Genomic DNA, 227,816 nt, shown 5'->3' with positions numbered 1-227,816 from the left:
CTTTAAGTATACTCAAGCTAAGATCTTATGCAGCTTCCATGAGCAATCACAAGTGGCTAAAGGGGTTCATTATACAGATCTGCATTGATCTCGAGTTTCGCCGATAACAAGAGATTCATTATCACCAGTAGACTGAGCATTCTTACAACAAATTCACAGCAACTGGACTTTGCATGTTCTTCTTCCTCTAGTGCAAGATTAATATAGTTTCTGGTCATATCAAAGCATCCTACAGTCCGAGAAGTACTACTGAATGCTGGTTAGATTTAATGCTTACTGCTTAATGTCCTGGAGTATCATGAACTACCGTTTTGAAATATATGTTCTGATTATTAGTATGAAGAAATTCTGTAGAGTTTAAATGATTATTTAATTTTGATGGAAGGCTGTAATTAGACAGAAAAACTCAGGGAAATGCTATTTATCATTCAGTGATAGGAATCTTTAATATGTTCAAGGGATTATCCACTGTTTATCTAACATATAATCATATAACAATTACAGCACGGAAACAGGCTATCTCAGCCCTTCTAGTCCGTGCTGAATGCTTACTCTCACCTAGTCCCACTGACTGCACTCAGTCCATAACCCTCCATTCCTTTCCTCTCCATATACAGACTTTGTACCTGTCCAATTTTTTTTAATGACAGGTTAATTTATAATAGTATCAGATTTTACTTCCTCATAAGGCAGTGATATGAAATCAGTAATCCAAGGGCAAAGATATAAAATGTTATGTATTAAAAAAATATTGAGATTATGATCATATCATTTTATGATCAGTAGCCTTTGGTAAACATATAAATGCTGGAAGATGCCAGTTGAAAATGTTCACATTCTGTAGCAGGCTAACAAAGTAGCAGATCTTCTGAACAAGCTTGGACTAAATCTGAAGAACTTTGAAACAACATATGTTGATTTTGCTCCTGCAGCTCTTTCCAGGTATAGCTCTGTATTGTGCTCAATAGCATCCTGAAGATGGAGCTTAATTCATTTAACGTACAGAAACACCACCAGGTGAACAGATCATTTTTCCCATTTTTTTCTGAATTCAGGTCTCCGGACCAAATCCTCACCGTCACTATTGAGACAGTTTTACTCGGGATGGTTTTATTGATCTCCTTGTTGGCTAATGTTTGCATAATTGTGCTGATCATAAAGGGCAAGAGGCTCGCCAATTTTCAGTGCCTTGTACTGAACCTCTTCTTGGCAGACATTGTGTTTGTAGGAGTCATTCCATTCATCATCGTTGTTCGTTGGACTGGATCCTGGACCCTTGGACCTTATGTGTGTCATATTCTGTTCTATGCTATGGCCACAAGTGGTTGTGTGACCATTATTACCTTAGCTGCCATTAGTGTTGAAAGATCCATTGCCATTCTGAACCTGCGCCTAAAATCTGCTCTTCATTTGAAGTCGATGACTGCAGTCGTGTTGACCATTTGGCTATTTTCGGCCCTTGTATCCCTGCCACTATGTATATATTTTCAGATGATGAGCGTTCAGTTTAATGGCCAGGTAAGATTGCTCTAAAATATCTAATGCATGTTCAACACAAGGCAATCTTGAAACTTATATAAAAGTTTGATGAGTCTAAGTGTGTCACAGATGTTTTCTTCTTTGTTTCAGCTCATTTTCCTGTTCAAAGGTCCACATTTTGATTAGGTCTCTGTAAAATGCTTTAGGAACAATGGTGTATGGTGGGAAATGTGGAATTTTCTGCTCTGACATGAGTGCTACATAAGTTTTTGAATTCCCAAATCCTAATCAACTAGCGATGTAAGAACAGATGTGATTTAGATCAGAATTATTTCCTCAACTTTGTGCTTACACATGTCTGCGGTTTGAGGTGATTAGCTATGCCAGAATCAAACACTAAATTTCATATTATTTGCTGGTGTTTGAAGATCATTTTCTAAGATAAGAATTGGATACCATCTATGGACCCCTCTCATGTCAGCTGCTCTAATATGTTAGAGTTCATGAAAAATCCCAAAAGATGGAAATCTGGAATGAATATATAACTGTTATGAGAAATACACTGGGTCCTCTCCTCCATCTAAAAACAGAACAGTCAAATCAACATAAGATATCAATTTAAAATTTTCTTAAATTGCCTGTTTTCTTAGCAAAGAGGTGTACATTTCTGGTATTTGTTTTTATTCAAAGGCACCAATTTTTAAAAGGGAACAAGGATCCTGGTTAATGCACTTTTCATGCATTTTGTCACATGCCCATTTGTAAAACCAGCCCTTGAATCCATTTAGGTTAGATAGGAGGGAAAGATATGAAAAGCCCATTGCTCTGCAGTCATCTCCATTAACTTGTGACTACTCAGCTCAAGAATTGTTTGGTAAAATTAACTAACTTATTCATTCAAAAGGATGCAAGTATTTTTAATCATTCAAATTTTATTATATTGATCAAACATATTGAGAAAATATTCAGAAAAATATTCAGAATTCTTACAACTTATTATGCAATAAATTATGTAAAATAAGCCAAAATGTTATTTTCAAACTTTTCCTCTATTAGAAGTGCTTCAAGAATATATACATAAAAAAGTAAAACTTAATCACATAAAGCATGTTGATAGCTGAATAGTAGGAAAATATGCAGTTTTCTTTCTTGCCTGTACTTGCTAATCGTAGCTACAATAAAATGAAACAAGACATCTGGGAATATGCCTAAAATGCACCACCTCTATACATTGCATTATCCCCAAGGAAATAATTTAAAAACAAGATTGAATTAAGTGCAGCCTTTGAAGCCCAAGTTATCTCACTTTGTGCGCAACAAGACTGTCATTTTATGACAACACATTTGCTCTGTGTGATATATTATTTTTATGAGTTAATCACAACATGCAGCATAGTGTGGCCCTTTATGCTTTCATTATATCACAAGGTCCTTCACAGAAATAGGTGGAAAAGTCAAAGGTTTCTGCATTGATGTGATATAACATTAAAGTTACATTAATTTAGAAATGGTAGTATGATTTATTTTCTCAAAGGACGGATCTGAGGTTGCTTTGAACTTTGGTTGTGTAATTGCAATTATATTCAATACTTTTAAATTAAAGTTTAAGATGCCATGTGACTAGTTTGACTTACTTTAAGTGCTTGTGTTGGCCATGATTCAAGGGGCTTTCATCCTGGGGTCCACAGACCACTTAGTTAATGGTAGGGGTCCAAGGCATAAAAAAGGTCTACAGGTTCTCTCTGGAGGAAATTATGCAGTGGTATTCACCAGGAATCAGTACAAGTTCTCCCATACTCTAGGTGGGTTGTAGAATTGTTGGGAACATGGGAGGATAGGCTATATGAAACCAAGTGGAACATGGCTGAAATTCTACGCAAGTACATTATGCCAACCATTAGCAAGGAAGAAAATGCTGATGGAGTCTTAGCAAAAGAAGATGCAACTAAGGTTATAGATAAACTTTTTCATAGCTTGTCACACCAAACAGTCAGCCATTCTTTCTGACGCGTGGTGTCAGGATTGGTCTCCTTTCGGATTAACCGGGTCACGGTATGAACGTTCCTGAACCGACCCTTGTTTTTTACGAGGCCAAGTGGCTAGCTCAGCGCTCAACCCGGCATAGATAGATAGGTTAAAAATCAACAGACAGAAGAGCACAGAAAGTTTATTTACATTTAGCATGGATATGTCACCATTTCTGATAGCTACATTCCAGGTTGCTGAGGAAAATAAGGAAGGATATTGTAGGTTTTCTAGCTATATTCTACCAAAAATCCGTAGATACAGGGCTTACGGCAGAGATCTGAAAATTCGCAAATATTGTTGCAGGGATGAATTCTGTTTCTGCAGACCTGTAGGCTTAGCCTTGGCGACGGGAAAATTTCTGGAAACAATCATCAGGGACACAGACAGAAAACCAGAATCATCTCACCTCTTTCTTGTATGTTTGTTCTATGATCTGCTGGCCAGTGATGTAGTGGCAACCACACTGGAATTTGAGGTGAGTGGTTCCGGGTTCGAATATGCTCTCCATCTGTGCTGGGTTGAGCATTGTGCTATCAAATTGTCCTCATAAAAAAACAGATAAATGCTAAAGAAACAGCAAGGTTGTTACCCCATGTGCCAAAAGGCGCGGAGAGGAACACCATAATATGATCTAGGAATATGTGGTCCTGAAGTAGTATAAATATTGATCACATTATTTACTTTGCTAATGACTGATAGCAGATTTCTAGATCGTTAATCAACTGGTTTAGATTTGCCCTGCTCCTTTGTGGGTAGGACAATAAGCCAATGCTGGAGAGATAATAATGCAGAACCATACACAAACCTCTTGGCGAAAGATGTCTGGCAAATCTGATTAATTTTTTTCAACAGATATCCGAAGTGATGGGAACAGAATGTACCTGAATGTTTATAGGACTCCCACAATTCTATCACCCACCTATAGTATTTCATCAAATCCTTCATAAAACATTGATATAAGCTTAAATGCATAGGGTTCAAGATATATTACTGACCTGGTTCCCAAACTTGTGGCATAGAGAGTACAGATATTGGACAGGTGATCACAGCAGAAGGATCCATGTTGGGATAAGTGGGATTGTAAACAACATCTAGAGATGTAATAAACTACTTAGAGACACTAACAGATTAACAAAAATGTGATGAGTAGATGTAAAGCATTGAGAGATCGACAGCTTTAAGACAGGACAGCGTAATTACTAAATGGTGAAAAGTAGGAATTAAAGAGATTTATTTAAAAAGAGACATTGATTTCTCGAACATCCATTAATTTCTCTCCCTCCCCCTCTCTTTTCCCATTCCCTATTCTGGTTCCCCTCTCATCCCTTCTCTTTTCACCTGCCCACTGCCTCCCTGTGGTGCCCTCCTCCTTCCCTTTCTTTCATGGTCACTTGTCCACTCCTTCTCCAGCCCTTCATCTCTCCCACTTATCACCTTCCAGCTTCTTACTTCATCCACTCTGTATCTTCCCTCACCTGGTCTCACCAATGGCATCCAGCTGGTCCACTTTCCCCTCCCTCACATTCTTATTCTGGGTTCCTCCCCCTTCCTGTCCAGTCCTGTTGACTGTTGGCTCTCCTCCAGAGATGCTCCCTGAATTGCTGAGTTCCTCCAGGACTTTGTTTGCTTTGCTAAAAGAGAGCTAGTGGGTCTCTGTACACAGATCATCATTAAAATATTGTGAAATTGTGCAGAAGATGAAGAGGAATGGGCATGAATGTTGTGGTTTTGGACTTGGTACATGGAAGTAAAAGTTATGCTGCTACCATATGATGACCGAGCTATGCCACACCTGGATTACTAAGCAGTTTAGAGCACTGTGTCGGGAAAAAATACATTCACATTACAGTGAGACTAATATAGATCCAGAGGGATGATAACTGGACTGCAGAAGCAAAATACTGCAGATGCAGGAAATCTGAAATCAACAGAAAATGCTGGAAATACTCGGTAGGTTGTAGGTTTTAGATGAAAGCTCTTTGATCTGACATGTGAATTATGCTTGGCTCTCTAAAGACATTGCCTGAACTACTGGGTACTTCAGAATATTTTTGTGTAATTGGACTCCACATATTAAATTATAAAGAGCAATGATAACAAACAGGGTCATTTCCCCTGGAATTCAGCAGTAAATTATGATTTGGCTGAAGTATCCGAATCACAAAGGGGGCTGAAAGAGTAGGTAGAGTTGGAGACTTCATGACTAATGGGAGATTGTCTAAAACTTAGAGCCAGGTTCTTCAGGTTCTGGTAATTAGGAACAAAAGGCAATGCATATTTAGCAGTTAAATTTAAACAAGAGGTTGATCACGTTTTGTTACTAAAAACATTAAGGGAAATGGAACAAAGGTAGGTACACTGATTTATTGCAGATCAGCCAGGATCTAACAGAATAGCAGAAAGGTTTGAGGAACTGAATACCCTTGTTTTTGTCATTTTATCTGAGAAATATCCTCACCCCCTGAATAAGTCACCTGAACTTTCTGTTACATATAGTGGCAATAAAAAGTATTCACCCCCCCCTCTCTTGAAAGTTTTCATGTTTTATTGTTTAACAACATTGAATCACAATGGATTTAATTTGGCTTTTTGCCACTAATCAACAGAAGTCTCTTTCGTGACCTGTGACTCAGTGACTTGTAAATTTTCTTGTATCCATTTTCTGACTTGTGCTTTTCAGTAAACTTTTTGTGGAGTTGCTTGAAGTATTCTTTTGTCTTCATGGTGTAGTTTTTGCCAGGATATTGACTCACTAGCAGTTGGACCTTCCAGATACAGGTGTATTTTTACTACAATCAGTTGGAACATCTTGACTGCACATGGTGATCTCCATTTAGCTAATTATGTGACCCCTAAAACCAACTGGCTGCACCAGTGATGATCTGGTGTGTCATTTTAAAGGGGAGGATATTATGCAATCAATTACTTTGGGTTTTATATTTGTAATTAATTTAGATCGCTTTGTAGAGATCTGCTTTCTCTTTGACAAGAAAGAGGCTTCTTCTGTTGATCAGTGTCAAAAAAAGCCAAATTAAGTCCACTGTGATTCAATGTTGTAAAAAAAATATAACACGAAAATTTCCAAGGAGGGTGAATACTTTTTATTGGCACTGTATTCCCTAGAGAAATTTATTTCCTCCTTCCTGTAAGGATAGCAACAGTGTACACAGTAAGTCCAGCTGTGGTTTCAACAAAGTCTTTTAGAATTCAACAAGACTTTCTTAGTCAAATATTCCAACCACATGCAGAAGACAAATATCCTATTTGCTGACTTATTTGCTCACTGTACCTGTGTGTTAACATCCAAGTTCCTCTAGACATGAGTACATTTTAGTTTTTCACCACTTAACAGAAAATCATATTTTCTATTCCTGCTATCAAAGTGAAACATTTAGTATTTCTCTGTATTACACTCAATTGTCACCTTTGTGCCCATTCACCTAATCTATCTAATGACAAAATACCTTGGCTGTTGGAAAGTAGAACTCAGATTAGGTGATATTTTTTACTGAAAATCTGCAAACAATCTGCAAATGTGACCTTAAACTTCCACTTTATTTGTTCGTCTGTCTTTTGCCTCCTAAACTGTCTCCGAGGACAGCACCTGATCTTTCAACTAGCCACATTACAGACACAAAATATAATTCAACAATTTCAGGGACACAAGAACCTGCAAATGCAGAAGGATTCAGCAGGTCAGGCAGTATCTAAGGGGAGAGATAAGGCAGTTGATGCTTTTGGTCAAAATCCTTCATTTGGTCTAGAAAGAAAGGAAAATATATCTAGTGTTAAAAGGTGGAGGGAAGGGGTGGAGCAGGAACTGGTAAGTGACAGATGGCTCCAGGTGAAGTGGGGGAGGTGATAGGAAGGTGAGAGTTGGAATAACGTCAAAAGCTGGGAGGTAATAAATGGAAGTGACTGGAGATGATGGCATGTCATAGCTGAAGGCAGTGGTGACGGTCAGATAGAGAAAAGGTAGAGTAATGGGAACCAGTTAGATCAAGAGGAGAGAGAGAGAAAAAAAACAAAAGTGAGAGAAAAGAGATGTGCAGAGTGGAAGTTTTAAAATTTGACCTTTTTGCAGCCAGGTTGGAGATTGCCAGGCAGAATAGGAGGTGTTGTTCTCCTAATATTCATTTTCCTGTGACCTGGCAGGGAAGAGGTCATGGACAGACATGTTGATGTTGGACTGTGAAGTGAAATTGAAATGGCTGACCCTGGCTGACATAGTGGTTGGAGATATTTGATGAAGTTGTTTCCCCAATCTGTGTCTGGTCTCACCGACGTAGGGAGGCCACACCGGGATTGTCGGATGAAATAAATGACACCAATGGACTCAAGTGTGAAGTATTAACTCACCAGTAAGGACAATTAAGGCCTGAGATGGGTTGAGGGCAGAATGGCAGGAAATGGAGGAGGTATGGGAGAGGACACCACCAATAGCATCCTTCAATTAACCCTCATTCTACAGACCTTTTTTCAGTTTATTATTTTTTGCCACATCTGATCCACTACTATTGATGTCACTCTCACCCACATCTCCCCTACTTCCCACATTTCTGCTCTCACCCTATTCCCTTTTCTCCTCCCCCCAACCAGGAAGAACAGGGATAGAGTTTTGTTAGTCCTCACCTACCGTCCCACCGGTACATCCAACATATCAAAGTTCAAAGTAAATTTAATATTAAGATACATATATGGTACCATATATTACCTGAGATTCATTTTGTTGCAAGCCTTCATAGTAGAAACACAGAAATACAATAGAATCAATTGAAAAACTACACACAAAGACAAACAACCAATAAAGATGACAAACTGTGTAAATAATAAATAAGTTGTAAATAATATAGTGAACATGAGTTGTATAGTCCTTGAAAGGTGAGTCCATAGGTTGTAGAATCAATTCAGTTCTTCATAATCGTTCCTCACAACTTCCGTCACCTACAGTGAGGCTCATCACCAGGCACATATTCACTCTCTTCAGCGACTATTTTCTCCATAACTCCTTTATCCATTCTCCACCAGTAACCAGAAACTTCTAGTAACCACTCTGTCCCTTCCCCCCCTTTTCCCATTTTCTCTCTCCTCCTGATCCAACTGGTCCCCATCATCCCATATTTTTCCCCTCCCCTACTTTCTCCATCTACCCATCGCCAACACTTCTCCTGCTGGTTCCCTTCCTACCTCTTTCTCTCTGTTCCAAGTTCCAACAACCTCTCCTATGACATTCCATCATCTCCACTCCTTTACCTCTTCCACCTATTCCAGCCCTCGCTTGCCTATCACCCTCTCATCCCAATATACCTATCACTTGCCAGACCTTGTTCAACCCTTCCCTCACATTTCCATACTAGCTATCACACCTTCACATTACTTTGCAGAGCAAATTCAGTCCAAAGTGTCAACTCTCCATTTCTAGCCGTTGATTTGTGCCTGACCTACCAAGTTCTGCAATCACCCTTAGTGATGTCTGACAATCTCAGAGAATGAGGATTTCCAGCATTTGTATTCTCGACCTACAACAATGTTTTGGCATTTTCTGCATTTTCACCTTCTGCACTTTTTTATTTCATGTTATCACTTCTGTTATTGGATTTCTTCTATCTTCTATTGCCTGGCAGGACCGTTCTTTTAAACCATATGACCATACAACATAGGAGCAGAATTAGGCCTTTCAGTCCATCGAGGCTGCTTCGCCATTTCATCATGGCTGATCCATTTCCCTCTTAACCCCATTCTCCTACCTTTCTCCCATAACCTTTCTATCCCTGACTAATCAAGAGCTTACCAACCTTCGCCTGATATACACCCAATGACCGGGCCTCCACAGCCACTTCTGACAACAAATTCCATAGATTCACCACTCTCTGGCAAAGGAAGTTCCTCCTCATCTCCATTCTAAATAGACATCCCTCTATTCTGGTCCTAGACTCCCTCAACATAGGAAACATCCTCTCCAAATCCACTCTATCTAGGCTTTTCAACATTCAATAGGTTTCAATGAGATGACCCCTCATTCTTCTAAATTCCCACAAGTAAAGGCCCAGAGCCATCAATTGCTCCTCATATGATAAGCCTTTCATTTCAGGAATCATTCTCGTGAATTTCCTCTGAACACACTCCAATGTCAGCAGATGAATCTTCTTTGAATCCTGTCCAATGTCAGTACATACTTCCTTAAATAAAGGGGCCCAAAACTGCTCATAATACTCCAAGTGAGGCTTCACCAGTGCATTCTAAAGCCTCAGCATTACATCTTTGCTTTTATTTTCCAGATCTCTCGAAATGAATGCTTTCTTAGAGCTTTTTAAAGTAAACTTTAAACCCAACCTTCTGCCTTGTTTGGCATTGTTGGAGGAAATGATTTTGCTCTTAAGCCGAATGATTTGCGTATTTTGGCTTTTATTTCTCTTTTAGCCAGATGAATTTTGTTGCTTAAATGGAAAGATGCCGCTCCACCTACTCATGCCCATTGGTTGATTGATGTTACGTCATGTTTAAATCTAGAGAAGATTAGGTGTTCTATTTCTTTACCTAGACAGAATTTTTTCACATTATGGGGACCTTTTTGGAACTACTTTCAAAATCTTTGACTTATTCAGCAATGATGATGGCTATTATATGTTTGAATTTATGACTATGTTCAGGATTTTTTTTTCTTTTATTTTAACCAAACAGCTATCTTTTTTTCTCCTTTTCTTTTTTTTTGTTATGGGGTTTTGAGTTTGTTTTAGATTAGAATAAAATATACCTTTTCAATATTACAGACAGACAGACATACTTTATTGATCCCGAGGGAAATTGGGTTACTACGCTAGGGATATTATGCTTCATTTACTATATACAGATATGGGGCATTTCAACTTTGTTTCTGTTTTCATAATAGTATAATGTATTTGTATTCGTCTATGCAAGTAATCAATAAAAATATTGAAAAAGAAAAAAGAAATGAATGCTAAAATTTCATTTAACTTCCTAACCACAAACTCAACCTGCAAACTAACTTTTTGGGAATCCTCCATGAGGATTTAAACATTTTCTATTCATTTACACATAGTCTATGCATTTATTTCTTCTACAAAAGTGCATGACCATATACTTCCTCACATTGTATCCCATTTGCCTAATTTGTCCAAGTCCTTCTGCAGTCTCCCTGTTTCCTCAACAATATCTGCTCCTCCACCTATCTTTATATCATCTGCAAAATTGGCCACAAATCCATCAATTTTGTCATTCAAATCATAAAAACATATAGAGAAGCAGTCCTTCCATCAACTCCTGCAGAAACCATTAGTCATTGACAGCCAATCGGGAAAGTCTCCCTTTCCACTCTTTGCCTCAGCCATTCAGCCAATGCTCTATTCATGTTAGTGTCTTCCCTGTAATACAGTGAGCTCTTACCTCATCAAGCAGCCTCATGTGTGGCACCTTGTCAAAGGCCTTATGAAAATCCAACAACACAACATTTACCAGTTCTCCTTTGTCTGTTCTACTTGTTATTTCTTCAAAGAATTCCAACAGATTTTTCAGGCAAGATTTTCCCTTAAGGAAGCTATGCTGACCTTGGCCTACTTTATCATGTGCCCCCAAGAACTCCAAATCCACATCCTTAACAATCAATTCCAACATCTTCCCAACCACTGAAGTCAGACTTACTGCCTATAATTTGGTTTCTTCTTCTTCCCTCCCTTCCTGAAATGTGAAGCGACTTTGTAATTTTCCAGTCCTTTGGAAACTTGCCAGAATCTATTGATTCTTAAAAGACCCACATTCACTTTCAGCTACTTTTTTCAGAACCCTGCAGTGAAGTCAATCTTGTCCAGGAGACTTATCTACATTCAGATCTTTCAGCTTTCCAAACTCCTTCTTCCCAGTAATTGCACTCACTTCTGCCAGCTGACACTCAAACTTCCAGCACACTGCTAGTGCCTTCCACAGTGAATACTGATTAAATATACTTATTCAATTCATCTGCCATTTCCTTGTCCCTGTTACTAACTCTGCAGTGTCATTTTCCAGCAGTCCAATACATACCCTCTCCTCTCTTTTACTTTTTATATATCTGAAAAATGTTTGGTAACCTCTTTGATATTGTTGGCTAGCTTAACTTCATATTTCATCTTCTCCTCCTTTAGGTCCTTTTAGTTGCCTTCTGTAAGTTTCCCAATTCCCTAACTTCCCACTAATTTTTGCGCTATGATATGCCCTTGATTTTGTTTTTATGTTGCCTTTGACTTCCCTTGTCAGCCACAATTGTGTCATCCTGCATTTAGAATACTTCTTCTCCTTGGGAATGTGTCTATCCTATGCCTTTGGAATTGTTCCCAGAAACTCCAGCCATTTCAGCTCTGCCATCACCTCTGCTGGTGTACCCTTTCATTCTACTTTGGCCAGCTCCTCTGTCATGCCTCTGAATATCCTTTTTGTTTGCTCCTGGTTCCCAAGTTTTTCTGCATCTTAAACAAATTCACTGAATTTGTCCCCCAGACTACTTCTTCCAGGTTGATTTGTCTGATCTAGATGAAGATTAAATGGTACCACAATCACTGTGGCACATATAAGCTTCTCCTATTCTTAGTTCATACTTTTGATTAGATTCATCATAGTGTATCCAGAGGTTAACCATTCAGTTGGTAGAATAAATCTACATTCCATGTAATACAATGCTTTCTATATTTAAACAGGTGTATCAGATTTGCACACTGGTCTGGCCAAGTATGATGCAAGAGATCATTTGGGATGTATTCTACAGCCTGGTTGAATTTGCTATTCCAGGAGTAATTATTGTCATCAGTTACACAAAAATGTTAAAGGTATCTGCTTTTCATTAACTGTTGTACATCAAAACACTTAATGCTGGAAATACCCAGCAGGTCAGGCAGCATTAGTGGAGAAAGAAATATGTAGATTTCAAGAGCACGACTTTTTCATTAAAACCTGTCGTAGTTAAATAAAGTAAACAAAACTTTTGTTGAATACCAATTATCCATGAGCAAATAAGTCCAACAACGTAGATGTCTCAAGACATAAAATTCAATTTAGTACAAGCTCTGGTACTTTTCGAACTCAGTGAGCCAGATTGTGCTGGACATAACAGGCTGCTCAAAGGTGCTGCTTAATGTCTTGCACAGCTCGTGGTACAGGGCTGTGCGCTTTCTCACATTGATCAGCACCTGCAGACACTCACTATAGTGCATGGACTGTCTTCTGGAGTCTCCCGCTGCCCCGTTGGGCCCATGCTCTGAGTCATTCACTGTCAGGCATGGACCTCCATCTGCTTTCATCTCCAGTTCCACACAGACCCCTGCTTGGAGTTACTCTCTGTTGCATATTGTCCACAGCCCAGAGTCACACACAATACTACACATTCCTTTACCCAGAGCCATTCATTATCCCATGTGGCCAGCTGCCCAGACTCACACACTGTCCCCCTCAGTCCAATGCCCAGTTATGCACAGTCCCTTGCACAGAGTCACCCACCGTTCCCACAGCCCTCTGCTCAGAGTCTCATATCATCCACCTGGTCTCAATTAGCTATACTTGTGATGATACCACTTGCTTAGAAATCTGGATTAATAGCTTTCCATATCACAGATTGAATGCAAGGTTTGACAATGATCTTTCACAGTGGAATGATGTAACTTTTATGCAGATTATCAAGACTGCCAAGAGAAGACTGCAAGCCAACAGGCCGTGCTCACCTTACCAACAACAGATTCGAGTTTCCAAGCAGGATTATCAGCTTTTCCGCACTCTTCTGGTACTCATGATCTCCTTCTTTATCATGTGGACTCCAATTTTTCTCATTATCTTTTTGATTCTAGCACAGAACTTTAAGAGTGACTTGTTACTCTCGTCCACGTGGTTTTTCTGGGTTTGTGCATTTACACTTACCAACTCAGCTGTGAACCCTATTTTGTATGGTTCCACTCAAGTCAAGACCAAACGGCAACATGTACTTCATTTCTTCCATTTATCCCATTTTAAAAAACGTAGAAATTTGGCCAAAGTAAACGCACTAAAGAAAGCCAGAAGTCAAGATCAACAAACACCACCTTCTATTATTTGTAATTGAACTGTCAAGTAGGAGAATTGATCTTCACAGAGTTAATTACATTATTGAAATTTGACCAAGTCCAGTTGGGTACCCTCAGGTGTGAGACCTAATTCCAAATCAGAATCAGAATCAGGTTTATTATCACAAACATATGTTGTGAAATTTGTTGTTTTCAACAGCAGTACTGTGGCAGCCCACCCAGGAGAAGGAAGCTCTGATTTGAAACCCCCACAGCCTTGTGGCCAGACCCACCCATGGGAAAGGCTTTGGGAGTAAACCCTGACGAAGAAATCCAGAGACAGGGTCCCTAAGGCAGTTTGATGTTGTTTACAACTTCATTCTAGCAATCTCTGCAATGACACTGGTGTCAAGCTGTATCGGCGCTTGCCCTTCCCTTGGACTACATCAGTGACATGGAGAGGGGGAACCCGCTGCATGGGCACCAGCTGGGTCTTCAAATCTTCCCGCCCAGGCTTGTGCCCTAGAGAGGACACTGTCCACCAGAGACACAGATCTATGATCCCCTGGGGTTGATGGCTGTCTACTATATATAATATATATATTATAAAGATAAATAAGTAGCACAAAAATGGAGCAATAAGTGTGAGGAAGTATTTACAGGTTATTGACTGTTCAGAATTCTGATGGAGGAGGGGAAGAAGATGTTCTTAGAATGTTGAGTGTGGGTCTTCAGGCCCTGAGATTAACAATAAATATTGTTACATGTGTATCGTATTTGTGTTTTGGCGATTGTTATTGTCTTTCTTATTAAATCTGTGTAAGAAGTTGTCTGTTATAACATAATTACTGGAGGAATAATGCATAATTAAATGCTCTTCCTACAATTCCCATCATAATAACTACAGACAGATAGGATTGGTAGGTGTATCAAGACTATGTAGATTCTCCAATTTGACATCTCCATTGATATTTTGTTAGGTCAACAGGAAACTTTCTTCCTGTTGACCTAACTAATCTGTGATACTGACCCTAATTAAAATAGAAGTAAGACCTATACACAAGTGTTTGTCATAACTTTATTTGATATATAATAAAAAGCAATGCATGACTGGAAATCCACTTGCACTTAAAATGTTAAGCTTAGAAAAATACAGTATATTGACATTGTGACTGAACCTGATCCAGGTGTAGTGCTCCAGACCAATCCTCACAGCCATGAACATTGCCAAGGTGGTATTATTCCAGTGGATCTATGGGCATGAACCTGCACAAGAAACAAAACTACATCATTTAGATACTGAAACTGTAACTTCAACCATCTGTAGCATGAACATCAATGGATTAGAATGGCTTATTCTTAAAAAAAATGATAGTAATATCAGAATTGGAAGAAAATTTAAGAAATTAACAGAATACTTAGAAGACACCAACAGTATGACTGAAGCAACACACACAAAATGTTGATGGAACGCAGCAGGTCAGGCAGGATCTATAGGAAGAAGTGGTCCCAGCCAAAACATCGACTGCGCTTCGTCCTATAGATGCTGCCTGGCCTGCTGCATTTCACCAGCATTTTGTGTGTGTTGCTTGAATTTCCAGCATCTGCAGATTTCCTCGAGTTTGCGTTTTATAAACAGTATGACTGACATTTCCATTTCATTCCAACATACATGGTTTATGAAAATGGTTCACCTTGTAGAGTACTGAAAATAAAACAAATTAAACTCTGTTATTGAAGCCTAATTCTTTGCTTCCTCTCTAATCATTGTTCAGCCAGGAAACTATAGATATTGGAGTGTTTTGTTAGTTCAATTGCAGGTGGGAATCTCCCAGTGCGTGAATATATTTTACCCGTTCCACTGTGTGTGAGAGTTAAAGCAATGATTATATACATATCTGACATTTTTAATACATCAGAGCAATTCTTTCACCTGTGCACTGTAGCTTCAATGAAATGTGGCTGTACTTCTCCATAAAAGTTTTAAAGTCAAATTTCAAAGTGAATTTATCGAACTATGTACATTCATTTTCATTTTCTAAGAGATTTTTCATCTAAGAGATTCATTTTCTTGCAGGCAATTACAGAAATACAATTTATTTAAAAAGAGTATAAATAACAATGACTGACAAACAACCAATGTGCAAAAAAACAAATCATGTAAATAATAAATAAATAAATATTACCGAGAACACGAGTTGTTGAGTCCTTGAAAGTGTGTTTATATGTTGTGGAGAAAGTTCAGTGTTTAGGTGAGTGAAGTTATTCATGCTAGTTTAGGAGTCTGATGGTTGTAGCATAATAATTGTTCTTTAACCTGATGGTTTGGGACCTAAGGCTCCTGTACCTCCTGCCAGAGGGTAGAAGCAAGAAGACAGCATGGGGTCCTTAATGATGGATGCTTCTTTCTTGTAGCAGAACTCTATTAGTGCTTAAGGAGATCTCTTTATTTGATTTAATTTGGTCAATGTAAATGTATTTAATTATTAAGTACGTGTTTTGTTTCCAATCTTAGTTTTTTGAATAATCTGATTTTTTTTAGTTTGATTTTTTTCATACACCTCCTTGGTGTTCTTTGAATGTTTGTGAACATTTGTTGGATCTTGGTGATATTGAGGTCTAGAATTTTTTTTGCAAGTCAAGAACGAGGCATAAAACTTGTTGCCTATGCCCATATTATTAAGTTTTACAAGAATAAAGAAAGTACAATGGAAGAAGAGCTGAGAGAACATAGAAATAAAGCAATTATGGCCATTTCATACTCAAGACTATTAAGATGTCTGGATGCTCAATTGCAAAAACCTCTCTGGGTCCAATCAAGGGTGTAGTTATTCTTCCTTTACCTTTTCATTATGATCGCAAGACACTGAACATCAAGTACTCCAAGTCAACCTCACTATCGAGTTGCTCCACAGTAGTGGAGATGGACTTGTAGTGTACACTGCTACACTGCGATGGAGGCAGTGCGCAGTCTAACAGGTGGTGCAAATGATTGTCTTGGACGTTTTTCATGTGGTTGCGGTAACGTAGAATGATGCAATTCCAATTCACCGGTTTGTTTGCGAGCCTGACAGCAGAGGAGCGGCGTGGCCTTGGTTGCTGCATGGAGCAGGCTCTCAAGCCACAGGGCTGCCTGTAGCAGCTGCCTAGGTGAGGTGACACCAGAGGTGGTGTGGGGGAGAGCAGAGAGGCTGGCCCCTCCTGTTGGTGCTGCCCTCCAGTGTTTGCTCAGTGGAAATCAAGCTGGAATACATCCACCCATGGCTGCAGTAGCATGTGATGAGAAGTGCTGCACGCTTGCTCTTGCAGAAATGTGGCTCCAGGCTAACACCTCATGCACCATCAATCTACAGGCCACCACACTGAGGAACTCAGGGTGTATTATTATTTTTATTTGTGATCTTATGTTTTTCTGCTATCATAATTATTTGTGCTACTTGTGCCTTCTGCTGTGTGACTGTTGGTACTAAGTTTTTCACCTGTGCCCCAGAGAAACTCTGTTTCATTTGGCTGTATTCATGTGTATGGCTGAATTACAATTAAACTTAAACTTGAAGACTACAGACAGCAAGACTCTCCAATGATAACAATTACCCTGTGAAATAGACTGATTCAAGTGCAGTGACATCTGCTACTGACAAACTTCTAGAAAAATGCAGAAGGAACTGTACCATAATTACTGGAACATTCACTGAGCAATTACTTTATATAAATGATTATGTAAAGATACATGCAAGCCTAGGTAAGTTAAACTATAATAAAAACAAAAATTCTACATGTTAATCTAACACATTGTAGATCAGGGGTTCCAAACTTGGAGGTCTACAAACCTCTTGGTTAATGGTAGGCGTTCATGGCATTAAAATGTTTGGAAACCCCTGCCATAGATGTTCACAATCATTCAATTTAAATAAAATATATTAGCTGCAAAGCTGAGAAATAGGATTTCACCAATTGTCAAAGCCATTCTATGGTAGAAATTGCCCTGCAATGGATCATGATGTATAGCATGTTGTGCAAGATTGCATCCAATGTCAAAGGTTAAGGAAGCTTGCAATTTCAGGATCAATAGAAAATTGGCCCCATTATTGTTCACTTCCCAATTTAAGGGGATTCAAGAGCTATTATGCATTTTGAGGTGGTGTTTTTAAGTTAAGTGGGGTTAATTGGGTCAAGACAGACATTATTCAATGCCTAGTTCAGGTTCATACTTGTTAAACTAACTGGTATATGCTTGATTTAATATCATTTATAATTAATTAGAACAACAGAAATGATAAATCTAAGCCTGCAGGTGTAGGAAATCTAACATCAAAACAGACAATGTTGTAAATACTCAGCAGGTCGGGCTGCATCTGTGGAAGGAGTAAGTTACTATTCAGATCATAGATCTTCCATTTCCTTTTCCTACCATGGATACTGAGTACTTCCAACATTTTCTATTTTACTTAAACACCAATTTAGGAATTAGTGATACTGAGTTTGTGGAGCAAGAGAGATTCTCTACAATACCAGCTGAGCTACAGTGCCACCAGGGGGTGGAACTACATTGCTGCAAAGTTCTACAGACAGTTTTCACCAGAAAGGTGATGAAAGGAACTTAATTATCAGAAATGCTGTCAACAAGTACCGAGTTTTTATTGAAAGGAAAGAATTTTATGTATTACTGATCATATATCGCATTTTTTTAGATACCACACTTCAGTTTCAGAATTTAGCAAATGTAAAATAATCATGGAATAAATACAATATGTATTTTGGTACTGTGATTTCAGGACACTACCTCAACTGTATTTGCTTCTGCAAACAAATTTCATTGTAAAGTGAATCTTTGAACAATAGTGCTAAAGGAACAAGCAACAACATCACCCATGCATATCCTAGACAGTCAGAAACAATGCCAGAGAGAAAAAGACAAGGGTAGGGCGACATTTGTCATGCTTCAGAGAATTTCTTTCCAGAATTCACTGTATTACTTTGTGAAAGGGAAGGGTTAGACTGATCTTGGAGTAGGTTAAAAGTTTGGTACAACATTGTAGGCCAAAGGACCTGTACTGTGTTGCAGTGTTCTATGTTCTGTTACATTTCAAGTCAAGTCAAGTCACTTTTCATTGACATTTCGACCATAACTGCTGGTACAGTACACAGTAAATATGAAACAATATTTTTCAGGACCATGGTGCTACAAGAAACAGTACAAAAACTACTTTGAACTACGTAAAAACAACACAGAAAAAAACTACACTAGACTACAGACCTACCCAAGACTGCATAAAGTGCACAAAACAGTGCAGGCATTACAATAAACAATAAACAAAACAATATCCACAGTAGAGGGCAGTAAGTTGGTGTCAGTCCAGGCTCTGGGTATTGAGGAGTCTGATGACCTGGGGGAAGAAACTGTTACATAGTCTGGTTGTGAGAGCCTGAATGCTTCCGTCCCTTTTCCCAGATGGCAGGAGGGAGAATAGTTTGTATGAAGGGTGTGTGGGGTCCTTCGTAATGCTGTTTGCTTTGCGGATGCAACATGTAATAGCACACCACATTTGTAACTACTCTATTTAAATTGTTTCAGAAAGTATCTAAAGGCCAAATAGAAAAGGACTGTGGGTCACAGTTCCAATGGAATTCCTAAAACAAGGCACCAGTGGGGAATTCAAGAGTCTTTTAGCATTATGGAGATTATCCAATTGTTTGAAAACCTTTCAAAAAAAAGCCTAATTTGGGATGTATTAAGGAAGGAGATTTTCCATAAGTTTGCTAGCATTGAGAAGAAAGCTCTGGAGCTTGAGTGACTTGGAACAGGCCTCTGGTTAAGGACAAAGGGTTAGTAGGCTGTAGCAGACTCCATATATATATGTAGGGGCTGGAAAATAGAATAGACAGAGTCATTTCAGTTCACGTAGATTTCATTTGAAGACTGGAGTTAACTAGAAGTCAAGTGATCAGGCAGTACAGGAGATAAAAAGTAAGTGATGGCTGGAGAAAGGACGTGCAATGCTACCGCTGAGATTGGATAAAAATCTTCTCATTAAAATAAGGAGAATAAGCACATGAAAGGAAGACTCTGAGCAAATCAGTGAGAAACTAATGTGGAGCCAATGGAAGTGGGAGGATTGTCTAGGGGAGGTAAGGAAGAACAAAGTTGGTGCAATGGTTGCCATTTTCCTGTCGTGAGACAGAGGTACTGGATTTGTAAGTGTTTTCAAAGGCGCAAGTGATCAAGTCCCTGAAGGTTGGAGAGAAAAATTTACCCCATTAGGTGGTGCCCAAAACTGATATGGATGCTATAGCACCATCACAGGTGACAATTTTACAATTACAAACGGGAAGGGTTTGTAGTAAAATATGGTGTAACAGGAAGCCATTAGGGGTCAGTGATCTCACCAGAAAACTTCTTAGTGTTAAAGAGACATCTATATCAGAATTCTATGCAAATATTCCACATGAAAATCCCCTCAAAAATAATATTATTATGCACTCACAGTGGCACACTGTGTAATGATTTTCATTAATTTACCTGTTTGAGGAACACGCTTGTATTTGAATGCCAGGCAGAGATGCTCCTGCCATTTTCTGACAATGCGCTGTGATTCAGTGGTCAGTCCTTCTGGTCTGCGTGAGAAGACGAATGAATAGCTGTCCGCACATGTCCTATTTTCATACAGCTTTCGGCATGTATATGTAATGGCATAATTATCATAATCTGTGTCTATAATCCAGTGATCATCAACTGAAAGGAAGAAAGATTCCAATGTATTCTGTATCCCAATGAACAATCTCATAACCCAAGAGAAGTTGGTTCCATTCAAACAATGGTTAACTATGCCCAGTATCCTTTCTATTGTTCTTCATGAACATAAACTCATGCAAATTTTAATGTACATGCCTTAAATGTACCAAATGCTGTTTCACCATGATCCTCGTGCTCCTTGGCCATCATTGCATCCCGATCTTAGTTATAAGATTCTCAATCTCGTTTTCAAATTTCTCTTGATCTCACTCCTTCAAATCTCTGTAATATTTGCTCCTCCAATCAAGATGGATGTCCTTGTGATTTTTTTTCACTAAGTTATAAGCTTCTACTTATATAAAGCCTGTTGCTAATTGTGCACCATCTGCATGATTCTGCTTCACAAACTAAACACTACAGAGCTAGACCAGTTACTTTGCTTGGTCATGGACTACCAGCAGAGCATAACCCTCAGAAGTCCACCACTCCATACACACAACTGCTTATTCAAGAACCCATTCTGTCTGCAATAGGATAAATTTTCCATTGCAAACATTGATGAGGGATCGCTATTTCCACCTCCCTAACTGATCTACCCACATAAATTTAAATAATTCCTTTCTTTGCTTGAACCAAAAAAATTGAAACAGAAGTAAAATGTAAGATGTCAGGAAAGAAAGCAAGGAAAAATAAACACTATAGAGACTTAAGACACTGCAGATGCTGGAATCTGAAGCAACTACCAAATGTTGTAGGACTTCAATGGATCAGGCAGAATCTTTAGAGGGAGATGGGTAGATTCAGGTCAAGATAAATGATTTGTAATATCTTGGTTTGGGATGTTCCATGTCCTTCTGCATTCTGCGCCCTGAAATCAAGTAAAATCTCCTCCTCCCTGTCCATATTCCTGGACGATGGAATAGATGCCTTTCTTGCAAAGTTTGAGGATGATATGAAGATAGGTGAATGGCCAGGCTGTTTTGAGGAAGTACAGAAGCTACAAAAGGGCTTAGACAGACTAGGAGAATGGGAAATAAAAGCGCCAGATGGAATAAAGTGTTGGGAAGTGTATGGCCATGCACTTTGGTAGAAGAAATAGAGGGGTAGAGTATTTTCTAAATGGAAAGTAAATTCAAAAATCTGAGGCACAAAGAGACTTGGGAGTCCTTGTGCAACATTCCCTAAAGGCTAATTTGCAGGTTGAGTTTGTGGTGAGGAAAGCAAATGCAATGCTAATATTCATTTCAAGAGGACTAGAATATCAAAGCAAGGATGTAATGTCAAGGCTTGAAGTATTATGAGCAGTTTTGGGCCCATTATCTTAGAAAGGATGTGCTGACGCTGGAAAGGATTCAAAGAAAGTTCACGAAAATGATTCCAGGATTGTCATATAAAAAAGCATTTAATGGCTCTGGGCCTGTATTCATTAGAATTCAGAAGAATGAGCGGTGACCTCATTGAAACCTATCAAATGGTGAAAGGCCTTGATAGAGTGGACGTGGAGGATGTTTCCTATGGTGGGTGAGTCTAAGACCAGAGGATACAGCCTCAGAATAGAGGGGTGTTCTTTTAGAACAGAGATGAGGAGGAATTTCTTCAGCAAGAGTGATGAATCTGTGGATCTCTTTACCTTATGGTCTAATTGATTTGACCAATTTGCATTTTGAAAATGTTTTATGCTTTATGCTATTATTTAGAACACTGAGATGGTCTAAAATGAAGACAAAAGTTACTACTGTAAATATCACCAGCAATTTGTCTTGGTCTGACAACATTAAGATAAACAAAGCACACCAATGTCGCTTTTGCATTAGGAGACCAGTGTGTGCTTGACGACTCTTACCAATTCTCAAAGATGCACCACAGAAAGCATCCTATTCAGATGTGTTCACGGACTGATATGACAACTGCTCTATCCAAGACCACAAGGAGTTACAGAGAGTTGTGGACACAGCTCAATTTGTCACACAAACTAGCCCTCTCTCCATTGCTACTGCCTACACTTCTGCCTTGGAAAGCTAACATAATCAAAAACCATACTCACCCCTCTCCCTTCAGGCAGGAGGAAAGATTTGAGAGTAGGAACCACCAGACTTAAGATGGAGTCTATCCCACTGTTGTCAGACTCTTGAATGGTCCTTTCATCTGCTGACATGATCTCCCAATTTAGCTCATTGTGGTCCACTTACACCTTATTCTACCTGCACTTCACTTTTTCTACAGAGTATATAGATCTACAATACAATATTCTGCATTCTCTGTTTCTTTTTACTGCTTTGATGCACGTATTACACAATCTGACTGGATGGCGTGCAACAATTGGAATAAGTTTATTATTACCTTATCTACAGAGATACAGTGAAAAGCTTGTCTTGCATACTGTTCATACACATCAGATCATTACGCAGTACACTGAAGTAGAACAAAGTGAAATAACAGAACGCAGACTAAAGTGTAACAGTTGCAAAGAAAGTACAATGCAAGCAAACAATAAGATGCAAAATCATAATGATGTAGATTGTGAGGTCAAGAGTCCATCTTATTGTACTTATCAAAAAACAAATGTTTATCACTGAATTTCAGTACATGTGACAATAATAAACAAATACTTATAAATTTTAGCTGCTGGTTTATGGCATATTGCCAGAACTACATGCAAAGAGTTCTGGCTGGCCTGGCTGTCATAGAACCATAGAACATTACAGCACAGAAACAGGCCTTTTGGCCCTTCTTGGCTGTGCTGAACCATTTTTCTGCCTAGTCCCACTGACCTGCACCAGGACCATATACCTCCATACACCTCTCATCCAAGTACCTGCCCAAGTTTTTCTTAAATGTTAAAAGTGAGCCCGCATTTACCACTTCATCTGGCAGCTCATTCCACACTCCCACCACTCTGTGTGAAGAAGCCCCCTCTAATGTTCCCTTTAAACTTTTCCCCCTTCACCCTTAACCCATGTCCTCTGTTTTTTTTCTCGCCAAGCCTCAATGGAAAAAGCCTGCTTGCACCCATCATAATTTTATATACCTCTATTAAATCTCCACTCATTCTTTTACGCTGCAAGGAGTAAAGTCCTAACCTATTCAACCTTTCTCAGTAATTCAGTTTCTCAAGTCCCGGCAACATCCTTGTAAACCTTCTCTGCACTCTTTCAACCTTATTAATATCCTTCCTGTAATCTGGTGACCAAAACTGCACACAATACTCCAAATTCGGCCTCAGCAATGCCTTATGCGACCTCACCATAACATTTCAACTCTTATATTCAATACTTTGATTTATAAAGGTCAATGTACCAAAAGCTCTCTTTACCACCCTATCTACCTGTGATGCCACTTTTATGGAATTTTTGTATCTGTATTCCCAGATCCCTCTGTTCCACTGCACTCCTCAGTGCTTTACCATTTACCTTGTATGTTCTACCTTGGTTTGTCCTTCCAAAGTGCAATACCTCACGCTTGTCTGTATTAAACTCCATCTGCCATTTTTCAGCCCATTTTTCCAGCAGGTCCAAATTCCTCTGTAAGCTTTGAAAACCTTCCTCACTGTCCACTACACCTCCAATCTTTGTATCATCAGCAAATTTGCTGATCTAATGTACCACATTATCATCCAGATCATTGATATAGATGACAAATAACAATGGATCCTGTGGCACACCACTAGTAACAGGCCTCCACACAGAGGAGCAATCCTCCACTACCATTTTCTGGCTTCTCCCATTGAGCCAATGTCTAATCCAGTTCATTACCTCACCATGTATACCTAGCGACTGAAACTTCCTAACCTCCCATGCGTGACCTTGTCAAAGGCCTTACTTAAGTCCATGTAGACAACATCTACTGCCTTCCCTTCATCCAGTTTCCTGGTAACCTCCTTGAAAAACTCTAATATGACCTAACAAAGCCATGTTGACTTTCCCTAATAAGTCCCTGTCTATCCAAAATACCTGTAGACCCTTTCCCTTAGTACTCCTTCCAATAATTTACCTATTACAGACATCAAACTTACTGGCCTATAATTTCCCAGATTACTATTAGAGCCTGTCATTCAGCTCTAGAGCATAGATAAAAATTTATGAGGATGTTACTGGGACTGATGGGTTTGGGTTGTAAGGAGAGGCTGGATAGGCTAAGGCTTTCTTCCCAGGAGTACTGAAGTTTGAGGAGTGACATTATAGAAGGTAATAAAATTATGAGCACAGCTAAGATGAATAGCCGAAGTCTTTCCCCTAGAGTGGAGCAGTTTGAAACAAGAGGGCATAGGCTTAGAATGAGAGGGGAAAAATTTAAAAGAAATCAGAGAGACAACTTTTTCACACAGAGAGTGGTGGGTGCATGGATCTAGCTGCTGCAGAAGTGTTAGAGACAGATACATTTAGGAGGTTTGGACAGTTACAAAGGTATGGACCAAATACAGGCAAATAGGATTAGCCCAGGTAGGGAGGTGAGCAGGGATTCATTGGGATGAAGGGTCTGTTCATATGCTGCACAAGTCTATGAATTTAAGTACAGGATTTCCTAACTCCCTGCAAACATGTAGAGTTCGAGACAGCCTTAACGTGGCCACAGTTGATCCATTTCCCAGGAAAGACAAGGTCACAGGACTAAATGATAAAAGGCCAATCACTCTGACTTCAATAGTTATGAAAATCTTTGTGCGTCTGATGTTGGCCTACCTTAAGTCCATTACTGGTCCCCCTTCTTGACCCACCACAGTTTGCTTGTAGAGGAAATTGCTCCTTGAGGATGCAGTTAATGTGCCTTCATTACATTTGGACACCCCCAACACCTATGTGAGGATCTTGTTTTGTGGATTTTAGCTCCACCTTCAACATTATTGTTCTAGAGTTGCTCTACAGCAAGCTGATCCAGCTAGTCAACTGTCAGTGGAATACAACCTTCCTGACAGGAAGGGAGCAGTATGTAAGGCTGGGCTCCTATTTGTTTGATCCAAAGTCTATAAGCACAGCTCTCCCCAGGGCTGTGTTCTTTCACTCCCTCCTGCTCTTACTGTATACAAATGACTGGACCTCTACAGACAAATCCATTAAGACCCTAAAGTTCATGGATGATACAACTGTAATTGCTCTCATCTCCAATAATGATGTGATCTGCTTTCAGTGGTAGACAGTTTTGTAGCATGCAGTGCTCTTACTAACTTTGAGCTTAATACAATCAAGACAGTGAAAATGTAGACTGACTTCTGCCAAAACAAAAACCCTATCTGCCCCCTTCCCCTCAAATTAATGGTCAGGCTGTGTCTGTGTTTGAGTCATGCAAATTCTTGGAGACTACCATTACCAATTGAAGTGGGACCAGCACGTCACTAGGAAAGACCAACATAGGCTGTTCTTCCTACACCAGCTTAGGAAACTCAACATCTCAGGGTGTATCCTGATGAATTTTTACTCAGTCTTTATTGAATGTTGTGACCACCTCTATCACCATTTGGTTTCCCACCACCTCCACCCTCTCCAGGTCCAGGTTACAGCGAGTGGTCCAGTCAGCGGAGATCATTGGCTGCCAGCTACCAACAATAAAAAACCTGTTCATCACCAGAGCGAAGAAAAGAGCCAAAAATTCTACTGCTGACTCCCTCCCACCCTGGCAGTCACCTCTTCACCAAATTGCAATCAGGGAGACTCTACACACCAAGACTGCACATCATCTCCAAATCTTCTTTCCTGTAGCTATCCGGCTTCTCACCAAAACACACTCAGGTGTAATACTCTAAATCTCAGAAAATTTCTAAATCTTGATTGCTATTGTGTTGTCTGCTATGGTATTGTCCTGTGCTTTATGCTTGGCACTAAACCACAATCAATTCTGGTATGTTTCACATGCTGGTCCTGGGTTCCAGTTTGACTTACACTGGGTCATGGTGTGGTCTCTCTCTCCCACCCCCAATCTCCATCCGACACCGGTTACTCACTGCCTTTCTGGAGGTACTCGGCTGCTCCCCAGTACTTCAGTTTGAATTTGGCAGAGTTGGCCGTGTTGTTGAAGGTTCCCATCATTTCGGCGCACACAATCCAATCCCTAGAAAAGTTCATGAGTGAGAAAGAGAGAGCAAAGAAGGCAGTCGGCACAGAACCTAGTGTGGGATCGGGATTTGGGGCTGAGTAAACACTCACGGTAGTAAAGAGACCAGACCGGTCGCTTTGGCAATCATGGTCCTATTTTCGATCTTGAAGTCGGCGTGAATGTCCTTCTCGAGGAACAGACCCTCGGGATCTTTCTTTGCGAAGGCGTACCATTTTCCTGCGTACTGCGAGAGAGTAAGGGGAGGGCGATTAGGGCTGGAGGTCACCGCCGAGTCTCCTGCTCACCCCGGGCTCGCCGAGACACGGACTTACCCGGGTCTGGTTGAAGTTTTCCTTCACTTGGAAGTTGTCCACTATGCAGTCAGACCTGGCGGAGCAACTGGAAATGGAGATCAGTGCTGCCAGAAGCGCGGGGATCGTACACCGCAGCATCGTCCGCGGGCTCCCTAAGAGAGGAGTCACATACATGCATTACACGTTAATGTAGCAAACCCTCCCGGCCAAAAGGGCCTGATTCAAACCGCTGACGGTGCCCTGGTAAATACCAAAGTCAGGTCACATTTACCGTGTAGTATAAATCTCAACAAGCGCTCAGATTCTAATCAAAAGTTTACCTTTAATCCAGACGTGAATAAAACGCTTTGAGAAATTCTTTCGAAATGATGGTTCCCTCTGTGCAACTATATGCAAAGACCACCCTCGCCCACAACCCGTGTCATCTGTCTTTCGTAATCTGCCCTTCCCTTCCCCCACCCAAACTGGGTAAAACATTGGAATGTAAATCATTGACAGAAACAGTTACCCAACAACGGGACTGATCGCATCTCTTTTCCCAGTTAACCCTCCAGGCGCAGCGCGCTGTCTATTTCACCGCCACCCTAGAGTGGGCGGACACGTTCACGGAAAGAATCTCAACACTGATGTGGCATTGCAGAGTAACGTGCGTGTTGCTCAATATTTGCAGCGTCTGCAGAATCTCTTCTGCTGCATGCACACCCGAAAAGATCGATTGTTTATTCCCCTCCATGGATATGCACTCAAAATGTCGGAGGAGATCGGCAAGTCGGGCAGCGTCTGTGCCATTTCGGGCGAGACCTTTCATCCATTAACGCTGCCTGACCTGTTGAGTTCCTCCAGTGTTTTGTGCGTGTTACACTGGATTTCCAGAATTTGCAGAATCCCTTGAGTACGTGTTGAGTTGCTTCAGCATTTGTGTATGTGAAGATTTCCAGCATCTGAAGAATCTTTGTCCAGTGTTTAGGCAGCACATTTTCCTCGCCACATTTGCCAAGTATTCCCTAAAGACGAGGGGAGGCTGGATCATTGACAGTACGCAGATGCCCTTCAAATACTTGGGATGGTTTGATGTTTCCTTCTCCGGTATAGTCATTTTTCCTTTACACAATTCTTCCCATTCTACAATAAAGGGCACTAATGTTTACAGCTAGAGGCTTATGTAGTGATCACAAATGTTTGTGTGGTTAGCTGGATTTGGGTCACTGACATAATGAAATGCACTTTGTACGAAAGAATATATTTGTTAAAACGATGTTATCTGCACACATTGACTTTAGCTTTTGTCCGCAAATGTACAGCTACTAACAGTCCTCCTGTAACTTGTTAACCTGTCAATTCTTTTATTTCTTTGAACTTTGATGTTTTTCTGACAGGAATTAGTGCTGTCAATATCCCAAATGGAAAATGTGAATTCCCAAAATGTGGCTGGTTTCCATATGTACTACTGTAGCTATATAGTGGATCCCAGTATTTATGTTGTACCTGTCCTAATGTCACTTTGAACATTGATCTTCCATGGTCTTGCTGCTATCTATTTCTATAACATTGTCCTAGCTAATGAGCCTTGAAAACTCTTTTCCTGTAGCTTTGGTATATTGGATACTCCTGGTTAAGTTGCTCACAAGTGCTAAACATAGGCCTAGATATATAGACTCCAAGCCCTGAAATGGCCTTAATAAACATTTCTGTCTCTCCACCTCTCACTCCTTGCATCAAAACCTATTTGCGTGATCAAGATTTTAGTCACCTTTCCTTATTTTTGTTAACATGATTTAATGTAATTTTTTGGAGACACGAGAGATTACAGTTGCTGTAATCTGGAGCAGAAAAAAAAGACTGCTAAATTCATTCATAGATGTTGCTTGACCCATTGAGTTCCTCCAAAATCTTGTCTTTCGCTTTCATGCAAATTTGTGTCTGATTTACATTCCTGTGACATCCCTTGGACATTTTCTTACATTAGAGATACACAATAAATCTATTGTTCAGCAAGTTGAAGAAAGTCATAAACTATCAGTTGAACTTAGCATGTGGATGTTGCAGAATTTGAGACTACTAAGCACTGATATGTAAGTAAAAGCAATGTGCATAACAAGTAACATTGCAAACTTTTAAATCTATATGTGGATCATAATCAGGATCATCAAAGGCAAAACACACAAAGAATGGATGGCCAATGTTTCCATTCAAGACCCTTCATCTTGGCCAGGAACATTGCTTATTCCCTTCCACAGAAGCAGCCTGACTTGCTGAGTTCCACCAGCATTTTGAGTGTTTTGCTCAAAAATTCGAGCATCTGCAGAATCTCTTGTGTTTATAATAAAAGGTATTGTTTATTCTGTCTTTTTTCATTCCTGGAATTAATTTAGAGATATTTGCTGTGTTGACTTCAAGTCAAGTCCATCTTCCCTGAGGCACAGAGATCAAAACTGGAACAATTCCAGGAAAAGTCTCAGAATGGCCAGTTTACTTGTTTCCTTTACCTTTCAATTCCAACTCCCTTGTAATGAAGGTTGTTAAACTTTATTGCCTTCCCAATCAGACCCCGAATGTTGAAAAAACACACCTCTTTTCCACTCTTCCTGTTGAAGTAAGCAAACACACATTTTCTCATATTATACACTATCTTTCTTCCTCTTCAGTCACTTAAACAATTGAATGCTATGACAATCTTCTTCTCTACTTATGATTGCATCCCACTAGCTCATTTTCCCATCCAGTTTTGTATTATCAGTAAATGTGGATATATTAGAATAACTCTTTAGATCAGAGTCAATGGCACTGAAAAGTTGAGTGCACACCATTGGCTTATATGGCATCTCACAATCAGAACACTGCTGGGTTTTCCCCATTCCTCTATATCCTGTCCTTTGTCCTGTATCTCTGTTAATATATTGCCTACATCCCTGTGACATGCACCATTTGTAGTCACACTGATTTTAAGATTGTGACTTTGGGATCCCCTGTGACAGAAAATAGTTTCTTTACATCTACCTTGTTCATAGTTCGAAGTACTTTAACTATAATAGGGATGGTGAGCTATCGATACATCTCTACCAAAGGAGATGTAAGGCACTCCCTCCCGCCACTAGCTTGCAGGTCACCCTTGGGCAAGGTGTAGCACCTGCTTAGCCCCCCTGATCAGGGTCACATGAAGCCATGGGAGCAGGTGGTGGATGGTCGGATGAGCAGCTGGTGCATTTCACAAGTCCTGGTTATGGGACCACTGACAACAGGCAGACAGTCTCCGAAGAGCATTGATAATGGCCAGAGTTCATCAGTCTTGTAAAGACACTGACCAGAAGAAGGCAATGGCAAAGAAGAGAAAATCTGCAGATGTTGGAATTCTGAGCAACACACACAAAATGCTGGAGGAACTGAGCAGGCCAGGCAGCATCTATGGAAAAAGTACTGTTGATGTTTCAGGCTGAAACCCTTTGGCAGGACTGAGAAGGCAATGCCAAACCACTTCTGTAGAAAAATTTGCCAAAAATAATCTTGATCATGGAAAGACCATGATTGCCCATGTCATATAACACAGCGCATACAAACAAATTATATTAGATACTAAATTTAAGAAACCGCAAGCCAAGTTTATTTAAGTTATTCATACAGTTGAAACCTTTGTTCATTTTCATCCTAGTGAATTTGTACTGTACCTTGTTCAAGGCCATTGGCATGAGTCCATTTTGAAGTATGACTGAGGACACACTTTAGCCAATGCAAATATAACTAAGAATCATAAAATTCTGAAGTACGAGGGTCATTCAGCTGCTCATACGCATGGTAGCTCCCTGGAAGAGCTGTCCAACCTTATGTTTCTGCTACTCCTTCTGGTGGAGCCTTGCAATTCCTGTTGAGCTTTTGCACAAACTAAAATTGAACAACAACTTTCTTTGTGTCTTTGTGGTCATTATCAATTTTTGTACTCTAGTTACTTGACCAATGGAAATAGTCTTTCCTCAAAGCCTCCCTGAGTTTTCCCCCTTCCAATATTTTTATTAATTTACATATAAGAATGCAGAGTATAAGAAAAAAATATATATCAATACATTATACTAAATCACATATAAAGACTCCTTACCCTATATTCATACAGATTAATTAATTAATAACATTGAAAAATAGCAATTTTATTATATAAAAAAATCTAACCCACTACCAAGACTGAAGCTGATTTGTAAAGAAAAAAAAGAAAAAAAAATTATTAGCTATCATCTGTGCTTTAACAGCAAATCAAAGGTTTTGAAAATAATTCAAAAAAAGGTCCTCACAATGTTTGAAAGTCTTGGCTAGATTCAGAGATTGAACATCAAATCTTCCCTAAATTTAAACATGACATCACATCAAATGGTGGAGCAGACTCAATGGGCAGAATGATCTAATGCTCTTATGGTATATGTAAATTGATTAAACCATTTATCTGTACCCAAAATATTGAAATAACTGTGCAATTGTACCTATAGAAATTGTATCCAATCACTTACTGTTACCTTTTTTCTTAAGAAATAGAAAATGTACTACGTACTTTGAGTTTGGGAAGAAGTTTTATGAGACTCTTCCATCATACCTCATTTGTGTGTTTCCTTGCTGTGCTGAATAAAGGCGTGTTACATCTACGGCTCCAGTCTCTATACGGCTCACTCAAATTCACAACAGCATACTGCCCAGATGCTCATGTGGAGTATTTCATTAGGTTGAGCAAGAATAAACAGCAGACAGTGGAAATCTGAAATAACACTAGGAAGTGTGAAAACATTCAGTAAACCTTGTAAGATCGCCCATGGAAAGAAAAATAGAAATATCTTTTCAGGTTCTAGACCACTCTTTAGAAGATGAATTTGCCTGGCCTATGTCATGCTGAGACTGGTCTTCCACTTTATCACATACTTTCCTTGTGTTCTCTCCTTCTCCCTTCTTCCTCTGCATCCAGACATTCGTAACAATTCTCAGTTGTAATAAAAGATTGTCAACCCGAAACATCAACTTTCTGCAGATTCTGAGCATTATCCATTTGTGCCTCAGCGCTGAACGAACTCCACAGCGGTGGCTCTGTCGCTCGTGTCTATGTGTTACTTGTTTACATTTTTTAAAACTATTTGTGTGATTTGTCCTCTTTTGTACATTGGATGCTTGGTGGCCTTTGCTGGGTGCGGTTTTTCACGGATTTTATGGTGTTTCTTTGTTTTGTGGGTGTCTGCTAGAAAATTAATCCCAAGGTTGTATATAGTCTCCATACTTTGAAAATAAATTTGAAATTTGAGATCCGCTGCTTGTTCATGCCTATAGGCTTACCAGGATTGTTTCTTATTATGTTTCAGAATATCACATATGCATCAATGTACAATGTGCATAATACACATTATGTATTAGAATAACAGTTATTGATCCGGCTCAAAGGCTTGCCAAGCATTTCAGACGGTGGTCACTGTGATCGCAGAATTATGCATGGGCCAGACGAAGAAGGAGCAGCAATTTCTTTCATTGAAGGTCAACAGTGAATCAAGTAGATCTTTAAGATCTCTCATGCAGAGGTCAGACAGATCTTTAAGAACTCTGTGTCTCTTGCCACAGCTGCCACCTGAACTAAGTGCTTCCAGCATTTTCTGTTTATATTTCAAATGTTAAGATCATTTGACAATGTCATGGTTAACCTTGCTGAGAATAGCTTTCAAAATCAAAAAATCCTGACCCTTTGGTTAAATATCATTAAATTCCCAGGCTTTTGTGATGAGATTGAAACTCAGGGTCTAAGTCATTAGTTCAGGTCTCTTAGTGAGTGGTCCATCATGAACTAATTGAACAATGGACCAAGCATTTCTGATAGGTAGACACATCAAACCAAACACTTCATTCATGTGTATGATTATGGTTACACTTTCTCTCTGCCTGTTACAAAAGTTGAGATTTCCAAGTTGCCACCCTTTACAACTTGACTTCTTATTCCCATTCCAACAGTATTTGAAGACAGAATATAATATTAATGGTAAGACTCTTGGCAGTGTGGACGATCTGAGAGATCTTGGGATCTGTATCCATAGGACACTCAAAGCTGCTGTGCAGGTTGACAGTTGTTAAGAATGTGCATGGTGTGTTGGCATTCATCAACTGTGGGATAGCGTTCAAGAGCCATGAAGTAATGTTTCAGCTATATAAGACCTTGGTCAAACCCCAAATTACAGTGTTGTGTTCAGCTCTGGTCACCTCACTACAGGAAGGATGTGGATACGATAGAGAGAGTACAGGGGAGACTTACAAGGATGTTGCATGGATTGGAGGGCGTACTTTATGAGAACAGGTTGAGTGAACTTGGTCTGTCCTTCTTGGAGTGACAGAGGATGAAAAGTGACCTGATAGAGGTGTATAAGATGATGAATGGCATTGATTGTGTGGATAGCCAGAGGCTTTTTCCCAGGGCTGAAATGGCTAACACGAGGAGGATAGTTTTAAGGTGCGTGGAAATAAGTACTGAAGGGATGACAGGAGTAAAATTTTCACACAGAGAGTGGTGGATGCGTGGAATTCACTGCCAGCAGCTGTGGTGCAAGCGGATACAATAGGGTCTTTTAAGAGCCTCTTAGATAAGTATATGGAGCTTAGAAAAATAAAGGGCTCTGCGCTAGGGAAATTCCAGGCAGTTTCTAGAGTAGGTTACATGGTTGGCACAACATTGTGGGCTGATGGGCTGTAATGTGCTGTAGATTTTTATGTTCTACTTTCCAACACGTTGGTCCATTGCTCCTCTGCTGCCACAATGAGGCCACACTCAGGTTGGAGGACCAACATCTCATATTCCATCTGGAGTGCATCTAACCTGATAGCATGAATATCTATTTCTCAAACTTCTAGTAATTTCTCCCCTTCCCCAATCTCTCTTTTCATTTCCTATTTTTGCTCCCCTCTTACTTCCTCTCTTCTCTTCCCTGCTCATCATCTCTCTGGTGCACCTTTTTCTTTCCTTTCTTCTATGATCCACTGTCTTCTCCCAACAGATTTCTTCTTCATCAGCTCTTTACCTCTTCCGCCTATCACTTCCCAATTTCTTGCTTCAGCCCTCCTCCCCACCCACTCATCTTCCCACTCACTTGGTTTCACTTCCTTCCCTTCCCCAACCTTCTTAACCTTCTGCCCACTCCCTTTCCAGTCCTGAAGAAAGGTCTTGGCCCAAAACATCATCTGGTCATTTCCGTCTATAGTTGCTGTCTGATTTGCTGAGTTCCTCCAGCTCTCTGTATGTGTTGCTCAAGAATTCCAGCATCTGAAGAATCTCTTGTGTTTACAATTGACCAATGGTTCTGAATGATGGGAGGCATCTAAAACCACTCAATTAATTTAAGACTCATATAGACAAGGCATAGAAAGTCATGGATCCATTGCAGAAAAATGGGATTAAAGGAGATGGGCAAAAAGATCAGCACACACCAATAGGTTCACAGACAGTTACCACCCATCAACCATCAAGGTTACACATGATCCAGTGTGGATAACTTTACTCATGTCAACTCTGAACTCATTCCACTTTTAGAACGTAAAAGTTCTGAAGTTCATAAGTTCTGAACATTATCTACCTACTGTACCTACCTACCCACTTAACTAAATACTCACCCACCTACCTACCTATCTATCTACCTGTCGATCTATCTATTTATTTACATACTTACACAATTTGTCTTCTTTTGCACATTGCTTGTTGGTCATCTTCGTTTATGCTTTGTTGTTCATAAATTCCGTTGTATTTCTTCATTTTCCTCTACATGCCTGCAAGAACATGAATCTCAAGGAAGTAAATAGTGACATATACACACTTTGATAATAAATTTACTTCCACTTTGGGAGCCCAAGGGCCCATTTCTATGCTCTGCACTGACTCCACCATGCAGAAGGCCTGGATATCACCTGGGTAAAATAATTTTTCCCCACTCCTTCCAACTTAAGTTTGCAAAACATATCCACAACCTTCTGAGATAATTTCAATATACTGTATTGGAAAACACAGAAAATGCTGGAAATGCTCAAAAGATCATGCAGCATCTGAGAAGGACATGGGATCGTATTTCTTATTCCTGAAAGGTGACTAAACACTGTATGGAATCAGTACTAAAACTTCAGGAAAAGTTTCAGTTATCCAAAGAACCTCCAGCAGCCCAACTGTTAGAAGCATTAAGTTCCAGGACACCTCGGGAACGGCGATCTTGTGCAGCACAGCTCGATGCATATGATTAAATGTTCCCATTTCAGCCTGATATGGCTGAGAATCACAACTACTTTCAAGGTCTGCACAGTTAACAAAGATGTCTTAATGCAACTGAATAAAATATAGCTGCTTAAGACCGATGGAAACAATGCCAATTATGGCCATACTCCTTCGAGGAAGCATGGCTGCAGTTCAGAGTACATGTGCATTTAAGAAAATGGGGTTTTAGACTCGCAATACCGACTATCTTGCTGGCAAACATACAGTATCTAGCAAATAAAATTGAAGATCTCATAGCTATGGTGCTGTATCAGAAAGGCATTCGGACCATGTGTGTCTTTTGTGTCACAGAATCCTGGTTAACCCCTTCCACACTGGGCGCAGCAATTCAGATTGATGGGTTCACTATACACCGTCAGGACAGGACTATCAAGATCTCAAAATCAGAACTGGAGGTGTGTGCCTAATGATCAGCTCCTCTTGGTGCACAAACATACCAGTGTTGTTTCAATTCTGCTCACCAGATCTGGAATATCTTGCAGTTAAGTGCTCTCCATTTTACCTGCCGTAGGAGATTTCTGAGATAATTTTGGTAGTGGTGTACATTCCATGTCAGGTCAATGTTTCATCAGGCTCTAGATGACCTAAGCAATGGGATCAGCATGTACAAAAAAGCACATCTTGATGTCTTCACCATCATTTTGGGGGATTTTAACCAGGCCAGCCTGAAAAAATTACTGAATAATTACCATCAACAAATCACTTGCAGTACCAGAGGAAACAACACACTGGACCACTGTTACACCATCATCAAGAATGTCTACCCTGCTATTCCACACCCTCACCAGAAAGTCTGATTACCTACTCCCTGAGCATAGGCAGAGACTGAAGACTGCAGCACCAGCAGTGAGGACCAAGAAGGTATGGACAAGGGAAACACAGGAGCACTTACAAGACTGCTTTTAATCAGTGGACTGGACTATATTCAGAGATTCATCTTCGAATCTGTATGAGTATGTTGCAGTTGTTACCGACTTCATTAAAACCTGTGTGGATGAGTGTGAACCTACAAAAACTTGCTGAACATTCCCAAACCAAAAGCTGTGGATGAACCAGGAGGTTCGACATCTGCTGTGGGTTAGATTTGTGGCATTTAAGTCTGGTGACCCAGGTCTGTACAAGAAAACCATGTATGACTCGTGGAGGTCCATTTCAAGAACGAAGGGACAACTCTGAGTGAATTTGGAGGTGACATCGGATGCACGTCAACTCTGGCAGGGTTTGCAAGACATCAATTCCTACAAAGTGAAACCCGATAGCCTGAATGGCAGTGACGCTTCACTACCAGAACTCAATGCCTTCTATGCCTGCTTTGAAAGGGAGAATACAACTACAGCTGTGAACATCCCTGCTGCACCTGGTGACCCTGAGATATCTGTCTTGTAGGCCGATGTCAGGCTGTCTTTAAGGAGGGTGAACCCCTACAAGGTGGCAGGTCCTGATGGAGTACCTGATAAGGCTCTGAAAACCTGTGCCAACCAACTGGCAGGAGTATTCAAAGACATTTTCAACCTCTCACTGCTATTGTTGGAAATTCCTAACTGCTTCAAAAAGGCAACAATTATACCAGTGCCCAAGAAGAGAAATGGGGGGTGCCTTAATGGTTATCATCCAGTAGCACTCACACTTACAGGATGAAATGCTTTGAGAGGTTGGTCATGGCTAGAATCAATTCCTGCCTCAGCCAGGACCTGGACCTACTGTAATCTGCCTATTGCCACAATAGGTCTATGGCAGATACCTCAATGGCTCTTCACACAGCCTTAGGTCACCTGTACAAACACCTATGCCAGGATGCTGTTTGAAGACTATAGCTTAGCATTTAACACCATCATTCCCACAGTCCTGATTGATAAGCTACAGACCCTGGGCCTCTGTACTTTCCTCTGTGACTGGATCTTTGACTTCCTAATCAGAAGACCATAATCTGTCTGGATTGGTGATAGTATCTTTTCCTTGCTGACGATCAACACTGGTACACCTCAGTGACGTGTGCTTAGCCCACTGCTCTACTCTTTCTATACCCTTGACTGTGTGGCTTGGCATAGCTCAACTGCCATCTATAAATTTGTTGATTAAACAACTATTGTTGGTAGACTCTCAGATGGAGACGAGAGGGCATACAGGAGTGAGATATCCAGTTAGTTGAGTGGTGTAGCAGCAACAACCTTATACTCAATGTCAGCAAGATGAAAGAGCTAATTGTGGACTTTTGGAAAAGCAAACTGATGGATCACAATCCAATCCTCATAGGGGGATCAGAAGTGGAGAGAGTGAGGAGTTTCAAGTTCCTGAGTGTCAAGGATCTCTGAGGATCTAACCTGATTCTAGCATATCGAAGCAGCTATAAAGAAGGCAAGACAGCAGCTATATTTCATTAGGAGTTTGAAGAGATTTGGTTTGTCAACTAAAATACTGGAAAACTTCTATAGATGTACAATGGAGAGCACTCTGACAGACTACATCACTGTCTGGTATGGGGGATGTTGGAGGGAGGGTGGGTGTCTACTGTACAGGACCAAAGGAAGCCACAGAGAGTTGTAAAATTAGTCAGCTCCATCTTGGGGTACAAGCCCTCATAGTATCAAGTCACTTTTTATTGTCATTTTGACCATAACTGCTGGTACAGTACACAGTAACAACGAGACAACGTTTCTCAGGACCATGGTGTTACATGACACTGTACAAAAACTAGACTGAATTACGTAAAAAACAGAAAAAAACCCCAACTACACTAGACTATGGACCTACACAGGTCTGCATAAAGTGCACAAAACAGTGCAGGCATTACAATAAATAATGAACAGGACAATAGGGTATGGTGTCAGTCCAGGCTCTGGGTATTGAGGAGTCTGAGAGCTTGGGGGAAGAAACTGTTACATAGTCTGGTCGTGAGAGCCCGAATGCTTCGGTACCTTTTCCCCGACGGCAGGAGGGAGAAGAGTTTGTATGAGGGGTGTGTGGGGTCCTTCATAATGCTGTTTCCTTTGCGGATGCAGCGTGTAGTGTAAATGACCGTAATGGCGGAAGAGAGACCCCGATGATCTTCTCAGCTGACTTCACTATCCGCTGCAGGGTCTTGTGATCCGAGATGGTACAATTTCCAAAACAGGCAGTGATGCAGCTGCTCAGGATGCTCTCAATACAACCCCTGTTGAATGTGATGAGGATGGAGGGTGGGAGATGGACTTTCCTCAGCCTTCGCAGAAAGTAGAGACGCTGCTGGGTTTTCTTTGCTATGGAGCTGGTGTTGAAGGACCAGGTGAGATTCTCCGTCAGGTGAACACCAAAAAATTTGGTGCTCTTAACAATTTCTACCGAGGAGCCGTCAATGTTCAGAGGGGAGTGGTCGCTCTGTGCCCTCCTGAAGTCAACAACCATCTCTTTTGTTTCGTTCACATTCAGAGACAGGTTGTTGGCTCTGCACCAGTCCGTTAGCCGCTGCACCTCCTCTCTGTAAGCTGACTCGTCGTTCTTGCTGATGAGACCCACCACGGTCGTGTCATCGACTAACTTGATGATGTGGTTCGAGTTGTGTGTTGCAGCACAGTCGTGGGTCAGCAGAGTGAACAGCAGTGGACTGAGCACGCAGTCCTGGGGGGTATCCAAGACATCTTCAAGGAGCGGCGTCTCAGAAAGGCGACATCCATTCTTAAGGACTCCTATCGCACAGGGCATGCCCTCTTCTCGTTGTTACCATCAGGAGGTACTGAAGCCTAACGGTACACACTCTGCGATTCTGCAAAAACTTTGTCCCCACTGCCATACAATTCCTAAATGGACATTTAACCCATGAACACTACCTCACTTTTAAAAAACAATGTATTATTTCTGTTTTGCACTGTTTCAATCTATTTAATATAATATACTGTATATACTTACTTTAATTGATTTACTTATTTTGTCCTTTCTATACGGTATTATCATGTATTGCATTTTGCTGCTGCTAAGATAATAGATTTCACGACATATGATTCTGATAATAAAGCTGATTCTGTATCCAAATTGTCGAATTATTTCAAAAATTACACTTTATTCATTATATATAAGAATAAACACGGTGCGAACCTCATTACGTTGTTAGCGTCATTTGGACAAACTATTCTGTAGTGTTAATTTATCTCCCTTTTGAATATAGCCAATCATGTGGTCCCCTCAGGTAAGGTTCTCGCAAATCTAATTCCTATTCGCACCCCAAGGATCGCAGACGGTCACGTGGATGTGGCTAAACACAATCTGCTGTCACCCTGTTCTTCCCGACCGCGTCCGTCCATGGAGCCTCGCCGTACGATGTTGGCGTCATTGCTCACTACTTAAATCCTAGCGATTTCTGGCAGACCTCAACAAAGGAGCGGCGCCGAGTTAAATTTAATTTGCCATTCATTTTAGATTATTGCTTAAATTCGAAAAGCGCATTAGCAAACAATCTAATCTCCGAGGTGTAAATAGCAACACCGCTGATCGCATTGGAGGAAATTACAGGAAGCAAGGGGAATTATCTCTTTCAAAAATGCGGCTTCTCCAGCCTTCCATCGGAAACTGGCTCTATTCACTGGCGTTAGAAACATAGAAAACCTACCGCACAATACAGGCCCTTCGGCCCACAATGCTGTGCCGAACGTGTCCGTATCTTAAAATTACCTCGGCTTACCCATAGCCCTCTATTTTTCTAAGCTCCATGTACCAGGAGTCTCTTAAAAGACCCTATTGTATCCGCCTCTACCACCATCACCGGCAGCCCATTCCACGCACTCACCACTCTCTGCGTAAAAAAACTTACCCCTGACATCTCCTCTGTACCTACTTCAAGCACCTTAAACCTGTGCCCTCTTGTGGCAACTATTTAAAAGCCCTGGGGAAAAGCCTCTGACTATCCACATGATCAATGCCTCTCATCATCTTATACAACCCTATCAGGTCACCTCTCATCCTCTGATGTTTGCAAAATGTTGCTTTATAAAGGGGAAGAAATCGTTTACAAGCTTGAACGTGTCTTTATAGCACCACCGATAAAAACATTTTGTGAAATTTATGCAAGTGTAATGGGGAACCGTACTTTGAATAATTAGTTGACAATAATTCCGAGGGGCGAACTACAGTTTACTGATCAAATTCCATTCATTGCCTTCTGCACTCGTACATATATGCACAGATGCAGTGAAACACAACAGCAACACAAGCACATTAAGATTGTAAAGCAGAATAAATGGGTCAACTAAACCCACATTTTGTGGCATTTCCAGGTGAGCTGCGTCCCCACGTTTCCCATCAAGCCCGGCTCCAACTCTCTCGCACAGTTTTAACACGGAACCACATATTGATGCAACTACAAAGCAGGCAACCGCTAGACTTCATTCGGAGTTTGGGGAGTCTTTGTGTGTCACCGAAGACCCGCAATTTTCTACAAATGTACCATCTAACTGGTTGCATCACCATCTGGTATGGAAGGGCCACCGCACAGGATGCAGAATGCTACAAACTCAGTCACCTCCATCACGGGCACCAGTCTCCCCAGCATCAAAGACATCTTCAAAATGCGATACCTCTAAGAGGTATCGATCGTTACGGACCAACATTACCTAGGACTTGCCCTGTTCTCGTTGCTTTCATCAAAGGGGAGGTACAGGAGCCTGAAGACACACACTCAACGATTCAAGAACAGCTTTTTCCCTCCGCCATCAGATTTTTGAATGAACAATGAACCTGTTTTTCAATACCTCACTCTTCTTGTTTTTCTTTTTTGCACTTACTTAATTTTCGTTTATATATTGTACTGTAATTTATAGTCTTTGTTAAGCATTGCATTGTACTGCTGCCGCTAAATTAACAACTTTCACGACATATGCCAGTGAAGTTAAACCTGATTCTGAATAGATTTATACAAACATCACCTTGCTAGCATTAAACGGCAGACACAAGAGGCTGCTGGTGGAATCTGCTCGAGGAACTCAGAGGGGTCGAGCAGCATCTGTGGAGGGGGAAGGAGTTTCGACATGAAATGTCAACAATTCACCATCCCCTATGCTTCTCAACCCTCTGAGCTCCTCCAGCAGATTTTGAGCATCATTAAACGATAACGTTTTCATATGCATTGAATTCCACGGTGGAGAAGCGGTTTAAATTTACCAACTCACGTGGACTTGTGATCTTTCGTATTGAGTCACTAATGGGATTGGTCTTTCGCAAATTAAAACTGAGATTCACAATCTAAGAACGATCAGGATTTAAACTTCTGACGTAACGTTTAGCGGCGATCTGGAAGATGCCTTAAATCACTAAGACTTTGCCTGCTGTCAACTTTCAAAAGATTGTCGCAGCTCTGGAAAGAGTCGAGGCGCGGAATGCCGGGGAACTCCAACAGACCGTGATCTTGCGATCAAAGAGGAACTGCTAATATCTCACCCCCTCTTTCTTCCGTGATGAAAACCTGAACCAAAGGGCGCGCGAACAAACATGGGAGACGTTAGCAAAGAGGCAGTCGAGCGATATTTGGAGAACAACCCACAGTTTGCCAAGGAATATTTTGACAGGAAGCTCAGGCCGGAGTCGATCAGTGCTATCTTCAACGGCACGAAGGTAGAGTTAAAGGACGGAGCTTCCTTCAGGGACCTGTGCAAGTTGGAAGAGTCTGACATTGTGTTTGAGCTGGTCAGGGAGATGCAGGATGTCTCCAATGTAGAGAAGCAGATGCATAAGGTACTGCAGAGGATTGTGACCCTGGTCAATGCAGACAAAGGAAGCATGTTCGTTTTCAGGTCGAGGAACGGTGTCGCTGAACTGGCCACAAGACTTTTCGATGTGACCCGAGACTCCAGTTATGAGAGCAATCTAGTGGCACCAGAGGCAGAGATAGTTTTTCCATTGGATATGGGGGTAGTGGGATGGACTGCACATACCAAGAGGGTGCAGAATATTGCTGACGTTCAAAAGGTAAGTCACCTTTGGATTTTAATATTAATTAATATTTGGCTATATTTTCAATATTTGTATTTGAATATGCCATCATAGGTAAAGCAGTTTTCCTGAAAAAGTTATCTATGAGAATTATTGTAGAGCACTACATTCATACATACATGCAAATACTGCAGGGCATGTGAAGTCTACTTAAGATAAAATACCTTTAGGAAGTGTTCTGGGCATTTTCAGGTTCATTTGGAAAGTTCAAATCAAATCAAGTTTATTGTCATTTAATTATATACATGTATACTGTCAAATGAGCCAATGTTTCTCCTGACCAGGGTGTAAAGCACAATAGTACACAATACACATACATAATACACAATAATTTAGGAAAGTAATAATAAATTTACAAATGAATTACACATAAATAAACAAAGTAAAGTGTATATGTTAAATATTGTCAGGCACAGAACAGATTAACCGGTGACACTTTAAATGCAATGTGGCAGAGGGTTCAGAAGCCTGATGGTCTGAGGGAAGAAACTGTTTTCATTCTGCCCGTTCTTGCCTTTATGCATTAGAGTCTCCTGCCTGATGGTAGAAATTCAAAGGGGATGCTGGATGGATGGGTCAGTTCCTTGATAATGCTAAGAGCCCTGTGTACACGGCACTCCTGATGAACATCCCAAAAGATGGTTGGGAGATGCCTGTGATCCTCTCAGCTGTTGGGGTGAGATTTGGCCAAGGTATAAGGTAGAATTGGAAAGAAATTCTCTTTGCACTTCATTTTATATCAGCTCCTTGAAGCTTTACCTCATCTTATTGTCCCTAGAGTTTAAAATCTATGCACCCAGTGCAAAATGACCTCATGATGCCTTAGCCACACGTCTCCTTATCACTTTCGCCTGCTTCACAATTCTCTTCTTTTTCTTAATCCTTTACTTAATTATCCATTTGTTCACTTCCCATGATCTCCCTTATCTTGATATAATTTCTATTTCCTACTCCTTTTTCACATTCAGGTTTATTGTCATTCAACCATACACGGGTTAAATGAAACATTGTTCCTCTGGGGCAAAGGTGCAAAACACAGTACATATAGTCACACACAGTATATATAGTTACAATCCTGCATATCATCATCGTCATTATGTGCCGCGTCATATGATGTCTACAATCATGAATTCCCTCGGCAAATTTTTCTACAGAAGTGATTTGCCATTGCCTTCTTTTGGGCAATCTCATTAGAAGATGGGTGATCCCAGCCATTATCAATACCCTTCACAGATTGTCTGCCTGGCATCAGTGGTCACAGGACCCAGACTTGAGATATGCACCAGCTGCTCATATGACCATCCACCTCTTGCTCCCATGGCTGGGGGGAGGGGACACCTTGCCCAAGCACGATCTGCAGGCAAGTGGAGGGAAGAGTTGCCTTACACCTCCTTTAATAGAGACGTACCTGCACCTGCCACCCAGATCCAGCACATACAGTCACCAAGTAATATTAGGACATGTTCCAGAGTGGCATGGCCTGAAGATTGACACAAAGTGTGAGATGCATGTTTATGTAAGACAGAATAAAGTTAGAGGCACTGTTATAACAAAACAAGTATTAGTACAAAGATGTGAGCTGCAGCAATAAAAGATATTGCAAACTTCTGGTTTAAGATGGCGTTACTGAAAATGTGTTACAGCTTACTAGTAGATCTTAAGACACGAGATTCAACTAAAAACATTCCTTCTAACATCTTTTCTGAAGCAAATTGTGGTGAACTATCGCCACAGGCAGTAGGGACGCTAGTTCATGATGTGAGTGTGTTTTTCCCCTCTTTCTCTGCGCTGTGGTTTTTTTGGTCTTTTTAAAAAATTGGGTTATTCATTTTCTTGCTTTGTGGCTATTGGTAAGCAGAAAAATTTCAAGAGGTATAGTTTGTAAATTCTTGGATAATAAATTGCTATGAATCTTGCATCTTAAAAATTGACCAGTGCAGGATAAGAGTGTGTCTGTGGGCTGGGGAGTGCTGGGGGGCAGCAGGGCATTCAGACAGTGTGTGTACATATGTGCTGGGTACTAGCAGTGTGTTAAGGAGTTTTTCACTCTTCCCTTTCACTTTACATCACCCTGTTTCATCTCCATGCTCTTTCTTATCGTCCAGAGCCCTCTTTCCACATTGGAGTTTTCACTCTATTCAGAGATACAGTACAGAACAGGCCCTTCTGGCCCAACAACCTGTACCACACAGCAACCCATTGATTTAAGCCTAGCCTAATCACAGGACAGTTTACAATGACCAACTAACCTGCTAACTATTGTGCCTTTGGACCGTGGGAGGAAATCGGAGACCCCTGGAAGAAACCCACAGAGAGAATGTACAAACCACTTAATGACAACGCTGGAATTGAACTCTGAACTTTGCTGCACCCAGGGGTGTAATAGTGTCATGCTAACCACTGCGCTACCATGGTGCACTGAGGTTCTACTCCTTGGGTTCCTGCGCCTGTCCTCATACCCGTTCCCTTTGCCCTTCCTATTCACATTTTACTGTAACTTTGAACTACTTTGGAAATGTATCTTTCTCCATCCTGTGCTTAAAGCCTGTTTTTTTTTCATAAAGATTCTTGTGGTATTTTTAGCTGAGAGACAGAGCAAAAAATGGAACCCAGATGAAGATGCAGACAGCAGTAGAGGGGAGATGAGTGGGGGGATTTATAAAGTCCACAGATTTTAGGAAAAACTAAAAAGTAGGACATTGGTATAGTGAAAAACCTCAGATCTGTGGCCTATGGAGGTGACTGCAGCATCTATGGTAGCAGAATTGAAACTGAAGACCAGAGCTACTGGGGGAAAAGTAAACAAAACTGGACAGAGATCACACAAGAAAACAAATCAACATCTTGAGTGAATGGGTTGTGAAAAGGCAACTCCACCTAGTATAAGGAGGATTATATATAGAAAATAACATTTGGAGAATGACACTAAAACCAAATACTGAGACAATTATTCGATCTGGTATGCAGTAGAAGTTTGCAACAGATGTTAAACATTCTTGCGTTGTAGATTAAGATGTGTTATTTTGAGATACAGCGTATTGATTCCTTCTGACACCTTATTGGTATGGGCAGTATATTTAATTCCCCCTGCAAAGTTCAGTGCCTGATATATTAATAATAGTCTAAAACACTGCATGGAATAATACACAGTGGCCACTTTATTTAGTACCTCATGTACCTAATAAGTGGGCACTGAGTGTATGTTTGTGGCCTTTTGCTGCTGTAGCTCATCCACTTCATGGTTCGATGTGTTGTGTGTTCAGAGATGTAACTCAAATAGAGTAACTTTGCCTTCCTGTCACTTGGAACCAGTTTGGCTAATCTCCTCTGACCTCTCTCACTAACAAGGCATTTTCACCCACAGGACCACCACTCTTGTTTTCACAACATTTTTAGTAAATATGAGTGACTGTTGTGCATGAAAAATCCCAGGAGATCAGCAGTTCCTGAGAAGCTCAAAACACTCTGTCTGGCACCAACAATCATTCTACGCTCAAAGCCACAGATCACATTTTTCCCAATTCTGATGTTTGGTCTGAACAACAACTGAACCACTTGGCCATGCCTGCACACAAATAAGAGAAAATCTGCAGATGCTGGAAATCCAAGCAACACACACAAAATGCTGGAGGAACTCAGCAGGCCAGGCAGCATACGTGGAAAAAAAAACTACAGTGGACATTTCAGGTCAGCAATCCTGTACTTAGACTGTACTATTTTTCTAGATGCTGCTTGGTCTGCTGAGTTCCTCCAGCATTTTGTGTGTGCTTTTGTTCATTGAGTTGCTGCCACATGATTGGCTGATTAGATATTTGCATAATGATCAGGTGTACAAGTGTACTGAATGAAGTAGGCACTAAGTGCATTTTAGTTGCAAAGTGGCTGGTGCACTGACCGTCACTGCCCGTTCTGAATGGTGTCTTCAATATTTTTCTTTTTCTGCTTCAGCTATAGCTGCTGATTTTATACCTATCACAATGAAGGGTACCTTTTATTTCTAGCATTTTCTATACAAAAGCTGCTTTATTTCTTCACAAACAGCCTGGCCTGCTGAGTTCCTCCAGCATTTTGTGTGTGTGTTACTCTTATTTCTTCACAAAATCTTTTGTTCACTCAAACTTTTTTTGAAGTAGTGGTCCTGGTTCAATGAGTAAGATACTGTTGGTTATTTTTGGCTCTTGGATGTGAGAACAACAATGTTACTTTAATCATAGAAATATCTTGTAGTTGTTTCCTAGGTGCTTCATGTCATTTATTATATGATGGGAGATGTGTCACAGATCAGGTGGTTCCCATTCATTCTCACTGGTGAGCAGCAGTACCATGGTATGCCCGGGAGTATGCCGGGAATTTGAATGTTGTTGAAGCCTGACATTCTGTACTTAAATAACATCTGCATATTTATCAAGCAGGCTGAACCTTTGTGCTCTGAACCTTTCTTACTCTCCTAATGATAATATAATCCAGAATTTGTACAAAATAGCAATCTTCCAAGTTCATTGACTGGCAGCGATTTTATTTTCTTTCTTAACTTGTTAAATTTTTCAGTATTTCTTTTGTATATTGCCAATTTATTTGATGTTTAGTTCAAATAACAACTTGTATTTAAATGTGCCATTATTTGTAGGAACACTTCAAGGCATATCACAGGGGTGTTCGCAAACAAAGCCACACTAAGTTTCTTCAAGTTATTAGGACGAATGACTGAAAGGACTGTAAGAGAGGTAGGGTTTAAGGAATACCATTTTAAGAGGACAGCCATTGATGAAAGAAATTCCAAACATTAGAGTCTAAATAGCTGAAATCAACAGTGATCTGCAAAATCTGGAGATGCAGAACAGGCCAAGATTAATGGTGTAAAAGTCAGTTTCGTGTCATAGGCATTCATGCACAGGGTATGAACGCCTTGAAAATTAGCTTTTAGTAGCAGTAGCCTAGTATGCTTTTGCTCTCTTTTTACAATACTTATTTTATTTTAAATATACTATAAATTACAGATGTTTCACAACATAATGTATGTTAGTGATAAGAAGTTTGATTCTGACATTAAAAGGTGGAGGACAAACATAAGTTAACATAAATTATATAGAACTTAAACTTACATGTGTACAAAATAAGCATAGCAACACAAGTGCAAAATTGTTAGAGAGAGAGAGAGAGAGAGAGAGGAAAAGAAAACTTGGAAGTTACAGAGATGGGGAAGAACAAAGCCACAGAAAGATTTCAACAAAGGAATGAGAATTATTAGTTTAAGGCCTATGGACTGGAAGCCTGTATTGGTCTGTGAGCATTGCTGAAGCGAGAATGAGGAACTAGGTACAAATCAGGGTACACGTTTGTATCTCAAATTTTATATAAGGTGGAGATAGAACGCCAGTCATAGAAGCAATAATATTCAACTTTAAAATCACATAAAAAGTACACAATATATTCAGCTGTTGCAGAGAGAGAAAAAGTTAATATTTCAATTAATTTGTTCTAATGAAGGGGCAGTGATTCAAAAAATTGATTTTGTTCTGCTCTGTACAGGTGTCAGCTGAGCTGCTGAATATTGCTAGCATTCTGTTCTGATTTTGCTTTTCCTGCATCTGCATGAATAAATTTCTTCTGAATTTTTTTTGTGTATGCACTGTCTCTCCATGTGTTATATGTATATTAATGGCAGTATATACTTGGATGATGTCTACAACTAGTCTACATATAGCCATGGAAAAATCAGGTCAGGTATGAATATTAATGATATGCACTGGAGAGGGTGTACAGGCAAATCACAGGGTGTTGCATACATGGGATGGAACTTCCCAGATATGAGGATAGGTTGGGTTTTTACTTAAAGCAGAGGAGGCTGAAGGGGCAACTGAGAAGGATATAAAACTGCCAGATATAGATAGGACAGACAGTAAGAAACATTTCCCCAAAGCAGAGCTATCTAAATCCAGAGGGTAAAGAGTGGTACATTTCAAGGGGACTTGAGGAAGAAGATATTTATCTTGAAGATGGCTGGAATCTGTGTGGTCAGTAGAGGCAAATCTGGTCTGAATATTTGGCATCCAGATAAGCATTTAAATTGCCAACACATAGAAAGCTAATGGCCAAGTCCTGGTAAATAGGATTAGTATAGTTATAGTCCATACACAGTGAGCTGATGGGCCTGTTTCTGTGATGCATGAACTGATGAATATTTTACATGCAAATTTGATATGTGTTTCTATTTATTTATACGTAAGCATAACGTACGTGCCTGATTTATAGACAATAGACAGTAGGTGCAGGAGTAGGCCATTCAGCCCTTCTAGCCAGCACCGCCATTCACTGTGATCATGGCTGATCATACACAATCAGTACCCCGTTCCTGCCCTCTCCCCATATCCCTTGACCCCGCTATCTATAAGAGCTCTATCTAACTCTCTCTTGAGTGCATCCAGAGACTTAGCCTCCACTGCCTTCTGGGGCAGAGCACTCCACATATCCACCACTCTCTGCGTGAAAAAGTTTTTCCGAAACTCTGTTCTAAATGGCCTATCCCTTATTCTTAAACTGTGGCTTCTAGTTCTGGACTCACCCATCAGTGGGAACATGCTTCCTGCCTCCAGTGTGTCCAATCCCTTAATAATCTTATATGTTTCAATTAGATCCCCTCTCATCCTTCTAAATTCCAGTGTATACAAGCCCAGTCGCTCCAATCTTTCAACATATGACAGTCCCGCCATTCCGGGAATTAACCTTGTGAACCTATGCTGCACTCCCTCAATAGCAAGAATGTCCTTCCTCAAATTTGGAGATCAAAACTGCACACAATACTCCAGGTGGGGTCTCACCAGGGCCCTGTACAGCTGCAGAAGGACCTCTTTACTCCTATACTCAATTCCTCTTGTTATAAAAGCCAGCATGCCATTAGCTTTCTTCACTGCCTGCTATACCTGCATGCTTGCTTTCATTGATTGATGTACAAGAACACCTAGATCTTGTTGTACTTCCCCTTTTCCTAACTTGACTCCATTTAGATAGTAATCTGCCTTCCTGTTCTTGCCACCAAAGTGGATAACCTCACATTTATCCACATTAAACTGCATCTGCCATACATTTGCCCACTCACCCAACCTGTCCAAGTCACCCTGCATTCTCATAACATCCTCCTGACATTTCACACTGCCACCCAGCTTTGTGTCATCAGCAAATTTGCTAATGTTACTTTTAATCCCTTCATCTAAATCATTAATGTATATTGTAAACAGCTGCGGTCCCAGCACCGAACCTTGCGGTACCTCACTGGTCACAGCCTGCCATTCCGAAAGAGACCCGTTAATCACTACTCTTTGATTCCTGTCAGCCAGCCAATTTTCAATCCATGTCAGTACTCTGCCCTCAATACCATGTGCCCTAATTTTGCCCACTAATCTCCTATGTGGGACTTTATCAAAAGCTTTCTGGAAGTCCAGGTACACTACATCCACTGGCTCTCCCTTGTCCATTTTCATAGTTACATCCTCAAAAAACTCCAGAAGATTAGTCAAGCATGATTTTCCCTTCATAAATCCATGCTGACTCATACTGATCCTTCTACTGCTATCCAAATGTGTTGTAATTTCCTCTTTTATAATTGACTCCAGCATCTTTCCCACCACTGACGTCAGGTGAACCGGTCTATAATTCCCTGTTTTCTCTCTCCCTCCTTTCTTGAAAAGTGGGACAATATTAGTCACCCTCCAATCAGCAGGAACTGTTCCTGAATCTATAGAACATTAGAAAATGATTACCAATGCGTCCATGATTTCTAGAGCCACCTCTTTAAGTACCTTGGGATGCAGACCATCAGGTCCCTGGGACTTATCAGCCTTCAGACTCAACAGCCTATCCAACACTGTTTCTTGCCTAATATAAATTTCCTTCAGTTCATCCTTTACCCTAGTTCCTTTGGCCACTATTACATCTGGGAGATTGTTTGTGTCTTCCCTAGTGAAGATAGATCCAAAGTACCTGTTCAACTCATCTGCCATTTCCTTGTTCCCCATAATAAATTCACCCGTTTCTGTCTTCAATGGCCCAATTTTGGTCTTAACTACTTTTTTGCTATTCACATACCTAAAGAAGCTTTTACTATCCTCCTTTATATTCTTAACTAGTTTACCTTCTACCTCATTTTTTCTTGGCGTATTGCCTTTTTTGTTATCTTCTGTTGCTCTTTAAAAGCTTCCAAGTCCTCCGGTTTCCCGCTCATCTTTGCTATGTTATACTTCTCTTTTATTTTTATACTGACCTTTACTTCCCTCATCAGCCACTGCCGCCCCTTACTCCCCTTAGGATCTTTCTTCCTCTTTGGAATGAACCGATCCTGCACCTTCTGCATTATTCCCAGAAATACCAGCCATTTTTGTTCCACTGTCTTCCCTGCTAGGGTATTGTTCCATTGAACTTTGGCCAGCTCCTCCCTCATAGCTCCATAGTTCCCTTTGTTCAACTGTAATACTGACACATCTGATTTTCCCTTCTCCTTCTCAAATTGTAGGTTAAAAATTATTTGCAATAATTGATGGACTGAATGCACATTGAACTTGTCATTAGAGCAGTTTCACATGTTATTACATCAAGCTTTACAGCTATTGACTTGTAACCACTTGCTAAATCATGAAAATCATGGATAATCCTTTTAAAATCATAAGGTTGATTAAGGTTGGAGATCAAGAAGGATCACAAAGACGTTCATTTTTCAGGAGTCACCTTATCCATGCAGATTGTGTTCATCATTGGTCTGGGATGTCTCTAGTAATCTCCCTTCAGTGAACTCACTTGCACGTGAATCTCAGGGCTCTTGCATGTCATTATTTGTGCGTCTGATAAATCACCTGGTAAGCCAGAACAAAGCAGGAAAATAATGCTTTGGATTATTTAACATTGGCCAAATTAACTGTAGGGAAAGGAAAATTGAATGAGCTGTACACTGTATGGACCATTGACTACCTTTGGAGTATCAGTGGAAGTTTAAGATTATTATGCCAATTTCACAGTGAGGGGTAAAACACTGCTTCTTGTGGAAATCTAATGTAAAATGCTAGTACCACTCACTGCGTCAGGCAACGTCTCTGGAGGGAGAGACAGAGATAATGTTTCAGAATTAATGAAGGATTGTTGCTCTGAAGCATTAATTCTGCTTCTCCCTCAGTTTTTCCATACCATACTAGGAGTGGGCTCTATAATATAAACATTAGGATCTGCCTTGTATCTCCATCTAAGGCAAACAATAACACTGAAAGGTTACTAAAGCCCCAGAATATACTTTAGTTGCTTTTGAATATTTGTTGAACTCTGTAATAATGCAGAAAGAGTAACAATAAGTCTTACAGATGCTCATGAAGCTTTTAGCCAAGATTTTGGAGTCACAGAAAAACAAAAATCCAGGAAAATTAGAGCTTTCTTTCTACAAGTGATTATTCTGTGAGCTCTATGGTTAACAGCCACAGTTTTCATGATTTTTTTCCCCTCTTTCTCACAGAAACTTGCTGACTGTGTTTTTGCTTCAAGATTGTTTATTGTCATGAATGTAAGGAAAGAAATGATTGTTACTCTGGATCTGATGCAGCGTAGAGAACAATAAGGATAAACAACACGATAAATATAAAAGCAATCCTATGAAGCACAATGCACAATAAATACATAAGATTAGCTTACAGTATATACCTAGTCATTGTATGTTTATGAAGTGATGCTAGGTCCAGCAGTTTCCAAATATAATGTTACTCTGACATGAAATGATAAAGTGATGGAACTGACGTTTTGCTAGAGGAACTCTTCTAAGGTTGCATAAAAACTTATGAAAACACAGTAGGACAGTGACTGTGGCAGTGTAGGTATGAGGTGTGTGGTGTAAGTGCTGGATTTTCATTCAGTAAATTCTCATTAGATCTGACATGTACAGTAAGGTTCTTGGATAGGAAAGGAGTAGATGGGCCTAGTACCAACAAATGGGTCTAGAAAAGATGGGGCCATGTATTTCAATAATTCCATGTAACCAAATTAAATGAAATGCAAGAAAATTCATATTGACAAACAAAAAATAGACAACAACACGTTTTGGAGCAAGCTGCTATGTGACTCTCTTTTTCTGTCCTAGGACATCCATTTTTCTGCATTTGTTGATAAACAGACTGGGTACACGACCTTGAACATCCTAGCTGCTCCTATGGTCCAGGGGAAGGAAGTATTAGCAGTTCTGATGTTGGTCAACAAAATTGGCGAGCCACAGTTCACAAAAGAAGACCAAGAGGTAAAATTAGATAAGAACGTAAGATTTTTGTGCAAGTCTTGAGAACAAATCAAATCAATGTACTGATAATCTACCTGTATGTATTTTATATTACTAGGTTTTCACAAAGTATCTGAATTTTGCATCGCTAGCACTGAAATTCTCTCATATCAATTACCTCTACAATGTGGAACAGCGAAGGTCACAGGTAATATTTTATCAAATTGTTCCTTTCTCTAATGCCCACACATTCTATCTTATTGACAGGGTGATATTTCATTTAATAAATTAATATTATGGGAAGGAAAATAACATGATGGAGTCCAAGCAGAAGTTCCGAAATGCCAAGATTCTTCCTCACAGCTGATAAAGCAATTGGAAAGTGATATGATATTACTACTATACATTAATTCTCAGCTGTTCATGTTGCTGAAGAATCACAAAAATCTTGCATGCTTTATTTTTAATTCAATATTTATGATTATCTCATATAAAGTCATTAAACAAATAGAAACATTCACTTTCATTACTTCGTGATTACTTTGCAAATAGTGAGTACCTGAGCAGATATTCTTAAATGATGGACACTAAAATGTTGCAATGTAAATCCAGTATGTGCAAAACAAACAGTAAAGACAGCAGCTCATCTTTCCATGCCCAATGGATCAGTTCAATATTATGAGGTTCTGCTTCATCTAGTCATAAATGATGGAACACCTAATGCAAAGAGGAGGAGCTGTCAGCTTTCTCATCTTCAGTTGTCAAACTCAAATTGTTACCATAAGAGATGAATGACTGCATTTACCTTCATTGATACATCTCAAGATGGATACCCACCACAAGCCAGTCATCAGGCAAGCTGATCCATTCCACTTGTTAGCAAGAAATGGCTGTGTGCCATACACAATAACAGTATGGACTCCAGCAACATCCCGGATGAGCACTGAGACTTGCATTCCAGAATACTGGTCTTGAGGTGTGTATGTGTAATAATGACACCTACGTGTCAAAGTAGAAAAGTGCCTCAGTTTGCACTGGGTACACATTTAGACCACCAAGTTTCTGCTCTGTCCATCAGGAAAAGTGGATTAAGTTGGTGTTGATTTTTCTTTAATGTATAAGAAAAGTGAGTGGCAATCTTATTGAAACATATGATCTCTATGAGGACTTGGCAGAGAAGATACTGAGATGTTTTTGTTCGAAGAGTTTTGAATGAGGGGACTTAGTTTTGATATAAGGGGCTGATCATGCATACATAGATACATAGAAAATTCTCTTCAAAGAGTAGTGAATCTTGGGAATCCTCTACCTCAGAGAATTGTGGCACCTAGATCATTAGAAATATTTAGAGTGAGATAGCTACATTTTTGAGAGGTTGGCGGACTGAGGGCTGTGGGAACTTGGCACTGAGCAGATGTTGAGGCCTGTGATAGATCAGCCACATTTGTACTGAGTGGTTATGCAAGATGGCGTCCTTCCACTATTTTCTGGTGTTCTATTAAGAAATCAGGTCTAACTGATCCTGCTACAAAGGATCAATACTCTCTGCGGGGGAAACAAACTAAGTTGGACCCTGACTCCACCTTTCAGTAAAGCTGTCTGCGTAAATAAAGCTTCCGAAACTAAAAAATTATTCCTGACCTCTGAGCTCTAGTTCAGTGTCACATCTGTTTAATGTAATACCCGGAGATTTTCAAAATCCATGTATAGTGAGCGCTATTAGCCTTACTAATAGGGATAGGAAAGATAATCTTACATCAGTAGATTTTCAAATTGGCCTTTGGTCCAGGGGAGCAATCCCACCGGTTTCCTTTCCCTTCTCCTTACTCCTCACACTCTTGCAACATTCTCTCCCACAAATGCCCATCAAATTCTCTTGGATTCTTCTCGCTATTAACCTACACTGGGAGAATCTGCAGGAGTCAATTAATTCAGCATGGTTTTGGGATGTGTGAAAATGGAGCAGTTTGCGATGAAAGGATGTATCTGAAGTCAAGTCCTTGAACTGTGAAGCAGTTGCACTACCTGCTGCACCAACATACAGTGCAAAAGTCTGTACCATTGTTAACTCATTTACTACGGTTTCGCGCATGGCTTTGAATTGGGTACTTTCATGGCTCAAGGAACTAATTTCCTATTTGATGCTCAAAAATTTGTAAACTCTGAATAAATTGTTTTGGGCACATAATCTATACGCTACCATCGTAACCTTCCTTAGACCTTGGTCACCATCAAAGAAATAATTTACAGGTCATTCTTATGTTACAAATACCCAACTATGGGCACCCCTATGTATAAATAAGCTATCATAATGTTACTAAGTTCAAAAGTCTGACAAACAGACATACATTCTATCTTCCTTCTAGTAACTGTTCTTTATTCTCAGTCTAGTGTGCTTTTGGTGCCATTCATTCAGTTACTGAAGGGATATATTTACCACGTTGAGTGTTTTATATGCATTTTCCAACTTAAGGACCAAATCAACTTGTGGACGTCTGTAAAAGCAGAACTCTTTTGTTACCTGGGGATGGCTTGTATATATCAATGTCCATGTTGATGTTTTTCAGGACACATCCAGTGAACTGCATCCAGATTGAAGCAGGCATCCACCAGAACCTCTGGATATGATTACAAATCAACTGTTTGGTTCATTGCTCCTTGTATCTTCCAGTGAAAAGATTCATGATCATTTTTTTTTGTGTCTTGTGCACTTGTCGTACCTCCTTTAGTTTCCCATATTTGCTGGATATGGTGATGTAAATAATCCATTATATCGGACTGTTCACATATAATTTCACAGAATTCAAATCACACAAGATATCAATCTAGATAGGCTACACCTAGATCTGGGAAACATATAGGGTTTCTTTTCCGGCCCTATTCAGTGAGATTTCTCCCATCACCTTTCAGCGCTGCAACCCTATATTATTCCTTGTGAATGTCATGAATATTGACTGGAAACATGCACAAGAGAAGGTGGGAAAGGAATAGTAGAAACAATCTTGAGTTTGCATTGCCCACTTTTGTTCTGGTGTTCCAAAATTAGCATGTTTTTCTTTCACTCCTAAGACCAGCTTTCCACCAAAAGACAATGCCTTCACACTCAATGGTTCCCTAACTCTGAACAACTCTTTGAATGTTCATCCTTTAGGTATTTCCCAATTCAAGTTGTAATCCAGATTTACTGATAGGAAATTCCTTCTTCCTCATGCATCCTGGTAAATGTATTTTTGCTCTCTATCAACAGATTCTGCTATGGTCTGCTAACAAGGTGTTTGAAGAACTAACAGATATTGAACGTCAATTTCACAAAGCTTTGTACACAGTTCGACTTTATTTAAATGTTGAAAGATATTCGGTCGCTCTGCTGGATATGACCAAACAAAAGGTAGTTACACTGTGGTTCTGGTTTATTAGGACACATTGGAACCAGTACATTTTGGCTCAATTAAGCGGTTGCCCTAATTGCCAAAGTTTCATGGAAATTAGAAAACGTATAAAGGCAAACTGAGTAAAAAATCAAATACTGAACAAATTAGAAGACTAGCAATGGTACTGCAGTACTATAAAACTGTACTAGTTCCCAATAGTTATCAATGTAGGAATTCGTCCAGTGTACAATAAACAAAGTCAATGTAGACACCTAGTGCAGATAAGGTACTGCCTTCATACAATGCTATCAATAATTTCACCCCCCAAATCTTCATTTTCATTGTAACACTCAAGATGATATTTGACAACTTCAAATTCTTTGTAGTTCTGTTGGGTGTAGTGAAATTGTTTCATTTTCATTCCTGGCTGTTCCTGCCATCTACAAGTCTAAATGCTTGAAAGCACAGTAAGCAAAACAGCTCAAAATTGCTTTACTGCTTATTTCTCACTAACAATGACAAAACTCATTGTTTTCTGGTCATAAACTCATGCAACGGACACCATTTTAAAAACTTTTTGATCTACGCACAGCTGTACGAGTGCGCACGACTGACGCTATTTAGAACCTGCTCGGCAACAGCCTCCTGCCACAATTAGGCGACATCCTGCCCCAAATAAACAAAAGGAATCCCTTTAATTTTCCTAGTTAGTTTTTGTTCTTTAAGATCTGTCCAAAATAAGTGGCTGTTCTGATGAACTGACTGCCCAATTAACTGGAATCCACTATAATTCTTTCTTTGGATGATTCTTTAAAATTACCATCCACAATCAAAAAGCATGAATATGAATTATTGAATCAAATAGGTATTATCTAATGAAATGCAATGTGTCTCATAGGAATTTTTTGATGAATGGCCAATCCTGATGGGTGAAGTCCCCCCTTACAAAGGTCCAAAGACCCCAGATGGCAGAGTGAGTGTACAGAAAATATATCTCCATCTTTTGCATATTCAGTTTCCAAAATATATCATGTATTCCTGTAGCTCTGACAAATGACTGTCTCTCAAATTATACAGGAAATTAACTTTTACAAGATCATCGATTATTTGCTGGAGGGAAAAGAGGAAATTAAAGTCATCCCGTAAGTAATAACACTGTTTTACAAAGTAGCAAGGCCTCTTTCCCAATTCAGGACAATGTATAACTCTTTTTATTCCATTAGGTCTCCTCCTGCAGATCATTGGTCACTTGTGAGCGGCCTGCCAACATATGTTGCTGAAAATGGTTTTGTGAGTAGATTCTAAAAGTTGTGAATAACTTGTTATATTTATATGATCAAAGGAAGTTAGTATTATACTTTTTGTACAGTTTATCATTACATAAGTGAATGTGTATTTAAGAAGTCAAGGGATTGGCAACCAGAATTCCAATCATTAGTGAAAAGGTCTGCAGTATTAGTTTTCCCTAATATATGATGGAAGATATTAGAGCTTAGCTGTGCAACAGCACTTTAAGTTGTAAATCTATTTTACAATCAAAATCATTAGTGTAAATAAAAAGGATTTGCCTAAAGAATATGCTATAATTAATAAAATAAATTGAATTTATTACAAACAAAAGAAAATCTGCAGATGCTGGAAATCCAAGCAACACACAGAGATTGCGGCAGGAACTCAGTGTACGCTGCCTGGCCAGATGAGTTAACTTCAGCTTTCTGTGTGTGTTGCTGGAATTTATTACAAGTCATTTATATTTCCAAAACAAATTTCAAAATGTCACACAGCTGATATCCCAATTTTTCTGAGGTCTTTTCCTACATGAAATGTCATTGTATAGCATAGGTTTCAGGAGCAATCTTTATTTCACTTAATTTTTAAAAATTTATTGAGATATACCACGGAATAATCCCTAATGGCCCTTCGAGTCGAGCTGGCCAGCAACCTCTGATTTAACCCAGACCTAATCTTAGGAAAGTTTGCATTAACCAATTAACTTACCAAATGGTAAGTCTTTTGACTGCGGGAGGAAACTGCAGCACCCAAAGGAAACCCACACCATTACAGGGAGAACGTACAAACTCCTTACTGGCTGCAGCAGGTGTTAATGTATCAGACCTGATGATTTACCATTTGAATGCCACTTCAACATGCCTTCAGCCTTCTCGGAGACATTGTTAGTGCGAGGAGCAATGTCAGCTAGAAGAACAATTTGTCATACTTTACCCAAGTGGTTTACAACCCAAAAGTATGAACATTGATTTTTTTTCAATTCCAGATAGCCGATGACAGCTGTGGTTCTTTCTCTCTGATCATGATCTATACAGTTTATCTCTGCCTCCTCCCCACCCACCAACAACACCCCTGCTGTCATCTAGATTTGTTCCTCTACCCTGCGCACACATACTACACCCCACACAGAACAGCCATTGAGTTTCCTGTTCCCTCCTCCAATTCAATTAGCCCATTATCCCACCCGATGCAATTCTACTAACAATCTTCCTTACCAGATTTCAGACCTGATTATCAGATCTTGTGCCCACTCTATTTTTTTTCTCTCCTGTCTCTACCAATCATCCACCAGCCACTGTCTCCTACCTCCACCCCTCAATCTCCCTCTTTTGGTTCCACCTGTCACTATCGCCCTCCTCACCTGGTTCCACCTAAGGCTTGCCAGCTCCTGCTTCACCCCTCCCTCTCACCTTCGTTTCCAACTGTTCCTTCTCTGCAGGGTCTCAACCTGAAATGATGACCATCCATTTGCCTCCACAGATGCCACCTGACTTAGTTCCTCCAGTAGTATGTGTTTTTTTGTTTGTGGTCAATCTTTCTCTTGTTGCCTTTGGCTGAATATCTGCTTTCTTACCCCATCTTGCCACCAAAGGAACTCATTCCACTAATTGTCCTACCTGACTGTTAACGACTGTTCACCACCTTTCACCATTTCTTTGGTCACAGGGTGGACATATCACCCTCCACTTATGTTTATCAGCTGCTTTAAAGATTTATCCTGTTGCTTGTGAGGCTGCCTGTACCATTGACACACATTCATTGTCGTGGGAATGTCAATCAGCAGTAATTCTCTTTACTATTTTGTCTTGAATCTCTATTGCATTTGCTAAGCTCTTAGGGTTTTGGTCCATAACTACTTCTGCTCCTGTTCCTGTTTCATTCCCTTTTTTTTCTTTCTAGATCCCTATGTGTACCTGTTTGAACCCTTTGTTCTTTTCTTCTCATTTTATCCAATGTTCTTGCTGATTGGAACAAAAAAAACCTTACAGGAATAAGTATTTAAAATATCTACTCAGAACCATATATAGTCTTTCAAAGGAGTAGGCTCACAACTTTGCTTACTCCCACAACCTTTCAAACCAGTTCTTCTCCATAACAAGATATATTGAAAAAGTTCCATCAAATCTAATTGCATGCCCTTTTCAGGCAATGCATTCCTTGTGAAATGATTTCCTCCTGTATGTCATTATTTTAAAACTATGAATGCCTTTTCCTTGCAAGCTCCTTGCAATAACTCTTTAAGACTCATTTTTAGCCTTCTCTAGTGAGAATTATTCCAACTTTTCCATGTCTTCATATAAATGGAGCCCCTCATCCCTGAAGGAAATCTTCAATATATTTCCTCCAATAACAAGGCATCTTCCCTAGGTTGAGATATCAAATTTTACACAATGTTCCGGTTCTGGGCTGATCAGAGATTTTTAAATTGAGGCCATCTTGTAACAACAATGTTCTCCAGTTTCACAATAGCCACCTTTTAAATGACAGAAAGAAGGCTGCCTGCAAGAAAGCAGTTCATATTGATAAGCTTATCCATCAGGAATTGAGTTCCATCACTGTGTATTTTTTCCATGGTAATGCATTTCCTACATATAACTGTCTGTAATTCAAAGCTAAACAATTAATTTACCATTACGCTAAGTACAATGTGCAATGCAGAATTAGGCCATTTGGCCCAACCATTCCCTGCCAGAATTTGTGCTTCAATTAGCTGTCCTTTTCTTATCAATGTTGCCCTATTAAGTTAATTCTCCATTTTGTATAATTGACACAAGTTAATCACAGTTTATCAAAAGGGAACATTTCCAAAATTTCTATCAGCAATTTCTGAATGTAGATAAGGCAGAACTGGCAGATATAGTATACTTGCATTTTCAGAAGATATATATAAACTGTTCCACGATGGATCAATACAAAAGATACTGATTCAACATTTGATATTTTAATAGATAAAAATTAGGTAGCGGATAAAAAAGAGAATAGGAATCAAAAGATTACTTTCTGAATGGAATCGTGGCAAGCAAAGAATCGTTGCCTGTGTCACAAATCCCATGACAAGTTGAAAAGGACCAGCAGAAATGGAACACACCTGGAGTCTGGTTTACTATAAATTAAGACTATATTTATTACTACTACGAATTGATATTATTAAAACCGGATAATACGATACAGGTTATAAACTATTTTATATATATATCTCTCCGTAAATGTGTGAGTGTGGATACAAAGATAATAGTCCCGGAGGTAGATATCAGTCTTACGGTGTTAGGTAATTTTAAGCAGTTCAGTTCACTTTGTGTTGCATCGAGTTGAATTGATGGAGAGAGAGAGAGTTAATTGAGTTGATGTTTAAGTTGGCAGCTTTAGTTGTTCTTGCTTCCGAAGTCTTTAGAGTCACTTCGTGTGAACCCCACACAGACACAGGTGGACAGAGCCCCTTCTATGGAATGGTCTACTAACCCATGGCACGGGTTCACCACCAGCAGACCCACACAGGCAAGCTCTTCCCCACACTGGTAATCATGGGTCAAAATTAATGTGTCCGTGGCCTCCACCCTTGTGGTGGTCTTAAACTCCATCAGTGGTTTCTCGGGTAGTTTCCACAATTCTCCCGTGTCGTGTCTCCTCTCCGTTATCAGACCAAAAAACCCAACTTTTTATAATCTATTTGAAATTCCAGCCATCTGTTAGCTCAACCGCTCTGAACTGTTACCATGGTGACTTCCCAGCTCGTGTCTCAGCTGGCGCTGTACTCTCTCTGTCAAGGTCACAATTAAAAGTGTTATCAAAACCAAGTCAGAGTCCTCCCTCTCTTTTAATTGCCTCCTTTTTCATTAGACTGCTGAATTTTCTAGTAGTTTCTCACCTGCGTGACACCTGGATTTCAAGTATTTGCAATCTTTACCAATGACTTACCTGAGGGACTGAGTAGAAGGGGTGTATTTTCTGTTTACATTGTTTTTTTTTCCATTGACTTCAAGGTGCTTTCTGAGAATGGCACCAACTCATTGGCTAATTATCCTCTCTAACCTCTGGCCAACTCTGTGTGGCATGAACTTGAGAGCCAACAGTCTTCTGCCAAGAACTCTTGGCTGTTGGAAAAACTGGTCATTCCAATTGGCATTGTAAGCTTGTTTCCACTCCAGATGGTTCCTGAATGTTTTCCAGGAAACATTCATGACCTAGTCAGTGGTTTTCCAAGCTGGATCCTTCTGCTGATTATTCATTAAGCCATGCAGGACCCACATGGAAAGGTATCCTAGCACACTCTCCAGCAAATCTGTCACCACTTCTATTCCACAGACTCTCAGTTTTACACAATGGTACATACTGTAAAAGACTTGTAATATCACATGGGATAATCTTATAGGATAATGTAATAATACACGGGGTGTCATGATAGCCTCAAACTATTACAGTGGCAATGGCCTGGGTTCAAATCCGCTGCTGTTTGTTAGTAGTTTATTCACTCTTCCTGTAACCATGTGAGTCTCCTCTAAGTGCTCCAGTTTCTTTCCACATTCCAAAGATGGAGGGGTTAGTAAGTTAATTGGTCACATGGGTGTAATTGGGCAGTGTAGGCTCGTTGAGCTAGAAAGGTCTGTTACCATGCTGTATCTCTAAATCAAAATCTGCTCACGAAGTAACTGGAAAAAGCACTGACGACCCCATAGCTTAGAATATACTTTGTTCAGGGACCAAACATACATTACCGAAAGTAGTACAGAACACTGCTACTGATTGAATTGCCTGAGTCTGAAGGAGATGGATGTCAGAGTGGGTTGGGGTTGGTGATGAAGGAAACAATATGAGGAAGCAGCTTGATTTTGCCCTTGTCAATACATCCATTGCAGGTGCATCTACTTATGGGATTAATGGCAAGGGTAACTCATGTACGATGCTTGTGTGCCAACCATATAGAAAGGTAACCCTCGGAGGCTTTTCAAGTTTTGCACAAGTCAGGAGTATGATGGACAATCCCTATCCTTCCTACCACCCCTGCCCAGCAAACATATTTAATGAGCAACCTCATGCCACATTTAAAAAAAAAATTAACATTATGCATGGCAAAGTATCTAACTCAATTAACTCCCTATCTGATGCATGAAAAGTTCATTCTTTCCAAACAGTAACACCTCCAAGAATGTCAGCTGCAATTTGTCAAGGCTTTATCAACAATACAGCTGAACACCCTCAACTTCTGGAAATACAAGAGACTGCAGATTTTGTCCTAATGGATGGTCCTGACCAGAAATGTCAACTATCTCTCTATCTCCACAGATGCTGCCTGACGCGCAGACTTCCTTCAGACATCCTTCACTCCTCAACAGTAACCTCAGTACATGAGCTGTAATGATCTAAATAGCAGTTTACCAGTACTTTCTTCAGTGCTTTGAGGTGAACAATAATCAGATTCTACTGCAAGGTTAAAATAAAGATTACAAGACTGATAATCCATTGGGCAAGAAGATGACAGAGAATGCTTAATATGGCAATGTACAATTATCCACTTTAGTTGGAAAGATGGAAAAGCAAAGTATCTTTTTAAAATGTGAGATTGTAGTAATTGCTGATATTTCAAGAAAATTGGTTAATCTTGCGTGTAAATCAAACCATGAACCGTGGAGAGCATCCTGGCTGGTTGTATCACCAGCTGGATTGGAAGCTCCCACGCATAGGATCGAAAGAGGCTACAGATGGTTGTAAACTCAACCAGCTCCATCAGAGGCACAAGCCACTTCACCGTTGAGGACATCTTCAAAAACTGGTGCCTCAAGAAGGCTGCATCCATTACTTCTGGGAAATGCTCTCTTCTGATTACTACTGTCAAGGAGGAAGTACAGCAGCCTAACAATGCACACTCAATGATCGAAGAACCATTGCTTTCCCCCTACCATCAGATTTCAGACCGGTACATGAACCCATGAATGTTACCTCACTATTCCTCCTCTGTACTATTATGGTACCTTACAGTAATTTTTTTAATGCTTGCACTGTAGTGCTACCACAAAACATCACATTTCAACAGTGATAATAAACCTGATTCTGACTCCTGCTGCTCCCTGCAAGGAACTTGTATGCTTTCCCCATGCCTCCTGTGCTCCAGTTTCCTCCCACAGTCCAAGACATAACAGTTGGTGGGTTAATTGATTACTGTAAATTCTGTCATGATTATGCTAGGATTAAGTTGGGGTATGGCTGTGCAGCCCAGCTTGAAGGGCTGGAAAGGTTTATGTGCTGTATCTAAATAACTAACAAACTAAATAAATAAATAAAATAAAGTTATAAGCAGGTGTAGCAAAAAGTAAGAAGACAATCAGTAAATTAGCCTTTACTGCAAGTTGATTGTAGTATAGAGGAAGGATTATATTGGGCTTTGAGGAGATTATTTCCGAAATATTGTTTGATAGTCTTGTAATCAAAGGAAAGATATATTTGGCTTAGAGGGCTGCATTGCATATATTAGGTTGTGTAGATGACCCTATATTCTAAACATTAAGAAATGATGTTATTAAAACATACAAAAATATTTAGGAGGATTTCATAGGCTATAAAATGAAATTAATTTTCACTGTTAGAGTGTTCTGAAATATAGGAGTCTTAATTAGGAATAAGTAGTCAACCATTAAATGAGATAAGGAATAAATTCTTTATTCTGAATGTTGATAATCTTTGAAATTCTCCATTCAATGTATGTGGGTGCTCTGTTGTTGAATAAATTCAAAACTGATACATTTATGTATTCTTTGGGATTACAACAATCCAGGGATATAGGACAGGAACAGAAATATTGAATTGATCTATATGTTCATCCGGGTTCTTTATGAATCTAAATGTCATTAATCTGAACTTTGACAGATCTGCAACATGATGAATGCCCCAGCAGATGAATACTTCACATTTCAAGTAAGTGTAGCATTTACTTCTGGCATATATTGATTACGGGCCATTCAAATATATGCATTTTTGTCTGAATGAAAGACCTGACCAGAGAGGAAGTATTTATATTGAAATAATACCCAATATGTGTCATGTTAATAAGTTCTGACAGTAACATAAGGACTAAACAACATTGAGGCAGAATGGGACCTATCAAAAGGACAGGCAAGTAGGCAGAGGGGGTGGGTTGGCTCTGTTGGTAAAAAAAAAAAAATGAAATCAAATCTTTAGAGGTGACATAGGATTGGAAGATGTAGAATTCTTGTGGATAGAGTTAAGAAATGGCAAAGGTTTAAAAAATCCACAATGGAAGTTATATAGAAACCCCTAAATGGCAGTCAGGATATGGTGTATAAATCTCAATCGGAAAAAGAAAAGGCATATAATAAGGATAATGTTGAGGTAGTCATGGGGGATCTCAATATGCAGGTAGATTGGGAAAACCAGGTTGGTGCTGGATCCCAAGAGTAGGAATCAGTAGAATGCCTATGAGATGGTTTTTTAGAGCAGCTTGTGGTTGAGCCCACCAGGGGAAGGAAATTCTGGACTGGGTGATGTGTAATGAACCAGATTTGATTAGAGAGCTTATGTAAAGAAACTTTCAGGAGGCAGTGATCATAATGTGACATTAAATAGGTGGAGGGGCAGGTAGTGTTGAGGAAGCAGGGAGTCTGCAGAAGGACTTGGACATTTTGGAAGAATGGGCAAAGAAGTGGCAGATGGAATATAATGTAGGGCGGTATATAGTCATGCATTTTGATAGAAGGAATAAAGGCGTGAATCTATGGAAGTCATTGCCATAGATGGCAATGGAGGCCAAATCATTGAGTATATTTAAAGCAAAGGTTGATAGGTTCTTGGTTATTCAGGGCATCAAAGGTTATTGGGAGAAGGCAGGAGAATGTGGTTGAGATAGATATTAACTCAGTCATGGTTGAATGATGGAGCAGACTTGATGCTCCCATGTTTTATGGTAAAGAACTGCAACTTAGCATAGCACTCTCTCACCTTGGTTCCAGAAGATCAGACTAGATTCAAGCCAGGAAGTGAGTCATAGTTTTCACTGTAAGTAGCAGGTGTACTCTAACCCCAACTAAGATGACCTAATTAGTTTGGATTTGTCACAATAATAGGTGAACATTTATTAAAAATTAAGCACTTGCAAGTATTCCATTATGATTGTTGGTTTCCTGGTCAACATCCAGTTATAAAATTTTGGACAGGAAAGTCTACTCCCTTCGCATAAGCAATTCAATCAATTTTTTTAGAGAGTTGTCATAAATGCAGGAAAGTAGCTTGAAAGGAGAGAAGGTCTAGGTCTTTAAAATGAAGATGAAAACAGGTATTTTACAATAAATATACAAATAAAAATGAGTAAAAATGAATAAATTAAAAACATTTTTGCATGCAATAGGCTTCTTCATTAACAGTTAATACTTCAACAAATATTAATGAGTTGGATGAATTACTGACTTAAAACAAAATAGGTAATGATGGTCCTTCAAAAATAGGAATTAATAGCACATGCACACTTTTGCTATAACTTACTGATAGTTAAATTATAAACTGGCATTATCCTTTAGAGACTTGCAATGCTGAAATCTCATGACATTATTATACAACTAGTTATATCTCTCACAACATTTTTTCATAGAAAGAAGCAGTGGATGAAACAGGTTGGGTTATAAAGAATGTCCTGTCTTTGCCAATTGTGAATAAGAAAGAAGAGATAGTGGGAATAGCTACATTTTACAACCGAAAGGATGGCAAACCATTTGATGAATATGATGAGCAGATCACTGAAGTAGGTACCTTTTGGATTTGCTTTCATAACACTTGTAGAATTATCATTTTCAAGAGCATGGAGAATGTTTTTTCCTTCCATCTTCCTGCTGTGGGACAAATGTACATGCCTGATGAAGGGATTTGGCCTGACACATCGACTCTTTATTCCTTTCCCTGGGTGCTGCCTGATCTGCTGAGCTCCTTAGTATTTCATATGTGGCATTCTGGATTTTCAGCATCTACAGAATCTCATGTCCATATACTTGCAAATACAAGGAAATCTGCAGATGCTGGAAATTCAAGCAACACACACAAAATGCTGGTGGAACACAGCAGGCCAAGCAGCATCTATATGGAGAAGCGCTGTCAACATTTTGGGCTGAGACCCTTTGTCAGGATGTCGACAGTGCTTCTCCCTATAGATGCTGCCTTCCACCAGCATTTTGTTTGTGTTCCATATACTTGTTCCTGTTGCAACCATGACATGCCAGTGCTCATGGGGAAAGCCCTACTCATTGAACATTAATGGAGGGAGAAACTAATTGAAGTAAAAGGCCACTGGTGTATCCCAGTCCTCTGAAGTTGGTAGAACATTTGTCAATTAGACAATGAAATTCTTGTGGTATGATGTGGAAGAGCATGGAGCTTATGTTTTATCTCAGAACCTTCAATCTGATATCAAAAACCTTCAATTTGATATCAAAAACATTCACTTGTCCACAATTCATTGTAATCCAATACTGAACAAAGAATAATAATTTAGCTGTAACAGGAAACAAGGTTGCCTTTGTCACAACTTACTGCACAGATCTTCCACCAGTGTAGTCTGTCTAATTATATCCTGCAAGTATTGAATATTAACCACCTCCACACTACATATAGAAACTGATATAAAACTTCACATTTAAAAGGGCATTTAGAAATGTTCATGATAAAGGAAATCACTTAAGTATCAGAATCTAACCAGAATTCCCATAAATTTGTGCTCATAGAAATAAATAAACATGAAGTCATATAACTTCTGATCCTGAAGACTGAAGAGAAAATGGTAAAGTAACTTCTACCCACTCTTCTGCTAATCCCGAAACTCCATTTTTCGCAACGTTTACCCTGGTTCATTTTCCTTTGTAGCTCCGTAGCCCATGTAAAGCACTGGCAAATAGAAATTCCCTTCACGTATGCTGGTTCAGAATGGGCACAAATTCAAAATGAAAATCTTATCAAATTATATTTCAGATTCATCTATTATGTTTTAAAACGGTGGCAAATAATGTTTTTGTACAGGTTTGAACTCTGTATCAAATTTGCTTGTAGATCGCTGATTAACCAGCTGGAAAAATGGGCTGAAAAATGGCAGATGGAATTTAATGCAAACAAGTGGAAGGTTTTACACTTTGGTAGAACAAATCAGGGTAGGATTTACACAGTGAGTGGTAGGGCACTGAGGAGTATAGTAGAGCAGAGGGATCTGGGAATATAGATCCAAAATTCCTTGAAAGCGGCGTTGCAGGTAGATGCACAAGAAACAGATCTTTTGGCACATTGGCTTTCATAAATCAAAGAACTGAACACAGGAGTTGATGTTACATATTTTGAAGTTGTATAGACATTGGTAAGATTAAATTTGGAATATTTAGTACAGTTCAGGTCACCTATCAAAAGGGAAGATATCAATAAGTATGAAAGAGTACAGAGAAAATTTACAAGGATGTTGCTCGGACTTGCGGATCTTAGTTATAGAAGTTGAATAGGTTAGGACTTTATTCCCTGGAGCATAGAAGAATGAGGGGAGTTTTAATAGACATCCACAAAATTTTCAGTGGTATGCAAGCAGGCCTTTTCCACTGAGGTTGGGTGAGACTAGAACTAGAAGTCATGGTTTAAAGGTGAAAGGTGAAAATGTTTAATGGGAGCTTCTTCACTCAGAGCGGTGAGAATATAGATAAGCTCCCAGCAGAAGGACTGGCTCTGGGTTTGATTTCAACATTTAGAGAAGTTTGGATAAGTATTTGGATGGCAGGAATATGTGGGGCTATGGTCCAGGTATAGGCCAATGGAACTAGGCAGAATAACAGAACAGCATTCACTACATGGGCAGAATGGCCTGTTTCCATGCTGTAGTGCTTTATGACTCTATAACTTCTCCACAAGAAATTCTAGGCTAATTTCTATTAAGAACGCTTTTGGTATAGATTATCTTTACTAACTCCAGCTACTTGGTTGCTCCAGACCTTGACACAGTTCCTGGGATGGTCACTCCTGAACACTGATACTTATGATAAGATGAATAAACTGGAGAGCAGGAAAGATATCGCTGCAGAAATGTTAATGTACCATTCAAAGTGCACTGAGAAAGAACTGCAGACCATTTTGGTAGGTATAGGAATATAAACTTCTGATTCATTAATGATTAAAACAATGAAAATAAATCCAAACATTTTCAGTTCTACCGAGCAATTAATCTTTTTGCAGAAAACAAAAGAGAAGCTGGACAAGGGCACTGCAGACTGTGAACAAAAAGAAATGATTACCATCTTGGTAAATTACATTTGTTGTTTCTTTTTACATTGTTGCCTGTTGGGTGGTATTTGGGAATTGGGAATTACTTGCCATTTTGTTTAATCATGTTATTATAACTTGAATCTCATTGATAGAAAGAAGAACTGCCTGATCCGTGCAAAATTGAACTCTATGAATTTCACTTCAGTGACTTACCTGTTTCAGAGTTTGATCTAATCAAGTATGGAATTCAGTGTTTCTTTGAAATAAAGGCCGTTGAAAAATTCAAAATACCAGCAGATGTGAGTCTTTTTAAGTCATGTTCAGTTGTACCTTTTTGTATTCAACTAATTACTTTCCAAAAAAATATTGCTAAGCAGCTGTTTTCTTTTAATTTGGATTCTGGAGTCCTGGTATCTTGGGTTGAAGGTACCTGTACTAGCTTGACTCAACTGCTATGCTAATTTCTCGAGTGATGGGTAGCTGAGCTCACTGAAACATTTCTAAACACTAATTGAGGAACACGGTTAAGCATCACACACCAAATGCTGGAGGAACTCAGCAGGCCAGGCAGCATCTACGGAGAAAAGTTCCGTCGACATTTTGGGCCGAGACCCTTCGGCAGGACATGCTATGCTAAATTTACTGTACTCTTCTGGGGCACAGTTGTGGTGGCAACCTGTGGGGAAGGAGAACTTGCTTGTGCAAGGGGTAAGGTATCTCTTTCCCAACTAATATATTTAGGAGTGAACACAACCTATGGAGGGGCTTCACCACCAGACTGTGACAAAGTTCAAAGTACATTTTATTATCAAAGTACATGTGTCACCACAGACAACCCTGAGATTCATTTTCTTGCGGGCATATTCACTGTGAATCTACAGATTAGTAACTATAACAGGGTCAATGACAGATCAGCAAGCGTGCAGGAGACAATAAACTGTGCATATGCAAATATAAATAAATAGCAATGATTAATGAGAAAAGAGATAAAGAGTCCTTGAAAGTGAGATCATTGGTTGTGGGAACACTTAAGTGATGGGCAAGTGAAGTTGAGTGTAGCTATCCCTTTTTATTCAGGAGCATGATGGTTGATGGGTAGTAACTGTTCTTGAAACTGGTAGTGCAAGTCCTGAGGCTCCATTACCTTCTCCCTGATCACAGCAGTGAAAAGAGAGCATGACCTGGGTGGTGGGGATCTCTGATGTTGGATGTTGCTTTTCTATGACAGCATTTCATGTAGGTGTGTTCAACGGTTGGGACGATTTTAAGTGTAATGTACTGGGCCAAATCCACAACTTTTTGCAAGTATTGCAAGCAGTGTTGGGGCCAGAAGAGGAAACAAATGTGTTCTGCAGTAGTCTTGGGGCCTATAGGCATTTCTTTAGTTAAGTATTATATTGTTTTGGCTCCCACAAGTACTGGATAAGTTGATTAGTGGCTTTATAGTTATTGTGCATCGCCTTAATTCTCTCACCACCAGGTCCTGAATTCATCGTAACACTGGGCCAATGAATGTAGATAGCAGAGTCCATTCGACGATATTAGGCTCCAAGAATCTAAAGAGATATTGTTGTGAAAGTAACTTTGTATTCTCATTTGTATATTTGGATGTTATTGAGAAATGGATGATTGGAATGGCCATTGCATTTTTGTCTTATCTTGTATAATTTGACTTAAATTTCCTTTCTAATAAGAGAAAATGTGTGCTCTTGATTACTTTGGGGAAAGCGCAATCATAGTGCAGTGACAATCTTAACCATCTTATTTCTCAATTTAGAAATATTATCTAAATTACTGCCAAATATGGGTTTGTATGAAAATGCCTTTTTACATTACCTAACACCTATATTATAAAGATACTATGTTCTGCTTCAGGTGTTGACCCGATGGATGTATACAATCAGGAAAGGTTATCGTGATATCACCTACCATAACTGGCGCCATGGATTTAACGTAGGACAGACCATGTTTACACTTCTAATGGTAAGATGCAATCCTTCAAATGAATTTGTGCTTGATAATTCCAACACCAAAGTACTCAGAAAGAACTTTGAATTGGTCTTTATTGTATTTCTAAAACTTCCACATTCCTTTGTAGACAGGTAAAATAAAGAAATATTATTCAGATCTAGAAGCCTTCGCCATGGTTACTGCAGCTTTCTGTCATGATATTGATCACCGTGGCACCAATAACTTGTACCAGATGAAGTAAGTGAAGATAATTTTTAATAGTCCTTGAAAATTCATTTTCCAGATGTGGCTGTGCCTGGTTGGATTCATGATTATTGACTATTTCCATTTTCCTGGAGTATGTAGTGGTGGGGCTCATTCATGAACTGCTACAGTGAATACAGTAGCAATTCCCAGAGTAACTATTATATTCATTCCTAGGATGTGTCTTCACTGGCAATGGCTGGGATTTATTGCCCATCCATAAATGACCCAGACTGAGTAGCCTTGTGGGTAATAGAAAGAACAACTAAAAATCAGCCCTAAGTTTTCTGATTTCAATATTGCAACATCATCCATTCTATAGGTGATTTTTCTGGGAAAATGCATAGCAAAGCATGTGGAGAAGAAAATCAACCCAGGCAGTAACTTCCTGACTTCTGCATTTAATTGTATAAACGTGGATGACATACACAAAAATGATATTTTTATGGACATTCTTATCAATTAAGGTCAGAGTCATGACTCTTTAAACCACTGCCATGCCAAACAGCGCATTGGAGCTGATGGGGAGATGTCTAGGTAACCCTGCTCGAGGGCAAAACCACCCTGAGGAATACCATGAAGTTTGACTGTGTATTATAATATTGCTCCATTACAGATCACAAGCACCTCTAGCAAGGCTGCATGGATCCTCTATTTTGGAAAGACATCACCTTGAGTACAGTAAAACACTACTTCAGGATGAGGTCAGTCTGTCAAATAGCTCCTCGTATATCAGTATAAATTAACTATTTTAAACAGTCATAGGATACACATTTTTGATGTTACTGATTTTTCTTTATTTTCTCTTCAATGGACAGAGTATAAACATTTTTCAAAACCTAAACCAACGTCAGCATGAAACAGTCATACATTTAATGGAAATTGCTATAATCGCGACTGACTTGGCCTTGTATTTCAAGTACGTGTTTATTTTACATTATTTTTCTTGGTACTGCCTCCTGCTGAAAAAGGTACACATTTTGACATTACTGGTGATGATATGGATTAAAACATCTAACAATGAATGATACCTTAAGGAAAACAAAATACAGATTCTGACAGAGTTGACATATAAATATTTTTTAAAAAAGCATTATAATGATTGAATGTGAAGGTGTTGAAGATAAGTTTGTGGGTTTCCAAGATGGAGGAGAGAAACAAGTTTCCTTAGTGATGAAAGTGTGTGCAGATAAAGGAAGCAAATGGATTTATAAAGGCATTCTAATAAATGAACGACTATCATGTACAGTACATTAGTGATCAGTGGAAATATTTTGCAGGATAAATTGAATGGAATTAACAAAAGGAAATGCAGAAAGCAACCAGCAGTACATCACTGTTAAGGCAGGAGATAGTAGAGAAGAAATTAAACATAAATAGAATGGTGAGACATTATAATCAAAATATAAATATACTCTTGAGAAAAGTTATACTGTTCTTGCAGTGTGCTATGAAGACTTACAAATGGTCAGAGTCAAAATAGAGTTTAATGCCAAGGGCAGGAATGCACAGGTGCAATTAAAAACTTAATGTAACACCACCATAGGCACACATATCATAAGCAGCATTCACAGGAAAAACATAAATTAGCATAATTTTACTAAGAAAGAAGACAATTAGAACAAAAAAAAGTCAAAGTTCCTTTTAGTGTAAGGTGATCAAAGTGGTCAAAGTGATCAAGCTCAAGTGATTAGGGCTGTGCCAGTTGATTCAAGAACCAAATGGTTCAAGAACAGTACGTCATCATTTGATTTTCTTTATAGACTTACCAGTGAATTCCCAGATTTTCACTTTAAAAAATTACAATTGAGAAGGAATGAACGAAAACATCCATTCTCGAACTAAAATCTGGAAATGCATGGCAACAGAAGGAATAGACTGTTTACTTCAAAATTATCAAGATGAAGGAAAAGGATTGGTAAGAGGAAGCAGGGCAATAAAAGATTTTCTTTTCTGATCAATTTGCTGACCTTATAAAGGAATTTGTCTGTTCTTTGGAAATAGTACTTTTCCTCACTTTATTAGCAGCTGCACATTATTAATGGAGTGGAATGTCCTCATTGAAACTGAAATCTCTTACTTGAATGTTTAACTATAGTAAATGTACCATATACAACTGCCCAAAACACTAATAAAAGAAAGGGAAGAAAATAGAAGATCTAAAAATAAATTGGGATTTTCTAAGCCCCATTCCTTAAGGTAGGACACCATGCTAGTTTCTGGTCCTTAGAAAGAGCAGGAAATAAACCACATAATGAGGGTGAAATTGAATTTGGGCTAGCTATTGTATTTAAAAGAACATGAACAAAAAATAAAAGGAATAGAGATTATGAAATATCATTTGGGAAATCAGTGTTCTCTACACCTTCCCACTTGAAATTTATTGGAGAGTCCTGAATTGGTCTTGCTTGGCATTTCACACCTGCTCATCTTCTACCTGAGATCTTGCTTGTGTTCATTTTACAGAGTACTTGGGTACTGTTGGCAGTACTACCTGCAAACCCAGATAATTCAGCACTGAGTATGTTGTGACTACAACTTATTGAGTACAGAAAGGCTGAGATAAGAGTGGACAGGGAAAGGATGTTTCCTATATTGGGGGTCTAGGACCAAAGGTAACACCTACTCAAGGGTGTCACTTTAGAACAGATGAGGAGGTGGTGAATCTGTGGAATTCATTGCCACAGACAGCTGTGGAGGCCAAGTAATTAGGTATATTTAAAGCAGAGGTTGATAGATTAGTTACAGTGTCAAAGGTTACAGGGAGAAAGCAGAATAGGGTTGAGAAGGTTAATAAAGCAGCCATGATGGAATGGTGGAGCAGACTTGATAGGCTGAATGACCCAATTCTGCTCCCATGTCTTACGATCAAAAAGGCAAGCTCTTTAAATTCCATTTGATTCTTTCTTTTTAGAGGTGATGAAAACTGACACAATATAGTATGTACCCACAGAGTAAAACAGTAAGCCATTAATAACAGTATAAATGGAAAATGCACCATTACATTTTTTGAAATGTTTTACAGGAAAAGGACAATGTTTCAAAAGATTGTAGACAATGTCGAACAAATGGAAAATGAGGAAGAAGCCATAAAGTTTATTTCATCTGACCCAACCAAGAAAGAAATTGTCATGTATGTACCTTTTTTTCCCTTGTTGGCAAATATATTTTGGAAAGAGTACCTTAATATTTTGACAGTAATGACCAAATAAGCACTTGTACCTTTGCAGGGCAATGATGATGACAGGATGTGACTTGTCTGCTATAACAAAGCCCTGGGAAGTACAAAGCAAGGTAGTAAACTTGTTGATCTCAACCATGCTGCCATCAATATTATGCACCAATTTGAATTTCCAATCAACTGCAATGAAATTCTGAAAGACTAGAAATCTAACATTGTTAACAATTTAAATTAGTACTTTATAACAAATTGCTATTTTTACTATTTGTTTTACTAGTTATCCTGTTTTACTATTTGATTAAATGGGTAGTATGAACGCAAATTAATGGTGAAACATAAACTTTGTAATGTTTTGAATTTATTCCAGGAACAATCTTAGCAATTTAGAAATGTATTAAAAATAGGGACCTGGCAATTTAAAAAATATATTCTCTATAGAGATATGTATTCAAACCTTTGTAATTTTGTTTTAAGATGGTGGTGTAAGCAAAAGTCATTGCATTTTAGTTGGCTGTAACGTGCATCTGTGTTTTTCAACATTTGAAAGTATAGTTTTATATGTTGGGGTTTGAAAGAAACACTCTTTTAGCTTGTAACACATGGAAAAAGAGAAACTGAGAATTTTCTGTGAAGTTTGGACTGAATTTTTCTGAAAATGTTAATGAATGAGTACCAGAATAAGCTGACAGTTTGTTGTGAGGGAGTAAGACTGTATCAGAGTCCTTTCTGCATTTCTATCTGTAGTACACCGTTTTCACTTTTATTTTCTTCCTCTGTATTTTGTGCTCCAGGTTGCACTGATGGTTGCCAATGAGTTCTGGGAGCAAGGTGATCTAGAACGGACAGTTTTACAGCAGCAACCAATCGTAAGTTCACAAGATGTAAATTAATGCTGACTTAACATCATTTCAAATCTACAACTTGATTTCATGGATACTTAGTGATAGTGGACAGAACTTATGAATTTAACAAGTGTTTAATCAATAAGATTTTTGAGGATGCTCAGAGTAGGATTATAAATGAAATACACACACTAGCTTAATTGTTGATGTTTCTTGTTTAATCAGCCCATGATGGACAGAAATAAAAGAGACGAACTCCCTAAACTACAAGTTGGTTTCATCGACTTCGTGTGTACCTTTGTGTATAAAGTAGGTAAAATATTCATTTTATATTTATCTGGTCTGAATTCTATTAAATTAATTTATTTCACTTTAAATTCAATTTAGAATTTAGATTCTTTTTTAAAAATATTAGTACTACATATACATCACAAAACTGACATTTAATTGCCTGATCCAGGAATTTTCAAGATTCCACCTTTTTTAAAAATATTAGTACTACATATACATCACAAAACTGACATTTAATTGCCTGATCCAGGAATTTTCAAGATTCCACAAAGAAATAAAACCCATGTATGATGGTCTTCAAAACAACAGAGTTGAATGGAAATCGCTGGCCGATGAGTATGAAGCAAAAATGAAGCTGCTTGAAGAACAAAAGGAACAAGAAGAAATGGCAGCCAAAAAAGGTTGAGCAGTTTTTAATTTTGTAATTTTTTTGAATCATTTTATCTAGCAGAACAAAAAGGAGACTCCCTTTGAATTTCATGTTAGTAGCTGAATAGCTGTATTAAAATGTGTTTTATTCTTTGTGACAAAACAAAGGTTGTCAAAGGTTATGGAGAAAATGCAGGGATAATAGATCAGCCATGAGCAAATGGTTGAGCAGACTTCATGGGCCAAATGGTCTAATTCTGTTCCTATTATTTAGTCTTAACACAACCTGTCACAATCTGCCAAAAATGCAGCAAGGATTAAATATTTTTTTGAAGATTAGGATTAATGCCCAATATAGGCTGATTGATTGGGAGCTGCTGTCTATCAGCACGTCTCACTCATATACAAGCAAAGGAGAAGGCCTGACACATGCTGGATTATTATTGTCTGATTATTTGTTCTGTGTGCTGGACATAACTGTTGGATTTACCAATGAAGGAGAAAAGTATTTGTTAGTGTTTTATTGTTATACATTAAATTGAACTTTTAAATGCTTAAGCATTAAAAACATTTAAATCTATTTGATTGGCTTTTAGATATCGAATATCCAAGACATTCAAAAACTTGTAATACCCTTGACTACCAATGAGCTGTCAAGCAATTCAGAGCTCAGGACATGCTGCCCAAGTTGGTTAGTTACTTGCAGTAGATCCCTGTCTGGGACAGGTCATTAGCTCACCTGCTTCTCTGCAGTGGGTGGGTGACAAGTTTAGGCAAGATCATCTGGCCCAGAGTTCTATAGAAAAAAATCTAATCCGATTATATTATTAATGCTAGGAATTAAGTTTTACTTTGAACTTTTTAGGTATCAGATCAACATAAACAAGTCAAATTTCTCTCATATTTCTGCAGCAGCAAATGGAGGAGTAGGAGGCGATGGGAAAGGAAACGAGGAAAGCAAACGTGGAGGGAAATCCAGAACATGTGAAATATTTTAATAACTTTTACAAACACATACATTACAAATTGTTGAACAATGAGCACTGGCATATCCTTTCGACTACTAGTTCAACAAACTCAATAAAAATAACTACCTATTATTTTTAAGGAAAAATCAACTCTTTTACAGTCAACGATCAATAAACTACCATCTTAATATCACCTTGTTTACATTAGTATAATTATCCATTAAAGAATGTCAGCTTTTTTGTTAGCATCACATCATTTGGAACCAGTTGATTTTATTAAGTTATTTTAACTGCACTTGATTTTTAGGTTTGCATATACGAAAACTCGTGTAGCTACTGAAAATTTGAGGCAACATTTAAAAACGGAAATGATCAAAATAAATTTACAACTGAAATATAATCTTTAATAAAAGTCTACTGGTAATGCTGTCACAACATAGTGGCAAAACATGTTCTGTTTCTTCTGATTACGTGTATTTTAGCATTTCATATCTATTTTGATGACAAAATGAGAGGGAGTACAATTAAACATATGTAATATGGTTACTATGAGTACTCAGGACCTTGAATTAATAATGATTTAAACTGCACATAAATCCAGTCTTCTATTGCGTTACACATTAAAAATTATATATTTCAGAAATAAACAATTTGAAAAATCCTGATGAAGGGTCTTGGTCCGAAATGTTGACTGTTTACTCTTTTCCATAGATTCTGCTGGGCCTGCTCAGTTCCTTTAGCATTTTGTGTGTATAACTATATTATCAAATGTGCAAAGAAGCAAAAAAAAACAGAACGAGGAATTTATGCTTTTAAAACAAGTTTTAAAAACAGTAATGGGAGTTAATAATATGGACTGAGGGAAAGCAAAATGTTAGGTTTGTACACGCAATTTCCCCCACGTTACAGGGTTTGAGGGTGGGGTGGGGATGTGGATTATGTTCCTAGAAAGTGGCTGGTCTTGTGATTATTTTTGTAACACAAAGCCACATCAGTTGCACTGCATGAAGAACATGTGTTAAAAACTAATAAACTTTGAGTTTATATATCTACTTACTTTCCACAAGTTGTGTGAGTGCAAATTTTATTCTGTTATCTCAATTTTTTTTTAGGTTGTGATTGAATTCTGCAAGGGTGACTTTCCATTATGTGAAAGGCCATAACTTTGGTGTCATCTGTGATGGCTTTTACCTCAAGCAAGGGTTCAGTAAATTGGAGATGCACTAGTGATAATCTTCAAAATCTTTTTCATTATTACATTACATTATGACTTCATTATTTAGAAGTATGAAGAAGCAGTAGTGAAACTTAGTTACCGCTCATTACACCATTGGCACTTTGGGCAGCAATGAAAGTCCTCCATCTCTTGTGGTGTTCAGGGCTTCCTTCATCATGTCAGTAGCATCCTCTTGGTTTTTGCTGCTGTCACTCATGCAAGTCCTCAGTGGAGACCCAGGGATATTGTTCCTCTCAGATGTAGAAGGATTTTTCATTGCTGTTTCCGTAACAATTTTGTTTCATCAGTCAGGGTTGTTAACCTTGAGCTGAACTCCCAAACCTGGAGGACTGGTGGGCTGCTCTTAGTCTGGCCTCTACCCTTTGACTTGTTTGGCAAGGATGACTCTAGCAAGAGCAAAAGCCCTGACTCCAGCTCTCTTGGTCTTTAGGCACGCAAGCCTCCAAACCATGATAAATTTGTGGTTCTCTTGGAGGAGTAGTGAAGGAAAAAGGAGAAATTGCAGACTATTATAATATCACATATGGAAATTACTGATAATTAATTTCAGGGATAGGTGTCTGAGGATTGGTCAAATGCATCATTGTAATTGACTTGCAGATAATTTGAGTTTTTTTTGAATTAACCACCATGAAATAGGGATTGTTTATGGTATTGTCAAAATGGGATCTCAAGATAATTACACAGTCCAAGGTTTTCTTGTGACATAGGTTGCTAACTGGTTGAGTCAAAGTTGGGATATAAGAAAAAATATGGATACTAATTGTGATGAGGGTGATTCCTACTGGAACTTCTATTCATCGTTATATATTAACAGCTGGGATGAAATGAGTAAAATAGCTACACAAAGCAGACTGTTCACATTAAGTGGGATATAAATTGTGTTAAGCACAAAGTTGCAAATGTTGAATAAATGGACAACTGCATGCAATTATATTGTACTTTTAATATAGAAAACCAGCCCGATCATAGAGAGTTACTATTCTGGGCCATATTTAGACAGAAAAGTCAATATAGATACTAATGGGTGTAAAGAGGTATGGGGTTTAATGAGGAACTCCATACAGAATGCAATACTACCAAAGGCCAGCTGATTAAACCTGGGGACATTTCATGCAGCAGAATTGGAAAGTGCAGCTATCTCAGCAAATTAAAGGGCTGGATAGATTACAGCTAGAGGAAGTACTGAGTCCTAAAATGGTGAGAATTTTAAAGTCAAGATTTAACTGGGAGCCGATACAGGAAAGCAACGATTGAGGTGCTGGATGGAAAGAACGTGGTGCAAGTTTAAACTGGCAGAGGTGTTCTCTGTGAGCTCATAGTTAGTGAGGAAAGAACAAGGCATTGGGATATTCAGAATCAAAGGGTTCACTGGCTGTGGGGCTGAAGTAAGGAGAAAGTTGGGTAGTGATATGCATATGGAGTACAGTGTTAGTGATGATATAAATGTCTAGTTGAAGCCTCCTCTAGCCCAGAAATAACATCAAGAAGGAAAATGCAAAACTTTTCAAGAAAGGAGGGAGAGAAAAAACAGGGAATTATAGACCGGTTAGCCTGACGTCAGTGGTGGGAAAGATGCTGGAGTCAATTATAAAAGAGGAAATTACGACACATTTGGATAGCAGTAGAAGGATCAGTCCGAGTCAGCATGGATTTATGAAGGGAAAATCATGCTTGACTAATCTTCTGGAGTTTTTTGAGGATGTAACTATGAAAGTGGACAAGGGAGAGCCAGTGGATGTAGTGTACCTGGACTTCCAGAAAGCTTTTGATAAAGTCCCACATAGGAGATTAGTGGGCAAAATTAGGGCACATGGTATTGGGGGCAATGTACTGACATGGATTGAAAATTGGCTGGCTGACAGGAAACAAAGTGTAGTGATTAACGGGTTCCTTTCGGAATGGCAGGCTGTGACCAGTGGGGTACATACATTAATGATTTAGATGAAGGGATTAAAAGTAACATTAGCAAATTTGCTGATGACACAAAGCTGGGTGGCAGTTTGAAATATGAGAAGGATGTTATGAGAATGCAGGGTGACTTGGACAGGTTGGGTGAGTGGGCAAATGTATGGTAGATGCAGTTTAATGTGGATAAATGTGAGGTTATCCACTTTGGTGGCAAGAACAGGAAGGCAAATTACTATCTAAATGGAGTCAAGTTAGGAAAAGGGGAAGAACAACGAGATCTAGGTGTTCTTGTATATCAGTCAATGAAAGCAAGCATGCAGGTATAGCAGGCAGTGAAGAAAGCTAATAGCATGCTGGCTTTTATGACAAGAGGAATTGAGTATAGGAGTAAAGAGGTCCTTCTGCAGCTGTACAGGGCCCTGGTGAGACCCCACCTGGAGTATTGTGTGCAGTTTTGGTCTCCAAATTTGAGGAAGGACACTCCTGCTATTGAGGGAGTGCAGCGTAGGTTCACAAGGTTAATTCCCGGAATGGCGGGACTGTCATATGTTGAAAGATTGGAGTGACTGGGCTTGTATACACTGGAATTTAGAAGGGTGAAAGGGTATCTGATCGAAACATATAAGATTATTAAGGGATTGGACACACTGGAGGCAGGAAGCATGCTCCCGCTGATGGGTGAGTCCAGAACTAGAGGCCACAGTTTAAGAATAAGGGGTAGGCCATTTAGAACAGAGTTTCGGAAAAACTTTTTCACCCAGAGAGTGGTGGATATGTGGAGTGCTCTGCCCCAGAAGGCATTGGAGGCCAAGTCTCCAGATGCATTCAAGAGAGAGTTAGATAGAGCTCTTATAGATAGCGGGGTCAAAGGATATGGGGAGAGGGCAGGAACGGGGTACCGATTGTGTATGATCAGCTATGATCACAGTGAATGGCGGTGCTAGCTAGAAGGGCCGAATGGCCTACTCCTGCACCTACTGTCTATTGTCTATTGGTCCAGTTGAATAGGAACAGCAGCTAAATAACAGGTTTGTGAGGGGAATGAATGCTGTGACTTGTGGCAGTTGAAAAGCAGTCTGATAATTTATGGACAGCGGGTGAGGGATCAAGAAATTGGTGGCGACATTGAACTGGATGATGCCAATGTGTATAAGCAAACTAATGCTGAGCCAAGGACCTCAGATCACACTAAAAAGCATTTAAAGCAGAAGGAGAAGAAAGAAAGCCTTTGTAAATGAATCCCTGGTTACTACTGCATAAATTATTATGATGGAATCAAGTTGAACACAGTTGAACAATAAAAGGGGACACTTAGAAGACGGTAGATTCGGCAACTGTTTTTAACACCCCAAAAATGTCAATATGAATATGGAAGAAACAATTTACATTTTTCACAATTTCTTAGTGGCCTAAAAATTTGTGCCTGATATTTTAACACACAAAGAAGCTACTAAAAGCGCTTTGAAGTGTTCATGTCCAGCTGAACCTATAATTCACCTTAACTCAGATTTCCTTTCCCCGTCATATTCCAAATACAGGATGATATTATCATTATGAACATTTCATCTTATTTACAGAAACTGGATTAAAAAGTTACAACACACAATCTTGAAAAATAATTTGTATGTCATGCTCAAATGTCATCAACGATTTAGATGAAGGCATTGAGAATAACATCAGCAAGTTTGCTGATGATACTAAGCTGGGTGGCAGTGTGACATGTGATGAGGATGTTAGGAGAATTCAGGGTGACTTGGATAGGCTGGGTGAGTGGGCAGATACTTGGCAGATGACGTTTAATGTGAATAAGTGTGAGGTTATCCACTTTGGGAGAAAGAACAGGAAAGCAGATTATTATCTGAATGGTGTTGAGTTAGGTAAGTGAGAAAAACAAAGAGATCTAGGAGTCCTTGTCCATCAGTCACTGAAGGTGAATGAGCAAGTGCATCAGGCAGTGAAGAAGGCTAATGGAATGTAGGCCTTTATTACAAAGGGAATTGAGTACAAGAGCAAGGAAATCCTTTTGCATTTGTACAGGGCCCTGGTGAGACCACACCTAGAGTACTGTGTACAGTTTTGGTCTCCAGGGTTAAGGAAGGACATCCTGGCTGTAGAGGAAGTTCAGTGTAGATTCATAAGGTTAATTCCTGGGATGTCCGGACTGTCTTATGCAGAGAGGTTAGAGAGACTGGGCTTGTACACGCTGGAATTAAGGAGACTGAGAGGGGATCTGATTGCAACATATAAGATTATTAAGGGATTGGACAAGATAGAGGCAGGAAATATGTTCCAGATGCTGGGAGAGTCCAGTACCTGAGGGCATGGTTTGAGAATAAGGGGTAGGTCATTTAGGACAGAGTTAAGGAAAAACTTCTTCTCCCAGAGAGTTGTGGGGGTGTGGAATGCACTGCCTCAGAAGGCAGTGGAGGCCAATTCTCTGGATGCTTTCAAGAAGGAGCTGGATAGATATCTTACGGATAGGGGAATCAAGGGATATGGGGACAAGGCAGGAACTGGGTATTGATAGTAGATGATCAGCCATGATCTCAGAATGGCGGTGCAGGCTCGAAGGGCTGAATGGTCTACTTCTGCACCTATTGTCTATTGTCTACTGTTCATTGCAGTCCACCAATCCTTTGATCTGAGAGCCATTAACTGAAGCTTCTTGGGATCACCCATAGCCAAAAGGCATAATAAGCCCACATCATCAGTTCAGGGTTGACCCCAGGAAAACTATGTGCCATTAGCCCCTAACGTCATCATGTGTTCTCATCTCCATGACAGTCAAATGCTCCCTCAAATTAAGGCACACTATTTCCCAGGCCAGACTACTCTTTACTGACAACAACTCCACCTTCAATACTATAATTCCAGATCCCAGATCCTGAGAGTCAATGCCTCCCTCTGCAACTGGATCTTCAACTTCCTGACCCACAGCAATCAGTAAGAATAGGCAGCCAACACCTTTGCCATGATTATTCCCAATGCTGGACCTCCACAAGGATGTATCCTTAGCTCTACTCTTTGTACACTCATGGCTACATGACTAGATTCAGCTCAAACTTCATCAACAAGTTTACAGGTGATACCAACTACACAGGGTCACAACACAAGTAGTGATAATTCAGAGTAAAGGAAGGAGATAGAGCTTAGTGACATGATGTCATAATAACAAGCTTTCACTCAATGTCAGCAAACCAAAAGAGTTGGCATTGACTTCAGGAAGAGGGATGTTGACAATGCTCCTGTCTATAACAATGGTGATGAGGTTGAGAGGGTTTAACCCCAAGTTCCTAAGAGTGAACATCACTAAAAGCCTGTCCTGGTCCAGCCACAAAGATGCCATGAGGTAAGGAAAGAGTTAATTTTGATTCTTCCTTTGTATATGTTAGAACAGAAAATGGAAGTTCTAAGATGAAATGATGTCAGTTAGGAATGGTGTCATGAGCTGGAGATGTATACAAGTGCACCTCCCTGAGATGAAATAATGAATGGTGTTTTCCTCCTTACAGACCTTTTATCTGTTTTCCTAAATTATTCTGACCGCTCCAAAGGTTGTAAGTGATAAGGAGGTGCAGCTGGTACCAATGAGGGTTGAAAACATACTACGGTGATAATTATGTTTTGCTTTGAAAGGATCTTAAAGGGTATAAAGTGGGAACTTAATTTGTGCAATGATGGTGGGGGGAAGAGATGCTCAGGATGCATCAGCTTAGGCTAGGTCATGACTGGTATCTGGTACTAAGATAGGGAACAGTATATTGAGAGAGTCAGTTAGAGAAAGAGAAAACAAGTTGTGTGAGAATGCCAGATGAGTTCACTCCTCAGATATAGAAGTGGTCAGCTTGTTTAGTGAATGATAAGTATCACTTTGATTTCTGTATGGCTACTACTTTGGACATTTGTTTCCTTTTGTATTTGTGCTAGTTGTAATAAAGTGCTTTCTTGAGGCCTTCAACACGTGTGTTGTCTCCATTTGTTTGCAAATACATATGTGAACACCCTGAGCTGAACCAGGAAAGAACACACAAAGAAATTGTGGAATAATTTTATGTTATAAATTGGCGTTGCCAGCAGGGTTCAGCAAAACTGTTGCTATATTTTGCAAAAAGGACAGATCTGAAGATGAGAGTGCTATGCTTTGAAATAATCTTAAAGGGTATTACAAGGGGAACTTTCTTTGTGCGGGGCGAGGGGGTAAGAGTTTTGTCCTAGACTAGGTAATGGCTGGAGACTCGTGCGAAGATAGGGATATATTGAGAGATTCAGAGACAGAGAGAAAGCAGGTTGCATGGGATTGTCAGATGAGCCTCAACCCCACCCCCATGAAATAGCAGAGATTGGCTTGTTTACTGAATGATAAGTATTACTTTCATTTCAGTACGGCTACCACTGTAGACATTGGCTTTTTGTTTTGTATTTGTGCTGGTTCTAACACATGACCATGAAAGCTTACCGATGCCTCTACATCCTCAGTCACTGGCTCTTAACAACTTTTATTGATGTACCTACCGTAGAAAGTGTCTTACCGGAATGCATCACAGCATGGGATGGCAACTATGCATGTCACCCAGGAAACTGCAGAGTTGTGGACAGAGCTCAGAACAACATGGAAAGCAGCCTCTCCTCCATGGACTCTGTCTAGCTCTCGCTATCTCAGTATACAGCAGCCAGCATAATCAAAATTTTCTCCATGACTTGTCCCTTACACTTGGTGTGGTTGCCATTGATATCTCCCTAAAATCAACTTTGGTAATACCTCCCCCCTCCCCACTAAAATGTTTGAAATTCTGCTGCCAGTACTTACCAACAGCACAGTTTACTCAGCCATTACCTTGTATTTGCTGACATTTGCTCCTGATATCCAAAGGCACAATAGTGAAATTCTCATCTGTATTTAAATTATTGGTCCATTTAATAGTTGTTGTTCCTCTAACTTTGGCCTCATTGCACCATGAAAGGTTGTATTTTCCTATAATCCCTTCCTTGACCTGTTCCTAACTCTCCATCTCCTCCTACTTTAAAAGGCCTCCTAAACATTATGACAACTTTTAATCACCATTTTTGTAATAGGGTATCCATCTATTTCTGTGAAGCACTGTGATACATTTTCTCTGTAAAATGTGTTTTGTAAATAGAAGTAATGAATATTCATAGTAAAAGTAAAAGGCTTTTTGGCTCCTACTGAGGCTTTCAACAGCTGTTCAGCAGTACAATTATTAACTTCTGGAAGAAAAAGTATAATCAGGAATGAGTCTTCCACCATTTGATTCTTCTAACTAGCTGGATATTGATTGACAGAAACGTCATTTACACCCTTATTCTATTTCTGTCATCTTGCATGATTATTCCTAATACTGTTGCTCTATAAGGAGGCATCCTTAGCCCCCTTCTTCACTCCCTGTACACTTATGAATACGTGACGAGATTCAGCTCTAACTGCATTAACAAGTTTACAGGTGATACCACCACAGTGGACCACATCTTTCATTATATTGGAACACTGCTCATAGTAGCTCGTAGCAGCTTTGGGTACAGTCATTTTTTACTGCATGATTTTAATGTTCATAGCAAAATTGAGAGAATTTAATAACACATGATGGGCAATTCCATAATGATGGTGTGTACTGCTTGTGATTTTACAACATTGGCATTTCTGCTGAAATCAATACAGCATTTGATAATTATAAGGAAACATGATGCAGCAAAGCCAGCAGGGCACACACATACATGGATGTATGCAGATTGTTTTGAATTGGATTGGGAACTTAACCAAGCTTTAAAGATGGACTTAGATTTAATCCTTTAATCTTTTGCTTTGAAGTACCCTATATATACTTAACCTCATTGAAGAAGGATGGCAAAATAGATTCTTCAAGGATATTTCAGAAAGTAGTTCAATGTTATAAATCAAGAACATATAACACAAGGATTAGGACATCTTTCTTTTCCCATTTTTGCATCTATTTAAGATTAGATTTCTCATTACAACTAACAATTTACATTCATGTAGATTTCATTTCTCTCCTTCTGAGTTTTCTGTCACTACCTATATTGGGGAGGACTTCAGTTGTCACCCACTTACTTTACATTTTGGTGCTATACTTCATAATGCAACTGTGTCCCATTGAAGATAAAGGGATCTTACATGGGATCCTAGCAGAGAACTCAGAGATATATTTACAAATCTATTGTCTATCAGATAGAGTCCAATTTCCTTCTCTTAACCCACATAAAAATGATTTGATGCTACTTCACAAAACTGTCTCTTATTGGCGACAGGAATGCCTGGACTACTGAACTGTTCCTTTTTTAAAAGATTTAAAATGGACGCAGTGATATATTTTTACAATCAAAGGTCTGATCGTTACAGAATTCAATATGTGACTGGCTTCTATATTTCATGAAACATTATTGATTTTAGCTACATTATTGATTTCTATTTTAGTTATTTCCTTTTTTCTTTTTGGGAAAATAAAGATAAATAACCATCTTATATATCTTTATTGATATGATTAGACATGTAAGCAATAGCTTCAAGTTGCAACTGAAGTGTTTCTAGGGAAATGCACCTTTCTGCAGCTCTCTTTATTTTAATGTATTTATTTATTTAGAAATACAGTGCAGAAGAGGTCTTCCGGCTGAGTGAGCCATTTTACAATGACCAATTAACCACCTTCTATCCAGTATGTCTTCAGACTGTGGAAGGAAATGGGAACATCTGGAGGAAACCCACGCACTAATGAGAAAACTTCGTACAGACGACACAGTACTCCATTGCCCCGAACTGTAATAGCATCGCACTAACCGCTACGCTACCATGGCACATCCTTCTCATCTCAACATTTCCAACTTATCACTTCCACCTCTCAGTATCAGCAATTCTCAGCTAATTGGACCTTTGATTACATGGTTTTCCCTCTTTTAGAGCTGTCTTCCTATGTCAGTTTTATATCCATAACCCTCCAGCCACTCAATAATTAGAATCAATTTCAGTACTGGTAATCTAATTTTCTGCCTTTTTCTCCTCAGAAGCTTCAGTTTAACTTCAAACCCCAATGCTTGCGGAATGTGTAAATACAACATAATTAAGTTGACAAGCCTGAAGGCTTCACCATCCACTGCAGCATCAAATGAGATAGGACTTGCTTCACAATTAACTCATTGTAATGATGGACATGCTGGTTCTGTCTCTGATTTGCTCCCTCAACCTGGAATATCTGGTAATGAAGCATCATCTGTTATAAAGTGGTGAGCACTACAAAGGTATAGTCAAGGGAGGTGGAGGAGCATTTACAGGATTATTTTGAACTGGTGGACTGGACAATATTCAGGGACTAATCTTTGGATCTAAATGAATGTGCTTGGCCATCAAGACCTCTGTGGATGAATGTATGTCTTAGGGAGCATACTGAATCTTCCTAACCAGAAGTCGTAGATGAACCAGTGAATTCGCAGTCTGCTAGATCTGTGAGTCAAGAACAGCAATTCAGGATCCTACAAAAAGTCCTTGTGCAACCTATGGATGGCCATTGTAAGAGTGAAAAGGCAAAATTCCATGTAAAGTTAGGTTAGACATATTCAGATGCACAATAAATGTTGCAAGGTTTGCACATCATTACTTCCTTTAGGGTGAAATTTAACAGCATAAATGTCAGTGATACTTCACTCCCTGATGAGCTCAATCCCTTTCATACATCCTTTGAAACAGAGGGTAACATTACACCTCTACGAATCCCCACAGCATTAAGTGACCCTGTGTTTTAAGTCTCAGAGGCTGATGTCAGAACTTCTTTCAACAGAGTGAACTTCTGTAAGGCCTCAGCCTCTGATGCTATATCTGGCTGGTATTGAAATCTGTGTCAACCAACTGGCTGGAGTGTTCAAGGACATCTTCAACTTCTTAACTGTTGCAAACGGATATAAATCATACTGGAGCCCAAGAAGAGCATGGTGAACTGCCTCAACGACTACTGCCTGGTAGCATTTACATCAAATGTGATAAAGTACATTGAGAGGTTGGTCATGGCTAGAATTAATTCCTGTTTGAGCAAGGGGATAAAATTTACTGCAATATACAGTACCTACTGCCACAACAAGTCTACAGAGGATGCAATCTCATTTACTCTACTCTGTTTTGCAGCATCTAGAGAATAGCAATATCTACAATAACTGCAGAGGGTTGTAAAATTAGTCAGTGCCATCATGGGTACTAGCCTCCATAGTATCCAAGACATCTTCAAAGAGTGGTGCCTCAGAAAGGTGGGTCCATCATTTAGGACATGTCCTCTTCTCATTGTTACATCAAGAAGGAGGCACAGAAGCCTTAAGGAACACACTCAATGATTCAAGTACAGCTTCTTTCCCTCTGCCATCAGATTTCCAAATGGACGTTGAAACCCTGAACACTACCTCACTTCTTTTTTATTTCTGCTTTTGCACTATTTATTTAATTTAAATATTTATATATATATATTCACAGTTTTTTTCCTATATTTATCATGTATTGCATTGCATTGGTGCCACTAAGTTAACATATTTCAAAACATATGCTGGCGATATTAAACCTGATTCTGATTTATGATTGTGCGGTTAAACACAGTTCAAACACCATTTATAAATTCACAGATGGCAATGAGGAAACATACAGGAGTGAGATAGCTGGATGAATGGTCACAGTAACCTCACGTTTAATGTCAGCAAGACCAAGGAATTGATTGTGTACTTCAAGAAGGGAAAGTTGGAAGAAAACACACAGTCCTCATCCACACTAGTTTGTTATTTCCTTTTTGCACTATTTATTTTGTAATTTATCTCTTGCACTGTGCTGCAGTAGCAATACAACAAATTTCACAACATACAGGTCGGAGGTCAGAGATGAGCCCAATTCTAATAAATTCTAATAAATTTACTCAGACAGTTTTTGTTCTAAATGGGAACAGATTGATAAATCAACACAAAATTGGAGCAGAAGCATTCTAAATGCAAGATTTTACATATGAAAGCATATGTGGTCTATTTGTTTTTAATATATTGGAGGCATCTAAAACAATGAAATGAACCAATTTATCTTGGAGACAAATACAAGAATAAACTATTATTTCAACTTTTAAAAAATTTTATTCATTTTTTAAGAACTGTTGCTTGATTCTACTTAATCAATAAATGTCTTCCTTCTGATGTCATTCTGCTAGATAGGTTAATGAGGAAAATCCTATTAGGGAAACCAGTTTTCTAACTTGCAAGCAGTTCATCATACAATTCATCTGATCTATATTGTAATAGAAAAATAAATTTAGTTCAGAATGACTTTCTGAGAACATGTCCAATGGTAAATCTACTCTATATACTAATGAACAATAGGTATGGACAAGAATCCTACAGAGCTAAAGTTAATTTAAAACACAGGAATATTATATCACAGTACACTGTGCTTACATGTTGTACATTGCACAATAGGATTAGAATTTAAGAAGGGCCTACTGTATTAGTTCTCCCTATCTGTCTGTGCTAAGTAGATCAGAAATCTTACAGATGAATGTTAATCTGCATTTACACAGAACTTGTGATACAAGACAGTAAAATACATCAGATAAGCCAACTGGTTATTTTCAATGCCGCCATCTCTATTTAAGTGTTAAACTGTGAATAAAGTATTCAGTAAGACTTCATACTTTGAGTGAAGTATTTCTTAAAACTTACATTAATGGACAGAGCAAACCAATTAAAATAAATGGATTATAATTCGTCTACTAATATTAATAATACATATCATAATAATGCTTTAATATTTTGTATTTTATTATTGAAAATTTTCTTAACTACAATATTGTAAAAGAATCACATAACTCACATCACTGTGAAAATATCACTTCTAGTCCTTTTATACAACTATACTAATACACCCCATCCTCGTTAAAGGCATCTTCATACAATGCGGATTCACAGTTACGCGAGGAACCTATTTCTACCAATGTCTCCTAATATGCATCCAAAACTCAGTTATGCGAGGAGTGCTGCTTTCCCGTCAATACAAGTCACGTGCGCATGCCTCACAGTCTCACTGTTGGGATGAGAACCACCGCTTTCCCGCCAATACAAGTCATATAACCATATTAACAATTACAGCACAGAAACAGGCCATCTCGGCCTTTCTAGTCCGTGCCGAACGCTTACTCTCACCTAGTCCCACCGACCTGCACTCAGCCCATAACTCTCCATTCCTTTCCTGTCCATATACCTATCCAATTTTTTTTTAAAATGACAATATCGAACCTGCCTCTACCACTTCTACTAGAAGCTCGTTCCACACAGCTGCCACTCTCTGAATAAATAAGTTCCCCCTCGTGTTACCCCTAAACTTTTGCCTCTTAACTCTCAACTCATGTCCTTTTGTTTGAATCTCCCCTACTCTCAATGGAAAAAGACTATCCACATCAACTCTATCTATTCCCCTCATATTTTTAAATACCTCTATCAAGTCCCCCCTCAACCTTCTATCTGCCAAAGAATAAAGAACTAACTCGTTCAACCTTTCTCTGTAACTTAGGTGCTGAAACCCAGGTAACATTCTAGTAAATCTTCTCTGTACTCCCTCTATTTTGTTGACATCTTTCCTGTAATTCATTGACCAGAACTGCACACAATACTCCGAATTTGGCCTCAGCAACGCCTTGTACAATTTTAACATTACATCCCAACTCCTATTCTCAATGCTCTGATTTACAAAGGCCAGCAAACCAAAAGCTTTCTTCACCACCCTATCCACATGAGATTCCACCTTCAGGGAACTATGCACCATTATTCCTAGATCACTCTGTTCTACTGCATTCTTCAATGCCCTACCATTTACCATGTATGTCCTATTTTGATAAGTCCTACCAAAATGTCGCACCTCACACTTATCAGCATTAAACTCCATCTGCCATCTTTCAGCCCACTCTTCTAACTGGCCTAAAATCTCTCTGCAAGCTTTGAAAGCCTACTTCATTATCCACAACACCACCTATCTTAGTATCATCATAGTTAGGTACGCGTGCCTCACAATCTCACTGCCGCCAGTCTTGCATTGGTTTTGGCAAGGTGAGGATATGCGATCTTGCGCTCTTAAACTTTTGTTGGTTTTACCTACAGTGCAGTGATTTTATGCTTGAAATATTTAACTATGCCTCCTAAATGTCTAACGTCATGTCCTGGGCCATCAGCTGAGCGGCAGAGAACTGCTTTAACACTTGAAAAAAAGTTGGAAATTATAAACAGCGTGGCATCAGGTGAAGGTAACACAGCTCTGGGGCACTACTGCCGGGAACAGGATCTTGCCTTTAGAGTTCTTTTGTTGCTTGACAATGCACCAGCTCATCCTAAACATTTGAACAGCATTCATTCTAACATAACAGTGCATTTCCTACTGCCTAACACAACATCGCTGATTCAACCACTCGACCAAGGTGTGATCCACATTCAAGGCATATTTTTTTTTACGGTGAACTATCTCTCAGATACTGCAAGCAACAGATGACTTTGAAAATCCCGGGAGTTTCCCAACGGTGAGGGAATGGTGGAAGTCCGAACACTTGGCACAAATGGCAATGGACATGGACCCAAGTTTAGAACGGAGTCAGCATTTCAGTCATTCCCTGCCGTCAACCCTTCTTCCCTACAAGCAAATTATTGCTAAAAAACAAAATGCTGCTAAGCAAACAACCCTCACCACCTTATTCAAACTGGTGTCATCTCCTGTTGCCGGCAGTTCTAAGAGTTCTGTGAGTCTTCCTTCATGCATTGCTGTGCTTGACATGATCCTGATGACCACAACCATCCACCTTATCCATGTCAAACTGCCTGACACCACAACAACCACTCATCTCCCGGAGCGAACACACCTGCTACTGTTGGTGAGTACTGTACACCCTAGTATGTTAACTTTCTATGATTTATTATATTGAATATTACCTTAAATTGATGAAATATAATACAAATGTTGCCTTGTGGTACTACTTTTGTGTCATATTGGTATGAAAATGTGAATAAATTACAGATAAAACATATTTAGGAAGCCCTCCAGAATGCATCCCTATTTTCTCCATTTAAATAATTATTCACATTATGCGATCTCACATTATGCATCGACTGCAAGGAACGTATACCCCAGATGCAACGAGCACAGAGTGTACTGAATTTCTGTCCTTCTGTCAACTCACCATCATTCAATCTTCCACAAATTTGAACAGTTCTGTTATTCCATTTAATTTGTACCACTTTGTTTTAATTAGGAGTTTCTCATTAAAATCATGTAATTTCAAGTTTGGCTTCATCTAAAGCTGCAGTATTTCGACATGCCCAAACTTCTCAGAATTGTAGAAACCTGAAGATGAACCAATGTATTGTGTACATTTCCTTTCAACTCCCAGTTAAATTTACACAAGCTCCACAAGTCCAAGTTCATTTTACACCCTTAATCATCCTTTTCATGTTTTCCCTCGATTACTTCAATTTAACAATAAGAGCTCATCTACTTTTTCTTTCCTCTCTCCCAAATATGTTTTTCTCTATGATCCTTTGAATTGCAGTTTCCACATTTATGCCAAGTACCTGCTGAAACAATCTATACTTTGCTAATATTCATTAATACCCTCCATATCATTGTGCATACCAAGAGCAATATTTTTACCTTAGGAGAGAGAAGACAACAAAGGTTATGAAAGATTAAATGTACAGTAGTTCATTTATGAGGAAAATTCAGTTGCACAATAAGTGGCATAGCATTAATATAAAAAGTTGCATAAGAAATAACTTTCTTAAACCTGTACAAATCATCCTCTCAAAACAACACAGAATATGTAATTTCTTACTATATTTATATAAACTGCAGACACTTCGCTAGTTACTCTCTGGGATTTCATTGACAATTAAGCATCTTTCTGAAACATATCAACATATTTCCAACTAATAAAAAATAAATTAATAAAAAGAGTATTTAAACCCTGTTGAGCTGTCTAAAGAGCAAGTCTATTGAGTGTCAATTCTCCTTCATCTGGAATATTATCTTTGAAATTTCTGAGGAATATAGAGATCCCCCAAGATAATCTCAACATATTACTAAAATGTAGCAATTAGCAGTTCCTCTGTGAACATTACATTGTAATTAATTCACACAGAATATTTATCTTCACAATTTGTTGGTTTTGATTTACACTGTTCAATTTTCAGGGCTTTCCCCTGCTTTAAGTGAAACATAAATTCACTGTTTATGTAAAATTAGGTTTCAGAATGAAAGGACAAATCGATAATTGAGTAATAATTAAGATACCTTCTTTTGGAATAAAATGAATGAAGTAAGCAACCTTTGGTGTCTTCTTCATTGCACAGGTCATAGAAACATGTCTTCAAAATATTCATCAAATTCATCCTCCCTGCAGATGAAGGATAGAGTTTATCATAACTTTCATTTCATTATTTGATCTCTTGTGGTATTGCCACAAACAAGTCATTGTCTTCCTGTTGTCTCTGTTCCCAATCTCTACATATGACTCCAACAGTATTTGTCTTATCTTCAACACTGTTTTCATGCTTCTCTCAGACAGCCATCCTTGCAATATTTTGTTTTCTGAATGCTAGCTCACTGTGATAAAATTACAATTAACCTCACCTTTGGGAGAAAATTCTGACTTCAACCTTTCTGCATCATGCATGTCCCTTGACAAATATTTTCAATACCTTTATATTCTGCTCATGTTAACAAAATACTGTTTTCTTCAAAGTGACCTCAGACTGTTTTTCTCACAAGACAATCTCTTGATTAGTATTTCTGTCAAAACTCTGCTGAAACATAACTGATAATAATTAATGAAAAAATCCTTCCAATTGACTCAGGAAAAGAATTACTTGGAAATAGTCAAAAATTAATAGAGATTTTGCTACACAAGGAAATTATGGAGGAAACTATACCTGTGTCAGTGATATTTATGTGATTATGTCAGAAGCACGGGTTTATTAAAACCAAATGCAGTATGCAACAACACTGAAGATTTCGGGGGAAGGGCGACAAGCTCAAGTCTTGAATAGTTAACATATGCTTTGCTTACTAACAGCATCACCATGACATATAAAAAATTGCATGCAAGTCTCAACTGCATATATATAAACAATTGTTTTTAATCCCAGTTAGCATATTTGTGCAGAGTTCCTTGTTGAGGAGGAAAAAAGCATTAAATCAAATCAAATAGCTGATAAAGGAGGCATTTGGCCTATTGTGCATGTGCCAATTAAAAAATAACTACCCAAACTAATTGTACTTTCTAGCATTGCATCAGTAGCTCCATGTGATAGCCCTTCAAGTATCTTTTAAATGTGATGCCTTTGAAATCATTGTCCGAAACTTCAATCAGGTTTGTTTGAAGAAATCCCTGCCCAGTTATTATCAACATATCACCTGCAGCACAATGGGTCGAACCCAGTTGACAGCTGTTATACAATTAGGAATATCTACCTTTCCATCCCTAGAACACATTTTGGGAAATGTGATTATCTGGCTGTCATCCTTTTACCTGCAGAGGCTAAAGAGCAAGACTCTAGAAATAAAGACAACAAAGCTGTGGTTGTGGGAGGCAGATAAGCAGCTGTGTACAAGGAGTCATCAGAGAATCTGAATGAATACACCATAGTTGTCACAGACTTCATAAAAACAATCAAAGATGAGTGCATCCCCACAAAATCATTCAGTCTTCCCCAACTAGAAGCCTGGAATGAAACCAGATATCTGCAATCTGCTAAGGGCCAGATCAGTGGCATTCTGGTAACCAAGTAAAGTTCAGATACAATCCCTGGAAAGCCATCTCAAATGCTAAGTGGCAATAATGGACCAAAGTTGAATCACTGAAGGTTGCTCGACAGCTGAGGCAGGGCTAGAATGGTATCACCTCCTACAAAGTGAAACCAAGCAACATAGGTGACAACAAAGCTTGCTCCCAAATGAGAAAGCTTTTTCTGCTCATTTTGAGCATCACAACATGGAGGAACCTTCATGAACTCCCAAAGCTCCCTACAACCTTGTAATTTCAGTCTTTGAGGCCAATGTGAGGACATCCATCAGAAGGGTGAACCCACAGAAAGCATCCAACTCAGGTGAGGTACCTGGCCGAGTACTAATGACCTTTACTGATCAACTAGCTGGAACGTTCAATAATATCTTTAACTTCTCACTTCAGCAGTCGGAGGTGCCCACCTGCTTCAAGCAGGCTTCAATTATGCCTAAGGAGAATGTGGTAACCTGCCTCAATGACTATCATCCAGTAGCACTTACAGCCACCGTGATGAATTGCTTTGAGAGGTTGGTTATGAAACCTATCAACTCCTGTCTGAGAAGCGACATGGATCCTCTTGAATTTGACCACAACAGGTCATCAGCAGATGCCATTTCATAGGCTTTTCACTTAAGCCTGGAACATTCAGACAGCAACGATGCATACATCTGTTATGTTATGTATGGTCATTCGTTGATACTATTGTGTTTCTTTGTATTTACTGTGAATGCCCACAAAAAATGAATCTCAGGTTTGTATATGGTGACATATATAACTTTGATAATAAATTTACTTTGAGCTTTGAACTTTGATGAAGTTTTTGCCTCTGACATCCTTTCAGGCAATGAGTTCTAATCCTCTACCACCTGGATGAAAAAAAATCCTTAATTTTCCTTCTAATTCTTCTACCAGTATTTTAAAACTATGCCTTCTGGCTTTGACCATTCTATGAAGCAAAATACATCCTAACAATTTACTCCACTTAGGTGTTGCATAATTTTATATCCATCAATTGATCTCCTCTGTTCCAAGGAAAATAGGCCAGCTTATCCAAGCTAAGCAGAATCAGGCTTTTTTTAGAATTGCTCCTGAATTGATGATCACCTTGTGGTCCTTTTAGTTATTACACTGGAATATGTTAGACAATGATTATAAAAGTGAACAGATAATGTTCTCCCTAAACTTCTATATTTATTTCAATCAACCCCAATTTTTATTTCTAAATCTTTTTTTGATTCCTTAGACTCTATTATTTTGTCATATCTGTGGAAGAATAAGCGCTCTAAAATTAATAAAGTCTATCTCCAAAAACCTAAAAAAGAGGGTGGCATGGCTTTACCTAACTTTCATTTATATTACTGGGCAGCCAATATACGCTGTGCTACCTTTTGGTCTTTTTTCCATGGCCAACCCGAGTGCCCTAATTGGGTGGCAATGGAGTTGAGCTCCACTAAAGAATTATCTATCTCTGCACTTCTTGGCTCTGTACTCCCTAGTAGTTTGTCCAGATTAATAGTTAATCCTCTTGTTATACACACTTTGCCTATATGGGCTCAGTTTAGGAAATTTTATGGTTTCCATGCTTTTTCCGTTTCTAGCCCTATCTTACATAATCACCTTTTTTTTTACCTACTACGTATGACTCAGCATTCCATGATTGGTATAGGAAGGGCATTAGACATTTTGAAGATCTTTTTATCGATAATCGCTTCGCTTCTTTTCAACAGCTCTCTGCTAAGTTCAATCTGCCCAATGCTCATTTTTTTTAGATATCTCCAAATTAGACACTTTATTATTCCTTTAATTCCTAACTTCCCTGAAATGCCTGAGAAAAATGTTATGGACTTATTTCTTTCCATTAATCCACTAGGTAAAGGTTTAATATCATTTATTCGAGATAAATTAGCAGCCTTACGACGTGCCTCTGTGGATAAAATTAAATTGGCATGGGAGCATGATTTAAATACCTCCTTATCTGATGAGACTTGGGACTTGATTCTCAAATCGGTTAATTCAACCTCTCTTTGTGCTCGCCATTGCCTTTTACAGTTTAAGATTGTTCATAGAGCCCATATGTCTAAATCTAAATTATCTCGATTTTACCCTAACATTAGTCTGCTTTGTGATAAATGAAAAAGGGGCGAGGCTTCTCTTAATCATATGTACTGGTTTTGTCCTAGCTTGGAGAAATTTTTGAAAGATGTCTTCATAACGTTATCGTATATTCTGAATCACCACCCAGAACCTAACCCTTTAATTGCTTTGTTCGGTTTCTGGGGTGAGACAGATTTACGTCCGAGTTCGACTAAGTGTCGAATATTATCTTTTGCCTCTCTCCTGGCTAGACGTTTAATCCTCCTTAGATGGAGAGATGTTGCCCCGCCCACGCATGCTCAATGGCTTAACGATATTATGGCCTGCTTAGACCTTGAAAAAATTCATTATTCAGTTCTTAATTCGGATTTAAAGTTCCATAAGGTCTGGGGACCTTTTATTGAGTACTTTCATAACCTTCCTCTTAACTAAGGTTTTTTTTTAAGTCCCTTGCTTTCAGCTCCTTTTTTTTTTGGTAGTAGGCATTAATATCTTCTGTTGCTAAGTGTATTTACAGCTTTGGGGGTTTGATTGTCCTGATTTATATTCTCTATATTGTGTTGTAGTTGGTCTGGAGTTTTTTTTTTGTTACGGGGCTTGGGGAGGATACTAATTTTACATCTTCAATTTGGGTTCTTTCTCAATTATCTTTCTTTGTATCATATTATTATTGTATGTTTATTTTTGCACTGTATCAATGTTCTTCATTTTGATCTGGGGTTTTTTTTATCTGTAGCTATGTAGAAAATGTATTAAAAAACTAATAAAAAAAAAGTGAACAGATAATCCAACAATCTGGATGAATAACTTAGTAATATGAGTTTGATGGCAACTGAGGAAATGAAATTTAATGAATTAGTCAATTAACAAAACTAATGTCAATAATGACGATCAGTGCTATAAAGACTAGCAGTTCACTGATATTCTTTAGGAAGATATACCTTCTGTTATTAGTTGGTCTAGTCCAAATACATATGTAGATTAACAGCAATGCAACTGAGTCTTCTACTCTTGGCTCAGTAAAACATTCTATTCTGGGACAACTGGGGATAGACAATAAATTCCAGGCCTAAACCTCATGTGAATAAAAAATACTGGATGCTTTATATCAGTATTATTTTATAGATACTCCAAAAAGAATCTATGCTCATTCCTGACTTCTGAGTTTAGATGAGAATATAAGTTGGCAAGCATACCTGGTCTTATCTTCCACATCCTGACTCGGTCCTTTCCAATATTCAGCCTCAGAGGGATCTTCTGTATTTGGTGTATCTTCTGATTCTGATGTAATAATTACATTCCATTAAAAAGTAATATAAACATTAATTTCAACATAAGCAAAGATAAGGTAAAGGAAGGGACATAAGCAAAGATTTTGGATTAATTTGGTATTTTAATTTTACATCAATCTATTTCAGGTAACAGGCCAAAGAAATAAGGCTCCTTGGTTCTTTCACCTACTCAGAAGGTGTTGAATTGTTTGTTGTAGTTGTGAAGCTAACTGGCTTGAGCATAACAGTTCAAAATAAATAATCATTGTGGAAGTACACTGTATACATAAATTTGCTTACCATTTTAAAAAATTGGACTGAGTGAAATGCAATGAATTTCTCAAGCCTGAAAGCACAATGATATCCACAGAAAACTTAACATTATATCACTAATTTTAAAGAAGTGTTTAAGTTTTTAATGAACATGAGAATTAAAAAAAAATAGTAACCGCTTGAATGCAAATAGTGTGCTTCTAATGTAATGATTCTGATTCCAACTTTTGCTATAATGTTGTCCACTAAAATTAGAATGCAAAACTCTATAGAAAATACGGTATAAGCTGCCTGCAATACGAGTCTTGCAGTAGAGTAAGGAGAGTGAAAAAGAGTAGGAAATACAGAAAGGAATGGGAACAATGGAACAGTTAACAGTACTTTCCATTATAAATTCATCAAATAGAATTGCTGGGTTCAATGTGAACCAGTTTTTCTAAAATCTCATGTACTTTCACTAAATTGCCACCTGTTGGTGATGGAAAGCATGTTCTATTATCTCAAGACACATGTTCCTTCAATCTAATTTTAGAAAGCCAAGAAGAGATCCTGGTAAATCTTCAATCCCAATTTTTGTTCCTACGTTCTAGAATTGCCTCAACACAATTTGATTTTACTAATATGACATATCAAAGTGGAAACATTGTGATTATAATTCATTACCAGTAACTGAATCTTGTGCACTATAAGCATTAATCCTACATGCAAGCATTGCTCAAAATGAACAATGTGATTTTACAGATAAAATCTCTGCAACAGGCAATTTTTCAAGACACAAACTGAACATATTTGTCATTCTGAGGGCCTCAAGCCCTCTTAAACTTTAGAGAGCATGGTCAGACTAATTTAAGTTATAACTTAAGGGTAAGATTAATGTTGAAGTAAGCAACAAGCAAGGTCTCACTTAATTGAATTATTACAAAGTGATTAAGAATTTTAAACATAGGATTTTAAAAGATCTATAAAAGGTGGAAATCTAAAACAAAAACATAATAGATTTTTAAAAGAGCAGAAGACAATGGAGAGAAGGAAAGGTTAGTTTCAAAACTGCAAACATATTTGACAAAGAGAGGGAAGAGAAAGAATAAAGCATGAACATAAGGCCGTAATGAACAGGGAAGCTGTAAAGGAATGAGCGTAGAAGGAGAAAAGTGAGAGGAAAAAGGGAGGGAGCAAGGGGTGACAGAACGATGAAGAAAGGAAAAGACAGGTAAGAGGGAAATAATGATGGGAAAATAGAAAATATGAAAGATAGAAAGAAACCAAAAAAGGAAAGAAAAATGGGAAAGAGGGGTAGTTGGGAAGACAGGGAGGACTGGAGAAAAAAAAATAGAGGTGGAGAAGAAGAGAAAGAAGTGTGGAGGGGAGGAGAAGGAAAAAGAGAACAAAAAAATGGACAAGACATAGAACTGTAGAAAATGTAGAGTAAGGAGAGTGAAAAAGAGTAGGAAATACAGAAAGGAATGGGAAGGATTAGAAAGGAAGAGGTAGGAAATAAAGTGTAAAGTAGAGGAATGTAAGAAGAAATGGAGGAAGAGGAGAAGCTGGTAGAGGAGAGGGAAAAGGTTGATGAAGAAGAGGTAGGGATGGGGAAGAGGCAGAGATGGAGGGGGTAGGGGAGGGGCAAGGGGAGAGAAATCAAACATACATACGTTTAGGAACAGAATAACACATACAAAATGCTGGCGGAACTCAGCAGGTCAGATGATAAGTGGAAAAGGCAAAGGGCTGAAGAAGAAGGCATCTGATAGGAGAGGAGAGTGGACAATGTGAGAAAGGGAAGGAGAAAGTGATGGCAAGTGAGAGAAGAGGTAAGAGGGGAGCCAGAATGGGAAATGGAAGTAAAGGGAAGAAGGGGGAGAGGGAAAACTGCTGTAGGTTAAAGAATTCAATGTTCATGCCATCAGGTTGGAGACTACCCAGAACTACAGTTATTTAGGAACAGAACTGTCCAAGGTAAGTATGAAGCAAGAACTTAAACTGTGACATTACACAGCCATTTTGGTAACATGACTGGTTTGAGTGGCAAGCCACCACTTTTAAACTACAGATGTAAAAGTATCTTGTATCAGTTTTACTGAAAAACAAAATGCTACTGGCTTTAATTGGTAAGAAGGGCTTACATTTATAAAGCTCCACTAGATTCTCGTGTTCTCTCAAAATGCTTGATAGCCAATGAAGTGCTCCTGAAGATTGCTCACTGTTTTACGAGCTATCTTCTGTACAAGATGCCACAATGGTGTATATTAAAGATCATTTAATTTTGTTTTGAAATGTTGGCTCAACATTAAATGCTAAGCGTTAAGACAAAATTAATTATGTGCTTGAGTATTGCAGCAATGCTTTAAATGATAAGTTTCTGATTCAGATATGATTGTGTATTACAAAGTCAATGTCAATATCTTATCTACAAATTGCATTACCATGATAAACTTTTTGGAAACTTATTGAAACAGACCTAATCTTACTGAGATCCCAAAACAAATAATGACATATGCAATGAATGAATTCATGAAATAAAAACAATATTAAATACAAAATTAAAGCCCATAGCAAGCACCATTTATGAATTAACTACCTTTATCCGAATCATCACTGTCACTATCTGTTCTGCTGGCGGAAGATTTGCCTACATAAATAGAAAAAATATTCAAGCTGTAACATTAAATTTAGGATTTGATTAAAAATCATAAAACAAATTAGAATATTAACTTTTTATTTATATTAGTGGGATGCTGTAAAGTCTTAACAAAGAATCAACTTCTTTATCATTCCTCTCTGAACTGATTTCCTTTGTTTTCACTGGAGAACTGGATGCAGTAAAACTCTATAGTATTCCCAGTATCTGTGTTACTGTCTGCTGTTTGCAACAAGAACTGCTGAAAAGTTGTTAAGTGTCATTCACTATCAAATAGACAGGGCACAATTTGAAGTGAAAGTATCAATACTGCTGCAAAGCAATCCAGTATTAATGTACACTTTGGTAAGAAATTTTACACTGGAGCAATGGATTTTATTCCAGTCAAATACGGATAATACTGTTGCCCACATTATACTTGATCATCTGAGCCTAGTAATTTCAGGGCAACAAAATATCCCTTGATTTGTGCCCAGAAGATCAGGCCAGGCTCTTATGGACTACAGTTCTAGGTTCCATGTCCAATCCTAGTCTCAGGCTCAGTCTCGTACCTGTGCTTCGGGTTAAGACCAACATTACAGGCCTCTAGAATTTGGTTAGCCACCTTTTTGTGAACACACTCCCAGAGTGCACTGCCATCTGAGCATAGTTCCGATCATAGTGAGGATGAAAAAAGTTGATCTCTTTCTAAGTCAGGATGGTTTACAACTTGGAGTGAAACATGTGGTTTTCCCACATAGCTTCTGTTCCCATCCATCCTGTGGTTTATATTTGTAGGGCTTTGTCACGGTAACATAGGAATTTTGTACAGTCGGCCCTCCTTATCTGCGAGTTCTGCATGTGCGAATTCAACCAACTGTGAATCGAGAAAACCTGCAAGTGCTCTTCTAGCACTTGTTGTTCGAACATTACACTTACAATAGGATCCCTGGTCTTGAATGACTCTTAAGCTACGATATTAATGTGGCTGGCAATGCAACCTACAAAATGTTGACAGTGGGCAACTCAGTGACAAGGCTCTTATCATAGATAGCTATTGTGTGATACAAATATCAAAAACACTCATAAACCCTTGGCTGAATATTGTGGAAATCTTTTTGCAAGCAGACAGAGACTGCTTCATTTCCTGATGAGTTACAAGTGAAGTTGTGTAATTATTAATTAAATATTCCTACTTCTGACTTTAGAAGGAAGGTCATTGATAATGCAATAGAAGATAATAGAGCATGGAATGTTGGCCAGCAGGATTCCTGTGATGATACGTCCAACAACCATTCTCCTTTGTGCAAATTATGACTTCAACTACTGGAATGTTTTCCTTAGATATCAATTCATTTGTCTTATCTAGGCTCCTTGATGCTACACTAGTCAAATACTGGCTTTATATGAAGGGCAGTCACTTTCTGTTTATCTTTGAAATTTAAATTTTGGTCCATGTTGGATCAAGATCACAATGAAACCTGGAGCCAAGTGATCCTGATAAGACGCAAACTAGGCCTCACTGAGCAAGTTATTGGGACTAAGTGCTGCTTGAATGTTCCTTCTTTGTCACTAGTACCTAGACTAGGCTCCACAAGTTTTGAAGATGGGGATAATCTAGGAGCTATTTAATTGTCCAACCTTGATAGATATGGCAGAGCAAACAGAGATCTGAACCGATCCATTGGTTGTGGGTTAGCTTTTCTCCATCCTTATTCATGCTGCTTTTGTTGTTAAGCACTTTATGTAATCATGTGTCACAGCTACACCAGTTTGTGGCTTACTTTTAGGTATATACTGCTGCGCTTGTCCTTTTCTTCTCTACTTCTAACCAGCATTGGTTTCTTGATTTTATTGGAATGGTTTAATGGGGGATGTTCCAGGCTAAGAGATCACTGATTAGACTGGACAACAAAGACCTTGCTTCCTGAATACTTCTGGGTGTACCTGATACATTTTGGGATACTGATCATGAAAATCACCATGAAATTTCCCTATCACAGACCAGTTTTTTTTTAAAAATCGCCTGTATTTGTTATTTCAATTCATTATTCAAGTCAGGATAACTGATGTCAAGATTAAAGATGGCATGTTTGGTGGTTTATGTATCAAACAGCTCTTCAATGACAGGCAATTCAAAGAACTTCTAGTGGGACTGGAGAAAATCGCCTGGAAGTCATTCAAGGACGTTGTTGAAAATTTTCTTGGCAGCTACAGAGCACCAAACTACATGCAGCTGGTTGACAACATGCTTCAAGCATACAAAACCATGAAGTGCGACATGTCACTAAAGATCCATTTTCGGCACTTCCCTGCAAATCCTGTTACTGTCAGTGACGAGCATGGTGAAACGTTTCACAAGGACATTGTGGTGATGGAGAAACGGAATCAGGTCAACTAGAAACCATCAATGCTGGCTGATTATTGTTGGACGCTCAAGCAAGAAGTCTCAGACACTGAGTACAAACAAAAATAACCAACTGAACATTTTTAGCTTTGCTAAACTACTGCAAAGCATAAGCAATTAAATACATTATATTCAATAAAAGTTAATTACTTGTTTCTCCAAATTTCTATGTGATACAAGCAGTCTGAAATTATATTTGTGTTCAACTTCAAGTGGTCTATCAAAAACAGAAAAAAAATTGAGGAAGCAGCACATTCAGAAAAAATTTTTGTCCAGTGTTATAGTGTAATATATTTCTGGTGCTTTTAATGGCCCAGAATACCTAATAGATACCCAGTTTTGAGCTACAAGATCTATTTTGTGAGATTTAATGAAGTTATAATGCCACACAAAATTAATGCTCTCACGGATCTATTCTGACGTCAAAAGCAATGTGCGAGGAAGTGGAAGTGGGCAGGTGTCCATGCCAGGCAAAAAGCAAACCCTAGCCGGCCAGGTCTCCTGTCCATTCTGCTCTCCAATGTCCGCTCCCTGGACAATAAAATGGACTACATCCGACTCCAATGAAATACTCGGCGGGAGTACAGAGTTCGCTTCGCGTATGTCTTCACAGAGACATGGCTCACTGATGGAATTTCGGCCACTGCCATTCAGCTGGATGGGCTCGCCTTGTCCCGTGCAGACATGGATACAGCTCTCTCCAGTAAGACTCGTGGTGGTGGTGTGTGTATTTACATCAACACGGAATGGCGTAAGAGCTCTGTGCTGGTTTCCAGACACTGCTCATCGTTAGTGGAGTTTGTGGCTGTTCGATGCAGACCATTTTATTTGCTATGGGAATTCACCTCTGTTCTTATATTTGGTGTCTACATTCCCCCCAGCGCTAATGCTAAGGAGGCGCTCTGTGAACTGTACGGAGCTATTAGCAGAACGCACATCCTGATGGACTGTTTATTGTCGCCAGTGATTTTAACCACACAAACCTTAAGTCAGTGGTCCCCAAATTCCATTAGTACGTGGACTCCGCAACGAGAGGAGAGAACGCGTTGGACCTTGCTTATACAAACATCCCCGACACGTATCGGGCAGAGGCCCACCCCCGCCTCGGTTACTCACACATCTCTGTTATGCAAATCCCAGCATACAGACCGCTCATCAGCTGCTCCAGACCAGTTCAGAAGCAGGTGAAAACCTGGCAAGCAGAAGCCACCTCTGCTCTTCAAGACTGCTTTGAGCACACTGACTGGCACATGTTCAGGGAGGCCGCAACCGATGGCAACTCTACTAACTTAGAGGAGTACACAGCATCAGTGACCAGCTGCATCAGCAAGTGCATTGATGATGTTACTCCGTCCAAGACCATCACTATACGCGCTAACCAGAAGCCATGGATGATCACGGAGGTCCGTGCGCTGCTGAGGACCCGAAACTCTGCCTTCAGAGCAGGTGACATGGCAGCTCTAACAACAGTGAGGGCCAAACTGTTCCGAACCATCAGAGGGGCAAAGCGTGCACACGCCCAGCCACTTCCAGGATAGTGGCGACACGGGGCGCATGTGGAAGGGCATCCAGGACATCACCAATTACAGGACAACATCACCTGACTATGCAGGTGATGCCTCCTTCCCAGATGCGCTAAATAACTTCTATGCCCGGTTTGAGGTCGAAAATGTCGTGGCAGCGAGGAAATCCACCCCTCCTACAAATGACCAGGTGCTGTGTCTCACCATGGCCGATGTGAGAAGAACCCTGTGCAGGGTCAACCCATGGAAGGCTGCTGGACCAGACAACATCCCTGGTAGACTGCTCAGAGGAATTGCAGACCATCTCGCAGATTTTCTCACTGACATCTTCAACATCTTCAAACAGCGCCACCATTCCAACGTGCTTCAAGGCCCCCACCATCATCCTCGTGCCAAAGAAGTCTTCAGTGCCCTGCCTAAATGACTACTGTCCCGTTGCACTTACATCCATCATCATGAAGTGTTTTGAAAGGCTCGTCATGAGGCATATCAAGACCCTGCTGCCCCCCTCACTGGACCCCCTGCAGTTTGCATACCGTCCCAACCGCTCAACAGATGATGCCATTGCCACCACCCTCCACCTGGCCCTAACCCACCTGGACAAAAAAGACACATACGTTCGGATGTTGTTCACAGACTTCAGCATTCAACACAATCATCCCTCAGAAACTGATTAGAAAGATGAGCCTACTCGGCCTGAACACCCCCCTCTGCAACTGGATCCTAGACTTCCTAACTGGGAGATCTCAGTCAGTCCAGATCGGAGGCAGCATCTCCAACACCATCACACTGAGCACAAGGCCCCCCCCCAGGGCTGTGTGCTCAGTCCACTGCTGTTCACTCTGCTGACCCACGACTGTGCTTCAACACACAGCTCAAACCACATCAAGTTCGCCAATGACACGACCGTGGTGGGTCTCATCAGCAAGAACGACCAGTCAGCTTACAGAGAGGAGGAGCAGCGGCTAACGGACTGGTGCAGAGCCAACAACCTGTCTCTTAATGTGAACAAAAGAGATGGTTGTTGACTTCAGGAGGGCATTGAGCGACCACTCCCCTACTGAACATTGATGGCTCCTCAGTAGAGATCGTTAAGAGCAGTAAATTTCTTGGTGTTCACCTGGCGGAGAATCTCACCTGGACCCTCAAGCTCCATAGCAAAGAAAGCCCAGCAGCGTCTCTACTTTCTGCAAAGTCTGAGGAAAGTCCATCTCCCACCCTCCATCCTCATCACATTCTACAGGGGTTGTACTGAGAGCATCCTGAGCAGCTGCATCACTGGCTGGTTCGGAAATTGCACCATCTCAGATCGCAAGACCCTGCAGCAGATAGTGAGGTCAGCAGAGAAGATCATCGGGGTGGGGTCTCTTTTCCCGCCAGCACAGACATTTACACTACACGCTGCATCCGCAAAGGAAACAGCATTATGAAGGACCCCATGCACCCCTCATACAATCTCTTCTCCGTCCTGCTGTCTGGGAAAAGGCTCTGAAGCATTTGGGCTCTCACAACCAGACTATGTAACAGTTTCTTCCCCCAAGCTATCAGACTCCTCAATACCCAGAGCCTGGACTGACACCCTACCCTATTGTCCTGTTTATTATTTATTGTAATGCCTGCACTGTTTTTGTGCACTTTTTGCAGTCCTGTGTAGGTCTGTAGTCTAATGTAGCTTTTACTGTGTTGTTTTTTTTACGTAATTCAGTCTAGTTTTTGTACTGTGTCATGTAACACCATGGTCCTGAAAATTGTTATCTCATTTTTACTATGTACTGTACCAGTAGTTATGGTTGAAACAACAATAAAAGTGACTTGACTTGATTATAAAGGATCTAAACTTGGCAGTGACTGGGTCCCAGGTAATCTTTTTATAGAATTATGCAGCACGGAGACAACCCTTTTAGTCCAACTTGTCCATGACAACCAAGTTGTCTGCCTGAGCTACTGCCATTTGTCTGAGAAATATATCTATTTATTGAACAAATGAAAACACTGTAAACTCCATAAATGAATATACGATGTTACCTACCCTCGCTTTTGGAACTTTGCTTCTTTCTGGTCTTGGTTATCTTCTCTGCTGGAGCATCGTGGTGTTCCTCTTTACGTTTCCTCTTTGCAGCTTTTACTTCTTTCCTCCTTTAGCAATATTTAAGAGACAATAAAAAGAAAAAGCTGATTCCTGTAAACAATAGACAATAGGTGCAGAAGTAGACCATTCGGCCCTTCGAGTCTGCACCGCCATTTTGAGATTATGGCTGATCATCTACTATCAATACCCGGTTCCTGCCTTGTCCCCATATCCCTTGATTCCCCTATCCATAAGATAAAACATTGTATTACTTCCTGCAATATATAAATAAAATGTTTGTTCTATCAGGTAAGATGTCAATTAATGATCGATAACATTAACCATCTCACCAATGCCAGCAACAGGTTCAAACCAAACATTTGAGACTTTATTAGGGTTTACTCTTCAGATTGTTTCCTAGGGATTGCTACACTGTCAGAATATAATAGGGAATGGCCTCCTATGCTGTAAGGAAATTTGATGGTAGCTGAGTAAAGGTTTTGAGGGGAGGGGGGCAGACGTGAGTTACTTGCCACAGATCTGGTTTATTACCTAAACAATTGTAAATTTAGTTAGGCAGTCTGCAGTTATTATTAAACTTTTCCATTTTACCATTATAATATACAGAAAGTTACAAAGGAGCTCCTAAAGAAATGCTTGTGTCTGGTACTCAAATTACCAGGTCCAATACAGATACAAGTGGCAGGTTTGACAAAAGAATTAATTACTTAAAGTTGCACGTTTGCTATTAAACTAGCAATGTGCCCAGACAGATGATGGCAAATAAAAACCAAAGCTCTGGCAGTGCTGGAACCGCTTGTCTGGGCTTTTGTTGGGTTCTGAAGGGTTACACAACATCCTTCTAAGACTCAGAATGTTGACACAGCTTCGACAAAGCATGTTGCAACAAACTAAATGTCTTTGCCTTATTAGACAAGTCAAAACTGGTGGGGATTCAAATAATAATAAATACTGTACTGGAATGTTCTCGCCAAGCCAAGGAGGTCACAGAATTGTAGAAGTCATGTAGTAACATTCATTGTAATACTAATGCATGCACATCAGATTGATCTTTTGCCTCTAGGTAGGCTGGCTACAAAATATCTACAAGATGTAGAACAGATAAAAGGAGCCCTAAGCTTGTCCTTAAAACAATTAACCTTTGCAGTGATGTAGGAAGATGGAAAAGGTCTGTAAACACAGAAAGTAAGCAGAGGAAATGTGGCTTCTTATATCAGGTCTGTTGAGTTCAAATGACCTTTGAAAGGACGCAAAATTGACTGATGGATCAATCAAATTGATGTCTTGCAGGAAGTGGACAATGTCCTGGGTTTGGGGGTATAGTCTTAGGTTGGTCAATATGCAATAACTAGTGTTTGTATGTTGGTCAAGTATGCTCATCTACTGTATGATATTAAGTTAGAAATGGTTGATGCAGGTCACTTGCAATTTATGCTTATAGCGAGTTTCAATTTTTAAGTCACCCCTAGGGCTGTGCATCTGGATAGCTTCTGTGGATTCTCACGGAATACTGAGGGTGCAGAAAGTGAGTGAATTCTGACAACTATTCCAATGCCCTTGAAGTATCTAGCTCTGAGATGGAAGACTTTTGAAGTTTGTCTGAACCTAATCTGGGTCTCTAATCAAACAGATGAGCTGTTTGGTGTTATTCTAATTGTGTTTCAATGTAGCAATCTAGCAATCTGATTCACTGTTTCAATGTAGCTATCTGATACAATTGAATTACATTTAGGCTTTTTCAAAGGGCAGTTCAAAGTGAATTACATTGTTGTCAGTCCAAACTCTGGGCAGACAGAGTAAAGACACCAATGTTCCTTCTCAATGGGATATTAGAAAACCAGATGTGTTCCAGATGATGTCTGATGGACCTTGCTGTTTGTTTGATCTTTCCTTAGTTTGAGTAGGGAATACATCCAGCATAATCAATTTGCATTGAAGTATTCTGTGATGGTTGCATTGACTTTCCAGCAACCTTTGAGAATTAACCGGAGGTTTGGCAATAGCTTGATGAGGCATCTCCAGTTCTGCACCACAGGCAGATAATTGGATTTAGTGATAGATGGGAGTGGTTGTATGCTTTTGCAGTAATGTGAGAATTACCCTGAGGCATTGAAACATTGGGGAAATTCTTGTGGTTTGGATCTCCTTACCAGGTTGAGGCTTGTGACCGACCATCAAGGAACATTCTGAATTTGGCACATGGGATTCAATGCTTCCAGAGGGCTTTGGAATTTGTAAGTATTTGGAGGCAGGGAATAGAGGAAAAAAGACCATATGCAAGCAGATGTGATTAGTTTGGAGAGGCATCATGGTCAGCAGATATTGTGGGCCAAACAGTCTGTTCCTGTTCTATGTTTTATGTATGTACTTGGAAAGGGAAAGTATTGTACAAGTCCCAGTGCATGCCGCAAAGAATCAGAATCAGGTTTAATATCACCAGCATATGTCATGAAATTTGTTAACTTAATGGCAGCAATACAATGCAATACATGATAACATAGAGAAAAAAATAAGTACATCAATTACAGTAAGTATATATTTGTATATTAAATAGTTAAATTAAAAAGAATGCAAGAACAGAAAAAATATAAAAGTGTGGTAGTGTTCATGGGTTCAATGTCCACTTTGGAATCAGATGGCAGAGGGGATGAAGCTGTTTCTGAATTGCAGAGTATTGTGCAAGTCCCAGGTAAATTTATCTTTAGGGGCCAAATACTCTCAACCACTGCTAAACAACCATCAACAATGTTACCAAACTATCACTTGTCCACATTTTGGTAAGTCAGACAACGAGGTTGTGCTCCTACTCCCCGCATACAAGCTGAAGCTGGAACAGGGAGAATCTAGCAAATAATGTCATATAGTGCTCATCTGAGGAAGTACATGAGATTCTACTTGGCAGACTAATCCATGTCAAAGACTCAGCTGCAGGAATAAATATCACTACCATCATGATCTTTATCAGCAAGTGTTTTGAGGACAGTGTAGCAAAGAGAACAATCTGAATGTTTGCAAACCAGAAATAATGGATGAACTGGGAGATTCACTCTCTTCAGAAGTCTAGGTCTGCAACATTCAAATAAGATGACATTGACCCTTACAAGCAATCAAGATATAACTTCAATAAAACTGTCAAGAGACAGAGCCAGTTCAAAATTGAGTCCCAGTCCAGTCATCAGCTGTGACAGTGCTTATTTACTATATTGGGTAACAAAACAAAATCTATCAGCATTGGCAACAACAGCACAACCCATTCTGATGATCTTAACACATTCTATACACACTTTAGACAAAGGGAATGGATATGACACCACCCACACTGACAGTCTCCAGTGCATCTGAATCTATAGTCACCATTATGGACGTAAGATCAGTCTTCCGGAGGGTGAACCCATAGAAAGCATGGGGCCAGGATGGTGTCCTTGGCCACGTCTTTAAATCCTGTACAGCTCAGCTGGCAGGGGTATTTGCAGATTTTTTTTTACCTCTCCCTGATTCAGGCTGTAGTTCACTCCTGTTTTTCTAAAACCACTATCATTCTGGTACCCAAGAGAAACAAGACAATATACCTCAATGAAACCAACCAGAAACTCTTAACATTTATCGTCAAGAAGTGTTTAAGGAGGCTGGTGAAGGCACGCATCAACTCCAGCTTTCCAGACAACCTCTACTTACTGCAATTGCCTACTGATGCAGCATCTTCCTGTTCCTATACTCATCCCTGGAGCATCTGGATAGTCCGACTATTGTTTATTGACTACAGTTCTGCCTTCAATACTATTATTCCAAACAAATTCATTCAACACCAAACTCTGAACCCTGCAACTCAATACCTCCTTCTGCAACTGGATCTTTGACTTCTCGACCAAAAGGCCACAATCAGTAAGGATTGGCAGCAACACTTCAGCCATGATTATTCGAAACACTAGTGCGCCAGAAGGTGGCATCCTCAGTCCCTGTTCTACTTCCTGTGTACTCATGACTGTGTGGCCAGATTCTGCTCTAACTCTATCTACAAGTTTGCAGATGATACCACCATAGTGGGTTACATCTCAAATAATGATGAACAGAGTACAAGACAGAGACGGAGAGCTTAGTGACATGGTTGCATGACAACAACCTTTTCAGCAATGTTAACAAAACAGCTGGCCATTGACTTCAGAAAGCAGGCAGTGGACATGCTTCTGTCTACACCAAAGGTGTTGAGGTTGAGGGTGTTGAAAGCCTTAAGTTCCTAGGTATGAACATCACCGATAACCTGCCCTGGTCTAGCCACATTGATGTCAAGGCCAAGAAAGTTCTATTTCCCCAGAAGGCTAAAGCTATTTGGCATGTCACCATTGATTGTTACCAATTTCTATCAACGTATAATAGAAAGCATTCTGTCTGGATGCATATAATGGCTTGATATGGCAACTGCTTTGCATGTGACTCCAAGAACCCATTTCAGAGTTGTGGACCAAGAGAACCAGTCTCCCCTCTATGGACTCTATCTATACTTCTTGCTGCCTCAGTAAAGCAGACAGTATAATCAAAGATACCAGCCACTGCAAACATTCTCTATTCTCCCCTTTCCCATCAGGCAGAAGTACAAAAGCCTGAAAACATGCACCACCAGGCTCAAGGACAGCTTGAATGGAAACTTTGTACAACAAGATGGACTCTTGGCCTCACGGTCTACCTTTTTATGAGGTTCCACTTAATAGTTTACCTGCATTGCACTTCTTCTGCAGCTTTACACTTTATTCTGCATTGTTACTGTTTTACCTTTTTCTATCTCAATGCGCTGCTTAATTATTTGATCTGTATGCAAGACAAGCTTTAAACTGTATCTCAGTACACATAATAATAAACCAAACCAATTTCAATACCAATTATAAAACCCACAAAACGCTGGAGGAACTCAGCAGTTAGGTAGCATCTATGGAAACAAATAAAGAGTTGATGTTCCTGGCCGATGCAGGACTCTTTATTCCTTTCCATAGATGCTGGCTGACCTGCTGAGTTCCTCCAGCATTTTGTGTATGTTACTCTGGCTTTCCAGCCTATGTGTCTACCAATACCAATTATGACCTCACAGTGAAAGCAGTGGTTCTGTTATCACTGGGCAAATGCAGGATTACCTGAAAGCCTAGTTGTACTTAGTGAGCAGCCAAAGATTTTATGAGACTAGGAAATGCCTACGGAACACTTCCTTGAAAAGTGCAAAAAAGCACAGGAAAGGGGAAGTACCCAAACTCATATATTCTGACCATTAAACATAGATGTTAATTAAATCTAGAAATACTTATGTACTATATGTTCATCACAAAATTTTAATCATGTTCTAAAATAATGTTTTTTCACCATTCTAATTGCTGATTTACTGAGTTACAAAACAGAATTAAATCTCAAAGCAAACAGGATATGGGACTAAATGGGCCAGTGGGATATTAAAATTAAAACATTCAGTTCATAATCTGCAATAACTAATTAGTTATAAATTTAGGCAGGGATATTACATCCAAGCCTAGTTTGGACCTGACAGATCCTTTAAGCAAACACATGCAACATTCACAAGGTAGATGAATTAATGGCAAAAATGGTTCAACGTGACCATTTTAGATTTTCCATGATATTTAATGTTTGGAACAGGTAAGTAAAATGGAAATGACAGTGAGAAGCTGTCATATACATTAAAACAAACAAAATACATAAGTAGTTTGTCAGGCTGTAAGCAGTACTGAAGATTCCTGTGGCGAATGAGTCAGACTCACTAGGTGTCACTGTCTCAAAGTAAAGGGATGACCTTCAGAAATGAGAAGAAATGTCTTCAATCAATAGAGGAAAGAAAATCTTTGGAATTCTCTATCCAACGGGTTAATAGAAGCCCAGGTACTGAGTATATTTATGACACAAGTTGACGGATTTTTGGATCATAAAGGAATCAAAGCATTTTGGATTTGTTCAGGAAAATTGCACTGTGATTAAAGATTCACTGTAAACTTATTTAATGACAGGGCAGGCTTGAGGGCTGGATGGCCTATTCCTGCTTACATTGCTACATAATATGTGAAATGATATAAAGCTTCTACACATCTTACTTTCCATTTCTTTTAAGCAGCAACATAGAATAAAGCAACTTACTTGTGATGATAATTCAACTTATAGGAGCACTCAGTGCACACCCCTATAAAGGAAACACGTTTTAATTAAAACACAAATTCAGAAACACTCTATATTATTATAAATCAGAAAGTTTGATAGTTATGTATAAACATTTCATCTGTATTTTTGTTGATCCATATCAGTCATACATTTATGAAGTGCTACATGACACAACTATTTTTTTTCAAAGCATACAATTTAAGAATGAGAGTAGTTAAACCTCCCCCACCCCCCACCACTTTCTGCAAGGATTGCTCCTTCTGTGATTCCTTTGTACATTCGTCCCTCCCCACTAATATCCCTCTGGGCACTTATCCCCTGAAGTGATCTAAGTACTACACCTGTCCATACACCTCCTCCTTCCTCACCTCCATTCAGAGCCCCAAACAGTCCTTACAGGTGAGCTAACACTTCACTTGCAAATCTGCTGGGGTCATCAATTGTGTCCGGTGCTCCTGATGCGGCCTCCTCTACATCGGTAAGACCCATCGTAAATTGTGGCACCGCTTTGTCGAGCACCTCCATACCATCCAATACAAGTAGAATACCCTGGTGGCCAAACATTTAATTCCAATTACCATCCCCGGTCCGACATGTTGATCCAAGGCCTCCTCTTGAGCCAAGATGAGACCATCTTCAGGAAAACCTTACCTTCTGCCTGGATAGCCTCCAACCTGATGGCATGAATATTGATTTCTCTTTCTGGTTAAAAAAAATCTCCCTCCTCCCCTCTATGCCCCGTCTAATCTTTTACCTCTTCTTGCCTATTACTTCCTCCATGGGGCCCCTCCTCCTTCCCTTTCTCCTATGTCCACTCTCCTCTCCTATCAGATTCCTTTCTTCTCCAGCCCTTGGCCTTTCCCAACCACTTGGCTTCACCTATCACCTTCCTTCCCCTCGCACCCCACCTTTTTATCATATGACTCCAAGTACCTTGAGACTTCCTTCTTAACAAATGACTCCAAAATCTTCCCAACCGCCGAGGTCAGGGTAACTGGCCTAAAATTTCCTTTCTTCTGCCTCCCTCCCTTCTTAAAGAGTGGAGTGATATTTGCAATTTTCCATTTCTCTAGAACCATGCCTGAAACTAGTGATTACTAATGCCTCCACAACCTCTTCAGCTCCCTCCCTTGCAACCCTGGGGTGTAGTTCATCTGTCCAGGTGACTTAACTAACTACAGACCTTTCAGCTTCCCAAGCATCATCTTCCTAGTAATAGCAATTGCACTCACTTCTACTCCGACATTCTCGAACTTCCAGCATACTGTTGGTGTCTTCCATAGTGAAGACAGATGCAAAATACTTATTAGTTTGTCTGTCATTTCCTTCTCCCCCATTACTACCTCTCGAGGTCATTTTCCAGCGGACCAATATCTACTCTCGCCTCTCTTTTACACGTTATATATCTGAAAAAACTTCTGGTATCCCCTTTGATATTACTGGCTAACTTACATTCATATTTCAGTTTTCCCTCCTTATGGCTTATTTAGTTGCTGTCTGTTGGTTCCCAATCCACTAACTTCCCACTAATTTTTGCTCTTTTACATGCCCTTTCTTTTGCTTTTAAATTGTTTTTGACTCCCCTTGTCAGCCAAGGCTGTGTCATCTTGCCTTTAGAATATTTCTTCTTTGGGATGCATCTTCCAAATTTAGGAAGAGATATTACATCCAAGTCTAGTTTGGACCTGATAGCTTCTCCCTCTCAAATTGCAGGGTGATTTCTATCATATTATGATCACTGCTTCTTAAGGGTTCCTTTACTTTAAACTTCCTAATCAATTTCAGATCAGTATACAAACCCAACACTAGCCTTTCCCCTAGTGGGCTCATCCACAAGGTGCTCCAAAAAAATCATCCCGTAGGCATTCTGCAAATTCTCTCTCAATGGATCCAGCACCAACCTGATTTTCCTCAATATACCTGCATATTGAAATCCCCATGATTATCAGAACATTGCCCTTATGATGTGCGTTTTTTATGATGTGTTGTATTTTGTAGCCCATAATCCTGGCTACCGATATATGAAGGTATTTAAAGGTAAATATGAAGATAAGCTAGTCAATAATTGAAAAGAGGCTACTAAAAGTTTTTTTCAGATATATAAATAGTAAAAGAGAGGTGAGAGTGGTGGACTGGTGGAAAATGATCCTGGAGAAATAGTAAAGGTGAACAAAGAAATAGCAGACAAACTTGAGTATTTTGCGGCAGTTTTCTCTGTGGAAGACACCAGATATATGCCAGAAATTTGGGAGTGTCACAGGGCAGAAATGAGTGTAGTTTTATTACTAAAGAGAAGGTGCTTGGGAAGCTGAAAGGTCTGAAGGTAGATAAGTCACCTAGACCACATTAAGTACACCCCAGGATTCTGATGAGATTGTGGAGATATTAGTAGTGATCTTTCAAGAATCACTAGGTTCTGGAATGGTTCAGGAGGACTGGAAAATTGCAAATGTCTCTCCATTCTTTAAGAAGGGAGGGAGGCAAAAGCCAAGAAGTTACAGGCCAATTAGCCTGGCTTCAGTGGTTGGAAAGATAATAGATTTCATTGGGGTACCTTGAGGCACATGATAAAATAGGCTGAAGTCAGCATGGTTTCCTTAAGGAGAAATCTTGCCTGACAAATCAGTTAGAATTTTTTGAGGAAATAACAGGCAATATAGACCAAGGAGAGTCAGTGGAATCTGTTTACCGTAGATTCCGGACTACAGAGCGCACCTGATTAAAAGCCGCACGCTCTAATTTTAGAAAGAAAATCAATTTTGTACTTGTACAGGCTGCACCGGATTTTAAGCCGCAGGTGTCCCACGTTGTAATATGAGATATTTACACAGAAAGATATTACACGTGAGGATTTTTTAACCTTTAATTAAATCCGTATGGTAACATAAACAAATACATATTGCAAATGCTTTTTTTCGAACAGTGCCTGTAACACAGCTACTTTTAAATATACATACGTATCAGTAACACATAAATTACGTTGCATATACTTTTTTACTGAACAGTGCACGAACAACATTCCAATATCTCCTAACGACTGGTAAAAAAAATATATATACTGCAGCCTACCAGGAAAAGTTATTGATCGCCTTCTTCATCTTCCTCCTGCGCACTAAAACCAACAAAGTCCTCTTCTTCAGTGACCAAATTGAACAACCTCAGGATCTCGCACTCACTTCAGTCTCTTGGTTGTCGCTCTCACTTGAGCGCACGTGGTCCTCTTCATCACGCAGCAGTCCAGCCTTTCGAAACCCGTTGGTGATGGTGGATGTTGTGACACGGCTCCACGCATTTAGGATCTACTGGCAGACTTGAGTTAAAGATGCTCTTCGCATGCGTCCTGTTTTGGTAAAAGATTTCTCGCCGCTTGTCATCCAAGCCTCCCACTCAACGCGCAGCGCCACTTTAAATGCCCGGTTTTCGCTGATGTCCAGTGGCTGCAAATACTTCGTGGTGCCCCCAGGAATCACAGCTGGAATTGAGTTTGTACTCTTGATGGCAGCTTTCACTGAACTTTCATTGTCAGCCGCTTAAAAATCACCATCGGTGGAAGCTTTAGTCCTGATGCTGTGCAGCTCAGAACACAAGTAAAATGCGTTCTCTCATGGCCACTTGTTTTCAGTGTGATGGACGAGTCACCTTTTTTATTAACAGTCTGAGTGAGAGGCAGGTCAAACGTCAAAGGTACTTCATCCATATTTATGATATCATCTGGCCCGATGGAATTCTCCGCTATCTTTGTTTGAGTGAATGCGCGGAAGTTAGCAAGTTTTTCCTCGTGGTCGGGAGGGAGCTGCTGACGCAGAGTCGTGGGTACCCTGACGGACAGGCCTTTTCGTCTCACAAATCTAAAACACCATGATGGCCCACCTCTAAAATCTTCGATTTTCATTTTGGTGGCGATTGCTTTAGCCTTCAGTCTGATCTGCACGGTGGAAACACCGCGGCCGCCTGCTGTCTGTGTGTTAACCCAGTCTTCAAGAAAGTTTTCAAGTTCGGGCCATCTGCTATGATTACCTCTGAAAGCTTTTGTCGTCTTTTTGCATTGACTCAGTTCTTCACGCTGGCGTCTCCACCGTCTCACCATCGATTCATTTATGCCAAGATTATGTGCAGCAGCTCGATTTCCTTCTTCAACCGCCAGACTGATCGCCTTTAACTTAAAAGCTGCATCATTTGCTTTTTTTCGAGTGTTTTCCATGTTGATGAGGGTGAGTACAAATGACTGATTTACAATAATTTAAAGTGCGCTTGATTTATCGTACAATTTCATTGGACCTCTGTGAACTACTCATCAATTTTATTGGTCTACTGTTACGAGGCAAAATGTTTTTGGCAGCATGAAAAAAAAAACATGCATTAGCTGCACCGTAGTATAGGCTGCAGTGTTACCGCAGTGTTCAAAGCGTGGGAAAAAAGTAGCGGCTTATAGTCCGGAATTTACGGTACTTGAATTTTCGGAAGGCCTTTGATAAAGTGCCGCACGTGAGACTGCTAAACAAGATATGAGCCTTTGGTATTACAGAAAAGAAGACAGAGTAGAAGGATAGAAGATTGGCTGACTAGCATGAAGCAAAGAGTGAGAATAAAGGGGGAATTTTGTGGTTGGCTGCCGGCGACTTATGGTGTTCCACAGGGTTCAGTATTAGGGCCACTTCTTTTCATGTTATATGTCAATGATTTGGAGGGCAGAATTGATGGCTTTCTGGCTACTTACAGACAATACAAAGATAGGTGGAGGGGCAGGTAGTGTTGAGGAAGAAGGGAGTCTGCAGAAGGACTTACACAGATTAGGAGAATGGGCAAAAAACTGGCAAATGGAATACAGTGAAGTGTACGGTCATGCAATTTGACAGAAGGAATAAAGTTGTAATTCAGCTGGGGAGAAAATTCAGAAATTAGAGGTACAATGGGACAATGAGACTAGCTGTAATAATATAAAGCATTATTTATTTTGCTTTAATAGATACTTCCTTTTGACCTACTGTGATTTCTTTTATTACTGAATCCTGTAGCAACTGCACAGTAACCATCAAAAAACAAGCATTTTATTTTGATTAATGACAGTGTTTAGAACAGTTATGAAAAATGATATCAAAGAGAACAAGGGAACAAGGTAAGAATCCACTTTATCCTGAGGGAAATGGTGAACAAGGGGTGACACAAAGGAGGAATAGGAATAAAAAATATTGTTTCCAAACTCAAACATTTTGTTGCTTTGTTGTATGAGAATGTTAGTATTAATATTAAGGTAAATGCACACAGCCTTACACTATAATGAATATTAATTCTGTCTCTTTACTGTATCTCCTGCATTATCCCTCTGTCCACACCCCAAGAGATGTGTCACCATTATCAGATCTAAGCAAAGATTCTGTTTTACAGATGAAACTTTAAACTGGTGCTTCGAGTATTCTGGTGATGCAGAAAATGTCTTGGCATTATTCAAAAAAATATGGGAGGTTATTTGATCTATTGTACTTAACCAACACCACTGTAAACAAGAAATTAATTGGTCATTCATCTCACTGTTGTTTGTGGGATCACATTGTGGCAAATTAGCTTTTCTTTTTGCCTACATTACAATTAATTAGCTGTGAAACACATTGGGACATTGTAACTGGAAGTCAAAGAAGAGTTTGTTCACTCTGTGTGATGCATGTAGAGTGTTTATGTACTAGGCAGCCCAAAACATTCAGAATTTCTACATATTTTCCATTCTCTATTTTCTCCTGGTATGTATTATGTAACAGCCTTTACTCACTTTGAGATAAAAGGTTAAATGGTCCGCCTACCACCACCAGTTGGTCTAAGGGTAGAGTCCTAAGACAGTCACACAAATGGAACACAAATCATCAGCTTTCTCACTACACTATCAAAATTTGCATCATTAAAGGCATTTAGCAAAAAAACGTTCCTCATCAACTGAATACAGTCTCAATATCAACGCAATGTGTTTAGTAATTCCAATGACTTAGCCAACTAAGAAGAACGTTTTGCTATTCTTTTCTCACATATCACTCTCTGCATTCTAAATTTAAGAAAATAATCAAATTAGCAAGCAGACTTGAAGCAAGCCAGATGCTTAAGCAAATGACTGTTCATACAAGATAGGACCACCAGTTCCTGCAGATTAACTAACTGGATCAGCAGGTAATTATTTACTCAGTGATGTCACCCTAACCTAATAAATTCTGGTCAGACCCAAATCTAGAAATGCAATGATAAAGAGATGACTCACTCAATTTCACAAGGGCATTTCTTTTTTCTCCATGCTCCATGTATCCAAAGTTAACCTCCCAACTTTTCAGACCTTCTTTCACATCACAGTGCTTGTTTCCACAACAAAATTGACCTGACGATGGAAAAATTTAAAATAATTTTCTTTGAATACTTTTTCTTTAAAAATTAATTGAAATAATTCACAAAACCATTGCTACATGATGATATTCCCACACTTGGAATTATTCTTCATTTTACATATTATGTAGAATGTACGATTTTAATGCAAAACACACCAAGGCAATAAATAACTTTGAAAAGCATTTCTCTATAGTTCTAGGTATGATGTAAAACGTTCCTGGATGAACATACCAGATTTCTCTTTTAAAAAAATACAGTAATCTCTGTTAAAGAGCAAGTAGTTAATGTTAGTTGACAACACTGTTTACTAAATGTTTGATTAATTCTCTCCTCATCATTTGCCAATATTATTACTGAAGATTTTCTGGTTTATGTGGTTTTTAAAATAAATTTGTAAACTGCGGAAAATGTTATAAAGAATCGTCTTAATGTTCATGTTTAAAAGCGATTTGCATAAATTATATATAGATTTCTGATGACAAATGTTCAGTTTAAAATGCAATGATTTCAAAGTATTTAATATATATTGCCATAATTGCTCTAAACCGTCAACAGGACAAACTGCATTTTCCACAGATTAACTCTGCTGTCGTTGAAATGAGGTGACAATTAATGGCTTTTTCTTGTCCTTAAATGTCTCAGGCTTCTGCTGTAAATCTTCCTTTAATTCTAATGTTTATACTAGTCCCAGTGGGATTATATTTTAATTAACTCTTGTGTTTACCATTAACACAAGCAGTACAAATTTGCCCCTAAATGACTGTACGAACAAGGTCATCAAAATACTGAAAAGTATTGATAACAAATTCTAAATTTGTTGCGTCTTCCAAAATAGAAATGTCAAGACTGTACTGGCTGAAAAAATGTGATAAGCAGGATTATACATAACTAAATGTTCTGGACTTGCAAAACTAAATATGTAAAAAAATGTCTTAAAGTAAACTAATTTCAAAGTGTTCTTGTAAGGGTTCTACTCTTTAGCTTAACAGTCTCTTCTGCAGCTACACCCCATCTTCTTCCCAAGATTAAGGATGACTTGCTTCCAATATGGGTTTCTGCTTCTGAGCTGGCTAATGAGGACAATGAGACTCCTTGAAAAAGGAGGAAGGAGGTGGCTGAGGATAGAGAAGGGTAGTTTGTGAAGTGATAAGCTCCTTCCACTGTTTACGCAAAGCTTCTTTGCACTTCTGATACACAGCCTCTGAGTTTCAAGCTTAGTCTGGAAAATCCTTTCTCTGCTTGCCTCAACATATCTTGGGATAGTACGTCTGATTTGGGAATCTGGTGTTGGAATTGAGAATAACTTGGCCTATCAAACACAATTGAAGTGAGAGAGCATAGGTGGTGGTTCACTTATCCTTCCAGTTAATTTGGAGTATTTTGCAAAGACAATATTGATGGTATTATTTCCATCCTTTGAAGTACTTATCCAGGTCACTCGTCATGGAAATACGCAGCAGACAAACTGACAATTCGGCCCACTGAGTCCATGTGAACATCAATCACCAACTTTGACACTGGCCAATCTTATAACAACCCTCAACAGTCGAAAAATACTATTCAAATTCTACCATTCATCTACAAGTTACAATGGCCAATTAAACCCACATCTTTTGGGAGGTGGAATCTGGAGCATTTAAGTGTTTCTCCATGTCTCTTTTTCAGATTATTGGCAACAAACATATCAAAGTAGACACCATCTACAAACCCTAAGAGCTAAAGAAATGCAAGCCAGTAGAATTCAAAGGTTAACTCAAAGGATATAGTCGTTTAGGGTGAAGGCAGGCGAACGGGAGCCTATATAAACATGAGCACTTCCAGAGGGAAATACCAAACACTGTGCACTGAGGATGTTACCTTGACTGCAAGCTAACTGTCAAGCTCACTGAATACTGTAACATCAAAGTTTGAGTACTATTTACTATTTGCAGAGTTTGTGCTAAAAATAATGTCGTCCCCCCCCCACCCCACCCACCTGGCTTCATTTATTATTGTCTAGCTTGTACTCCTTCTTGTACCCCACCTTCTTGTTCTGGCTTCTTCCGCCTTCCTTTCCAATCCAGATGAAGTGTCTCAACCTGAAACATTGACTGTTTATTCCTTTCTGCAGATGCTGCCTGACCCGCTGAGCTCCTCCAGCATTTTGCGTGTGTTGTTCTGGATTTATGGCATCTGCAGAATCTCTTGCGTTTATAAACAATTATAACACTGTTTGTGAAAGTTTCTTAAAGAGAAAAAACTTCAGCTAGAAGAGTCACACAACAGCATTATGAGATTTCTTTATGTAACCCCACACGACCCTGAAGCTGACATTTAGTTCACAGGTGTGACCTTTTGGAGGCAATTTTAAAGAAGACATAGTTTTCCTAGTTATAAGAGAGGATTGCAATGATGGGAGGAGGGTGTGGAGTGCTCCTAACAGAATAGAATAACCTGGACATGCTGTTCATAAACAGTGCACGCTTGGAAGTATGTGCTTTGTCAAAGGGACATAGAGTTACACAGGGAGTCTCTGTGAGAACATAACTTCAGCCCACTATATACAAACACTTTTGAGGAAGTCTAGAAAGCAGGCAGATGCTCGTACCAAAAAAAGATACTCTCTTCTTGAGTATGGAGTTTGAATGATCCCACTAATCCAACAGTGAGCAGTGGACTGTATGATCTGGCATAAATCACTGCGAGCAAACCAGAGTGATTCTGATGCCAGAAAACAGAAACTGAAATTGACCACTTTTAATAAAGCAGTCCAATCTTAGTAACAATCCAGATTGCAATATGAGCATTCACTAAGTTGCTTTGTTTCAGAAAAAGCAGGGTCAGTTGTCCATTGAGTAAATAAGATCTGTTTATCAGATCACTGAGGTTGAAAATCTTGAATTTGTTGTGTTATGCACTTCTAATGACATTTGGAAAAGCTTACGCTAGGCCAAGCAAAAAGCTGCTGATAAGTCAGGTGATGACAGACATCAGTACACACGTTCATCTTCATCTAATGTTTTCGTAGATGGTGTCTATTTCTATATGTTTGTTGTCTCCCACAAGAAAAGCTGCATTTGCACCTTATTTAAGAGAGCATAAACACACTGCAACACTACCGAACCTCAGGCCAGGGAAGAGAAGCTCTTGGCTAAAGTGCTTCAGAGCAATGGTCACCCAAGGAATTTCATCAGGAGATGCTTATTAAGGAGAGGAAGTCATGCAGACCTCACTCAATGCACACTGAATCGTGCGACCTTGCCCTACATTAAGTATATCTCAGAAATGACACCTTGACTGTTTGAACCTCAGGGCATCACAATCACTCACAAACTAACAACAGCTTTAAGAAAGCTTATCTCCAAAATCAAAATTAAAGACAATCGACAAAAGCAATGTGGTTTACAGGCTCACTTGCAGAGACTGTAACAAGAACTACATCAATCAGACAGGACATAAACTTTCAACTCATTTACAGGGAAACAAACTGGCATAACGTAAACATGATCCACTGTCACTGATCTTGGAACATGAAGATCAAGAAGGACACCACTTTAACAGGAACACGAAGCAGGCACAAGAATTTTTAGATACGTGGTTCTCTTCTGATAACTTCGCAAAGAAACATATTGAAATAGACGGCATCTATGAAACCCTATGAAACAGAATTCAACGGCCAACTGAAGGGGTAACCAATCAGGACCAAGGCAAATGAACAGGAGAGAGAGAAGCACCAACAACTGAGCAGTGACGACGTCACCTCAACTGGTGATGAAATGTTTGCAAGCCAATTACGAAACGTGGCAAACACCATAACATCAAACGTCTCAACCTGAGCTACCAACATTCACCAACATCCTAAAGTACTCAAACTCACTTAAGTAGGATTCTAAAAACTATAAAATAGACAGATTACTATGATTATGCTGCAGAAATCTGTAAACTCAGCCAACTCCAACGTGGGCACTATTCTCCCCAGCATCGAGGATACCTTCAAATGGTGATGCCTCAAAAAGGCGGCATCCATCATTAAGGACCCCCATCATTGAGGACATACCCTATTCTCATTGCAACCATCAAGGAGGAGGTACAGGGGCCTGAAGATACACACTCAAATGTTGCAGAAACAGCTTCTTCCCCTCCATCATCAGATTTTTGAATGGATAATAAACCCATGAACACTACCTCGCTATTTTTCCCCCTCACTTTTTGCACTACTTATTTAATTTTTTTATACACACACACACACACATCTATATATATACTTATTGCAATTTATAGTTTTTAAAGTTATATATTGCAATGTACTGCTGGTGCAACACAACAAATTCCACAATATATGCCAGTGATATTAAACCTGATTCTAACTCTGATTCTGATATGAACAGATTCAGAAATTAATAGCCGTTCTCTAAGCCATTGCTCCAATTAGTTATGAGGTTAGTTCTAAAACTTTCACATATCCAGCTTGCTTTTGCCCTTTAGGGAAGGAGATTTGTCACTCACTTCAGAGCTACAGCAATTTTCTTCTCTTACCATTGCACAACTAACACTGACTCAGCCAACAAGGGCCAAATCCCATGAACAAGTAAGATCAAAAACTTTGAAAAAGTACCTTTTCCTGAAATTACTTCTTTATCTACTCGCCACCGAAATCCAATCTGTCAGATAAGAAGATAACACTAGTAGAATAGCAGATACTATTGTCAAGTATAATCAAAATAAATATAGGGAACATTCATTAAAGCCAGTTCTTTCAGAAACATTTGATAACATATATATTCAATCAGCATACCTTATTGTGTTTATATTGGCTCAAATCAGCAATACAATATTCTTTGAATAATTTATCATAGTATTTCTTTGCCAATGCTTTCTCCCTAAAACATGAAGAAATTTTGTTTAGATATTCTGAGGGGAAGGTCACCATATATATTTCATATTTCAACAAAAATTTAAAATTCCTTTAAATCAACATCCTTTCTCATGATTGCCAAGTCCATTATCAAGTTAATGACCATCAAACTATATATTAAATATTTTTATCAGGGTGTTACATCAAGTTCTCCCACATCTCAGAACTTCTTTTTCTAACTGCTCATGTTATAAATGCAGAACCACTACATTTCTAGGACTTCCATAATTTACTTGTCACTGAGATGAGAAACTCAAAGCAGACATAACACATCCTAAAAAAATGGTTTAAAGATAGAGAAATTCTCTAAATTTAAGCATGACATAACATTGCCCAGCCACTGAGCATGAGTAGGCGGAGCGACATCCTTCCACCTAAGCAACAACGCCCTCCTAGCTACAACAGAAATAAAAGCCAAAATGTGCAAATCAGGTGTCTTCAAGATAATATCTTTCCTCCAACAATACCAAATAAGGCAGTCAAAGGGTTTGGTTTAAAATTTACTTTAAAAAGCACAGAAAAAGTTTGAAATACTTCCAGTATTTTTCAAGATTCGCTTAAATTTAGAGAAGATTCGTTGTTCAATTTCTGAATCAAGACAAGACTTTTTAACATTGTGGGGACCTTTTATGAATTACTTTCAAAATCTTTGATTTGTTATTATACAGATGTTGGCTAATAATATGTTTTACTGTATGATAAGTTTTTTTCCCCCTTTTTCTTTCTTTACCGAACAGCTTTTCTCGGTAGTGAGTTTAGATTTTTTTTGTATAAAAATAAAATAATTACTTTTCAATATTGAGATTCAATTTAATTTACATGAATATGGGATAAAGAAACTACAAGTGTGATTCACACATATTGTAATTGATATATGAGATACATCCTCCTGTACTCTATTCTTTTTTGTAAGAAGTCAATAAAAATATTGAAAAAGATAGAGAAATTGAAAATAATGGGTTGAATTGTTTGCGCATTTGTCAGAATTGTGGTTGCAGCTGCTGGCACCCAGTTGTTTAAACTGAGTAGGAACAAGTATGATTCAAAAAGATGGGTGGATGATGGAAATTAAGGTGATAATTGAGCTAACATGAACTGTTACTTTACTCTCACAACAATTTAAGGTACTGATGAGAGAAACTTCACCATTAAAAAATGTTTACTATGAATCATGTGGTTATCAAAGTACAGCAAATGATTAAAACTTCCATTATTCTAATTTATATCTCCAAGTAACTTCACAGTAAATATTTTAATGTAATAATGATTAAATCTATTGCAGCAGTTAAGAAAAATCAAAAGTAAATAATTAAACAACTTGTAATAAATTATAAAAATCACTTTAAAAGTTTCACTAAAATATTGTTACAGAATGAGACAATATATAATTCAAGAAAAACATTATTTACCTTTTGGCACTTCATTATCTAAAGTTTACATCTTCTGCAGAAACTTTAGCTGGTAGAAACAATAAATGCTAAAAATTAAATGTTTGGGACTTTATTTTGCTGTCAGAAGTGCTGAATGGAATGAAATTTGAAGATAGAATACATTGTCAACCGCCATAGACTGTGCAAATGTTTATAAAAGTCTACAATTGCCTGTAATTACCAGTTCATATCAGTTTCATCATCTTCTGTCCATAAGAATCTATGGTTGTCTCTTATCACATCCAGGTCTGTTTTATCATTCACTCTGCCAACAAAAATGGGATTAGCAATCATGAAGTCTTAAATTGCAAATATAAAACATATTGCGGTCTTCAAAAGCAGGACCAGTGCAATAAGTTAGAGGTACAAGTGTTTGATTTGGATCAGCAAATAAGAAAAAACACTCTGAATTTGAACAATTTGGAATTTGTTGAGCAGCAGGAGTCAAAAGGAACTCTGCAAAATTTCCATTATTCTGACAAGCCTTAGATGACACCATAGCCAGAATTTTACACAATTGAGTTCAATGGTAGTTTCAAATGGTGAAGAATACACTTCAACAGCCGTTTTCTTTGCATACAATGAAATAACGGGATTCACCCAGAAAACATTTCAGTGGTGTCAAGTTGCAGCAACCACACATCTTGGAGTGTGAACGATCTATATCTATAAAGTTATGCTACCAACTATCAAATAAATGTTTTTTTTTTCTGTTTTGATTTTCTAGGAATCCATTCTAATCATACCAGACAAACAAATATATTTATTCTCAAATGATTTTCATTCATTTTGCATCCTGGTGCAATAATTTTAAACACTGATCTTCATCTCAAGGGAGCTGGGAAGAACATGGTATTTGCTACGTCAGGACTGAAGTACTGTTGAAGGCCTGGGCTTGAAACGTCGACTATTTACTCATTTCCTTAGATGGTATCTGGCCCGCCGAGTTCCTCCAGCATTTTGCTTGTGTTGCTTGTATTCTCCAGAAAATCTAACTAAGGAACCAAATAACCTACTTCTGTGCCTAGCATTCAGAACCTGCATTTTTCTCTATTCCTTTGTGGGTTGGTTTAATAACGTACAATCATAAATACCATTTACAGTACTTTGGTTTTAACTTAAACAGAAATTAAAAATTACTAAGACAAATACTTAATCAGCTACTCTTGCTAATTGTCTGTACTGTAAACTCAATTAAGATTATTTTCACAATGCATCAATGTCATCAGCAGCACATGATTTCAAGTTGAGCATTACCTATAATAATCAATTATTGAAAATTTCTTTTTGAACACTTACGTTGATCTCTTTAAGTCTTCTTTGGAGCCACCATAATAAAGCAAATAATCATTGATGTACTTCTTGTGTCGTGCATACTTTAAAAAGTTAAGAAAATTGCCGTATTTCTGCAGATGGCAGCAGGACTACAAACATCACTTCAAAAACAGTAACTGGAGCTTGTTTCAAGTGATAGTGAAATCACAGAACCAAATCAGGCAGTTCATTAGCAGTTATACTTCATTATCAAATACTATCACCACGTAACATATATAGTGAAAATTATTCTTCTAATTCTACCAATATCACATAAAAGGTAGCAACAAAACACTGCAAATCCAGAGTTATTTGTTTTGAAGAACACACAAGCACATAGAAAGTAGAACCTTAGGCATCTGACACGAAATTGCATACAGCACTCTGCAGAAATTATTTCAAATATCTGACATCCAGAAGTGAATTACATAAAGGAGACATTTGTGCAATCTTCAAAGCTCAAAGTAGATTTGTTACATAAGTAAAAATATGTTGCTGTATACAAACCTGAGATTCATTTTCTTGTGGGCATATTCAGTAAATCCAAAGATCATAATAGAATAAAAGAAAGGTGGCACCCAACAGGGTGGACACACAAGGACTGTGCAAAACACAATGAACTGTGCAAATACAAAAATAATAATACAGCTGGTCCCCGAGTTACAAACGTCCGACTTATGGACATCTCGTACTTACGAACCGAGGAAGGAGAACGCCGTCTGCCATTTTAAGTCGTTGCCGTTGACACTGTGTTGAGTGTGTAACTTTGTACTTGGCTTAAATTTTTCTTAGCAAGATCCACCCTGACCCCGCTCCCCCGTTCTGGTCGGCTGGTGGCACAGTGAGATCAGCGCTGGGCTCGAGAACGGAGGTTCCCGAGTTCAATCCAGTGACAGACCACTCCCGTGCCAGGTTGATGTCAATCCAGTGACTCCCGTACCATCCGTGCCGGGTTGATGTCGAGTTTGCAACTCAACCTCGTAAAAAAACACTGCCACCTCCAGTTTAAATTCTCAAGCAGAATATTGTGGAGGATCAAATACCCAAACCCAGCACAGCCCCCACTTGTCCCATTTAACCTGTCTCAGTGCGGAGGACTTTAGGACCTGGGGAATTCAGTGCAGTGGTCCTTAGGACCCAGCGGACCTCTGGAGGCGGCGGAGGTCGGGACCCGCTGCTCATAGTGTTTCAGTTCCGGTGATGGGAAGCGATCACGATTGAAAATAAAGTGGAAATAATAAAACGTTTGGAAAGAGGTGAAACGCCATCGATCATTGGAAAAGCGTTGGGCTACAGTCAGTCAACGATCGGAATAATTTTAAAGGATAAAGTGAGAATAATGGAGCATGTGTAAGGCCCTGCCCCAATGACAGCTACAATTATTACTAACATTGCAGTGGTTTAATTATTGGAATACATAAATTTCTTAAGTATGCACAGAAAGGTAAAATATATACTATATTTAAAATATTTTACTATATATAAAATATATACTATATACTAAGACAAATGTTTGACCAATTGACGCTAAATAATACTAGATGTACTTGTTCCGACTTGGGTACAAATCCGACTTAAAGATGGACTCAGGAACGGAACTCATTTGTATCCTGAGGACTGCCTGTAATAATTAAATATTGAGAACTTGGGATCAAGAGTTGATGAAAGTGAGTCCATAGGTTGTGGGAATAGCTCAGTGATGGGGCAAGTGAAGTTATCCCTCTGGTTCAAGAGCCTGATGGTTGAGGGGTAATAACTGTTCCTGAACTCTTGTACCTTCTTCCTGATGGCAGCAGTGAGAACATAGCCTGGGTGGTGGGGATCTCTGATGATGGATGCTGCTTTTACAACAACACTCCTTTTAGATGTGGTCAGTGGTGGGAGGGCTTTACCTGTGATGGACTGGGCTATATCCAGTACTTTTTGTAGGATTTTTCATTAAAGAGCATTGGTGTTTCCATTCCAGACTGTGATGCAACCACTCAATATACCTTTCACTGCATATCTACACAAGTTTGTCACGCAAAATCTTTGCAAACTTCAAAGGAAGTAGAAGCACTGTCATGCTTTCTTCGTAATTGCACTTAATGTGCTGGGCTCTCTGAAATGATAACACTTAAAAATTTAAAGTTGCTGACCCTCTCCACAGCTGACCCTGCTCCGCCCCCCCTCCCCCCACCCACCCAAAGAGGACTGGCTCATTGATGAAGTTTCCTCTTCTTGAAGTCAATAATCAACTTCTTGCTGACAGAGAGAGAGGTTGTTGTTGTGGCACCACTCAGCCAGATTTTCAATCTCCCTCCTATATGCAGATTCATCACCACTGTGACGAGATCCTAAGGTTTATTCATTATGGACTGCGCCTTTAAAAAGAAAAAGTTTTATTCATTATGGACTGTGCCTTTAAAAAGAATGTGTGTACACTGATTCAGAGAGAGCACCGAGCAGCTTCTGAGTCGCTGTGCTGATGGAAGGGTGGAGCTATATAATGGAGAACTGGCATTCAGCATGTTTGGGACATATACAAGGTCAGCTGGCTTTTCAGACAGACACACGAGACCCATGGAAGACACAGACAGAAATACAGAAGAAATAGACATAGATGAGTTTTAAGTGCCCACGAAAAGGGTGAGTTTTGCTTGCAGTGCGGAAAAGGGGTGATCGGCGGAAAGCTATCGGTGTGTTTAACCCATGCCTGGGTTGATAGCCTTACCGTGTGAAAATGGTACCCTTTTGTGTGGTCACAGTCAGTGACTTTAACAGGACTTCGTAGGACAACGTGGGAAGAATAGACGGCATTGGCTTACTTGGAAAACAAATCACCTCTCTTTCTCGCCACAGTTCTACCCAACTCAATACCACGAACTGGACTGACTTCATTTATATACCATTGTAATACCGTATCACTTACCACCTAAGCTTGAAGAAGTTTGGGGTTTTATATTTGTACACTTATATATGCATAAACTCTGATAACCTGTTTGTTTTATCTGGTTTTATATTACTATATTACGTAGATAGTAATAAATAGTGTTTTGTTAATAGCAAAACCAGACTCCAGCTGTGTTCCATCTCTGCTGGTTCTTCTAACCCGTTACGGGGTATATAACACCACCTTTGATCAGGCCAATGACAATCAAACGTCAATATAGCATTGGAGCTGTGCTTATCCACACAGTCGTAAATGTAAAGTAAGAAGAGCATGGGCCTAAGCACACAGCCTTGTGGTGCACCTGTGCTAACAGAGGTTGTGGAGGAGATGTTGTTACCAATCTTTGTATCTAATATCCTCAAGTTTGCCTATAGTTTAAAAATTGGAAAATAAAACTGCTAATGCTGTAAATCTACAAAATAAACTTTACATTCTGGAAATACTCCATGTGTCAGGCTGCATCTGTTAGAAAAAAGTCAGTTCAAAAGAACTACAATATTTACCAGTTCTGACAAGGGGTCTTCTTTCTCCGTATCTCTTCACACTTGTGACCTGACCTGCTGAGTATTTCCAGCTCACTGCCTTTTTTATTTCAGCTATAATTTGCGACGAAGGTTTGTCTCTTTCATTCCATCTTGGAGAAATTGTTGGAGTTTTGCATTCAGAAGCAAATAGTCGTGAAACAGAATTTCTTGTTCCCAATGTTACTGGCAATTTAACATTTTAGGAACAGCTTTTTTCCCCTCTGCCATCAGATTTCAGAATGGTCCATGAACTCATGACCACGACCTCACAATTCATCTTTTGCACGACTTATTTATTTTATTTAATATTTTAACTTATAGTATTTTTTGTTGTCTTGCCCTGTACTGCAGCCACAAAGTAATAAATACCTTGAAATATATCAGTGATAATAAACCTGACTATGAGGCTAGCATGCTGGATTTGGCTGTCTGGAACTGTTATTCTAGTTCATTCAAAGTCAGAAGGACAACAGTTTTCCATGAACTGTTCCAATTTTTTTTTCATAACAGTAAATGCAATATTAAAGAGAGTATCAGCAACATCTGTGTTTGAAAAACACCATCTGGATTCCGCACTATTTCAGTTCAATTATAAAATCAGTGCTCTTTTATTCTGTTCCAAAGCCAGAATTCTGACAATAAACAAAAGACGTACTCAAGGCATCTAAATAACAAACTAAACCTCTGTGCCAGCATCAGCTGTGAGAAGGTTAACATTGCAGATCTTTTAAAGCAACGCTGATGAGCATAAACAACTGATTAATTGTTCAGATAAAGAATCATATTTAGATCAATAACACTCTGACCTAATGGATATTATGTCTCCTGGTAGCATATTGTTGCAGCATGTTTGTTTTCCCACTGGGAAACTGAATGTTTCTCATCTCTTAATTGCAAAGACAGACATTATATAATATGGTTATGCCTTTTTATGTGATGAGTGTTTTCCCTGAGCTTCTCTCAGCCTTATGGTCACCGTAGTTACAGTGGACCAGATCTGACCTTCTGCCTGCAATCCCTCCCCTCTGGCAATCACTGCTTAAGAGGGGGACAATTTGTCTGACTACACCAGAGAGTGAGTAGATATCAGGCGGGGATGGAGCTTTGGCCTCTTAGTCCGTGAGCCAGGACCCCAAATTTGGGTCACTGGTACCATCTGGGTGTGATAATTCTTATAGTGATTTTTGACAAGGTATATGCCCCTAGTGCTAGAAAATATGTGATAGCATTGCAGTGGTGGTAACTTTCTGTGTGAAAAACTCAATTTATAACCCCATGCCAAAACACACTTTTCAAAACTGTACATAGCACAGAATAAAGCATTCTTCTTCAAACTGATGGTTCTCTCTTATTATTGGCGCTTTGTCTTTGAAAATTGGTGGGAATATAACTCAGACTATATGTTTTTCAGAAAAGTTGTTAAAATTAGCATCTCTACAAATGTCATCTATTACTGGCAGTGACTACACATTTCATAAGATGTACTTCTGTTTTCATGTTTCACATTTATATCTTGTATATCACCATTTATACATACATTTATATCACCTTTGCAGCAGGTGCTTTTTTCACCAGCAACGTTAACGTGATTTTTTTCTGTTTCAGGTACTGTGGTGGTGGGATAGTCCTACACAATAGAGGAGAGAAAATAGTAGAGTAGATTTAGATCTGGTGTAGCTGAATCACTTTGCTTCAGAATGGAGAGCCATAAGAACAAAGAATCTATTAAGAAGCAGTGTATCATGCACCAGAAAACATCAAGAGAAGATGATGACCATTTAGTTAGTCAAGACTATGAATCCTGGAAAACATTACTTGAAGCAGCCACAATGAGAAACTAAGCCCCTATTTTAGACGTTGCTAAAGAACTTGGAGAAAAAGAAGTCCCAAGAATCTACTATCACCGAAAATGCTGAAGCCTCTTCACCATGATGAGAGACTTAGAGGTTCTGAAAAGGAAAGCCAAGGAAAGCATTACTGATGAAGCTGGTGAGAATATCTGTACATCAAAAAGGCCAAGTAGCATATCTTCACCAGAAGCAAGGGTGTATGATCAAATCTGCATTTTTTGTAATAAGGTGAAATTTCTGAAGGGCTCCAAGTCACGTGAAAAGCTTACACAAGCTGTACAACTCAGAGCTGACCAAACACTACGAGAAGGTACAACCCAAAAGGAAGATGAAAAGATTCTAGCAGTAACAAGCAGGGACATAGTTGCTGCAGAGGCCCATTATTATGTTTCATGCTATAAGGATTATACCACAATCAAAAAAAGGAACCTGAGTACAAAGAGAATGATGATGAAACAGATGGTGATGAACGGTATAAAAGGATTGAAAGGGAAGTCTATGAAGATCTTTTCAAGTACATCAAAACTGATATCATACCCAACAAGATGATTGTACAAGTTACTTCTTTGGTCACAAAACTTGAATCTTTCATGCTATCTGGTGGAGTTACACTCCTACAAGATTCTACAAGGAAGCACATTTGGAGGAAACTGAAATCTGAGCTGAGCAATTCAGTAGATGCATTTCCAGATGACAAAGGAAAATTGTTAATGGTTCCTGAAAGTGTATCATTAAGGGATATTGGCTTGTAAATTCAAACTCTACAGAGGGAACCCAAAGTTTGGAGGGCCAAGGCAACCAATTTCGACAAGATCAACCCATTTGCAGAGAAGCGGGACCTCATTAGCATATCTAAGGCAAAGGTAGCCCCGAAGGGCATTGCCTTCGACCTGATGAAGGCATATGAGATTGGTGAGCAATGCTGTGCAACCTTCAAGGATGAGATACTAGAGTAAGACCCACCACCAAAGAAATTCCATGATCCAATGAAAACCAACAAGTCAAAAACATTCAGTGATGTGTAAGAAGAGAGGAGTGAAATCAAATGGGCGGGCGATCATCTTGAAAGCAGACAGGTCTTTGTTTGGACGCATCATAGTGATGGCACAAGGGCGCAGTCTACGTATGGAGGATATCCTTTCTCATTCCCTTGGACCATTGCCCTGGGCCACACCAGAACAATTGCTGAGAAAGACAAATAAAGCTACTTTAGCCACAACCTTGCAGAAAAATGTAACTATAAGAGCAACTCCCAGGAAACTCTGCTACATTGGTTGATGGAATGAACTTGGTCCAAAGAGTGAAAGGTGATCAAGTTACTTTCAGAGATGTTGCCACAACAGTTCTGGGTATTGCTCTGAGGGAAGGCAGTCAGAGTAGCAGAATAGATGTTGTGTTCCACACATACAAGGATAACTCTAGAATAGTGAAAGATCTCTATGGGGTGAAGAGACTGGTCATGAGTTGCAAGTTATCACAGGCACACAGACGGTGAGGCAGTGGAGGAGCTTCCTGAACAAAGTCAGTAATAAAAATAGTCTCATTAGCTTCATAGTCCAGGAATGGAGGAAGTTACAGAGTAAAGCTACAGAAGATTCTGTATGCAACTGTGAATGACAAATGTTACAGAATCACATCTCAAGACAGTGAGGAGGTGTCAGCTCTTCAGTGTCAACAAGAAGCAGGTAGCCGCCTACTTCTCCATGTTGCCCATCCCACAAGCGAGGGATACCAATCTGTAGTGATCTGCTCAGAAGACACAGATGTCTTTATCATGTCTTTAGCATTTTGTGACAGGATTGAGGCCCCATTGTTCCAGAAGTGTGGCACTAGAACCCGTACAAGGTTTGTAGACATCAGGAAGGTTGCTGCCAATGTTGGCATAGAGGCCTGTAGGGCTCTAATTGGGTTACACAGGATGTGACACTGTAGGCGCTTTTGCAGGCAAAGGGAAGACAAGTACCCTAAAACTTCTGACCAGCAACAGAGAAACTCAGGACACATTCTTAAGAGCTGGGTCAGGAATGGGACCTCTCCCCAGAACTAATGGACAAACTGGAGGCATTTACATCTCTCCTGTATGCCCCAAATGCATCGATCACCAAGGTCAACGTGCTCAGGTATCACCTCTTCTGTGCCAAAAAGGTGAAATCGAAAGTCATCAACTCCCACCATGCAAGGACTGCTTAACAAAACAGGCATGGCGAGCTGGTATATGGAGATGCCTGGAGAAGGACCCACAAGTGCTAAGCCCTGTTGGCAGAGGATGGAAGATGGAGAGAGAAGAGATAGCTGAACAGTTGGTGGTGCATTGGATGGAAGGCCAGCAGCACCCAATTCTGTCCTGGATCTACTGGCCTGTAACTGTCCAAAAAAATGTTCACTCCCAAGATGTATGTGTGTTGCAAATGGCCTCAGGTGTACTGATATGTGTAGACTGGCAGACTGTGAGAACCAGGCATCCACCTCAGAGAGTGTGGAAAGTTCAGATGAAGATGTGGAAGACGTGGAAGACTTGGAAAATTATTATGATTATTAATAGGTTATGAAAGTATGGAAAACAAAATATGGAAAGCAGTCTTTGATTAAATATATTCATTTTACAACCTAAGTTATGGCCGTGTGGAACCCCACATTTGAACTATTGTACAGTAATTCTATATGTTATGACAAAAGCTTTAGACTGTTTTGATTTGCTACAACAATATGGAAAATATCATGACATTGATAAAACTCCAGAAATCTCCCCAAATGAGGTTTTTTACCTTTGGGGAGGGGGTAACATTTTCCGCTGTACTGATGTTAATATGTAATATATTCAAAAAGTGATTACTTATTTGAATTCCTGAATAAATTCTCTATAAATCCATGTGATTATATGTGTCCTAGGGTTTTTATTGACTTTTCCAAAATAAACAACAGACAAATATTTTTCTAAAAATGAAATGATTCACTCTATTGAAATTGGGCACTGTACTGCGAGTGCCACCAATGACATAGTTTTCAATGTAGAATTTTATAATAACATTTGATAAAATGTGCTTGAACTCAGCTATCATTGTGACAAATTTCAATGTTGAGGGATCACTGATAACAAAAAACCACCAGGTTGAATATATACGTGGTACTTTATATTGGCCACTTTTCAGACATGTTTATTTCAGGGTAGTGTTATAAAATGCAGGATAGCACACATAAAGCTACCACTGATGCAACGCTATCACACATTTTCTAACGCTAGAGATGAACACCCTGCCAAAAATCACTATGAGCATTATTCCTCTCAGATGGTATTGACCAACCCTATTGGCTCACGGACTATCTGACATTCCGGGTACATTCATGCAAATAGTTAACAACTATCCATTGAAATGTAATTTTGAAAGGTTATTTTTAAAATATCAGCTTACTTGCAGATAATTGAAAATCTGAACTCCAAGTAAAATAAATTAAATGTATACCTTTCCCATCTGCAGACTACGAATCCCCAATGAATTAAGATTTCTAACCTGGCATAGGATCAGAGCAGCAATCCAGCCATGTAATTCTGGGAAAGCCCAGCAAGACTGGGCTTCAGTGGTGGACTCCATGTAGAGTTCAGACAGAGCAGCAGCTGTGCCAGAACTTTCCTTCTAAAATGAAGAAGTGCTTCTCCACATGCCATTTCCGATCTGATAATGATGAATCCAAAGCTAACTTCTAATTTTCTTTAAGGTCACAAAATTATCAGTCTCCTTATCTCAGGTCTTTCCTCAGCTGATGACTTTCCCAGCTTGGAAACACAAGCATGCCACTACCAAATTTTTTCAATACCTTTCCCCTTTACAACATTGTTGGCATCCTAAGTAAGCCCTTTACCTTTCACTATAGTTTCTTAAAATAAAATCCTAAAATGCAGTTGGATAACAACTTCATAACTAATTTTTATCCTAGTCTTAGAATATATATTTTTAAAGTATCCATAGTCTAATTGCAACTGCAATACTTTTGAAGAAATATGTTATATATATAAACTAATGATTTTGTTAGTTTTATTTTAACTGTAAACTCCTTGTTAAGCTCTTTCCCCATTCACTACTATGACTTCTGATAGTTGATTTCTGATTTCAAGGATACAGCATCCATAGCAATAAGATGGAAACATCGGTTTCTTGCTTCTTCCCTATTAAAAAAAAACATTTCATGAAAGCAAATCTTACAGTTATATAGTTATATAATCTTACAGTCAATGTTATGGCAAAGGAAAGGTCATAGGGGTGTTTTTCAGTCTCAGGAATTCCAAAACTGCTTTATAATGAATAAATTTATTGATGGATAATCAGTTTTGTATTCAAATATGGATGCCAATTTGTGTACTACAATGTCACAACACAACCATACCTTCATATTCCTTGGGTAATACATATTGTCCCACATACAAGACGTTTACAATAGTAACGCAGAATCATTCACATCTAGCTACAATAATGCCCATTGCCTGAACTTCAAAAATTGCTGTTATCCTCTGACTATGGATACTGCATCATAAGGAACAAAAGGTGATTCATGTGACAAAATGGTCCAAATCAAGATTTGCATAATTTACTATAAGGGTTGCAAGCCGATGCTATAACCATATAACACCATATAACCATATAACAATCACAGCACGGAAACAGGCCATCTCGGCCCTCCTAGTCCGTGCCAAACTCTTAATCTCACCTAGTCCCACCTACCCGCACTCAGCCCATAACCCTCCACTCCTTTCCTGTCCATATACCTATCCAATTTTACCTTAAATGACACAAATGAACTGGCCTCTACTACTTCTACATGAAGCTCATTCCACACAGCTATCACTCTCTGAGTAAAGAAATACCCCCTCGTGTTTCCCTTAAACTTCTGCCCCCTAACTCTCAAATCATGTCCTCTTGTTTGAATCTCCCCTACTCTCAATGGAAACAGCCTATTCACGTCAACTCTATCTATCCCTCTCAAAATTTTAAATACCTTGATCAAATCCCCCCTCAACCTTCTACGGTCCAATGAATAGAGACCTAACTTGTTCAACCTTTCTCTGTAACTTAAGTGCTGAAACCCAGGTAACATCCTAGTAAATCGTCTCTGCACTCTCTCTAAGTTATTGATATCTTTCCTATAATTCGGTGACCAGAACTGTACACAATATTCCAAATTTGGCCTTACCAATGCCTTGTACAATTTTAACATTACAACCCAACTTATGTACTCAATGCTTTGATTTATAAAGGCCAGCGTTCCAAAAGCCTTCTTCACCACCCTACCTACATGAGACTCCACCTTCAGGGAACTATGCACTGTTATTCCTAGATCTCTCTGTTCCTCTGCATTCCTCAATGCCCTACCATTTACCCTGTATGTTCTATTTGGATTATTCCTGCCAAAATGTAGAACCTCACACTTCTCAGCATTAAACTCCATCTGCCAACGTTCAGCCCATTCTTTTAAACGGCATAAATCTCCCTGCAAGCTTTGAAAACCCACCTCATTATCCACAACACCTCCTACCTTAGTATGATCAGCATACTTACTAATCCAATTTACCACCTCATCATCCAGATCATTGGGCCCAAAACAGATCCCCGAGGCACCCTGCTAGTCACCGGCCTCCATCCTGATAAACAATTATCCACCACTACTCTCTGGCATCTCCCATCTAGCCACTGTTGAATCCATTTTATTACTCCAGCATTAATACCTAATGAATGAACCTTCTTAACTAACCTTCCATGTGGAACTTTGTCAATTACTTTGTAATTACTTTGAAAGCTAATTACTTCTAAGATGCTTTTTCAGTTATTTGGTTAATTTGTCAGAGGTAATAGCAATTTTTCCAAGGCAAATAATTTATTGAAGTTATAACATCTTAAAAATGTACTTTTTTATCTGAATTCCTTAAAAATAGTCTTACCTGTCCCCTTCCTGAGCCGCAAATTGCTTGTGGGGCAATCGGGTGTATTTTTCCTTTTGGAATGGCTTTTTAAGTATCGTAGCATCATTTCTTGTCCTAGAATTGAAATTGCATGCAGTATATGTCAAACTATTTAATGCATAACAATTAGCAGGGATTACATTAAAATAAAGAAATTACAATCAAAACTCTGAACACTGAACAATTGCTACAAAACTCCAGAACTATTTGAGAAGTGTACCTGAAGAGAAAACCATTGTAAGCACTAATATATTCATATCTACAGCATTTTCAGCCTGCTAATTGAACTAGATACAAATTCTAAGGCCATAAGTAAATTGGGCATGTGCTTGAATGGATAATACATAGAGAATTATGGAACTAATGCAGGCAAGTGGGATTAACAAAGATATATAGTGGCATGATAATTGCAATAGATGTGGTGGGCTGAAGGCCCCAATTTATTTGCTGTACAGGTCTAGGACTCTAAGTTAGCATTGATAGCATTGTCTTTCCTTTTCATTTCCAATCCCCAGGTCACTGTTTCAAACAAACACCCTAATACCTGGATATCACTACTCTTCATTCTTTCTGTTGTCATTTTCTGATATTGTATTTTATTCAGTATCTGTAGAAATTTACCATCTTTTTTTGTGGCAGAAATGATATTATAAACTACTGCTAAGGTAAGCTGTATATTTCACTTGCATGCCATAATTTACATGATCACTTCTGTCAAGGCAATGTCTTCGATATAAAAGTTATGTTCTTCATTTTTAAATAATATTTCCAATGGAAGTATTAGATTGTTCTTTATTAATTAACATTTAAACAACTAACAAAATAAATACCTGGAGAAAATGTAATTCTTGCACGATGTTCTTAGCTAAAGGGCAACTGTAATTTACCTTTGACTTTTACAATTGGATATCTCTGCTTCATTTTCATCATCACTGAATTCTGAATCATAACCCCCAGCACCATGCTCCTGTGGACAAAAAAAAATAACCATGGAACAAACATGTACATCTAATTTCAAGACGTAAAATGTTTCAGGATGTAAAATGCTTGATAATTGTGTGTTTATATTTTAGGATTTAGACAAATTATAATTTACTGCAGAAACAGAAACTTTTTTTGGCTGATAACACTTTCATTCATAGCACCTTCCTGATCTTCATTTTATTATCCCCCAGAATTTTACCCCTCTTCAGTAGAAATCTGATAATCCTGCATATTTGGGACATTGATGGTAACTGACCAGTGGACTTTCTGGACTATTGGATGTCATGTGGAGTCTAGGACCAAAAGGCATAGAAGGATGTCCATTTAGAACAGAGGTGAGGGTAGCGAATCTGTAGAATTCATTGCCACAGGCATCTGTGGAGGCCAAGTTACTGGGTATACTTAAAGCGGACATTGATAGGTTCTTGATTAGTAAGAGTTTCTTGATTATAGAGAGAAGGCAGGGGAATGCAGTTGAAAGGGATGGAATCAGTCATGATTGAACGATGGAGCAGGCTCAATGGGCTAAATGGCCTAATTCTGCTCCCATATCTTATGGTCAATGTGGACATATTGGGCCGGAGGATCCATTTTCATGCTGTACTACTCTAAGAAAGGTGAAGCTCTGTTCTTCTATCTCACTCTGAGTTTTCTTATAACAACATAGATGCCTAAAAACAGAAAAGTCAAAGTGAGAATTGGACAAAAAGTCACAGGTCAAGATTAGGTGTGCCCTTTCAGATTAAACCAGCTGTCTTATCTGCATTCAGTTTCTCCAATATAGAGACCACATCATGGTCCAGCGAGTCCAAAAGACTAAAGAATGGTGGATTCAGTCAGTTACGTCACAGCTACAGCTCTCCCCTCCATCATATAACTTTTGCTAATTTAAGTTCATGTAATTTACGTTTGTCTTATGTTTGGATAACAGAGTGGCTCTCTACCATCGCCAGATACAGAGATCGCTCAAAAGCAAACCTTCATGAAAATCTGCTGGTTAGATTACGTGACCTCGGCTTGCTGAGGGAATTTGGCCTGCAGTCCTCGGAGTCACCTGATGCCAGTGGCCCGAGGTGGGGACAGCGTAAGCGGTGTGCAAGGAAGCGGAAGCAAGGCGAGCAGGCAGGAGTCCATGCCAGGATAAAAGCAAGCCCTAGCCGGCCGGCTCTCCCGTACATTCTGCTCTCCAATTGACATTAAATTGGACTACATCTGTGGCAACGAAATACTCGGCAGGAGTACAGAAACAGATGGAATCCCGGACACCGCCATTAAGCTGATTATTTATGTAACAGGTTTTCCCCCAAGCCATCGGACAACAAACCTGACCTCTGCTGTGCCTATTGTCTTGTTTATTATTTATTGTAATGCCTGCACTGTTCTGTGTACTTCATGCAGTCCTGGGTAGGTCTGTAGTCTAGTGTAGTTTTTGTGTTGGTTTACAGAGTTCAGTGTCGTTTTTATATTGTTCATATAGCACCATGGCCCTGAAAAACATTGTCTCATTTTTACCGTGTACTGTATCAGCAGTTATGGTTGAAATGACAATAAAAAGCAACTTGACTTGACTTGGTCATGTAATGTATTGCACTGCTGCTGAAAACAAGCTAATTTTCAAGGCTTATACTTTTCATTTATACCCGGGTATGTAATAAATCTGTACTTGAGAATTAATGAGGTGTTTCTCAGGCTGCATTTGTGGTTTCATTGCTTTTCTTTTCCTAGGGATTTTTTTGATCTTTACTGACCAGAGAAGAAATGCTAGCTGAAAGGTTCTTATTCAAGAAGGACAATAGGTGGAAATGGGCCTTCAAGTCCAATGTCAGTGATGGGGTAAGATATTTGACAACATTTGAGGGGAAGAATTAATTTATAGATTTAGATTCAGATTATTTATTGATTCCATAAGGTTGTTATAGTTGGGGGTGGTAATGGGGACAAGCTCCCACTGCTTATTAAATGCTTCCATGGGGTGCACCTAAAGTAGTCTCAAACAACCAAGTCCAACTCCTGGCCTTCACGTGTGGCTTAGCTACTAAGCCTAGTGGAACTGACAGGAGAAGGGGCAAAGGTGGGTTACTAGCTCCTTAGAACTAGTTGCTTCAGGTAGATGGGGTTTTTCAGCCATGATTGGCAGCTCATCTAGGAGAAGGAAAACTGATCTCAAATCTCTGTTGCCTTGCGGCTATAGGCTTTGGGAATAAACCCTGAGCGAAAAATCTGGAGCTGGAGTCATCCAGCTATATTTAATTCAATGCTGTCTGGCAACTGCTGTGACATTGCTGGTACCAAATTGTATTGGTCTCTGCCATTCCTTTGGGTTCATCAGATGCGTGGAGGGGGAGCTTGCTACATGGGAAACAGCTTGTTTTCCATATTGTACTGCCTTAGCTTGCATATCTAGACAGCTAGGATGCAACATCCATAATCAACTCTGACTGACAGAGGCTTCATATGGAAACATGTAGTGAAATATGTTGTTTGTGTTAACAACCAACACACCTAAGCATGTGCTGGAAGCAGCCCACAAGTGTCACTACTCATTCTGGCACAAGCATCATATGCCTACAATACTCGGCAGAACAACACAGAACTCGAGAAGCAAAAAGCAGTGATATCAGAACAAGCCCCTTTTCTTTCCTCCCACACAAACTTCTGATCGGCCTGTAGACTTCAATATTCGGTATTGAACCCTGGACTAGCCAATACTCTAATTGGACCCCAAACTCCAGACTAAACCTTAAACTAATCCTAAATCCGCTCTCTACACTCAAAACCATCCCTATGAATTCACTGCGAAGGCAGGGATTAATCAAGGATAGCCAGCATAATTTTGATGGGGATAGATCCTGACAGATGAGTTTTAATTTTTTTAAAGAAGAAATGAAACACATTGATCAGGGCATTGCAAATGATGTAGTCTACATGTACTTTCAAGTAAGATCTTTGATAAGGTTCTGTATGAGAATCTGTTCGGGTCATTTGGGGGTCAGTTACAAGCATATTATGCTTTTGTATAATCCATTGTTAATAGAAAGATAATGTGCAGTAGGCCAGAATATAAAAAATAGCACAAGAAAACCTAAACAAGAATGGTCACAGGCAGAAATGGCCAGTTCTGATACGGAATGAAAGAAACAGCAAGTTACCTAAAGTTGGAGAATTCAGTATTAAATACAGAATATGTGACGCCTCATAAGATATAGGAGCAGAATTAGACCATTTGCCCCTTTGAGTCTGCTCTGCCAGTTCATCACGACTGATCCGTTTTTCCTCTCAGCCTGGGGATACAAATTGACAATAAACTGGACTGGTCAAAGAACTCTGACACTGTCTACAAGAAGGGTTAGAGCCGTCTCTATTTCCTGAGGAGACTGAGGTCCTTTAACATCTGCCAGATGATGCTGAGGATGTTCTACGAGTCTGTGGTGGCCAGTGTTATCATGTCTGCTGTCGTGTACTGGGGTAGCAGGCTGAGGGTAGCAGACACCAACAGAATCAACAAACTCATTTGTAAGGCCAGTGATGTTGTGGGAGTGGAACTGGACTCTCTTGACAGTGGTGTCTGAAAAGAGGATGCTGTCCAAGTTGCATGCCATCTTGGACAATGCCTCCCATCCACTCCATAATGTACTGGTTAGGCACAGGAGTACATTCAACCAGAGACTCATTCCACCGAGATGAAACACTGAGCGTCATAGGAAGTCATTCCTGCCTGTGGCCATCAAACTTTACAACTCCTCCCTCAGAGTGTCAGACACCCTGAGCGAATAGGCTGGTCCTGGACTAATTTCCACTTGGCATGATTAACTTATTATTATTTAATTATTTATGGTTTTATATTGCTATATTTCTACACGATTCTTGGTTGGTGCGACTGTAACGGAAACCCAATTTCCCTCGGGATCAATAAAGTATGTCAGTCTGTCTGTCCATCAGTCTCATGCCATCCCCCCTTAACCCTTCATACCCTGACCAATCAAGAATCTATCAACCTCTACCTTAAATATACAGAGAAACTTGACCTCCAGAGCTGCCTGTGGCAAAGAATTCCACAGATTCTCCACTCTCTCTGGCTAAAGAAATTCCCCCTCATTTCCATTCTAAAACGATGCTCTCTATTCTGAGGCTGCATCCTCTGGTCTTAAGACTCTCCCACCATAGGAAACATCCTCTCCATGTTCACTCTATCAAGGCCTTTCACCATTCAATAGGTTGCAATTAGGTCACACATCATTCTTCTGAATTCTAGTGAATAAAAGCCCAGAGTCATCAAACTCTTCATATGACAAGGCACTGCATCCTGGAATCATTTTTATGAACATCCTTTGAACCCTCTCCAGTTTTAGCACATCCTTTCTAAGATGAAGGGCCCAAATCTGCTCAATATACTCCAAGTGATGCCTCACCAGTGTGCTATAAAGTATCAACATTACATCCTTTTATATAACAGTCCTCTTGAATTGAACGCTAGCATTTCATTTGCCTTCCTCACCGCAAACTCAACCATCAAATGAGCCTTTAGGGAATCCTGCACAAAGACTCTGAAGTCCCTTTGTGCCTCAGTTTTTTTTAATATTTTCTCTCCATTTAGAAAACAGTAAACCCTTTCATTTCTTCTACCAAAGACCATGACCATACAATTCCTGACACTGTATTCTATCTACCACTTCTTTGGCCATTCTCCTAATCTGTTGAAGTCCTGCAGCCTCTCTATTTCCTCAAAACTACCTGGCCCTCCACCTATCTTCATATCATCTGCAAACTTTGCTACACAGCCATCAATTCCATCATCCAAATCATTGCCATATAACGTAATAAGAATCGGTTCCAACACAGACCCCTGTGGAACACCACTAGTCTCTGGCAGCCAATCAGAAAAGGTTCCCTTCATTCCTATTTTTTGCCTCCTACCTATCAATCACTGCTTTATCCATACTAAAGTCTTTTCTGTAATACCATGGGCTTGTAACTTGTTAAGCAGCCTTATGTGTGGAACCTTGTCAAAGGCCTACTGAAAATTGAAGTACACAAGGTCAACTGATTCTCTTTTGTCTATCCTGCTTGTTATGTCTTCAAAGAATTCTAACAGATGTGTCAGGCAAGATTTTCCCTCGAGGAAACTGTACTGACTATGGCTTATTTTATCATGTGCATCCAAGTACCCTGAAGCCACATGCTTAACAATCAACTCCAACATCTTCCCAACCACTGAGGTCAGACTAACTGGCCTATAGTTTCCTTTCATCTGCCTCTCTTCCTTTTTGAAGAGTGGAGTGATATTTGCAATTTTCCAATCTTTTGGAATGATTCCAGAATCTAGTGATTCTTGAAGGATCATTGCTAATGTCTCTACAATCTCCTCAGCGACCTCTTTCAGAACCCTGGGGTTACATCATCTGGTCCAGGTGACCTATCTACCTTCAGACCTTTCAGTTTCCCAAGTACTGTCTCCCTAGTAATGGCAACTTCATACACATCATTCTTCCTGACGCCTGGAACTTCCACCATTGACAGTGACAGCGTCTTCTAAAATGAAGACTACAGTAAAATACTTATTCATTTCGTCCCCCGTTACCACCTCTCCAGCATCGTATTCCAGTGGTCCAATATTCACTATCGCCCCTCTTTAACACTTTATGTATGTGAAGAAACCTTTGGTATCCTCTTTAATATTTTCCATCTTTACACTCTTACTGATTTTAGGTGCCTTCTGTTGGTTTGTAAAATCTTCCCAATCCTTTAACTTGCAAGGATATTGGACACTCTTGGGTTCAGATGTAACCCCTCCCTTTTGTACAGGATGTACCATCCCCAGAAGAAATCCCAATGATCCCTAAATCTGAACCCCTGCCCCTTGCATCAGTCCCTCAGTCATGCATTCATCTGCCAAATCATCCTATTCTAACCCTCATTGGCATGTGGTACAGGCCACAATCCAGAGATTACTGCCCTTGAGGTCCTGTTTTCCAGCTTTCTATCTTGCTCCCTAAAATCTCTCTTTAGGACCTCCTCACCTTGTCTACCTATATCATTGGTGCCAGTAGTACCAAGACTTTTGGCTGCTCACCCTCAGCCTTGAGAATGCCATGGAACTGATCTGAGCCATCCCTGATCCTGGCACCAGCAAGGCAACATACCAACTGGGTGTCTCTATTGTGCCCAAAGAATCAACTCTCATCTTCTGCTTGAACTCACCATAAGTGCTTTCTTCTACGATCCCTCCCCTAACTTTGCTGCTTCTGAAAACAAACTTCCCTTTCTTTCTTTCCCAGTTGTGACGAAGGATCCCAGACTGTAATCATTGTTTTGTTTTGCTGCCTGTCCTCCTTAAGGGTTTTCTGCATTTTCTATTTTAATTATAAAATTGGCTTAATAATAAAATTTGGTGGCTACTCTGTGAATGAAAATCTGTTACCAGTAGTGTATAACAGGGAATAGTGTTGGGGTAGCTCCTAATTGTTATGTATATTAAGGATTTGAATAAGAACGTAGAAAGTATGATTAGTAAGCTCGAAGGTGACGCAAATTGGTGGTCTGTTGAATGTGTGCAAAATAGCTTTAGGATGATACTCACAAGGAATTCTGCAACACAAACAAATTGCTGGAGGAACTCAGCATGTCAGGCAGCATCCATGGTAGGTGGAATTTAATCCTGATAGGTATTAGGCGAGGACTCAACAGGCTACAACATGCACAATGAATAGTAGGGAATATGGTGGAATGGAGACCAAAATTCCCTGAAGCGACACACACAAAATGCTGGAACTCAGCAGGTCAGACAGCAACTATGGAAAGGAATAAACAGTTGTTGCTTCAACCTTGAAGGTGGCTGCACATAATGAAGGCGGCACAGCTTTCATTAGGCACAGCACAGAATGTAAGAGCCGGATGTTATTGTGCAACTTTATAAAACATTACTTTGCCCACAACTAGCATACTGTGTGCTGAATAGTCATTCCATTATTGGAAGGATGTAATTGCACTGGAGGTGATGCAGAGAAGATATTGCCTGGTGTGGAGTGTTTCAGACTTAGCGTTGATAGAAGAGGGTTGTTTCACTTGGGAGTAGAGAAGGCACGGGTGGGTGGAATCTGATGGGTGTACACAAAATAAGGAGGCACATCAATAACATGAATAGTAGGAAACATCTCCATAACACAGGAGTCTAAAACCAGAGTATAGCTTTGAGGCAAGAGCTAAGAGGAGGATTTGACTGCACACAGTTGGCTGCCTGACGAGACTCACCTCTAAGAAATAAGCAATCACAGAGCTTAGGTTATTGGCCCCGTACTGGTAAACGGATTAATTCAGATGTTATTAAATATCAGCATCATCGCTGTAAACCGAAGGGCCTGTTTCTGTGTCGTAAGCCGATGAATTTAATAAACTTGAATTACACTTATACTTGAACGAGGAACTATTCTGTGCTTTTCTGTCATTTTTCGAGAACGGGGGGGGGGGGGGTTATTTTACTGTCTCATACTCGCTCCCAGCCCCCACCCCGAAAACGATTTAACTGTCAGACCTGAACAAGATCGAACTTCGCCCGTCGGCCGCTCATCTTCGTTCCGAGCTCAGCCTCGGCGCCGACCGATGACGCCACCAGACGGCGACGCGAAGATGGCCGAACGACTCATTGAATCAGGGCCAAGACCTACATGGCTGGCAAAGTCCCTTCCGGACCAAGGCAGTCTTGAGAGGCACTTTGTTTCACAGAAATCCCCTGCACGCACATCTTTCTGTGTCTGCGTTTTTGAGGATAATGGGATCATCTTTGAGTCCAGGGTCCACTTTGCTTTGTAGACATTCGTGCACCCCGTTTTTTTGCAGTACGTTGTATTTTTTTTGGAGAAGACTGTGATCATCTTTGAATCTTTTCACCTGGAAATAATTTATTTAGGATCTGGTGTTTTCCGATTCGACAATTTTGGCGCAGTCGGCAAGAATGATGATGAAAAAGAGTTTGAAAATACTTAAAACAGCGAAGGAACTTTGAGTGGGCACTTAATAGGAGGCAAGAACATCCTCCGTCCCTGAATTGTCGGATAAATCGTCTGATTCTGCCTTCTTATTCCATCTGAAGGAAGTTTTAAGAGTGAGAAGAAAACTATTTTACTTTATTTGTAGCGAATTCGTGCTAAATATTCTGGGTGGCAATTCTATTGATACCCTTTGGGCACAACTCCAGTAAAATAATTGGGTTCGTGACTCGACTGATACCTTTTGGGCACAGCTCTATTTAAAAAATTCGTATTATCAGTCTATTTATACTGTGGTTCGATTCTATTGATATTTTAGGTGCTGTTCTGGTAAAACTTGGGTCGTGTCTCTATTGATGTTTTGGATTATAACTAGTTTGGGGTTGCGATTCTGATAACTGATTGACGTCTAAGTGAAGAGTAGTCATTGACATCGAACTTGAACAGTGGCAAAGTTGAGAAACAAACTGCAGAATCTCTAGCTGTGAGAGAACCGATTACTGAGGGTTTAAACGCTTACTTGAATAGTGTATATGAATTTGATAAGTTTAACGAAAACAAAATCCAGAAGAAATGTGCTATTGATGCTGAGACTAGTGAAAATTGGCTTACTAGTGACGTTGAAAAGAATTTTTTTAAAAAGTCACGACATATGGTGATATTAAATCTGAGTCTGATTCTGAAATCTGGCTGGACGCTAGCGCTATTATCAGAGCTAAGAAAGCGCGAGTTTGCCAGACTAGAAAGTTAAATAAATGAATTTAAACGCGAACGTGCCGAGTTTTAAAATCAAGTGTGTGAACTAAAACGAGCGCATGACGAGTTGACTGAGCAAATAGATTATCAATTAAGTATCGATTAGGGGAAAAGGAAGAAATGTATAACATGCTGAAGGACCAGTCTGACAGACAGTGAAAAGTATAACGGTATATAACTTGTTACCGACTGGGAAAACAGCATGATAAACCTAGCCTTATCGAGGCCAGTTTTTCAGAGTTACAGGGCAAATTCAAACAAAGTAACAGTACGCCAGCAAGCAGGTACCTTCTGTGAGCGATTCTGCCAACCCAGTGAGCGAGTCATTCAACCGGAGCCATTCAGAATCAGGTTTAATATCACCGGTACACGTGGTGAAATTTGTTAACTTCGCGGTAGCAGTACAATGCAATACATGATAAATATAGAAAAAAAATCAATTACAGGAAGTATATATTTATATTAAATAGTTAAATTAAAATAATGCAAAAACAGAAATAATAAAAGTGAGGGTGTTCATCGCTCTGGCTGTTTTCAAAGATTTTAAGTTCCCTAGCCCTTGTCATCTTATTTTTACTATGGATGTCCGCTCCCTGTGCAGCTCCATCCCCCACCTGGAAGGGTTCAAAGCTCTCCGTTTCATTCTGTACACCAGACCCAATCAGTTTCTCTCCTTCGCCTAGCGCTGGTGTCGGCAACCTTTACCACTGAAAGAGCCATTTGGACCCGTTTCCCACAGAAAAGATAACGCTGGGAGCCACAAAACCCATTTGACATTTAAAATGAAATAACACTGCATACAGTGTTTTTTTGCCTTTATGCTATGTATAAACTATAATGTGTTGCATTTATGAAATCGATGAACTCCTGCAGAGAAAACGAAATTACATTTCTGCATGCAACAAAAACTTTTTGAACTCCGAAAAAAAGACGTTGGGTTGAAGGTTACTTTTAGGTAAAATACTCAATGTCTATTTGAGTCCTTCTTGTATTTATGAAAAACGCCAAACTTAAATTGTCCGCCAGCAGCAAACCAAAAATAACATCAGCCAGCTGTCAACCTGAAAAATAAAAGGACTATTTCACTGAACAATGAAAAAAATTTGAATATATGTAAAATAATAGGCAATTTAAATATTTATCATACTTGGTCAATGGGATTTCTGCTCCTGGACCTCAGCGCACAGCGTCAGCACATCAGGGCTGTATGCTGTCACCTTCATCTTTACACAGAATCGCAAGCTGTCATCTGTGAGGCGTGCGCGATGTTTGTTTTTAATAAAGTTCATGTTGGAGAACACCTGCTCACATACATATGTGGATCCAAGATCGACAGGACTCCAAGCAGAGTTTACATACCGGCAGAACAGCGCTATTTGTTCAATATCACCTTTGTCTTTAGACTCGTCACAGGCAATCAAGTAGGCCACAGCTGAATTGATGTCTTTAGTTTACTGTCTTGTGATGTCTTCTGCCATTTTTATGGTTCTGTCTTTGACAGTCTTTGCAGAGAGGGGCATATCCCTGATTTTCTGCACAATTTCACTCTTGTTTTTAAAATCCGTGAATAGATGTTCTGAAATCTTAATGAAAGATTCTTTTATATATTCACATCTGTAAACTGCTTCCCATGCCTGACTATTTCCTGAGCGGCAACAAAACTAGCATATGTCATTGATTTTCCAGACATCATCCACTTCTTGAAATTATTTTTGCTCAGATCAAACTTCTGCATCAGTTCCGAAATGGCTTTTTTTCTCTCATCTCCATCCGGATATTTTTGAGCAAAGGCTGCGTGTTTATTCTGGAAATGTCTTGCGACTTTTGACTTTTTGTTGTTTGCTAGTTTCTCATTGCATATTAAGCAAACCAGTCTCGTCAGCAGTGAAAGCAAATGAATCTGCTTTCTGTTTTCTTCAGTCACTTTTCTTTTTTTAGAATTCTCCATAGTTAGCCTACCTTGGATCGAAAAATTAAAGAAATCGCGCTCTGGCGGGTGTTAGGAATTGGCAGTGGTGACATATATTAATAGTGACAAAAAACACGTTTTATTTAGATTGTACAAGATCACCATAATCTTCAAATTTAGAATTACATTTCAAAAACTAACAAACTAACATAAAATACATTTTAATTAAATACTCATCATTTATTTTCCAATGCCACAGGGAGCCGCAGCACAGAGATGAAAGAGCCGCATGCAGCTCCAGAGCCGCGGGTTGCCGACGCCTGTCCTAGCGGAATATGTCCTCACTCTTAGTAACTTCTCTTTTGGCCCCTCCCACTTCTTTCAGACAAAAGGTGTAGTCATGGGCACTCACTCGGGTCGTGTCTATGCCTGCCTGTTTGTCGGCGATAAGGAGCAGTCGATGTTCCAAGCCTACACTGGTGGCCGGCCCACACTTTTCCTTCGCTACATCGACGACTGCATTGGTGCTGCTTCTTGCACCCGTGCTGAACTCGTCGACTTCATCCACTGTGCCACCAACTTCCACCCGGCCTTCAAACTTGCCTGATCCATTTCCAACACATCCCTCCTCTTGATCGCTCTGTCTCTATCTCTGGAGACAGTTTATCTACTGATGTCTATTAGAAACCCACGGACTCTCGCAGCTACCTGGACTATACCTCCTCCCACCCTGTTGCTTGTAAAAAAATGCCACCCCCTTCTCTCAATTCCTCCTTCTCCGCCACATCTGCTCTCAGGATGAGGCTTTTCATTCCAGAATGAAGGAGATGTCCTCTTTCAAAGAAAAGGGCTTCCCTTCCTCCACCATCAACGCTGACCTCAACCGCAACTTTTTGCACAAGTCTGCTCTCACCCCATCCTCCCGCGACCCTTCCAGGGTTAGGATTCCTCTTGTCTTCATGTACCACCCCACCAGCCTCCGCGTCCAGCACATAATTCTCCGCACCTTCCGCTATCTCCAAAGGGATCCCACCACCAAGCACATCTTCCCCACCCCCCACACAGGGCTCCCTTGTCCAGTCGTCCCTCCCCACTGATCCTGGCACTTATCCTTGCAAGTGGAACAAGTGTTACACCTCCTCCCTCACTACCATTCAGGGCCTCAAACAGTCCTTCCAGGTGAGTTGTTTGGGCTCATATGCTGTGTCCAATGATCCCAGTATGGCCTCCTGTATAGAGACCTGACGTAGATTGGGAGACCGCTTCGCCAAGCACCTACACTCCATCTGCCAGAAAAAGCAGAATCTGCCAGTAGCCACCCACTTTAATTCCACTTCCCACTCTCATTCTGATATGTCTATCCATGGCCTCCTCCACTGTCGTGATGAGGCCACACTCAGGTTGGAGGAACAACACCTTGTATTCCGTCTGGGTAGCCTCCAACCTGATGGCATGAATATTCATTCTTCCAATGTCCAGTAAAGTCCTTCCCACCCCCCCCCTTCACTCTTCCCATCCACTTTTCCCTCCATTGCTTTATCTCCTTACTTGCTCATTGCCTCCCTCTGGTGCCCTTCCCCCTTTTTCTTTCTTCCATGGCCTTTTGACCTCTCCTATTAGATTCCCCCTTCTCCAGCCCTGTATCTCTTTCACCAGTCAACTTCCCAGCTCTTTACTTCACCCTCCCCCCGTTTTACCTACCACACTGTTCCTCCCTCCTTTCAACTCTATCCCTCATTTATTTTCTCTCCAATCCTCATGAAGGATTTCAGCCTAAAGTATTGACTATTATTTTCCATAGATGCTGCCTGGCCTGCTGAATTTCTCCACCATTTTGTGTGTGTTGCTTGGATTTCCAGCATCTGCAGATTTTCTCTTGTTAGTGTTCATGGGTTCAACATCCATTTAGAAATCAGATGGCAGAGAGGAAGAAGCATTTCCTGAATCACTGATTGTGGGCCTTCAGGATTCTGTACCCACTGCCTGATGGTAACAATGAGAAGAGGGCATGTCCTGGATGATGGGGTCCTTAATGATGGACACCACCTTTCTGAGGCACCTTGAAGATGTCCTGAATACTGTGGAGAGAGGCTAATACCCAAGGTAGAGCTAATTTTACAACTTTCTGTAGCTTTTTTCGATTCTGTGCAGTAGCCTCCCCACCCTATACCAGACAGTGATGCAGCCTGTCAGAATCCTCTCCATGGTACATCTACAGAAGATTTTCAAGTGTTTTAATTAACAAACCAAATCTCTTCAAACTCCAAGTGAAATATAGCTGCTGTCTCGCCTTCTTTATAGCTGCATCAATATGTTGGGACCAGGTTAGATCCTCAGAGATATTGACACCCAAGAACTTGAAATTGCTCACTCTCTGCACTAAGCACACATCCCTGAGGTGCACCAGTGTTGATCGTCCACAAGGAGGAGATACTATTACCAATATGCACAGATTGTGGTCTTCTGGTTAGGAAGTTGAGAATCCAATTGCAGAGGGAGGTATAGAGACCTAAGTTCCATAGCGTATTGATCAGGTCTGTAGGACTGACGGTGTTAAACACTGAGTGATAGTCTAAGAACAGCATCATGAACAGAGCAGCATCCTGAAACACTGTATTGTCCAGCCAGACACAGTGGCACCTTGGGAACTCCAAGAAACTGCAAGATGGAAATAACAACTCAACAGAGACCTCTGGTAGCTCAAGTGATGGTGACTGTGATGAGATAATCGGTTAGGCCACCATGTCACGACATGTCCCAATTAAAAACTACGGGATTGAAAGCACACAAGAATGAAATTAGAGATTACTAAAGGAGATAGGAGGTTTCCCATCAGCCACCAGACACAGAAAATCTTGTCAAATGGTCCAAAGAAATTCCGCATACTAGAAAAGGAAGCTTGCAGACTTTGACTGAACTTAAATTAAAACCATATATAATTGCACCCATATGATGGCATCCAAATTTTGGCTACCATGTTGTCTCCTCAGCAAATAAGACAGTTGTCCCATTAAGTTGAGGATGATATAGGAGAGGATACACAGTATTTACTAGGAAGAATAAGCCCCAACGGGAATTGATTGGAGGAAAGTGGTTGATTGCAAACAAAAGGCTTCAGAAGTTTGGATCAGCTACTCAGGAGTTCAAAGAATAATTGAAGTTAAAAAGGAAGGAGCTGAGGAGAGTCAATGGTACCTAACGGCGACTCCTTTGCTTGTATCTTTGGAAACAGCTCTATTTCCGCCTTTAATATCTCTATTTTTCTCTTTCAGGGTTCTTTCAAAGACCCTGACCCGAAGTTGCACACTGACTTCGGTTCTTTACAGGAATGGGACCCACTTGAGTGCTCGGTGGTAGGTACCGATGCTTTTCCTTGCTGGTGTGGGGAGGAGGGGTCATTGCTTGCTGCGGCTTACGCGCAGGAGGGGGGAGCTGGGGGGACTTTGGGGTTTTAACATTTAACTGTCATTCATTCTTTGGGGGCATTTCTCTGTTTTCGTGGATGGTCGCAAAGAAAAGCATTTCAGGATGTATAGTATATACATTTCTCTGCCATTCAATGTACCTTTGAAACCTAATACAGAAGAATCCACATATGGCCCCCTCAAGTCAGCCTTCATGGAGGGCTTGAAACTGATGTTCATGAAATGGTGAGGCTAGGAAAAGCAAATTGGAGTGAAACTGCCATTTCTTAACATGATCTCGTGCAAACAGCCAAACAAGTGGAGTGGGATTTCAAAGTCTGAATAAGATCAGTACAGATGAACCATCTGTCTAAACCTGCTTACCCACAGAACGATTGGAAATAGAATTCATAGCATTCTCGATCTGAGCTACAACCCCAACGAAACAAGATAACATGTAAATTCTGTCATTTGATTTCTTACAGCTGTGAGGATTCCAATCAAGAATGGCCAACTAGTACGAGAACATATGAAAGTCATACAACTACAGTCAGAAGTTGATGTATTAAAATGTAGTGGTCACACCAAAATCACTCACATGAGAAGCCATGCAAGTGCAGTCACAGACGAAACTGTGAAAAGGGCAGCAGGGGAAGGAATAAAGAAATAGAAAAAAACCCGATAACTGAAACTATAGAAACAAAGATGAACTCCATATCATGGACGAACATACAAGGTATTTGAAAAATGCAAAATCAATGGACTGACCAAGAGAAGATATCCTGGTTAGAAAATGATGATGGAGTATGGAGATTTGGCACTAGTCACAGACTAGTAGCCCCAACAGGACTGCTTCCTTAACTGGCACAGCAGATACACTCCCTAGGACGCACTGGAGTGCGAAGGATGATTGACAGATTCTCCCAGTGGTGGTGGAATCCAAATTTCAGGATGCAAGCTCGACGAACAGTTGAGAGATGCATGGCGTGCCAGAAAGCAAACCGTGGATCATTTACCTCAACTAAGTACTCCTGCCCATCTGGTCCATTTTTACATCTACAAATGGACTACATTGCTCTACCAAAGTACCAAGGATATTCAGATATCCTAGTAATAGTGGATAAATCATGGACGGTCAATCATGGAAAACCCTGAACATCCTCTGCACAGCACCATCCAGAGACAGAGAAGCAGCTTCAGCGGCAGGTTGCTGTCAATGCAATGCTCCTCAGACAGGATGAGGAGATCATTACTCCCCAACGCCATTCGGCTCTACAATTCAACCACCAGGGGCAATACATGTTAAAGTGCCGGGGTTAGGACTGAGATTAAGTTACCACTCAATGCACTTTAGTAAACTATTTAAGAACTTTTTAAAAGCTATTTATTAATGCTTTTTGGGAGGGTGATTTTAGATGCATATCATATTTTAAATACTATATGTAATTAGTTTTGCTACAATAAGTGTATGGGACTCTGGAAAAATGTTGAATTTCCCCTTGGGGATGAATAAAGTATCTATCTATCTAAATGTTCAAGATGGGTGTAAGCCATCCCGGCAAGAAAAGCTACTGCCACACTCACAGGCAAAGCTCTGATTAAGGACTCTATTCCTTGATGTGGTTTGCCATGCCACACTGACTCTGACTAAGGAACACATTACACTGGAAATGTTTGTCAAGAATCATGTCGACTGATGAACATTGATTGGTTTTTTCACTGTCCACATCATCCAGAGTCGTTATGACAAGCTGAAAGAATAAATGGCATCATCAAGCAATGACTAAGTATCACGAAGAAAGCATACCGTGGCCTGCAGCTCTTCCTTTTATTTTGTGTAGCATCAAAGCAAACCCAAACAAGAAAACAAAACTGAGTCCATTGGAGTGGTAACAGCCTCCTACATCACTTCTGGGAGCCCTCAATCTCAGCGAGACTGATATACACATTATGGCAGATAGCTTAGTTGACTATTAGAAACGTAGAAAACTTATAGCACAATACAGGCCCTTTGGCCCACAATGCTGTGCCGAACATGCACTTAATTTAGAAATTACCTAGGGTTACCCATAACCCTCTATTTTTTAAGCTCCATGTACCTGTCCAGGAGTCTCTTAAAAGACCCTATCGTATCCGTCTCCACCACCATCACCGGCAGCTCATTCCACACACTCACCACTCTCTATGTAAAAAAAAACAACTCACCCCTGATATCTCTTCTGTACCTATTTCCAAGCACCTTAAAACTGTGCCCTCTCATGTTAGCCATTTCAGCCCTGGGAAGAAGCCTCTGACTATCCATACGATCAATGCCTCTCACCATCTTATACACCTCTAAGAGGTCACCTCTCATCCTTTGTCACTCCAAGGAGAAGAGGATGAGTTCACTCAACCTATTCTCAAAGGCATTCTCCCCAATCCAGGCAACATCCTTGTAAATGTCTGCTGCACCCTACGGTTAATGAAGGCCAATGTACCGTATGCCTTCTTAACCACAGAGTCAACCTGCGCAGCAGCTTTGAGTGTCCTATGGACTCGGACCCCAAGATCCCTCTGATACCCCATACTGCCAAGAGTCTTACCAAGAATCTTACTGTGTGAAATTAACCCAAGCTGTTCAGTCTGCTTCTCATAGGGTGGAGTGGCCCACTGGGAGGAGGGCACACTGATTCTTGGCGAGTGGGTCTTAGTTAAGAAATCACATAAGGAACCACTGGAAGCTCAGGGGGAAGGCCCTTACCAAGTACTATTGATTACCGATTTGACAGTCAAGGTAGATGGTAAGAGTAAGTGGACACATGCCAGCCACTACAAGCAAGCTAAAGTGACATCATATTAAGATAAGTGCTGTGAGATGACTTCAAGCAAATTGATAATTATTGGATATTATGGATTTTATTTTGCAGTTTGCTCTTGTTATGCGTCCTACTTCCACTACTCATGATGTGCCAGTTGAAATGACACATAATGTATATTTATGGGTATTGCATGAATATGCAGGTGCTTTTAATGATTTGGATTGTTGGCTATGTCTATACATACCACACACTTGAAAGTATTCACCAATGCTAGGCATTCCTGCATATCCAGAGGAAGTAGGTTCCCTCTTCAGAAAACATTCAGTGATAGTGATGTAGATACTTTACCTGCAGTTCATCATTCTGACAAGGGATGTGAATATATAATCGCCATATCCCCCCACATATCGTCTCAAACTGAGTCATTGATATGAATATGATCAACATGACTTGAGAAACGACGCATCTGACCTTATCCGTATTTAGCCCCAGATAACCATCTCTGTTCTTTTCAAAGCTAATCATGTACTTAGCATAAAAGTTGCTCTATGCCCGAGTTCAGAAGCTGCCATTCCAGTAGAGCACAGCTTGTGAAATCATACTCTATATTATCAGAAATGGTCTAAGTTCATGGAACACCACATTCTGTGCAGAAGTGGTGCCTATGCATTTTTCTCACATAATTGGTTAGAATCTTGGTATCTAGGGTATGTTTTCCCTGCCATGAGGTGCTCGTACACACAGACACAGACACACACACACACACACACCCACACCCACACCCACACCCACACCCACACCCACCCACCCACCCTTACCTGTACCATCCGAGTCTAGAAAGAAATCAGCCATTTCAAATGGAGAACACTTTGCAGCTATCCTATTTCCACCCTATGGGGTTGCAAGAAGTACAAGAGAGATTACAAAAGTTTCCAAAGCATTAGAAAAGGTGAGCAATGACATTGCTGACACCTTAACAATGAAAATGGTTAGTATGCACAAATTGGTTCTTCAGAAGCATGTGGCATTAGATCTCCTGGTAGGGAGGGAAGGGGGACATGCGCACTTATAAATAAGGAATGTTGCACCTAGGTACGTGACTACTCCAAAGGCATAACTAATCTGACTGACCACATTTGTAATGAAGTTGCTAATCTACATCAAACTGATGAATGAGATTTCTTTAATTGAATTCATTTCAGTCTTGGATGCTGGAGTTACCAAATATTAAAAGTCATAATAGTTATATTAATATGTATGGTCATAATCTACATTTTTTGTGTTTGTTTGAAGGTGATCATGACATAATACTATACATGCTTTGAAGAACATGTGTATTTTCTTTGATAATATACAACTGAAATAGTTTTTGATTACTCTGTAATATAGATACTTTAAAGTTTTCCTGCTTCTAAATTTTCAGACATAGTGATTCAAATTGTGTTTTAGAATCAAACGGTGGGTGGAGGCAGTTTCATGGGAATTGGTTGTTCTTTATGTTTTTAATAAGGTTTTAATTGAATTAATGAGTTTTTAGCAAAACTGAATTTGTAGTTTCACTAACATATGACTTCTATTTTTCACAATATTTGATGTTAGACGCCACCTCCTGGTGGCAAAATGATATAACTGTTTATCGTTTTTCAATTTGTTCATTGGCTAAGTGTTAAACATGCTATTCCTGTATGTCTTCCAATAGGCCCTCCCTTATCTTAGGGATTTGCCTTAGCTAAGTATAGAAGTGTCTGTTTCTACAAAAATTTCCTTTCTAGTTCTTGGTTCTTTATTTTCTGCCCATCTCTTAGTAGTAAAACAATTGCCATGTGATCTGTGCCTGTTCCTTTGTTTTAAACTTTCAATAAATAATTGTGAAGCAACAAGTTTTCAACTCATTTATGGACTCCTCAAAGAATCTGCAGATCAGAAATCACTAGATCCAACAATTTGTTGTGCCGGACCTCTGTGTACGGTTTCTCTCTTTCCAGGTCTGGTATTTTAAAAAGCTGGTTATGCCTGGATATCTGCAGCAAAAAACTGAGAAAGTGGTTTTCCATAGGACTTAAAATTTCAGGTTCCCATGAAGTAGTTTCTTTTCTCTGGTGTGACTTTTAAATATGAGGAAATACGATTTCATTTAAAAGTTTGGAGGTGGTGTTAGGAAATAGCCTCACACAGTAGCATTTCCTTTTATGACCTAAAAGGAAAATACATGGATTACATTTTACTCATGTCTTGCAATAGGTATTCCTGAAACTTGGAGCCTGACAATCAACGATAATTGGTTGGGATAGTCCCTTCAGCTGAAATATCCCATTGTTAATTACCTTGTAGCTTAAGTTGTATTTTGCTTTGATACATTCAGGTGACAGAGTGAGACAAATACCAACACGCATCTACACGTATTCTCCGCATAGGGATACTGCATCAGGAAGTGGATGTCAGTCTTGCCCTTCTTGTGGCTTCAAGCATCATATGATCCTGAAGTTCTCAGCATGTTAGAAAAACCATATTAGGAATATTTTCTTTGCCTGAATCTTCCTAATCCAGGTGCCTATCTGTTATTGTTTGGCATCATGTGTTCAGTTAAATGGCATCAGATGATCAAAACCGACTTTCTGCTGAGGATTCAGTGCATGTTTTATGTGGATCATTGTATGACAGCTACATGATTAAAAGGGTTTCTTTCTAGTACAAGAAAAGGAACAGATTACATACAGTTAGCATAGTTGTGCTGATATTCCTCGGGAAGTAAATCATATTAACATCCAGGACATTCACTAGATTTTGGTGGAAAAAGAGCATCTTGGGGAGGCTGAGTTCAGACAATGATAGGAATCTCATTTGTCTTCCTTTAAGTTTCTTCCCCAGGATTAACCGTGGCCGTGTAATGCACAAGAGTAAATTACAGTGAAGATGAGAGAAGGGTGGTTGGGATACACTCTATCCATTCCTTCCCACCCTTGTTGCAGCTTAAAACAGATTTGCTTTACTCTCTTCCTCAGTCCTGACAAAATATCTTTGACCTAAAACATTGACTTTGTTTCCCTCTGTTGTTTATTGTGTTGCTGAGTGGATTTCTCCTTTCTCTTTTTATTATTTAATAATAATATTCAATCCACTTAATGGACCAGGACAAGAGTTATACATGCTTCTTCCAGAAGCTGAATGTAAGAAGCTTGTGATCAGCAAACAGAGAGCGAGACAGCTCAATTATATCTGCAGAGCAATGTACCAGGCTGTTTGATGCAAAGCATTTGAACAGCAGAAAAAATCTCTGTGGTTCTTGCTTTTTATCTTTTTGGTCAGAGAGGAAAGATAAAAGTGCAGATCAGCTGCTGACTGGACAAACTGAAGATGTCTGTACAGTCCTTTATACAGAATACTGCAATGACTTACCAGTGGAATTCCGCAGTTCTGAGCAAAAGAATACAGTATAAAACTTGAAACCTTTCAAAAGTAAACATGTTTACATACTGAAGATGGTAGAAATCTGCAACTATCTTCCATAAAAAAAATAAATGATGCTATGTTAGTTGTTAACTTTAAATCTGGTTGATTTTTCTTAACTAAAGGTGGGTGTATGGAATTGGGTCCCAGCCAGGATCTCATTGCATGGTGAAAAAGGCAGAGGAGGTCAAATAGCCTACTTGTGTTTCAATGGTCCGTCCTCTGGTGCATTGTGCATGCAAAGTAAACATGAAATTCGAAGAATTTTGGTAGTTATTACTTAAAGTTTGGAGATTGAGTGGTGATTTGCTCAATAGGATATTTATAAAGTAAATAGAAAATAGACTATATTCATTAATTGGGCAACCTGAGGTTGAGAAGCATAACATTAAAATTGTGGAACAGGCTTTTAGAAAGACACTTTTACACACTACCTCCCAACTGTTGTTACCATCAGAATGTGGATTAACATAATTGGCTTGAAATTTGTTGCTTTGCTGCATTAGTACATTGCAATATACACTAATAAAAACACCAAATTACAGTAAAATTAAGTAATGCAAAAAGAGAGCAAAAAGGTAGTGAAGAAGTATTCATGAGTTCATTGTCTATTCAGAAATCTGATGGTGGGGGGTGGCGGGAGTTGTTCCTGAAATCGTGAGTGTGTTACTTCAGGCTCCTCTTTGATGGTAGCAATGAGAAGAGGGCGTGTCCTTGGTGATAGAGGACTTTAATGATGGATGCCCAGTGCACCAGTGTTGATTGTCGGACAGGAGGAGTTGTTAATTCCAATCTGCACTGACTGTGGTCTCCCGGTGAGGAAGTCAAGGATCCAGTTGCAGAGCAAGGTACAGAGGCCCAGATTTTGGAGCTTGTTGATTAGAACTGAGGGCATGATGGTATTGAACGCTGAGTTGTAATCAATAAACAGCAGCCTGATATAATTATTACTATAGTCCAGGTTGTTCCAAGACCAAGTGGAGAGCCAATGAGATTGCATCTGCTGTAGATCTATTGTGGTGATAGGCAAGTTGCAGCAGGTCCAGGTCTCTGCATAGACGTGAATTGATTCTTGCAATGACTAAACTTTCAAAGCCTCTGACTCTGACTGCAACAGTGAGAGATTAAAGGTGTCCTTGAACATTCCCACCAGTTGGTTGTGCAGGCTTTCAATGCCTTGTCAGATACACCATCAGGGCCTGATGCCTTGTGAGGGTTCTAACGTCAGCCTCTGAGACAGGGATCACAGGTTCACCAGATGCTGCAGGGATTTGCACAGGTGCAGCTTTATTCTGCCCTTCAAAAACCTGCATAAAAGGCATTGTGCTCATCTGGCAATGAAACAGCACAGCCATTCATAATGTTAGTTTTCATTTTGTAGGAAATGAACCCCACAGAGCTGACGTGCATTTGTTTCTGTCACAAACTTCAATTGGAATTGCTTTTCCCCCTGAAATATAGCATTGACATGGACTTCTTGTTTACATATAATGATACATATAATGGTCGTACATGGACTTCTTGTTTAGTTCTGGATCATTAGTCTTGAATGTCACAGATCTAGCCCTCGGTTGACTATGAACCTCTTGGTTCATCCACAGCTTTTGGTTTGGTTATGTCTGGTCTGTTCTTGAAGGCACACACTCATTCATGCAGATCTTGATGAAATTAATTACAACTGTGACATATTAATTCAGATTCGAAGATGAGTCCCTGAATATTGTTCAGCCTCAAAGCAGCCCTGTAAGTGTTCCGCCACCTCCTTCACCATTGCAATCTTTAGTCTCTGCCTATATGCTGGGAGTGATTGGACTTTCCAAGTGTTCCAAAGTCATTGTCTGTTAATGGCAATAGGTACTGATATTTGATAGATTTTTATTAACCAGAATTATTGAGAGACATGGGACAAAATAAGTTGTACCGTATATAGTTCAGGTAACATATAATTTATTATCTTGTGAATCATGAACCAGCCTGAAGGAGTTTAAAATGTCTACCCTAGTTGCTGTTTTTCTAATAAAACAGCTATTCCAGTAATTCTCAACTTAATTGACCTAGGTTACACGTATTGTTGTGTAGAGTCTTGTGTGACGTATCTACACTATTGTTCTTGTATGGACATAAAAATTGTCTGTTAAGCAGCAAGAATACAAAACTATTCAATGTATAATGCTTCTAATTTCTTGGTGTCAAATACATACTAAGTGATATTTAAATGTGTAAGCTAAGTAAAGTTACATTAATTTTAAAAATAAATCTGGGCTGGAGTTGTTTACTGATCAGGTTGCATGCATGCTCAGCAATTTATGGAATAGTAACTATAACAGGATCAATGAAAGATCAAGTAGAGTGCAGAAGAAAGCAAACTGCAAATGCAAATATAAATAAATAGCAATAGATCATTGTGATTTAGAAGTCCATTGTTAAGAGGAAATTTACATGCTGCAGATTGTAGTGAAAGTAATTTTAAAAAAAGAGTATTTAAGAGGAAATCTAGAACAACTTTCTGCAGTCCAAAGAAAGTTGCCAATGGTCACTGGTGCCATCTTGTTGCTACACATAGCTAGTAAGGAAACATAGTAGAATTATGTCTACTAATGATGTACCAGGAGGCTGAGATTTATCAGCAGGATGTGATGAACTGTTCACAACCAAACAACAATTTAATATAAGTATTCTTCTAATAAAGGTGAACAAAATCACTGACTTCTTTGTCCTACCTGCCTACTGCTGACAATATACAATGTCTTCATTTTATTGTTTATGGTTACGTCAGTATTACATCTATACATTTTATGAAGGCCATTGAGGATTTGCCCAATTGGTTAGTGAATAGTTTGTAATCCTGGTGCTTAGTTTGTGATCCTGGTGATTGCAATGTGGGAAGATATTGCATTTTTACAATTCTATTAGTCCTCAGCTACTCATATATATCTGTGCTGCTGATATGCACAGCACTACTTTCTGTTATCAGTGGAGACTTTATTGTTTTACTGTATAGCAGTGGCCAGCTCTGCAGAAAGCTGTGTTGGTGAAAACTTGATTCATATTGCTTTCATTTAGAAGGAATATCCAAGTTTACTCATAACTGGTGAAAGAGTAAAAAGATGGGTCTAGGCAAATGGAACAAGATGGCACCATGGCAATGTTCTGTGGGCTGCGGACAATACCTCTAGATGTACTTTTTTCGAGTGGCTCTCATTGAAATCTGCAACATGTAATTCCCCTTTAAGCAATGTACTTTTAAAACAACTTAATGATCTACAGATTTCACAATCTTCTCAAGGACTTGACAGACAAAACAGGTATAGCACCTCTACAAAGACAAAAGTTTATCGCCATGGCTGGAAGTGAGGAGGCTGAAATACAGAGGGTTGAGGCTATTCTGCATTGGTTGGACTGGCTGAAATAAAATCCTTGAAACTTTTGTTCATTTTATAATATCTGACCTATAACTTCAAACTGCATTATTCAGTGCAAAGGTATTTGAGAATTGTTGACTTCTCCATTTAGTTGGCTTGCCCACTTTTCTGTCGCATAAATCCATTTTTTATCTTGTGCACTAAAACTGGAAGCTGGAACTGCAACAATTTATTTTTAAACATTTAAAAAGACAGAAAATAAATTCCACAATGGCAGGCAAGATAATAAATTTAAAGCATTGATTCCTTGAAGGACTTTGCAAATAAAATTTTAGTTAAGTGCACAAATGTTAATATATATTTTAACAAAGCACCCACAATAAGTGTGTGAACACTTAACAAAATCATTTGTACCTCAAAGATTATAGAAGATGCCCACTATTCATGATTTTAATTTTTATAAGACTACCAAAGGGACTCAGTGCAAATAAATTTACAGATCTTTTTACATGCCAATAACATCTGTGAAAGGGAGTTTTCTCTACTTTGAGTGCATTCCAGTTTTGTGTTCCCATATGGGACTTTGGATATTAGCAGTTCAAAATTACTGTCTTCACCCCAGTCATGTTCTTGTTCCAGCAGCTGAAGTTTCCACATTACTGTTGACAAAGTAACATGGCAAGGTTTGTTGGTCCAAATTTTTCTTGAACAGGATTTATCGCCTGCACTTGTCTGAATGTTCCCACTTCCACAAAATGATCTTCTCTGTATTTAAATAATATACAGAGTGAAATGCAAACCACGGAATTGTTCTGGAGGCCTTTGATAGTTGGCAAAGCCACTCACCCTGGCTTGCCATCTCTTAAAGCTGTTAAGGTTTTCTGATATTCCAAAACATTTAAAAGCCTAAAAATGAAATATTGTATACATAAACAAAATTGCTTATAGTTGCAAACACAAATGGTTAAAATGTTTTTAACAAAATGTATATTATTTTAAATGTTGTAACAACTTTTACACCACTTAGCCTACAGACCCATCAAATGACTGGACTCTCAAATGTAATGTCAGGTCAAATCCGTCACAGATTCCTTGGAGAAAGTTGTGAGGAACATTAAAAATCTGTTTCTCTGCCTTTGTTCTCTGTGGGGCACACATGAACATCTGAGAAATTGCTAGTGAAGTGTGGCTTCTAAGATTAAGATTTATGCAAGTACATCAAGGTCTTGCAAATTGCCATTATCTATGCTAAGAAATGCCAGCAATTTAACCACACAATTGAGTCTTGGGAAATGTGAAAATGGCTGCCTATCACCGTGGTGATATACTGTATGTTCTCACATGCTGCTATTATGATTTGGAATTTGATTGGTTTATTATTGTTACATGTACTGAGGGATGGTGAAAAGCTTTGTGTTTTATACTGTACATACTGATCAAATCATTACAGTGTATTGAAACATTATAAGGTAAAACAATAACAGAATGCAGAATAAGGTTCAACGGCTACAGAGAAAATGCTGTGCAGGAAGGCAATAAGCTGTGAAATCATAATGAGGTAGACTGTAAAGTCAAGAGTCCATTTTATCCTATGAGGGAAACATTCAGTCGTCCAATAACAGTGAAGTAGATGCATTTCTTGAGCCTGGTGATTTATGCTTTCAGGCTTTTGTATCTTCTGCCTGATAGGCCAGGGGAGAAGATAAAATATATAAGATGGAAGGATTCTTTGGGTAGGTGGAGCCTCTGTACAGTTTGGCCCTTGGGGGTAGGTTCCAGTGCTCCTGCTGTTTGGATGCTTATTCCCAATGGTCCATGATGCAAGGTCTCTAAATTGAGTTCTCCAGTGTAGTCAAGGATGGCCTGGAATCTCTGAGATTGGTTCTTCACCCCTGTGCCATCTTCCACGTGGAGGATCTTCCTAGGCCTTGCTGGTCAGTTCCTCTTGGGTCTGTGAGTCAAGTTGGTAGATCAGCTTCTGGAAGTCAGAAGATCACCAGATCTGAAAGAAGATTTAACAGAACCTTATTAGTAATTCTTAGATACATAGAATTTAGATTTAAAAGAGTAGAACAATTATTTACAGAAGTAATGAGTGGATTTGCAGAAAGCTGCTTCCCTTAGGACTCTTAACGCTCTTTTCAACTCAGTCCCCACCTTTACTCCTACCACCATTCGATAGATTTAGGTTTTTGGAAGCAAGATTCCTGTTTGAAAGGCTCCCATTCTTTTGCCGGCACCCCACTTGAGAGAGCACTGCAGATGAAATAAAGCAGCAGTGCAGTAATAAAATTCATTCTTTAAATTTTTCATTGATCACCACTTGACACACTTTTCAGAATCTATTTCCTAGCAAAAATGCAGGCCAGAGATGTTAAGAAAGATCAACATTGCTTTCATTAATACTGGTTTTACTATGCTTTATACTATGTTTCAAATAAATCTTAAAAATCATTTTTTTGCTTTTGTAAACAAAACTTTACACATTTGGGCTTTTATGTATATTCAAAAGGTTTGAAGTTGACTTTATTTTTTATTATTATTGCTGTAATCCATTCCAGAGTTTTGGATTCACACAGAAGCTGGGAGTGGTTCTGGACAAATACATTGGCTGAGATAAAGACTATTTTTTGCATGTGTACAGAACTGATTTTATATGCAAGGATTTGTAAATGGAAAGTCTTTTAAGCGATGAAGAAAAAGGCAATTTGAGTACAATGCATTGTGTACCAAAACAGCAGTGAAGGAGCTTTCTTGAGTTTAATATGTGCTCACTAGATGGTGCAATCATTGCTGCTTGATCAAAACATTGTGCAAAAGTTGTTTTGCCAGAAAACAAGGCACAGAAAGCAGCAGGAATTGCTTACCTTCAGCAATATTCACCGCAATCATTGTTCTGAATGGATTCATAATGGGAGATGCTAGTAAATTTACAGGAAGATTCACTTTGTTGGTCTGCATACTGAGTCTTTTTCTTTCAAAAATTGTTGCCAAACCAGTAAAATGTCCTGAAAGTTGTATATGTACCGAAGAAACAGCCCAATGTTACAACAGAAAATTGATTCCACTGAGTTTTCCCTCAGGAGTAGTTAATTTGTAAGTATTACATCACCAGAACTGCAATAATTTTACAATAATCTGAAAATGTAAGCAATTTTGTTCTGTATACAGATTTACTTAACATTTCTATGATATTTAGAAAATGATCATCTCTGGCACTAGAATTTGTGTTTGGAATAAGCTTAGCATTTTCTCAGGCAATGTAATTTGCAACACATTTTATATCAGAATACTGTTGTTAAGATTTATTTTGAAATATTGCAAAAAAACACATAAGTCTGCGTGATTGTAATTGTCAAATTGTACTTTAATTGAAAATGTGTGCAGTTTTAAAAAATTTATGCATAATCAAAAAGCAGAAATTTGCTGTTTTGAATGCCTCTCAATTTAATTTGATTTATGTCAGCTCATTTTATTTGTAGGTCATTCATGAACTCTGCTTTCCACGAAATACGAGAAAGAAGCTTTATGAATTTAAAGTCGCTCCAGCTTCTGTGAGCTTGTTTTTTTTTAAATCTCGCAATTGTTCGCATAGTTCAGAAATGGTTCTCAGGGTTCTTTGAGAATAAGAGTGAATTGTCTGTGAGTCTGTCCAGCAATGCAGCACTAATAGGTACAAATGTTTCAAGTGTGGGCTATGTTTTCTATTTATTAAAATGAGGAGAAAACCTAGCCCCCCCCCCCCCCCGATATATTCTGATATCTTACTAGGTGGAAAGCTGGTTAATGGTAAACTGCATATTAGTAATCTAATGCAATTAAAAAGTGCAAAATGGCAAACCACATGTTTTGCATATTATAGAATAGGTTTTGGATGCTCATGTCCTCTGGACGAGACTGCCCAAAAATAGCCAGTTGTAATAAGCTCTATAGAGCCTAGTAGTAGTTATGTTTTTTTTAAACAAAATTAATCATTTCTTCATCATCAAGTTATTGCCCTCTTTGGCTGAACCTTTATTTATCATTTATTATTGTCGTGTCGTCTTGTGCTACATTAATGCTAGTTGTATGAAATACAGTACTTTATAACAGCCATTGCATTTAATCTTGCATCATCATCAAAATGACTTTTTAATATATTGTAGTAATTGAAATTCATATAATATGACTGAACTGCTCAAATTAACCTAGTAAAATTAATTGTTCAAAAATTTCAATTACCATTTATTTGTTTGGAAAGTTTTATTACATTTGTGGAGCTTATGTGAGCTCTTGGAAGATAATAATTCAGTTCTACCAAAATCAATGTCAAATGGTTAGGTTGCATCTGTTAACTCTTAATATGTTTTGAGGATTCATTTTAAACTTTCATTTTTTGAATTCCTTTTTGTTACTGGTGAACCGAAAGTGAAGTATTTTACAGGAACAGGTTAAGATTAAGAAGCAGAACAGGTTAACTTCCTAGAGGAGGGTAAGGAGGAGGAGGATGAATGGGGCTTTCAGCAGGTGGCCAAATGCACCAGGGAATTCAGAAAGAACTTCTCTTGCCTGAAGCTCACCATCAAACAGTACATGCAGCAACAAGCTTTCAGTAAGGCCGTCTTTGCTGATATTAGCCAGGTGTTTCAGCTATAAGGCTAACTTCATTTCTGACTGACAAGCGCTGTGCTTTAATGCCAGAGTGCCCACATCGGATGCTTTCTTGGAGATGTGCAACAGATCACATTTCATCATATGCTACTCAAAAAGGAGGATGTTGATGCTCTCTATTTCTGGAGAGCGGAAAATAATGATTCCTTGTCAGAGAACTGTAGACGGGAGATTCGTAAAAGTCATGGACATCCCTATGGTGTGCAGTGCAGCTGCTGAACATGCTTTGCATTGCTGGAAATTTATCACCATTGGATGGGATTCTACCCCCTGGTTACTTCAGGGTTCCATTCCTATGAACAGTTTGTAACCTGAATAGTTGGCAAGTTGAAAATGCAGTCACAAACCAAGGTCATCACAGCAGGCGTTAAATCCATTATCTCAAGGGTGAACATGAGTCAGGCATTCATAAGCTGGGGAGGACCTGCATGTGGTGTATGGGCATGTATAAAAATGGTGTATTGTTGACTGGTCCACAAACACTACCTCACTGTTCCTTTTTGACCTACTTATTTATTTATAATTTTTATTGTATCTTAAAGTAATTCATTATACCAGCGTCGTACTTTTGTCACAAAACAACTGATTTCATCAGTGACGATAAATCTGATTCTGATGATATACACTGTGCCATACGGGTTAATGCCTGGTATCCTGGTAGCAGTACTAAAGCTTTTATTCTGTGACAGTCCACGGTGTCATTTGCATCTTAGCCTCTATGACAAAGGTTACCAGAATGTAAAGGTTAACTGCTCACCAGGTGCTGTTAATCTACTTGTGCAGTCCAAGGGCACGAATACCTCGCCTAGCAGAAAGGTTGGTGTATGCCCCACTCACCAACTGAGAAAGAAAATGAAGGCCAAATGGAATACTATAAGGATGGCCTCCAGAGAAATCTTGATAGATGAAGCTGGACTTCACATGTTGAGGGAAAATAAATAGAGCTAAAATGCAGAATTATGTCACAGGTGTTTTAATACTCTTGGGTGTTGAGCTTTCTGGTATTTATCTGTGACCACGGAGTAATAATGTTCCTCAAAAGCATCACTCTTTAACTGAAGCCTTGTTTACACAATGTCAGGCCACATCTCTTAATGGTTTGACTTTAAGACCTTCCTTTGATAGATCATGATGAAAAGCCTTGGCCCGTAACCTTGACCGTTTATTCTTTTCCATAGATGCTGCCTGACCTGCTGAGTTCCTCCAGCATTTTGTGTGTGTTGCTTAGATAGAGAATTGGACATGCAACAATTGTTCTGTTAGGCATACACCATGAATACAATGCCTATTCCACCTCAACTGCCAAAGCTTTGCCGTCAAAGTGAAACAAGTGCATTGTTTTTTGCTGTGTAGTTCCTATGACCACATGCAGGTCCTCCCTAGTTTATGACTACCTGACTCGTGTACAGCTCAGACAGATGCTGTGAAGCTGCAGGCATCTTCTGCTGTGTGGGACCTTGGTTTGTGGCTGCATTTCAGACTTGCCAACTTTTCAGGCTACAAACAGTTCACGGAAAGGAACCCTGAAGTAATCATGGAATGACCTGTTTTAAAGGACTAGAATCCCTTCGAAAGATGATAAATTTCCTGTAATGCAAAGTATGTTCAGTAGCTGCACTGTACACCACAGGGTTGTCCATACTCTTTGACTCTCTTAACGAGGACTTTACAATCAACTTTAAATTGCCTAATGTAGCTTTGAAACAGTAAGTTATGAATTGAGATTTAAAGATTTTTATGATTTTGTAAACTTTAATAAATTGTCTATTTGACAGTTTGTTCACTTCAAACACATTTTATTTGATTGCCAATGATGCATTCAAGGGACTCGATCGCCTAGAATATCTGTAAGTATATGCTAAATCTACCTATTGGGAAAAAAAATCACACATCTCATGTTAACTTTTTTATTATATTATTATTGTTATTAATACTTCTTTCTTCAGCTTTATAGAAAATAATAAAATCCAGTCCATTTCAAGACATGCTCTCCGAGGACTTGAGACTCTATCTCATTTGTAAGTTCATTTCTGTTATTTAATCAGTAAACCTCAATAGATCAATGTTGAATTTGGAATTCTAAAGTAAATGCAAAATTATTACAGTTATCAGAGTTAATGTTGCTGAATTGTTTATTAACAATATAATTGCCAACTCAGTGTTTCTGTTTGTGTTAATTAACTCTTGCTTTTTGTTCTGACCAATAATCATCCTACAAATGGCAACTTAAATGTACGTTGACAAGATGTAATTGACTACAGCAAAGATTTAAGTGAATAGGTGCTTTTCTCATATTGACAAATCTCAATTTCCTATTGAGATTGAAGAAAAAGGATTTTGTTGCTCTCTATCCATTTTTATTAGGCCAGATTGTGCTGGATGCTGGAGGCTGCCTGTTCTTTGAGATCATTGTCTACTGATACAATATATCATTCTTCAAAAGCAAGATTGCAACAGAGTTCCATGTAACAAAGTGGAGAAGCCCTTTCTCCAGGTTACCCCCCATGGGCTTTTCAAATGACAAGGCTGATAGAGAGTCTTACTTCCCAACAAAGCTGTGAGGAAGCAAATTTCATAAACATTTAAAAGCAATTAAAGTTGAAGCAGATAATTAAAACATCTAAAGCTATACTGTAAAAGTGTAAAAAAACATAAAATCTGAACATAATTAAAAATGTAAAGTGAATAGAATAATTTTTTTAATCTCTTGTTTCCCTTCTAGGCCTAGAATCCCAAATGAAATCAATGGTGCCTCAGATCCAAGCGTTTCTAGGAAATTGTTTAAACTGAAGTAAATTGCATAAGGAGCCATGAAGTGCCCTTGGCAAGTAGAGAATTCCAAGGCATTTTATACTTATCTTAAAACTATGATGATACTAGGGTGAGGAAAGGATAACTCGAGTATAAGGCAGGGAATCTATTCTTGGAGTCAGAGTATGTAGGCTAGGTAACAAATGAGTACTTTTCATTGGTATTCGCTAAGGAGAAGGACATGGAAGAGCTTGCCTGTACAGTAGAACAGTCTGAGATCAAGGTGGTGCTGGATTGTTTGCAGAGCATAAATCCTCAAGGCATGACATGATATATCCCATCTTATTTAAAGAGGCAAGAGCTGAGGTTGTGGGGCCCTTGATGAAATTCTTTGCATCCTCACTAGCTACAGACAAGGCATCATGTTGTTCCATTGTTCAGGAAGGGAAATAGAGATAATCTAGGAAATTATAGGCCTATAAGTCTCACATCTGAGGTAAGGAAGCTAATGGAGAGGATTCTTAGGGATTTACATACATTAGAACAGCATTGCTTTGGAATGAGCAGACTTGATTTTATTTTGAGGAGTTGACAAAGGTGATGAGAATAAGGTTGTGGATGTTGTCTACATGGTAAGGCATATGACAAGGTCCATCGTTGTAGGCTGAACCTGAAGACTAAGATGCATGTGACTTAGTAGTTTGGATTTGGCTTGCGCACGTGCGCACGCACACACACACACACACACACACAGGCACACACATATATATATGTATATATATATATATATATATATATATATATATATATATGCATAGTTATATATAGTATATATGTGTGTGTGTGTGTGTATACACACTATATACACACACATTTACAGGCAAAGTAAAGATCAGTGGATCACTGGAATTGTGGACATTGGAGAATTGTGCCAAATGATATAGCAGGACATAAACCAGTTGCTGATAGGGGCAGAAAAATGGCAGATGGAGTTTAATCTGAGGAAATGTGATATATTGCACCTTGGAAAGTCAGATGTAAGAGATAAGTGTACAGTTAACAGCAGAAATTTAACAGCATTAATATAAAGAGGAGCCTTGAGGACCAAGTTCGTAGCTCCCTGAAAGTATTATAAAGAAGGCATATGACATCCTTGCTTTCATATGTTGGAGCATTGAATATAAGGATAAAGAAATCATGTTGTAGCCATATAAAACTTTGGTTAGCTCACATTTGTCTGCAGATCTAGTTGCACCATTACAGAAAGGATTTGGAGGCTTTGGAATTTTTTACTAGAATGTTGCCTGGAGGGTATAATCTATACAGAGCAGTTGGGCAGAGTTGATTATTTTCTCTGGAGTGTCCTAGTTGAGGATTTTGAGGATACATGATATAAGTTTATAAGATTATGAGAGATATGTATGGTAGACAGTCAGAAACGTTTACCCAGGGTAGAAATATCAAATACTGTGGGGTGAGAGTGGTAAAGTTTAAAGGAAATGTACAGACAAGTGAAAATCTACAGCTGCTGGAAATCCAAGCAACACATACAAAATGCTGGAGGAATTCATCAGGACAGGCAGCATCTATGGAAAAAAGTACAGTTGATGTTTCAGCCCAAAGCGTCAACTGTACTTTTTTTTATAGATGCTGCTTGGCCTGCTGAGTTCCTCCAGCATTTTGAAGGAGATGTACAGATCAGGTTTTTTCACACAGAGAGTGAGAGGTGCCAGGACTGGGCTGCCAGGTGGTAGTACTGGAGGCAGATACAATGATATTTACATTTAAGATGAGTTATATGGACAATGAATATGCAGGGATTGGAAAGATGTTGATCATGTGTTGGCAGTACAGACTTAGTTTAATTTAGTATCACATTCAGCACAGGTATCATAAGCTGAAGGGCAAACACGAGGAAATCTGCAGCTGCTGGAAATTCAAGTAACACACACAAAATGCTGGTGGAATGCAACAGGCCAGGCAGCATCTATAGGAAGAAGCACTGTCGACGATTCGGGCCAAGACCCTTTGTCAGGACTCAGCCCAAAACGTCAATAAAACTTTCAAATCTCTTACTATCTTTTCTTTTAGTTAGACCTGACAAAGGATCTCAGCCCGAAACATCAATAAAATTAATTCCACGTCCCATTCCCATTTGGATATATCTATTCATGGCCTCCTCTACTGTCAAGATGAAGCCACACTCAGGTTGGAAAAACAACACCTTGTATTCCATCTGGGTAGCCTCCCTGATGGCATGAACGATGATATACTGTTTTTCTATCACTGTTGTTTTTATCTACTGCTTTGTTTGATTGCCTGAGAGGAAGCCAAACAGAGTTTCATTGTACCTATGTATACTGACAATAAAGATCATTCAATTCAATTTGCTTTCTCTAACTTCCGTTAATGTCCCTCCTCCCCTTCTTACCCCATCCCTGATTTATACATTTCCCCCTCCTCTTTTTTTTTCTTTCTCTGCCCATCACTCTTTGCCTGCTCTCCATTTCCCTCTGGTGCTCCCCTCCCCCTGTCTTTCTCCCTAGGCCTCCCGTCCCATGATCCTTTCCCTTCTCCAGCTCGGTATCCCTTTTACCAATCACCTTTCCAGCTCTTAGCTTCAGCCCACCCCCTCCTGTCTTCTCCTATCATTTCGCATTTCCCCCTCCGCCTCCTACTTTCAAATCTTTTAATATCTTTTCTTTAAGTTAGTCCTGACGAAGGGTCTCTGCTCAAAACATCAATAAAAGGACAGTGCTTCTTCCTATAGATGCTGCCTGGCCTGCTGCGTTCCACCAGCATTTTGTGTGTGTTGCTTGCATAAGCTGAAGGGTCTGTTCTATATTCTATAAAGTCTTAACTGCAGCATGTATGAGAGGTGAGGCTGTACATGTAAGCAGTAAGTCTTAGACTTCTGGTTTTGACACTGCATACATGTGATTACACTGCAATCACAGAAGTCTGTGATTCCTGAAGTATGAAATGATTAAATACTGGATATTACTGCTGGAACCACAGCTCCAATCACTAAGATTTGCCCAAGCATCTTTTATGTGACTATCTTGTGTATTTAGAAAATCACCTTTACAAGAGAAGCCTTAAAGGCCATATTCTCAGGCACAGGATATTTTTGAGCCTAAGATTTGTAATGTAATGCTGACCTCTGACATAGACAATGCCAGAGGCACTTTCAATTTTATTTTATGATTAGGAAATGTTAGTTTAACATGCTTTTATTGCTCTTATTACATTTCCCATCCTTTGAGTTTCCTAAATCAATGGGGGGAAATGGCATTTATCCACAAAGAAAGACATTTGTTAGTCACAAAGCCCATTCCCCTTAATCATTATGTCATTGACTAAATTCCCAAAGTCCTTCACTTTACAACCAAATCCCAGGATCATATCTGATCCGGGATTTGAGCCTTTTATTTAAGATGATACTTTCACGGATTACTGATGGAAGTCTACATTGTTAAAATTATCATCATTCTGTTCAGTATTAAACCAAGGTGGTAAAAAGAGATCAATGCACATAATGCTGGCATAAAAACATTCAGCAGGTCATACATACATCACGTGTAAAAGAAGAAACAGAGTTTATGTTACAGTCTGATGAACCGTCACCAGAACAGTTCTGATGAATGGCCATCAGCCTGAAACATTAGATCGACTTTATTTCCCACAGATATTACTTGGCGTGCTGAGTGTATCCAGCATTACTGTTTTTATGTTGGATTTCCAGTGTGATTTTTCTTTCGATTTTTCTATTACTGTTGGATTCACATAGTACTGCAAGGATTACAGAGGATTGCTTGGAGGTATCTGCTATTCAGGGTTCAATAAAGCTTTTCCTAGTTATTGCTAGAACTAACCACTTATTGTATTCTGATACATTATCTCAGAACTTATATGGAATTCTCACTTTTCATGTCTATCATTGCAGTTTTAATTTTTGAAAACAAACTGCATTGTCATTATAATAAGACCAAAGATAAGTTTCATATTTTAGTCCTGCAGTACAAATGAACAGACACTCTGGCACTTTGAATGGAAATATTTTGGGTAAAATTAAAGCTGTATCAGGTATCTGAAATCAGTATCTTTCCTGACATTTTAAAATTAATCTAAGGTAGCAATATCTTACTTCCTGAAGCTACACTTTGATTTAAATCCATCCTCTACAATTAAGATAATTTTCATTCTTTAGCCACTGTGGCATCCTAGTTAAACCAAATTGGAGTCATTGCTGTTTTTAATGAATCTGAGTCAATTGCTCATATTGAAATCAGCAGTCACACTCCAAAATAAACAGCTCTACTTTTATGAGTCGTAACTCACATTGTGCTACACACACTTGAGCTAAGGTGTAACAATAGTACCCCCTTCTGACATGAACTGGATAGTCATATCTTCTGTAAGTGTATTTCTCCATTCTTCCTGAGATAAGCATTCATTTGAACTAATAAACTGCTTTATTTCAATAAGATTCAAATAGCCATTATGACCATTTACACATTGTGCAATTTATCTTAATGTACAAATACACTTTTTCTATGAGCTTTTAGATAGTTTATTAGATATTGATGAAAGGAAAATAATTGAGGTATAGTTCAAAAATTACATCTTACTAATCTTTTTCTTGTACTTTTGTTTGCCCTCAACAGAAGTTTGGCCAATAATAACCTTCAAGCACTTCCTAAAGACTTATTCAAAGACCTGGATGCATTAACCAAAGTGTAAGAACTATTGGCGTGTCCTGAAAACTTTTACCCTTTAATACAGTTAAAGTGTGTGAATTTTCTTGTTTCCATAGTGTGTGTCCATGTGAAACACAGTTGGAAAATGTTAATTTCCCAGTGAATTAATTTAAAATGTTATCTGGACTTATGGTGTTTCATGGGTTGTTTAGGTGTTTGTATTATCTTAGTTTTTCTAAATTAGATTATTATTTGTTATACTTTTAAAATGTTCATGAATGTCAAAGATACGTGGGTTCAGCTGCATGTAGGGATTGGGAGGATGTTCACTGAAGTCAGGGAGTTGGGGCTGGGCAGTTGAGGGTTTCAGCCTGTCTTGATGACAGAGCAGTAGGAGTGGGAGGAGATCAGTGAGTCAAGTGATAAGATCATTGTTGGGAGGTGCAGGGGAAGTCAATGCCGTGAAGGCATTGCACCTGGCCTGGGGTGGAGATGTGTGAAGAATGTAAGTTATGCAATTGGGCTTACCTTACTGAAGTGCAAAGCTAGAATTGCACAAGTTGTTCCAGGGATGACATAGAATGGTTGCTTCTCTGAATAACCTGGTCTAATTATTTTTAGATACACCCAGGTGATTCATATTAGCAAATTAAATGTATACGTTTTCATCAACTTTATTCCCAGGAGTTCTGAAGTAACAAGTGTTATCATTGAAATTTTATGACGGTGAATCATTTCAAGACTTGTAGACTCTTTAAAACCTTCATGATTTAGTGTAGCTCTGCAACAAATACATTGTTTCCTGTCCATAGCTTCTCATAACTGAAACCACTTGTGGTTTCAAAAGAAACCTGGCTTGTGATTCCTTTGACAAAAGCAGCACTGAAACCTGCAGAAAGCTGCCACGATATTGTTGCAGGAAGTGTTGTAACAAAGTGCATAGATTTAATGGACAAATCATTGTAACTCCGGTCAACACATGCCTGGTTTTTGCAACCATTTTTGCATTTCATGAAGAAGAAAGACTTCAACTAGTGGTGGCAAATAACTTTAATAGTCCCCAAAATTTCTGCAAGATAAATCATTCATTCAAAATAAATTTTAGACACGTGCAATTTAATGACTGAAATGTACAGTTACTGGCAGCAATGTATATAATCTATTTATGGCAAGAAGCAGAATCCATGACGATGCTTGTCCTATCATATTTACTTTCTGTGATGGTACAAAAAAGGTAAAGCAAATATCCTTTGATTTACAATTAGACTTTTCTGGACTACACATGACCACCTAATACTACCCGTCATTATTAGAATGGTTCCAATTTCAAGAAGACCAACAGTGAGGTACATCAATTAAAATGGAGATGTCTTCAAACCTCTTTACTGTCTGTTCACTAAGAATTCATGACTGAAAGTGAACAGTCGCTCTCTAAAGTCTGGGGTCCAGAAATACCATCTTCTGATCCTTGTGTATTCCTTATACATCATGGAATACTTGCTAAGAATGCTGCCTAATGCGAATTGTAACTGACCTGACTTTGCATTATCAGCATATATAATACCTAGAGAACAATAGTCTAAATTGAATTATAGCCCTTTTACTCTGTTATTTTAGTTACATGATTCAGCTTTCCGTTACATAGTTGGTTGTTCTGAAATTACTGTATGTAATCAATCTACTATAAAGCTTCATTTAGTCTTAGTTTTAACAGAAAGAGCTGGAGATATTCAGCGTAACAGAAGCCATCTATAGAAATATGAATAACAATTAAAATCTATGACTGATTTCATATCATTTTATTAGAGCTGGAAATAATTATAAGATACAAAGGAAGAAGATACTGGAGGAAAAAAAATGACAATGAAGTTCTGGTAATCATTTGGAGGATGAGAGAGTTTAAATAATTGAGAGGGATGATGATATAGGCAAAATAAATATGCAAAGAGGTAAAAGAGTTGGACAAATTGAATCGTGGTCTGAAATTGTTAGATTCGTCTTTGATGTGCCTCAGTTGTAAGATGAAGTGTTTTTCCTTCAGCTTATGTTGAGCTTCGGTGAAACAAACAAGAAGACTGTGGAGGGAGCATAACAGAAGCAGGACAGATAATTTAAATGATAAGAAACCAGACGGACTAGTCTGTGCTTATGGACTGGAAAGGAATGTCCTGCAGATCAGTTGGTACTTCCCAGTGCAGAGGAGACTGTATCCTTACAAGATTGCTGAGCATGTTCAGCATACTTTATTTCTTCTCAGTCAAATGTAGCAATTTGGATTTTGTCCCACCTAATACATGCAAATAGGATTAGTGTAGATAGGCTAAAAGACCACCATAGACTTGTGGATCAACAATTTTGACCTGTTTGTATTGACCTTCGAAACCAAACTGCTAAACACTTCTTAGAAACATTAGATCTTGCACTACACCAACCACACCCCCCAAGCCTGGTAATACTCTTTCCACTGCTTCCTAAGCTCCAACTAATTCTGATCCATTTGTAGATTTTATCCTGATTTGATGACATTAAGCTTGAATAAAACTCTACCAAATGGCAATTGCAAGGCCAAGGATAATGTGTTGCAGTGATTTACAAATTCCACTTGAGATATCAACCGCAAATTTCCAGCATAGGTCAACATCTTTGTGCCTACATAATGAAAGTGTTTAGATTGATGGGTTGGCTACTTTCTGAGCCAATACGTTCTTCCATAAACTGTGGGCCTTTTATGTGTATGACACACATACAAGGAATGCACAGTGCAACCAAGTGGCATATAATTCTCGTTTTCATGTTGCTGCAAAGTTGAGGCTTAAAAAAGGAATACTGAACATGTTGAAGAGAAGAAGCCTGCTACATTTTTACTTTCAGGACTTTATCTTGCTTGGACTGCTGTTGTGAATCAGACATCCACTTTCTATCAGATAGATTCCTTCTTTAAGTTTGATAGTGATTGCTTCTTTGTATCATTGTCACCTAGTCCTGTTCCTTACTGCTGATATCCTCAGGTGTCAACAAAATGAATTATCTCCACTTTCTTATCTTCCTGATTTACCCCTCCATTCCCTTATTGTCTCCTGGCTAATCATCTCTGCAAATAGCTTCCCCTGTTGTTGATCTGTGCTCCCATCCAACAACTCATCACCATCCTAAGTGTAGTTCATGGAAATGTATGTTCATGTACTGTAATACTCTTCTTATCTTTCCCAAAATCCTCTCCTCCCTGTCATCCTTTTCCCCTTATGAAACTGTTCATAGAAACATAGAAAATAGGTGCAGGAGTAGGCCATTTGAGCCTGCACCGCCATTCAGTATGATCATGGCTGATCATCCAACTCAGAACCCTGTACCTGCTTTCACTCCATACCCCCTGATCCCTTTAGCCACAAGGGCCATATCTAACTCCCTCTTAAATATAGCCAATGAACTGGCCTCAACTGTTTCCTGTGGCAGAGAATTCCACAGATTTACCACTCTCTGTGTGAAGAAGTTTTTCCTCATCTCGGTCCTAAAAGGCTTCCCCTTTATCCTTAAACTGTGACCCCTCATTCTGGACTTCCCCAACATCGGGAACAATCTTCCTGCATCTCGCCTGTCCAATCCATTTAGAATTTTATACGTTTCAATAAGATCCCCCCTCAATCTTCTAAATTCCAGCAAGTATAAGCCTAGTCGATCCAGTCTTTCTTCATATGAAAGTCCTGCCATCCCAGGAATCAATCTGGTGAATCTTCTCTGTACTCCTTCTATGGCAAGAATGTTCCTCATGATGCTTCTCGAGATTCTCTACTTTGTGGAACTTGCCCTGCAATCTAACCCCCTGTGTAGTCCTACCTGTGATTTCTTCTCTCGTGAAATTTCCCATTCAGCCAACATCCCCCTTTGCTAACTTCTGCTCCCGTTCAACCTGTACATCTTTCCAATGGGATTCCCCATGATCCACACGTTCTTGCCCTCAGCTACGTTTTCCTGCTGTGATCCTTTCTGCCATGATCAATTTCAATCTGAAATCCTATCTCACTGCTTTCCAAACCCATGACAATTCTTCTTGTCTCTAATCCTCTTTCCCCCCTGTGGTTTTATGCTGCTCTCACAATTGTCTTTAACTGTTCTCTCACTTATCAGCTTCCTATTCCGTTTATCTTCCCCCAACCCACCCAATCTCTGGACATATGAACTGAAATGGCAAGAAATTGCATGTTTCCTCTTGTGGGAGCTTCTACCACACATGTTGATTTGGGGATTTTAGAGTTAGAGTCATGGAAACTACAGTACAGAAATGGACCCTTCGGCCCACCTATTAATTTGCCTAGTCCTATGAACCTGCACCCAGACCATAGCTCTGCATAACCCTCCCATCCATGTATCCATCCAACTTCTCTTAAATATTGAAATCGAACCTGCATTTATCACTTCCACTGGAGTTCATTTCACGTGCTCACTACACTCTGAGTGAAGAAGTTTCTCCTTATATTCCCCTTAAACTTTTCACCTTTCACCTTTAACCCATCACCTCTTGTTCTAATTTCACCCTACCTCAGTGGAAAAAGCCTATTTACATTTACCCTATCTGTGCCCCTCATAATTTTGTATACCTCTATCAAATCTCCCCTCACACTTCTATGCTCTAGGGAATAGTCCTAACCTATTCAATCTTTCCCTGTAAATCAGGTTCTCAAATCCAGGCAACATTCTTGTAAGCTTTGTCTTGTACTCTTTCAATCTTACTGATGTCTTTCCTGTAGGTAGATGACCAGAACTGTACACAATACTTCAAATTAGGCTGTCATGCGGAGCCAAAGCTGACAAGAATTTGCATTAATAAAATTAAAGTTGTACCTTTACTGATTTTGAAAATATTGTACATTAATATGTAATCATGAGATTTGCCTCATGGCACCAACTGAAACTGCTTTCTTTTCTTCACAGAGAACTTGGTGGCAATTCATTCCACTGTGGTTGCAAATTGAAATGGCTGGTTGGATGGTTGATTAGCACCAATGCAACAGCTGATGAGATCATTTGTGAAAATCCAGTTCAGTATAAGGGAAGGAAGATACGCAGTCTCCCGCTTAATGAATTTGACTGCATAACCACAGGTGACTCAACCCAAATCTCAGATATATTTACACCTGAAATAGAGTTTGGAATTTCCAAACTGATAGTATTCTGCATTCTGAAAATTGTAAATTTCAGTGAAAACTGAGACTTTTTATGATGCTTTCCTTCTGATATATAGTTGGCTCCACCTTCAGTCTTTTTCTGATGGAAGACTGGTTGACATAGGTAGCAGATACTCACAAAAGTTTATTAGTGCTGCCATATGATTGATCAATAGAAATAATTTGTGTTGGATTTGATTCCCAGTAGTTCTTATTCCATCCTGCAGCCTATACGAATGCACCATTTGATACAGATATTTCTTATTTTATTAGCTTTGTTCCATTTAATTATATATTCTCAAATGTTAGTTTAGGTTGGGAAAGGAACAAACCAGAAAATTCCAGGAGAACCTCCACTTGTAGTAACCCTGGAGAAATAAGCATGTCTAGTGTAGCAGTCAGGTTGTCTCTGCCTCAAAAACAAACAGGATTTTCCAGTCAGTGTTGAACTCGACATAGGACTGTCTTAGGGACTCCGGCTCCAGATTTTTTTCCTGGGTGTTTACTCCCGACGCCTTCCCCATGAGTGGTTGAGGCAAGGTGGTTGAGGTTTAAGATCAGAGTTTCCTTTCTCCTCGTGAGCTGCCAACCACAGCTGATGAGCCCCATCTGCCCAAAGTGACTGGTTTTAATGCAACAGTAGCCTGCCTTTGCCCCTTCTCCTGTCAGTGGATAGGGATAGACCCTTGTTGATACAGATGTTGATCTATTTGAAATCATCCTTGTCATTTTAGAGCCCAGCTTTTGGAACAAACAAGGCTTTTAAAAAGGTATTTGATTTTATTTATATTCTTATTGATACCTTTTCTCACCATGGGACTGTGTCGTAGGTTACCCTTTGCAAGATAGTAACTGTGCAGGATGATGTTGTGTACAGTATCCACAGGTGCTCTATCTGACACATACTAGTTCTTCTAGTTCCTAGTGATTTTACCTATTGAAGTCCATTTTTTAAAATCTTGTTCCATTAGGCTTAGAACTCATTTGTGTTGGTTGTATATTCTGGTGATTTCAACATTACAGAGTTTCATCTAATCAAATAGTAAACTTCATTTCATTTGCAGGTTTCTTTTAAGTTAGCTAATTAAAGGAGAAAAAATATTTTACTGTCTTAGCTTCAGTAATGCTTGAATGATACTATTCTTACAGTTATGACTAATGTACAGTGACCTTTCCTTTTATAGATTTTGTTCCTTACCAGACCCTGAAATTTCAATCGATATCAATTGAAAGCTTTAATTACATGAATGATATATATGTAGTGATTACGCAACCTTTTGCTGGGAACTGCAGCATATTTGAATGGGATCATGTGGAAATGGAATTTCGGAATTTCGACAACATTACTGGTATGAATGCCTCTCATTTACATTGGAAAAAAATCATTAGTTCCTTTGTTCATTGTTTCTGATTTATTTTTGAATCTCTACACAGGCATTTCAACAGTTTTCTGTAAACCATTGATTGTCGAGGGTAAGCTATTTGTTGTTGTTGCCCAGCTCTTTAGTGGCTCTCACATATATAAAAGAGATACTTTTGCCAATAAGTTTATTAAAACACAGGATATTGATAACTTAAAAATCAGAAAACCAAATGACATTGAATCATTTCAAATTGAGGGAGAATCGTTCTTCATTATTGCTGATAGTTCAAAGGGTGGAACTACAACCATCTACAAATGGAATGGAAATGGATTTTATTCTCATCAATTATTGCATCGTTGGTACAGGGATATAGATGTGGAGTACATTGAAATTGCTAACAAGCCACATTTAATCGTGTTAAGTAGCTCCCAACGACCTGTGGTCTTTCAGTGGAACAAAGGAAAGAAAGAATTTGCTTGGCGCATTGATATTCCTGATACAGAAGATGTACATGCAGTCAAGCATTTTAAAATCAAAGATAATTTGTACATTTGCTTAACAAGATTCCTTGGTGACTCTAAGATAATGAAATGGGAAGGCTCCATGTTTGTGGAAGTACAGTCGTTTCCATCTAGAGGATCCATGGTACTGCAGCCTCTTCAAATAAACAAATGGCAATATGCTTTCCTGGGAAATGACTTCTCGCTCACCCAGATTTTTCAGTGGAATACAGAAAAAAGAAAATTTGTGAAATTTAATGAAACCTTTTTCCTGTCTCCAAGGGGATTCACTTTTGTATTAGCAGACAACCGTGAGTTTTTGTTTGTATCAAGTTTTAAAGCCAAAACACAAATATATGAACACATTATAATTGACACAAGTTGGACCTAAAAAGGCTGACCAAGACCTATTTCATGGAACTACGTGTATAAATGAATATTTTAATTAAGTTACCGCTGAGTTTTGTACTGTTCTATTTTTTTTTGTTGTATTCAACACTGCAAGGAAATCAAAAATTCCCATTACCATACAATAATTTTACAGTTAAATCACATTTTAGCTCTTTAGCAAATTGTCACTCTGAATGAACCTAACATATTCAATTGATACTTTTGTGCATAATCACCTTAGTTGTCTGAGTAATTCATTGGATCATTCTGCTAATATATCCTCATTTCAAATGAGTTTGTTTTACTTCATGAAAGTATGTTCTAGATATATAAACCTAGAGGTTAATAAAGCCATTAGTGAAGCATGCCCAAATTATTGATTAGATAATCTACAGTTTCAACTTTCCACAGGATGAAATAAAACTGTAGGACATATTGTTCAGATCACTGTATTTAATGAAATTAGAAATTTGCCCCTAGTAATAAGATCTTGTGTCATAATCAGATCTTTGTGTGGTACATGATTCAATTTTAATGGAAAATCTCTGCGAAGGACAAACGTAACACTTAATGTAAGTTCCAAGAATCCTGTGCTTTAACTTCCATGTACATGTACCCTCCCCCTTCTCTGCAGGCATCCCAGGAAATGGCTCGATAGCCCTGGCTGGCAGTCTCCCAACTTGGTGCCAATAGATCTAATGCTCTTGGGCTGCTGACATGTAGGGAGTACACACTTTAGTCCCGCCAAATCCATGAGATTGGGCTGTCTGTCCCTTCCAAGCCCCGGTATGTGTGAATGATGTATATTTATGAACATTAACTTAACTAAAGGGTTAGTAAAGAAAAGAAAGGGAAAAAAACAATAACGGTCCATTATAATTAAAATCAAATGTACACAGGTTGGAGCTCAGTTCTTACAAAAGTCACATTCACTGATCCTCAGTAGACTACCACACCTTCTCCATCAAATCATAGTCTAAACCTGATCAAATCCTACAACTGGTTGTCTCCAGTGTCTTCTCTCTTCATCTCCTACTGAACAAAGATCCAGGATCACACCGGTGTCAGGCACATGAAAAAACCCACTCCCCCAAACTTCTCTCCTGATTGGACAGTTCACGTTCTCAGCCCCAATATCTCTAACAATAACCCAAATACTACTTCTACAGAAAGACCATTAAATGAACGTTAGCAGTGAAACCTTTACCAGGGCGTTACATACACCATGCACCCGAAGCACTATTACATGAAAGACTTCAGTCATGTACAAAGACATACAAAAGGCAGGTTTTTGGATATCATTTCTGGGATTTTGCATCTTTTGTGCCTTTCCTATAGACAGTGTGGGTCACTTCATAAGAGAGTCTTACAAGGCACGGAAGATCTGATTCAACATCATTTAAAATGAGCCTGTCAGAGGAGATCTCAGGTCACAAAGTCTGGTACTGAGAACATGTCTCAAATAAGGCTTCTTACTAAATGAAGCCATGCCCCACATTCACCTAGTTTGAGGCAACCCAATTGACACTACGGCCCAATAACTTTTATTAATTTGTAGCAGCCAACCAATGTCCTTAATGCTGTCCTAACACAGTTTCCTATTAACCCACAAAACCAATCAGAGTACCTAGTAGATAACCCTACCTTCCCCTCAAAATCCTAATGCCCATTAACTGACAGTCCATTGGTCTCTCTCACTGTTATATATCTCACCCCATCAGACCTGGAGTGATCTGATTTTCTTTTACAAAGGCAGAGTACATGAAAGTTTTATAGGGTTTATTCATGAGCACATATTGTTATATGTTGGTTGGCTTGCACTGCATGACTCTATTAATGTGCCTCAATAAGCACAATTTTGTTGTTAAGTCCAATTCTATTTGAATGAACTTAAAATGTAATTGCATACAGTTGCATATTCTTACCATTATTTCATTTCTCTCTTCTACTCATTATGTCTGGAAATTACTTATAAAATTACAATGGACAAATAGGTAAAAGATTTGTTCAAGTTCAACTGCTAAGGTTTTAATGTCTTTTAGACACTGCTGTACATTTTATAATGAAGAACTCTGAGCTTTATTGTAAATCTATTTCTAAAGTTAAGCGGTCACTAAACAGGACGAATAGCTAAGTTCACTGCAGGGAATCTACTGTACATATCTGGACTCACTGCAATTGCTTTCTGTGAGATTTGGAAAGTAGCCTTGTAATTTGAATATTTTGGTACTTTGAAACTTCTCATGACCCAAATGGTCGTTCTGGCTTTGAGGTGAAATTTGGAAAGACGCATATGCTGTTAGAATTTGAATTTGCAGAGCATTAGAGTAAAAGATCAGGCACTTTTTATAGTCAAGTCAAGTCACTTTTATTGTCATTTTGACCATAACTGCTGGTACAGTACGTAGTAAAAATGAGACAACGCTTTTTCAGGACTATGGTGTTACATGACACAGTGCAAAAACTAGACTGAACTACGTAAAAAAAAACAACACAAAAAAATTACACCAGACTACAGACCTACACAGAACTACATAAAGTGCACAAAACAGTGCAGGCATTATAATAAATAATAAGACAAGACAATAGGGTAGTAAGGTGTCAGTCCAGGTTCTGGGTATTGAGGAGTCTGATAGCTTGGGGGAAGAAACTGTTACATAGTCTGGTTGTGACTTTTCTCAGCCTTTGCAGAATGTAGAGACACTGCTGGGTTTTCTTTGCTATGGAGCTGGTGTTGAGGGACCAGGTGAGATTCTCCACCAGGTGAATACCAAGAAATTTGGTGCTCTTAACGATCTTGATAATATAGCCACTTGTACATCCATTTATTAATTTGGAAATATACAAACTTTTAAGTTACAGGAGCAGAAAACTAACAATGCTGGAAATTAACCTTAGCAGGGTCTACTAAATAAACATTGCCTATCAATGAACTCGCCAGTTCAATATGCTACAGACTGAAGGTGTAGTGCAAGCTGGGCAAGAGGAAAAAAACACAAGGGACAGGACAGAAGAGATAAAATGACAAAAGGGGCAATTCTCCTAAGAAAAGGCCTTTGCAATCAGACACATAGAACTGGCAAAAGATGGGTCAAGATCACTTACACCAAGGATTAGCAGAATCATAATATGAAATTTTTGAACTCAATATGGAGTCAGTGGTGTCTGATTAAAAAAATTAAGAATTTTCCCTTGAAGTTTAATTGAGCTTCATGAGAATAGCGCAGGAAACTAACAGACAGTCCAAAGCGTGGAAAACTAAGGTGATAGGTGACTATAGTCTTGCGGTCCTTTGAACTGAACAAAGCAATTCTGCAGTCACACAGATTGATCTTACTCCCCCCAGTGGAGAGAAGACTGTGTCATTAGCAATGGCTAGGGAAGGCTAAACTGAAGGAAGTATATGCTAATTATTATTTCATGTGGAAACAGAAGGAAGAGAGGAACTTAAAAGGGCAAGTTACATGGGAACTGCTCTGGAAAGCTTTCTGAGGTTGATATGCATTAAAATATTAATTCATTTTGTAACGTATTTCTATGGCATGTACAAAATCAGCAATGTTGCTGTGAAATTGGATCTATAGATTATTTTATTATCAAACACCTAATAAAGAAATCACATTTTCAGGAGATAATCTGTGTCTGAAGTTGTGACTGTTAAGATTTCCTCTTCAAAATAATGCATCGTGGATCAGGTAAATGTTTGGGATGCCTTTGACCTGAAAATTAAAATATATTTGGAAGGAATTTATCATTTTACTGCAATACTAATAGAGATAGTCTCACACCTGACTCCAGAGAGAAACCATGTTATTCTGATTTAACAATCCATTCCCACACTCCTTCAATTTTACCCTACAGAGTCACTGTCCTGAAAAGCCAGATTTTTTTAAAACATGCTCAATGCAGGATTTTTTTTTTCAATTTTAAGCATGCACAAAATTGAACTTGATATTTGAAGCAATTTTAATTTCTCAGTGCTAAATAGCAGCCACCATTAATCTGCTTGCTCAGGAATCCCTGATTAATATTACTTTATGACAATTGGGTAAAATTGTAATGCTTCTATTGGAGAGAAGACAAATTTACTGGCAATGGTGGTATGCATAGATTTGAATCAAGGCAGATGAAATAAGAATTATCCAGGAAATTATATTAAGCTTTTACCTCTATCTTAATGGACATAGATTTTCAGCACAAAAGAAAGTAAAAATTAGTAAACTATTCAGAAAGCATAAAGACAGTTGATATATTTTTAAAATAGGTGTAAAATAGCACTTAATTTACAGGCTGCTATTGGGCTTTGTAATGATTAATCAAGGTTCAAAGGAAATTCATTATCAAAGTACATATATGTCACCATATACAACCCTGAGATTCATTTTCTTGTGGACATACTCAGCAAATCCAGAGAATAGCAACTATAACAGGATCAATGAAAGATCAGCCAAAGTGTAGAAGACTATAAATAAATACTAATAAGTAATGAGAACATGAGATAATGAGATGATGAGTTCTTGGAAGTGAGACCATTGGTTGTGAGAACATTTCAATGATGGAGCAACTGAGTGAAGTTCAAGAGCCTGATAGATGAGGAGTAGGTTCTTGAACCTAGTGGTGTGAGCCCTGAGACTCTTGTACCTTCTACATTCTTGTGGCAGTGCAAGAAGAGAACATGATGTTACATAGAATCTTGGATGTACCCTGCCATTCTGGATGCAGTGATACTGCTTGATGGTTTCATAATTCACTTCCAAGATGGGACTACTGAATCTTTTAAAGGCAGAGGAGGTGGAGCATGCTCTATGATCAACCTCTTGTGGTGTACAAACATTGTGGTGCTGTCCCAGTCCTGTACATACCCAAATCAACAGCTGTGGATGAACTGAGGGTTTGTAGTCTGCTGAGGGCTAGATATGTGGCATTCAAGTCTGGCAACCCAGGACTATACAAGAAAACCAGGTACAACTAATGGAGGGCAACCTCAAGAGCAGAGGAACAATTCCAAATGAGGTTGGAGGCAGAATTGGATTCACATAAACTCTGGCAGGGTTTACAGGTCATTATTTTCTACAAAGCAAAACTTATCATCATAAAAGGCAGTGATGCTTCACCTCCATATGAGCTCAATGCCTTTTGTGAATGTGTTGAAAGGGAGAATAAAACTACAGCTATGAGAATCCCTGCAGCACTTGGTGACCCAGTGATCTCTGTCTCAGAGGCCAACATCAGACTGTCTTTCAAGAGGCATATTCCTTGCAAGGCAACAGGTCCAGATGGAATACCTGGTAGGGCTCTGAAGACCTGTGCCAATTAACTGCTACATTGCTACAGTCAGAAGTTCCCAACTTCTTCACAAGGGCAACAAATAAACCAGTGCCCAAGAAGAACATGGTGAGCTGCCTTAACAACTATCATTCAGTCACACTCACCTCTACAGTGATTTGACAGTTTGGTTTTGGCTAGAATTAACTCCTGTCTCAGCAAGGACCTGGACTCATGGCAATTTGCCTATCCCCACAATAGGTCTACAGTGGATGCAACCTCATTGGCTCTTCATGTGGCCTTGGATCACCTGGACAATACTAATACTTATATCAGCATGCTATTTATTGACAACAGCTCAGAGTTTAACACAATTATTCCTACAGTTCCGAATGCAGAAATTCAAAACCTGGACCTCTGTACCTCCCTCTGCAACTGGATCCTCGACTTGATAACCCGAAAACCACAATCTGTGTAGATTAGAAATAACATCTCCACCTCGCTGACAATCAACACAGGTGCGGCTCAGAGATGTGTGCTTAGCCCACTGCTCTACACCCGTGACCGTGTGGCTAGGCACAGCTCAAATGTCGTCTATAAATTTTCTGACTTTACAAATATCGGCAGAATTTCACAGGGCAATGAGAGGGCATACAGGAGCGAGATTTATACAGCTAGATGAGTAATGCTGCAACAACAACATTGCACTCAATGTCAATAAGACCAATAGAAGAAAGATGAGGAAACACATAAGCCCTCATAGAGGGATCAGAAGTGGAAAGAGTGTGCAATTTCAAGTTTCTGGGTGTCAACATCTCTGAGGATATATTCTGGACCCAGCATATCGATGCAGATACAAAAAAGGAACATCAGTAGCTATATTTCATTAGGAATCTGAGGAGATTTGGTATGTCACCAAAGACACTTGTAAATTTCTACAGATGTACTGTGGAGAGTTCTAGCTGTCTGCATCACCATCTGGTATGAGGGATGGAGGGTGGCCTACTTCACATGATCAAAGTAAGCTGCAGAGAGTTGTAAACTTAGCTCCATCATGAGACTAGACTCCACAGTATCCAGGACATCTTCAAGGAGCAATGCCTCAAAAAGGTGGCATTCATCATTAAGGACCCCCATCACCCAGGACATGCCCTCTTCTCATTGCTACCATCAGAAATGAGGTACAGAAGTGTGAAGGCAGATACTCAATGATTCCGGAACCTATTGTCCAGAGCTGCATTTTAAATTTAATCTGCAGTCCATGTTCAAGTGTAGAGATTGGTGCTGAAGTTAACATTTTTCCTATACACCCGAAGTCCAGACTATGCTCTAACACTTGTTTTGCCCCTGGTTCCAAGCCATAGCTGATTATTCTCAATACACCACTGAATTGCAGGTGTATGAGATTTCTACATGACTGAATGGACAGTAATATTTTGCCATTATTGACAGAAATGCCTGTGTTGAGCATCCAGTGAGCCTGATATTTCTCTCATCCTTGGTGGTTCTGTTCAGTGTTGTTTCTTAACAATGCTGTTCCCGCTTGCTTCTGAAAGATTTCACTCAAGACTCACTCTTGTTATGGCTGTTTTCAAATTCATAGAGATCTAGCAAGGAAAGTGGTCCTATGACCCAACGTATCTGCACCAACCATCAAGCACTCATTTTCATTCTAAACCTAGTCCCTCTCATTCTTTTGTTCTCCCCACCACCAGCAGTCTCCTAGTCATCAATACACTAGTGTTGGAAACCACTGTTTTTTAAATACAACTTTTCATAAGATTTATACTTTTTAACAAGCTCATGGATTTTTCACACTCACTGGCAGGAAGTGGTATGGCAGCTAAACTAACGGTTTATCATCTTTCCCATTTTTTCATTGGCTAAGTTTTAGCACATTACCCATGTGATGTAATTGTGTTAATTATGTAGCCTATTCATTAATTCATTCATTCCTATCTAAGCAATTTATTTTATCTTATCTATAAAAGTGATACATTTTTCAGAAGCACCAACTTTTATTCATTTCTCTTAAACCCCTTAGCATCATTTCTCTACTCTTTATTTAGTTTGCTTAGTATTTGTGTGATTATTTGTACTCTAAAATAAACTGAAATTTTGGAATTAAAACTGCTTGCTAATTTTAACTCCTGGAAGAATCCTAAGGATCAGAAATCAAATAGTCATCCAACACTAAGGATTATTTACAAAGGTGAACTAAGCTACCAACTCACACTTTCTTGCGATATGAGAGATAACTGGTGCATCCAAAGAATGCCACACAGTCAAATGAAGTTCACACAGACAGGGTTAGAATTGAACCCGGATTGCTGGACCTGTGAAGCAATAAGTCTGTTAGGAGCATTTTGATGCCACTCCAAATTCTCGGGCATGTGAAAGGATCTGGGGTAACACGTTAACTAGGTGGTTTGGCTTGAAAGTATGCACAAGAGGAACACCAGAAAATCTGATACTGAAGAGTCAAGTGGGCTTGGAGTTACTAGAGTGAGAGAGGGAGACCAAAGTCTTAGCAGCATTAGATTTCAAGTACCAGCTCTTGAAATAGCACACCGCCATATGGAAATATCCTTTGACTGTATATGCTCCCACCTCAGGGGAGTGTGTGTGCATTACAAACAATATATCACCCACACAAACAAAGTTGTACAATCTGACAATGGTGACGTTGTTAGTGTAAAAACTAAAAAGGATCGGTGCCAGGATAGAGGTCTGTGGCAGACCAATGTCATCCTCCACAAACAACGGGTCTTGCTCAACAAGTACAGGTGGACTTGGTCAATTATTTTGTTGTTATGAAGACTGATAGCTGACAACAGCAACACGGAGAAGGTGAATCAGCACCATAGCTGTTTTTAATTTGTGCCGAAATCTGGTTTGTATTTGATTCATCCACTTTAGCACTTGTTCATCGCATTCGCAATAGTTTCTAAAGTCAACTTGGTCTTTTGGGATCTTTTCCAGAGGGAGCAGCTTCATGAGTATAAGAAGAAACCAGAGAGTGTCAGCCAGTAGCATCAAAGGTCATTGGCCTCTGTACTTGGTTTGGGAAAGGTTCAGACCTTCCATTCCTTTGGTATTGCAAGCTGCAAAAGGAATCAATAAACATTTGGCTTTATAGCTTTGGGTTTTTCACTAGTTCAGAATATCATCATCTGCACACATGGGAAAGCTAGGCATCTCTAAAAACAGGAGAATTCGGCAAAAGCACGGGTTTCCACTGCTTTAATGAGCAAACATTAAATGACATTTAAGCAGCTGGACATCAGATTACCAAGCAACTATCATGAAACATCTGTCCTGTGACAGTCCGGGTTTCTTAATGACTTAAAGGTACTGGCAATATTATTGCCAAGTGAAAAGCTTGTTTTGCATACTGTTTATGCAGATCAAATTATTACACATATAGTGTAATGAGGTAAAACAATAGCAAAGCAGAATAAAGTGTAAAGCTACTGAAAGACTGCAGTGCAGGTAAATGATGAAGTGCAAGATCATAATGAGGTAGATTATGAGGCCAAGAGTCCATCTTATCATACAAGAAGTCTGTCCAAGAGTATAATAACAGTAGAATAGAAGCAGTCCTTGAGTCTGGTGGTATATGCTTTCAGGCTTTTGGATCTTTTGCCCATTGGCAGGGAGGAGAAGAGAAAATGTCAGGTGTACATGGAGGTATTTTGATATGCTGGCTGCTTTACAGAGTAGCAAAAACTATAGACAGAGTCCATAGAGGGGAAACTGCTTCCTGTGATGTGGCTAAGTAACACACACAAAATGCTGGAGGAACTCAGCAGGCCTGGCAGCATCCATGGCAAAGAGTTTGGGGTTGAAACCCTCCAGCAGGGCTGGAGACAAAAGACTGAAGAGTAAATTTAAAAAGTGGGATAGAGAAGAGAGAAACACAAGGCAATCGGTGAAACCTGAAGGGGGAGGGATGAAGTCAAGAGCAGCAAAGTTGATGAAAGAGATAGAATGCTGTGGAAGAAAGAAAAGGGGAGGAGCAGCATCGGAGGGAGGTGATGGGTGGGCAAGGGGAGAAGGTGAGAGGTGGCAAAGGGAATGGGGAAGATGGGGGGGGGGCATCACCAGAAGTTTGAGAAACCGATGTTCGTGTCATCAGGTTGGAGGCTACCCAAATGGAATATAAGTTATTGCTCCTCCAACCTGAGTGTGGCCTCATCATGACAGCCTCCAAGTCCAGCACATAATTCTCCAAAACGTCCGCCATCTCCAAAGGGATCCCACCACCAATCACACTTTTCCCTTCCCCCTCTTTCTGCTTTCCACAGGGATCGCACCCTGTGTGACTCTCTTGTCCATTCATCCCTTCCCACTGATCTCCCTCCTGGCACTATCCTTGCAAGTGGGACAAGTGCTACACCTCCTGCCTCATTACCAATCCGGGCCCTAAACATTCCTCCAGGTGATGTGACACTTCACCTGTGACCCTGTTGGGGTCATCCACCATATCCGGTGCTCTCAGTGTGGCCTCCTGTATACTGGTGAGACCCGATGTAGATTGGGAGATCGCTTTGCCGCGCACCTACACTCCATCCACCAGTAAAACTGGGATCTCCCAGTGGCCACCCATTTTAATTCCACTTCCCCTCCCCATTCTGGCATGTCAGTCCACGGCCTCCTCTACTGTTGCGATGAGGCCACACTCAGGTTGGAGCAGCAACACCTTGTATTCCGTCTGAGTATCCTCCAGCCTAATGGCATGAACATTGAACTTCTGGTACTGTTCCCCCATCTTCCCCATTCCTCATTCCCTTTTCCCTCTCTCACCCTATCTCCTTACCTCCCCATCATCTCCCTCCAGTGCTCCTCCTCCTTTCCTTTCTTCCATGCCCACCTGTCCTCTCCTATCAGATTCCCCCTTCACCAGCCATGTATATCTTTCACCAATCAGCTTACCAGCTCTTTACTTCACCCCTCTCCCTCCCTCCCAGATTTATCTCTCACCTTGTATTTCTTCCTCCCCTCCCACCACCTTCTAACTCTGAATAGGTACATGGAGCTTAGAAAAATAGAGGGCTATGGGTAACCCTAGATAATTTCCAAGGTAAGGACATGTTTGGCACAGCTTTGTGCGCCGAAGGGCCTTTTTGTGCTGTAGGTTTTCTGTGTTTCCATGACTCCTCGTCATTTTTTCTTCAGTCCTGATGAAGGGTCTCAGCTCAAAATGTTGACTATACTCTTTTCCATAGATGCTGGCTGGCCTGCTGAGTTCCACCAGCATTTTGTGTGTGTTGCCTGGATTTCCAGCATCTGCAGATTTTCTCTTGTTTGCAGGTTCCGAAGCTCGTTTTGGGTCTTCTTGTAACAATGCAGCCTTGCTATTAACACTCAGTAAACAGAGAAACATAATTTGATGCAAACTGTTGTTCCTCCTGCTACATTACCTCATTTTGTCTCTTCCTATCAGTGCTCTCCTTCCAATGGAAAGGAAAAGAGCAGGTGGATGAGTGTAATGTTCTGGCAAGGACAGCACTGCCAGCAATCCTATATTGAAATGAACTTTTCTTTCACACAATGATCTGTTCCACTATGAAAATCCCCTGTGAAAATTCATTTTCCTGGTGGACATCTTATGGAAAACATGTCTCAAAGGACTGAATGCCCAGCATTTTGTCATCAGAGAGTGTTTCCTGCCTCTCCAGAGATTTATCGCAAAAGAACACAGACACACTTCAAGATTTTCAGAGAATCTTGTACTTCCTGGTGAAGCACAAGCCATGACATCCTGTCTGCACCTTCAACCTAGCCAGCTGCCAGAGACTGGTGGTTGACTGCCTATGCTGCAGAGAAAGTTGGGGGAGGGGGAATTTGGGAGCAAAAGAGAGGAGGAGGTATAGGAGAGTGGGGAAGGATGGGGGATGCAGTGACTGCATGTCCATTTTCTTTGTTCTTACAAAAAGACAATGATGCACCATCAATAACTCTCTGAGACGTGAGTCGAGATATCAGCTTTTATTGGCTGGAAGAAAGAACAAACAGCAATTGACCACCATGCTACATCCTGGAGACTGAGGGGCAGGGCTCAGGCCCCAATCACCTTTACACCAGGGTCTGTGGGAGGAGCCACAGGAGCAGTCAGCAGGGGTGCGTGTCCAAACAGGTATATGTAGTTCACCACATTCACCCCCCCTTTGTTTTAAAAGAGAGTCCCCATGGGGCGAAGTTTCTGACAAGTATATTTACAGGTTAAGTCTATCAGGTGGTTGAATCTGTCGCTGTGATTTACGTAGCACCAGCTGTGATTGCACAGGTGCTGGTGAAGATTGCACCGGAGATGGTGGTTGTGCTGGTTCTGGCCTAACTGGAGGTATCAGCCCTCTAGGCGTCAGTGATCCCTCATGCGTGTGCGAGGCGCCTGGAATAGGAGTGTCGTGAGGAGTCTGTGTAGGGCTCGGTGTGCACGGTGTCACCTCGGGTACAGGGTTCATAGTTACCGTGGAGTGTTCGGGGTAGTGGTCTGCTGCTCCTGCGGGCACCAGGTTGCGGATGGAGACCGTGTCCTCCTGCCCATCAGGTAAGACCACGTAAGCATACTGGGGGTTCACATGTAGAAGGTGAACCCTCTCGACTAGTGGGGAGTATATATTGCTCCTCACATGTTTCCGGAGCAGCACTGGCCCTGGGGATGTCAGCCAAACCAGTAGGGTGGTCCCAGTGACAGACTTCCTGGGAAAAGAGAGGGGTGGCATTGGTGGACATACATAACAGGGAGTGGAAAGAGTGGAGTGCCTCGGGGAGGACCTCCTGCCATCGAGAGACCGGCAACCCTTTCGACTTAAGGGCTAAAAGTGTAGCCTTCCACACTGTGGCATTCTCCCTCTCCACCTGTCCATTTCCCCGGGGATTATAACTCATGGTCCTACTAGTAGCAATGCCCCTAACCAGCAGGTACTGGCGCAGCTCGTCACTCATAAAGGAGGACCCTCTATCACTGTGGATATAGCAGGGATAATCAAACAGAGTGAAGAGCTGGCGCAGGACTTTTATGACGGACGTGGCAGTGGTGTCGGGGCAGGGGATGGCAAAAGGGAACCGCGAGTATTCGTCAATAATGTTGAGAAAGTAGACATTGCGGTCAGTGGAGGGAAGCGGGCCCTTAAAGTCAATACTCAGTCGCTCAAAGGAGTGGGTGGCCTTGATAAGTTGCGTCGTTTCAGGACGGTAGAAGTGCGGTTTGCACTCAGCGCAGACTTGGCAGTCCCTGGTCATCGTCCTGATGTCCTCAAGGGAGTACGGCAGGTTCCGGGCTTTCACGAAATGGTAAAATCGGGTGATCCCTGGCTGGCAAAGATGTGCATGGAGGGTGTATAGCTGGTCGAGCTGTGTGCTGGCACACGCTCCCCAGGATAGGGCATCAGGGGGCTCATTGAGCCTTCCAGGCCGGTACAGGATATCATAGTTGTAGGTGGAGAGTTCTATTCTCCACCGCAAAATTTTATCAGTTTTGATTTTGCCCCGCTGTTGGTTGCTGAATATGAACGCAACTGAGCGCTGGTTGGTCAGCAAGGTGAACCCTTTTCCAGTGAGATAATACCTCCAGTGCCTAATAGCTTCCACTATGGCCTGGGCTTCTTTCTCCACTGCGGAGTGCCAAATTTCAGGGCCTTGAAGGGCACGAGAAAAGAATGCTACTGGCCTGCCTGCCTGATTGAGGGTAGCAGCCAGCGCGAAGTCGGAGGTGTCACTCTCTACTTGGAAGGGAATGGTCTCATCCACCACATGCATCGTTGCTTTGGCAATGTCCCCTTTAATGCAGCTGAAGGCTGCGCAGGCCTCGGCAGAGAGGGGAAACGTGGTAGACTTGACCAGGGGGAGGGCCTTGTCTGCGTAATGGGGGACCCAGTGGGTGTAATAGGAAAAGAAGCCCAGGCACCGTCTGAGGGCTTTGAGGGTGGTGAGAAGAGGGAGTTCTAACAGGGGGCGCATACAGTCGGGATCAGGGCCAATGACCCCGTTCTCCACGACATACCCAAGGATAGCGAGTCGGGTGGTTCCGAGCACACACATGTCCCTATTATAAGTAAGGTTCAGGGCTTTGGCCACTTGGAAAAATCGTTGGAGGTTGGTGTTGTGATCCGGCCAGTCGTGACCACAGATGGTGATAGTCAGATAGGGAAATGCGGCCTTCAGTTGGCACTGGTCCACCATTCGGTCCATTTCCCTCTGGAAGACAGAGGCACCATTTGTGACACCGAAAGGGACGCGCAGGAAGTGATAGAGCCTGCCGCCCGCCTCGAAGGCGGTGTAGGGACGGTCCTCTGGGTGGATGGGGAGCTGGTGATCAACGGATTTCAGATCTATTGTCGAGTACACCTTGAGCTATCTGGTTGACCATATCCGCAATGCGGGGTAGGGGGTACGCGTCAAGCTGCGTGAACCTATTGATGGTCTGGCTATAGTCCATGACCATCCTATTTTTCTGCCTGGTCTGAACAACAACTACCTGGGCCCTCCAAGGACTTGTGCTTGGCTCAATGATCCCCTCCCTGAGCAGCCGCTGCACCTCCGACTTAATGAAGGCAGCTGTGGTCGGGTTCGGGGAGTTCGTGGACTCGTGACTGGCAGTGGCTTTGATGAATTCGCTCGCGGGTGGTGGGGTCTGTGTCCACTGGACCGGCAGGGGATTGCGTGGCTGGACAGCGTCAGCGTTGTGTAGAGCAGACTCCAGCGTGTCAGCCGTCTTGATCGCCGAGCATAAGGTAAGATCGGCATTTTCCAGCAGTCATTGCTGGAATCGGCATTTTTCAGGTCAGTATACTGGCGCACGTACACTGACCTGATCCCCGTAACGAGGGCGTCTCGTACTAGCAGCTCCGCATGTTGTTCCGCTGTCAGAGCTTTGCAGTCGCAAGTTCTCATGAGTGTCTGTAGGGCTCGGAGAAACACGGCGCTCGACTCGTCGGGTTGCTGCCGGCATGTCGCTAAGCGATGTCTTGCGTAGACGGTGTTCACCAGCCTCAGGTACTGTCTTTTGAGGGCGTCCAGTGCCTCTTGATAGGTCGGCAGGTCCCTGATAAGTGAGTAAACTTTCGGGGTGACCCTCGAGAGGAGAATTCTGTGCATAATAGCGGGCTCAGTAGCACGAACCTCCTCCCAGTATGATTGGAAGCATGCAAGCCAGAGTTCAAAGGCAAGAGCTATCAATCTATCTTTATTAAAAACAATATACTTCCAAATACATTGCAGTGCCAAGATCTTTTTAAGCAGTGATTCCTGGCATCAATGGGCATATAGACATTTTGCAGGGAGTCTATAATAATGCCCTTGAATCTTCTTTTTCTGTTCACCTTGCACCTCTTCCCTTGACAATAGTTCAGAATAGAGTGTCTGTTGTTGTCGGCTTATGTTAGGCTTGCAAATGATGTAGCCCGCTCAGACTTCAAGGCTGGGGTTGGTGACTGGGAGCAGGCACTGACGTTAGTGAAATTCGCCTTCCAACTTATAGAGATAGCATAGATGGTATCTTTCTATTGCCTTGAAGTAACTATTTTAGGTTTCCTGGTCTCTGAAGAATGTAGAAGAATCATTTTGCCCAGTAAACTATGATAGATCCACAAAATTTCTGTAATTTTAGTATTATTAATTCCTTTATTTTCATATACACCTTTCCTCAACTGATCAAAAGCTTTGCTTTATATTGAAGCTGATATCATTGATATCTGCCTCTGCTGAGGTTTAGATTATGGATTATGAGAAATGGTCCACAATTTACTGGGTTGTAACATAAATCCTTGTGTTGTTGCATGAATAAAGTCACCTGGAGAGAGTACTGGTACATGAAGCGGTCTCTTAATTCGACAAAATATCACAAAGGAGCTGATAGATGTTGGAGACCAACATTCAAATAGAGACCACCCCATCGATGTATAGGAAGGGGTTGGGGTGGTCTCTATTTGAATGACTGCAAGGACCTCTCCCTGGTGGCACCCCCTTCCAAAGAGTCCAGTTGACCACTTGCCTGACTGCTGAAAGGACCCACTCTCCATTAAGGCTGGAGTTGACTGCCTTCAGATGCCGTGTGCTGTCCTTCTCAGTTTCCCATGCTATCGAAGTCATGGAGCCTGTTGTGTCTTCTTTAACATAAATCTATCCCCATCTATTTTCCCCAACATCTTATCTAGTCTACATTATTCAACTAATCATCTACTTTCAGTAACCACCCTTCATTACAGAGTAGCATTCCCATTACACTTTAGCAAGCTATTCACGGGTTTCTGTCATGCCCTTGTTGTGTTCTGCCTTCGCATTTGCTGTGGGTGTTTCCATCCACTGTGGTCTGGTGTGGCCAGCTGGTGTTTATCTCTTAGATCCTCTGTAATTACATGATTACTGGGTGCACTTGATCCCTCACTCTGTCTGCCCTTCACATCTCCATGAAGTCTTACTAAATTGGCAGTTGTTGTTTCTTTCTGTATACTTGTAATTCCTGTTGCTTCTTGTTCATCTGCTGCCCTCCTCACACTGATGTCTGTCCACTCGTTCCCTTTCTGCTCCTTACTATCCCCTTTCTGGTGAGTCTTTACTGTAATTATCTCAGGCAGCTGCACAGCCCCTGACTTGTCCCCTCCCCTTGGAACCTCCTGACATGATTGCCCCATATCGCCCTGTCTCTTCTCCCTTTCTGTCTGTGGGCCAGGTTAGCTGCTTTGAGGGTCACACATGTTCGCTGTCCCTGTCTTTTCCATGTTATTCCTCCCTTTCCTGAATCTATAAAGGCCACTGCTTCCCTCAAGATGTCTATTCCAAGGATAGTACCCTCATTATTTGGACAGACCCAGAAATACACTGGGAGCTGCACTCCACCGGTTCCTAGTACCTGGGGCTGGCTTCCCTCCACCCTCATTGTTCCACCTCCTATACTGGTGATGTAAATCGCCTCTCTAGTCATGGGCAAGGGTGGGTCAGTTATCGATACAGACGATCCCATGTCCAGTAACATTGTGTGTTGCTGGCCCCCTAATAAACAACTTGCGTTCATCCATAGATGACCACCAGTGGCAACAGAGGCTACTGTCAGCCGTTTGACTGAACTCAGCAGCTCTATAATCTGATCAGCAGCCAAATCAGAAAGAGAGGCTGCTGCTGTAGACTCTGCCTGCTTTAGTAAGTGATCTTTACTTTCCTCGTTTCTCAGATTGCTGCCTCCAACCAAGGCTTGAGAAGCCACAGCTATAAGAAATCATCTCCTTTACCCTCCCTTGTCTATTCCAGCAACTCCCTGCTATGTGCCCCGGCAGCTACATACGCAACAGCCCACACCTGCTGCGCTGAGCTCGGGCCTTCCCTCAGCATTTTCAGAAAGACTGGGTCGTCCCTCCCTGGATTATCCAACCCTGAATACTCCTCATATGCTTAATATTTACATTCTGCACAATCCATGGCCGTCTCATCAGCTCTTTCAATCACTGCCAATATCATTCCCCAGTTACGCTCACCTCCCCCCAGTCGCTGCCTCACTTAGAATATGGTATCTCTCTTCATTGCTGGCATTCCCAGTAGTTGCCCATATACCATCCTGCACCCCCTGGGCCTTCCTGTCCCACATATTCCTCGGACACTTCGCTTTTACCAACACGCGTATATCTTTAGGGTGCTTCTGGTGAATTTCAACCATTTCCTTGAGCTTGCGCCAGAATTCTGAATTCCCACAGGCGACTTTAAGTGAGAACTTAAAGTCAAAAGTCTGCCAAAATGCTCTGTTTCTTTTCGGAGGTGAAGGGTTTATGGATGGTCATAAACAGGGTCAAGGGCTGGCTTGGGTCTTTTGGGTTCTCAACCTGACATTGTCTGACCTCAATAAGTGCCATCCCAACAGATAGAATATAGAACATAGAAATCTACAACATATTACAGGCCCTTTGGCCCACAATGTTGCGCCAACCATGTAACCCACTCTAGTAACTTCCTAGAATTACCCTACTGTATAGCCCTCTACTTTTCTAAGCTCCATGTACCTAATCTAAGAGGCTCTTAAAAGACCCTAATGTATCCACCTCCACCACCATCATCAGCAGTGCATACCATGCATCTACCACTCTCTGTATGAAAAAATTACCCCTGACATCCCCTCTGTACCTACATCCAAGCACCTTAAAACTGTCTACATGATCAATGGCTCTCATCATCTTATACACCTCTATCAGGTCACCTCTCATCCTCCGTCACTCCAAGGAGAAAAGGCTGAGTTCATAAGGTATGCTCTCCAATCCAAGCAACATCCTTGTAAATCTCCTCTGCACTCTTTCTACAGTATCCACATCCCTCCTGTTGTGAGGTGACCAGAACTGAACACAGTACTCCAAGTGGGGTCTGGCCAAGGTCTTATATAGATGTAACATTACCTCATGGCTCCTGAACTCAGTCCCATGGTTGATAAATGCCAACACACCATATGCCTTTTTAAAAACACTGTCAACAGCTTTGAGTGTCCTATGGACATGGACTCCAAGGTATATCTGCGGATAACCTCTCTCTCAAGTATCTGCACACTAATTCTCACATTATGAAAAATATGAATGATGGATAAAAGTTAAACACTACACACTTAAAACCACGGAGTATGTATTCTGTAATCTGCCACTTTTGTGTATCTGAACTTATAATGCCTGCTGTATTCCTTTGCATCTAACTATTACACCAAAGCACACACACTTGCAAATGCATCTGCTAAAATACAGTTCCAAGATCGAGTATACACTGGAGTCTCAAACCTTCAATAATCATACTTTGCAAATGATCAAACAAACTTTAGTCTCGTACATAAACACACATGTACGCAGACACCACATGACTTTATATCGACTAGTTCAGCTCTCTGCGGCGTTTGCGATACCTCGCAATTCTGCAAAGCCACCGACTCGAACAGATCCAAGTGTGAGTGCTAATTTAAGAATACTCACCCACTTAGACTGCTGAGGTTGCTGGCCACACAATGGGTCAGAAAAAGGTATCCCACTCCTGCTCCAATTGCTGTTGTGTGAATGAAGTCACCGGAGAGAAGTACTGGTATATGAAGCAGTCTCATTATCTGACAAAATATCACAAGTAAGCTGACTGCGTTCGGAGTAGATATATAGGTGCCTGGCCCGACACAACATGATATTTTATATGCTAAAGATCAAAGGACAATTCAGGCTGAGATCAAAGAAAAATTTGGGCTAAGGTCAAAGGGCAACTCCTTATTTACAATGCTTCCTTTGATCAACATGTAACAGTCTCAGATGCCTGGATCTTCCCAGCAATACCACTCCCCTTTTGCACCTATATTACAGACACACACGAGAAATGAATTCAAATCAGCATTGTTTGTTCTTCCAATTTAACTTGGTTCACAGTTCTTAAGAACACGTTGTTCAGAGCTGCACTTTAGATTTAATCCACAATTCATATTTGAATCTGAAGGCTAGTGGCTGAAGTTAGTTCAAGTTATTTGCTACATGCACTAAGCCCAAACATTGTTTTAGCAGCTTACTATTGGAGAACAGTGTTATATAGCAGGGGCAGATTGGCAGAGGGCCTATGCCTTGCAGATTCTCAGTGCAAGGCCCTTCATGAAGGACACTTCAGCAGCTGCATCAAATCCAGCTTGAAACCCAGCCTCCAAAGGCACACAAATTCAAACTAATTCACCGCCATCACCCCACTCATTCTCTCTATAACATGCTGCTCCTGGCCTAGTCTCCATGCCTCTCCAAATAGACTTTGTACCTTTCCAAAATAATGGCCTGTTAATGTTCAAATCAAATCATGGATTTGAAACACAGATCCAGGTCCAGATATGACCTTTTGTGATGAAACATTAGTGATTATGATATATCATCAGGGAACTAAAGGAATTGCTTGGTACTGTGAATGAAAATAATGATGTGATCCAACTTACTACACTCTATGTATAAATCATATTTTTAATAGTTTTTTAGAAACCTGCAAAAATTTTTATGCAATTGACACCATGGATCCTAGGCCTCTTGCCTTTTACTTCAGAGTTTAGATGACATCAAGCAGAAGAGGGAGGGAAGCTGAGCATTTATGTTTAGCTCTTTATGTCAAAGCAAGCAAGATTTTTGTAAGTGACATCTTACCAGTGGAGTTATACTTCTCATATAGAACTGGATCAGCTTTGATCTTCTGAAGGCTTTTGTTTGCTGCTGTGATTCCAGCCAGCAAATGACAGAGTTTGTGAGGAAAGACATCATCACCCGCAAAGTTCAAAGTTCAAAATAAATTTATTATCAAATTATATATATATATCACCATATATTACCATGTGATTCATTTTCTTGTGTAGAATAAAGAAATATAATAATATCAATGAAGAAGGACACAAAGTCTGACAAACAACTAAAGTGCAAAAGAAGACAAACTGTGCAAATATTAAGAAACAAATTAAAAAAATAGATAGATAATACTGGAACATGAGTATGTCTAAAAGTTGATGGGAGAGAGAGGAAAGCAAAAATCACAAATTGTTGACCCATCCCTGTGGGTTTCAGGAGTTTGTCCAAGTCCATCAGAAAGGAATTGTGCTGTCTGGGTCTGGATACATTCAGACCAAACTGATGCCATATCACATAGGAAGGCATCAGATTGTTTCCACTATCATCACCTACATACTGGACGGAAAGGTGGACATCGTATACCAGGAGAAGGCATTTGTTAGAACATTGCACATGTGCAAAATGGATATACACCCAAAATGGGCTTTGGGGAGAGAATCCAGAACTGGATTCAGCTGTTCTACATAGTACCACAGACTGAATCAGTGGGTAGGAAACAATGTTTTCTAATCATAGAATTTCCTTCTTTGTAGATACACAGACCATTTTCGGAATCAGAATTAGGTTTGATATCACTGACATATGCCTTGAAATTTGCTAACTTTGCGGCAGCAGCACAATGCAATTCATATCAATAGACAGAGAGAAGAAAACTGTGGATTATAGTAAATATATATATTTATATAAAACCAAACAGTGATGCAGCCAGTTAGAATGCTATCCACAGCAGAAATCTGTGAGTGTGAATTTAAAATTCCTAATAAAATGCAGCCACAGTAATGCCTTCTTTGTAGCTGCATCAATATATTAGGTCCAGGTTAGATCCTCAGAGATATTGATCCCCAGGAACTTGAAATTGTTCACCCTTTCCACTTCTGATCCCTCCATGAGGAATAGTCTGTGTTCCCTTGTCTTCCCCTTTTTAAAGTCCACAATGAACTCTTCGGTCTTACTGATGTTGAGTGCAAGATTGTTGCTGCAACACCACTCAACTAGCTGGTATATCTCGCTCCTGTATGCCCTGTCATCTCATCTGAGATTTTGCCAACAATATCTGTGAAGTCAGCAATTTTATAGATGGTATTTGAGCTGTACCTAGCCACATTGTCATGGGTGTAGAGAGAGTAGAGCAGTGGGGTAAGCACACATCCCTGAGGTGTTCCACTGCTGATTGATAGTGAGGTGGAGATGTTATCATCAATCCATACAGCTTGTGGTCTTCTGGTTATGAAGTCGAGGATCCAGTTGCAGAGGGAGGTACAGAAGCCCAAGTTTTGGAGCTTTTCGATCAGACTGTAGGAACGGTTGTGTTAAACGCTGAGCTGTTGTCAATAAACAGCATCCTAACATAGGTATTTGTATTGTCAAGGTGATCCAAGACAGCATGAAGTCAATGAGATTACATTTACCATAGACTTATTGTAGCAAAAGGCAGATTCCAGCTCCTTGCTGAGACAGGAGTTAATTCTAGCCATAATCAACCTCTCAAAGCATTTCATCGCCATGGATAGTCATTAAGGCAGCTCACCCTGCTCTTCTTAGGCACTGGTATGATTGTCGCTCTTTTGAAGCAGGTGGGGACTTCTGACTGTAACAAAGAGAGATTGAAAATGTCTTTGAATATCGTCGTCAGTCAGTTGGTGCAGGTTTTCGGATCCCTACCAGGTACTCCACTGGGGTCTGTTGCCTTGCAAGGGTTTACCCTCTTGAAAGACTACCTGATGTCAGCCTCCGAGTTACTGGGCCACTGGGTGCCGGAGGGATCCTCATAGCTGTAGTTTTATTCCTCCTTTCAAAGTGAGTATAAAAGGCGTTGAGATCATTTGGGAGTGAAGCATCACTGCCAGTCATGTTAGGTTCAGCTTTGTAGTAAGTAATGGCTTGCAAACCCTGCCAGACCTGACATGCGTCCGACTTGGCCTCCAACCTCATTCAGAATTGTTCCTTTGCTCTTGAAACAGCCCCCCACAAGTGGTACCCGGTTTTCTTGCACAGACCAGACAACAGTGGTGGGACTCAATACCAACAACAATTAGATGGCTTTTAGAGTGGAGGTGGATGCACTTGAGACCTGGTACCATTGAAATAACCTGTCCTCAATGTTAATTAGACAAAGGAGATGGTTATCAACTTCAGAAAAACTCACACCACTCTCACTTCTGATCATATCAATGGCTCAGCAGTGGAAACTGTCAGGAATTCCAAACTCCTGGGAGTGTACATCTCACACAACCTCTCAGCCTATCTGCAATCAAGGATGTCTATACACAGAAGATGCAGGATAAATGCCAGAAGTATCATAAGAAATTCCTCCTACTCCCATCCTCTTCATGGACTGTTTGTCCTACTCCCATCTGTGACGAAGCCACCCAGTATCCACATCAGGTCCACCAGACTCAAAAACAATTACCTCCGCCAAGCTGTCAGGCTGATCATCACCTCCACCCATTAGCCTACCATACCATCTCCCCACCAGCACATTATCATTTACTTTTTACAGGGGCACAATTGAGAGTATCCTGACTGGCTGCATCACTGCCTGGTATGGGAACTGTACTTCCCTCAATCTCAGGACTCTGCAGGGAGTGGTGCAGACAGCCCAGTGCATCTGTAGATGTGAACTTTCCCACTCTTCAGGACATTTGCAAAGACAGGTGTGTAAAAATGACCCGAAGGATCATTGGGGACCTGAGTCACCCCAACCACAAACTGTTCCAGCTGCTACCATCTGGGAAATGGTACTGCAGCATAGAAGCCAGGACCAGCAGGCTCCGGGACAGCTTCTTCCACCAGGCTAACAAACTGATTAATTCATGCTTACACAACTGTATTTTTATGTTACATTGTTGTACATACTAATTATTATAAATTACTATAAATTGCACATTGCACATTTAGATGGAGACATAACGTAAAGATTTTTACTCCTCATGTATATGAAGGATGTAAGTAGTAAGTCAATTCAATTCAATTAAGTTCAATTTCAGCGTCACCTTATGTACAGATACTCTAGTATCTAGCAACACTTTGTGTTGTGATTGTGTAAGATACTGGTGAGTGCACAATTGAGTATTGCACTCTTCTTTGGTCATGATCTTGCCAGGACTCGAGGGACTTAGTTGTAGGGAGAGACTAGACAAGTTGGTACTTTACTCATGGAGTGTAGGAGCTAGACAGGTGATCTAGAGTTATATAAATTCATATGTGGCATAGATAGGATGAGTGGTCTTTTATCTAGGGTTGGAGAATTGAAAACTAAAGGGTCTAGTTTTAAGATTAGAGGAGAAAAGTTTAATAAAAACCTGAGGGAAGTTTTTGTACATATCAGGTGGCAGCTACATGGAACCAGCTGCTGGCGGAAGTGGTCTTGGGGCACTAGATGGAATAAGTCGTATTTTGGTTTTGCTCCATTCATTTTTCAATTTTTTTACCACCCTTTCAATATCTATATTAAAGTGTTGATAACACTTTTATATGCCTGAACTTTGACTTTTAATCGCTGAAAATGAATACCAGAGGGCAAAAGGCATCAGCCGAAGCCGGTAATGGAAGTGGAAGGAAGGAGGAGATTCTAAACAGTCTCCACTCACTTTGGAAGCTATGTCGAAGCTCCTGGATGATAAATTAGATAAAAAAAATTCTACTTCAGAAGTATTGTTAAAGGGTCTTTTTCTATGCCATGCAACTTTATGTGAAAAACTAAAAGCATTGTAGATCAGAAGAGAGTTACAGGTGAGGACATCTATATACACAGACCATATAAAGATAATATGGCGAGATTCAGAAAATAATCACTATTGCTAATGGAATTTTCCCTTTGTATTTAATACAAAGAGGTAGGGGTTATGCTTTTACCATTAACTAGACGTCATCTAGACTACTGTGGGGATTTTTGCATGCCACATTTTAGGAAGGATTTGGGTGTAAGAAATTGATTCTTTTTAAGGAAACTTCAACTTAATGCAACACAGACAAGTTGTTGAACAGATAGGGGAAGTTGAGCATTCAACTACAACAGGATATTTTTAATATTTAACTCACTATTTACTATAACCACAAGAGATACCAAATGTGGTTGCAGTTTCACTCCCCTTGAATTTTTAACGTGTAAAATGCAAGAATGCAGCACTTACCCTTCCTGTGAGATTGCTGTATCTAGGAGTTAATTTTATAACTAGTCTGTTGAAACAAAGTTCTGCATTTCTACAGCTGGCTTGTGTTCTAGACCCAACTTTATGTTATGTGTGAAGTTAATGAAGCTTGCTTTGGATTCTGTAAGAAATAAACTGAAGATTGACAAGTTGGCCGTTAAACCATCAGCAGAACAAACTGTTTGACCATACATTTCTCTATGTTGTTGTTTTGTTTAGAACCTGTTCAGCCACACTTCGTATATCGTTAGAGCACAATTTCCTCAAGAATACAGAATTCATATGAACTGAAGCATACACTTTATTATTTGCTGGAGTTAGGCCATTCTTAATCGAAGCATTAGCTCAATGCTTAGGCTGAAAGAAAATAAGATTTAATCCCATGCTACCTCTTTAAACAAGTTCTTTAATTTGCTAAAAATATTACCATTATCAATTTGCATTAGCATCAAATAACACAGAAACAGTCTATTCAGCCCATCATGACCAAGTTATCAATCACAAAGCTATATAATCCATATATTACCAGCACATTGTCCATAACCTACTATAACTCGGTGATTCAAATGCTTGTCCAAATGCTTTTTAAATGTTGTGACAGTCTGCTTCCACTATCTACCTGCAGTGCATTTCAGAATTCATCCACCTTCTGGATGAAGAGCTTCTTCATTAGATTCTCTTAAAACCTTTTTACACCTCACCTTAAATCTCTGCTTTTGACCTTTGCCATTTCTGTCACGGGGAAATATTTGGTACTCTTACAGTTTTGCTTACCTCTGTCAGCTTCTCCCGCTCATCCTCTGCTCTATCAAGTGTTTTGTTATTTTATGGGGTTTCTTGTGCATCTCCAGCTTCATTTTTACATTAAAGTTAGCAAGTTTCAAATTCTTTAGCTTAATTTTCAAGCAGCATATTATTTACATGTCAAGCAGTTCTTTGAGAAGATTATTTACCAGCTCAGCTTCACCTTGCTACATAGAGACATGGGTTGCAACTGTGCTAAAAAGATCTACTTGAACTGGTGGCTCTCTCAATTCATGTGCCTTCTGTGTTCCAGAGGTCGCTTACTTATCACATGTATGAGAATTAAGAATACGAATTTAATCCTTTATCAACAACATTCAAACCATGGCTCAACATTTTCAAAACTGCTTGATAACTAACTGCTTCCAGTGTCAGCATGCTTATAAATAGTAGGTCTGCAGAACCAAAATCCAAAACTTCTGAGCAGAGGTACGCAGAGTTAATCGTTCAGTTCAACTCCAATCTGTTGAAGGATCATTGATCTGAAATATTATGAAACATTAAGTCTCCACAGATACCATTCTGTGCAATGAAGGCAGATTGCCTGAGGAGCTATTGTTCATGCACATAAAACGTAAGGCTTAACAGAATGAAACAGCTTTGTTGCTGCAAACATTGTCTGCATCCTGCAACTCAGGTTAGGTGAACATGATTCTACAGTGTGCAGTGTTGGTGACAGGAATTGACCAAATCTTCATTTATTCCATCGATGAACCTCATTCCAATGGGAATCACATCGAAGATAAAGTCAAACAGTGCAGTGGACAGATCAAGCCAGCTGAGGCAATGACACAGTTCTGTTTGTTCCCAGCGTGCACTGGGACTGGGTCTGCCTAGAATCATGGTTAGTGTGTCATTATGTAGCAGATGAAAAGAATCTCTGATGCAATCCTGGAATTTAGGAAGAACTTTGCACAGCACTTCTAAGTTGACAGAGTGGAAGCTTTTATTAGGTTTTATAAAGATCATATGTTGTTATTTATTCTAATCTCTGGATTTTTTTTTTGGAGCTATTCTGCAGCAGACTACAACATCAGATCGAGGAGATCCACATTGCAAGTTTGGGAACAGCTCCTTGGTGACTGGGAGGATGTAGTTGAGGAGGGAATAAAGATCCTGTCTTTTTTATATTTGGAACAAGGACCTTTTATTATCTATTGCAATATTTCCTGTAGACCGGATTAACAAAATCATTATATGACTGAGCCGAGGTATCACATTATCACATTATCTGTCTGAATTTTAACTATGCAACAATGATGATTCACATTTTCATAATATGGGAACAAAGAAGCTTCAGAGCTCTTACCAGAATTACAAATCACGAGTAAATTAATTGAACTAAGATCCAACAAGTATTTCTGCTTTCAATGTTTCTTTGAATCTGGTATCCAGAAAAGATATGGAAATATTAGGGAGTAGTATATTAATAAATCTACACAAAAGGTTTACTTCCATGGGGACAGTGATTTCTGTTTTAGTGAGAAAATAATGTGCATTATTTCAGATGAGTATACTCTAAAATGTTGTTTCAAACTATTCTTGTGTCAATCTCCTTATACTTAATCCTATTATTGTTGTTCAACTTCAGGCCTCCTGTAAACAAAAATAGTATTTTTAATATTAAATCTTATTAATTAATGTTTTATATGTACATTGAAGCATACAGTAAAATGTGTTGTTTAGTGTGATCAATCAACACAAGGATCCACAAATGTTGCCACACATCCTGATGCCAACATAGCATGCCCACAATCTTCAACAGAACAACAACAGCAAAACAAATCCCTCATACACCCACCTAACCTTTCTCACACAAAGACAGGTCTCCAACCGCAGGACAGTACACCTCTGGAATCCCTGCCCCCGGACTCCCAGATATAAGGCCCTGACTTGCAGTCGCAGAGTCATAAGCATTGGTCTTGGACTTCCGGACATGCCAATCTAGGGCTTCAACCATTGGACCTCGACTACCAGACTTATTGATTTTAGTCTTGGAACTTTGACCTCCAGTTTCGACCTCAGGACTCCCTGAGCCTTGAACCCCAAACATTCACAGAGCTCCGATCCCGGATTCACTAACCTGGGGTGCGGGGCTCACCAGCCATGTCCACAGGGCCCAGCGACCTTGTCATTGACCATGGGATTGATGGTCTTTGTCCTCAGCGCAAGCTGACGCAACATTTGTCTGTGTCCATTGCTGGCCATTGACTGCTATGATTTGCACGCTGAACACAGGCTTCTGCCTCTGACTATTCATTAACTGCCCTTGAGCACTAAATACCTCTTATCCCTGTCCCTAAACCCCAACCTGACCCCAACTCCCTGCATTGTCCCCAAAACCATCCCTATGAACCTAAAAACAAAATCGCATTTCTGAAGAAATTACCATAAACTTAGTGACTGAAAATTGTTTTTCATATATGTACAGAATATAGAAAACTACTGTTACATCTTGTAATTCCAAAAACTAACTGAAAGAAGCATCCGGGAACCTGAGATAATGTGACTACTTAAATTGACTTTAGTGAAATGCTCACACGTGACGTGGTGGTGTGATGACGTATGCCGTTCACGTACTTTTACATATAACCCATAATGAATTATGTAAACTATTATGCTTAATCAAACAATATATTTACAATATTACTAAAATCTGAATACGCCATACTCCTGTATGCTTAGCTAAAAACTCCGATAGTATATACAGTATATACAAATTCATTGTATACTATGTAATACAACTACAGTACTATATAATACAGACATCCTTAGCATGGTAAATTTTAAATTGTCCTATTCAGGACTGAAGATTTAATCATCATGGAGGATTTCTTACTCTTGTGGACTACCATCTTTCCTGACAAGGGGATGGCAGGGGTGGGGGAAGGAGATGTCACTCAGCTTGGCAGGTGTGGCTGTGAAACAACCTCACATTCTGTGGCTTCCTCCATGATAGTTGTTCTGGGACTGCTGGAAGTGTTTCTGACAACCCTGGTCACCTTTCTTCTCTGACAATTGACTCTGCTCCTACTGATTGATGTGTCATCTCCAAATGATACCAGACGCGATCTCCGCTGTGTGGGAGAGCAGTCCTGTTCTATCCTTTTTCTTTCCAAGTACCGACTTGTGATCACCTCGGTAGTCCCTCACCCAGGAATGAAACATCAAACCTTCTTCTTTGAGGAGCCCTCAATTTGTCTCAGCTATTCATCTGCATATTCCTTCTGAGATTGGGTTTGAGGAGATCCAAGCGACAGTGTAAGGGAAAGGCCAGGAACAGCAGAGCTGTTGAGTTGTTGCTTGGGGCATGTGTTGCATTGCAATACTCAGGAAGGAGATTGGTGAGCTTCTGATTCAGTGTCAGTTTAGTGTGTTCTACTGACATTGCTCACAGTACATTCTTTAGACTGTACTAATCCTTCCACTAAGCCATTTGTAGCTGGGTGGTGTAGTGCAGATGTTCTATGTGTTATTGCATTCATTTTTGGGAATGACTGAAGCTGTTGCACAGCAAACTGTTGTCCATTGTCATTGACTAAGTGTTCTAGAACACCAGTCCTTGAGAATAGGCTTCTCAACACATCAACTGTGTGCAAGCCTGTGGTGGAGGCTATTGGAAACACTTCTAGCCTCTTTGTAGCTACATCCACTACTACCAAGAAATTTGTGCTTATAAATAGTTGGGCAAAATCCACATGAATTCTTTGCCAGGGCAATGCAGGCTATTCCTAGGGAAGGAAAGGCGCTGCTCTTAATATCTTCTGGCTGTGGATGGCAAACTCTGATCTGCGGATCTACAGTATCCCAGGCCACCAGACAAAGCTTTGAGCTAATCCTTTCATTTTGACCACACCTAGATGACCGCCATATACTGTGGCTCCTCCAATACTTCCGCTCTCAGCTTGAACAGTACAAAAATTCTCAGTCCCCACAGAAGGTAACCTCCCCTCAAGGGCAACTTCATCATTGTGTTGGTAAAAATGGTATAACTGGAATTTCTGCTGCAATTTCCATCCATTATAGGTAGCACGTAGACCTGAGACAGTGTAGGGTCTTTACTGGTTCCCTTCGGATCATCTCTGTCATAATAGGGAGACTTTTGAACTGCATTGGGGGGAATATATGCATAATTTTTCTCTGCAGTGGTAAGGGAACATGATGCAAAGGTTATGGAGTATTCCCTTTCATTACTCATAACATGTGGTATCTCTGCCCCTATACCTTAAGGCAAGGAGTCACAAGCAAGCCTCACTGGACCATGTGGATCATAATGAGTGAGAATAGGGTCTGATATCACCATTTCCTTTGCCTTTTGGAAAGCCATTTTGCACTGCTTTGTCCATTGCTATTTCTTCCTGATCTGTAGTAATGTGTTCAAGGAGCAGTGCACAGTAGCCCGGTTTGGTAAGAATCTGTTTTAGTAATGAACAAATCCTAAAAAGGACTGCAACTGTGACATATCCTTTGGCCTTGGGTCATCCACAACTGCTTGAATCCACCAATCCTTGTGCACAAATGGTGTGACCACAGTAACTGATGCTTGTTTTAATGAATTCACACATGCTGCATTGTGCCCTGACCTCTTTATCTTCTAATCTTTTTAACACAGTATTGAGATTTCGGAAATGTTCTTAGTCATCTTCACAGGTAACAATGATGTCATCCGTGTAACACTGAGTGCCTGGGCAGCCTTGCAGCTTTCTGCCAGAGTGCTGGTGCAGATGTTACACCGAAAATAATCCTATTATAGCAGTAAAGCCCTTTGTGGGTGTTCATAGTGATAAATACTTAGGACTCTTCTTCCATCTCCATCTGTAGGCAGGGATCAGCTAAGTCCACTTTGCTGAAGTGTTTCCCTCCAGAAAGCATAGTACAACAACTCTCAATCCCCACATAAGGCAATCCTCATTGAAAGCAAGATGACTCTATTGCAGGAGATGTGACATGCAAATTGTAGATGGACCTCCAGTCAAGTTGTAGTTGTCTCAGCCAATCATGGGCCCACAATATTGGCCCTCCTATTTATACAATACACAAGCCCATTGTGACTTGTTGGTTAACTAAGACTAAGGAGCTGGTGGTGGACCTGAGGAGAGCTAAGGCACCGGTGACCTCTGTTTCCATCCAAGGGGTCAGTATGGACATGGTGGAAGATTACAAATACCTGGGGATATGAATTGACAATAAACTGGACTGGTCAAAGAACACTGTCTACAAGAAGGGTCAGAGCTGTCTCTACTTCCTGAGGAGACTGAGGTCCTTTAACATCTGCTGGACGATACTGAGGATGTTCTACGAGTCTGTGGTTGCCAGTGCTATCATGTTTGCTGTTGTGAGATGGGGCAGCAGGCTGAGGGTAGCAGACACCAACAGAATCAACAAACTCATTCGTAAGGCCAGTGATGTTGTGGGGGTGCAACTGGACTCTCTGACTGTGGTGTCTGAAAAGAGGATGCTGTCCAAGTTGCATGCCATCTTGGACAATGTCTCCCATCCACTCCATAATGTACTGGTTAGGCACAGGAGTACGTTCAGCCAGAGACTCATTCCACCGAGATGCAACACTGAGCATCATAGGAAGTCATTCCTGCCTGTGGCCATCAAACGTTACAACTCCTCCCTTGGAGTGTCAGACACCCTGAGCCAATAGGCTGGTCCTGGACTTATTTCCACTTGGCATTATTAACTCATTATTATTTAATTATTTATGGTTTTATATTGCTATATTTCTACATTATTCTTGGTTGGTGTGACTGTAATGAAACCCAATTTCCCTCCAGATCAATAAAGTATGTCTGTCTGTCTGCCTGTCTGTCTGTCTATTCTATTTCACTGTTACAAATGTCGGTCCCACAGGAGCTATCTTTTATCCAGTATAAGTTCTTAGTTGGATTCTGTTCAGTTCAGTATCTTTGAAATATTGTTCAGACTCATTTTGTATAATAACTGAAACAGCTGAGCCAGTGTCCAATTCCATTTCAATTAATTTGCCATTCACTTCTGATGTAAGCCATGTTGCTTGTCTCTTGTTAGTGTTTACATTGTAAATCCTAAGGCTACTCAGTTCTGTGTCATCATTATTAGATTTCTCATCCACAGCATGCAGATTAGTGCGCTCTTTGAAACTTAAACTTGAATTTTTATCTTTATCTCTTCCCTGTGCAGTCCATTTATTTTTGCCTGTCTGACATGCTCTCAGTATGTGTCCTACTTATTTGCATTTTTGCAAGTGTCACCTTTAAATCTGTATTGGTTTGGTATATGTGAGCCCCTGCCACAACAATAACATAATTTGTTTGGCCAGGCAAGTTTCTAGTTAGATGTTGCAATTTTGTTTAAATTCACTTTCATTTCTGTCTGAAACTCAATTGCATCTCTGGTTGCTGTTTCCATTGAAAAAGTGATTTTAACTTTTCTTTTAAATGTGAGTTGTGCTTCAGTTAGGAACCATTTTTGAATGCCTTATTGTAAGATTTCATAAACTAAACCATCTCTCAGTGCATCATTAAAACCAACACTGAAATGACAATGCTCAGACAATCTCTTTAATTCAGTCACATAAGCTGAAATGAACTCCTATTCCTTTTGATTTCTCTTAAGAAACCAAAAGTGTTCTGCCATCAACAAGGGTTTCAGTTCAAAAGGCATTACTTTCATGATATCAGCAAAACTTATTTTGGCTGGAATGGTTGCAACAGTCAAACTTCTAAGCCAATTATATGCTTTTCCATCCATTGTACTCAGTAACACTGGCACTCGCTTTTCATTGGCAATTTCAATTGCTTCCAAATACTGGTCAATTCATTCAGTATACATCATCCAGTTATCTGTTGTGCAATTGAATGTGTCTGTCTTTCTGATCAAGCCAGCCATTTCTGCTTTTTTTATTATTTATCATTATTATCAGCCAGTACCCTTCGTTTATGAACCCATAAATCTTGTCCATTCTCTGACATTTTTAAAAAACTGAAACATCATTCTCCCCTCTCCAAAGAAAAACATGCCACACTTCAACAAGTAGTTAGCTGTCTTGGGTTCATTTTAAAATTGCCTTGTCATCACTTATGTTTTATTACTCCAGAAACTAATCAGAAGAAAAACACGGGAGCCCAGAATAACGTATCTACTTAGTTGTACTTTTAGTGAGGTGCAGACATATGATAAGCTGAGATAATGGTGTATGCCATTCGCATCATTTTTCAACATATAACCATTAAGAATTATGTAAGCAAACAAAGAATAATTAACCTATCAATGTATTTACAATATTACTCAAAGATTATTGAAATATTACATACACTACAGCTGCAGATAAGTAAATCAATATTTCTATGACAAGCTGCATGTTGATACCATGACACATTGACACCTGGTGCATGCTCTTTTCTTATTAACTATAAATGCTTTGGAAATTTTTGTATGACCTGAGTAACTTATAATGAAAATCAATTTCAACTTCATTCCACCCCTCACATACTGAACATGGCCAGAGATTAATAGATAGATTAAAATGGAAGATCTCAATTAATGAAAGCAGAGAATTGTGGTGCTCAAAATATCATCTTTGGTTTATCTTTCTTTATAAAGATCACTGTTTTGCATTGGCATTATTTATGATTAAACCATTTGGACTTTGACACTGAAACAGCGGCAATTTCTTAAAAACTACAAAAGCCAAAACATTAATTTATTTCAATAGCAACCACAAATTAAATGAGTAAGAATGTTTTGCAATGACCCATTGCCATCTGTTGAGTATGGAACATATAATATGAGTCATTGACACAGTATAATTTAGTATCCTGGCAAAATCACAAAGAAATATTTTGTCAAAATGCCCAGCTTTATTTCTATGTGGTGTAATCAATACCAATCTATAATAATTGTTCCAATATTCTTTCAGTTGTATTCAACTATCAATGTGCTAAGTGCACCGAGCTGATGGGTTTATCAGACTACAGCTGACATGAATTAGTGGGAGTTGGCAGTCAGTCATGTTCTTCCTTTTCTTTAAAAGCAGAACACACTGCACACAATTGGAATTTTGTTTGAAAGCCAAAAAAAAGTTTCTAATCTTTACAAATGCTAAAGATCTTAGAATATACTTTGGGCATGTAATCTCAACTCACTGAGACAGCTGCACTTTTTATGTGATCATCTGCTCTCAATTAAGAAGGAAAATTATAATTATTGTAACTTGCTTTATTTATATTTTTTCTACTGCTTAATTTTTCAACTAAACTTATTGTTTAAATATGTACCTCCACATATGTAAACAATTATAAAAAGTCTACAACTAAAAATTACACCCAGTTTCAGAGCTACCCAAGCTCTGAACCTATAATAACCATTCAGTAGGGTTTACATATGAATATTTATCAAATTCATACTACATTCATGTAGGTACAGTATTTATGGAGTTGAATATATTCATATTAATTTTTTATTTCAGATGAAAAGTCTGACTCTCTAGTACATAAATGCTGGGCATATCTTATTGTTGTGAATATTGCATTAAGTTACAGTAAAATTGTTAAACACAAGAGATTCTGCAGATGCTAGAAATTGAGAGTAACACAGACAAAATGCTGGAGGAACTCAGCAGGTCAGGCAGCATCTATGGAAAGGAAAAAATAGTTGATATTTTGGGGTGAAACCCTCAATCAGGACTCGTAGTCTGTTAAACAATTGCTGATCTACATTGAAGTATTAAATGAGTGGACTAATATTATTGGCTTTGCAAAAGAGATCTAAGGAATGAGTAGGAATGAGAGGAATGCCAAAGAGAATAAATTCAGGTTGGAATTAGACGACTTCACTTCGCCAACAAGAAGGAAATGTAAAAAAAAATATTTTAAAAAATCTGCAGGAATACCATTTGGAATTGCTCCATTTCTGATTGAAACTAATTGTATTTGATTACCAAATTCTGCATTAAAATGGCACAGTATTAATAAACAGACTTACCTTGTTGGTCGTTTTAATTGTCAATTAATCTGCATATGTAATAAATTCCTGAAAATAAGGTGGAGGCTGATGATGAAATATCACTTGCGTGAAGCAAAACAAGAGCAGCTGTAATAAGTTCTGCAAAATTCGTGCGTCACAGCATACTGTACTTCCTAATCCCCTCAATGTCAGCTGATTTATCCACCAATAATAATATGCATTTTAATGTATTTTCCAGCAAGATTTAGTCCAATATATTCACAATAAAACTTAAGAACTGTTTTATTTACTAAACAATCCTTTGTTATTGAAATAAATGATTAAATTATATTCATCTATCATTGTTCTGCGTTCCAAAACAAAGCTGCTCGCTTTACTTTTCACCCCATTCCCTTTCTCTCTTGCAGATATTTTTGTACCCACTCCTAATTCTGACTATCTCTTTTTATTTCATTCTTTTCTAAGCTCACTCTTAGAATTTTTTGTTAGCATCTTATCCTTTCTTGATTTCTCTTGTTGAACGTTCCATGTCTCTCTGTAACTGTTGTTCTTCTAATCAATTTCGCATTCCAATTTTTTTTCATACAAACCATTCGCTTCCATTCTGTCATCAGTTCCTCTACATCATACTGACCTTGATTAACTAATTTAAAACTTCCTTTGCCTTGAATAATTTAATCTGTTCATGTTTCCTTTACTTATATCTCTGTCATTGTCTATAGCTTGCATGTTCAAGTTTAAATCTCAAATTATTAATCTGTTTTTAAACAACTGTCTATGAATAATTCCAGTGTGCATAATGATGAACATTAATTACATTGATTATTCCATAAGACCATAGAAAATAGAAGCAGAAGTAGGCCATTTGGCCCATTGAACCTGCTCCACCATTCAGTCATGGGCTGATCTAATTCTTCCAGTCATCCCCACTCCTCTGCCTTCACCTTTGTCTAATCAAGAACCTATCTATCTCTGCTTTCAAAACATCCAATAGCTTGGCCTCCACAGCCGCTCATGGCAACAGATTCCACAGATTTACCACCCTCTGACTAAAGTAATTTCTCCGCATCTGTTCTAAATGGACGTCCTTCAATCCTGAAATTGTGTCCTCTTGTCCTAGAATCCCCTACCATGGGAAATAACTTTGCCCTATCTAATCTGCTCAAGCCTTTTAACATTTGGAATGTTTCTATGAGATCCCCCCCATTCTCCTGAACTCCAGGGAATTCAGCCCAAGAGCTGCCAGACGGTAGCGATACGGTAACCCTTTCATTCCTGGAATCATTCTTGTGAATCTTCTCTGAACCCTCTCCAATGTCGGTATATCCTTTCTAAAATAAGGAGCCCAAAACTGCACACAATACTCCAGGTGTGGTCTCACGAGTGCCTTATAGAGCTTCAACATCACATCCCTGCTCTTATAATCTATACCTTTAGAAATGAATGCCAACATTGCACTCGCCATCTTCCCCACAGACTCAAATTGGAGGTTAACCTTTGGGGTATCCTGCACAAGGACTCCCACGTCCCTTTGCATCTCTGCATTTTGAATTCTCTCCCCATCTAAATAATAGTCTGCCCGTTCATTTCTTCCACCAAAGTGCATGACCATACATTTTCCAATATTGTATTTCATTTGCCACTTCTTTGCCCATTCCCCTAAACTATCTAAGTCTCTCTGCAGGCTCTTTGTTTCCTCAACTCTACCCGCTCCTCCACCTATCTTTGCATCAATGGCATACTTAGCCACAAATCCATTAATACTGTAGTTCAAATCATTGATATACATCGTAAAAATCAGAGGACCCAACACTGACCCCTGCGGAACTCCACTGGTAACCGGCAGCCTCCAGTGCTGTGATCTCAGAATTGCTACCTGTGCCACCTACTTGTGAGGCCAGAATTAGGAAGATTGTATAGTTTAATACATGGCAAAGGTGTAGGAGTGAGGACATAAGATTATTGGATCATTTGGCTCTCTCCCAGGGAAGGTGGGACCTGTACAGAAGGGATGGTTTGCACCTGAAGTGGTGCGGGACTAATACCCTAGTGGGAAGGTTTGTTAATGCTGCACAGTGGGGTTTAAACTAGAGATGCAGGGGATGGGAACCAAAGTGCTAAAACAGTTAGTGAAGAGTTTATGGAGGCAGATGCTAGTAAGGCGTCAGACAAAGTTAGGAATCAAAAGGTTGAGCATGGTGCGATTAGTATCCTGAGCTGCACATAATTCAATGCAAGAAATATTGTAGGAAAGATGGATGATAATGCTGAAGATGAGATGAGACAGCTGGTTTACAACAGAGACAATGTATGGTGAGGAGAAGCTGTTGATAGGGCAAAATTGCAGTCACCAGGATGAATTGCAACATAAAAGGCAGACAAAATCAAATAGTGTGAACACAGGATTGAAGGTGTTGTATCTGAATGTGCGCAGAATATGGAATAAGGTAGATGAACTTGAAACACAGTTGCAGATAGGCACGTATGGTATTGTAGGCATCACTGAATCATGGCTTTAGGAAGATTATAGTTGGGAGCTTCAAGAATACATATTGTATTGAAAGGATAGGCAGGAAGGCGGGGCTGGCGTTACTGTGATGGTAAAAATTGAAATTGAATCATCAGGAAGAGGTGACATAGGGTCAGAAGGTGTTGAATCATTGTGTATAGAGCTAAGAAACTACAAGAGTAAAAAGAGCCTGATGTGAATTGTGTACAGACCCTAAACAGTGGTAAGGATGTGGTCTACATATTACAATGGGAGACAGAAAATGCATGCCAAGAGGGCAATGTTGCAATAATCATGGGGGATTTCAATATGCAGGTAGATTGGGAAAAATGGGTTCGTGCTGAATTCCAAGAGGGGAATTCTTAAGAGCACTCATGAGATGGCTTTTTAAAGCAGCTCAAGGTTGAGCACACTAGGGCTTCAGCTATTCTGGACTGGCAGAAATTTGAGAAGGAGAGGCTAAGGTCAAACGTATCAGTATTACAGTGGAGAAAAGGGAATTACAGAGGTGTGAGAGAGGAGTTGGCCAGAATTGACTGGGGTAGACCACTAGCAGAGATGATAGCAGAGTAGCAATGGCTGGGATTTCTGGAAGCGATTCAGAAGGCACAGAATTTATTCATCCCAATGAGGAAGAAGTACTCTAAAGGCAAGATGACACAACCGTGGTTAACAAGAGAAGTCAAAGCCAACATAAAAGCCAAAGAGAGGGCATATAATAGAGCAAAAATTAGTGGGAAGATAGAGGATTGGTAAGCTTTTAAAAACCAGCAGAAGGCAATGAAAAGCTCATTAAGAAGGTAAAGAAGGAATATCAAAGTAAACTAGCCAATAATATTAAGGAGGACACTGAAAGTTTCTTCAGATACATAAAGTATACATAAGAGGTGAGAGTGGATATCGGACTGCTGAAAAACAATGCTGGAGAGGTAGTAATGGGGACAAGGAAATGGCAGATGAACTGAATAAGTATTTTGCATCAGCCTTCTAACAGTATGGTGGAAGTTCCAGGTATCAGTTGTCATGAAGTTTGTGAAGTTACCATAACTAGACAGAAGGTTCTTGGGAAACTGAAGGGTCTGAAGGTAGAAAAGTCACCTCGACCAGATGGTGTACACCCCAGGGTTCTGAAAAAGGTTGCTGAAGAGATTGTGGAGGCATTAGAATGATCTTTCAAGAATGACTAGATTCTGAATGGTTCCAGAAGACAGAAAAATTGCAAATGTCACTCCAAGAAGGGAGAGAGGCAGAAGAAAGGACACTATAGGCCAGTTAGTCTGACCTCAGTGGTTGGGAAGATGTTGGAGTCAATTATTATGGATGAGGTCTCAGTGTACTTGGAGGCACATGATAAAATAGGCCAAAGTCTGTATGGTTTCAAGTCAAAATCTTGCCTGACACATCTTTTGGAATTCTTTGAAGAATTAACAAGCAGGATAGATAAAGGAGAAACGGTTGATATTGTGTACTTGGATTTTCAAAAGCCTTTTGACAAGATGCCACACATGAGGCTGCTTAGCAAGCTACAAGCCCATTGTATTGCAGGGAAGATTTGAGCATGGATAAAGCAGTGGCTGATTGGCAGGAGGCAAAGAGTGGGAATGAAGGGGGTCTTTTCTGGTTGGCTGCCAGTGACCAATGGTGCTCCTCAGGGGTCTGTGTTGGGACTGATACTTTTTAAGTTATATTTTAATGATTTGGATGATGGAATTGATGGCTTTGTTGTAAAGTTTGCAAACAATATGAAGATAGATGGAGGGGCAGGTAGTTTTGAGGAAGTAGAGACGCTACAGAAAGATTTAGACAGATTAAGAGAATGGGCAAAAAAGTAGCAGATGGAATACAGTGTTGGGATGTGTATGGCTTTGCACTTTAGTAGAAGAAATGAAAGGGTTGACTACATTCTAACTGGAGGTAAAATACAAAAAACTGAGGTGCAATGGTCTTGAGAATCCTTGTACAGGATTCCCTGAAGGTTAATTTGCAGGTTGAGTCTGTAGTCATTTCAAGAAGACTAGAATATAAAAGCAAGGATGTAATCATGAGACTTTATCGATTGCTGTTGAGGCCTCACTTGCAGGATTGTGAGCAGTTTTGGGCCCTTCATCTTAGAAAGGATATGCTGAAGCTGTAAAGTGTTCAAAAGGAGGTTCACAAAAATGATTCCAATGCTGACTGTCTTGTCATATGAAGAATGTTTGATGACTCTGAATCAGTATTCACTCGAATTCAGAAGAATAAGGGGTGACCTTATTGAAACCTACGAATGGTGATAGGCCTTAGTAGAATGGATGCGGAGAGGATGTTTCTTAGGGACTAAGGCCAGAGACCACAGCCTCACGATAAGAGGGGTATCCTTCTAGAATGGAGATGACGAGGAGTTTCTTTAGCCAGAGAGTGGTGAATCTGTGGAATTCTTTGCCACAGGCAGCTGTGGAGACCAAGACTTTACATATATTTAAACCCGAGGTTGATAGATTTTTGATTGGTCAGACTTTGAAAGGATTTGGGGAGAAGGCAGGAGATTGTAGCTGAGAGGAAAACAGCATCAGCCATGATGAAATGGCAGGGCAGACCTGGTGGCTCAAATGGCCTATATCTCATGACCTTATGCTGTGGTTTGAATCTAATACTGCACATCAGCTGAGGAATGCCATTCCTACTGTTAAATATTGTGGGAAGTAGCATCATTCTACAGGGATGCTTTTCATCAGCAGGGACTGGAAATTTGGTGTGGTTAAATACAGAGAGGTCCTGGATAAAAGCCTGCTAACCTCTGCCAGAAAGTTTAAATTTTCAGCACAACAATGAGCAAAAGCGTGCTGTCAGAGCAAACCATGGAGTGGGTTCAAATGAAGAAAATTGATGTCATTGAGTGGCCCAGTCAGAGACCCGACCTTAACACGATTAAACATCTCTGACAAGACGCAAAGTTTGCTGTCCACTGCAACTCTCCAACTAATCTGGCACAACTTCAGCAACTTTGCAAGGAGGAATGGGCAAATCTTGCTCCGTCATGCTGTGCAATGCTAATGGAGTTTAATCCAAAAAAACTACTGGTTGTTATTAGCTGCGAGAGGTGTTCAACTAGGTACTGAATAAAGAAGGATGAATACTTTTGAACTCATGATATTTCAGTTTTTGATTTTTAATTGTTTCATGCTTTACAATTTTCCCTGTTTTTTCGGGCTGTACAGTGAAAAAAAAAGGTGCATGTGATTTGTAAATAAAAATTCTCAGTTAAACTGATCAGAGTCCCTTGTTGTAATTCTTAACTATGTAAACGAACGGTTAGGTTCTGAATACTTTTACAAGCCACTGCAGTTTGATCAACATTTTTTTAAAAATAATAAAGGTTTCTTCCAGTCAGATTTGGACAAATGTAATTTCACAACAGTGGGACAAAGGCTGTTTACTTCCTATTCATTCCCAGGACATGTTGTCTTTGGGAAGGTGTAAATTACTGTCCTTAAACCATGGCGAAAGTCAAGAGGGAATTTCAGAGTTTTGATGCAGTTCTGATGAGCAAATGGAGGTATGTTTTCAAGTCAGTGCAATGTTGAACTTGTAGGGGAAATTACTGGTAGTGACTTTTTATATGCCAGTCAGCATTTTGGGCAAGAAGGACACCAAACTGCAGGACAAGAAGGTCATACCTGTGTTCTCCTGCAGAGAATTTAAATAAGGACTTTGATGGGCCAGGCTAGAGAAGAAACATACCAGACACTGAAATATCTGTACATTAGTAAGCACCCCTCCCCTAGAAAGTTTGTAATCAATATCACAGTTGAGACAGAGGCCAGTAGCAAACATATAACCTTATAACAATTACAGCACGGTGTTATGAATGTACCACAGCTCTGAGGGGCCGAAGGGGCAGGAGCAGCACCCTCCTTCCGGAGAATCGCAAGAGCACTATTAATTCGGGTCTCGGACCCCGGCAAATGAGAGACAATGTAACGGTTTTGGCCATTGCTCTTAGAGACACCTGTGCTAAGGGCATGACCCTGCTACGTGACAGCTACCACTGATATGGACACCCTCGGGCAATGTGGGGGTGGGGATTGCCTCACCCTACTTTGACGGACATCTACAACTCTGCAAGTCAAGATAAAAGGGGACTGCAGAAGGCGGTACCCCAGAGAGAGACGCACCAGAAGGACTCGATCGCTCAACGCTCCCGTGATAGCTGGAAGCCAGTCAAAAGCCACGTGCGCTCCGTAACTTCTCTGCCTGGGGAGCGGGTGGCTGATAATACCGAGAAGGACTTCGAACTAACAACAGGGAAACAACGCTCCCCTGATTCAACAGTGTTGCTTTGTCAAAGACCCGGGCAAGTTTTGTCGTTTCTCCTCACTCTCTCTGAAACACATGAAACCCAGTGATTCCCCAAAAAGACTGAAGCCTGCAGACCTCTGAGTGATTTTTATATTTCCAACGGACAATATTTCCTAGACAACAGTCGGGATTATTTCTTAATGATGATTATTGCTATACCCACGCTTTAGATTGAGTTTTGCCGATGTATATGTTCTGAATGTTTGTATTAACCTTACTTTTGTGCCCCCCTTTATGAATAAAACCGTTCGAAAATAGTGCCATCAGACTCCAACCGACCTCTCTATCTTTGCTGGTGAGTTATCCAGTTACGGGATACGTAACAACTTGGGGTTTCTCATTTCAGGATTTGACACCAAATTGGGAGGCCAGTGAATCGGGCTTGTAGTCCAAAACTTGAATCTGGTTATGCGGGTAGCCAGACAGGAAACCAGCAAAGATGGACGTGGGTGAATTTATGAAAAACCCGACTAGAAGCAGCCACCAAATCAGACTTGTTAATTTTGGCGAAGGGGTTGAACCTCGCAGAAGTGAGGTCGTCCATGAAAAAGCAGGAGGTGCGAAGGGCCATAACCCAGTATTACATTGAGAAGAAGGTGTTTGAAGCGGAGGTATTGGGAGATATCCCTGAAAAGGTACCATCGAGTGGGACGGTTCAGTTAGAGGTGGAGAAATTAAGGCTGGAACATGTAATTAAGTTAAAAGAGCTGGAAGCAGCTGAGAGAGAGAAAGAAAGGGCTGAGAGAGAAAGGGAGAGGCAAAGACAGCATGAAATTCACCTAAAGGAGCTAGAAGCAGTCGAGAAAGAGAAACAGAGGAAACATGACTATGAGATGGAGAAGGTAAGGAACGAACTAAGAGATCAAGAGTTAGACCGAGTGGAGTGGTTTAATGTTAGTAGGGAGTTGAGATTGGTACCCCCGTTCGAGGAGACAGATGTCGATAGTTATTTCTTGCTTTTTGAAAAGGTGGCAGTAAATCATAAGTGGCCAAAAGAGCAGTGAGTGGCGTTGTTACAAAGAGTGTTAAAGGGGAAGGCCCAACGAGCATATGCGGTGTTGTCCCTGGAGGAGGGGGAAGTGGAGAATTATGCTGAAGTAAAGGAGGCCATTCTCCGGGCTTATGAATTGGTACCTGAGGCCTATAGACAAAAGTTTAGAAATTTAAGGAAAGGGTGGAATCAAACGTATACCGAGCTAGCCCATGAGAAGGGGGTGCTCTTGGACCGTTGGTGCACCGCGGAAAGGGTGGACAAGGATTATGGGCGTCTCAGAGAGTTACTGTTGATTGAGGAATTTAAAAGTTGTGTTCCGGAGGAGATCCGGATGTATTTGAACGAGAGGCCGACTAGGTCCGTCGCAGAATTTGCTAGGTTCGCAGATGAATATGTCCTAACTCACAAGACAAAGTTTTCCTCAACAAAAAGTTACCCGAGAGACCGTGGGAACGGTAGGGAAAGCCCGCTGGCTAAGGTAGAAACTCAGCCGGGAGCTAGCCGGAAAAGTGAGGATACCAGACCAGAAACCTGGAGATTTCCTGGTTTGACCTGTTTTAATTGTGGAAAGGTGGGACATATTGCATCTAAGTGCCCCGCTCCGAGGAAGGAGCCAGGAAAAGGGAAACCAGCTATCCCTATAGGATGTATCGCGTCGATAGGAAAATCGGCAAGAGGGCCCCCTGTAGATGGAGTACAGGAGGGGCGTGAGATGTTTAGTTCCGTAGGAGCCCTGTCCCTGGAGGAGGGAGGCCCACAAATTCCAGTACAGATCTGGAGAGACAGTGGAGCTGAGCTATCATTGATTCGCCGTAAAGTGCTAGAGTTCGGACCTCCAACGGGAGAGGTAGCCCTGAGAGGCATAGGAAAATGGACCGAAGTGGTACCCTTGCATAGGGTCCTTCTAGATTGTGAGTTGGTGTCGGGACCAGTGGAGCTGGGGGTCCTGCCGGAGTTGCCGGGGGAAGGCGTGGATGTCCTTCTGGGGAACGACCTAGTGGGAGGGAAAATGGGAGCAGCCGTGAAGCTGACAACCCAGCCTGCGAGGATTGAGGCCCCTCCCTCAGATCTGAAGATATACCCTGCCTGCGCGGTCACTCGCAGCATGTCAAAAAAGACAGCTGAGAGAGAGAGCAGTCTAAATCTGGCCGGTTTTGATTTGGCTGACATGTTTTTACCGACTCTGTACCAGCGAGGGTTCGAGGAAGGTAAACCGGAGAGTAAGGAGGGGGGAGAGAGTAAACAGGGGGAGGTAGACCTGCCCTTAGCCAGACAAGAGTTTGTACGGGAACAGGAAATTGACGAGGAGCTGATAGTCTTGAGAGAGTTGGTTCTTTCGGAGACCGAGGTTGAAACCGAGCCTGAAGGTTACTACCTGAGGGAGGGTGTGTTGATGAGGAAGTGGAGGCCCCCCAAGGTGTCGGTCGATGAGGACTGGGTGGTGGTACATCAGATAATAGTCCCGAAAGCATATCGGGACGAAATTCTGAACTTAGCTCATAAGGGACCATTAGGTGGGCATTTGGGAATAACGAAGACAGTGGATCGGGTTCAAAGAGAGTTCTATTGGCCAAACATGAGAAAAGAGATCACTGAATATTGTAAAAGGTGTCATACCTGCCAAATGGTGGGTAAGCCGAACCAAGTTATCCCTAAGGCACCCCTCCAACCCATCCCCGCGTGTGAGGAGCCTTTCTCCCAAATCATTGTGGATTTTGTGGGACCCCTACCTAAAACTGCGAGGGGGCGGCAGTATATCATGACCATGATGTGTGCCGCTACACGATTTCCAGAGGCTGTGCCTCTGGGTAATATTAGGACCACTGTGGTGGTGAGGGCCCTCATCAAATTCTTTACCACAGTGGGGCTGCCTAAGGAGATACAATCGGATCAGGGGAGTACCTTCACATCTAACGCATTTCGGCAGATGATGACCCAGCTAGGGGTCAAACAAATTCTAGCCTCCGCGTACCACCCGGAATCCCAAGGGGCGTTGGAAAGGTTCCACGCTACACTAAAGACCATGCTTAAAACTTATTATCAGGAGAACGTTCGAGACTGGGATGAGGCTTTACCCCTTCTGTTATTTGCCGTCAGGGATACAGTCCAGTGCTCACTGGGGTTCAGTCCGTTTGAGCTCGTTTTCGGTCACAGGCCCAGGGGTCCTCTAACCCTCCTGAGAGAAAAGTGGTCTAGCCCGACCGTTCAAGTCAGTGTGATCGACTATGTTCTGAAATTCCGGGAGAGGCTGCATAAAGTACGCGCCTTGGCAAAGGAAAACCTTAAAGAATCCCAGGAAAAAAATGAGCCAGTGGTATAACCCAAGAGCGAGAGAACAAGAGTTTTACGTAGGCGACAAGGTTTTGGTCCTATTTCCGGTAGTTACCCATCCCCTTCAGGCGAGGTTTCAAGGACCATATACAGTGCGTAAGAAAATAGACTCGCTGAATTACATGATTGAAACCCCCGATCGGCGAAAGCCGACCCAGTTACTTCACGTGAACATGATGAAAAGGTACCATGACACTACCCCTGCGGTGGTTGGTGCGGCCATTAAAACCGATGAGGTGGGGGGGAATGGCCCGGAGGGACCAGAGCAGTTTGAAAAGATAGGTATAGTCCCCACCAGATTGGAGAACTCTATGGTATTGGCAAGACTTGCGGATAAAGTTAGACATCTAAAGCCTGAACAGCGGGAGCAGATAATACAGCTCATTAACGGCATGCAGACTTATGCCCAGATGTTCCCCGAAGGTGTAGTGGGACGCAACATGATGTGATAGTTACCTCAACCCAGCCCATAAAACAGGCACCTTATCGTATGAATTCCGAAAAGAGCCAGCTAGTAGGAAAGGAGATTGAACATATGCTAGCTGCTGGGATAATCCGCGAATCCTCTTCCGCGTGGGCTTCTCCTTGTGTGGTTGTCCCTAAACCGGACGGTACCATAAGATTCTGTATCGATTACCGGAAGGTCAACGCGGTCACCCAGACAGATGCTTACCCTATTCCCCGGGTGGATGATTGCATTGACCAAGTGGGGAAGGCGAGGTACATCACAAAAGTTGACTTGTTAAAGGGATACTGGTGCATTCCTTTAACGGACAGGGCTCGAGAGATTTCCGCCTTTGTCACCCCATCCGGGTTGTACGAGTACAACGTTATGCCGTTTGGGATGAAAAATGCACCAGGGACATTCCAGCGGATGATGGATGCTGTGATAAAAGGGTTAACCCACACTAAGGCTTATCTTGATGACGTGATAGTTTGGAGTGACACCTGGGGGGAGCACCTGGAGGCTGTAGAAAGTCTGTTTACCCGAATGTCGGCAGCCCACCTTACAGTAAACCTTGCCAAGAGTGAATTTGGTCATGCCACTATCACCTATTTGGGGTATGTGGTGGGAGAGGGACAAGTGGCTCCTGTGCGGGCGAAGGTACAGGCTATTTCTGAGGTTCCTGTACCCTACAATAAAAGGGGTCTGAGGAGGTTTTTGGGCATGGTGGGATACTATCGGAAATTCTGTAAAAATTTCGCGGACATTGTCGCTCCCCCTTACAAAACTCCTACGGAAGGAGGAAAAATTTGAGTGGGGTCCCTCTTGTCAGAATGCTTTTGAAAAGTTAAAAGCTGTATTGTGCCATCACCCGGTGTTAAAAGCACCCGATTTGTTAGCAACCTTCTCCCTGGCAATGGACGCCAGTGATTAGGCTGCAGGAGCGGTCCTCTTACAGCAAGCAGGGGATGGAGTGGAGCACCCGGTAGCATATTTCTCTCGGAAGTTCAATGTACACCAGAGGAATTACTCTACCGTAGAAAAGGAATTGTTGGCACTTGTGTTGGCAATACAACATTTCGAAGTATACATTTGTCCCGTGCAAAAAGCCCTAGTGGTCTATACCGATCACAACCCGTTGGTATTCCTGGCCAATATGAAAAATAAAAACAGGAGGTTATTGAGCTGGAGTCTGATGCTGCAGGAATTCGATATAAAGATACAGCACATTAAGGGGAGTGATAATGTGCTAGCAGATTGTTTATCTCGATGCTGAACTAAGTGTATAACTGTATGGCTCTGTAATTAAAAGAAAAAGCTTGGGTATTGTGTTAGGTTAACAATCATGTAAGACTCTCTACAACTCCGTTTTTAACCGCTGGTAAAAAACGTTTTTTTAGAGGGGAGGTGTTATGAATGTACCACAGCTCTGAGGGGCCGAAGGGGCGGGAACAGCCCCCTCTTTCTGGAGAATCGCAAGAGCACTATTAATTCGGGTCTCGGACCCAGGCAAATGAGACAATGTAATGGTTTTGGCCATTGCTCTTAGAGACACCTGTGCTGAGGGCATGACCCTGCTACGTGACAGCTACCACGGATATGGACACCCTCGGGGGTGGGGATTGCATCACCCTTCTTTGATGGACATCTACAACTCTGCAAGTCAAGATAAAAGGGTACCCCAGAGAGACGCACCAGAAGGACTCGATCGCTCAACGCTCCCGTGATAGCTGGAAGCCAGTCAAAAGCCACGTGCGCTCCGTAACTTCTCTGCCTGGGGAGCGGGTGGCTGATAATACCGAGAAGGACTTTGAACTAATAACAGGGAAACAACGCTCCCCTGATTCAACGGAGTTGCTTCGTCAAAGACCCGGGCAAGTTTTGTCGTTTCTCCTCACTCTCTCTGAAACACGTGAAACCCAGCGATTCCCCAAAAAGACTGAAGCCTGCAGACTTCTGAGTGACTTTTATATTTCCAACGGACAATATATTATCCCCTAGACAACAGTCGAGATTATTTCTTAATGATGATTATTGCTATACCCGCGCTTTAGATTGAGTTTTGCCAATGTATATATTCTGAATGTTTGTATTAACCTTACTTTTGTGCCCCCCTTTATGAA

General features: G+C 39.9%; 5 protein-coding genes and 1 long non-coding RNA gene across 14 annotated transcripts; 4 read left to right on the top strand and 2 right to left on the bottom strand.

Moving 5' to 3' along the window:
* The first annotated feature begins 978 nt into the window (after window positions 1–978).
* On the top strand, window positions 979–13,585 carry LOC132379704 (free fatty acid receptor 4-like). The gene is made up of 4 exons (XM_059947994.1): window positions 979–1,518; window positions 3,253–3,264; window positions 12,204–12,323; window positions 13,163–13,585. Exons 1-4 carry the CDS (start codon window positions 979–981, stop codon window positions 13,583–13,585), a joined length of 1,095 nt encoding a protein of 364 aa, XP_059803977.1.
* Window positions 13,586–14,596: 1,011 nt separating this feature from the next.
* rbp4 (retinol binding protein 4, plasma) lies at window positions 14,597–34,361 on the bottom strand. Of its 5 annotated transcripts, none has more exons than XM_059947579.1 (6): window positions 34,265–34,361; window positions 26,619–26,752; window positions 26,397–26,530; window positions 26,195–26,301; window positions 20,047–20,259; window positions 14,597–14,792 (listed from the first exon to the last, which is right to left on the bottom strand). In XM_059947579.1, the coding sequence occupies exons 1-6, from the start codon at window positions 34,299–34,301 to the stop codon at window positions 14,779–14,781; spliced, it is 639 nt and encodes a 212-aa protein (XP_059803562.1). In that variant the 5' UTR covers window positions 34,302–34,361; the 3' UTR covers window positions 14,597–14,778. The 5 variants fall into 5 exon arrangements, with proteins under 5 accessions (XP_059803562.1, XP_059803564.1, XP_059803565.1 ...); XM_059947581.1 differs by lacking the exon at window positions 34,265–34,361 and adding an exon at window positions 31,174–32,534; XM_059947582.1 differs by lacking the exon at window positions 34,265–34,361 and adding an exon at window positions 29,087–30,602.
* A 6,771-nt stretch (window positions 34,362–41,132) lies between these two features.
* On the top strand, window positions 41,133–75,849 carry pde6c (phosphodiesterase 6C, cGMP-specific, cone, alpha prime). Of its 3 annotated transcripts, XM_059947573.1 has the most exons (22): window positions 41,133–41,787; window positions 51,920–52,072; window positions 52,170–52,259; window positions 55,299–55,439; window positions 56,321–56,395; window positions 56,500–56,564; window positions 56,646–56,712; window positions 63,571–63,618; window positions 65,306–65,455; window positions 67,666–67,809; window positions 67,909–67,974; window positions 68,091–68,237; window positions 69,814–69,921; window positions 70,037–70,146; window positions 70,769–70,856; window positions 70,971–71,071; window positions 73,178–73,285; window positions 73,383–73,446; window positions 74,125–74,199; window positions 74,401–74,484; window positions 74,717–74,867; window positions 75,781–75,849. In XM_059947573.1, exons 1-22 carry the CDS (start codon window positions 41,311–41,313, stop codon window positions 75,831–75,833), a joined length of 2,565 nt encoding a protein of 854 aa, XP_059803556.1. In that variant the 5' UTR covers window positions 41,133–41,310; the 3' UTR covers window positions 75,834–75,849. The 3 variants fall into 3 exon arrangements, with proteins under 3 accessions (XP_059803556.1, XP_059803557.1, XP_059803558.1); XM_059947574.1 differs by lacking the exon at window positions 75,781–75,849 and having other exon boundaries at window positions 74,717–75,682; XM_059947575.1 differs by lacking the exons at window positions 51,920–52,072; window positions 52,170–52,259; window positions 75,781–75,849 and having other exon boundaries at window positions 74,717–75,682.
* On the bottom strand, window positions 75,810–146,013 carry fra10ac1 (FRA10A associated CGG repeat 1). Of its 3 annotated transcripts, none has more exons than XR_009507453.1 (15): window positions 145,943–146,013; window positions 138,318–138,397; window positions 137,410–137,505; window positions 135,597–135,642; window positions 126,160–126,236; window positions 125,042–125,125; window positions 123,311–123,395; window positions 123,131–123,176; window positions 118,415–118,528; window positions 112,153–112,195; window positions 105,967–106,073; window positions 99,969–100,019; window positions 97,043–97,127; window positions 92,261–92,363; window positions 75,810–77,508 (listed from the first exon to the last, which is right to left on the bottom strand). XR_009507453.1 is itself a non-coding variant. In XM_059947576.1 (14 exons), the coding sequence occupies exons 1-14, from the start codon at window positions 145,976–145,978 to the stop codon at window positions 92,321–92,323; spliced, it is 993 nt and encodes a 330-aa protein (XP_059803559.1). In that variant the 5' UTR covers window positions 145,979–146,013; the 3' UTR covers window positions 89,045–92,320. The 3 variants fall into 3 exon arrangements, 1 of the variants encoding a protein (XP_059803559.1); XR_009507452.1 differs by lacking the exon at window positions 75,810–77,508 and adding an exon at window positions 87,543–88,222; XM_059947576.1 differs by lacking the exon at window positions 75,810–77,508 and having other exon boundaries at window positions 89,045–92,363.
* A 10-nt stretch (window positions 146,014–146,023) lies between these two features.
* LOC132379549 (uncharacterized) lies at window positions 146,024–157,131 on the top strand. The gene is made up of 3 exons (XR_009507454.1): window positions 146,024–146,512; window positions 152,334–152,414; window positions 152,951–157,131. It is a non-coding gene; the product is annotated as an uncharacterized LOC132379549 (long non-coding RNA).
* Window positions 157,132–164,956: 7,825 nt separating this feature from the next.
* Window positions 164,957–181,952, top strand: lgi1b (leucine-rich, glioma inactivated 1b). The gene is made up of 8 exons (XM_059948052.1): window positions 164,957–165,168; window positions 165,555–165,626; window positions 168,498–168,569; window positions 168,669–168,740; window positions 174,141–174,212; window positions 179,103–179,272; window positions 180,520–180,684; window positions 180,770–181,952. The coding sequence occupies exons 1-8, from the start codon at window positions 164,984–164,986 to the stop codon at window positions 181,588–181,590; spliced, it is 1,629 nt and encodes a 542-aa protein (XP_059804035.1). The 5' UTR covers window positions 164,957–164,983; the 3' UTR covers window positions 181,591–181,952.
* The last annotated feature ends 45,864 nt before the right edge of the window (window positions 181,953–227,816 follow it).

This window comes from Hypanus sabinus, chromosome 22, assembly GCF_030144855.1.
Source record: "Hypanus sabinus isolate sHypSab1 chromosome 22, sHypSab1.hap1, whole genome shotgun sequence".
Taxonomy (NCBI): Eukaryota; Metazoa; Chordata; class Chondrichthyes; order Myliobatiformes; family Dasyatidae; genus Hypanus; species Hypanus sabinus.
This window is presented reverse-complemented; position numbering and strand designations above follow the sequence as displayed.

What these genes read in the sequence shown, in the direction of transcription:
- LOC132379704 (XM_059947994.1), top strand. Translation starts at nt 979, where the DNA reads ATGGAGCTTAATTCATTTAACGTACAGAAACACCACCAGGTGAACAGA. An exon ending in GTTACACAAAAATGTTAAAG is followed by an intron (nt 12,324 to 13,162) that starts GTATCTGCTTTT and finishes ACTTTTATGCAG; the next exon opens with ATTATCAAGACTGCCAAGAG.
- rbp4 (XM_059947578.1), bottom strand. Translation starts at nt 27,092, where the DNA reads ATGATTTACATTCCAATGTTTTACCCAGTTTGGGTGGGGGAAGGGAAG. An exon ending in AAAACTTCAACCAGACCCGG is followed by an intron (nt 26,531 to 26,618) that starts GTAAGTCCGTGT and finishes ACTCTCTCGCAG; the next exon opens with TACGCAGGAAAATGGTACGC. An exon ending in GGTCTGGTCTCTTTACTACC is followed by an intron (nt 26,302 to 26,396) that starts GTGAGTGTTTAC and finishes GAACTTTTCTAG; the next exon opens with GGATTGGATTGTGTGCGCCG.
- pde6c (XM_059947573.1), top strand. Translation starts at nt 41,311, where the DNA reads ATGGGAGACGTTAGCAAAGAGGCAGTCGAGCGATATTTGGAGAACAAC. An exon ending in CAAAGACCCCAGATGGCAGA is followed by an intron (nt 56,396 to 56,499) that starts GTGAGTGTACAG and finishes CAAATTATACAG; the next exon opens with GAAATTAACTTTTACAAGAT. An exon ending in TTTTACAGCAGCAACCAATC is followed by an intron (nt 74,200 to 74,400) that starts GTAAGTTCACAA and finishes TTGTTTAATCAG; the next exon opens with CCCATGATGGACAGAAATAA.
- fra10ac1 (XM_059947576.1), bottom strand. Translation starts at nt 145,978, where the DNA reads ATGAGCGGCCGACGGGCGAAGTTCGATCTTGTTCAG. An exon ending in ATCTTATTGCTATGGATGCT is followed by an intron (nt 126,237 to 135,596) that starts GTATCCTTGAAA and finishes AACTTTTTAAAG; the next exon opens with TATGCACGACACAAGAAGTA. An exon ending in GATGAAACTGATATGAACTG is followed by an intron (nt 123,396 to 125,041) that starts GTAATTACAGGC and finishes TTCATGTTTTAG; the next exon opens with GGAGAAAGCATTGGCAAAGA.
- lgi1b (XM_059948052.1), top strand. Translation starts at nt 164,984, where the DNA reads ATGGGAGATGCTAGTAAATTTACAGGAAGATTCACTTTGTTGGTCTGC. An exon ending in CCCTCAGGAGTAGTTAATTT is followed by an intron (nt 165,169 to 165,554) that starts GTAAGTATTACA and finishes TTTTATTTGTAG; the next exon opens with GTCATTCATGAACTCTGCTT. An exon ending in GAATTTCGACAACATTACTG is followed by an intron (nt 180,685 to 180,769) that starts GTATGAATGCCT and finishes ATCTCTACACAG; the next exon opens with GCATTTCAACAGTTTTCTGT.